This window comes from Furipterus horrens, unplaced genomic scaffold (genome assembly GCF_987537825.1).
Source record: "Furipterus horrens unplaced genomic scaffold, mFurHor1.1.pri manual_scaffold_7, whole genome shotgun sequence".
NCBI lineage: Eukaryota > Metazoa > Chordata > Mammalia > Chiroptera > Furipteridae > Furipterus > Furipterus horrens.
In genome coordinates, this window is record NW_028327177.1 from 2,472,288 (window position 1) to 2,753,694 (window position 281,407).

The 281,407-nt window shown below is 57.8% G+C and overlaps 1 protein-coding gene across 1 annotated transcript; it reads left to right on the forward strand.

Moving 5' to 3' along the window:
• The first annotated feature begins 62,370 nt into the window (after positions 1-62,370).
• COL22A1 (collagen type XXII alpha 1 chain) lies at positions 62,371-217,105 on the forward strand. Its single transcript, XM_090283112.1, has 63 exons — positions 62,371-62,534; positions 62,654-62,757; positions 65,933-66,499; positions 83,843-83,917; positions 87,246-87,357; positions 89,861-89,984; positions 93,537-93,812; positions 97,830-97,910; positions 98,959-99,075; positions 102,652-102,696; positions 102,957-103,019; positions 103,549-103,587; positions 111,479-111,532; positions 112,538-112,582; positions 113,551-113,604; positions 114,069-114,113; positions 119,301-119,354; positions 121,372-121,416; positions 123,953-123,997; positions 124,262-124,291; positions 124,591-124,644; positions 128,125-128,178; positions 135,845-135,898; positions 139,176-139,229; positions 139,849-139,902; positions 140,820-140,873; positions 141,772-141,825; positions 144,814-144,858; positions 146,265-146,327; positions 146,771-146,824; positions 148,985-149,026; positions 154,855-154,908; positions 155,152-155,205; positions 156,009-156,062; positions 157,608-157,661; positions 158,758-158,811; positions 161,251-161,355; positions 162,105-162,149; positions 166,329-166,406; positions 169,359-169,394; positions 170,672-170,725; positions 171,226-171,270; positions 174,678-174,725; positions 179,334-179,447; positions 179,807-179,860; positions 185,972-186,025; positions 187,444-187,497; positions 191,250-191,303; positions 193,260-193,313; positions 194,564-194,617; positions 196,506-196,559; positions 198,824-198,868; positions 199,533-199,586; positions 199,825-199,878; positions 203,050-203,103; positions 204,571-204,642; positions 206,181-206,216; positions 208,190-208,234; positions 210,316-210,495; positions 212,016-212,082; positions 213,434-213,616; positions 214,479-214,556; positions 216,110-217,105. The coding sequence occupies exons 1-63, from the start codon at positions 62,371-62,373 to the stop codon at positions 216,295-216,297; spliced, it is 4,950 nt and encodes a 1,649-aa protein (XP_090139238.1). The 3' UTR covers positions 216,298-217,105.
• The last annotated feature ends 64,302 nt before the right edge of the window (positions 217,106-281,407 follow it).

A 281,407-nucleotide genomic window follows, 5' to 3' on the forward strand; every position in this document is an offset into this window, starting at 1 on the left:
TTGAGGTCTTATTTGGCACCTGCTTCTGAGGAGCTGGACGATGAGTGCGTTTGGATGAACACATCTCAGAAGTCCCGATCCTGCCCGTCCGTGGCGGGCTTAATCAGCGCCCCGGCTTCCTATTCTTAGCCTGTGCATTAGTACACATTACTCACGGTTATTGCATTGGTAACTATGCTTGGGGGCCTCCTATTTTTACAGTAATTAAAGGGTTTAGGGGAACAGAAATTTAGCTGCCCATGTACCCTCAAATAGCCTTGCAGGTTGGGGGGAGTTGACCGGACCAGGGGCTCTGTCCATGGTGCTGAACACAGAGGCCTGTGCGGACGAGGCCGGGAGCCTTGGGTTCCTCTGTACACAGACGAGTATAACAGTCACCATCTCAGGACGGCTGGGGTGAGCTCAAGATGCCTTTTTTTTTCCCCCAAGATTCCTTCTCAATGCCATGGCTTCCTGAGATGTGGCACAGAGCTTCTCAAACCTTAATGTGCCTACAGATCACGTGGGTGTCTTGTTAAAATGCCGCTGTTCAAAGTGCAGGCAGACCTCAAAGACACGGCAGGTTCAGTCCCAGGCCACTGCTGTAAAGTGAGTCATAGTTTGTGGGGGGAGGGTCCTGCCTTCGGTTCATAAAAAATGCAACATCTGTGAAATGCAACATCTGTGAGGTCCAGTAACACGAGGTGCGGCCCGGGACTGGGAGCCCTGGCGGCACCAGGGAGCTTGCTAGGACTGCAGAGCCATCCTGGGACCCACCTCAGACCTATCACCTCAGAACTCGCCCTGTAGGCAGCTCCTCGGGTGGCCCGAACGCACGGCGAAGCCCTGCAGGCCCCGGCCCAGAGAACGCTACGAGAAGACGCTCCCGCGGGCTGTTTGAGAGGAGCACCGATCCTGGGCGCGTGGTCTGTCTCATTCTCTTCCTCCATCATCGTCCACTCACATCTAAGACTGCTGCTTCCCAGCCCTTATCGTCAGATGGTACGCACGTTCCTCCGGGCTTTAATCTCTGTGGCTGGTCCCTAAGGGAGAGGTCGCATTCCACAGACGGGCACGCTGGGAGTGAGGCGCGGCCGCTCAGGCGTGTGGAGTTAACTCCCCAGTGGCCGGGCCAGGGCCCGACCCCAGGTCCTCCTTGCCACTGGGATGTGGCTCTAACGCGGTTACCCAGGGAGGACCTCTGCCTCTGTACAAGCTGCCACTAAGATGCCTTATTTTGTATCTTCTTCCAAACAGATGAGATATTCCAGGTAATACTGAGTACTAGCAAGGAAACCGTTTCTCTGTGCGCCTTCAATAGGGAAAGTGACCCTGAGCTGAGAGATGAGACTTCACCTGGCTTCACCTGGCTGTTTTTGCCAGGTGCTGCCCCCCGAGGCAGCTGTGGGTGCGGACTGTCCCCGGAACCTGAGGTGTGGAGGGTGGGGTGCATGAAAATTTCTTTCCTGATGTGAGCCCTCCATGGGGTGGGGGAGGAAGAGGGGACCACGTTGAGATGGGATCTCAGAACCAGGGGGTGCCTGGAACCATCAGGGGTGTCGACAGGGGGGAGATCTATGTGTGGGTCACCGCGGGCCGGGTGGGACCAGCGAGGAGGCTGGTGCGGAATGCAGGTGTGTCCCCTCACCCCGCCCGGCTCTTGCTGGTTCTGACGCTCCACGTTCATTACCTGCTCCGATTCCCTAACCACCTCACGAGCGAGGTGAGCTAGAAGCCCTGGTGCCCATCTCACAGAGGAGGAAATGGGGGCTCGGACATCACCCCCTGAATACCGTTGCCCGATGCCATCACCACACCGGGAGCCAAGCAGCCTCACAAGCACGGTCTGAAAGCGCCACCAGCTCCCCGTCACCGGTGCAAACCTGCGATTCGGGGGGTGGGGGGTCACATGACACACGCTGCCAGGCTGATGTTGCTTCAGGTTCAGAGAAGTTATGGACTTTTCTCGTTAACCACATGGGAGGCAGATGGGTGACACCTTCAACGGGAGGGGTGCAGCCAGGGTATTTGTCGGTCCCAGAGCCACACTCCTGGTCATCAGCGCTGACCGACTGGGGCCCTGCCCCATGGTCCCACCCGAAGGGGGCCTGTTCAGACTTGTTCCCTACTGGGACGCTGAGCCGTGGCTCACCCTCCGGAGAATAGCTTTTTTTTTTTAAACAATGTTTCGTAGTCTCCAAGGAGGTCCACACTCGTGATCACTTGAGGGCGACGGGAAGTCACATTTTATGACCAGGAGCTAAGCTCAGAGAGCAGGTGACAGAGCCAGGGCATGCAGGCAGCCTGGAGCCCCAGCCAGAGCACAGTGGGGCTGAACCCACGGGTCTATTCCGGGGTTCCCCAAGGAGTGTCCCCAGACTAATCACTGGCAGAGAATGGTGTCCAGGGCTCGGGAGACTCCTGATTCTTTGGTTCGGACGAGGCGACACTTCACCAGACTGGGGTGGGGTGGGCCCTGGGAGCTGCTCTAAGAGCTCAGTGCAGTCTTCACACACATTCAGTGTCGAGAAGCACCCTCGGTTCCACTTGCCTTTCTGCCCATATCGGCTGTGACATGTCACATGTTTTTCCCTCACATGTTTTCCCTCCCCTTTCTGCTCCCACTCCCGACAGCAACTTTCAGGAAGAACTTCATCCTTCCTTCTTCTTGATATGATAACTCCGAGTGCCTACGGTGCCATACGCATGCGCCTGTTTGAGGTCTGAGGACAAGTCACCTCACATGATTGGGGAGAGAGGCATCAGTAGCTCCCGTGACAGATGGGATGACTGAGGCTTGGGGACAAGAAGGAACTTCCATGAGGCATCCCAGCTAGTAAGAGATGGGCCGGACCCGCACGTGAAGGCAGCCAGATCTGACTCAGTGTCTGCCGTTTCTGGGCTCAGCCGCTCTGGAGGACAGTGCGTACCAGAGCTCAGCACACGGCGTATTGACTGAACGGCTGCGGGAATGAATGAGTGAGCCACTCGGTACTTGGGTGACTTGTTTACCCTGGGATCCCTTACCTCATGCTAAACAATGGGGCAGTGGCACCTGCCGTGGGGCGTGAGTGGAGCACACTGCTTGGCGCGGAGCGTGCAGTGCAGGGCACCTGCCCAGGGTGTTCCTTCTTTCGCCCCGCCTGGCCCCGCGCGGCGCCTGCCTGTGTGAACAGGTGCGCAGCCGCAGACCCGCACTGGGGAGTGATAGGAGGCTTGGAACTGTGGGAGACATGGGCATCGTCTCCTGGAGCCAGCAAGGGGGCCAGGCAGGCCCCGCCTCCTCCAGGATCCCCACCCCAACAGGGGAGGCAGGAGGACGGGGACCCAAGGAACTCACCGCAGGTGCGGCTCGCACCTTGTTCGCGGGTCGGGGCTCGTGGGCACTGCCTGGGACGAGCTGTGACTCCCTGGGCCAAGGCTGGGCTGACTGCTCTCCTGTTGCCTTTGGCGTCACAGGTGGGAGGGACACCTGGAGCTGCAGCTGCCCAAGGCTGCCTTTTGGGGAGCAGGGTCAGGGGACACCTGAGCAGAGACCGGCGTGAAGGAGCGCACTAAGGACCCTGGGAGCTGAGGGGCCACACTGATTTCTGGAACCTTCTCCAAGGAGGTGGCAGACACTTCCTAGACTTTATACCACACTCCGAGTGTGCCCAGGCTGGGGCATGAGGGTTGTGACGCTGGGCGTGGACCAAGCTCCGGCTGCTCTTGCGCCGGCTTCTCTCCGCTGGCTCTACGGTGTAAGCACTTTTCCACGGTGCCTTAGGGTTTCCTTAGCTCATTTAAGGGGTTGCCAGTTCACCGAGTGTATCTACTGTAATTTAGAGATCCATTTCCCTATTGTAGGAAACAAGGACACAGTGACTCCCAAACCAGGAGAAAGTCATTAGTAACAAAGGGCAAGTGTAATTAGAGGATCTTCGAGAAGGGAGCTGACAGCATTGGCATATTCACAAATCACAGAAGCGGCATTTAGATGATCGTGTTAGATTGTAACTCCGGAGTAACCAGTAATGGAGAAACGGGGAGAAGGAGAGGGACGAGGCGGGGGGGCTAATTGCGTTGGGGGGGGGCTAATCGCATTACTATAAAACCAGTGTTCTTCATCTACTTGGGGCGCACATTCTCCTGGCTGTGAGGGTGCGCCCGGCTCTGCAGACTCGTGAATAAAGGCCTTGCTTTACTGCTCAGGTCCTGTGTCCTGGTTTTTATTGTGAGTGTTTCTCACACTATTATTATTTAAGGCTCATTCTAGCCACCCCCGCCCCCAAGAATAGTGCTTCAGGGAATACGTAGATGTTGCTTTTCTTTCTCAGACATAAAATTATATCCTTAGGCTCAGTTCCCAGAAGTGAATTATTGGGTCAAAGAATATAAATATTTCTGTGGCTCTGGAAGTATGTTGCTAAATTGCTTTCCAAAATAGTCATTATAATAAAGAGAGGCACGGAGAATTTTACCCCAATGCCACCAGTAATAATTTGTTTTTTTCCTCCTTTACCCATGGGTATCTTAACCAGTAAGATTGTTACAGAAAGAGGGGAGTCCAAAAACAAACCCCAGAGTTTGCGTGTGGGAGATAGGGAGCAGGAAGCAGCTTTCAGGATGCCCTTGCATGCCTGGGGCTAGTGGCTGGAAACATTGTTGCAAAGATCCGCTTTATTTCCAACGCTCAGGTCTGGGAGGGGTCTTGGACTGTGGGCTGGTACCGAAGAAGCAGACAGAGCCTACGTGGGTTCTGTGAATGGTCAGGACTGTTTGCAACACCCACTGCCTGAGAGGACGCAGTGAGGGAGGGAGAGGAGGCAGGGAGGAGGAGAGAAGCAGCTGCAGACATTTTGGGCTGGCTCTGGCTCTAGGAGGCTCTCTCTCAGGCTCTCTCTGACCCTCACGCCCTCACTCTCTGGCTCATGTGGGCTCCCTCCATGTGGCTTGGAGAAGGGGTCTCCAGGCTGCTTAAAGAAGAAGCCATGCGGTTTACAGGAAGAAGCTGAGACAGTTTACAAGGAGGCTGAGAATCCAGGCGGTCCTGCATTGACAGCTGGAGGGCACCACAGCACAGAACGGACCTCCCCAATCAGATTGAATGATTGGCAGCCGCTGGTAAAGCTGAACTGTGCCTGGGAAGTAGGGAAACGGTGTTTCTGACTTTCCTAAGACTGGCCAGGTCTGGGAGGGGGAGGCAGGACTTTGTGTAAATAAACAATTCTTTTTCTTTTCACCAGACTCTGGTATTGAGAGTTATAATTCTGGCGGCAGGCAATCGGGCCCCTAACTAAACAGCCCATGGGTTCTGTTTCAATCGGAGCAGCCCAGGGGTTCTGTTACACCCCCACCCCCAAACAGGGCCATTTCCATGATTCCAGCTCTCAGCCCTTGAAGACGGTATGTTGGTGGACAGAGCTGACACTCAGGGCCTGAGCATTTGTCCACCGAGGACATGAAGTGCCCCTTGGCAGTACCCAGGCTAGTGCCGCTGAACTGGGAGTAGCCAGACTCGCAGAGATAGAACAGAGTTCCTTCTGCAACTCCTCTGTCCTGAATTCATACTCTGACCTTTGCCTCGCTACTGTGAGCCTGTCGAAGTCCCACGTGAGCCAAGAAGGTCACACTAGAGGATGAGGACAAGATCCAAAGCCCGTGAAGGCTCTGGAGTCTGTTTCACACAGGACTCTTGCATGAGGACTGAGGATGTCCAACCTTCCCCCAACTTAAGATGAAAGAATCACCCTCGTTTCTAAGTGACTGGGAGAGAGCTGACGGTAACATTTTTCTCTGTCTAGGAACCGCGACCATGAACTTAAGACTTTTGTATTTCTGTGTTAGGTCTCCCTACCCGCAATCCGTGTGCTCACGCTCCCTCGGAGGTGTGCCCTGTCCTTATAGGGTCTATAAGAGAGCCTTCCTGGCCTTGCAGTAGCACCAGGTGTCAGTGGCCACAGGCCGGCCTTTGTCTCGCCCTGCAGTGGGGCCCGTGGAGACGGCTTCGGCTTCACCGCTGATCTGACTCAGCCGGGTCCACACCCATCAGGAAGCCTCCCCATCAGGCCTCTGCAGGAAGCACGGCTCCTTTGGGAGCTGGGATGTGCTCAAAGTGCCAGACAGCGACACGTCCGCATCTAGTGAAGATGCCCCAAAGATTAAGGGGGTGTCCAAGGAAAGAGTTGAGGTCATGAAGTTTCTTCATGTCAAAGCTTGGCTCCCTCAAAGTCACTGTGACGTAGCCAGGGACCCTCTGGGGCTGTGCTTTTCCCTGGCACCCGGCCAACACAAGGTACGTGGATGAAGGACACAGTCCAAGTCCGTGTCCTGACCCTCCACCCCAGGAGCCCCCAACCTCCCCCTCCCCCTTCGTGGGTGCTGCTTGCATTACTGCCTGAGCTTGCTTCAGGAAGGGTGGGGACTGCGGATTCACCCCTTTAGGAAGAACAAGCCCTGGGCAGGCCAAGCATCTCGGCGTCGATTTGGGCAATATCCCCGAGAGCACAAGTTATTCTAAGTTATTCCCATCTTCAGAAAGCGTATAGAAAATGGTTTTTATTTTTTAAAAGAACTCACAGCTATAAAATAATAAGGTGATTGCAAAAGGGAGGGGCTGGGTAGAGGTGGAAGAGGGTGTTGGGGGGATAAGTCGTGATGGAAAAATACAATAAAAATAAAATGCATGGATAAAAAGTACATACATATTGCTCATGTCCTAGAACAGTCTGAAAGCTTTAAGAGATTCGTGAAATTGAAAAATAAGTCGTGAGGTTCATTCCAGACACACGATGCTCAAGATTTTCCCAGAGCAACCTCGTGGCTCTGCTGGGGAAAGACAAGCAGCTGGAACTTCAGGAAGAGTCCTCTTTGAACTTGAGCTTTCAAGACAGCAGGAGATATGCTCCCAGGAATCACCCTTCCCATCCACATGACACCTGCCACCACCCCTCCGGTCCCCGCCTGCACAGCCCCTCTGCAGACACCAGCAGCTCCTAGCACAGCACGGACCGTGTGGTCTGAACTGGCAAGGGGCTTTGCAGATACGGCCATCGGGTAAACCCCATCACCGACCCTGTCACCTGTCCCTTCTCATGCCTGCTTCTAACACATTCCTGCATGGCGCAGGAAAGAGGGAGGAAGGTCAGACCCCTAGCCCGAATTCCCTGTCTTTAATGCAGACATGAGCCTTGATGTGATAAAAAAGTTCTGAAAATGAAGACAGGTTCCAGAGTCCAGATTTCAGAGCGTTTGAGTAGACCTAGTATGTGGGCATACTGGAGGGCATATGGGGTCGGTGGGGTCTGCTTGCTAAAGAAAAGGCGCCAGTTTCTAAGGTGAGTGGAAAGGCTCTTCCCCTTAGGCACTGGATTCATAGTTTGATGGTTTGGCTCATCTTTCAAGTCTGAAAAGTGAAAAGTCCTTAATGTTCTGTTTCTTTCCCCTGCCATCACCACAGAGATCCAGAGATTGGGTGGAGCAGGCTCAGAGGACAGTCTGGACACCTACAAGATGCACCCCAACTGGATATCCTACTGTGAGTTCAAGGTCAGGCTGCCCAGAGTTGGACTCCAACGTGGCCCGAAGAGCAGAAAGCTCCCCCTGGAGATGGGGATTCGAGGGAACTGCGGAGGGCGGGCGAGCCCTCTGTGAGCGGCTGAGACCGCGGGAGGCTGATGTGGCCGCCCCGCTGTGCCTGCATTCTGCTGCACCGGGACAGGCGGGTTACCCTGTGGTCAGACTGTCACGTGTCAGGGAGATTGTGGCCAGTCTTTTACCCAGAATCTAGGGTGGCTACAAGTCAAGAAAAGGTCGAGCACCTGAAGTCACAACCCTCCCACGTTTAAAGAATGGCGGAAAGAGCCATAGGTCATTGGTGTGGGGCATCCTGGGAGTGTTCGGGTACGGGAACACCTGATGAGTGAACATAGTGACCATCCCCGGGACAAGCCTGTTCCCTAAGACTGCAGGGAATGCCACATGCTGAGGCCACAAAGCCACACACATTAGGGAACATGGGGTGATGGAGAGGAGCCCTTGGGGGGAGGTGAGCCCAAAGCCTTTCCAGTGCTGCGGGGTGGACCCCAGGGACCTTAGTGGGATTCACTCGGAAGGTCCACCCTTCGGGCGAGCATTACATTATGATTTTCCAATTACCCTGTGCCCTGCTGGGTCATACATTCTTCCAGAAAGCCTAGGATAAGGTTTGACGGGGACCAGAGAAGGGAAGGAGACCCCACACAAGGGTCGTCGTCGTCGTCGTCGTCGGCGGCAGCCGTCCGTCTCGAGAGACGATGGTGTAGCTTCTTAAGAGTCTATCTGCACCGCCGAGAATGGCTGTGCAGTCCGACTCGGGAGTGACATGGTATCTGTCTCCTCCCGTGTTGAATCGACATCTTGTGATGATGCTGAAGCTACAGAGCCTGGGCAGGGTAATATGGAGGGTCTGCTGTTGCCCATGCAGCAGACACCCCCTCTCTTCGCAGCTGAAGGGTCCAAGGGAAAGACGGAGTCGATACAGCTTGGGTTCAGGTGCGCCGCAGGAGTTGCCGGTGTTGACTACGTCAAACCGCCTTAGGGACTCCGGCTCCGGATTTTCTGTCGGGGTTTACTCCCTTAGCCTTTCCCCTGAAGAGGTATGCCGCAAGGCAGCGGAGGTTTTTTGGAGTCAGAGTTTTCCTTCTCTGATGTACCCTGACTGGAAGATCGAACCAGCGACACTTAGCTCGCAGGCCGACGCTCAATCCACTGAGCTAAACCAGCCAGGGTAGCACAGAGTATTAGAGGGGTGTTGGGTATTTACCCCCAGAAAGAGGAGGATGAGCCCAGGAAACCCAGAAGGAAAGTATTCGGGCCTTGAGTCAGAAAACGCTCAACCCTGGCCTCCAGGAGCGACGGGACTAACAGCCACCACCTGCCACCAAAAATGGAAAAATAAGTCCCCTGATAAAGGGTTGTGAAAGGTTTTAAGTAGGAAACCATCCGGTCTTTGGAACAAAAGTTTTGGTGGCGTTAGCGATCGTGACCCCACACTTCTGGAAGGTTCTATGTGGAGGTGGAGAGCCATCCCCCGGAGGGTGCTGGTGAGAAGCCCCTGCCGCCACGCCCACCCCCCGCAGAGCCACGCCAGGCTCCCCAGTGCTCATCCCGCACCAGCCAGCTGGAGTCCTGTCTACGCATCACCTCGCCGGCACCTCCAACCCCACCGAGGACAGGAGGCAAGTTTGGGCCCAGGGGTCCCATGGCCTGGGGTCCACTTCACTACCCCGACTGGGTGCCACCCTAAGGCCCTGGTCACAGCTGAGCCACATTCTGGCGGACCCCTTAGACTCAGACCCGGAAGGAACAGACTTTCAAGTTCATGGATGAAGGGGTGGACCAGCTGCCAGGGAGCTGCCAGCAGAGCCGACGCTGAACAAACAAAGAGGGATGTGCTGAGTCAGCCCCGCAGCTGAGCCTCGGCCGGTGTGGCCTGGCCTGGCCTCTGGGTGCTGGCGGGGGGGGAGTCTGGGGACAGAAGGGCACCCAGGAGAGCCCTGGAGAGGCCTCGTGGGGGAAGGACACTGGCCAGCTTGCCTGTGCACCCCACACACCCACCGGCCCGAGGACAGGAGCCGCGTCCCCCACCCCTCACTGCTGTCTGTCTCGTCCTCTGCATCTAGGGTGACAGGGAGGGTCAGGACTGTCACAGACTGGCCAGCAGGAGAGCTCCTGTCCCGGCAAGATGCACAACAGGCCCTCCGTGCTGTATATCTTGCGGTGCTCATGTTTCGAAGCCACGCTCTGGGGGTGACTGTGCCGAGCAAGAAGCCCTCCGGGGCGGCCGCGCTGGGGGCGGGCCCGGCGGGAGCGGGTGGTGTGGGCTGCCAGCCGCCGGCTTGGAGGGGGGCAGGTTTGGGGCGAAGGGGCTGATGGAGAGAGAGCCTTGAACAAAGCTGCGGGCTGCAGGTGCCAGGGACAGAGCCCTGGATTTAACAGGAACACCCGGAAGGACGAGGCGGCGTTTAAGGAAGGAAAGCAGGTGGCAAGAGGCAGCAGCTGTCGTTCACCACCAGGGCCCCCCCACACCCACCCTGTCTGTCACCATGAAACCCTCCTCATGGGAGGGCCGAGGGACCTGGCACTTGTCTGTGGCTCTGTCCCCGGGGCAGACAGCAGAGTTTAAGGCAACAGACCAGCAATGAGGGGATGGGCCGGCGCAGCCCCCAGGAAGTGGCCAGGGCGTGTGGAAGGCCCAAGGAGGCGGGCTCCGCACCCCCACAGGGGGGCTCAGCATGTCTCAGGAAGTGGGAACCGGGAGTCTGAGCGGAGCCCCCCGTTCCTGCCAGCAGTGCCCTCTACAGCACCCCGCTCTCAGGAGAGCCCCGATTCGGGGCAGGGAGACAGGACACGGTAAACAGACCCCCAGCGGGGCCGTTTTGAGGGGGGGCCCTGTGGACTCCTACGTGGCAGGGTGGATCTCCCGCCCCAGTCCTGCTTTCCCTGCGTCCTCACCAGGGTCAGCTTTACGGGTGCTTGCGTTTGGCGCCGGCCATGAGTGAGCGGAGCGCCTACCGGCCCGACCCGTGTGTGCCCGGTCCCGGCGGGGCCACAGGGGAGCCGAGGGTCAGCGAGCCGTGGGAGCCCACTGACGGCGGCGTGGCGGTGCGCCCCCAGGGGGAAGGGCCCCGACCCTCAGCCACAGCGCGGCCCGGACGGGAGCCCTCCCAGGGCTGCACACACAGCCCCCGCAAGGGTCTAGGACCCCAGCAGGTTCTCAGGCTTCACCTGAGCGAGGAGTACACCCTGTCCTATTAGAAACACCGGACAGAGCGCATGTGAGGGGCGCACTCCATGGTGGGGACCTCATGACGGAAGGCCCAGGAGGACCCCTACTTCCCCCTCACACACCCCTGGCCCTTCCTGAGCTCAGGCTGGATGGCGAAAGGCACAGAGGAATCACCTGAGAAGCCACAGGTGGGGACACAGTGCGGGGACTGAGGGGACCTGCCCTGCAGGGGTGCCCTGGAAGGCACTGCTCTGACAGCTCCCCTTTGCGGGGCCTGCACCCGGGCACCCCCCTCACTGCCCTTCTGCACCCCTGGCTTTTTCTCAGGCTCCTGTGGGTCTAGGCTCCCCCCAGGTAACCCTGAGCCCCGCGGCTCCCCATGATGTCAGGCAGTCACGGGTGTGAGGTGCTGGGGAGCAGGACACTGTTTAGTTTTGGGTTGTCTCAGGTGCGCAGCATAACGACCACATGGCTGTGTAGTTTGCAGAGCGGCCCTGGTCATTCTAGGACCCATCCGGCACCACAGCTAGTTACTACAGTATTATTGGGAGCAGGGACGTTTTAGACTGACTGGCCCAGGAAAGCCCCAGTCCACCCTCTGAACCCCACGATGCAGCGTCGCCCCAGATACAAAGAGTGTTCAGCCCCATCACCAGGTCCCCAACTTCTTGCCACGTGACAGCACCCTCTCAAGCTCAAAGCTGAGTCCTGCTTTCCCACCAGCACCCCCCGACCTCTCCCGGACCGGAACCTTCCCCCGGGGCCTGCGGACAGCGGCTCCCCACCCCCAGAGGGAAGCAAGGTCCCAGGAAGCAGCAGCAACATCCCTGCCCCCAGCGGGGTTGCTAACTGCAGCTCGCTCGTTTGGAAGGGTGCCCGCAGCCGTCTTACAGGGCAGGCAGGTGAGCATCGTTGCGCCGGCCCAGCCCCGTGGCAGAGCAGGATCAGAAGCGCCGGGGCAGCACTTTGGGCCCCGGGCGGACCTTCAGTGACAAGCCATTTGCCACTTTATTTAATGCCTCGTGGAGGTTTTAGTTGTGCGAGTTTGAGGGCGGAGCCAAGCCCACCGGCCCACCCGCAGGTGTCCCGCGTGGTCACTGCCCGGTGGCGCATGCCCGCTGGCTTCTAAGCGCAGCGCTCAGGAGCCCGGCTCCTTGATGGTGTTCAGCTGTGTAACGGACAGTACTCCCGTGTTTTACTATGTGAGCAAATACAAGTCCGCAGTGCCTTTGAGGGGTTTTCCCCCCCGTTTCAGCGCATACTAAGAAGCGTATCTCTCGCATACACGGGACAAATGCTGTCACTTTTTGGACCGGGAACTCTGCAGGGTTAAGGAGGGACCCAGGTTCTCTGACAAGCCTGCAGCCACGCATCAAAGGCCACCTGGTTGTCACAGCTGACTGACCGCCATCTGAGGGCTGAGCGTAAGTTCCCTTGACCTCGTCAGTGCAAGACCTAGTGAGGGCCCAGCCACTTAGTTCTCAGGGACAACAGGTGCCCTCGTCTGAGGACAGCTGGTGCTCATTGGCTCCCGGGACGGCAGCCGCCCTGCCCTGAGGAGCCGGCACGGGGCGCTGCCAGGTTTTCGGCTGGGCTGTGCTCACTACAGCGTTGTCCTTCTAACGCCACAGGTTTCCCTCGGAAGCTATAGACCCTGCAGAGACGGGGGCCTGTGCTTCTTCGCCAAAGCCAGGGAGGGACATGGACGGTCCTGCCTGCCGGGACCTCCTGCTGCCGAGGCTCCCTGCCCTGACGCGCCCTGTCCTGTCCCGCATCCCTTCCCTGCGGGCCTGGGCAGCCGGGCAGGCCCCCGCCCTCGCCCACCTGGCCTCTGTTTCCACGGTGGGCTGCGGTCCCCGAGAGCCTGCTCCTGTCTAGGAGGTGAGGGCTGAGGTCCTCTCTGCCTTCCTCTTTCAAAGGAGCAGGCCCAGGCTTCGCTCGGGCCCACTGAGTTCAAGACCCACGATAGCTCTCTCGGTCCTTTTAGGGGAGAGGAAGGGAGGGCATCAGGGAAAGGAGGCTTTCTCAGGGAAGAGGCCAGAAGCGGGTGCTGCCCACAGACTGCGCCTCTGAGGGGCAGCGGGGGGTGGGGGGGCTTCCACATCAGCCCGTTCATGGTCAGAGTGCCGTAAAGAGAGAGAGTCCTCCAGCCAGAGCAGGCTCAGGAGGACACAGCCAGAAAAAGAGCGTTAGGAAGAAAGAGCAGAGACTTTTCCCCCGTGGAAAACAAAACCAGCCCCGCCAGCCCCCGTCTTCTGGAAGGCCACCCCACGCTAACCAACGCCTGCAGCGCGGAGTCAGCACCCACCCGCCCACCCGTGAAGCATGACCCACAGCAACGGGAGGGCGGCCTCGGGGCTCTGCTTATGTACCGCTCGCTCCTCCCCCATGGTTAAGTGACAAAGCCCACCTGGGCCTGCGGCGGCCCTGACGCCCCCGCCCGGACAGCCGGGGCCCAGCAGGGCGTTGCTGCCCGCACGGGGCCACGTGGCCAGGAGAGCCGCGCACAGGTGTCCGCAGCTGAGCGGCCCCTCTCAGTGAGGACATCGCTCGTCTGAGAAACCTGGGGCTCATTGATGGAGCCACTAACGAGTGGTTCCTCCTCAGAGTGCTGGTTGGGGTTAAATGGGCAGACATGTCACCTCTGTCTCAAAAGGAAAACCTGAAGCTTGACCTCCCTGAGTGGATGGCATTTGGTGGTGTTAAACGGTCACACTCGACATGCATTACATTTTCATAAGCTTTCCTAAAATGTCTATTGCCACTGGAGAGGTGCCTTTAAAATCGGCTATAATTCTTCAAAAATATGAACCAAGTCCAGCACCTTTCAAGTCACGTCATGTTTACAAAGAAATACTACCCAGGGAATTTAATTTTAACAGTTTCCCTCGAGAACTCAGTTGGGTGTTATTTGCGGTACTTGGTAGAAAAGTGGAGTGTGGATTTTATTTTTTCATTTGCTTTTATTAAGGGGTTGAGGTTAACCTTGTTTGGGAAATGACAGGGGCATTGTCCAGGAGAACCGTCCCCTGGGGTGCTGGCGGGACACTGTATGCTTTAGGAAACTGCACATTTATTGTTAAAAGGGGAAGGTCAGAAAGCCTCACGGATGGGCAGCTTGCTCGAGGCATGGACTTTATTTATAGCCGCGCCGGTTCAAGAGCCCCGAATGTGACCGAGTGCCACATGGTCTTGGACGTGGTCCATTCTAGCCCCCCCCCACCCTTGCTGGGAGGGCCACCTTGCCTTCCTCCTGCCATCTGGGTCAGCCTGCCCTCTGGTCTCCTGCTGCGCCAACCCCGTGGTTCTACCCTTCATCCCACTGGCTCGTGACTTCTCCTTGCAGAGAGAGAAATGCTCTCTTTTGCCAAGAACCTCAGAAGGAACGGCACAGGCACCAGCCAAGGCTCCAGTGGGAGCCCACATGGACCTTGAAACAAAGAGAGAGTTCATCACTGTTCACGTCCCGTGCCATCCCTCCGATGGAGCTTTAAATAGTGTCTCGCTCGGCCCTGGGGTATGTAGGGTCACCCCTACGGACTGATAATTAAGAATAATCTTCGTGAAAGTTCAACCCAGCCGTTCAGTGGAGTCTTCTGCTGCACCTCTGGGCCCAGCCTCAGTGACTCACGCACTGAGATCGGCTCTGCCGGTCACCTCCCCAGCAGCGGATCACTCTGTGCTCCCTGCAAGGGACCTCAGGAGGAGCTAATCCTAAGCTGACTTCGGGTGCCCTTGACCGGGTCATGCAGACACGGCTAATGAAGCTTCAGGAAACAGCTTTGTTCCTTCCAGTAGAGAAACTTAACCTGAGGTCCTCTCCCTTCTTCCCCTGAATCCTGAACTTGGAGGTGACCCATGGGATCGTTTTGGCAAACTTTCCGTAAGGCTGGGACTGAAGGTGCAGAGTTCACGGTAAATGTGGAGAGGAAAAATGACACACTGGCCCTTGGTGGCAACGCCGCCACTGAATGAAGTGACTGTGAAGTCCACCTGAACTTGGGTGTAAGTTAAATGCAACAGCACATTACTTTCATGTCTTTTGATTTAGAAATTGATCGACAGGACCCCGGGCTGTCCTACTGGGGAAGCCCACTGTCCCTCATGTCACCCCTGGAGCACCTTTGAAGAACCTCAGGGCCCCCAAGAAATAAAATTAAAAGCTTCTGAGATGCTCCAAATCTTCTTATAAACTTAACAAAATGAAAAAACAAACAAACAAACAAAAACCCTCGATATTTCTAAGAATCCATAAATTAGGTGAAATGACCATATACTATCCTAAATAAGGCTATTTAAAGAAAGAAACACTGATTAACTCTCAGCTTGTCTCCCCCAGGATTAGCGCACGTGTGAATGTTTGCGGAGAACGGGGTCATTTATTGCGGGTAGTTTTGCTTTCGTTTTATCTCCGGGTAGGTTTTAGGTTATTTTGTTCCTTCATAGTTTTACTGCTGGTGTAGGATTGAGTTTTATTGTGGTCGGACGCTATGGGCTGTCTGTCAGGTGTTTCACGCTTGTTGAGATTTATCTGTGATCTAGCATCTGGCCAACGTTTCCATGACCAGCAAGGCGGTCAGAGGGGCGGGGGAGGGGCAGGGGTGGAAGCAGCAGGCAACGTGTTAAATCATCCCTTCGCTCGGCTGGGGAGCGCAGGGTTTGTGCTTTAATGTGCCCTGGTGTCTCCCCACTACGCACGGACAAGGCACTGGGGGTGCCAGCCCCCTCACTTTCAGGCAGGGGTTGACATATACATCCTCTGCATCCCTCGCTCTCAAAACCCTTGCACTGATCTAGAGCCGAAGCCGAGCTTGGAAGCCGGAAGAGCGCGAGGAGGGCCTGACCTGTCTGCGGAAGGTGCCTCGGCATCACACCTGGTTCACGTGACCAGTGACCCCAGGGGCCCTGAGGGGCCCAGTCCCTTACGGTCTCTGTGCCCAGAGCAAACCGGCTTCTCCGAACCGATGTTTGCCCGTCCGTGAACTAAATAGAGCTGATGACACACTGCCTGGGGGCATGAGGAGCCCCACGATACAGTGCCGATGTAAGAATTGGGAAATATTGAAACAGGATAGAATTGTAAGTGGTTATTTTTCGTGGATGCTGCAAACTCTTACATCGTGTTAAGGGTGTTAACAGAGAGGCTCTGTAATGTTCTCACGCTGGAGTCTGTAGAAAACGGGGTCCTACAGAAAAACAACAGAAAAGGGAGGAATGTATTCAACAGAGACCCGGCTGCACAAGAGAGCAGGTCTGGCTTCAAACGCCGGCACCTGTGCGCCGCCACCTCCCGGGCCCACGGGGACCTCTCCCTGCACGGACGGGCCGCGGACCCTTCTCCCACCGTCAGCTGCCGCAGGAGACCCAGGTGGCCCCTGAAGTTCCATCTGGACCTAAAGCAGAGCCTTCTCTGCGCAAGGCCCTCCTGAACATGGCAGCCGGGGGCTTACCCAGCTGCTGGCTTTGAGCCTGTTCCCAAAAGGGGTGTGAGATACCTGCCCAAATCCAGAGACCCGCCCAGCCTGGGAGCCTCCTCCGCAGAGTGGCAGCGGGGGAGCAAGTCCTCCCCGCTGGAGGGGGGTCATTTAACTTGCCCTACAGTTGGGTCCCTAGAGGCTTCATGAAGGTGGCCGAGGGCTTCCCCCACCGCGGGACCGATGGCCGTCAGAATCTGCTCGTCACCCTTCCTGGTGCACACTTCTGACCAACAGTCACAGGTTTTCTCCGGCCATGCTCTGTTTTTAATAAAATATAATCGTTGCTTTCCACAATTTTCAATTTCATTTAAAAGTTTGAAAATGTGTTTCTCCACCATTTAAAAGGGCATGCATTTGAATCTCTGAGTCATTATTCTAGCCTCCCTTTAGATGACTAATTTGGCTGAATGGCTTTAACCTCCGTGATTCTCATCTGAGGCCTGGAGGTATTTCTGCGTATTGATTGTTTACTGGAGTCTGTGCAATCTCGCATTTCTCAGCCCCACAATGTGACTTTCTTTTTTCCTCTAGACTCCTTGCCCGGCTCATCCTTTCAGCTTTCTGTCTTAGATTTTGCTTACCTTGTGCTTTCCTGCTCCGCTTTATAGATGCTCTGTCTTCCTGTGTGTTTGGAAAAACCAAACAGATTAACTCGCACAGAAATGCGATTATATTTCATACACGAACTAATGTTCTCTTCAGTCGTCGCTGAAGAATGGGATTCTTTTTCTAGGCTGCGTTCCTATGAGTCAGCCGTGGGGGTGCGGACCACTGTTCCCGGCCTAACGCAGAAACTCCCCCCAGACCCGCAGACGCTGCACGGGAAGCCTGCCCTCTGGGCTGTCCGGGTGCTGAAACGCTTCTGCCATGGCCTCATGGCCCCCTGAATACAGCACTTCACCTTCATGGTACTGAGAAACCGAAACCTCAGTGTCACGTGGGCCGGGTGCCGCCCGAATGTTATTGTCCCCACCCCCTCTCAGAGAAAAATATGTCTGCACACCCTCCCCTTGGCCTCCCATAGTTCTGAAATCTCTATTGATTCATCCATCTTTATCCAAAACCACGGTCTCAATACCATGGGGTCTTTTTCCATTTCCCTACCTCGCTCCCTGTCATTGAAAAGCTGGCTCTCATTCCCTACCCAGGTCCTTGCGTGCTCAAACTCCTGTGTGCCCTGCCCGTCTGGCCCCGCGGACCCTGCCCGGTGACTGGCTCAGAGGTCTGGTTCGGATATCACCCTACAGGCTGCTGTTACTGGTCCACTTTGGTCTTAATGACCTTGGACTAAATTAACTGAGAAAGGCAGGAAGGAAAGCAGAAGGGGAGGGAGGGCAGGGTGGAGGTAGAGCAGGAGGAAAGGGAAAGTCTGTCTGTTTAGATCTCAGCCGACCTTCAAGGCTCCGCTCAGAGAAATACCCCCTAGTCACGCCGCTTTCGGCAACAGCAACATCTCTCTTTTCCGGGGCCCCAAATCTACCACCGACTCCACAAAGTTTACCATCAGTGTCTTCTATGTTTCTCCACTCGGAACACACGCAACACACCGGAACATCTGCCCATGCCTCACTACTCATCCTCATAGCATCCTGGGTCCCTGCCCCCTGGGACTCAGCACAGGGAGGAGCCCACAGAGCTTTGGTGACCCTCCGACACCAGCACGCCCTCTGCACTGCAGGCTCAACAGGGACGGGCATTGTGCCTATTTTTCCCGCCCCCTCTGATCACTGAAGTCCGCACAGCGTCCGTGGGAGTACAGGCTGACGTTAACACTGGTGACCGAGTTGGTCATGCCCTTGCTGATTGCAGGTGCAAAACACCCTCTCCCACCTTTGACCTCCTGCTGGGCTTAGAGCCGTTGGGCACCTACCACCGGGAGGCAGACAACCGCCTTCCAACGGTGCCCGTGTCTAACCCCCAGAACCCGGGAGGCTGCTGCCTTGCGTGCAAAAGGGGCCTGCAGACGAGATGCAATGAGGCATCACAGATGGGAGGTCACCCTGAGTGGTTACAGTGGGTCCAAAGTGACTGCCGTGTTCTTATAAGTGAAATCGGGGGGCACAGGCGTAGGAGAAAGATGTGGGCATGCCACTCTGCTGGCTCTGAAGATGCAGGAAGGGGCCATGATCCTACGGATGCAGGCGGTCTTCAGAAGCAGGACGAGGCAAGGAAACGGGTTCTTCCTCAGTCACCAGAAGGAACATAACCCGCCGAGGCCTTGGAGTCAGCCCGGTGCAGCCCGTTTCCGACTTGGGACGTTATGACATGACGCGTCTCTCTTCAATGGGACGTACTTGAGGGCTCTACTTGTGGCCCCTGCTAGGGCTCAGACTCCGGACGACGGGGACCCACCTCTGGTGCCCCCTATGGAGCTGGTGTGAGCCTGTGTCCCAGGGAACTGACTTCCAGTGGTTTGACTTTAAGGTTTTTCTCTATTTATTCTCGTGGAGAACCTCAGGCCTTTGCGAGACTGTCGGGAAGGAGACGTGACCTCCGCAGCGTCTCTGAGTTCTGCTTCATTCTGAACTGATCTATGAAAAAGGTCAGCATGCCGGTGAGAAGGGAACTCGGTCAAGGCATTCCATCTAAACACGCATGTGCACGCATCCCTCCATCCCCTTCCCTGGGCCAGCCCCTTGCCCAGAATGCCCGTCACTTCCTGCCTCCCCTCTCACTGCGGCCACCAGAACAAACCTTCGGAGTGCATGGCTCACGCGCCTCGGGCATCGGAACTCATCAGAGAAAGCTTCCAGGAACCCCCAAGGTTATAGTCAAGGTGACATTTAAAGCATTTCCTGGTGGCTTCAGGGAGTGAGCTCATCAGAGACACTGGGGACTAGGGGACATGAATGCACCCGCCGAGAGTCCGTAACAGTCACTCCCATTTCCTGTCACGAGTGATTATCTCATCATCAGGTGGCAACAGTTATAATGGAAACATAAAATGCTTAGAACGCTGAGCTCAGAAAAAAATATCTGGACTCATTTAGGGTAAAGAGGGACACATTCTTCACCTCTGTTTTTCTACTCATTACATTAAGTCTTGCAAATTCAGTAATCGTACAGTCAGCATTTTCAGTGTGCTAGGGACCATCGATGAATGATGGCTTGGCATTACTCAGGGATTTGTTTAATCAAAGTTTTCTTATTAAAAAATAAATGAGGAAGCAGCTTTGACCTTTAAACTCCTCAGGTATGGCTCCGAATTGGGTTTGTACTCATGAAAAAGGGGGGATGGCATTGCCATCAATTGAGATTTGAAGTTTTTCTTGCTTAACAGTTCACACATTTTCTTCCCCTGACATGCCCGCAAGTCTTCCTTCTGCAGTGATAAGTCCTCCTCTGCAGGGGCCAGGACGGGGTGCCCCGTCCTCAGCGGAGAGCCAGATGTGGATGTCACAGATGCAAAAGCGTTTCCTGGGCCGGCTCTCCTGCGGTCCCGCAGCTCCGCAGGTCGGGATCTACTCAGGGACATCAGTGCTCTTTATGCTTTTATATCTGTTATACATCACCCTTCACTTAGTTCACTTATGGAGCGTTATCTTCATAAATGTTATTTATCCAACATTCCTGCAGAGAAATCAGTTTTTTCCCGTTGTTTTCCAATGTGAGAACATGAATCTCATAAATAGGCGGTCACTCACCCACCACGAAATCTGCTGGCTAAGGTAGTGTGGGGTCGGGGTGAAAGTCGCTGGTTAATTCAAGTCCTTCGTTTTTCTAACATCAAGACTAAGACTAGATTGAGAAAAGCGAAATTCTAAGAACTAACTCCATGAGTTGGGCTGAGAGAAGTTTCAGAATGCAAATGTCTGGACGTGACCATCAGCCTGTTTTTCATCACTGAGGTCAAAGAATCTAGGCACGTGGGGTAGGGATGGCTCTGTTTTGGAGCCCGCCCCTACCTCTCACTGTGCACTTGGGACTGCTGGGGCCCCGCGGGACAGACAGGGACACGCAGGAGACTAGACACAGTTCTCAGAGCTGAGCCACAACGCCAGTCATCGGCTCCAAAACTCGGTTAAACTGAGTGAGGAGGGATTCTATCTGATGTCAAAAACACTCCTGTCGCATGTCACTGCACTTCATATTTCCCTAATATCTATTCTGTTTTTTCAATATTTATTTAATAATAAAACTTAAATTATCTTTCTATTCCACATTCCCAAGCCTGGTTCTCTAGGTAGATAAAATTGCTTTTAATAATTCATTGGGCATCCTTCCAGACAGTGTTCTTTTAAATTTATGAACACACGCGCAGAGTGTCGGTGTTTCAAAATCCGATTTGTTGCCCTTCCCCATGTCATATGTGGCCACCTGTGTCAATATCTGCACGTGTGTGCATTCTTTTCCAATACTAGGGCATGAACACAGTGCATGTCTGTTACGAGGAGCATCACTTCTAAGGATGTGAGGCCCACGGGAAAGAGCATGCCCACTGAACTGGCTTGTGTGTCTGCTTGGGTCCCTGTCTTGGACATGTCTGCTTACACCCCGTGACAAGAATAAGGGTTTGTGCAGTCACCTCTGCAGCCTGAAGCCCTCAATCTTCTCTTCCGTAGCAGGAATGGCAATACTTAGCCATTGCCAGTTTTTAAAGGTGTAAATGAAATATGACATGAAAGGTTCCTGGCACAGGTCGCTGCACATTAAATACTAACTCACTCTCGTCTCTACAGAGGTCGATTTTGCCGCCTCATGGCAGGCCGTGAATTGCAGAGAGTGCGCGTCACCCCCTCTTCTGGAGTTTCTTGGATAAGCCAGCAGGAGCCTTGGCACATCCACTTCTACCTCCTATCGTTCCAAGTGGCTCCCAACCCCGACAGCCCTTCAGCCCGTCAGAACCCACGAACCAGGCTTGTACCACCTTTTCACTGACCCGCGTCCCCTGCGTCTGGGATACTCAGCACACCCACATGAGTTTCCATGGACAACGATTAGTCACCGTACGGTTCTCTTCCCCTTCCTCCTCTCTCTCCTCACGTTACTCAGTACGCAAAGCACCGAACTGCAGGGAAATTCACACCTCTGCTACTTGGCTCTTGTAGACAAGCAGCTGAAGGGGACCGAAGGGGAAGATGTTTGCACACGTCACCACGTGATTGGTTACCGCTTTAATTCCTGGCCATGAACTTCAAGGAAGCCACAGAACACCCCAAACATTATCCTTTTCCCTTTCTATGCTACCATTTGCATAGACATTATAGGCGACATAGTTTCCTCTTTTCTCAAACCAGGAACACCCCGTCTCCCATCCTCACCCTCACGCGCCCTTTCGCTGAGCAGAAACAATCCGTTGGGGGAGCAACGCAGCAGCTGTTCCTCTACCCGTACGTGCAGCCACGTCCTCTGAAGTCTCACCCGTCACCACACGTCCCTCCTGCTCCCCCGTGTCCTGCCAACCCTTCCCACGCGAGGACCCTTCTCTGGTATTTCTGCTCCTTTTATCTTTCATCGTTACTTTTTTATTCCACGAGATGACTGCCATCGACACACACACACACACACACATGCTCTTGTTTTTCACACCTTAAATCACACATTCCTCAGGCCACTTTCCCCTCCGGCCGCTGTGCCACTTTCTTTCCCAGACATGGAATGACGCCGAAAAGAAGTGTCTCTCCCTCATTGTCACCAATTTGTTTCCGCCCATGCTTTCAACCCAATTTAAAAGGCTTTCATCCTCATGCCACCAAATCCTTCGTCAGAGTCACCAAGGACTGCCATGTTGTGGTGGCCAAGGACCAAGCCCCAATCCTCACCTCGCTGATCTTTTTTGAAGTGTCTGGCCAAGGGGCCCGCGCTCCTCCTGAGCGCCTTCTGGCCTTAGCTCCAGGCTGCCACACACCCCGTCTTTGTCCTCACTACTGCTCACTCTGCTTCTCTGTGTCCCCCTCATTCCCCAGCTCACCAATGCCGGAGAGCCACAGACCTCAGCCCTCCGCCTCTGGCTTCCCCACGCCCGCTCCCTGTGTGACCTTACGCAGTCCCAGGAGCCAAAGGCTACGTGACGGTGGCAACTCTCAAATTATTTTATTTCCAGCGAAGCCAGCCTGTACATCCTCGGGTCAGCACCCACATGCCTGGCCACCAGGCCACACCTGCTCTCAGCTTGTGGGGGACCCCGGACCTCAGCTGCCCTGGTCACCCTCTGGTCACTCTTCACTGCCTTCGCTGTGCTCTGGGACCCTAATGGACTCTGTCTCCCAGTCCCCGGTCCTCTCACTGGGGTTGGGTGTGGCCCTCGAGCATCACTGGCGGAGGACCAGCGAGCAGGAGAAAGGATGGCCTGGCCACAGCCGGGCAGTGGCTGCCGCCCTCCCTGACCATGGCCCTGGCCTGGCGGCCTCTCCTGCGAGGTCCAGCTCTGCCTGAGACCCGCGCACGCTGCCCCCTCCCCCTCCCCGCTGGATGGTCGCTGTGTCCCAGGGCCGTCCTCTCAGGGTGCCTCCACGCCCCGCGTCCGGGCTCCCCGCTTCCCTCGCTCCCGTCAACGCCCCCTTCTCTGCAGGCTTTTCAGCGGGACCACCCCACATGAGTCAGTTTCTAGCCGGAGGGCTGACCCTGGCAGGCCTCGTCCAAAGTGCGGGAGCTCGGTGTGGTGGTGGCTCGTTCCCGGAGCCCAGAGGGAGCGCTCAGCGGGCTAACGAGCGAATAGGAAACGTGGCTGCACCGCTGCGCCGGACAGACCGAGGGCAGTGAGAGCTGCTTCAGCCTGAGACCCATGGGTCCCAGTTAGAGACACGGAGGGGCCCTTTGCCCAGCTTCCCCGTCAGCGTCTTGGGTCTCTCTTCACACACGGCCGCATAGTCTGGTGGACACAGAATCGCCTGCAGTGGCAGACAGGTCTGGGTTCACGTACTGACCTCCTGACCCGGGGGTGCTCTCCAACCAGTCCTGGCCTCAGCTTTACGGGCTTGGGAGCATGACACACGCAGGTCTAAGTCTCTTGTCCAAAGCCTCTGGGCCAGGCCGTGGGTCAGAATTCAGGATGGTTTCAAACGTCAGAAGTGCAGTAGAAGGCGATGCGTGCTTCTAACACCGTGAAAGGCCCAGAGAGCAGCAAGGAGTGGGCTCTGAGGAACTCAGGGCCATTTTTGCAGGGAGACGTGAATGGTCACAAGAACAAAGTCTACGAAAACTATAAATAATGTCGCGCTGTTTCCAGCCAGGCTTTTCTAGCAAATGATTTACAAAATCTTTGGATGTTTAACCACCTGCCAGAGTTATTTTGAGATCGTATTAGTTAATGCATTTCAAGCCAGACGCCAAGTGTCTGGACTGCAACGCGCACTGAACACATGTCAGCTGCTGTCACGGTGGCCGCGCCCCTGAAGGGCCAGCCCTGCCAGTTCCAGGGAACTTCCTGTCAACTCACGGGGCTTGCCAGCCCAGGTCCTTCCGGTGATGGGGTGGCGGGGTCCTGGATCTCCAAGAGTGACGTTTCCCAGTTTAGATAGTTGTATGTAGAGCTGGCTTCTGAGTTCAGATCTCCCATCTCACACCCCGGGCTCCCTCCCCAAATTTACCCATACATGCGTGTCTAGAAGGAAAAGCACAGCACAGGAAATGCCCGGAGAATACCAAAAGCTGGGCACGTTGGGTGTGGCAGCTCTGTCAGCCACCGCAGGTGCCGTGGACAGCAGCCGCCGGGGACCGACCGAAGGCCACGAGCCCTGGCAAGTGGGTGACTTGGTCCGTGCGGGAGCACTTCATTCCCGGGGGAAGACACCTTTGTGCTCATCACACTTCCCGCAGCACAGAGGTGGGTACAGACCCGCAGACATGCCTGCAAACAGGGCCGTCGCAGGGAGGGGTCGCTGCGTTCCAGGGCCGGCCCGCTGGGATAGGCTCTCTTGACAGGGACGCGATTGTGACGGTCACAGCTGCTGCGGGCCTGACAATCGGATTACACTGGCAGAAGGAGCCCTCCCAGGAGGCCAAGGCGGGCCTGGCCACCGATCAAGGGCTGGGTCCCTCATGGTGCCCTCCGGGATGGCTAAGTGGGCTGGAGGGGGAGCCCGTCACATCTGGTTGCTGTGAGTTGGGTCAGGAGCCCGGGGGAGGGAGAGAAGGCATCCCATGGGCCCTGGAGGAGGACGGCAGCAGCAGAGGGGACCTCAGAGGGTCCCCTCAATGCCGGCCAGAGTTAGAGGCATGGACGCACAGACGGCTGGGGTCCAAGGGCCCTTGGAGGGAGTCACCCCTCTGAGTGTCAATCACTTGGTGCGCTTGCTTGAAAATACAGGTCCCCAGGCCCTGCTCCCGCCCCCTCCGGGCCCGCAGCCTCGGGTCTGAAGCAGGAGGGAGGCTGGGGTCTGCAGTTTACACAAGCTCCTGGCACATCGCGTGTGTGCGTGTGCACATGCATGCCCTAGCACATCGCGTGTGCATGAGTGTGTGTGTGTGTGCACATGTGTGTGTGTGCGCACGTGCGTGCCCGCGCTCAGCCCCGTAGATCACTCGGCCTCCAGCACGGCTGAAAGAGGCTCATCGTGGGAAGACTTGGGAGGATGACTGGGCCGACAGTCAGCACAACGTGTGCCAAGGCCCTGCAGTCAGAGAGCTCCGCACAGTCTGTGGTGGAAGGGGAGGACCCACGCCCTGGAGCGTCCCCACTGAGGGGAGGCGAGCTGCAGGAGCAGGTCGGGGGTTAGGCGGGCTGCTCTGCGCTGACCCGTGCGCTGCGAGGAGCCCTCCCAGGAGCCGCCAGGACACGGTGACGCAACCTCACGTTCGCCGCTCACTGGCTCTGTGGCTGGGCAAGCCCCTGGTCCTCCGGAACCTCAGGATCCTCATCTTTCATTCCAGATAGATTACAGATGTAAATGTAAAGGAAAACCATTACAAACTGAAAGCAAGGTTGGAGACTGGCACGAGGCCACTGTGTAGGCAAAGGATTTTCAAACAGGAAAAACATGCACTAACCATAAAGTATTTTTTTTTAAATAATTTATTTGTTTGTTTATTTATTTTATTTGTAGAGAGAGGGGAAAGGAGAAAGAGAGGGAGAGAAACATCACTGTGTGGTTGCCTCTCACTCGCGCCCCCAACTGGGGACCTGACGTGCAACCTAGTCGTGTGCCCTGGCTGGGAATCGAACCAGCGACACTTGGCTCGCAGGCCGACGCTCAATCCACTGAGCCACGGCAGCCAGGGCTTTAAAGTATTTTTTTTTTTTTAAAGATAATTTGTCTAGGATATAATTAAGACCTTCTACTTATCAAAACATGCCACAGAGAGAACTGTGTGAGCCACAGGTAGGAGGAGATGATTCTGTACGACGAAGGACTCATATCCAGAATAAAGAAATCCTTTAAATCCGTAAGAAAAACAAAACTCAACAGAGAAACCGGCGAGAGATCGATCAAGGATTTTGCAACATTTGTATCCAAAAAGGCCAACATTTATAGAAAGCGTTCAACCTTTTTCAAATGCAAATCTGAACTACAATGAGATCCCCGGAAATGCCCCCTTGTCCCCAAAACGCTGCCATGAAACCGGGGCCGTGCTGAGTGCTGGGGAGGACTGGGCCGCCATGCTCACTCGGAGCTGGGCCCCGTATAAATCGCTACAAGCACTTTGTAAAACCGGTTGGCACAATCAATAAAAAGCGCACGGAGGGATGCCCTGTTGCCCAGAAATTCCGCTCCCAGGCATTAACGAGCACTTGTTTGCCGTCTACAAGAATGCTCGCGGTAGCGCCATTTGTAACCAGGCTAGAAACCGCCCGTGTTTGGTGACATGGGTGGACACGCACGGCAGTTCACACCGCGGGGTGGGAACGATGCAGAAGGACTAACTCCTGCCACGCACAACCGCACAGAGCCCTCGCGGAGGGATCCTCCCGAGTGACCACACCGGACACACCCGTGCACACGGCATGTGTGTGTGTGTGTGTGTGTGTGCATGTGCACTCCAGATGCAGGGAAGAGTCCTCTCTGTGATAGCACGGGGTGTGTTTATCTTGGAAATGGGCACTGGGACTGGAAGGGAACCCGCAGGAGCCTTTATTTATTTTTTGACCTGAGCAGTGGGTACACAGGCGATGACTTTGGGAAAACTCACCCAGCTGGCCCTGGCCGGGTGGCTCCGTTGGTTGGAGCGTCATCCCGGACACAAAAATGTTGCGGGTTTGATTCCCGGGAAGAGCTCATATCTAGGTTGGGGGTTCGATCCCTGGTCAGGGCGCGTGTGGGAGGAAACTGATTGATATTCCTCTCTCGCATTGATATCTCTCTCTCTCGCTCCTCCTTCCTCTCTCTCCAAGATCAACAAACATACCCTTGAATGAAGATGAAAAGAAAACCTCACCCAGCTGTACTTTTTTGCCCTTATAAAAGAGACCCCAAAGAGCTTGCTTCCTCTTCACTATCAGATCTCAAATCCCTAATATCTCCATCGTCACCTGGATAGGGGCCCAGGGTGGGGGCAGGTCCTCTCCCCACAAACCTGCCCCTTCCCACTCTGTGCCTGGTCTCCGAGGACGGCCCCACACCCGCCCTTAAGATTTTCTACATCCTCCCTGGAAGATGTGCTCAAAACGGCCCCATCCTTATCTTCTCTCCTTCCTTTCCCTTATATTCAGAAGTTGTGTCCCTGAATCCAACCCACGACTCAAAACACCCCACAATCTTGGTTGCCCTTGTAGATAGTTTGAGACGGACAGTCTGGGTTTGCCCTGCAGAACTGGTTATGCTGAGTCACCGACAGGAACATGGTGGGTGGGATGGAACAGATTCTGAGAAGTCAGTAACAGCGCCCTCCCCGCCCCTGTCCCCAGTCGCAGTTTGGAGCACAGGCGACTGGCCCAGACGAGTGGTCACAGAGTCAGAACTGCAGCTGACGTACATTTATCTTTGTACCTTTGAAGTCCCTTCCTCTCGGGGCTTCAGTTCGCTCATTAGTATAATAAGGGACTTGGATTAGATTAATGGCCGGTCCTTTCCAGAACCACGATTCTATTTTTCCCTTTCTCTGTGCCTGCTAACGCTTCAAGGACATCAGGGACGGTCCCCCGTGACACCACGGGAGGACCTTTTCTATTTATGTCAGCCCACATCTGGACCACGATTCTGGGGAGAAAATAGCTTATTGTTAAAAAAAGAAGTAAAACCCCAAATGAAACAGTTTGGTCTGTATTCTCACTAAATCCAAATGTGCTCACATAAAATATTTATAAGGTATTGCCAAGTATAATAGAAGCACTACGGTTTCTTCATTTTTCCTCTTTGGAAATGACCAGCACGAAGAGTGCTCACGATTTCTAGGGGCTTCCATGGTATCTATGTGTTTCCTCCTCCCACAGAGCCCTCCTGATCTTCGCCCGTGGCTAGAACACTCTGCTCAGCTCCAGGGGACAAGACCGGCAAGGTCTCTCCTCCAAGGGACTCCACCTTCCAGCGGCAGAGACAGACAGGTGTGAGCATATGAACAGCACCCCGCAGGAAGCGCGGCTGGGAAGAGGGCTGCTCTGGGGACGGCGACTGGAGGGGGTCTTTGTAGCAGAGTGAGACCCAAACGATACAGAAGAACTCGTTTCAAAGCGTGAGGTTAGAGAGGGCTGGGGAGGAAAATACCAACACGTGAGAAGGGTCACGCTCAGCTCACTCAGCGGCCGGGGGGCGTGGCTGCGGGGTGTGTGTGTGTGCGTGTGAGAGAAAGAGAGAGAGAGAGAGAGAGAGAGAGAGAGAGACCTGGACTCCACAACCCACGCAGCCTCGTGAGTAAATCTAGATCAAGTCCAAGTGCAGTACAAAGACTTCGGAAGGTAACCCGTGATTTACTGATAACTTGTGGTTCAATATAGACACGTATGTATAAAGAATGCTCCTACTAAAATACCTGCATGTCCATATATACACACGCTCAGTCATAGATGTACATTTTCACTGATGCTATCACCCCTTGTTTGAGAAGGATGGGATTTTTCTGCATGTGCTTCTCTGACACACCTTTCTGTCCAAGTGTCTCCAGCACCCTCACTTGTCGGGGTACAGGGACACCCCCACTTCTCTGCAGCGCACTGCGCCGTTTTTAATCACCTTTCGAAGGGGAACGTTCGCTTAAACGGGGCCCACGTTTGGGTCCGTCCACGCCATTTTTCTCCGTTACTAACGACTCGCGTGTTCGGTTTCCCAGCAGACCTTGCCGAGCGGCGACAGAGCCCGCACTCCGGGCGTTCGCGGTCCTGCGATCAGGGAAGGACCTTGTGCTCACGGGGCAGCGGCCTGGAGAAGGGTCACACCGGGCATCACTACGTCCTCGGGGAGGGAAGACGGAGCCGAGTAGCAGAGGCAACGCGTGGGGAGGGATCGGTCCCAGGACATCGGGACCAGGGACGCGTCTGCGGAGGAGCTGGCTCCCGGAAGGGGTCCTGAAAGACGAGGTGCCGGCCGGGGACAGCCAAGAGGTAGGAAGCTCAGGCAAGAGTGTAGCCCTGCGTGTGACAGACAGATGTTGTCAACAATTCTCTTTTAATTTTTTTAATTGATTCTAGAGAGAGGGGGAGGGAGGGAGACAGAGAGAAGCACGGATCAGTTGCCTCTGGCACGCCCCCAACTGGGGACCAAACCCACAACCCAGACACGTGCCCTGACAGGGAATCGAACCAGTGACCTTTCAGTTTGCAGGACAGCACCCCACCCACTGAGCCACCCCAGCCAGGACGATTGTCATTGATTCTTGAGGAGACTTCACAGTGAGGAGAAACAGGAGTTCGACTTCCTTTTCACGAACGCCCCTGGCCGTCCTAGGCAAGCCCCTGGCCCTCTCTCCCGGTCTCCACACCTCAGAGGAGCCCTTGGGCTTTCACATCCTGTGACTTTAACACTCTCACTGGGGGAGGGGAGGAAACCCTGCTCTGCTCCTGAGCCCTGAAAGGCTGCCAAGTCTTTTTCCCAGCAGGCGATATCGAACAATTAATGTAACGAGAAATACTGATCTCAGAGAGGGTATCTTCCACAAAATAAGGGGAATGATGAAATGATCCTGTAGGTATAGATTCAAAGCAACAAACAGGCCGGTGGTCCAACACCCGCTGGGGGATTAGGTCATTCTCCACCGCGTCCCCTGGTGGCCATCCGCCTGCGGCTGCTGCCTCCGAGGCAGGAAGCCCACCGTCTGCAGGAAATGTGTCTTCTCCCCTGGGCGGGGCCCCGTCAGCCCCGCTGCTGCACGGAAGAGGGTCTACCCGTCCTAGGGGCCGGCCACCCCTAACCTGTCCTGGGAGCTTCTCAGACTGCAGCCCCAGCGCCGGGGAGGCCGTGCTCCCCCCAGCGTGACCCCTGCCATCTGAGTGGGGACCCACGGCCCACCGTCTCCCCCGTGGGGTCAGGAATGGGCCCCTGTATTCAGAAGCCCCTCCTTCTCCAGGGGCGACACGTTCCAAGACCCCTGCTGGATGCCGGGCACGGTGGCACTGCTGAACCCTGTATTTGCTGTGATTTTTCCCTTACACATATGCCCACGACAAAGTTTGATTTCTAAGTTAGGCACAGTAAGAGATGAACAGCAATAATAAAACAGAGCAATTACAGCAATCTACACAACAATACGGTACGCAAACCTCTCTCTCGCTCAGCAAAGGAGCAGGAATTCCTGTTTCCTTCTTCACAATTTTACGGGTAGAGCTTAGCAACCTCAGCACGTGATTTTTCCTTTACTTATAAAGCACTTTCACCTTCTTCCTTAAAGGAAGCACTTTGCGCCCCTCTCTGGCGTGTCAGGATCGCCAGCATCCCCACTCTCAGGCTTCGGGGCCCCTAGGAAGCACTTTGGGGCCAGTGTCGAGCCACGTGAACACAAGCCCTGGGCTTTCTCCAGCGGATCTGGTCACTGGGCCAGGGCTGCTGAGCGACCGATGGATGGAGACGCTGGGCAAAGGGATGGTCCCCGTGCTGGGTGGGCCCGACGTGGTGACAACATCTCATCACGCCAGCCAGAACCACAGGCAACTTAAAACGTGTGAATTAAACAATTCCCGAATTTTCCATTATATATTTTCAGACCATGGTTGACAGCGGCTCATGGAAACCGCGGGAAGGGAAGCTGTGGATCTGGGGGACGCTGTAGTTCAGCTCCTGTGAACGGGGGTTAGACAGATAAGAGCAGAGCACAGTGACTGTCGGCACAGAAGGGGTCTAAGGGGTCTGAGGGAGATGCTGGCCCTTTCCCGAGGCCAGAGGGGGGCAGCGGGTGCTGCCCACAGCGAGGAGGGGGCGGGACAGGAGTGGGCGAGGCTTCTCTCGGGCCCCGCGCTCAGCGCTTTTCCATGACCTCACGGTACTTTGCTTTCGCCCTCGGTTAATAGATACGGCAGTTCCTTCTGGGAATGGCGTGCTGGGGAACCGTGGAAGACGGGCGGTGAGAGGACCGCGGCTGTGGCCTTCTGACGTGGCCGGAGTGGCGCCAGCAGGTGTGCCGAGAGCACACATCACACACACACACACACACACACACACACACACACACGTGAGGGATGTGAAAGAACATATCTACTGAATACCTCCTATGTCCCATCCTTATATAAAAAGAGCAATAGAATTTGACCAACTGTGATTTATTCCAGGAATGAAAGTTTGGTTTAATATTAAAATCGTAATCACTTAAATTTACACATTAACTATACAGGAGAAAACCTCTATGATATTCCCAATAGATGTGTGAAAGGCATTTGACAAAATTTGATACTTACTAATGGCAAAAATAATCAACAAACAGAGTTAAAGGGAACTTCTTTAATCTGAAAAAAGATACCAGCTTTAGACCTTCTGTTTACTTCATACTCAACGGCACGGTAGTTAATGCTTTGCCTCTGAGGACAGGAATAGCTAAGGGATGTCTGCTGTCATCATTTTTAATCAGCCTTGTGCTGGAGCCATTAACCAGTGCAATTATGCAGAAAAATAAACAAAAACTATAAAGACTAGAAATGGAATTTTAAAAGCTATCTATCTTCATAAGCGGCATGATTATGAATGTAGAAGTTGCGTAAATCTACAGTTAGAATTAATAAGTCAATTTATCAAGGATGCTGGCAACAGGGTAATATAAGGTCTACATGAAAACCATTATGTTTATTCTATCGGCAAAGAATGGAAAAACAAAGTTGAAAATACTACTGTTTACAATTGCATAGAAAAATTCTCAAGAACATATAAAAAAATCCATGGAAATATCTGTAATATTTAAACATATCAAATAACTGGCAATAAATCTAAGGAAAGGTGTGTAAGAATTCCACACAGAACACGAAGCTGCTGAGAAATATTAAGGACCACCTAAACAAATACACAGATGACCCATGTTCATGGATTGAGATACTTAATATTACTAAGATTTCAGTTCTCTCCATATTCATTGATAGACTCCATATAATTCCAATCAAAATCCCAGAAGGTCATCTTTTTTATGTTAGCATCGTAGATATTGATAAACAAATTCAAAAGTTTTATTGAAATGCTAGGGACATAGAATAATAATACAAGACAATATTTAAGAAGACAAAGAGGATTTATAGATTTCGTGACTGAGAATGAAGCTGAAATGATTAAGTCGCTGTGGGTATTAACACAAAGGTAGGTAAATAGAGCAATCAGAGAAAACAGAGTCCAGAAACAGACCCCCACATGGACAGCTTTTGATTTTCACGGGGAAACTGCCTTGTCAATCAACTTCGCCCCCCACCCCAATTCCAATATGTGTATGGGGAAAAATGAACTTGCCTCCCTAGTCCGCAATTTCATTTGGGGAAAATCGTAGGCATAGGTCTGAAAGTTAAAATAACCGAGCTCCAGAATAAGGTAGTAGCACAGCTTCGTGATCTTGTTTTAAGAAAAGACTTCTTAAATAACTACAAACCACTAACCATAAAAAAATTAGGTAAGTGAGAACTTACTAAAACTAGAAAATGGCGCCCATCAAAAGCCAACGTTCCGCACGGGCAGTGGGGGGCTCTGCCCTGGAGCAAGGGTCTGCGATCCGCCTGCACCCGGTCCCTCATCCTCTGAGTCCCAGCCCCGCCCACGGCCGGAACCCATTCCCCCCCACCCCCACCCCCGCCTCGCGTGGAGACTGGGACAGAGGTCTGCTGTCTCACGACAGTGCTTTCTTCCCCAAGTCTTCAAAGGAGCCCCTCCAAACAGCAAGGATGAAAGATTTCATCTGAACGTGGAGGACACACGCAGGCCAGGTTCCACGTCCAAACGAGACCCATTCATCTAGGGTGCATGGACTTGGCAATCAGACAGCCATGCATTCAAATTCCAGGGGCAGAACTTACTTGTTGGCTTCAGACAAATCACCATGTCCTTCCGGATCTCCTGTTTCTCGTCTGTAACAGGACAACCACTTAGCAGTTTGTTTTTAATGATTAAAATATCAAAACCTCTTCCATGAAACATTCATTCCCACAACGCTGATAGTTCAAATAGAAGCTGTTGCATTATCAAGTACGATTCAACAGTTCTGAATAGAAATTAATTTTTAACTTCAATGCAAGGAACATTATAAATCTCCATGGCGGGGCTAGGATATTCCGTTTCCTGCTGCACCTCTGACCCATGGAGACACTGTCCCTGGTTCAGGACTGGGGTTGCATGAACACCCTGGGAGAAATGATGACATAGGACAGGACAGACGTTTCAGAATGCTGTCTGATTCTCCCGTTATCGTGATTACTGCTAACACGTAGTATTGGGTCATTAATTTTGACTTCGCAGCAGCAGCACTCATACAAGAGGCCCGAGTCGGAACAAATCCATGTTACAGTTAAAAATTCATAGAGCATCACTTTTTCCCAAACAACAGTTTGCGTGTGGATTTGGCTTGGCACGTCTCTGAATTTTAGAACAGAGGGTTTGAAGACAGATAGATCCCTTCTCCCCTTGCTAATTAGCATGATGGGCTGTTGAGATGGGACCGTTCCATCAGAGCAGAGATGATGCCCCCGCTTTTAATTAACCAGACAGGGACTCGGGCTGCTCCAAAAAGAAGAGTCTGGAACATGCCCGCTCGCCGGGTGAGTGATCACAGAAGTCAAAGGAAGCGCGTAGCCGCGGGCTCTTATTTTCTATTTAGCGCCTTGGACGGCAACAGATTTACACAGAGCGCTTTGCATATTTATAATTGCCTGTGTTTTCTTGAGACGGGGCTGGCTAATGAGCACATGGGCAGAGGAAGTCGTGCCTGCGCGTGGTTCTTCAGCGCCAGCCTTTCCTTCCACGGCCTCCCCGCTATTATTCCTGAGGAAGTTTGATCCATTGTAGTTGCTAGGTGACGGGCGAGTTTCCATTATTCATGAGCGCATCCTTGCAGCAGACAACAGCCTCTACGTGCCAGCATCTGGTTTGCACGCTGTGGCCGGGGCCTTGGACCACTGCCCTCTGGCTCTCGGCCCTGCCAGTGTCCCAAGGTCTCCAGGCTGGTTGGAGCACCAGGAACAACCCAGGCCTGGGGGTCTTGCCCTGGGCGCTTACGTGCACTTGTCCCCCTGTAGAAATCGGGGCCAGGCTGTCATTCCTGTTGTCTTTGCTGGTGGGAGGCCAAGCTGAGCTCCACAGCTTCCCCTTCCAAGACGATCTGACTCCCTGGCTTCAGTCTCCCATGAAAACAGAGCCACTGGGATGGACGGTTTGTCACCGGCCCTGACTACCTGACATCGACCCAGCAGGCATCTGCTGAGCATCTCGCTACCAGGCTACGGGCTGAACTCTGGAGACACCGAGACAAACGTGCGCTGATAGCGTCGCACGGCCTGGAGCCTTCAGCACTGATGTGAGCGCCGCCGAAGAGGTCAGAGGGGGCGGCCGGAGTGACTGCCGCAGGACGCACCCAGGAACTTACGCTCAAGCCGAGTCCCGAAGTTTGAATGCCAGTTGGGCAGCTGGATAAAGAGTAGGCGTGGTGCTGGGTGTGGAGAGAACCCCACATGCAGAAGTTGGGGGCTGGCTGCGTGAGTCTCCGCGGGGCGCCGGCCGGGCCGCGTATGGGAACAGAGGGCCGCCCCACGGTTGGCGGCAGCAGCGCAGGAAGCCGCAGCGCCCTCTGCAGCAACCCACCCGGGGCGCTCAGCGGGCTCCCCGGCAGCAGCCCCACGCGGCCAGGTCTCCCCAATAGCTGGCCGCTTGCCCAGTTCTAGCCCCCGCTTCCAACCTAGGACCCACTGGAGGAAGCCCAGTCCCCACCCCTGAACAGTCCCCTAGGAGGTCCTGCCTGTGGCTAGCCCACCTCCAGCGTCCCCAGGCCAGCCGTGGCCACTCAGATGCCCTGCCGTCCCCCGCCCCTGCTAACGGGTCCCCAGCCCTCCGCCTGCCGGGGTCCCTGCCACATGCCAGGGACAGCAGCCAACCCCTTGCTGCAGCCAGGGCGGCATAAACAGCTTCCTTCGTTCTTACTTAGATGCTCTCCATTTATTTTCACGGCACCGAGGCGTAACACTATGGATTTGGTGTGACAATGCTAAACGTGCCCACGTCGTGCGAACAGCAGTGTGTTCCTGCAAACGTGCACAGGCGTGAGTTCACAACCGCCTCACACACAGGTGTCGTCGCCGGCTTCCCAATGAGAAGAAACTACGAGGTCGAGCGGGGCGGAGTCACTGGCCCAGGGTGACAGAGCTGGTGAGGGCCTGGAGGGCACGGGTGGCCCCAATGTCACCCCCGCTGCACGGTGTCCCTGGCAACCTGCCCAGGGCACCCCAGGCAGGGCCGGGCACCCCAGAGCTTCGCGCTGGGACACAGGACAACAGACTGGGGTCTGAACGCTGCATCGTCTGGATGCAGGCGCAGGGCGGGTACGGTCACCGCGCTGTGCTCGCCACACCGTCACGCCTGCACTTCCTGCCCTGCGTGGCCTGAGCGTCCAGCAGGCTGGCAGCCAGGTGCACCGGCTGCAGGGAGCAGGCAGATGTGACGGTCTCTGCCCTCCCACGGGGCCAGACCTGGGCAACGTCCTGGAATTCACTTCAGAGCTCGGCTGGAAGAGGGTCAACATTGTCAGTCACGCTGGGTTTGTGCCACGGCCTGCAGATGGCCCCACGGCTTTGGGGGTAGGGGGACGGGAGGAGCAGAGCTAGGGCTTTGGAGGGAAATAATTCTAATGAGGACGGTGTTAAGAGCAGCCAGCTCATGGCCCGCTCCGTGCCAGGCCTTCAGGTGTGACTGCCCCCACTCCTGTCCCCAGCCCCAGCTACGGCTGCGCTGCTCAGCCCGCCCTACGGAGGACAGCACCGCCGCTATTGGCGGTGCCCAGCGTCCACGGCTCCTGGACAAGCGCTGGGTCACAGGGCTTCATTTAATGCATGCGAGAACCCCGCCAGGGAAGTCCTGTGGGATCCCCATTTCGCAGATAGACAGCCGGGGCTGGGGGCTCTCGGGGTTGGCACACAATCACACCTGTGAGCGGGTTTGAACCCACATGGAGGTGACTCCGCATGACCTTCAAGAAGTCTTGGGGGGGAGGGGGAGGTCGGAGATGTGGGGGGCTTTGGAGATTTGCTCTCCCACCCTCAGCCTGCAGAGGGTCTCTGCACTGCACTCCGGGAAGACCTGAGTGACACAGGGGGACTGTCTTGAGCCGTGTGGCAGAGGAGACCCCAGGCACGCATGAGTTGTCACTACTGGGGATCGCTGCAGCCCTTGGCACACACCGTCCCCTCATATGTACCCTCGTGACTGCTTCTTCACTGAAGGGTTCCGCTTTGTCCTGCCCCAGGGTTCTCTGCCCTCCCCGCCTGGGAAAAGAGCAGCTCTGGGCACTTTCCTGTCTCCTGGGCTTCTTTTGACCAACATCTTGACATCCTACATCTCCATCACCAGCTTTCTTATCTGTCTCTCCTGGAGGCGAGCTCTTTGATGACAGGGACCATGTCTCTCGTCTCTGTGCCCCGAGCGCTGAGCAGAGCCCCCAGCACGTGGCAGGTGCTCTCTCACACACTGAGCTCACAGCACTAGGGGTTTGAGCAACACGAAGGATCAGCGGCTGCTGGAGTTTCAGGTTTCCGTGCGAGGCTGAACTGTCCTCCCAAACTGGCTTCACAGATCAGTTATCTGGAGGGTTCGAAGTCAGATTTAAAGACCATTTTTTATTGAGCCGGAAAGGAACTATTATAATAATGGTCACAGACATTGTGATGAAGTGACATTTTAAGGGCATTGTCGGGACGCCAGGCCCCGAGGCAGAGAGGCCTAGTGTGACATTATCCAACTTGCTGTCACCTGGCCTCCAAGGACTCCACGGAGCCTTGCAGCTGGTTTTAGCGGACATCTTCATTTTAAAAAGAAAGAAGACCAAAGGCTAGACAGGGAGGTCCCCCCACGCCACCCAAAGAAACACAGCAGGTAAGCTCAGAGAAGAGCGGGGCCTGCGACGGAATCTCACTCCTCGTCTGTAGGACAACGATCCCCAACACCTGGTGCAACAGGCATCACCCCCACATTCCCGGTCACCCCCCGATATTCACCTGGCTCCTGGCGGGAAAAGGTTATTATCCCCCTGTTACAGGGGAGCAAACTGAGCTGAGAGAGTTTCATTAACCTGCTGGAAGGCCAAGCAGCTAGAAGCAGGAGACTAAGATGATTGCATATAGATGACGATATATGTCGGCCGTAGGCCAAAAAAATGCAGTTATCTATGTTACATACACATATACATGTGTAGAAACACACATACACGCACACCTTTAAGTGTGAACAGATGTAAACAGTAAGGTGCCAGCACCCCGCAGTGGCCACACCCAGCCTGGGTGTCCGTCCCGAGCCATCGGCTATGGTTGGGGTGCTGGTTGCGGCAGGTGCACCCCCCTGAGCAGGGGCCGTGAGCGGAACTTGCCCCTGAAAGGGGCAGGTGCAAGCGGGAGAGGCCCGGCTGTGGTGGGAATGCTCAGAAAGAAACGGACCGCGACGGCCATGCCCTCACCTCGTGCTCCCGAAACAGGGTCCAGCATCAGGCATGCTGTGCTCACGCTCACGCACAAGGGAGTGAGTCGGTCGTGGGCCATCCCCGGCCCTGCTCCCTGGGACCTGTGGGAGCCCCGAGCTGTGCAGAAGTCTCTCTTTAGCGTCAGAACACAGAGCCCACGTGGGAGAGAGCAGGGCCGTCCCCTGAGCCCCAGAAAGGGGAGATGTCGCTCAGGGGCAGAGGGCGGATTTCTGGGAAGAGTCCACTCAAAGGCCCCTGGGGGAATATGTCCCAAATACAGCAAATCAACCCTCCTACCACTCCTCTGGTTGAATGTACCTTTTCCTGGTATCCGTAATAATGCCTGTGCTGTGGTGTTTCAGACCACACACACCAGGCAGTCCCCGGAGCTGGGACCAGGCCGCTCAGAAAAGGGCCACCGCCGTGGGCAGGGGTCATTACCCCCACGGTCCACCAGAGGGCCTACTCTTGTCAGGAATCAGCCCTGGTGGGAAGGGGCCCCCCTTCCTGCACGTGGCAATATGCAGCTGCCTCTCTGATGGACAGACGGACAGATCTTTCTCCTGCTGTCCCCCCTCCGCCCAGCTGTCCCCTCCACACTGCCTTGGCTTCCAGAGTGAGTCTAGGGGAGGAGCTCCATTCTGGGGAGGCAGACCAGGGTCATGGTCCCAAACTGGCCTTGAGTTCCCCGGGGACCTGGAGTCACCTGCCTCACATCCTTTCTCAGGGCTCATCCAGCTTTTGGGGGCCACTGCAAACAGGCAGAGGCAGCTCCATCACTCAAAAGTAACAGGAGGAGAAGTTGGCTTTTGCTGAGCACTGACCATGTCATACCAGGCCCTTGAATTTCAACAGCTTTAACCCTCACGGGATGCTGCTGTTGTGACGGAAAGGCAGGACAGACACTCCAGGTTAGTGATGGTGGACGAACAGGCAGGGCCCAGAGCTCCACCACTGAGTGGAGCCTTCCCGTCCCAGACAGCTGACAGCTGAGGAGTGGTCACAGGCCACCCAGCCCCGGAGCCCAGCTCCCTGGGTCAGGCCGCCCTTCACACGGCAGATCCGGAGAGTTCCCAGCCTCCAATACTTTTGGTGAGCCGGTTCTTCAATAGACAGACAAATGATAGATCAATAGAGCGACAGACCGAGAGATCGACAGACAGTCTCATTGGTCCTGTGTCTCTGGAGAACCCTGACCGACACAGCCTCCCACTTGGCTGGGCTCTGCCGTCACCGTCCTGAAATTCTCAGCAATTTTACGTTTGTGCTTGTGTTTCCTGAGTGACGTCGGATGGCTCCATGGAGCAGGTGTGTGCAGAAGCCACACACTGGGTGCCACCCCCGCTGTCCCCATTTGCACCCCACGGCGATAGGAACGCCCGGGCCCGGGGCCCTGGGAGCGCAGCGAGACCCCCGGGGAGCACGGTGGGTGCCCACGTCCGCGCCTGCGTTAGAGAGGACGCTGAACTTGCTCCGGACACAGAAGGCGGGCGCTGGCCTCCTAGCAGCGTGACGAGCCGCGGCCCTGGGCGCATCCTTCTGAGTCCTGTCACTTCCTTCCCGGTCTGAGGCCACCACTGATGCCCAGGGATGGCACGGGGGCCGAAGACTGAATGGCCCCTCTTCCTTTCGGCCCCTCCCTCCTCAGGGGCAGAGGCAGGGGCGCTGGGGGACCTGAGCTTGGCAATATGCGAAATACAGGCGCAGAGTTACTTCCGTGCAGCGTCCCCATCGCCTGGGGACAGCAGAACACAGATGCGGGTCCTGGAATGTGGGCAACTGCGCGCTGGTTAAACGCTCCCACCTCAGCATGGGGGCCAGTAGAACTCACGCCGGCAATGTGAAATTTTAATTTTAATCTCTCGTCACTTCGAATGACATTGGAGAGCAAATCAGCCACAGTGAGAACTTGAGAGACTGTGGAACAAAGGAAAACATTTTCTATCCCAGGACCTTACACAGCACTTTTCCCCCGGCTTTTTGAGAAAGGTACTTGGCACTTCCGTTTTGTCCTAGACCTTGACTGTCACTTAGCCGATCCTGAACAGCATATTTTAAAGTTGAAAGGGAATCTGGAGGATTTTATTCGAACCCTCTCGTTTCACAGACGGGGAAACGGGGGTGGGGGAGGGCATGGCTCACGCCTCCCGCTCACCCACTCGGGCCGCGTTCTGCGGGGCTTTTCCCAGAAGCGGCCGTGAGCCCAGGACCCCAGCCCGACCGGCATCCTCTGAGGGCCCATTCTGAGGGGCAGAGGCTGTCTGTTTCACTGCTTTCTGAGGAAGTCCCTGAAACCCTGCCCCAACAAAGCCTCTTCAGTCATGTGAAGGCCCATGCTGTGAGGCCCGTGGCCCATCAGACACCCCTCATTATGGCCGACACAATGCAGGGGTGTCCCGCCCTGCCTGGAGTCCTGGCCTCATTCACTGTATTGTACTCAGAGAAAGAAGGGCTCCTTCAGCTACGGAGAAAAGGGGGGGCGCGTCCTGCCCTGACATGGGAGACGCTGTCCACCCTGTGGGTCACGCTGCCCTCACTTTCCCACGGCTCCTCCCTTCAGATTTGGCCTCACCCTATGGGCTTTGAATCTGAAGGTCATGTCCAAGGTTGATCTGTTCAGGGCATCTTGGATCAGTGGAAAGAAAGGTGCTTCTCTTGGGGAGGGGACAGGGCTGTGGGGACAGAAAGCTGGGCTTGGCTTTGGGGGAGGGTCACGGGGGCTGGGAGGCAGCAGGCCTGGGCAATATTCTGAATGGCTCAGGTTTATAGAGGTGCCGCCGGCCTTCCTTGAGAAAGATGTTTCCTACAGCGCTTTTCCTCCCAGACCGAAGCCTTGGTTGTTCTGACCCTCATCAAATCTGCTTGTTCACTCCTTAAAATGCCCCCTCCTCCTTCCCTCTCCCACCTGACCAGACTCCTGCTCCTGGCGGCGCTGGGACAGTGAGGAAGAGTGGCTGCCACCATGCCTGGCTCTGGTTCCCGACCGCCGCGTGCTGCTGCGACCGGGTCTTAATGGCTAGCCCCGTGCTGGCACCAGGCCTTAGCTCCAATCCGTGTCTTATAGACACGTTTCTTTTTTCAAAGCAAACTCCTTCCTCAGTGTGGGTGCTGGCCTCCTGATGCGATGGAGAATTTAGACGCAGGTTCAAACTCTGGACTTGACCTGCCGGGCCTTCCGTTGCTCGCACCTCTGGGGGTTGTTGGGAGGAGCAGGTGACTCGGACCTTCCACATTGAAATTGTGGGGCTGGAGGCTGTAAGTCACCTTGAAATGTCCCCAGGTGATCCTGAGACCTAGGAGTTCTGGAACCGCCCATAAAAGAGACCCACATTCGCCTGGCAAAGGGGCTCAGAGGAGAGGCAGGGTAGGGGACAGGTCCTTATGCTTACATCTCTGGTTCTCAGAGGCTCCGTGTATAAAAACGGTAGCCTGAAGGAGGAAAAGCTTCCGATCCTCTGTGAGCCACTACTAAGGTAGGTAAAGAAGAAACCCCAGGGGGCCAGCGGCAGTGAGGAGGGAGGAAAGGCAGCCTGTAGGGCGTTCCAGGGCCCTGCCTGGTGCTCAGAGAAGGGAGGAGCTTCTCTTTGCAAACTCAGAGCCCAGGCTGCCAGTTCCTAGCATGAGCTTCTGCATCTACAGAGGCAAAGGATGCGCAGTGCCTGTCCCTCCAAGTCCAGAGACCCACGCGTCGGAGCCATGCAGGGGCTTTGTCCAGGGCAGATGGCTGGGCTCGACCCCAGACCTCTGCGCTACCGTCTCCTGAAGGTCTCAGTCAAGTCTGACACCCACGCAAGATGGAAGGCAGATTGTCTGGAGTTGCCCAGGCCTTTCTTAGCTCTGACGTTCTAGAGGACCTAATGTCTCTAAAAGGCGCCGCTGTAGTGCAGAAAAAAGCAGAACCTGTAGCGCCGTGAATGTATTTGATTTCATAAAGCCTGTTTGGCTGTGCCTCTCTTTACTAATGTATTATAAGGTACCCACAAATAAAAATCTTAAAGCGGTTATAAAAATAAACAGATGTGACGTGTGTACAGGGAGGCAGAAGACCCAGAGCAGCGAAGACAATACTGAAGGGAGAGAACAAAGTGGGAGGAGAGACAGCACCCGACTTACAGATTGCCCGTGAAGTGACAGTGGTCAGGACAGGGGTGCCGGCCAGAGAACAGGCACAGACATCGGGGGGACAGAGGAGAGAGCCCAGAGGTGGACCCACAGAAATGCACTCCACTGCTCTTTGCCAAAGGCACCAAGGCAATACACGAGGGCAAAGACAGACTTTTCAACACATGGCGCTGGAACAGCTGGGCAGCCACATGCAAAAAAAAAAAAGAAATAAAGGAAAATGGATCTAGACACAAACCTCCCATCCTTCATAAGCAGTAACTCAGAGTGGATCACAGACCTAACCATAAAACACAAACTCTACAATTCTGCAAGATCGCACAGGGGAAAATCTACACGACCTGGGGTTTGGCGAGGCCATTTCAGATACAAAACCAAAGACGCAATCCATGGAAGAAATAATTGATAAGCTGGACTCCATTAAAATTAAAAAAAAAAAGTCTACACTGCGAAAGACAAGATCAAGAGAACGAGTAGACAAACCACAGACTGGGAGAAAACATTTACAAAAGACACATCTGATTTTAGAAAAAAGGTTACCTAAAATACACAAAGGACTTTTAAAACTCAACGATGAAATACCACGACACAGTGAAAACATAAACAAACGACTTACAAAAGGGCCCAAGATGGTAACAGACACCTCGGCCAAGAAGGTGCACAGATGGCAGGGGAGCGCACGAAAGGGCGCTGCACCCCGGCCCTCGGGGAGGTGCGGACCACGGCCACAGTGAGGCGGCCACGCCCGGGCACCAAGCACACCCCGTGCCCGCGAGGCCGTGGCGTGGCAGGAAGCTCCCGCGCTGCTGGGGGGGACGCAGACGCTGTCGTCACTTGGAGAGAGAGTCCGGCAGTTTCTTACGGAGCCGAACGACCTCTCACCGCATGACCAGCCACCGTACTCCTTGGCATTTACCCCAAAGAGTTGAAAACTCCTGTCCACAGAAAAACCCGCACATGAATACGTGTGGCAGCTTCGTTCATCATTGCCAACACCCGGGAGCGGCCAAGGGGCCTTCAGTGGGCAATGGACAAACAAGCCGTGGTCCATCCTGACGACAGGACATTATTCTGTCCTAAAAAGCAAGGAGCTGCTCTCCGTAACAAGACACGGAGGAACCTTCGCTGCATACGACTAGGGGGGCGGAGCCCATCTCAGAGGGCTCCATGCTGTGCGGCTGCAACTCTGTGACCCCTGTGGAAAAGGCAGCACTGCGGGGACAGCAGCAGGTTCGGGGGTTGTCAGGGGCGGGGGGCCGGGGCTGGAGGGGTGACCCGGCTCGCACGGAGGATGTCAGGGCGTGGAACTGCTGCCTTTGGCACTGTAGCGACGGACACGTGCCATCACACATTGGCTCACGTGCACGGAATGTATGAGAAGCACATGGTCTGAGGTCAACTCTGGACTCTGGGGCATCGCGATGCGTCCCCAGAGGCCCGCAAACTGTGACAAATGCACCGCTCTGGGCGGATGCTGACAACGAGAGGCTGTGCGTGTGTGCGGAGCGGGGAGTAAACGGAAGTGTCTGTACACCCTCCCAATTCTGCTGTGAACCTAAAACTGCTCTAAAGGAAAAAATAAATGGCTCTAAAGAATAAACATAAATCAGATACAATTAATAATCCGCCGTTAGAGATCAGGGCTCCGAAAATTTGATTATGTAAAATATGGGGTCATATGGGGTCATGTCAAAGCAAACTTAAAGAAAAGCAGTGTTTTCAGCCGTCTGAGATAAAGTTAAACAAGGTGGTGGAACTTAAACTATAAGCAGCCGCTGAGCACAAGCAGCAGCGCATCGCTATGCGCAGGGAACACCACCCCCGGAGGAGGGTGGGGCCCGCGGGGACGCAGGGGGCAGGGCTGCGCCCCCTGAGCAGGGGCCCATCACCGGCCTCCCCGCACGCGTGTGGGCTGGGCTGCCCATGTCCTCTCCCATGCCCAGGCGTGTGCTCTTGCTCGCTCTCAGCTTCACCTGCGCCCCGGGCGTGCGCAGACCTTCCTTCTCAGCCTGGGGCCTGCTAAGGGGGCCGTGACCGACGTTTCTGAGCGCCGACTGGTGGCTCATTTCACACACGGGACGCCATTCACGACAGGGGACAATGCCCTTGAACCCCCGTTACGGGGTCACCACCCGGGGCAGGGAGGACGGCCGCACAGGGCCCAGGCGGTGCAGCCACGGAAGGGGCTGAGCAGGGATGGAAGTTAAGTCTCCACGTTCGGCCCCGTGGCCTGCGAGGAGATGACGCTGTCACTTCAGGCTTCTCTCCGAGACTCGGAATGGCCCCCGGCCCCGCCCTCCTCGCCCAGGGAGCCTGTGGGCTGGGCCAGGCCCCCTTGTGCCACCTCCCACCCCAGCCCCCTTGCGCTCTGGAAGTATTTCAGGACCCTCCCGCACTCCCCGCGAGGGCGCTAAGGGCGCAGCAGCCGGCTGGGCGTGTGAGCACAGGCCGTTGGTCGTGTAATTGCTGGGGCGGAGCCGCAGGGCCAGGACGACGGGCGCTTGCCGAGCAGATGGGGAGGACCGGAATCCCTATAATACACACACAGGCATGTAATTTAGAAAAGTGGCTTTGTTTTTCGGGAACAACAGGGGCGAAGAATGCCACTCCATGTAGTCAGGGTTGTCTCCGGAAAGCGCAGACACTCATTACAATGGTCCTCCGCCCCGCCTCCGTTGCTGCTCCCAGGCGGCCCTCTCAGGACTGCGGCCCTGTGGGCCACCCTCATTGGCTCCTGACCCTGTCTCCTCGCCCTCCGGGCTGCCCATACGTGGACACACACTGACCTCTGGGCCACAGCGAGCACTCCCCAGGAGCGGGCTGTCCAGCAAGTCTTAGCTTTTCTCACCTGCACAGTGGGGACAGTGGTCCCCTTCCCACGGCTGCTCATTCAGTCCCATCCAGCAGGCACACCTGTCCCCTGGGGGATGGCAGTGCTGCCAGTGAGCTGCACCCGCTCACCTACAGAGGGGCCGCATCCAGCAGATGCTCCCTCCCTGTGGGTCCTTCACATCCTTCTCTCCCGAAACCCGTTGTGAATCACCTCATGTCTCCAAAGTCCCCTGTGGCTTCTGACCACACACGGTCAAGTCCGTATTTCCTCATTTGGCTCTAATGTTTAAGATGTCCAAGAGAAATATATCTATTAAAATTTACATGATGCACACCTTTTGGCCCCCGACGGCCACTGCTAGGACCCCCACTCACAAACACAGGCACAGGACAGAGCGAGGCCCGCGCACGAGGGTACTGAGCGCAGCATGTGGTACCTGAAACGAGAGATGGGAATCACCACCTATGAGCAGAGGGGGCACGAAGGAGCTGGCGGCTCTGTCACTCTGTGACACGCCCAGGGACGAACAGCTGACGTCGGAGGGAGAAGGTGCGAACCGGTGGGATGCAAGGGGGCCGTTCCCGGCGCAGGGAAGGCAGAGCTGAGTGAACAGACAACATAACCAAACGACGAAACAGGCTGTCCGCATCTTCCAGAGCAGGACGGGTCTGGGTCCGTACCAGAGAGAACACCTCCCCGTGAGCAAAAGATGCTGGGAAAGCGGCACAAGGGTCCCTTCGATACGTGTGTTTGGAAAAAGCCAGGGAGAGCCCTGCTTTGCCCATCTGTTTTATTCCCCCCAGTGAACACTACAGCACGGACAGAGCCACACAGGAATAAACTCGGCCCCCCGGGGACGGCCCTGCGGCCCTGGCCAGTTTTCACGTTTACCCACAATGCTTCTGCGAGCACCCGTGGGTGTGTGTCTCCGAGGATGAACAGCGCGCTCCTGGAATCAGAGCCGCCGTCATTCTCACAGACGCTGATTCTGGTTGGCCTTGCTCTCTGCACCCCGTTCAGCTGATTCCTAAAGCCGGGCACAGCTCAGCCTCTCCCACCTCTGGACAGAACAGGTGATGCCCTGAAGCTCCCGCTCCTCACCTGGACGGTGGATGTGTGCGACCCGAGGTGCCCTAGGAAGATGAGGGCCGAAAGGGAAATTCCCTGGCCAGGCAGTCACGCCCCCACCAGGGACGCCCGGGGGTCCTAGGACGGGACTCCGCAGAGAGGAGGAGTCGTTGGTTTGACTTCTAAAACAGAAAGCCTGGGCATGGGGTTCACACTCGGGCCAAGAAGCTGGCCCAGGAGTGGCTAAGTGGCTTTGGCAGCGTCTGTCCGGTTGCATTATTCTCACTGGACAAGGGGCAAGACTGTGGAGGAAGGGGATTCTGAGTTGCCAGGAAACCAGAATTTGATTTCTCAGCAGACGATTGCAACTACGTTTTCAGAAACCAGAGAACCTTGGTGACGAGAAGGAAGCTTTTAAAGTCATGGAGAAGGATATGCACGTCTCTAGGAGAAGACAGCATGAAGTGTGCGGTCGGGCGGGCCACACCGGCAGGCTCCGTTCCTAGTCGTGGAAGGAGGGTGGGCGGCCACGGCGGACGGAAGATCCAGGGCTGTCCGGCGGTGTGCCTGGCACCAGGCACTTTCCTGACAGCCCCCGGGGTCTGGCTTCTGGCCGGGAGACGGACAGTGAGCACACACATATAAAATGTGCCATCAGACAGCACCACCCCTGCAGGAAGCAGGGGGATGTGGGGCTGGTTTCGACGGTGATTTTTACGATTTCTCTCTTACTGTGGTAAGAACACGCAACGGGAGAGCTACCCTCTGAACCAATTCTCACGTGCGTAGCACCACGCGGTTCACTGTGCGCACGCTGTCGCCCGGCGGACCCCTAGCAGGTGCATCGTGGAGCCTTTACTTCTCCGGAACAGCAGCGCCCGTCCCTTCACCTTTCTGTGACTCCCATCCTTTTTAAGTTCTCCCTCGGCGCATCTGAACATGCCAATGATGTCTGATTTAAAACCTCCAGGCGGCCAAGGGCAAGTCATTGAGAGTGGGGCTTCCTTCCCACGCTCGTTCATCTTTCCCTCCCGGAGTCACACATTCCAGAGGCGCTGTGACGCCTGTACACACTCTGCACCACACCTGGGGCGACAGCGGTGGACAGACAGGTAGTAGATCCTACTGTCCTCGTAGATATTGCAGTCAAATAGAAATGCAAGAAATGAACGAACTTTTAAAGAAACATAATGACAAATTTCAGTAAGTGGGGATGTGGTATGTCAGAATTATAACCCTCAGGAAAATGCCCTGCCCTGACCCCCAGATTGTCACTGGGCCATGTTATGTGGCCCCATGGAGGCCAGGTTATTGGGGTGCGTCTACTCTAATCACATAAACCTGAGAAATCAGAGAACCTTCTCTCTGGTGGCGCAAGAAGGCAGAAAACGACAGCGTGAGGAGCCGTCCACTGGCCTGGACAAGGAATAAGCCGCCGCTGCCACTGGGGAGGATGACGTCTGGAAGCCACAAGCCCGCCTGGATGCCAACAGGTAGGGAGAAGACAGGCTCCCGGGGCTGCAGCCGCAGGAATGCGTGAGCCCGGCCAACCACCCAGAGGAGCTGCCACAGGCTCCTCCCCAGAGGCCTCAGGAGGAAACGCGTCCTGCCAGCCCTGATCTCAGCTTCATGGAACCCTGAGCAGAGCCGTGATGGAGAAGACAGACTTCGTTCCCAAGGAGTTATGGGCCCACGGCACTCATCATGATCAGGGATAGAGCAGGTGACAGAAATGGGAAGAAGCTGTCACAGTGGGACGCTGGCTTCCTCTTCGGTAAATGCATAGCCATGCATCCTTGGCGTGTGACACTCTATGCCCATGTTTTCTGTCTCTGTTGAAGACATCTGAACAGTGTGTCATCCTGGCAGAGACACAGCCAGAGGGGGAAGGGGGCGAGCCAGAGGGCATTCTGGAATCATCTTTGCAGACCACTTGGCTCGTGACCTCCAGCCTTGTGGCCTCTCGTGGCAGACATGGAAGGACAATGGCTTCCAGTGCTCCTCTTCTCTGGGGCAGAGCACGGCCCACGTGCAAGAGGGGTTTGGTTCGGAAAAGCCCGGGGGGTGGTGTTGGAGGCAGGGCTGGGGGTGCAGTGCACACCAGCCTCTCCCCTGGGCCTGGGGGCTCTCAGGGGACAAGGGGTCCCGGTCTGCAGGAGGGGAGAGTGCTGGGAGACAGAGGAGCTGCAGGATGGGTTGAGGGGGTTCCTGGGGCTGGAGGGGTGCTCTGTCCTCTGAGCCAACCTCCACGTTGGGCCTTGGGGCCACGGCTGGGGCGAGGCCGCGCTGGGGACCTCTGTGGGCGTCCTCAGCTGCACGGTGAGCCCATCTGGCGTGCTCTTTTGCAGCCTTCCCCCGTTTCCTTCCCTTATTTCCTTGCTGTCCCTCATGGCACCTGGGATAACTCGCTGTTCGCTGTGGGGGTCCCCCCACCAACCAGGACGCACGGAGGAGGCAGGCCCCGGTGCAGCGCGCTAGCCCAGCACCCGGGTGCCCTGGCACACATGGGGCTCCGATAGCCGTTGTTTGCCGAGTGGGCCACACAGCCTTCTCGCCTGTTTGTGACCTCTCCTCTCTGCACCCCCGCCCCCCGGCTCCGATAAACGGGACACTGCCCCACCCCAGGGCTGTCCTCCCAGCACCCGGCCACCGCTCCACGGAGCTGGCCCCCAACGCTGCGTGGCCCCAGTGGGCACTTATGGAGCACGGGCGGATGAACCGCCACGGGGCCGGGGAACAGGGCGGAGAGGAAGGACGGGCAAACTGCTGAGGTGTCCCTGGGCCACAATGAGCCCGTGCTGCCTGCTTATTAAACCCCGCTCCCCAGCAGGCAGGCACCCCAGAGTCCAGGAGCCCCCTGGGGACAGGTGTGAGGGTCATACGAATTAAGCCATGTTCTTGCCTAGTTCAAAACGCCCCTGCCAGGGCCATTTTTAGGACCAGAGGTCAGGAAGAAAAAGTGGGGAGCCCCCTGGGCCAGCACCTGTTCATCCTCTGGGCGCCGGGGGGCGGGGCAGCCATTAGGAAGGGGAGTGTCCTCACCAGCCCTGCGCTCTCTGAGCCTCCCCGGTGGTGGTCGCTAAAGCGAGGTCCTCGATCCACCCGCCCCTGAGTGTGGTGAGAGCAGAAGAGGCAGCGGGTGCGGGCAGGAGCCGGACTCTGGGCAGGACACGCGGCTAGGCCGCCCCCGCCCCCGGCTCCCCCTGCCCCTCCACGCTTCCCAGACTGGCTGCAGTTGCTGCCCGGTGCGCGGCTATTTCAGACCCGGTGGTAAAAGGGCCCAAAATATCCCGGGAAGTCTATAATTGGGCAGAGTTGTCAGTCTGCGTCCTGGGCTTCCTAGGGACGCCACCCGACACGGCCCCTGCCTCCCCAGGCTCCTGCCCCCTTTCCTCTGGGGGCCTCCCCAGCCCCCGCCTCTCCCGCCCGCCCTGAGGGCGCAGAGCTCCCTCGGGGACCCAGGCCCCTCCCGCCCCCTCCTAGCCCGCCCACTGCAGGCTCCTCCTCCCCGCTCTGGGCTGGGGATCCCACCACTCCGGCCACTTTGCCCCTGGGGGGATCCGACAGCTTTGTTCTGGGGCAGCAGCTGGGCCAGCTGCCTCTGCCGCCTCTCTCCCGGAGGGTGGGTCCCTCTGTCCTCAGTTTTCTGTTTCTCCCACACTTTCTATTTTATCATCCAAGTTCCAAGCCTTACCTTTTACTGTATTTAGTTAGTGATTTGCTCTGAAGCTAGCTCTGTCTCAGGACCTCTGGCCAGGGGGAAACCTGCAGACTTATTACAAGTCTGGTCTAGAGACTGAGTTTGCCAGGGTTGTGGGGAGGGCGCGAGGGGGCTGCCTGGGCTGGCATCTTCTCCCGGACTCGCTGCTTCCAGAGGACCCGCCCAGACCGGAGCCCCAGCCTGCGCTCCCTGCCAGGTAAGGCTGGTTCTCTTTGCTGGGGCTGCTGGAGGTCGGGGGTCTCAGGCTCCCACCCTCTCCATGGACAGGAGGGCAGAGCCTGGGTGCATGGGGGAGGGAGCGTGCCCTTTCCAAACTCAGCTGAACACCCTGAGCTCGTCAGGGAGTGAGCACAGTCCCGAGCTGAGGGCTCTGTGATTTGCCCAAACTTCAGAGTCAAGTGGAACATGTCCGCGAGAACGCACCTGTCTGATCCCTGCGGAGCATCCTGGAAGGCAGGAGGCAGGGGTGACCGCAGGGTGTCAGAGGCAGGCTTCCTTCTGAGGTGCTACTTTTAAAGTTGCTGAGATAGCCCAGCCTCTTTCAACTTTCCAGTAAGGGATCATTTCCAGGAAAACGGGAGGCTGGGGGCGTGGGGGTGGGCTGGGGAGAATCCCCTCATCAGTTTTGCATTTATTGTCAAAACAAACACTGCCTTTTGGGTCTAAATTTGGATCTCTTTCCTGTCTGAGCAGTGTATTCATTCCCACTTTCATTTTCTCTGGCCCAGGGATGCAATTTTGTCCCTTCTGTATGTTGTCCTCTGTAGCAGGCCGGAGTTCATGTTCACGTCCAGGTTATAAAGCGGAGCTGGGGTTAGTCATGTTAGTGGAAAATGTGTCCTCATTTCCCGTGCTGAGGCTGACTGAGTCTCAGAGATGACAGGGACAGGCTGACCAGGTGTCCCCGGGAGGAGGCGGCCCTCCGCTGCCCCAGAGCTCTGTGCTGGGGGCCCCTCCCCAGAACTCCATACACGTCCCCTTCCAGAACCTTGGGCCAGTGCCTCTGTCTCTACACAGCCCAGTCCAGGCCCCAATCTGTCCCTCCCTCATTGAGCACGTACACCTGGCAGAATGCTACTGTGAGGACCACGTCTCTGGACCCCTTCTAGGGATGTCACTGAGCTGTTTGGGGACATTCGAAATTCCAGGTGAGAGGCTTGCTGACAGCTGTGCTGCCTGGCCGTGAAGGAGGCCAGGTGAGGGCGGAGATCGCCGATTCTCTGGCTTTCCTGTCCTAACGTGTCACTCTGTCTGGATGCCTGGAGCTAGAAGTCTGTGTCCAGGGAGTCTCAGCGTCCTCCTCTGCCACGGGGAGGGGAGAGAAGGGACAAAATGAGATCAGCTGTGAGTGCCTGGTACGTGGTCAGTGCGTGACTGACCTTAGCTTCTTCCTGCTTCCCAGACCTGGTGGGGCGGGTGGGGGGGAGATCAGTGTTTCTGTGTGAGGACGCCATCCTGGGTCTCCCTGTCACTCTGCTGCTCTGGGGCCTACTGTGTGACTTTGGGAACCTGTCACCTTGCCTTGTGTTGGGCCTTTATATCAAGGCAAGAGGCTGGAAGAGACCAGGGTGTTCTTTAATGGTGATCCGGGAATGGCTCCAGGGGACCGACAAGCCTTTTGAAATGTCTGGAGAAGAAATTTGTTTGTAACTGTTTTTTCTGGGGTGTCTTTAAAGTTTCATCAGATTCTCAAAAGTTTTTTCTCACCCATACAGTGGTTACGTAGGAGGCCTACAGGCTGAGCCAGCCCACAGCCAGTGGTAGAGCTCCGTCGGTGACTTTGACTTTGTTTTAACGGCTTGCCCACACGGGATGGGAAGGGGGTTTCCTGTACTAATCTTACTCTCTGGCTGCTCAGAAAAATGAGACCATGGGAAGCTTTTGGCTTGATTTCCTGTAAGGCCATCAGAGCAGCCGCCCACTTTAGCCGGGCGTGTGCCCTCCGGTCATCCAGGGTCGTCTGCGTGAACGGCAGGGTCTCCCCAGGCACAAGGGCTGGCGGGCTCAGGACTAGATGGCCCGGGTTGTCTTCCTCTGGTTCCGACGTCGGACGGCTGCAGGGACAGAAGCTGTGGCTCATGTAGAAAGACAAATGCCACCATAACAAAGGCCCCCAGGTGTGGAGGAAGGAGGACATGTGGCCATGGTGGCCTGGAGGGCTTCCATGGACAAGAGGCAGCTGTCTGTCCTCTGGGTCCCAGAGGGTAGGAGTAGGCGAACCAGTGGGGAAATGCCACTGGACACCGGAGTCCAGCCCAGTGTCCACGACTCCCGCTGGCAGAGGCCGGCCAGCATTTCCCAGGGCTGGAGGGGGGCTGGTCTGCACCCTCACTGCTTGGATCAGGGGAACGTTTAAGGTCTTTTTGCAGCTTGAGATCCGGTCCTGGAAGGTGCTTCCTCTGCAGCCGTCAGGTTCTGCGGGCCTCTCCCGCGTCTTCTCTTCCTCCTGCACCGCCGCAGCTGGCGATGCTCACAGAGGCCACCCCAGGCTGGGGGGTCCCTAGGGACCAGGGCCGCGAACGGTGTGCCGTTCCTATCTTGGTTTCAGAAACACGGAAGGCAAGATCAGAGTCTGAGTGACTTACCTGGGGACAGGTAGGGAGAACACAAAGAGGGGGGGCTCAAAGTCACACCTGGGGGGTCAAAGCCCATTTTCCTGTCAACAAAGGCCTTTTCCCTCACGCTGGGGACACATCTCCTCAACAGGGGCCATCGTTATTCACGCAGGCCTACCCAGGACAGCCGGGACATGGGAAAGACACACCGGGATTTTTTTTTAGAGTGGGACAGGTCCCTGAGGATTTTTCAGCCAATCCCAGACTCGGGACTTGAAGACATACCAGGCTGCCCAGCAAATATAAATACCAAGTCAAGGAAGCCCACGTTACAGATGAGGAACCTCACCTGTCCTGGGCAGTGACCTGTCTCCTCCAGACCCAGACCCGGGGGCAAAGGCATCACCATCCCCCAGGGCGGCCGGCGGTGCCCGTGAAAATGTGCTGAAAAAGTCTTCCTTTCGCTGAAAGCCCTCTCCCTGCCCCTCCCATCTGTCAGCCCTTATTTCACCTTTTGGGGACTACTTAGAGTCAAACAAATTAAATTCCTTTCCGCATGACATCTTTTGACGCAAAAAACAGAAATAAGGTGCCCCTGAGTGGGTCTGAGATGGCGAGCCAGTTGGTGCCAGGGTGTGTGCCAGACCTTGTCACCCTCACCGCCGCCCCCCGTTAGCTGCCTGTGTTGTCCCTCTGTACAGAGGCGCCAACGGAGACGTGCAGGCCCACAATGAGTAAGTGGCGGAACTGGGATTCGAACCCACGTCTTAGTGCGAAGCCCGTGGCCTTAAGCAGAATTGCAGACTTCCTTCAGTGTGTGCTTAAGGCCCATGAACAGAATTCATACAAAGAGGCAGATATACCATTTGGAGTATCTTTCTCTTTAAAAAAATATGTCTCGTTAGAATGTTCTAAATTATCCGAGTCACCAAAACATACGCATGTGCGACAAGAGGGGCCCCCCTCCTGAGCTCTTACCCCCACAGCTCAGCCGACACTTACACTGTGGCGAACCCCCTTTCACAGCTTTGTATCCAAACGCGCGCGTCCATGGAGCTGTAAGAACCAGCACAGTGTCTGGCTCACGGGAGGTGCCTCGTTAGCAACTGCGAGGCTGACATGTTGGAAGGGTGGCCTTTTGCCTGCGCGGCTGTGAGTCCCGGGGGCCATGCTCCGGTGGCCCCCACTTGTCCCCAGCAACACTGACGGACAGAATGAGGCTGGGGTGGGATGTTCCCTGGCCTCCGGAGAAAGCCCTCTGGGCAGCCCAGTCTGTGTTCCCGAGCTGCTGGGTGCAGGTCAGCGTGGGCTCTTCCTGGCACCGACACTTCTGACCGACTGTGTCCCCGGCACCCCATGCTGCTGACAGTGCCACGTCACCACCAACCGTAATCCACTATGGACTTGTCTGTTTTTGCCACGCGGCAATGAGTTCCTCAAGTTCATGGGCTTTGCATTACTTGTGTATAAACTGCCCAGCGTCTACACGATGCTGGACATGGTAGGAGCTCGGCACATCTTTGCGGAACAAAGTCATTTCAAAAGGGTGCTCATCGAGTGCCAGACGCATAGATTTTGAGCGAACGAAATGATGATTTAATTTAAATGCCAATTAAATAAGCGACTGAAGTCTCAGAATGGGACAAGTCCTGCTGACATGTATGTGCCCAGCACAGCATCCCCAACGGTGTGCGTGCCAGGTGCTGTCCTTCCCCGGTGGCGGCTCCGGCTCCGGGAGGGCTCTGCCTGACGACCAGGTGGCTCCGGCACCCTGGGTGTTGCCGAGGCCCCTGCTGAGCCCAGGGCCGGGTCTGAAGGTGGCCCTTCTGTTTCCTGCCGTGTGAGGTCTAGCACGTGTCTGCACATCTGTGCACTGAGCCCTTCAGCTCAGAAAACATGAGGGGTGTCAGCCAAGAGCCCTGGGGTCTCTGCTCAGTGAGCAGGTCTGATGTCCTCAGCTCCCGGTAGGTCAATTTGCCATGACCTTTCCGAGGCGGCAGGGGCCCCGGCGTTCCCCTGCAGCCCCACTAGCCTGTTCTTACACCGAGAAAGGAAGAGCCGCGGCCACCAGATTGCTCCTCCTTCGCGTGACTTGGCAGGTGCACACGCAGTGTTGCCCAGCATCTTCGGTGCTCAGTTCCCGGTAGCTCTTCCTGCAGGGGTCGCCCAGCCGTTCCTGTAACACACTGCACGCCGGCTGCGTGTCGGGCGTGCTCAGGGGATGCAGGAGCAGCACCGCCCGGGGCTGAGGTGCTCTCGGTGCGCGACAGGTGAGCACGCAGGTGCCAGGCGCTGCGGAGGACGGGGAGGAGCCCCGCCCCCCGCCAGCCGCCCCTCACGCGTCCGATATGTCGCGGAGCACAGACCCTGGCACCCCGTGTTTATATCAGCGCCCCCCCGCCATGCCATGTAATTCTGCAACAACCCTAGAGGCATCTGGTAATCACTTTATGTACCAGAGAGACCCAGAGAGGTCAAGTGACCCGCCCACGGACAAATGGCGGAGGAGAGGAGTCTCTTCGCTCGGTGCTACTCCGCCCTGCCCTACACTGCTCCGCTCTCCTCCTCTCCTCTCCTCTCTGCTCCTGCGCTCAGCCTCAGTGTGGTGTGCTAGGGCTCGGCTCTCCCATAAGGACTCTGGGGGCCCTTGGGGGAACAAGGAGGATTCACCACCTCATTTTAACGCATTTGTTCCTTTGTCAGACTGTCCCCTACAATGTAGTCCCAGAGGCAGGACCTCCTCCTTGTTAGGCTCCATGGCCACAGCTCCGGCGTAGGCTTGGCAAGGAGGTGGCAGGCACAGGGCTGGTGGCACCTGTGTGAGGGGGCGGCGGGTTAGTGGTGACCTCGAGAGGCCGGAAACGCATCAGTGCGTGGATGGATGGGCGAGTGAGCAGCCCCGCAAAACAATGGAGGAGGAAGCAAACGCATGAAAGGACGGGTGACTGAGTCAAGGAGCGAGCTCATCAGCATCGCCAGGCGGCCGTCAGCCTGGATGGATTTCCAGGTGGCACGAAAAGAGGCTGGGATTGCGGGTCCTTTGCTGAGACGAAACTTTCCAAGAGGCTTTTCTGTCCCTCCTCTGACCCGCCCAGGAAGAAAGGCTCACATTGCATTTAAAAAGCCGACTTTGCCAGGCACAGGGGCGCGCGCAGGGCGATGAGCAGAGCCCCTCCCACAGGCTCCGCTTGAAGGACAAACGCCAGGACCTTCCCCTCAGTCCTGGGGTCGCAGCGCAGCGGTGCCAAAGCCACAGGCTCCCTCAGCAGATAAGCCGGGGAGCCCCACAGCGCGACGGCTCAGAGCTCCTGCTGTCCCACCGGGTGGGCACATGCGTGAACTGATTCCCTGGGAAGGAAGCTCTTCCGCAGAACGTGCGTCCCCGGCCCCTGCCCGGCGCAGCCCCGAGCCCCGCACGCCCGTGCCTGCAGAACCACGGGCCCGGGAAGCTGAGTTCTTGGGAGAAAAGCAGCACCCGTGGTGCTGAGGCTGACACAGTGACTTCTGTGCTAGTCCAGGGGCTGTCCTGGGTGGGAGCACCTGCTGAGTGCCGGTCACCGCCCCAGGGGTGGAGCAAGAGCCCGGGGACATAATCCCAGAGTGTAGGGAGCTCCGTGGGAAACACACGCCAGTAAGTGGTGCGATCTCAATGCCACTTCTGGGGAGATGGAAACCAGGGGCTGTGGGGGCCTGGAGAAGACAGTGCACACACCCCGCCTGGGAAATCAGGGAAGGCTTCACGGGGGCAGGCACACAGGCTGGGCTTTGAAGGGTGAGTAGGAGTCCGCCTGGCAAGGATAAGACGTCATCCCAGAGGTGACAGCAAAGGCCATGACAGAGAGTCAGGAGAAGAAAATAGTGGGGTGTTGGAGGAAGAGGGGGATGTCGCTGGGGTTGGAGAATGAGTTCACGGGATGGGGGTGCACGTGAACCTGGAAAAGGAGGTTGGATCAGCCTGAGAAAGGCCTTACAGGGCACAGACGTGCTGTAACCAGGGACACCTGTGCTTTAGGCGGGCGCAGGGTGCTCTCCCTGTAGAGGGGAGCCGCCCCCCGGGCTGTGCGCGGGTGTGCCCCCAGACGGACGCCTCTGAGCTGGGTTACGTGCTGGTGCAGAACTGCGGGTTTGGAAGACGTGCTGAACCGGGCTCTCTGCTATCAGTGGCTTCCTCTAACTGAGTGCGTGTAGCTGTTTTTATTTTTCATGACTGCCGTTGCCGGGCCACAGGGCACTGTGTTAGGGACTGTGACCCGTTGGGGACCTGGGGAGGCAGCTGCAGTTGAGAGAGAGAGAGAGAGAGAGGCTGGCTGAGACCACAGCTAGTGGGTGACCCAGCAGGCCGCTGTCTGTCTCACAGGGGACGCTGCTGTGGCTTCCTCGTGTGCTCCCCCAGGGAAGGGGCCCCTTGGGCCAGCGCTCCAGAGCCGGTGTGGGCGCCACAGCACTATTTCCGTGCCTCGTGCATCAGACCCGATGCTGCTCAAAATAAGTGAAGCAGAAATGTCTCTGTGTCCTCAGGACCCTGTAATCTGACACAGTCTCTCGTGAAAGGAACAGGAGCCGTGTAGCTGGGCGGGGAAAAAAAGGAAAGGAGAAAATCGGGAAGCGTTCAGCACTGAAAGCGGGAAGAACTAAGAATGGGTTATGGCCGCTCTCAGCTGTGAGACCGGACGAATGAAGCAATGGAGGGCTATCGGGGTTTCTTGTGTGGACAGTGGGGCTGGCTGGGGCCGGGGGGCAGCCCAGGGAGGATGCTGGAGGGGCGTCTGGATGGGTTTGGAGGTCAGTCCTTGGAGGCGGGGCTTGAGCAGGGCCGCTCTGGGGAATCCTATCTAAACTGCGTTGTCAATCAAAGGGGAAAGGCGAGGGAGAGAAGACCAGACACAGAGGGGGCAGGAGTTTCGGGAGCCAGAGACACCCCAGGGGAGGGGCTGGGCAAGTCCCAGAGACAGGTGGCCCACCTGCCTGGCCTGCTCTGCGGCTGGCAGGGGAAGAACCCCAAGCTTAAGTTTAAAAACTGGGCATGGCTATTCATTCTCACCAGAGGTAACGCGTTATGAAATTGTTGCAGATGAAGAGAGACTCTTAGAGTCTAAAGCTAAAAAGAAAGGGAAAATAAAGCAGGAGTCAGGCAGTCGATTAAAGATACGTCTCTGGATTTTATGATGTTTGTGGTCTTTGTCAGCTTTTTAAATGTTGTAATTTATTATTGTTTTTTTCATTCTAAGTAAATATTGACTTTGGTTCCTAAAGCAAGCAAACAAAACAAAAAACGGGCGGGAACTGCTTGCCTTGGGCAGCACAAAAGCTCGGGTGCCTCTGGCCTTTGGGGAACACCTGTTCCCCTCAACGTCATGCCCAGTGGCCTCCAGCATCTCCAAAGGGAGCTCCCCTTCGACGCTTCTGACAGCCAGAGCTCTCTTGGACGGGTACTGACCCAGTAACCGGAGCAGAGCGTCCGTCTGTGGTGTTCACTGGACTCAGAGGCAACTTGCTCACCCTGGCCCGTGGGATCCTGGGAGTGCAGGCCGACCCCCCGGTCTCTCCTGTGTTCACGCCGGTCCACCTGACCTGCAACCCGTGATGGACGGGAGGCTGGAGGGGCAGCGGGTACGAGCCATCCATGAAGGCCTGCGGGGCGGCGGGAGGGCTCCGTGCTCTGCCCAGAGGCAGCGAGGGGTCCCTGCAGGATCCACGCGTGAGTCTCGGGTCCCATTTGCACACGTGGAGCCTCCCCGGGCTCCGGTGAGGTTGGGCAGACGGCAGGTCGAGGGCGAGTCAGGGGGGCCGCTTCTGACGCCGTGGGTTGCAGGAATCAGGAACCCACAGGGGCCTGTCACCCCTCACCCCGCCCCTCCTCATGAACGGCTGGCTCCTTCCCACCTGTCAGATCTATCTCAGTGTAAGTGTCCCCAGTGCAGAGACTTCCCTTTCACAACACACACAGACTGTCCTACCCCAGCCACCTCCTGTCGCAGGGACCTGTTGTGTGCAAATCAATTATTACTCTTGGAAACCACACTGTTACTTGTTTTCTTCTCCAGCTTTTCTCGTCTCTCCCGAGAGCGCAGGCTGGAGGCAGGGTGCGGCTCCACGCAGTGATGAAAACACTGCCTGCACCTGGTCCGGGACTGGAGCAATATTCACTTAATCAGCTAATCAATGACTCTGAAAGGCTGTGCAGAAAGCTGAGGCAGTGGGTCCCGGCTGCGGGATAAGGACGTGCCTTTCAGGTTCTTTGGGGCTCCGTGTAAGAGTCTTCATTGTTTCAGGACTAGACAGACACGGCTCAAGTTTCACTCAGGGTTTTTAGCACCTGGGAACGCAGCTGGCATCTGGCCCCTTCTTGGGGAGAAAATAAGCGGGAGGCAATATATTTGAATTCCACAGCATAACAAGGGAGTGCAGGAAACCACACTCCTCACCCCATTTCCATTCCTTCAATCAAATTAACCCTGCACGCTGGTGCTACAGGGCCACGCTGATTCCATGGAAACCCTCAAGGGTCTGAAATGAGAGGGCAGAGGACTGATTGGATGGACGCGTGCTCTTGCTCCTTAGCAGGACCGACGACCCCCGCGGCCTCAGCTCTGTCCTTCTCTCGCCTGCGTAAAGATTCCCCCTACTCTCGCCCCCGAGCTCTGTCTTCTGTTCCCGCTGTGCTTCTCTAGTGGCTCCTCTGAGCTCCAGACACAAAGGTCTACCTTCTCTGTCTCCTCTGCTTGGCTGTGTCCCAGGCGCCTCAAACTCACGCAGCACATTCCGCCCGAACTTATCATGTCTGACCGCCTCTGTGACCGGCGCCCAGGTGCTCAGACTGTACTTCGGGGCTTCCCTTGAGCCTTCTCTCCCCTCTATCCCTCCGCTCTCTGCCAGTCACCTGGCGTCACGGGATCAGCAGCTGTCCTGGGAAGGGTCATCAGCCTCTCTCTTTCAATGCTGCACTCACATCCCCACGGGCCCCTTGGGTCAACCTGTCCTTCTCGGCAGTGTTTCCGAAATCACAGCAGTAGAGGCATGAGCATGGCCACTGGTACCAGGACCAAAGTTTGACACTTGTCCCTGGGTAGGCGCACAAGTCCGTAGACTGCCTCCTCTCCGCAAACTCCCGCCTGCTCCCACCTGAATGTTGGCCGTTCCTTCCACCCCCTCCTCCAAAGCATTGAGCTTCCCGCTCACGCCTCGAATGATCCTAGAAGACAGGCTGGCTGTTCCCGGTGCAGGCAACCCTTGTCTTCCTGCCTACTCCCCACCCCTCTTTCCAGGCTCAGCTCAGGCATCACCTCCTCCGGGAAGCCCTCCCTGACCTCGCAGGCCTGCGTTAGGTGCTTGCCCTTCCCTCTACCAGAGCACTGACAACAAAAGAAAAGCAGGCACCTACCCGCTTGTCTATCTCCACCTCTAGGTTGTAAGCCCCCCAGACAGCACCTGCCGCTCTTAAGTGTTTAGCACGCATTTGGGGCACGACTGAACTAGAGACTGGAACAAGGACGTTCCCAGGCCCCCCATGCAGCTGAGTTCTCTCAACAGCCTGGGCTGACAAGCGTGCCCCTCATGTCCACTATGGCAATAACGGTCAGCACTTTACTTTATGAAGAATGAGCACATCCGTTAACTCATGCAAGCTCCTCTTCAGATCTACGAAGTGGGGGACATTGTTCCCATTTTATCGGCGAGGAAACAAAGAACTGCAGAAGAACAACAACACTGTGCCCTATGCACTCACCAGGGACAGGCGCTGGTCTAAGCTTTTCACGAGAAGTGACTCCCTCCGCTCTCTCAATGGCCTGTGAGGTCGGTGCTGTTATCCTCACTGCATATGGGACAGGGCAGAGGGCCAGAGAGGCTAAGTGACTGCCTCAGGTTTGCACAGCTAGTAGGAGGCAGGACTGGAACTTGAACTTGGGGAGTCTGACTGGCTTCATCATGATGTCGGCTGTCCCGGGAGGAATCAGGCCGAGGGCCGTGCCCAGGATACGGGAGGTGCTCAGGACGTACGTGGTGACTGACCAGGTCACACAGAGCTGAGCGTGGAATCTAGGCTTCAGGCCTCCAGCACTTTCCGGGCAGTTGGGCTCTCAGGCCGTCCTGTACGGACGGAAGCCACCGGCTCCCTTGTCCCGTTCCTGGCTGGCAAGTGCGGGGTGCGGCCCATGCCTCTCCACAGACACGGCCCAGCGGCCCAGCGCTTGGCCTGCAGGAGAAGGACCCTGCTCAGTGGTCCGGCCACAGTCACTCCATGCTCTCAAGTCTCAGCCAGGGTCCTGCCCGGAACATCTCCCGTCACCCCGGCAACACATCAGTGGTGCCTCCATCGGACCAGGCTCCCTCTCTGCCCAGGCCACCCTAGCAGTGTGCCAAACCTCATTTTCTCCCTCCAAACTGCTTTCTGCTCAGTGTCTTTCCTCCCCCACCTCTGGGTCCCTGGATGCAGAACGCTGGTTACTATGGTGACGGGCTGGCTTGTGGAAGGAACTCAGCTTAGTAAATTAATTGCTGGACTCTCAGAGACTAATGACGGAGCTCAGCCTCCCAGGGACAGGGTGTGGCCTGCATCAGGCCAGCTGGGCAGTCAAGCCCCGGAAAGCGCTCAGGGCCTGGTGAGAGAGGTGCCCACTGCGGCTTGCGGGGGCTGCAGCCTGAGATGGGCTGGACTGGGTGGGCAAAGAGGCTGCCAAAGTCTCACACTTCCTGTGTGTCTACTTTGTGCCAGAATCTGTCCTGAATGCTTTGCAAAAATGATTTCTTGTATCCGTCATTGTGTCCCCTGATGGAGTAGAGAGCACCCTCATTTTATGGAGAGGACGTGCTCCTTGATACCACTAAGGAGCACAAAGGTTCCATACCAGGCCTGCCACACTCAGCGGGGATCCACTGTGATCACTCCATTAGGCCTGGGTCAAAGGCTAGTCCCTTCTTTACAATCTCTTCCAGACACAGAAGCACAGAGGACATTTCCAAACTCAGTCTGTGAAGTCAATGTTACCCTGATCCTGAAACCAAACAAAGACATTCCAAGAAAAAGAAAATGACAGACCAAAATCTCTCATGAACCTAGATGCAAAAATCCTCAAACAATATTAGCAAAACAAATATTATACAGAAAGAATTACACACCACGACTAAGAGATAGTAGCCAGAGCAATTAGGCAAGAAAAAGAAGTAAGGCATCCAACGTGGAAAGGAGGAAGTAAAATGATCTCTGCAGATGATATGATCCTACATGTAGAAAACCCTAAAGAATTCACAGAAAGCTATTGTAATAAACAGGATCATCCAAGTTTTATGATACAAAATCAATACTCAGAAATCTGTTGCATTTCTGTATGCTAACAGCAAATAGTCAAAAAAAGAGAAATTAAAAAAATAGTTCTATTTATAATAGTATCAAAGAATAGCATAAAATACACAGGAATAAATTTAATCAAGGAGGCATAAGACTTATACACTGAAAACTACAAATCACCATTGAAAGAAATTAAAGAAGCCCTAAATAAAGGTAAAGATATCTCCCGTTATTGCTTCGTGGTTACAGAGTTTCAGTCTGGGGTGATCAAAAAGTCTCGAGAATAGAGAGTGATGATGATTGCACAACATGTGGATATAATTAATGCCACTGAATCATACACTTAAGATGGTTAAAATGGCAAAATTTATGTGACACATTTGTCATCACACACAGAAGGTGTTCCCACCCCAATCTCGGTAAACATGTTATGTTACATGGCAAGGGAGAATTTAGATTATGGCTGGAATTAAGGTTGCTACCAGTCTGACCTTAAAAATTGGAGATTAACTTGGATTATCTGGGCGGGCTCATGTAATCACAAGGGTCCCTACAAGTCAGACTCACAGAGATGGCCACTTGGGACAGCCTTGATTGGCCGCTGCTGGCTTTGCAGATGGAGGAAGGGGCCATGAACTCGGCTTGGCTGGTGCTAGTCCAGGAAGCCAGACCTTCCCCTGAAATGATCATGTGACCCCCTCCCCCAATACACATGCGCTCAGGGCTCCCGTCAGCCCGTGCGCTTCCCTCTACCTGCGATCATTGTATCCTACCTTCCTCTGGCCCGAGTCTTACCTGTCTCCCAGTGTCAGTGAGTGGCCTTGAGGGTGGGCTTGGTGTCATCCATCTGCCTGCCCTCAGCACCTGGCACATGAGGGCCACTGGGAAATACCTGTTAAGTGAATAGATCAACTGTGACATCTATAAACTGTTTTTTTTTCTTTCTGGATCTTGCATTAATAATGATAACTACTTTTCAAAATGGACACAAAATAAAATACAGAGAAAGGAAAATACACTTAGCTAATCAACCTCATGAATCAAAGAAATGCACAGAAAGCAAGAACCAATGCCTCTCCTGTTGCACTGGCAAAGCCTGCAGGAATGAGAACACTTGATGCTGCCGGGTATGGGATGAGACCCCCCTTCCCCCCCCCCCCCCCGCACTCCTACCTTCCTGGAGGCAGCAGAAACCAGTGCAATTTTCTTTTATTTTTTTAAAGAGGTTTTTAAAAAAAATTATTTATTTATTTTTAGAGAGAGGGAAGGGAGGGAGAAAGCGCAGGAGAGAAACACCAATGTGGGGCTGCCTCTCACCTGCCACCAACCGGGGAACTGGCCTGCAACCCAGGCCTGTGCCCTGGGGCTCGAACCTGCAACCTTTCAGTTCACAGGCCAGAGCGCAATCCACTGAGCCACAGCAGCCAGGGTATTGCAAGGCAGTTGGACAATTCCTATCAGGATCCTTTCCAAACTCATATGGCATCCTAAGTATTTCCCACAGGTCTGCCCTAAGAAAATAATACACGCAAAGGCAGGTGCAAAGATGTCCTCCTGTGACATATTAAACTAATAAAAGAGCCTATGAAATATTCAAAAGTAGGAAATATGATCAAAACCACGGTGCTGCCGCCACAGGTATCCCCTTAGGCAGCCAGGCAGGATGGCGCCCGGCAGGGCCTCGGCACGCACGCTTGCCAGTGTGAATGAGGGACAGGTGGGGTCCGTGCAGGCCCCCACGGCTGCCAGTGAGAAGCGTCAGGCTGATGAGCGAAGGCAGGACGGCAGGCGGGGTCTGGGGGCGCTCGTCCCACCCGGGGCCCAGAGGTTGGATCTCGCCGCTTCTCGGCTCCAGGGCCCCCTCTAACTGTGCCTTTCTTCACACAGGAAATGCTCCAGTAGAGCCTAACGGTGTCTCTTCCTGGCCGAGAAATGCTTGTCCCCAGGCACAAGGGAGCCACGGCCCGTCGGCGAGGGGACACCGCCACTTGCCTCGTGTGGATGCTGCTGCTGTGGAGCGGACCCCGCGGCTGCCAGGCGCAGCGCGCAGGTGGGGCTGTCGCAGCCCCTGCCGGGCGGGCCGTATGTGCGCGCGTGTGCACGTGCGCGCGTGTGTGAGTGAGCGCTTAAGAAGGAGCCGTCTGAACCCGTCTAGAGTCAGTCCCAGAATGTGTTGTGAGCTTGTCCCTCTCAAGTGCCCGTCGAGTTTGGGGGCAGCAGGTAGGGGTTAGGGCACTGTCCTGGGAAGGCTTTGGGGCCATTCCAGGGCAAATGGGCGCCCTGGGCCCAGCCAGAAGAGCCGGCCAGGGCCGGTGTGCAGGAGACGGGGGAAGTAGGAAAAACCCGGGCGGGCCGGGGAGCCCTGGCCTGACAGGGGGCTCAGCTCACCTGTCCAAGGGCCTCCCGGAGGAAGGCACCGTCGCTGCGGAGACACGCAGGACTGGCAGGAGCACTGGGCACTTGCCACTAGATCGCTGCCCTTAAAGCTCCGCCCCACGCGAGGCTCCACCCCACGTTAAGCTCCGCCCCACGAAAAGCACCACGCCCATTTTGCAGAGGAGGCACCCAGGTGTAGATAGTCCGAAGCCTCGGGCAGGTGAGGCTGGGGGAACGCGGTTAGAGGCCCCGCCGTTTCTACTGAGCCTGCAAGAGGGCAAAACACACAGAGCACAAACCAGACCCCCGAAGACCTGCGTTTCTGCATCGTTGTTACAGTCTTCTGAGTATTTCACTTGGCCTGAGCCTCTCAAAGCCTGGCTCGCTGGATGACCCTGAGTATCCTGGGTTTCAGGTGTCACGTGGATTTGTGTGTGCTGAGACGACCCCCAGTGTACGGTTGATACACGGGGTTACCCTTCTCAGGAGTGGGAAGGCCGAGGACCGGCTTCTCCAAGCCCTCATTTCGTAGGGTAGGAAATCAGGCTCGCGGAAAACGGTCACCTGTCCGGGATCACATGGTCTTTCCCTGTGGCGGAGCAGAGGCCAGAAGCCACGGCACCACCACCGCAGGGTCAGGTCCCTTCCTCAGACATCACACTTAACTCTCTCGTGCCTGCAATCCAGCCTGCTGCCTGGGTGCCAGGAGAAAATGGAGAGCTCCCAAGGGCGCTTTGGTGAGGCCTTTTGAACAAATGAGCTTTCTGCAGCATTACAACAAATTTGCTCAAGGATTACAGCCCACAGGCCGGGCCCTCCCTGGCCCACGGCAGCAATTATCCTGAGCAGACCTGGGACATCATTGTCCCAAAGACAAAAAGGATGACCTTTTGTGTCAAGGAGAAAACCTCCCCAGGAATGACCTCTGAGCCCACACATCTGGGCAAACACACCCCAGAAGCTCTAATCCTGTTAGGGACCAACCCTGGGAAGACAGAGATTAACCTCAGCTCCCAACAGGCAGATGGTAGCTTGGATTGTAGAACAAGAGGGAAGGACAGGTGTGGAAATATCAAGAGTGGCCCTGGTTCAGGCTGGGACCGGGAAGTACCTGTGTGTTTGAGTGTGTGTTTGTGTGTGTGTGTGTGTATAGCTTTACTGTTATTCTGGCTTTTGAACTTCATTCATTGCTTATAAATATACAATTAGCCATACAAAATAATGAAATTCACTCATGGTTCTGCTTGCCAGAGGTAAGCCTCGTTTCTTTTTGCAGGTTCTCTCAGGCATGCATACACAATCCTACACATAGACACACAGCTTTTCACACCTGACAATGTGTTGGAAACGTGTATCCATGTTGTCAATAAGGATGCCTTTCCAGCCATTCCAGTCATGACTGCCTGGCGTTCCGCTGTGTGAACACAGGTGGCTTTCACCTGGGTGGTACCATACGGCGGAGCGCGTAGCTTGTCTCCAGGTTGCCGCTTGGCAATGCTGCCATGAATGTCCTCACACATCCTTTTCCCCCGTCTGTTTCTCTGATTATTTTCTGAGCCTAAGTCACTAGATTTGGAAGTGGTGGATCAAAAGATTTACGAGGCTTTTAAGGCCCTGTGAGTGGTGTGACAACCCCCACAGCCACGGGTCTGGGGGGCAGATGCACGCTCCTCACCGTCCCACTGCTGCCTCGGTCTTTGGGACCGTTGCCAATCTTGATAGCTTAACAAAACGGGTTTTTTTTTGTGTGTGCGTCTGTTTGTATTTTGGTTTTACTGGCCACGCGTTTGTGCCGGTGTTCCCAAGGGCCAGGTCAGCTGCTGCTCTTGACATGACCAAGCCCCAGATTCTGGAAGAGTCAAGAATGGGGTTTCTGGATAGTTCCCTTGTATGCTGGTGCAGCACTTTGTAGTTTAGAAAACAGTTTTCCTCATATTCTCTAATTGCAAAATGGGGGTGAGCCAGCTCTCTGCTCTCCCTGCTGTGAAGACCAGAGATAAATTGTATAATGCTGTTTTTGGTTTAATCAAAAGCATTGTATAGGTAATATAAAATTTGTATTCGTATGGTTATTATAAAATATAAGCATATTTTATAAAGCCTTATAGAATGCAAATTTGTATTTAAAATATATGAATGCAATATATTTCATATGCTTTCTAATAGTGAAGTACAGTAAACTGTTTTAATATCCAACAAGAGAGCACTGGCTAAATAAATTATGTTCATCCTTGCAGTGGACTCTCTGTAGCCATGGAAACCAGCATTATCACACTGAAAACGGGTTCCCAGCACATTGCAGGGAAAACAGCTTATCCGTCAGGATGTCTGGTACAATCCCACTCCCATCAATAACTATATGGGAATAAATGGAAAATGATCAAGTGTATGCACCGTGGCTAACAATGCTTATCTCTGTGTAGACGGGAATATGAGCATTTCAAACAGTTTTTGATTGCCTTTTCTGACTTTTCTGAAACAGGCATGCATTTTTTTCTTTTCATGCATTTTTTTCTTTTTTGTGGCAGGCTTAAAAAATAATGAAGTCACTTGTCACCACGTAAAGAGATTGACACTTTTGTTTCACGAATGTTAATCACTTTCGTGTAAGATTATACATTGTCAGCTGAACTCACTGCAACCTTGGGGACACTCATCATCAGGTGACAGTTAGGACATGAGGCTCGAGCTTTAAGGCAGCTGGGCAAGGCCCCCAGCCAGTGGGAGCCAGAGTGGGTGGGTGTCTGTGGCAGGTGGTGTGGACCAGTGACCACACCGCCAGGTCTCCCAAGGACAGCGCTCTTCCCACCGCCCAGGGACCCCCCTGACCCTCTCTCTCGCCCTTGCAGGCTGCAAAAGTGTCCACTATGACCTGGTGTTCCTGCTGGACACCTCCTCCAGTGTGGGCAAGGAAGACTTCGAGAAGGTCCAGCAGTGGGTGGCCAACCTGGTGGACACCTTCGAAGTGGGCCCCGACCACACCCGCGTGGGGGTCGTGCACTACAGTGACCAGCCCACCACCGCCTTCGAGCTGGGCCACTTCAACTCCAGGGAGGCGGTCAAGGCGGCCGCGCGGTCCCTGGCCTACCAGGGCGGTCACACCAACACGGGGGACGCCCTGCGCTACATCACTCGCCACAGCTTCTCCCCGCTGGCAGGCGGCCGCCCCGGAGACCGCGCCTTCAAGCAGGTGGCCATCCTGCTGACCGACGGCCGCAGCCAGGACCTGGTGCTGGAGGCGGCGGCCGCGGCCCACCGGGCGGGCATCCGCATCTTTGCGGTGGGCGTCGGGGAGGCACTGAAGGAGGAGCTGGAGGAGATCGCCTCGGAGCCCAAGTCCGCCCACGTCTTCCACGTGTCCGACTTCGACGCCATCGACAGGATCAGGGGCAAGCTGCGGCGTCGCCTGTGCGAGAGTGAGTCTGCACGCTGCGGGGGCGCGGTGGGCGGGCATGGCGGGATGCGGGCGTGCGTGGGGCCAGCGGTCCAGGGCCCTGTCGCCAGGTCAAGGGAGGCCTCAGCCCCCTCCTGGGGGTGACCGCGGTGGGCCGAGTCCACCGTTCCTGGACTTTGTAATACAAGAAGCCCAGCTGCACTGATACACGACACATGCTTGTCACCAGGGCCGCGGCCGGTCCTCCCACTCCCAGAGCTGCAGAAGCAGCAAGGAAGTTACAGGAGCTGGGTTCTAGCCCCACCCCCACACTGGGGTGCCAGGAGACAGGTTCAACGCTGCAGTCAGAGCTGGTACCCGCGGAGGGCTTGTGGGAGCCTCTCTGCACCCGGCGGGGGTGATAGGGCTCCCCTTGCTGATGAGAGGTCATGTGAGAACATGGGTGCAGAAACAGGTTTGGGGACTGGCCCGGAGACCCTGAGTCAGCCCCTTTGACATGGCCGTCGGGGGTTGCTGTCCCAGAGGCCAAGGCTTTTGGCCTGGTGCCCTGTGAGACAGCCGCAGGTCTCCCAGCTCTCGTCTGAAAGTGGGCTGTGCCTGGGGGCAGGGCAGAGGGAGAGGGATGGAGGGCAGGCAGCAAACTCACGACCCCTGGGACTGTGGCTTCTAGCAGGGTCACGCTGAGGCCAGCCCTTTCCTAGGACAGGCCGATTGAAGTGGGTTTCTCACGGGTGGGCCTGCCTCTCTCGGCCTCCATAGGGCGGTATTTCTGTCTTGGAAGTCACCCACTGTCAGACCAGTGCTGGGTGACGGCCACTCCAGGGCGCAGTGTCAGCCTCCCTCCATCTGGCTGCTTCCAGGGCCTGAGACACTCAGGTGGGGGAAGCCCAGAGGGTTCCATCCCAGCAGGGGCAGGGGAGCCTTGGGGCCGGGGCAGTGGAGGAGGGGCGGGGGGACGGGGCAGCTGCGCGTGACTCCCGGCCACAGGGCTGGGCCTGGCTTGCAATCGGGTGACAGTCTGAGACAGGGCACCCTTGGTTTCTTCAGCACTCTGTGACTTTTCCCCGTGTTGGTTCGCTTGCACTCCAGTGGTTCACACACACTTACTGGGGCTCTGCCTGCGTGCGGCCTCGTGCTGGGTCTGGGCCTTGGGAAGAAGCGAAGGCACAGCCGCTGCCGCCAGGGTGTCCCTTGTCTCGGCACGAAAGACGCCCTGCGTTCTCTCCCCTCCTCTCTGGCTGCTTGGTGCCTCCTATAGGCCTCACTCTGTCAAAGAGTGGTCAGCAAAGGGGCCCACCTGCAGCCAGCGTCCCAGTGCTTGGATTGGGTCGGGGAGGAAACAGGGGACACCAGAGGGCAAAGTGGGGCTGCCCACGCAAGACAGCAGTCGGCGAACCTCAGAGCGGCGTGCGTCTTCAGACCCGGGATGGGGCACTGGGACTCAGCAGCCTGGACCGAGTCTGACGCGAGGGAGGGCCTGTGGCCCCGCAGCCATCACTGCAGCCCAGGCGTGGGGACGGGTGTCCAGGGTGGGGCCTGAAGCAAGGGACCCTGTCTAGCACGTGGGACTTGAGTTAGATAGCAGCCCACTCCCTCAAGGAAAGGGGTTTGATCCGTGCAGGAAATTTGGGGGTGGGTGGCGCATAACCAACGGAAGGGGAAATGGACGCCCAGCCCGGCCCATGCCCACCAAGGTCCCATCCGAGAGGCTCACAAGCCGCTCCAGCCGGCCTCCCCCAAGTCTCTGAAGAGATGTGAGGTTGGAGCCGTCCAGAGGGAATCCGTTTGGGTAAATACAGCTGCAGGATGACACGGGCCTGCTCTGTTCCGGTGACGGGTGGAACAACTCCCCTCACCACTGCTGCGGGTGGAAACGCGGCCCCATAAAATGAAACAGCTGACTAAGCACGGAGTAGGATTGAATCAGGAAGTGTCAGAAACCCCAAACAGCCAGAGATCCCTCGGCACACAGAAGAGACTCGTGGGGGACTTCACCGGCCCAATAGGAGCTACTGTACTGTGAATAGGGGCTTCCTGGGCTTTATCTGCCCAGGGCTGTCCCTCTTCCGCTCAGGAATGACCCCTGGGCCCCGTCTGTGCCTTGTGGGGCCCCAAGGTGGGAGCAGAACTTGGTTTGTAGGAGGTGCTGCCTCTGTATTGTTTGAAGGAAATCAAGGGCCGTGTCTGCCGGGGAAGCGGCAGCCCCCAGCCCTCGGGCAGCCCAGGTTCCTGGGGACCTCCGTTCAAATTCCAGCTGCATGCCCGCCCCTGAAGTCCGAGCTGCACCTGGCGTAGCAGTTCTACTGACTTACTTTTCCCAGCACGTGTGCGTCACCCTGTGCTTCCGGCCGTCACCAGGGTTCACATGTGCACACGCTGTAGTGGCGTTCGCACTGTGATTATTAGTGATTGATCAGTGAGGAAATTACAGCCAGCCCCCAAGGCGGCCCCGCCGGCAAGGAACAGAACTGGGAATTTCCCCTGTGCTGTCTGACCCAGGTCCTCAGTAAGTCCCTGTCAGCGCGTTAGGACATCTAGGAAGCGTCTTCACTCCACTGTGACACTGATGTCTCCCCCAGCCCCCCGAACATCATCCAGGGGCCCCTGTTCTGTTGTTGGTGGTGATGAGATGTAGGGAGCTGAACGGCCCTCCCAGGGTCCCAGAGCACCTGGCGTTCAACCCGCATTCCGTTCGGAACCCCCTGCCTGGCGTGAGTCCTCCGTAGCCATCCTTCTGTCCCCCTGCCCCAGATCTAGTTGGCGAGCCTACCAGTGCCTCCCACGGGCCTGGTTCCTCCACCGTCACCCATGGCTGTTTGCTGAATGAATTCATGAAGCCCGTGGTACTTGAAGAAATCACTATCCCTGTGTTATAACTAAAACTCATCTGCCAGCTTGTGAGTAGAATAACATCAGCCACAGCAGCTAACAGCCGGTGTCATTAGAGATGGGTTTCTGGCTTCGCACCCTGGGGTCCCTTGCAGTGGCCTCCCCTAGGCTCTGCTCTGGGGCGTGGCTCCCGGTCCGCCTGGCCTTGGGCTCATCCCAGGAAGCAGCTCGGAGTCCCGGCATGGCGTCCTGCCTCTCTGTGGCCTGACGAGGTTCCCAGGGGACACAATCTCAGCCTGGCTTCCTGCAGCGTGTGGGGCGGATGTCTCAGATGGGCCCAGCCCCAGAGTACTGGCTGTAATTAAGAGCTTTCTCCACCCCGGGCTCTGCCGTGGCCACAGGACAACTTTATATAGCTTATTGGGTCGCCGAGAGTGAGCCTGTGGCACGCCAGCCGCCACCGTGGGGGCCTCCACCTCCTTCTATTTTGAGGTCACAGCGGTGGTCCTGTTTCCCCTCTCCCCTGGGCAAGTGACACGTTCCTGGGTCCTGTCTTTTAGCTCTTGGACAGTTGGCTGAGATGTGAGCGTGGATTGGGGCCAAGAAGGGGCCTCTCCGCGCTTCCGGAGCTTTGTCCCACGACACGTGGCCGCCCTCTGTGGCTCTCTCGTTGGCGCGGTCATGACCAGCTGCACTGCTGTTCTGCTCAGAGCGGTGACCACCGGGTATTATAGTTCCTATCCTGACAGGGGGAGGGAGAGAGAGAGAGACAGACAGACAGAACGACACAGACAGAGACTGTGCCTTCATTGGAGTGGGGGCAGGTCAATTTATCGCTCTCCTACAGTTCTCACTGGAACCTGCGGGTGTCTGCACCCCAGTTCTGCATTTGGATCTGTGCCAGCCCCAGTCTCAGTTCCCTGTAGGTCGGCTCAGTCCCCCTCGCAGAGTCAGCCGTAACGAGCAGAGATGTTGGCCGGGGGGTGGGCGCAGACATTCATTGAGCGTGTCTCCCCAGCCTCTCACTGTGGCCAGGGATCAGCACTTCCCCTGCCGAACGAGGGGGTGGCCGGGGTCTCTTGAACGTTTGTTTTATACCTTCTTTACAGAGGGAAACACGTTTGGTAAATAACAGAACTTAATTATAGGCCTGACAGGTGTCATCTCACAGCAGTGGGCGTTTTAAGGTTCCTGCTTTTAGGGTGATGTTTCCAAGAAAGGAAGGCAGACGTAATAAAAAAACCAACGGGAAAGGTGATTCCCAGTAGTGATAAGTTCTTTGAAGAAAAGAAGGCAGGGCCGTGAGATAGTGTCTCAGGCCAGGGGAAGGCAGGAAGGCCTCTTTGGGAAGAGGAAATTGAGTTGAGCGCAGAATGACATGACCCAGACGTCCGTGCCGAGGCATGTGGCCCAGAGTTCCAGGTAGAGGTGACAGCAAAAGCCCCGGGGCCTGGGGCAGGCGTGGACCCCACCTGCTGGAGGGCAGAGCTGAGAGCGAGGGCCAGCAGTACTGGCTTCTCCATTTCAGGAGGCAGAAACGGCGCCTGAGCTCCGTAGCTGAGCTCTCCCACGATCCCACGCTGGGAGGAGGCTGCGCCAGGGGCCAGCTGCTGTCTTCCTCAGACAGAAGCAGTGTCCACCTCAAGTCCCCGCGGTCACCTGCTCCCTGGGAGACCCCGCGGTCATGCCCAAGGGAAGGGCTTTGGGGGCTGCTGTTGGCAGGTCCGGGTAGCATGTCCAGCCTGGGAATTTCTTTGGACCCAGAGTTCCTCTAAACCTGACTCTTGTAGTCGTCAAAGAGGGCACAGCCCTGCTCTGTCACTGTCCCCATCCCAGGGGGCACACTGTGTTTTTCCTGACCACACTCCCGTCTCTGTCCTCATGTCCCTCTGCCTGGCCCCGAGACTCAACAGTAAGCTCGGGACACACACACACACACACCACACACATATAACCACACACACACATAACATGCACCACACACACACACCACACACATATAACCACACACACACATAACATGCACCACACACACACACCACACACATATAACCACACACACACATAACATGCACCACACACACACACCACACACATATAACCACACACACACATAACATGCACCACACACACCACACACATACACACCACACATACACGTAACCACACACACAACATGCACCACATGCACACACAACATCTGGGAACATGTACGTGCCCACGAGGGGACCTGCCCAGTCACAGCACTGGGGACGTCCAGGCCCGGAGGACTTGGTGGCAGCACCAGCTGTGGGTTTGGAGCCGCCACGTGGATGTCTGTGGCTTGGCCCCTGGGACTGTGTCGGCCTCAAGAAGCAGTTCAGGCCAGGGCCCCACCCTGTCCCTATAGGTCACTGGGAGTTCCTCCTGGCAGAATTTGTCACGGTCAAGGTCACCCTAGGAATAGTAATTGGGCTACTTAATTCTGATTAGACATTGAGAAACTTTATTAGAAAATGACTGAAACTGATGAAACACTAAAAACCACCCAAGTTATTTTTAATTTGTTTACACCACAGAAGGCTTTGGCCAGCCAGGCCCCAAACTGGAGCCGACCCCAGGGACCCCTTAGGTGTGTGTCCCTGCCTGACCCCTGTCTGCACCTAAGATTCCGTGAGCCATGTGTCAGAACCCCACGGCTCTGCCTGCAGCCGCTGTTGGGCCAGGGAAGGTGGCCCATCTCACTCTCTGACGAGCGTGTCCCACTTGACTGTAAGGAGCAGGTGTCCTTGCATCCTGAGTTCTCCCCAGCCCGACCCTCAGTCACCACTGCTGGGACAGTGACAGGCTAAGCGTTCCAGCTCACGGATATTTGATCGTGTATTTCACATGGTGGCTTCAGTTCTGAGTTGATAAGGGACAAAATGTAGCGGCCGCCACTACATTGGTCCTTGCGTACGTACACACAGACAACCTACGTGTGTACAAACCAATGCTTGTCTTTGAACAGGCCTCCGGGTAATTGCGTACACGGAGGGCTTCTGCGTGTCTCTCATGTCCCCACTGAACTTGTCTCCCACTTTTCGGGGTGAGTGGGACTCTGAGGTTACATAGTATTCAGGGGCTTTCCAAGAAATGACTGTTTCTGGTTTAACCTCATGCTCCCTGCAAGGCTGCAGGAACGCGGCTGTCAAAGCCGTGTGCTCTCCGGGTGACATGCTGACTGCAGAACTATCAGCCTTTGTGCCTTTAGTGAGAGCCTCTGGTTTCTTTGAGGGTGCCCGCACCCAGACACACACACAAACACGCACACAGGCGCATTCACACGAGCAGACATGTATGTGCTCAACTGCACCGGGACACCAGCGCACTCACACATGCCCACATGTGCACACCCTCCGATGCATGCATGCCCACACACACGCACACGTGTGCTTATGAACCGAGACCAGGGTGTGCAGCCCCTTCCTGCTGCCCCTCCCACCAGAGGGGCCTACACGCACCTGCTTAGAAAAATACGGCTTTGTAACCAGCAGTGCGTCTAGAGTGTCTGTCTGTGCATTTTCTGGAAATCTGACCAGCCAGTCTGGGCAGCCGCTGTGACAGACACACAGGCAGAGTGTTGTGTTTGGTTTTAGTAAAGATTCTTGTTTGCATCAGTGTACCAAGCGGGCGTGAGGAGGAGTGGGCCGGGGAGGCTGCGCTGGCCGTGCTCTGCGGCTCCCCTGAGGGAGCCTGGCAGGCAGCAGGCGGTGCGCCCTGGCGGGGGGCGCTCTGGAAGCCCCCCGCATCTGCTCACCCGCAGCCTCCTTCTGCCGCAGGCCCCCAGATCCCGCCTTGTGCTCCGGTTGGGCTGCTACAGAGCAGGGCCGTGGGCGGGATGCGGGGGCTACACGAAGCCGGGACTCGGAGCTGAACCCCTCCCTTCACTGCTCTGCTCCCCTGAACTGAGCGCGCCAGGCCGGGCCCTGCTCCACACTCAGGCGGCCCTGACCCGTGGGAGGCCTGGGCAGAGGACGAGGGGCCTGTCTGCCACCGCTTTGCGTTTACAAGTTGCAGGTGAAGAGTGGAAGGTGTCCCAGGGACGGTGCTCATTATCCTGACCTGGGGGGCGGGCCTGTGCTTGGAACCCGGGGCCCCTTTCAATGGCATGCAGGGACACTGTGCCCGGGAGTCACACCCCGGCCCAGCCCCCTTCTCTTTACACCTCTGTTGCCTTGGCCTCGCACCACGGGGGTCTCCGGCACACGTGCGAGGGCACCCTGAGCTGAGATGCAAGTTTAAGCTGCACCCGTGACCCCCTCCCAGCTGCCCCTCCCGGCCAGTGAAGTGGTAGTGAGGACGCCAGGATTCTGGGCTGGAGATGGCTTTTATTTTCTTCCCTTCATCTGACTCCGGAGTCCCAGCCACTTATATCCCAGTTCATCGCGGGGAGGTTTAGGCTGACGGACTGGGTTTGAAGTCCTGGGCTTGTCATCGAGCGTCTCTGCTTACTTAACCTCGGTGCTTGGTTTCCTCACCTGCAAAATGGGTATGCCCGCCCCAGTGAAGACCAAACGCACCGGGGTGTGAAGAGAGAAGGCCGGGCCCAGGCGTGGAGGTGGAGGGAAGGTCCCAGGGGGTTGTGTCTGGCGGAAGAGCGCAGGGGTGTGGCCAAGGGGAAAGGATTCAAAGCTCATTCCTGGGCACCTTTGAGAGTGACTCATGGGAGTGGGGGAGCCTGAGGGGACAGTGGGTGGCTGGAGAAAGTGTGTCCTTGTTTTGAACTCAGTGTGTTTTAAGTGGTTTCGAGGTCAAGTGTGTAGAAAGTTCAGAGAAGGAGCTGGAGACCCAGAGAAGTGAGGTGGGGTGAGGGCAAGACCACAAGGCACCCAGTTTTAGGAGGTGCTCGCTCTCGGGGTCCTGCACTGTCATGGTGGGCCCTGGGCCCTCAGTGGCCTCAGCCTGGCCCTGCCACAGAGGGGACATACATGTGATGCCTTACACCACCAGCCAGGAGAGCAAGGCAGAGCGCCGTGAGCTGGAGTGTGGGCTGGGTGGAGGCATTAGCTGGATGCCAGGAGATGTGGATGGAGACCTGAACTCATAATCCAGCACCCGGCAAAGCTCTCATGGGGACACGGAGCCTGGAAAGAGTGGGCAGCTGTCTCCCAGTCAGCTAGAAGGAGAAGGAGGGGGAGCCGCTTGCAGCTGAAGGGGAGGGTCTGACCCCCGGGAGCTTCACTCTCCAGGTGTGGGGACCCGTCAGCGCCACGGAGCCAGGCTGCAGGCAGGGGATCCGCAGCCATAGAGGGGCACAGTGCTGGTGACCCCTCCCTCCTCGGGCCGGCCCAGGCTGTCCCCTTTGGCTGCAGCTCCTCAGAGAAGGGGCAGATGGCGGTTTTTAGGAGCGGGCCCGGTAGACGATGCTCTGGATAAAAGCGGCACTCCTGGGCTGTGCCCCTGCCCAACAAGTGTGTGCCCCCTCCCCTCCCCCAGCCCTCAGCCCTTGTCCAGCTCCAGCCCTGCCTTTACTAGCTGTTTGTTCTGGGGAAGCAGGAGGATGCCCAGCTGTTTCTCATTCGCCTCTGGCTGCGATTCCCAGCAGCCCCACCAAAGTCCCCGCAGGAATGCAGTCAGGGGCAAGTCCAGGAGCCTACCTCCACCAGTCCTCGGGGACAGGGGAGCAGATGAGGACGGGGCTGACCAGGCCCCCCTCTGTCCAGCGGCTTGGGCCCCGCTGTCCGCTCCTATAAGGCGTGTTGAGCCCAACCTCTGCCCTCTCCTGGGGGCTCTGGCCGTCCTGTCCTCGGGGCCGGCCTCGTCATGGGTGTTCTGATTCTGGGGACATGACCCCGAGCCTGGACACAGATAGGGCTGGTCCCAGGCCGCATGCTAATGGAGAGAATGTGGCCGACTAGAAAAGTAAATAGCACTTTATCTTGTTTGTCCATCTCCCTGAGAACCACAGACTGACTAAGCAGGAGGCAGGAAGGACCCCCAAGGGAGGTATGTGGGGCTTTTTCAGTCGGTCCTGTTTTTCTGAGGCTGAGGAGGTGGCTTGGCCCGCCACAGCGTGACTTAGGGCAAGTGCTGCCCCAGCACCCGGGCCTTCTCCACACGATTTCTTCCCTTCTCTCCTCCACGTGGACAGCAGAATATGCCCTCCCCAGAGGGCTGGGTGACCTGTCTTATCCGCCCTCCCCAGGTCCCAGTGACACCTCTGAACTCTGCCACGCCACTGTTGCAGAATCCACGCGGGAGGAAGGGCGGTTCTGTCCCTTGCCTGTGGGTCTGACCCACGGACCTCTCAGCTAGGACCCTGCACCTCTCGCTGAGGTCCCAGGGTGCCCCCGCCCCGCCGACCCTCTGAAGCGCAGGGTTTGCGGGTGACAGATGGCAGACTGGGTTCATGTGATGGTTCAGCATCCCGGGTCCCATGGTGAGAATGGACGGGAGGAAAAGGAGGGCCGCTGTGAGATCGGGTGGCTTCGGGACTGAATTTGCCTCCTCGTGGGCTTTCTCTTCACTAATCCCTGCTAGGATGTGAGGGTGGATAGAAGGGTGGGTACTGGTGCAGAACTGAGCATGCAGCCTCTGGACGGTGTTTGAACACAAGTGCACCCCCAGGACGGAGCACACAGAACAGAGGCCGTGGGGATGAAGCTTCAGGAGCTGTGTGTTCCCACCGAGCTGATGGAATTACCACCCAGGCAGTAAACTTGGATCAGAGGGTTTGCACGGGGACAGAGGCCAAATTTTGGGGGGAAGCTTGCCAGTAGGAGACTCAGTCCTCGTCCCGGGACCAGTGCACCTGGGAAACACAGCCACACTGGGGGAGGAGCACACAAGGTCACGGGTTCCCTGGCCCTGCTGCGGGGGACCCTTGAGGCCCGGCCTGGTGGGGACTGCACCATGAGGCACCTTCCCTTTGTGACATCAGATCCCTTGTCTGTAAACGAGGGGGCTGGACTGGGGGTCATTCGGGCTTTGTCCTGATCCCGAAGTCTGACTTCGCGTTGTCAGAACATTAATTCCAGAAAGAAGGGCCCTCATTTATTCCCTCACGGCCGAACTCCGTCATGCTCTATTCCACCTGCCAGACCCGAGGGCACGCAGGGCAGGCCATGGGGGCGGTGGGTTTCAACCAGACCCGGGCGTGATCCCACCCCGGCCGCTTCCTACCAGAGGGACCGTGGGCCGGCCATGCAGCCGCTTGGAGCCTCTGCAGTCACACACCTCGGCCCTCGTCGGCTTCAGAACGCGTCAAACCCTGCACTTGCTGCATCTGGAGGAGAAAAGAACGTTCCAGCTCTGGGCGCGTGCTTGGGGCTCGTCGCACCCACTGGAACCTGCAGACTGGGACTGATGCGACCCCCGAGGGCCACTGGGAGAACTAAAGGAGACCCGCTGGAGTGTGGGCTTCAGGAGGGCAGGGGCTTTGGCCTGTTCTGTTCCTGTGGCCTTTTTAGCATCCAGTCTACAATCCTGTCCCAGCGGAGGGCGGGCGCTCAGGACACAAGGGCCCGTGTCCGGCTCCTGCACCCCCTCGGGAGGCCAGCAGCCTGAAGAGGGTACCTTCCCACCGGAACACGAGCATCCGACAGTCCTGAGGGTACCTGACCTCCGGCCCACCCAGCCCTGGCTCTGATGTCATCCCCTGGTCCCCTGCCCCTCTCATGTGACAGTCTCCCAGCTTCTGCTCATTGAACGGCTTCTTGAGGGTTCCCAGACCCCTTCTTCAGCAGATGGACCATGAACCCCGCGCGGGTCTCACACCGCCCCCTTGGCCGTCCACACAGCCAGCTGCTGTAAGGCGAGGTGGGAGGTACCGGAATCAGACAGACCCCGGGTCCCAGAATATGGGTGCTGTCTCTTGGGGACCAGTCACTTAGTCTCGTGAGCCTCTGTTCTCTCTCCTGAAAGTCACGCTTGGAGTTGGTGGAGGTAATAGTACATGATGGGCTCCGTGTAAGAGATTCAGTACTGGCCGAGCCTCTCCCTGTCCTCCTCCTGACATGGACACATGGGGAGCAATTCCTGGCACCCCTGAGTCCCCTGGAATAACGCGCTTGTTGGTTTCAAGATGAACCAGGTGACAATCAGTCCACATACCCGCTTGTGGAACCCCACGTTGGAAGTCGAGTCATGAGCGTCTTTCTAATTTTCTTGGTGAAGAGAATTTAAAACCTCATCAGAGAGGGAGAGGGAGACTTGGTCAGACGTCTTTGGAAGCGCTGGGAGCAGGTGTGCTTACCTGGAGAGCCCTCAGGATCGCTGCTCGAGGCGACGTGGACGGGGAATTACAGCCTCCCAGAGACAGGCAGTGGGGGAGGGGTCCGGCTCTGGTGGCCGCTGGCCTGGCCACCCGCCCATGGACGCTCCCACTCGGGCGGCTTGCCGCCACTCCGGGCACCCGGGACCTGTGCACCAATGTCCAATCCCGTGGTGCACGCGGCCCTGTTCTTGTGACATGTGTGCAGGATGCCACGTGTCCGACGCTCCCTGCTGCCGGAACTGTGCCCTCCGTTGGACCTCTGGGCCTCGCCAGCCTCCCCTCCTTTGCCATTTACCCTTCATCCCCCAGCATTTTCATGTCGGAGCCCAGGGACCTAGTCTGGGGACTCCTCTCTCTCTCTTTGTGTGTTTCTGGACAATCTCGGCCGCTCCCAAGACTGGAGACGCTGTCTGGGCGCTAACCAGCAACTTCGCGGTCAGCAGCCAGGGGCCGGTCGGAGAGGAGGTCCTCGCAGTCTCTGGTGACACCTACTGGTGCTCGGTCCAAAGACGTCCCCCTGGAGGGGAAGGAGGTCCAAGGGACCTGGGACTTTTGAAGCCACGCAGTAAGGACCACTGCCTTTTCCCTGGCTTGCTCTCTCCTTGTTGCCCTGAATTCCGGACTCTGCCTGGGGCTAAGAAGAGGCTGACCGGACCCAGCATCTGCCACCCTCCCTTCTCCCCACTCATTCCCTTTGAGCTGCAGGGGTGCTTCCCTCCCAGGCCCCAGGGCCAGCCCCTTCCTCCGAAGGACGCTTCTGCCTGTTTTCTCTTGCCCTGGCTGGTCCACGCCCCTGTTAGCTCTCTGCTCCAGTGCCGCTCAGCCAAGAGGTCTGCCTGGACCAGCGTAGCTGATGTGTGTCTTGGCATCCACACCCAGGGACCACACGGCCCACGAGTCTCACCCACTGCCCCGATCACGTGATGACCAGCTTGTGGCTCCCTCTCTGTCCCTTCCTTTGCTTTCTGTCTTGTCTTTGGCACGTGGACACTCAGAGGACAGGGCCACCTGTCCTGGGTGTTTGCATTTTGTTCCTGACGCCAGGACGTGTGGGCCGGGCACTTGGCGAGTGGGTGCTGGCTGAATGAATACAGGAGCGTGTATCAGATGCCAGGTGTTGAGCCCACGACTTCCCAGCCACTCCCCCAGTTAATCTTCAGGGTGACCTCTGGGGGGAATACAAAGCCCCACAGACATCTACACCTATTTCTGGGCCGGGACGCAGGCACCGAAGGAGAAGCGGGCCTGGTCCAGGGGAGGCCTGCAGAGCACCGTCCCCGCGGGTCCCGTCTCAGCCTCAGTTTCCACCCGCAAGCGGGCCCATGCCGGGGCTTGGAGAGGTGGGACGGCCTTGGCAGGGCCTCTCTCGTCACTGTGTCCTTTGCCTCTGAGGCTCCAAACAGAAGTTGGCACACCTGAGGTGTGCCAGCTCCTCATAGGACAGAGGACACGTGGCCCTGATCTCGTGGACCTGGGGATCTGGGGCTCGCAGCCGTCCGCAGGGGACATTTCTTTCTAGCAATAGTTTGTCGCTTTCCATCACTGGCTCTTATGAGACAGGACGGGGGCCTGTTTGGGGTTGGTGCCAGCAGAGGGCAGGCTGGTGTGTGTGCCGTCCGTCCACCCTGGGTTCCCGGTCCTGGCTGCATGGGAGTGGGCACAAGCGGGCCAAACCCAGAACGCCCCCGAATTCTGTGGGCTCAGAGCGAGCGAGCCCCTTCCTCATGTCGGGCTGTGCAGAGGCAGGGGGCCTCCCCGGGAGGCAGCAGGCTGGCTGCATGGTCGTGCAGGCGCGGGAGACGGACAGATGTGGGGCCCGATGGGCTGGGTGACCTTGGGCAGGTGACCTTGGAGAGGCTGCACCAGAGCCGGTGCGCGGCGTGTACCGTGGACTAGTCTGTGGCCGCGGGCAGTTGGTTTCCTGGCTTTTTTGCGCCTTTCCGTCCACTTTGGTGAACAGCAGCCCTTATGTGACAAGGCTGTAGTGAGGACTTGGTTAGTGTGTTAATGGAGCCAATATCTGGTACAGAAGAGACACGTTTGTCTGCTGGTCACAGCGGTCACTCCATCCCCCAGCAGGGCAGACACAGTCCCGCTCAGTGCCTGGGCCTGTGCACTGGAAGTGTAGCCATTGTTCACAGCGTCCCTGGGGCCCGGGCCCTGGGGCCGCGCTGCATCTGCTGGCTCTACAGAGCGGGGATGTGTCCACGCTTTCCTGGCGGGGCTGTGCCCTGTGCCTGCAGCTGCCTGACTCATCCCTCTTCTCCTCCGCCCCCGCCCCGCCCACTGGGAATGTCATCATCTCGCCTGTGGTTAGCTGTCCTCAGCAGCAGCTGCCAGGGGGGTGACGGATGGGCGGTGATGGCTTCCTCTCCCTGCTCACAGAGCCGTCGGGCTCTGCTCCCCGCTTCCAGGGCCCCGCCGAGCTCCTGGACTGGGACTCCCATCTCTACCTCCAGATACTAGAGGCGGGGAAACTTGGTTTAAGTTCAGACACCCCTATCTCATGAGTTTCTTAGCCTCAGTTTTTACATCTGTGTGACAGGAACAAAGTGACCTCCTCGGCTGGTGGTTGTGGACAACATCCCCATCCGGGCGATGGGCACACAGTAGGGGCGCAGTAGCTGCTGGCACCCTCTTTTCCCAGACGGAGATGCCCTTGGCCTAAGAGCCAGGGGCGGTGTGGCTGTGTGTTCTGCAGACGGAGCCGTGGGTGGGGCAGTGCAGAGCAGAGTGGCACGGAGACCTTCCTCCTCTGCTCTCTGCCGGAGCCATCTGGTCAACCGAGGACGAGTTGAAGCGTTTTTCCAGAGAAACTGCCGTGGATTCCCGGTGTGTCCCCCGGGGCAGCAGCGTTGACCAGCCGGAGTCCAGCCCCTGTTGGAGGCGTCTGGTGAAACAGAGCCCATCCTGTGGGAGGAGAGATCTTTTTTCCATCCAGAAGTCTCGGATGTTCTCCTTACCCAAGGACCGAGGGGAAGATGTGTGTCAGTGGGTGGCCCTAATGAACTCCAAGAGAGCAGGGTGTTCGTAATCAGCCGCATCCTTTTTAGTCCTTTCAGTGTTCTTGTGCTTCGGAGGGGGAAAATCAATTAACTGACCAGGAACTAACTGCAGACGCGTTTTGGTTCCTGAGAACCTGCCCCTGTCCTTCATTCCAGAGCTGCTCCTTCTGTTGATCCTGTACGGTTACCTGGTAAATCCATATTTATTGGGATAGCGAAAGTAATGCAGTCTGTCAGTAGCCCCGAAACCAGAAGAATAATGGGCCTGTTCTCGCCATCCTCATTACCTGTCCTCGGGCACTGGGAAGGAGAAGCTGGCCCTCAGATCCTTAGGCTGGCTTATCCGTGCAGCTCAGAAACGGAATGCCTGCAGGTTTGGAATGCATTCAACCACAAATAAACAAAACCCAACTACAGCAGCCTGGACAAATCGAAGTTCATTTTTCCTGTGCTTCCTGTTGGAGTCCTTCTCTCCTCAGTTCTTCTAGACAGCTCCCCAGACGTTACGTGCAACATTCAAAGGGGGAAGAAGGGAAAATGAACTTGCCAGCACCGTGTACATATCTATCCTCTGACATCGGGAACAGCAAAAGCTTCTCAAGAAACCAGCCCTCTCCCAATCAAAGAAAACTTCTGTTACTGGTTTCCTTGTTCAGAACTGGGTCACATGTCCATCCCTAGCTGCAAGGGAGGCTGGAAAGATGGGGCCAGAGGAACCATAATTGGCTCAGACCAACCAGCCACAGCTTTTCTCCTTGGGCAGGAAATTCTGCCATTCTGAGCAAAACTGATGCTCTTTTAGCCAGGAAGGCACGGGAACATGATGTCAGGTTGACAAGCAAAAGCGTCCGCCACCCCTCTATGGCAGGAGTCCAGGAGTCAGCGAGCTCTTCCCATGGGTTCATCAACATTGTGACGAGCCCATGCCTGGAAGGTTGTCCAGTCCACCGTTCAGTATTTACTTCTCAGTTCAGGTGTCACTGGTCATTTTTGTTCTGCGTGAACTCAAGATCTGGCCATGCCTGGAGGGTGAGAACAGAGTAGATATAGAGTTGGACTGAGATCCAGCCAGGTCTCCAGACTCCTGCTTATTGGGGACACAGACGGGGCCTCAGTGCCTTCAACACGGAACCATCAGTTCTAGGAAGAGGCAGGGGTGGAGGACGTGGGCTGCCTTACTCGGGATGGGGTGCCTGCGAGCAAGGCCCTGGTGGGGGCTTGAGGCTGAGAAGACCCTCCAGGGTGGTGAAGAAGAGCCTGAGGAGCAAGGAGACATGGAGGTGTTGTGTATCTCAGACACTTTCTTGTGTTTACGCATTCTGAGTCCATCCCCACAGCTAGCCCACAAGTGCCCTGAAGGCAGGGACTGTGACTTATCTATTATCCCTTCTGTGTGTCCGCAGAACTAACTAGATCAGTGCCTGGAACATATCTGGAGCTCTATAAATATTTTAGGTTGAATAAATGTGCTAAGGCAGAAATAAATAGATCATTATCCAAGACATGGAAATATCTTGGCCAAAGGATATACTTACGCGCCAAGGGGGACTCTGATGCTAACTTACCTCCCTGCCAAGCCGGTGAACCGGGACCCCCACAGCCCTGGGGAGCTGGCTGGCTGGGGTATTTTGGGAGCCATTTGCTCTGGCTTGACTAAGTCAGCTATAAATTGCCCCTTAAACCTCTATGAGTCTGAGTGATCTCCCCAAGAGGGGATTGGCAGCTGGTTTGGGGAGTGATTTCTTAAAGCGGTCTGCGCAAGTTCTGACATCTTTGAAAAGAGTCCCTATCTTTTCTGCATCCGGGGTCTTCAGGCTGTCCTGACCCATGGGGCTCGGGAATCAGGCGGTTCCCCTGGGGGTATTTGCAGAGACAGGCTCAGTCACTCCACCTGCCCTGAGCTCCAGCTGCCGGCCTCCAGGGGTTCACTCAGAATCAAGGCTAGAACCTTTGAGTCAACTCATTTTAAATGATGCACAACCCCGGCCTGCCACTCTGGCCGGCAGCCAAAGCAAAAGCCATCGGTGCTCACCCCGCAGCTGCCGCCGTCCCGGGTGGAGCCGTCTAAATATTGCGCGGTGCCTGCGTCCTCTCCAGGATTTGGTCCTAGACAGACAGCTCGGTGCTGGTTCTAAAATAGCCTCTTCTGTGGGGCTCATGAGACGGCCTGGTTCCTTTTAGGATAAGCATCAAAAATAGCTCCTCCCCAAGCAGGACGGAGCTCACCCACTGCCCTCACCACGGATGGGCCAAGTGGCCCCAAACCTGCCCTGCACTTGAACGTTTATGCCCCGGATGTGGAAAGAGGTCACTTCAGGTGCAGCTGGTGGGAGGGCGGACGTGCCTCATGGCATGTGATTATGATCTAATGAGTGTGACCAAGTTGCTTCTTGGGCAGGAGGTCCGCGCTAAGTTGCCTTGGGTGTTAAGAGGGGCCTGCTCCCCTGTTCGCGCCCAGTGGTGGGTGTGGTCTTGCCAGGGCTCCAAGCAGTCCTGGGGCAGTGTGTGCTTTGGGGAACCTCCCAGGTCATGAACACTCACCCCAACCTGGAGGAGAGGAGAGGGCAGGGGAGCCGCGCCGGCCCAGGACCTCCACGTTCAAAGCCGGCGCTCATTCTGGGGTGTTTAGGGAGTCCGTTTTCCTTCCAAGACTTTTGCTTTCTGGGAGGAATCATGAGCCTGTGTAGGCAGACATTTATGGACTCTCTTCTAATGCAGTAAATACTTTTTACTTTTCATTGCCTGTGCGTGACTGCGCAGGCTCTGCGTTCTTCTGGAATTGTACCTGACGCTCCTTAGGGCTCCATACGGGACGCCTTCCTGGTTGGACCTAAGCACATACATGACCCGTTTCACTGCCATCCCGCGGACTTGGAATTTCCCCGTCTAAGTTGATGCCTTTGTTCATGAGGTTCCCCGCCCGTGTCTCTGTGTGTCTGGCCGGGTCTGACTGCTCCTTTCCAAGGAGCCTCAAGCATCCCCTTTCAGGGGAGCGCCCCGACCTCCGGAAGCGGGGCTGGGGGTTGGTTCTGGGCCCCGAATCCGCCAGCGTCCCATGCGCTTTTCTGTCATTTATTGCGCTATTGATCACATGGGTTGGGTGTGTGGCTCCCTGTCATGGGGGACTCTCCGAGCTCCTCCTGGGTATGGGCAGGCATTATTCATATTGCATTTGCTGTAGGCGTTGAACGTCCTACATGCTGTGAGATGCGGGGATCCAAGCGAGGTCACGCTGCACAGAGGGGCTGTGGGCCCCGCCTGCTCACCGGCCTCTCTCTCCTCTCTCTCCGCTCAGATGTGCTCTGCCCCAGCGTCCGCGTGGAGGGAGACCGCTTTAAGCACACCAATGGCGGGACCAAGGAAATCACAGGTAAGGGGGAGCGGGCCCCACGCTGGCCTTCCTGCCGCGCTTGCTGGGCCCGAGCGCGACCCTCCTCGATCCAGGCGGGGCTTCGGTGGTCCAATTTCCGTTCCCGTCTTTAACCAAAGACCTGACGTAATGGTTTGAACTGGCAGGTGGGTGGCAGCTCCCGTCCACAAACAGCCCAACGGTCGCGCAAGGCAGGTGTTCCCTGTGGGGCGTGGTGGCGACCCTGAGGCTCCCACTAGACAAGGCGCTGGCGTGAGTGAGTGGGCGGGCAGTTGTTGAGCCTAAGCGCATGATTGGCAGGACCAGCAAGAGGGTGAATCCACAGGAGCCGGGAGGGAAGGAGGCAGTGAGTCAGAGTTATAAACACATGAGCAGATCAATGGCGGGGAGAACAAAGGGACCCGTGACTGCCGCCGCTGCTCGGAGGCTGTCTCTGTATGTGCCTGGACGTACTGGGGACACGCGGGGCGTGGCTTAGGTGGCTTCCTGTCATCATCCTGATGGGGAGGAGCGTCGGTGTGCCCCTCCCTGTGGCCTGGCATCCTGCAAGCACTTCAGTGTCTGAGCTCAGGGACGTGTTCTGCCCCCTTGGGGACAGCCCCCCCATTCAGGCCCCCTCTAGGCAGCCAGCCCTGGGTGACCAGGACCAGGTGCTTTGCCGGCACGGCCAGTCCCCTCCCTGGTCCTGGGACCTGCCAGGTCAGGGTGCTGCTGCTGGCCACGCGGAGGTGCTGGCATTGGCGTCACTGTGTCTGAGGGATGTTTCTAGAACTTGGCAGGCTGTGCTGTGTGTGAGGGCTTTTGCAGGCCCCAGGAGCAGCCCTCGGCCAGCGACTGGGGATGTGGAGACACCTCCGCCCTGCTGCCCCTCGGGGTGTCATTCTGAGGTCCCCTATGACCCTACTTCCCAGTTCCTGGGTGGGCCCAGCGACAGTCACTCAGCTGGCTGGGGCCACACCCTCAATTGCCTGCGTCCCTGGCCGTGGTGGCCCCACGGCCTTGTCAGCACCTCCTAACCCGTGAGCACTTCCATGGCTCCCCAGTGCCTACAGAACTAAATTCAGATTCTCCCGTGTGGTTGGCAGAACCCAGCCTGACCTCACTGGAGTGGGTGTCCCCTTGCTGTGTCCCCTGGATTCCCAAGGGGAACCTGGCTGACTTGGGTCCAGTGACCTTTGCACACCCAGCTACCTTGTAAGGCATTTCTTTCTCCTCTGCCCAGATTTCACTTGTTCTTCAAATTCAGGTTGAGCCTTGCTTCCCCCGGGAAGCCCTCCCTGATTGCTCCACAGGTGGGCAAGGAAAATATTCCCTGCGCTCCAATACAAGCGCAGCCATCCCCCCTCCTTATCATTTAGCAACCTGCTCATCCTTGTGTCTGTTTCCCATGAGACCCTGAGCTTCGGGGGCTGGGATTTTGTCCTGTTCATTACTGGAGCAGCCAGTGGGTGTGGACTAGGGAGGAGACCCTTACAATCTAGTGAATTCCTTCCTTCTGTCCTCGCCCCTTTTCACAAACGGTGCCGCAGACAAGAAGAGCTGCAGAAGCTCCCGACTTTTTTAGGATGGAAACCTGAATCAGACCAGGTCCCCTTCCTCAAACTGCTCACCACCCAGTGGGGGCAGACCAGCTGTGTGCACCTTGGCCGGGCCCCGCAGACGCCCGCAGTGCCATCGTGCCTGGGGGCGCCCGGGACACTTGCTCTGTGCAGACTCGGGAGGGCAAGGAGGGCGCAGTGCAGCCACTGGCCTCTGGCTTCGCGGTGTCCCCAGTGCCCGCAGCTTCAGCTGACTGCGACCTGCGTGAGCCGCACCTTGCAGGTTGGGCTTTAAACAGTTGTGTTTTCTCTCTCGGCGCCTTGAGCCCCGGTCCGTTTACCGTTTTTCACTGGCCTTCCCGGCCCTTATTTATTCCGGGCAATCCATCTTCTCTCCCTGCCCTTTGCTGCCACCTAGCTAATTGCCTCTTCTTCAGAGTTTTTGATGTTTAAGTCTTTGTTTTTGTCCGCGAAAACCAATAAAAGTAGAACCAGAGAGCAGAGCGCATGTTTGCTTTTGCAAAATACTTTTGTTTTGGGTCCTCCCACAAATACCTGCTGGAGGGCAGCCCAGCTTGCGGTGGCGATTTCCAGGGACAGGTGACGAAGCCGTGAAGTGGAGGAGTGAACACGGGGCAGCATTAGGTGCACGTCCATCAGGATCTGAGTAGGAGCCCCCGCCTCGTGGGGCCTTCAGCGGCTGTCTCTGTGCGAGGCCCTGGCAGCCCCGTGCAGCGGCCGCTGTCACCTGCTCCATGCAGGGGAGAAACGGAGTTCTGGGGGCTGAGGCCTGCGCCAGAGTCGTGGAGCCCCAGAGCCTCAGAAGCGGGACAGGACAGGGCCCCAGGCGTGTCTGAGGGACACACTTTCTTCCTGACCTTCGCTCCCTCAATGAAACTGCCAGCTTCTCCTGAGCAGCACCCCGGGCCTCCACCTCGGCTCTCCCAGGCCGTGGCTGCTCCGGGAGCGTCGACCACCTGCGCCAGGCTGGTGGAGGTGACAGGTGTGGGCAGCTGCCAGGCGCAGCTCTGCCTGTGAGGCCTACCGAGTCCTCGAGGGGGCAAGCCTGCAAGGCGTGTCCCTGTCCCCGCTTGTGGTGAGGGCGGCCCGAGGGTGCTGACCGTGCCCTTCAAACCCAGGACAGACTGGCCCCAACCCCCGCCCCCGCCCGCTCTGCCGATTCCAGGACAGAGCCTGAGCCCTCTCCCGCTTGGTGCCCATGCCATGGAACCTGGAACTGTGGCGTCCTGTAGGGCCTTCTTGGCCGGTCACCCCGTTCCCAGCCCCTGGGATGCTCCCAGGTGCAGCCCTTTCGATCTCCTTGCATATGGGTGGCCCCGTTGTTTCCACCCGCTGGTCCTCGCTGGGGCCACTGGGACCTGTGAGCTGCAGGACCCAGAGCTGCAGGGGCGCCTCATGCCTTCTGTCCCCAGATGACGCTTAAGGAGCAGCCTGTGTGCGTGAAGTGTCCACTGTAGGCTTCCCGATGCCCAGGCGCCCCGCCAGCGCCACGGCGCCTTGCACTCGGCTGTAATCCGGGACCCTCACCGCACTCACGTTTCGGTGCAGAGCCCAGCGTCTGCATCCCCAGAACCTTTAACTGGGAGAGGAACGGGAAGTGGAAGCTGAGCTTCTCCTTGCTTTTCGTTGCTTGTGTCCCCTGCTGAAGTCCCGGGGCTCCCCCAGGGCAGGGGGCAGGCTGCCCCTATGGGGGTGGGGGGGGGAATGGGCTTCTCCTTTGTCTCTGTGCTCCTGCCTCCAACCTCACCCCGGTGCTTTTCTTTGCACAGGTTTTGACCTGATGGATCTGTTCAGAGTGAAGGAGATCTCGGGGAGGCGAGAGAATGGGGCGCAGAGCTCCTACGTCCGGATGGGCTCCTTCCCGGTGGTGCAGAGGACCGAGTGAGTGGCCCCCCCTTTCCCGACCTGCCCAGGACGCTGCACACTGAGCACTCAGCGGGGGTCTCACCTCCTCAGGGTCCGGGGATGCCCCCCGGATGTGGCACCACGGAGCCCTGACCTGAGAACCCATCATGTTTCTTAGCCGACCTGTTACCATGGCCTTCGTCGGCTCCTGGTCCTTTGGCAAATCTCTCCGTACAGACTGCGCATGAGTCGTTCCGCTGCGCCCGCATTTTTCTAGCAGTCCATTAAACAGCGGACACCGTGGGTGTAGGTACATGGCTGCATCACACAGCAGGCAGAGCATCGCCCAGGGTCACATGGTCACTTCGGTCAATGAGGACCCGGTTTCAACATTTACTAGGTGCCCAACCCTGGGAATGTTACTGGGCGGCCCTGTGCCTCTGCGATGTCACGCTGTTCCCCTGAGCTGAGCGCTCCTGCCTGGCCGCCTTGTTGAGAGGACTAGATGCGGACATTTGTCTCGGCTCTCCGGCCGAGGGCGGGTGGTGATGCCGGAACAGGTGTCGGATCTGCTCATCCTTCCCCGTCTTAAACCCTTCCATTGCTTCCAGGTGCCCGGGGCTCGGCACACGCAGGCTCGCCGAGTTGACTATCGTGGGTTAACCACTTCGTTGTCTTCCAGATGCACGACCGTGACCCTCCTTTGGCCGCTCTCAATATTTATGTCTTTCTCACCTTTTAGCCCTTACAGGGCACCTTACTCACCGGGTCTGGGTTGTTCCTTGGGGCAGTAGGACGAGCTGAGCGAGGCAGGCAGCCTCCTTCTCACTGACCCGGTGCGACACCGGAGACGCGGAATGGACAGGAACCTGTTCAGTCGTTCAGTTTGTAGGCAGCAGAATTGGCCCCCAACTCAGGTCCTTCCCCTCCAGACCCCTTACCTTGTAATCGGCTGCATTATCTGTGGAAAGGACTAGATGAGGCCATTCAGTTTCCTATCGACATTCTCTGTTAATGACCTTCTCCCCCGTCCTGATTGTAACAACTTCTTGTTTTTCTTCCACATGCTTATATATGTAGCCTAAGGAGAAGTCTTAGTCCTCCTGTCTCCATCTCTATAGATAAATAAAAGCATATAGATAGACACATGGATATAGTATGGGCATAAATATGTAGATAATAACATATCGCATGTACCTCTATGTATGTGCGTCTATATATTTATATCTCTCTATTTCTGTATACACACACGTGTGTGCTATTTCAAAGGTATAAGAAGGAAGTGTGTTTAGAAAACAGCAACAGGAGGGCTGCACTCCTGGATGAAAGACGAGAAAAGGGAAGGGAAGGGAAGTCTCTCTGTGGCTGCAGAACTTATGTGGACAGGAGGCAGGTCCCAGGGCAGTGACCTCAGGAGCCCCAGAACCCTGAGGCGGTCCCAGCGCAGCGTGACGGCCCTGCTCCTGGAGCCTGGGTGCGTCCTGGCTGGAACCCCAGCCTGGACAGTGACTCGGACCAGCCGGGCCAACTCCCAGCTTAGGTCTCTGAACCGAGAATCAGAGGCAGGACCAGACTTTGCCAAAGGAAGGGTCCCCAAGGGTCCGTGAGTCTGAGAATCAGGAACCCAGCTACCTCCGCATTTCCCTTCCTGGCACTCCGGCCAGACGGCGGACGGAGGCCAAAGCCGTGCGTGTGCCAGCAGCTCCCTGTCCCCTGGTCTGCGGGGCGGAGGCGCAGGGCTGGCGGGTCGGGAGAGGCCTGGAGAGCAGGGCCCGCTCGGTGGGAGCCATGCCTGCCGCTCACCGGCCCGGCCCCTCAGCTACAAGGAGAGCAGCACCCCTTCTTCCTAGCTTCTTACGAGGGACAGCTTCCATCCTGAATCTGGAGGGGGGGCTGCAGGGATGGGGGGCTGGCTGCCACACTCACGGGAACCCCAGGCTCTGTGGAGGTGCAGGGACGGGGGACCAGGCAGGACAGGGTGTCGTAGGGGCGCGCTCAGCTGCTTTTGGCCCCGGGGCAGGGCAGCGTAGCGCTTCTCGTGGGTGCTCTCACACACAGAGGTGCTGGGGGGTGGGAGCATCTGCGGGTGGGTTGGAAGGGGCTGAGAGTGGGGCAAAGGGCCAATGACGGGGCCACAGGGGGGCCTGGTGGGAGGAGGGGGCCGTGAAGGCAGGCGGGAAGGCAGGGTGTAGCGATGTTTAGGGGGTACAGTGGGCAGGACTCCGGGACCCGGGGTATGTGGGCTTCCACGTGCAGCTCTGTTCTTTTATTTATTTATTTGTTTGTTTGTTTATTTATTTGTAGAGAGAGGGGAAAGGAGAAAGAGAGGGAGAGAAACATCTCTGTGTGGTTGCCTCTCACTCGCGCCCATAACTGGGGACCTGACGTGCAACCTAGTCACGTGCCCTGAATGGGAATCGAACCCGCGACACTTGGCTTGCAGGTCGAGGCTCAATCGACTGAGCCACAGCAGCCAGGCCTGCAGCTCTGTTCTTGTCACTAAGCCTGGTGTCCTCTGCCTGTGTCTGTCTCCCTCCAGGGACGTGTTCCCCCAAGGTTTGCCTGATGAGTACGCCTTCGTCACGACCTTCCGCTTCCGGAAAAGCTCTCGGAAAGAAGACTGGTATATCTGGCAGGTCATTGACCAGTACGGCATCCCGCAGGTAGGAGCCATGTGCCAGTCTCCGTGGGCTGCAGCTTTCTGCGTCTGTCTCCGGGGGCCAGCCTCGGCCGCCAGGTTCTCTCCAGGGGCTGCTCTCCTGGGCCCAGGAGCTTGAGAAGCAGGCGCATGGACCAGGGAGCCTGTGGGGCGTGTCACAGCTTCTCCCAGGGAGGGTCAGGCACTGGTGCAGATGAAGACCTGTTCCTGTCTTAGGGGTGCTCCGCCTGACCGGGGTGGCAGCCGGCTTTGCTGCCGGCTTTGCTCTGGCACCTGCTGTGTGAGTGAGCTTCAGGGTGTAGCAGAAGCAGAAGAGGTGCTCCGGGCCATCAAGGTTGGGGTTCAGGTCTCCTGTCTGCCCCTTTCTGGGTGTGGGCCCCGAGTTACAGTATTCTCAGCTGCAAACTGGAACACAGATTCTGCCCTGATGGTTGGTGGAAGCATCTAGAATAGTTCCTGAGACGCCCTGCAGTGGCGTCACAGACAGTGTCCTCCCTTTGGGATACGCGTTGGTGTCACCCCGAATGAAGCTCTGAAGCCCCGTCTGGGCCCTCCAGAGTCACGTGTGGCCGGGGAAGGGCAGACCTGCCTCGGCATCAAAGCCCTCACGTGGACGCTGGTCTGAGCTGCCGCGGCCCTGCTTCCGTGCGCCGCCAGGTCCCGGTGCCTGTCTTCGGCACGCGTGGGCCAGCCGGAGCTCTGCCTGTGGTTCACCCTTTTCTTGCTTGAGAAACGAACCGCGTGAAGACAGGCCTCGCCTTGCTCAGGGCCATTCGCACGGCTACTCTCAGGAGGGACAAGGTCTCCAGAGCTGGTTAGATCTGGAAACCGGCGTGACGTGCACACGCTTGTCCACACGTGCGTGCACTTAGTAGGACCTCGGGATGGTCTTGAGCGCTTCGCACATCTGAGCTTGCTCAGTCCCGTCCCACGCCTGCGGGAGGGTGTGCTGTCACCTTAGCGAGGAGGGAACAGGGCGACAGTGAGGTCAGGCCCGGGGCCTGTGACTTTATAGGGAGGAAGGAGGAGAGGTGGGACCGGAGCCCAGACAGTCGGGGGCCAAGTGCGCAGCTGGCTCCTGTCTCCGCCCGTCAGTCCTGATGGACGCGTGTTTTGGTCACAGCCCTGGTCGGGCCGACTGACCTGACCCTGAACCGTGGGAGGCTGTTCCACGCAGGGCTTGCGCCTTCTCCCGCGGCGTTTCCGGAGCGCAGGCAGCCGGCTGTGACCTCGCCCGCCGCCGTCTGCCGCAGCGGGTCCCGCCGCCCCTGTTTCCCAGGCCCACAGTCCTGGGCTGGGCAGCCGCCAGGGCATTCTTGCGGGCCGCCCCCTCAGTCTGGCGCCCGTCCTCCGCGGTGCTGGCCCCGATGGCCGTGCGCCATCTGCCACGGCCGCCGCCTCCCTGTGTCTGCGGAGCAGGCCGTGGGCTCCGGTGCCGCTGAGCCGTGCAGAGGCCGGCCGGCCCTCAGGGACCTCGGGCTTGTTTTCAAAGAGGCACCTGGTGGTTCAACTGCATGGAGCAGGACTTGGTGGAATGTCCTTCCCTGGCAGTGCTGATGGGGGCCACCTCCATGCCCTGGGGACGTCCCAGCCAGACACAGGGAACCGGAGCAGGATGGTCTTCACAGCTGCCCCTAAGTCATTATGAATCTGTGCTCTGGGGTCCTCAGATCAGAGACCTCATTTTGTGTTTACAACCGCCCTTGAAAGTTAGCTTTTCCCCCGTTGCCACTTGCAAAAACCAAGGGGCATGTGCTGATTCCCAACATGGTAAAGGGACAGGAAGGAGGCTGGTGTGTCTGGGGCAGTGTGGGGGGCAGTTCTAGGTGAGGTGTGGGTGCTGGGCCTGGTAGGCACATGCAGGGACTTCTGTCTGAGACCAGGCTCTGGGAGCTGGGCAGGCCTGGAAGGGGGGACAGCTCTAGTCACCGAGGCAGGAGGTGACACTGACTCAGACCTGGCGGCGTGAGTGAACGGTGGAGACGCCACCAGATTCTGGGTGTATTTTGAAACTGAAATTCACAGAGACAGTTCCACTTAATGCTCATCACCACCTTCTGGTGCGGGCTGTTATTAGCTCTGTTTTACAAAAGGAGGAACCACTGAAGAAGCTAAACAGCTTGCCCAGGGTCACGCGGCCGGACAGCAGCCCGACGTTTTGAAGAATGTTTTCCTAGAGGGGCTAGGGCGAAGGGAGCGGAGGAGGGTAAGGGTCAGGCTTCAGGAAACCCACAAAGGATTCTGGGAGCCTAGCTGGCCTGGGCAGGGGCGGTAGGAGGTTAGAGGAGATGGTGATGCTGGAGCTTGGAGGAGGGTAAAGGGCACGGGAGGAACGTAGCCATCTGGAGGCACGGCGAGCCACGAGGGGCAGGAAGGATCAATGCCCTGAGCCCTCTCTCTCCGGCTCTTTATCTACTCCAGGGGGCTGCCTGGGGGCCAAACTAGCCACAGGCCCAAGGCCATGGGAGCCCAGGAGAAGAAGCCCTTGACAGTCAGACTCTGGGGGCCGGAGGCCAGTGAAGGGAGGTGAGGCATGGGTATCGGGACAGATGCAGACTCGGCCATGGAGCTGGAGCGCACACAGACGCCTTCATCCGTTTGCCCAGGAGTTCTAAACTTCTGTGCATTACGTCCCCACCTCCATGCCTGAATAGTGTATTGATCTCGCCCACGGTTGAGCTTCTGAGCCCTGGCACGTTGCTTGTGAGTCACGGAGGGAATCGAACATGGTTGCAAGGGATGAAAAGTGAGCACATCATTCACTAGCAGAGAAACAAACGTGAAACTCGCCCACAGAGTTGGCCAGGCATTTTGCAAAGGGCAGGGATTGCCGGTAAGCAGGGCAGGCAAGGTCCCTGCCACTGAAGGACTTGGTTCTGCTGGGCCTTCCACTTTATCCCCAAGGTGAGAGGCGGTGCGTGAGTGGACATGGTCTCAGACTCCTACCTGGTCTCTGGCTAGGTAGATGCTGTTTTGCCAGCGGGGGTTTTAAGAGACACTGAAACCAGCCGGGGTTTCTGGTGGGTCTCACAACTCCAGCCCGTCTGCACCAACTCTCTCGCAGTCCCATGGAAGTGATTTACCTGCCCTGGCCAGGCGGCTCAGTCGGTTGCAGGCTGCCGGTTCGATCCCCGGTCTGGGTGCTTATAGGAGGCAACCAATCAATTCTCTCTGCATCATTGTTTCTCTCTCTCCCTTCCTTTTTCCCATCCTTGCTTTCTAAAAGCAATGAAAAAAATGACCTTGAGTGAGGATTTTAAAAAATTAAAAGAAAGAAAACAAAATGCTCTTACCTGCAAGGTCCCTCCAGGCACTGAGGTGGAGACGCTGGAGTAACATGTGAGTACGCGCAGTCCATGTAATGCAGGGCATAAAACGGCCTGCAAGGTGGGTGTCACCAACGCTGTTACAGGGCGGAGGAAGCGAGCCTCAGACCTGGGAGGGGCCTGCCCACAGCTGGCCAGCTGCCGAGGGCCACAGCCAGGACCCGGCTCCTGCAGCGCCCTCCACCCTCGGTCCCACGCTGCTCAGGAGCCTCTGGTCCTGTCCTCCCCAGGTCTCCATCCGGCTGGACGGCGAGAACAAGGCGGTCGAGTACAATGCCGTGGGGGCCGTGAAGGACGCCGTCAGGGTGGTCTTCCACGGGGCCCGGGTCCACGACCTCTTTGACCGGGACTGGCACAAGCTCGCCCTGAGCATCCAGGCCCAGAACGTCTCCCTGTACATTGACTGTGCGCTGGTGCAGACGCTGCCCATCGAGGAAAGGGAGAACATTGACATCCAGGGCAAGACCGTGATCGGCAAGTGCCTCTACGACAGCGTGCCCATCGACGTGAGTACCATGGCCCCCGATCACTGGGGAGGCGCCTCCCTGCGCTCTCGCACCCGCCTGTCTCCTTTACCCAGTCATCACCTTGGACTGTCTTCCAAGGGAGGACCCGGCCTGATTCAGAGAACTGCCATATTGGAACCCACAGTCACCACCTCTCACTCACCCACTCATTCACTCACTCACTCATTCACTCACTCACTCATCCATTCACTCACTCATTCATTCATTCACTCACTCACTCATTCACTCGCTCACTCACTCATTCACTCACCCACTTTCACTCACTCATTCACTCATTCATTCACTCACTCATTCACCCACTCATTCACATACTCACTCATTCACATACTCACTCACTCATTCACTCGCTCACTCATTCACTTGCTCACTCACTCGCTCACTCACTCACTCATTCACTCACTCACTCATTCACTCACTCATTTGCATACTCATTCATTCCTTCACTCATTCATTCACTCACCCATCCATTCATTCATTCATTCACTCATTTATTCACTTACTCACCCATTCATTTACACACTCAATTATTCAGTCAGGCAGTCAGTCATTATCACATATATATTGAGCACATATTGTGTGCTAGGTACTGTACTCAGCACTGCGTACACCGTACATTGATTTATATATCTCTATATCTATATCTACATTTCTATATCTATATATATCTAGATACATATAGGGAACTTTATAACCCTATTTATCTATCTGTAGATATAGCCCATATGCATATTAAGTACTTAATCCTAGCAGATAGTATTCTTATAATTTAGTTAAGTTGATACACACTTATGTAGTATAGAATAACACTGCTGTTCATTTTAGTAATTCCATGTGCACCTATTTTGGTTCAGGTACTAAAATATAATCTAGTTTGATGCTCATAATGCTTTTGAAATTTCAAGACCATTTCTATGTTTTAAACAAAGAAGCATTGTTTCAGTAAGGCTGAGTTAACGCACACAATTAGTACATACTTTGCTTTTTTCTTTATTGAGGGGTAGTCATATAAGTCAAATGAACAGATTTTAAGTGAATATTTTGATGAGTTCTGTCAAATGTGTACACCTGGGTAACCAAATATATAGATATGCACATATAATTTTTAAAGTTGCCTGAAAGCACCCAGCAGGGGAGGAGCTGTCAACTCACCGCAGCGGCCCAGACCTGCCTTCTCCACATCCCAGCCGGCCCCTCGGGTGCACGTCAGCAGAGCCCATGGGACCCCTGTTGGTCGGAGCGTTGTGCGGGGGGGCTTGTGTGATGATTCAGCTGCTGTCATCTGCCTTGGGCGGACATGAGCCAGTGACAGTGGCCGCTGTCTCTGCCTGGTCTGTCTTGTCTGTTGCTTTGTCCGTCTGACACACGGTGGGCTCATTCTGACTTTAAGGCACTTAGGGTCTCCGAGAGCAGAGACACTCACACCAAGGTCATGTCGGCCTTGGTGGCACTAAGCATCAGATATCACAGGACCCAGCGGGGAGACCTCCACCGCAGGTGAACAGAGTAGATGATGGGAGAAGGGCGGTTCGCCCTGAGGGACGAACAAGGCTGAGACTCCAGCCGGGGCCTGCCGGTCCCCGGTTCCAAGTGCTCGGCACCCCTCGGCCGTTTCCACACTGCAGCTGCGAACGGGTCAGGCACAAGGGCAGCCGGGCCGGGAGGGTTGGGCACTCATTCAACTGGGATGCCAAGGCCGTGGATGCGAGCAGGGCCCCGAGTGCCATGTGGCCGGGGGGCGTCAGGAGCTGGACTCCCTGGCCTGCCCTGGGTGTCAGGACATTGGGAAGGGGCCTCTCCTGGCTCCCAGGCCCCTCATCCCACATGGGGGCACCCCTTCCCAGGGCGCAGGCCCTCTGTGCTCCTTGTCCCTGACTCTGAGCATCTGCCTCTGAGACGAGCCAGCTGCTGAGTGTGGGTGCTTGCTCGGGCAGAAAGCAGGGCGTCCCTGCAGAACACAGAACAGGCCGTGTTCAGGAGCACGAGGCTCTGTTCTGTCCTTGTCTTTCATCCGTGGCTGGCGTCTCCACGGGGAGTAAAGCAGACGGCCGGCTGGAACTGTTACGTTTCTGCTGAGCAAGTCAGTGGTGGAGCTACACCCACAGGGGCCTGTCATGGGGCTGGGAGGACGACGCCCTGAGCTGACCCGTGTCTTCTCAGTTTGCTGAGGGACTGCCACGGGCAGGGGGCAGCACGGGGCAGCGCGAGGCCAGGGCCCTCCGGGGTGGTCTCCTGGTCAGCGGTCACCAGCGGAAGTCTTCCTATTCCTCTGATTCCACTCCAGTCCACGTGATGAATGTTTGCGTGTGTGCATTTGCCCACCCTGTCATGGTTCCCATGTGTCACGGTGGCTCTGGTGCTGGGGACACGGTGAGGGGCAAAGAGAGGGAGCAGGAGACGTGGGTGAAGAGGTAAGCTGAGGCACAGGCAGGGTGCTGTACATGGTGCCTGCTCTTACAGAGGTGGGCAGGATGGCGTGTTAGGGTGACAGGTGACAGGGTGGCCCGGACTCGGAGGGGTGGCTCTGGAGGGGAGAGGGGAGAGGAGCCAGCCTTGTGATGGGCTGGCGGGGGGAAAGCCCCTGGAAGCGGGGTTCCGTGCATTTGAGGGATGTGGGTCAGTTTGAGAGCCCAGAGGGAAGAGGGACGCACACACACACACACACAGAATTAGCTGCATGGAGAGGTGCCCGTGAGGACAAGGGGGCGCTGTTGGCAGTGGGAGGTGTATCAGTTATCTGTTGCTGTGTAACAAACAGCCCCTCCACTGAGAAAAAAGGACTTATTGTCCCCTAGTTTCTGCTGCTCGGGAACCTGGCGGGGCTGTGCGGCCTGGTTCCTCCCGGGTCTCTCACAAGGTCGCCCTCATGCAGGTGGCTGTTTGAATGGTCATCTCAGAGCCCGAATGGGGCTGTAGACCCACCTCCTGGCTCACCCAGGAGGGGGTGGGAAGCCTCTCGTGGGCTGTTGAGCTGAGCGCGTCAGCTCCGGGCAGCCGGGCGCCAGAAGCAGCCCAAGCTGAGGCACGGACGTGGCAATCTGTGCGTCACACGTGGAGTGAAATTACAGAGTGAGGACACGTGCCCCTGGAGAGGCAGGGACAGCCGGGTGCTGCAGCAGTCCTGACCTCACCTGTAGACTGTGCGTGGGTGTGTTGCACATGTGTGTGGTGTGCACATGCATGTTTGTGTGTTTAATACCATGGCCCCTTCAGAGAAGGAAAACTCTGACTCCAAAAAACCTCCGCTGCCTTGCGGCATACCTCTTCAGGGGAAAGGCTAAGGGAGTAAACCCCGACAGAAAATCCGGAGCCGGAGTCCCTAAGGCGGTTTGACGTTGTAGTCAACACCGGCAACTCCTGCGGCGCACCTGAAGCCAAGCTGTATTGACTTTGTCTTTCCCTTGGACCCTTCAGCTGCGAAGAGAGGGGGGGTCTGCTGCATGGGCAACAGCAGACCCTCCATATCACCCTGCCCAGGCTCTGTAGCTTCAGCTTCACTGGAGAGGACACTCCAGCGTCATCGCAAGATGTCGATTCAACACGGGAGGAGACAGATACCATGTCACTCCCGAGTCGGACTGCACAGCCATTCTCGGCGGTGCAGATAGACTCTTAAGAAGCTACACCATCGTCTCTCGAGACGGACGGCTGCCGACGACCATGGCCCCTTTAAATGATGTGAAGGGATTGTGGAGCTAAAGCAGGTGATAGGAGCACGTTTTTATTTTAAGAAGTTCATCTGAACAACCCAACGGGACACACTGATGCCCAGAGACCGCTGTGCAGCGCGCGGCAGGGGCTGTACCTGCTGCACCTGGTTGCCCGTTTAGAGGGGGTGTAAGTTCTCCGCAATGGGAGCGACGGGGTCAGACTGCCCACAGTCGTCCCGTCCCCAGGACGCAGCGAGGAGGAAAGGACCTGACAGCGGGCGGGCCTCCCTGAAGCTGCGGAGGGTTCTGGGCCCCAGGGACTCACCCTGTGACCTGTTTCTCTTTTCAGTTTGACCTGCAGCGGATTGTGATTTACTGCGACTCCCGCCACGCGGAGCTGGAGACCTGCTGCGACATCCCCACGGGTCCGGTGAGCCAAGTCTCTTGCACAGAGAGGTTGGGAGGACACAGGTCCTTGGCCTCCAGAAAGGGGGTTGTCCGGGGCCTAGGAAGGGGCAGTTGGGGCTCAGGGGACACCAGCCACCCCGAATGCGACCTGGGAGGGAGCCCAGTGATGGTGGCCAGGGGTCCGTTCCTGTCCCTGCAGGTGCCCCGGGTCCTGGTGGTGTCAGTCCTCAGCCCACTGAGGCCGCAGGCCCGTGAGGAGGCCTGGCTCTGAGTGGCAGGAGGCAGAGCTGGCAGCGTGTCCCCAGGAGGGGCTGACCGTCCTTGTCCCGGGTGCTCCAAGGAGGGAGGCCACAGTGCCCTGGGCTAGGCAGCCAGACAGGAGGGGGCAGGTCGTGGGTAGGACTCAGGAGGGCGGGACAGACCCGAGAGGGCCCTGGCCCCTCCGTGTGGTCCAGCCTCTCCCTGGGAGCTGTCACCTCTGCCCCTGTTCAGGTCTCCCCCTCTCCCAGGGCTTTATCCAGTCCCGGCGCCAAGGCCGCTGAGAAGGTGGGAATAGTGGAGTCTGCCCCCGAGGGTCGCAGGGTGTGCAGCCACGGTGCCCAGCTCCCGGCGTGAGGCTGCCGGGCTGGGGATCGGAGCTGATGGGCCTGCGTGTGGAGAGAGGGCGGGGGTGGGAGGTGGCGAGGTCGGGAAGTGAGTCCTAAGTGGGCCCCTGTGGGCGTGAGACACTGAGCCGTCCTGTGAAGTCCTGCTCAGGGCCTCGTGATGGAAAGGCGCCCCCTGCCCCACGCAGGGTGTCACACCGAGGCTCGGAGCGGCGGAGCGGCTCCTGCAGGGTGCAGAGAGGTCAGGGCGGCGGCCGACGCCCAGGTCCCTCCCTCTCTGAGGCCTGGGAGCACCAGGACCTGCCGTCGGACGCGCCTTGCCCTCCCAGTCCACCCTCGGGGGCCCTGGGGACCCTGTTCGCCTTTGCCTGCTCGGTTCTCAGGAAGCTGCAGGTGGAACCCCTGACTGCCAGGGAGTGGGGCTGGGTGGCGTGCAGGCGCTCACCCACGGGGCCTCCCTTCCAGTGCCAGGTGACCGTGCTGACGGAGCCCCCGCCGCCGCCGCCGCCGCCGCCCACCTCCGGCAGTGAGCACATCGGCTCTGTGAAGACTATCAACTGCTCCTGCCCAGCTGGGGAAAAGGTACCTTCTGCAGCCGCCTCCCAGGCCTCAGCCGGAGCCCCCAGCAGGACCGGCAGTGGAGGCGGGAATTTCCCATCATGCACGGGTCCTTCCCGGGACCAGAGGCTCCCAGGCTCCCGTGACTCTCAGGTCAGGGACGCGTTCTTGCTCCGTGGACCCCTCATTTCCTGCCTCTGTGCACGCTAGGTCGGGGGCTTTAGAGACCCAGCTCCGGTTCACGCTTTCTCAAAGTCAGTGAGGCATTCCCGAGTTTTCCTCCACTCACGTGCGATGAACCCACACAGGATTTGGCTTGAGAATAAGAGTCAGAGTGGCTCTGGATGGCGGTTTAGTTACGCTCCACGGAACACGCCCTCTTCCTCTTCTTCTTGGTGTTTCTTTCAATGAGCTGTGCTCCGTAATCTCCATGCAGACGTGAGTCGATGTTCATGCACCTTGTTCTAGTTTTAAAAGCAAGTGTGTTTCTGTGAACAGCGCCTCCATCCATTACCTAGATGAAGTGCAGCCCCGGGTGCCTGAGATCTTGGCCCGCTCTGTTCTTCTGTGAACCAGTGGCCCTTTGATAAGGAAAAAAGTGTCCACTGTTTGAGCAGAACAGACAAATTCACAAGGAAGACAAAAAAAAAGAATTGTGCTGTAGAGGGTCTCCCTGAAGTTCGCGGGGCCCACGGCCCAGGGCCTTGACCTCCAGCCTTCAGTGAAGTCCAAGGCGTGTGTGCACCTGCCGGATCCAGGCCGGCGGTCAGCAGGGCCTCAGTGACCTGGCGAGGGATGAGGGAGACACACACAAAGGTAGGAAATCACGGATGAAGTTCACTGGAGTGGACGCACTTGAAGGATTGCAGTAACAGTCTCCTTCCGGCAAGCATGTCCTGGCTGCTGTCCCCCCCCCCCCCTTCTTTCCACCCAGAGAGCCAGGCTCTGGGACACAGGGAGCCCCCAAGCCACGTGGGGTTGACACACGCTGGCCCGGCTGCTGGAGGGCCTGCTGCGAGCTGAGGCTTCCTCCAGGCAGTAGGGGAAGAGAAGGAGCTGGGTCCCGGTGGCAGGTGGGGGAGAAGGACAGACAGACAGCAGTGGGCCAGGGGACACACGCCCAGTGGGGCTAGCGCTCCTCCTCGGCCCCGCGGCTCTGGGTGGCCATGGACAACCTGTTGATCCAGCTCTTGCCTGTCAGTGAAATAACAAAGCAGCTGTGTGAGCCCAAACCCTTTTGCCTCCTTGTTTGTATGAAGGACCCAAAGGAGTAGGGAGATGGCGTGAGGTCTGCGTCACTCGCCACTGTGCAGGCCGACGGCTTGTGCCAGGGAGGGTGGCCAAGCCCAGCTCCGCCCAGTACACGGCTGTTCCCAGAGCCAGGCCCGTGCCCCGGTGGGTCCTGCTGAGGCCTCTGTGGTCCCTGCCCCAGGCCCCCAGGAGGGAAGTCCAGGGTCAGGCAGGCCCCCACCCTTCCTGTCCCCCCATGTCCCCCACCCCCAGCACTTGGACACTCCTGGCTCCTCACTCACCTCCTTGGTGTGGCTTACGGGCCCCGCCCCACTCCTCCCACCCCGCGTGGCCATGGTGGGTCCCCAGCTGCCTTTCCAGCCTCACCTTGCTCTGCTCCCCCTCCCCATCCCATGCCAGGTGAGGAGTTCTAGCTCCTTAGAGGGTCATGGTCATTCTTGCCTTCTGACACTTGCGTTCACAGCTTCTTCTGCCTGGAACATCTTCCCCCATGTCCCCCCCCCCCCCCCCGCCCCCGCCTTTATCTGGCTACGCTGCTCTTCTTTCAAGAGGTCCCCAAGGAATCCCTCCTGAGCACACTGCTGTCTGCATGACTTCCCTCCCCATCCCCCTCCCTCCTTGCCCCTCCCTCCCTCCCTTCGATTATTCACTGTGCGCCCACTCAATAACAGCTTATTAAGCACCTGCTATTCCCAGGACCGTGTGACCCCTTTCCCTGCCTGTGCTTCCATCTATCATGGCAATTATCACATCGTCCTAAAAACGTCTGCTTGTCTTTCCTTCTGTAGAAGAGTTCCAGATGGCAGAGAGGAACACTGGCGCATCCGTGTATTTAGCTACTGATATCTAGCTGATGTTAAATGGTGGCTGAATGGATGGATAAGTGGGCCAGAGTATGAGGCATGGATGGATGGATGGATGGATAGACAGATGGTTGTGGATGGATGGATGGACGGACGGACAGATGGGTGGTTATGGATGAACAGATGGATGGGTGGGAAGAATAAAGGAATACTCTTGTTCTCACTGGCAGGACAAGGTCTGGCTCTTCAAGATTATCAGTCATTTTACAAATTCTGAGACTCAGCTGCTGGGTGGCATCCCCAACACGCCGCTCCTTTCTTCAGCTGACAATATGTTATTTTTGATAGTCCACACCAAGCACTGCTGTGTGCTCAGCACTGGGGTTTTAAGACACACAGGATGTGGCCCTCAAAAGTCCTACAGTCTCCTCTCTGCCTGGGGCACCTGGAGCTCTGAGGCTCCCCAGCTGCTGGGTGTTGGGAACAGCCTCCCGAGCACAGACCCGAGGGGAGGGGGTCTGCTCTCCCACCCCCAGAAGAGGCCACACGGATGGGCTCCAGCAGCCACTCATGAAACAGAGGTTCCCTCACCCCTCCGTCCCCAGCTCCTTGGAGAGCGCACTGGGAGGGGCCTGGAGGTCTGAGCGCTCTCTCCCGGGAGGCGGGACGCTGGCCACAGGCAGGCTTGGTGTCCAATGGCTTGACTCCTCGGTTTGGTTTAGAAAGCACTTCCACCGCTCACTGAGGTCCCCATGCCGCCTTTGGGTGCCCATTTCTGCCCCTAAAATCAGATGCTGTGGTGAGCATGGCCTGCGCCCAGGCCTCCCGGTGGGCTCTGTGTGAGCCGAGCACACAGTGACTCCTCTCCACCTGCTCCTGTGAATGGCGTCCACGGGTGCCCGTCTGACGTCCCCGAGGCAGCTAGCGCCTGGCTCTGACAAGAGCGTGGTCGTCTTTCAGTGACGGGCGGAGCACATGTCAGTGGTGTGGTGTCACCATTCTTGTCATGACCGGTGACGTCTGCACACACACAGCGGTCGGAATCATGCTGCGTGTGTTTCTGCCTCACCTGCGCGCACACTCCCCAGAGCACATTTTCTGTCCCGCCCTGAGGCCTTTGACACACCCGGCACAGACTTTAACCAGAGACTCGTGTTTACAGTGAGAAATAGCCTCACAGACATGCCTGTTTTGCACTTCAGTGAGTAATAATGACTCGAACCCCCAGGAGGCCGCGTGCTTTTATTTAACAGAAGGGTGGCATATTGAGCTCCAAGGTCCCCCTCGGGCACCGTCTTGTTTGTCTCTGACTTTGTCCCACCGACGTCTGCCCTGGGAGGTGATGTTCAGGTTCCCGGGGTAGGTTTGCAGTTCGAGGGCCAGGGCTGAGTCTCCAGGAAACCTGCCCAGCGTGCTAGTCTGCATGTGGCTCACAAAGACGGGGGCTTGTGGCCGGAAGTGGGGGGGGGGCTGGGTAACCAGCCAGGGGAGAGGCGGGGTGAGTGATGCGGAGCCTCACCGGTTCCTCCTATCTCTTTTCCTTTAGGGTGAACAGGGCTCGGACGGCCTCGTGGGACTCCCCGGCCCCAAGGTCAGTCCTGGAGCCGGCGGGGGGTGGGGGGCCCAGACCGCCTGCTGTCCCACGAGCCACCCAGCACAGGCCCGGGGCAGAGGGCACCGTCCCTGGCAGCCTCTCTCTCTTCTGGGCTCCTGACGTGGCCTCGCCGTGCAGCGGACAGCGACAGCATCAGCGGCCCCTGGGCAGCGGGGCCTGGCGGGTGGGACGCAGCCTGTGCAGGGAGCCCCATCGGAGCTCCAGCCTCATGCCCCTCTCTGCTTCCAACTCTCCAGGGAGACATGGGGGCCACTGGCCCAGTGGGAGCTCCTGGACCCAAGGGAGAGAAAGGCGACCTGGTGAGCAGAGGGCCCCTCTCCGCGTGGCCGCGGGGTGCCGTGCCCGAGCCCCATTGCCCCCTCAGCGTGCAGGGCAGGCCCCTCTCCGTGGGCACCGAGGTGCGGGGACCCGGCCCCAGCTGGCTGCTCTGGCACTCGGCCCTTCCCGAGCTGGCCGCTTCTCAGAGGCGGGGAGTGCTTTGGGAGGCGACAGAAACTTTCCGAAGCTGGTTGTGGGGGTGGCCGCACAGCCCTGTACAGACACGAACACCCATCGGGTTGTGCACTTCAAGGAGGTGAATTATAGGGTGTGTCTCAGTAAAGCCGATGGGGGGAGAGAGAACAGTACCGGACTGCTGAGTGCTGGGAAGTCTAAGTGACTGGTACTCCTGGGAACCCCCCTCGGCGCGTGGGAGTTACCATGTTTGGGGGCTCCTGGGCCGAGCGGGTGAGCAGCACCCACCCTCTCACCCCCGGGAGCTGCTGCCACCACGCTCTCATGCCCCAGGGGTGCCCCACCGTCACCCTTCCCTTCCGCTTTCCTTTCCAGGGCCGAGCACCTTTTGTCCACGGAGAAAAGGGAGAAAAGGTAAGCCTCCCCCTTGTTACCGTACCCCCTGGGGCGGCAGAGGGGGTCCGGACGGGGGCGGAGGCCCGAGGTGCGCTCCCTTGCGATGCCAGTGAGAATCCGAGTTGGGTGGGCGGGTCTCCCGGCCTGAGCTGCGGCCCTGCACTGGTCCTACCCGGACTGGACTCAGAGATGAGGCACACATGCCTTCCCCAGGCAGAATGCAGAGCGGGCGCAGGGCGGTGGGGGGCGGAGGAAGTGCTCCTCCCGGGAGGTGCTGGGTCGCGGTGCCCACGACAGGGCACTGAATGGTGCGCCTGGGATGGGACCAAGAGCTGCAGAAAGGCCTGTGGGGCTCTCAGGCCTCGTTCGCAGGGGTCGGGGTCACTGAAGGGTCTGTGCCTGCTCAGACTCATGGAGGCTGGTGTGAGAGCCGGGGCCGCATGAGGCGGAGGGGGAGACCAGGGGCATTTGGGGGACAGCCAGCCAGAGGTGGGTGCAGGCGTTCAGTGACGAGGGACAGAGCTGTGGGCAGTGGCGGGACTAGCTGGGCGGAGGCGCGGTGGAGACCCAGAGGTAGGGGCGCTGTAAGTGTTCTCCCCAGACTCAAGTGTTGTACCTTCTTTACCTACATGGTCAATGTGCAGGTTCGGTGAAGATGTAGGGGTTCCTTCCGAAGGGGAGCGCTTCCTTAAGGTGTCCGCCTATCAGGAGAAGTAAAAAGCCATTTTCCACTCACACCAGCTGATATTAAAAATAGCTCTCCTGTTTCCCAGCCGAGGCAGTTCCCGAACCCTGTAATGCACGTTTATGGCACCTGCTGGCTCAGACCGCAGGCCCCCGAGGGTGGCATTGCTCGGAGGGAGCGCCCATCAGCCCCTCACATAAACCAGGGGTCCCTCCGTTAAATTACTGTGGAGACAGCTTTCATGTGGCCAACCCAGTCTCTCCCTGTGGGCTCCCTTGTATTCAGGGTGTTCACGCCCAGAGGTCTCTTCGAAGGAGCTAAATCAAGGGCAAGCCCGAGGCCCTACCTGTTTAATTCCGAGTGATTCATGAGGCAGACGGGGACCCCCCGTGATACTCTGCAGAGGGTGGCGGGGGAATCAGTTGTCAGGAGCTAAACAGGGCGTGTCGGCAGGGCATGGCAGAGTCACGGGAGAATGACGGACGGGGCGGAAAATGCATGCAGCGCCTGGCTGTGCGCGTGTGCCTGTGTGTGTGTGGGGGGGGGGCAGCTCGGGGCAGACCGCACCCTTACCCCTGGGTGCGGCCCAGTGGGAGTGTGTTCATGCTCTCCGTGGTCTTCCCCGTGTCCGCACTTCCTCCACACGAGCCTCCCTTGACCCGCCCCGGTGAAATGCACCGGCCCACGCGGGCACCGCCACACGGGAAGGCACAGAAGTGTGAGGGGGCGGGACGCCCGGCACAGCGTGAGCCTGACTCCGGGCCAGGCCGGCCCAGTACGTTTGCCGCAGGTCTGAGAGTCTGGGGCTCCCGATACCCGACATGGGGCTGATGGCAGGCGGCTTGGGCCTCGGTGTGGCTCAGAAGCACGGCACCTAGAAGCCCATGTTCAGGCTCGGCACCTGCATCTAGAGTTGCTCGCATGCTCAGTCCCTGTGGGCCCAGACCAGAGCCCAGGGCACTGGCAGGAGCCCCAGGCGACCCTCGGTGTCAGGTCTGCGGCTGCCAGAACCCGTGAGATCAGGCCCCAGGGTTGTGCGGCTCCTGGGCCAGCCTGGCCTCTGACTGACGGCCGGGTTGGTGCCCCCAGGCAGGAGCAGGCAGGCTTCTTGTCTCCTGTGAGCGATGGGCGCGTCTCTGCCTCTCTTCTGACTGCACTCGGGATGGGCAGCCTGCCTGCAGCGCTGCACCTGAGTGAGACCTGAAGCTGCCGGGTGGCAGAGGCAGCCGGGGGACCGCACCCGTTCCGTGCGGGCAGGAGAGACGGGCAGCCGCACGGACCGAGGCCCTGTCCTGGTTGACACTCCCTGCCCTTGGTTGACACTCTCTGCCCTCGGTTCACATTCTCTGCTGTTGTACATTTTTAGCAAATCTGAGTCTCAGCTCTGCCACATACTGGCTGTGTGATCTGGGGTGAGTCACCTCCCTCTCTGAGCCTCTGCCGTCTCCTGTGTAGAAGTGAGGGGGTGGGAGCAGACGACGCGCGAAGGCCCCGGCAGGTGGTTTAGAAACAAGGCAGACAAGGGCAAAGTGTGCGGTTCCCGGGGAGCTGCCTCGTGGCGCGTCCCTAGCGTCCTTCTACCCTGGGCGACCCAGCCTCCGCGGGAGGAGCTGGCCGCTGCTGGACGCACAGCGCCGTCGCCGTCTGGCGTCTGGAAGCCAGAGCGCCGTTCTCGCTCTGCTGGGCAGGCCGCCTGCCCCTGGGGTCTCCGGCTGGGGCCCCCTCTGCCCGTCGCTCTGGGATTGGCCTCCCTTCCTGGCCTCGGGGTGGAAGGAGGAAAAGGCAGCCTTGGTTTTGTGCTCAGGGCTCGGGTGATGGGCAGAAAGCAGGTTCGGGGAGCGGGGCAGACCTGGTGTGGTTCGCAGCTCCGCAGCGGCCGGGTGAGCTGTGCTTGCCTCTCTGGGCCTCGCGCGCTCATCCGGACGCCTGTCCCCTCGGCCGTGGTGGGGCATATAGGAGGCTGATAAGGCCCACGAACGCACATGTCCCTGCACAGGGGGTGGGGGGGGGCACGTAAAGGTCTCTCCCTTGTCTTTGTTCCTTCCCGTGTCCTGCTAGAAGCCCTTGCTAGAATCCGTGAGAGTGACATGTGTTTCTTCGATACATGGCATTTACATGCCTATACACGGGAGAGAGTGGGGGCAGCACGGAGCTCTAGGACCTGGGTGGGCGCCTCCACGGCCCCCTCACCAGTGCAGGGGAGGAGCCGTGCGTGCCCGTTCTGGTCACGTGGTCATCTTTTAAGCGTGTGACTCTTCTTACCAGCCCTCGAGCGAGTCAGGTTGTGCCACCTCTGTCCCCCACACCATTAGACATCCAGAGGGTGACACCTGTCAGGAGACCCAGCTGAGGCCGCATAGTGTGGGGGACCGAGGGGCAGACGGCAGTCCTCGGTGTGTCCTGCTGGGGCTGCGTACAGAGCGAAGCCCAGACCTAGCCAGGGACTTGTCCAAAGCACAGCTCGGATGAAGGAAAAACCAGAAGCAGAATGGCCGCAGCGGGCTCCGTCTGGATGAGTGCTCTCCGCAGACCCAGTGCCACGAAAAGCGGGCCAACCCGACGGGAACGAGCGAGAACTGGGAAGACCTCATACTGTGGAGGTGTGCTCGTGACACCACGCAGAGGGGCCGGGGGCCGGGCAGCCGTGTGTGCTCCCACAGAAAGGGACACGTGCGCAGTGGAGGCAGCCTGCACACCCGGGGAGTGGGGTGGGGACACTTTGTATGTCGTTACTGGCTCTTCATGGCGCTCCGGTGTCCCTACATCGTAAACGTTTAACCAGACAAGGGGGCTTAATCTTAATATCATGAAAACCCTTTTAAATCCAGTATCTTCATAACTGTTCACGGGTGACACCCACAAGCAGGGAGCAGACCGCCCTCCCCGCGCAGGGGCTTGCCCGATGGTGTGACGGCGGGTGGGTGCGGAGGGCGGAGCCTGGCAGGGGCCGAGGGTCAGGCTCTGGGCACCTGGCACTGCCTGCCCCGCCAAGTAACCTTGGAGAGGTCGTTCTGATTCTCGGGCCTCCGATTCCTCCCCTGAGCACTGGGGATGAGAGAGATAACTGTGCCCGTGGGCGGTGGCTGTGGGGGTTGAAGGCGCGTGTCTGTGGGTAGAACGCAGCAGGGTGCCTGGTACGTAACGACCCCAGAAAGGGTGAGTGGGCACCGGCGCTGAGCCATCTGGGCACAGGGTTCCCAAGTGCCCTGACTCAGGCGCATTTTCTGAGTCCGTTCCTACCCAGCGAACTCAGAACTTTTGCTTAGACGTCTGCAGGCAGATGCTCCTTCCCCTGGGCCCGAGGCTGGGAGGAGGAGCGCTGGAAACCCCCGCTCCTTGGCCCAGCGAGGGTGGGGCTCAGAGGTCGCCTGGCTGGGTGGGCCCCGGCTCACCCAGGCCACCCGCTCTGGCGGCTCCGGTACAGGCAGCGGGGTGTTCCCTGCCATCTCGGTTTTCTTTAAGGAAGCGGCCATATCTGTGTTACATCAGGAGCTGGGTCAGGGTGTGGAAGAAGGCCCTCAGGCAGGGTTGGGCCTCGGAGGTGGGGCAGGCCTCTGTGATGAGGAGACTCAGTTTCCCTGGAGTGCGAAGGAGCAGAGCGCAGAGCAGGGAGAGGGCTCTGGAGCCCCCCACGGAGTCTGGCTCACCCCTCAGGGACCCCGAAGGCCCTGGAGACCCGCGGGGAGGAAATGGGGGCTGCGTGTCCTATGGAGCTGGGCTCGGATCAGCAACTCATTACTCAGCACTGGCTAGAGGGGGAAAAATCCCAAAAACAACGGCAGCCCAAAAGTCCCTTCCTAAGCATTTTCACAGAAGCCCATATGGCAGGAAGTGAAACTTCAGTGGATTGCTGCTCAGGTTTCACAGTGCGGTGCACCAGACACAGGGTGCGGGCGAGTACGCGAAACTGTGCCGGATTTTCCTGGCTGGTCGTCTCCGTGGCGGGCAGAAGCTCAGGACCCCAGACCTCGGCTCCTTGTCTTTATGGTTTTCTTCAGTTTTCACCGAGTCCACAAACCTGACCGGGGATGCGCTGGTGGCAGCGGAGTCTGACCCCGACAGGTAGCTCAGGCGGTTCCAACTTCCAGAAGCTTCCCTGGGCGTCCTGGAGTGGCTGCTGGGGCCGCCAGCAGGCACCTGCGTGTTGTGGGGTCCTCGCAGAGGAGGGTCTTGGCGGTCGGCTCACCATGATGCTAAAGAAATGAGGTGTCAATCGGAAAGCTGAGGAAAGAGGGGTGAAGGCTGCCGGGACGCCATGAAGGAGGGTGGTTGGGGAGCCCAGCGCTGAGAAAAGTGGGTTCTGCCCCTGTTTATTGCACCCCCGCGAGGAGGCGGGTGCTGCGTTTTCTGGTTTGGACGAAGCCGGGTCCTCTCCCGTGCTGAGGACCGAGAAGTCCCAGCCTCTCGGGTCAGGCCACTGGCTGGAGGGGCGTCGGGGACCCAGCTGCCGAAAGTGACTCCCCACCGTGGGTCAGAGCGCCTGGGATCCATCCGCCGCAAATGTCCGCCTATGGCTTATGCGTGCTGTCTCGCTTGACACATGCACATGTATGTGAATTCTGTTTCGTTATAAAACTCAGCTACTGTCACTCCGTTCTCTTCCATCCACCATGCAGCCTCTTTGTGTCAGTGGGTGACGAACTTGGGGTTGTTCGGAGGGCACGTCCCACCCTCCCTGAGGGGGTCCCAAGGGGCCCTGCCCCCCATGTCTGTCTCCTGCCGATTCTGGGTCCAGCGTCCCCGGGGTACTCTGGGGAAGTTCCTGCGCCCTCACCGTTGGTTCCGCCTCCTCGAAGTCCCCCGTCCTAGGGATGCCTCCCGCCCTCCAGCCTTGCAGGCACCACCCTCGGAGCAGGGGGTGCAGTGGGCCTGGCTCAGCCATCATCCCTCCCGGGGGTGCCGGTGGGACTCCCCGCTACTCCTTAGGGCTGGGCCCTGTGCTGGAGGGACAGCAAGGTGAAGGCCGTGGAGTATGATTCATCAGCCACCTGCCCCTGAGAGCAGGGCGGGGCCAGGGGACGAGGGAGAGTCTAGAAAAAATCTCTCTGGCCACTGCGCAGCCCACAGGGCGGGGGTTGGTAGCGAGACATGATGAGCCCACTCACCCCTGCGGCCGATCAGCCCCGTCTGAGCTCACGGCAGGCCCTCCCTGTGCGGCCGCCACAGCGGGGCCTGGGTCCCACCACGGGGGTCAGCCGGGCCTGCTCTCGCGGTGACAGTGCTGTAAGGCCAGCATGACAGTCATACCTGTGTCACCACATGTAAAAGTGTGATCCCGCCCACCCGACTTGGCTCCCTTGGTGCCCTTTCAGGGGGGCTCTGCTTGAGATTGCGAGGTGACGAGGCTTCATGCAGGTATTGGATTGGGACCGTGGAGGTGGCCGGACAGGGAGGGGAGAACTGGCGACAGGCTGGGGTTCTCCCTGGAGCCCGCTCTCCAGGGCACTGATCCCCAAAGGCCTCCGGGGCCGGGAGGATGCTTCTGCCTCTCGGGGTCCCCGGTGTAAGCGAAATATGCGTATGTGCCCTAGGAAGGCATAGCAGACACGTGTTCACCCACCACTGCCTTCTGGGAGGAGGGGACGGGAACGCTGGCAAAGGCGGCCGCCAGACTCCCGCGGCCAGCGCTTGGTGACGTTATCTAGAACGCTGTCGTGACTTTGTCCAGAGAAGCTGCCATGCCGAGCAAGGAATCATGATGTCAGCCTGTACTAACCTCTTGATATGAGCCAGGCTGTTCAGTTCCTGAGCATCAGCCCCTTGAAGGGGCCTGGGCCACGTCCAAGGTCACAGAACTGGTCAGGGACAGGCCGTGTCTGTCTGTCTGTCTGCCTCTACATCCCTGCTCTCAAGCAACTGTCCCAAAGCGAGGCTCATAGCTGAGAACCCTTGACCCTCAGAAACCACATCCCTGTGGGCACCAACTCATGCTCTCTCTCTGAGGAGGGCTTGGTGGGGCACCTGAGCCATAGACGCACACGTGTGCATTTGTATGTGTGAAACTTCAGAACGTGTTCACGCCCTTTGCCTCCAGCTCTGGGGCCCCTTCCCTCTGTCCCCAGCTGGCCGAGTCAGCGCCCCGGCTCCTATTCTTAGCCCGTGCGTTAACGCGCATTATTCATGGTTATCGCACTGGATAACTGTGGTTGAGGGCCTCCTATTTTTACAATAATTAAAGGGTTCGGGATAAAGTGAGTTAGCTGCCCAAGTGCCCTCAAATAGCCTTGTAGGTTGGGGGCAAAATGCTGAGCTGGAACCAAGGTGCCGCAGACCCTGTCCGTGGTGCTGAAGGCGCGTGGGGCAGGGCTTGCGTTCTGGGACCTCCCAGCCCCAGGCAGGGCGGGGAAGGGGAAGCCTGCATCGCCCCCCCCCCCCGTGGGGTCTGGCACTCAGATGGCTGCGGGGTGTCATGGCCCAGCTGCAGGGCCGAGGGCTGCACACGGGGTGCAGGCGGGGGGCCTTTAAGTGCTGGATGGCCAGGCTGGGAGGGCAGGGGCAGCTGAGGGCGCGGACCCTAGACACAGACCGGCTGCGTCCGGACCCCACTCGGCCGCGTCACAGTCGTGTGACACTCCGCGGCCACCCCACCCTGCACCCCTCGCTCCTCTCATCGAAGAACCGGTGGCTGTCACCGTTGCTGCCTCTCGGGGCTGCTACAAGGATGAGACAAGAGGATGAAAAGAAGTGAGTCACATCCGTAGCAAGGGCCCATCCATGGGAAGTGCGATCACCATCCCAGCAGCCGGGGCTCCATGTTTTATTCAGCGAATGACGTTACCTGTGTCCCCGCCTCCGCGAGGCCGCCACCCCGGGGCAGCCGACAGCGGTGACGTGCCTGGGCTCCCGGTCCCCCAGGGAGGACGCTAACCCCCAAAGCCCAGGAAGCGGGGGCTGCCGTTAGGAGGACCCGGGTGGGCTGCCTTGCAGGCGGAGGGGCCGTGGCTTCCTGCAGCTCCTGCAGGACAGTCCCCCGGTGTGTCTGAGGACGCCTGTCTGCCGGGGCTCACGCACCTGCGCTTCCATTTTGAGGGGAAATGTTATTGTCCTCGTTTTCGATGCGTATTAACTGTGGGACCGGGAGCAGGTGAGTTGACTCTTGATGTGGCCAAGCCTGGCCCCGGGCGCTGTCGTCGGAGGCCACTGCCTGCGGTCGTCAGCACCAGGGGCCTGTCTCCAGTTTGTCCTTGTCCTGTACCCACGGCTCTTCCCTTTCTGTCACCCTAGGGTTCCCTGGGCCTGCCCGGTCCCCCCGGCAGAGACGGCAGCAAAGGAGTACGGGTACGTGGGCTCCCACCACCCTTTCCATGTGGCAGCGCTGGGCCTGGGAGCCCGGTCAGAGCCCTCCACCCTCCGCCGGGGTGGCCTTGGCCAGGCCCGGCCTGGGCTGGGGTCACGTGTGCTAGCATCTTCCCAGCCCCTTGGAGGTCGGCCTCACGGTGACAACACCACCAGCACAGGGTGCCGCCAGGTGCCGCCTGCATGTTCTTGGTGGCTATTTCTCAGGTGACAAGCAGCTCAGTATGGGAGGCCCTGTAGTCCCTAATGCCCAGACTTGGGACCAATTGCGGTCCAAGGTTAAGGGCTCCCCCACGACCCCAGTGTGTTGCTGCAAGAGTGGGACCCGAGTGCCACCCCGCACCCTGCAGGGCCGGCCCACCTCCCTCCTGTTGGCGCCCCACTGTGCCTCTCATGGGGCCCTGCTCCAGAACCCGGACAGAGTGACCTGCACCCAGGGGCCGGTCTGCTCCTGGGAGAAGGGACGCTTCCCCACCAAGAGCCCAGGGGAATCGGGGCTGGGTGCCCACCTCGCTGCTCCCTTTGCCACTTTCAGCCACGTGTGGTCGGGCCTTGCTGTGAGAACCCTGACTTGTGGGAGCCTCCCGAGCCCACAGCCTATAGTGCGTCAGGACAGGGGGTCTGCATGGAGACAGGGAAAGAAAGGGGGTCCCATGGACCCTCTCACTCCCGTCCTAGTGCCCAGACCCCACCCCCCGCCCCCATGAGGGAGGCCTTCACCGGCACTCCTGTGGCTCAGCTTTCCCGCTGTGACGTCCACACTTAGCCCTGCTGACCCCCGCTCAGGAGCGCGTGTGGCCGAGACGGCACCGCTGTACACGAGGATCAGCTCCTTTGCTCGTAGGGCAGGGCCCTGGGGGCCGAGGTCTCTGACCGCTGGGGGTCACTGCACGGTGAGGTGCTGAGTGCAGGACTGGCTGCCCTGGGCCTTGGGCTGCCCGGGGTGCTGGGCCCGCTGGGCGTGACCATGTGCTGCTTTGTGCGCAGGGGGAGCCTGGAGAGCCGGGGCTGCCTGGTGAGGTGGGCATGCGGGTAAGTGTCACTTCCGGCTGCCCCCCCCCCCCCCCCCCCGTGCCCAGTGGATGGCTCTTGACGCAGGGCCAGCGGCTCGAGGTGCAGGGCAGATGCCCAAGCGCACCCCACCTAACCCACCGCCCCTGCGTGCCGTGTGGGCGTGTCGGTCTCCGTGTGTGCTTTCCCTAAGTTCTCAGAACAGTGGGTCCCGGCCCACTCTGCTGCTGATCCTTTTCCCGTGCTGGGAGGTCAGAGACCCCTTTCCGCCCCAGCGCAGATGGGCGACGCCCCGATGCTCCTGACAGGGGCGTTTCTTCCCCAATGTGGGCGCCTCCTACTACGTAACGTTCCCCACTCATGGCCCCGAGCGCGCGTCCAACTGCATCTGTTTTTGCTAAAATAAAGGAACAGGTGCGCGCACACGTGTGCTTCTCCTCAGGCGCGGCTGTGTTTTTATTATAGCAGGACAGGTGACAAAAACCAGCGCAGCCTCGGCTTAGGAAGCGCACGCTTTAATCTTAGTAGCTTTTAGTAGCTGTTAGCAAATGAATTGCTTAAAAGCTGTGCTAGCTCAGGGTCCAGGTGACAGAGGACCTGTGGGCTTGGTCAGGACCTGTCCTGGCTGGGCCCCGGGGCAGGGTGTGGAGGCTGATCAGCAGGCACGGTCCCCTTGATCAGTAGCTGTGCGCCTGTCAGGTCAGGGGACAATGGGCGCAGGCCGGGGCCCGTGGAAATGGAATTGTTGTCCCGGCTGCATCAGAGCTCCGAGCCAGCCCACTGCTAGGTGGCCCCAGAAGTTGAGCAGATTGGTGGGGGTGGGGGTGGGGTGTAAACCCAGGGGCAGTGGCAGTGGGGGGCCTCTCAGTGAGACCGCACGGAGCGGGTGACAGGCAGAGGACATCACCTCGCGCACAGCACTGACAGCATGTTGCTTCTGCTCCTGCCTCTGCTCCCCGTTTCCGCCGCCTGTGAACACGGCTCTGCAGGGACCCCAAGGACCACCGGGCCTTCCCGGGCCTCCCGGCCGCGTCGGAGCTCCTGTGAGTACCGGCGCTTGTCTGGAGGGGGCTCCGGGCCCTTCTCTAGGGATGGGGACCCCAACATTCCGACAAGCTCTCGTCCCGCGTCTGTCCATGGAGGACCCACCGTCTTGCATGTGGAGTAAGGGTGACAGAACCGCAGGCTCTGGCTGGCCATGGCGACTGACTCCGAGGCCACATTCCTGCCCTTGGCCAAATGGGCTCAGGGGCCGGGGTGTCTTCCTGTCTAGCCAGGAGGCTGAGTCCCCAGACCAGGGGACAAATCCAGAGAGCTCACCTCCACCCTGGCCGGGGCCACGCTCGGCGGCTGGGCCTGAGTGGGGAGCGCAGCCCACTGTGCGCAGGGTGACTTCGCGGAGGGACCCTGCGCCGCCCTCCTGGGCAACCTGTGCTAGGGCCCTCGGGCGCTGAGACAGAAGCTGACCGCCATGTGGATTCTGATCTTCCTTCCTCTCTCCCTCCAGGGTCTCCAAGGAGAACGAGGGGAACGGGGAGTCCGAGGAGAAAAGGTATTTCCAGTTGGCTTTCTGTGGAAAAGAGGAAGTGGGCACCTGGGCTCGTCCATCTGGGCTGGTTTGTGTGTGCACGTGTGTGTGTGTGTGTATGCCCATGCCTGTGTGTGCGGCGAGTGTGTGTGATCACGCATGAGCACCCTGGGTGAGGTCCAGGGGGGTGGAGCTCGGCTGGGGTCCTGCCGGCCTCCATCCCTCCAGGCTGCCCGCGGCAGCATCGCTGTGGCAGAGGGGACCCGCACCGCGGCTCCGGGCTGCCTGCCTGCGCTCTGGTCCTGAGCTGGGCTCTGCCGGCCGTGCGGCTGTCGGGGAGCTCTTTATCCTCTGGGTTGCAAGTTTCCTCAACGCTGGGAGGAATTGGATCTATCACATAGGGCTACAATGAGTATTAAATGAGTTAGTATTTGTGAAATCCTTAGGACAGTGCTGAGCAGCATATTTAGTGCCGTATATTTAGAAGGTGGGAAGACAAAGAGAGAGGGGCAGAGAGAGAGGGAGGGAGGGAGGGAGAGAAGCAGGAGCCCGCGCTCTGCTAGCTCAGCTTGTGGTGTGATTTCTGACTCCGGTGCTAACTTTCCGGTGACTTGGGGACAGCTGGCACCTCCATGTTCCCATCTGTCAGAGAGAAACCTGGGCTGTGTGATCCCTTCGGCTCCTTTCCAGGTCTTGTGTCTGATGGCGCTAAAGCAGTCTAGTTTCTCCCAAACCTGATGTCTTCCGTCAGCAAGAAGGAAGTTTCCATCCCTCTCCTTACTGCCCCCCACCTGTCCCGAGACAGGCCCGTCCAGCTGCCTGGCCCCCGCCGGCATGGATCTGGGCCAGAGCAAACTGCTCCCATCCATCAGGGAGGCCGGTGCCCGACAGCCGCTTGGCTGCCAGGTGTTCTCTGTCCGGGGCCAACCCTTGGTCTGGGTGTTTTCGGGAAGGTGCTTTATGAGCACAGCGAGATGTGCAGGCATGAGGACCTCCTGGTGGTGGAGGGGCAGTGAGACCCAAATGGGCTGCGTAGGGGTTACTGTACTCGGGACACTGGCCCATTGTCCCCATTGTCAGGGGACCTAGTTAGTCACACAGAGTCCCCTCATCAGGGGCCGGAGTGGGACGCGGTGAGCCCCGGCTCCGTCTGAGAACCGTGCTCCCAGGACAACTTTGAGGGGCTGTGACATTCAAGGTCCTGCGGCCCCGGACAGTTTTCCAGGGGTCCCGCCCTGGGCAGCCCTAACAAAACAGCAAGGTCACCGGCTTTGGAATCAGAGGAGGCAAGTGTTCACCCTGGCTCTGCCTCTCCCAGCTCTGGGACCTTGCAGGCGCTTCCAGCCTCTCTGACATTTAGGGTGACACTATCTGTCTCAGAAAGTGGCTCTGAGGACCCAGCGAAGTCAGTTGTGAGCACGCACACAGGAGCGTCCCCCTCAATGCCCGTTGTTCTAGAAGGGTGGGTGGCGTGGCCCCCCCGGGGGGTCTGTGGTTAAGTAATGGTTTGAGTACCTGCCATGTGCTGGGCGCACAGAGGCACAGTCACGCCTTCAGCCGGTAAACCGTTTCGGAGCCAGCGGCGTGGAAGGAACCCACCGCCCAGCCTCCCCCGTGAAACGTGTCCACCAGCAGCACCCAGAGCTCAGAACTGTCAAGACGCACCCAGAAGACAGGCCGACAGTGGGGTGTGCGCGCCCTCTGCTGGCGAGACTCGGGACCGCAGCACGCGGACCGCGCGCGGAGGCATGGAGACCAGGGGCCCCGGGGACCACAGGCTTGGTCTCGGGGACTCTGGCTTCCGTTACGGGAACCAGGGCCATCTGTCCTAGGGTTGGTGTGGATCTTACCGATCACGCCTCTTTCTGCACCTGCTGCTGGGAGATGCTCCGGGCAGGGAGTGAGTTTCATTTGATTTGCATATGCAACCACCTTTTATTTTTTCTTTCTGTTTTTTTATTCTTTTCACACAACGAGGACTAGAGAGGTCTCGACTCCCTGCAGACAGCAGCCGGTGCTGACTGAGTCCAGGCACGGCCTCAGGCTCCTGGCTCCTCGCCCCGGGCCCTCTTCTCCAGTCCCTGTGTCCCTCAGCTCACACCCATCCTCTCCCCTGACGTCTGCCCCTTCTGGCCCCTTTCAACGGATTTATTTCCCCCTCCTGTCCCGTGATCCACACAGTCACCCTTGGCTCTGCATTATCAGGTTTTCATATGCACCTCCCACGTGCCAGGCAGATTCAGGCATGGGATGCGTGTTAGCTCACGTGTTAGCTCACAGCAGCCTTCTGTTGGTAGGTGGGACACTGAGTGGCAGAGAGGCTCGGTCATTGGCCCAAGGTCACACAGCCTGCGTGGGGCAGAGCCAGGTTTGGAGTCTGTGCTGTGAGGGGGACCGCGGGTCCCTGTCCTCTCCACCCCCAAGAGCCCGGCTGCCACTCGGCCTGTGCCAGGGACCCAGCTGGTGGCCAGCCGTCCAAGCCCTGTCCTCTGTCCTGCTGGTGGGGTCCATGCAGTGGGGACAACACCCGGTGAAGACAAACAGCAGCAGAAGAGACCTGAGCGTCCAGCCCTCCAGTGCGGTGCGTTCTCCCTAGTCTGACCTCTGACCCAGGTCTCCTCATGGCCCCACTCACACCCCGGCGGAGACCCTGCTGCGGGGACCGCTGTCTCCCTTCCGTCTCTGTCCCTCTGTCCACCTTGGTCTGTCTCTGCTCTCTCTCAGCTCCCCTCTCTCTGCCAGCCCCCGGCCGTGGCCCCCGGCCTGGCTCTCCGTGTGCTGACCAGGCCTGCAGACTGCTGACGCCATGTCCAGCCAGGCCCTCGCCGTGTGCCCGCGGCTGTGCCAAGTGGCAGCGGGGAGGGATCTTGGCTCCGGCTCCCCTGACCTGGAAATGCCAGAGCAGGGGAGGGAGACGCGGGGCTTGGGGGCCAGGCTGGCCCTCTGCGTCCGGCAGGGCGTGGGCAGCACCGGGCTGTGCCTTCGCGGAGCCCGCGCCGGAGGCCTCTGCACTGGAAGCCGGGAGGCCGCAGCTTTGGCCCCGGCTCCCTCGCTCAGTCTCCCTGGGTCCCTGGACGAGAGACACCCCTCAGGTCGCCCGTTTTCTCGCCTGCCATGTGCACCGGTTGGACGCTGTGGGCTCGCCGCCGGCTCAGCCACTCTGGGGTCCAGCCTGCTCCCCCAGGGCCTCTGCCCAGACCCTGCGGGGGTAGAAAAGAAGACTGAGGGTCAAGGGATCAGGGGTCGGCTCCAGTGCAAACATGCCTCACTGGGGCTGAGTGGCTTTACATCTGGGCCTCAGTTTCCTCATCTGTCACTGGCCTTCTAACCCGCCAACCTCATGGCATTTGGGCAGGGAGAGGATGAAGTAACAGACGTGGAATCAGTCGGCAGAGAGATAAAACACAGGCAGCTCTCATTCACCCCAGAACTCATGGAATGAAGAGGCGTTTTAAAGAATCCATATGCAGTGGTGCTTGAAAATAGAAATGCTGTGTGCATCCTTGTTCTGGGATTTTGAAATAATTCCTGAGGATAGAAAACTCGTATGATTAAATTCACGTAGGTGTGAGACAGAAACTACAAACCCAACCGCTGACCTGGGAGAGGTTCCGTGGGTGGCGGAGGGCGTGGGCAGCTGTCCTGCGGCAGCTGTCGGGGACTCACGGGGCCCTGCACCTGGGGCAGAGGAGTCGTGCTCCTGACCACCGCCCCCGACTCCTCTCTCAGGTTCTGCTGGAACTGGTCAGCGGAAGCTTTACTTTTTGTCCCCAGACAGAGAAGACCATTCCCCAGGGCACCTACGGGGAGACAGGCCAGCCTGCTAATGCCTCCCGCCTGTCTGGGCTGCGGGAACACACTCTGCCCCCTCAGGCAGGCAGCCCCAGACTCACAGCAAAATGAGCTGAAAACCAAGCCTCCCCCATCATGCAAAGGAAAGCAACATCCCCAGAGAGACCCACCAACCTTAAAAAAACAACCACTTAAGCAATGAAGTCATGAAAAAATTAAAGGAGAGTTCCAAATAACTTCTGGGCAGTCTTCCATTCAGTATGTCACCTGGGGGCCACACAGCATGTCTGGACGGGGCCCTGGGGACACACTGACATGTCACATCCTCAAGTGAGAGGCAAGGGGAGTCACATGGCCAATGAAGGCAAGTTGAATTAGGAGCTGGGGGATGGGAAGGGGACAACCATGCGACCCGGGAGAACGGGGCTGGCCTTTGGCTAAAAGGGCAAAGAGGTGGCATTGGGGGGCACCCTGCAGGGTGCTGGGGGCCAGCGGGGGGAGAGTGGGAACGGCAGGCGGGACCAAGAGGAAGCCGCTGCGTCTGAGGAACTGGACGAGGGAAGCCGCAGCGGCCGGACCCACCTGAGCAGGGGCCCACCTCGTCCGGTCACCTTCCTTCATCCGCAGCGCGGACGACCCGCTGGGACCGGGCCCCGGCTGGGGCCACAGGACACAAGGAGTTCCCTGTGCACGGGACACAGCGGCCTCTGTGGCTTTGGCTCGGGCAGCCAGGGCGGCTGGCAGGCCTCAGTCCCAGGTGTCTTAGGTGGGTGAGCCCCGCCTCAGCCAGGCGCTTCGAGGAAGGGATGCTCATCGTCCCATGAGACAGTCAGCAGACAGTCTCCAGGGTGAAGTGCGCTGGCCAGGGTCGCACAGCTCGTGAGGGACCCAAGCCCGGCTCCGTCTGGGTGTGAGCAGGTGGGCGGGCGCTGGGTGGTCATGTGGGGGGCGGCCTAGCGTTAGCCAGCGGTGAACTCTTAGGTCTGCGCCGGGCACTGACGAGCTAGAGGACGTTCATACCTGCTTACTGCGCAAGTGGATGAGGAATAGAACAGGCCCACGGCTTCAGGGGCCGCCTTCCAAACCCACAGTCAGGCCTCTGACCCCAGGGCGACCGGGCAGCTGGGAAAGGAGGCTCCGTGGCCTTCCCGTGCTCCCAGATCTGGAAAATGAGAAGCAGAGAAAGGAGTCTGGTTTCCTGACCTTTGACCTAGGGCCTTGACCCTTAGTACCCTTAAGTACTAGGCTCGTGTGTGTGTGTGTGTGCGTGTGTGTCTGGCCTGTATCTGAAGGGGCCTGGTGGGGAGCGGGGCCGAACACGTCTGTCACTAGGGACCTCTGCTTGCCTTTCCTTGTCATGGTGTCGACCCTGGGGACGTCCAGCCGTCCTTCATTTCTTTATTTTCCTCCTTTTGCCAGGGGGAGCGAGGCCTGGATGGGCTCCCCGGGAAGCCTGGGGAGCAGGGAGAGCAGGTAGGTGGGCACTGGCATGGGGGGCGGGGGGCTGGGTTTTGTTGGCGGGCAGGGTCGCGGGCCTCGCTCTGTAGGGCCCGGGGGTCTCGGCCTCTGTCCTGCTCAGCTGGAGGCCGCGGGAAGCCCAGTGACCGGCCTCAGGCTGCGGCCCCACGCGGCCCCTCCTCTGCCAGGGTGCAGGGGTGCAGAGGACACAGCCCTGTGAACCCCCCTGACCTCGTGATAGGACGTGAGTCCGTGACCGGACGGCCAGGGAGGAGGTGCACATGTGCACAGTGGTTCGTCCCCTGAAGTCACGGCCACGAGAGGAGGTGGTGAGGGGCCGCCCAATGCGCGTGAGCAAGGAGCTCGTGGAGTAAATGTGGGGATGCTGGGAAGCTGTGGAAATGGGGGAACCTCCTCCGGGGGCTGGCAGGGATGTTCCGTGGGATACGGCACTCGGGGAAAATGAGGTCAGGGGTGGCCTGGCGTGGACAGAGGCCTCCTCGGCGTGCAAACACGGACTGTCCGTGGAAGGACCATCAGGAAACTGATAACTGGCTTTCTGGGGTGTCCCTGCAAGAGGACCCCAGCGGCTGGTGGACGGGACAGGAAGGAAATGTTTATGCATTTACATTTTGAACCATGGGAACGTATTATCCAAAACGTAACTCCGTTTAAGTATTTGAACGGTTAAAGCTGAATAAAACCTAAAATCCTACATCTGCTTGAAGACAGGTAGGTAAATGCATCTTTGCTCAGTAGAATTTAACACACCAGTACAGCCTCGATACGTTTGTATTATTAGCCTGTAGGTGAAATAACTGAGTGTGTAAATCAGTTATCTTTGATACAGAAGTTTATTTTAATAGACATTAGTTTTGATATACTACATTAATGTAAATGAAGTTGTAGTCGGTCCCGTCACGGGAAATGACGTCATAATTAGTGCTTATCATTGCTCCCCAGGCCGGGACCCCTCCTTCTCTCCCCGAACACCATGTCACTGACGTGGGAGCGTTTCCCAAACGCCCCCGAGGGCACGGCCCAGACGCCGCTCGGTGTTCTGCCGCGTGGCTGTGCTCCCACGGGCCGCTCTTCCTGCGTGACGGCCGGCACTGTGCCCGGCCCGCCTGGCTCTGGCCCCGGAAGCACCCGCGCGGTGGTGGCCTCGGAGCGGAGCCCATCCCCGGGTGGCGGGGGGTGACCGGCAATGAAGCAACAGATGGAGTGCGGGGACACGGAGGCCACGGAGGGCGTGTGAAGAATCCGAGGGGCAGGGACGTCACGGAGGGTCTGCTCCCATTGTGGGCGTTTGGGCCTGTCCGGACCTTGCTCTTCCCAGAGGAAAAGGAAGAGAGAGTGTGTTTCTGATTACACCGTGAGGACGGATTCCGACAACAGGCTCTCGTCACGGGATGAGCAGGGGTTGTAACTGCCTTCCAGATCCTTCCTCATGTCTGGGAGTGGGGGCGCTCCCGGGACCCCCTCACTCCCTGCTCCAGGCTCCCGCTGGCCACTCCTGAAGGTCCCTCCTGGGAACATGAAGGAGGAGGAGGGCTCGCCCTCAGCACCTCCTACGCCGGCCTCCCGGGGGGCCCCGGCTTTCCCTGTCGCATTAACTGATCGGGGTGCAGAGTTCAGTTGCCCTTTCCCTCACCCCTGGGCCCTGGAGCCCCCAGCAGCCCCCGGTGCCCCAGGATCCCACCCCACCCCACCCGACTCGGCCCTCCGGGCCTGCGCCCAGAGCAGAGCCCCACGGCGGCTCCCTGCCTGGCTCCAGGTGCCCTTGGGTGGGCCCTCGTGCCGGCGGAGAAGTCGCGGCTCACTCAGGGTGGTTTCCCTGCTGCAGCAGCAGCGCGCACCCAGCGGGGCCACATGGGGGTGCCCACTGAGGCAGAACTTTCTGGCAATGAGCACAGTCCAGGGAGTCTGGTCTGTGCTTTCAGGGAAAAAAGCAAATCACAGCTTCTGGGGTGCAGCCTCTCTACCTCCTCCGCTCACTGCCGCTGACAGCCCCCCTTTCTTTCTTCCCTAGGGAAGTCCTGGCCCTCCCGGCGTGGCCGGGCCCTGGGGAGAGAAGGTAAGCCAGGCCCCGGGGTGGGGGTGGCTCTGGGCTCTGGACGGAAAGGCGTGTGACCTGCCGCCTGGACAAATCGGGGACCCAGGGGTGGCAGCGGGGTGGGAGCCAGGCGGGGGCTGTGAGAACAAGGCACAGACAGACCCGGTGAGTTGGCATCAGGAACTCAGCTATCAAGTAATTTCTTGTTCCTGTATTTAAACTTTTTTTCTACTTTTAGAAATAAAAATTCATTTAATAAACAGATTCCTATAATACGATATTAGGCATAGTAAAATACGATGCTACTTAAACTGCTTTTGGACTAGGGCAGGCCCGGAGTAAATACAGAAGTCTTCCAAACTCCTTTCCTGCCTGAAAAGTGCTTCTGTTTTTACCAGGGTGACAATCCTGAAAGTGTTCTGGATCTTTCATAAACAGATGACAGGGTGTCTCTTGTCACACTGGTCATCTGTTTTAGCCCATTCTCTTAACCAGGCTTAGCTCAGCCAATGCGCTGCGTAGCCCAGGCTCCGTGGAGGGCTTCTTTGCAAGCCGTGAGGAGCTATGAAAATGGCCGTGAACCTACTAACCTTCCCAAGCGTTCGGATCGCAGGGTGGGCGGTGGGTTCGGGTTAAGCAGGAGGGGTGGCCTGGCAGAGCCCCGCGCTGGAGCCCAAGGCTCTTGGACAGGCCCCCAGGAAGGACGAGACACGGTGTGGTGAGGGACGGGAGCAGGAGCCCCGCGAACCTCAGATGGGGGGGTGCCCAGTGTCACATCGTGTCCACCAGCGTCACTGAGCGCAGGGGAGGGCCACAGGCTGACTCAGACCAGTTCCCGGCACGCGCTGAAAATGCAGGCAGAGGGAGAGGCTGCTCAGACCCTGGAAGCGGACAGGTGGATGTCGCAGAGGCAGCCAGGCCTGCGGGCCGCACCGTGTCCCCGAGGCCGGGGCTGCGCGGGCACCTCTCTGCTGAGCTCCCTCCGTGGGGCCGCGGTCCCGCTCGGTTAACTGTTCTCTCCGTCTCTCCATTTTTAGAGCTGAGATTTACATGGTTAGGTTATCCTGGTGTCGGGACTGAAATATTCTTGTAGTTCCTTGACACGATGCTAAAGCCCAAAATAAGGAGTTTATTTCATGTCACTAGGAAGGAAGGCTCATTGAAGTTTGGGCCTTGGGATGACTTTTCCTGCTGCTGCGAGAGAGAATGTGATCGTTACAAATTCCAAACGGCCACCTCCTGTGTAGGCTCCTTGGCCCCTCCTTCCGGGAAGCAGCTGTGTTATTATTGGTTATCCTGATGAGGGCAGCAGAGGTGGGGGATGGCATTATTTGGGGCGCTCCGTGGAATAATCCAGAAAGCCGGGATGCTCAGGGGGTGGTGCCTCTCAGCTCGTTCAGAGAGGACGTCATTGAGACCAAGCCGAGGTGTTTTACAGCCTGAGAAAGTCTCAGGGACCTCGGAGCGGAGCGTTTTAACCCCTCCCTCTCCAGATGAGGGTCCAGAGGCTGGGAGAGTCGGGTGTCTCCTTCAACGGTAAAGCCTTTAAAAACCATTGGCAACTGAGATTTTAGAAAAACGCCTGCTGCTAGAGAGAGAGAGGTAGCTTCTCCACGTCTTGGGCCACCGTGGGGACAGTGGGGTTGTGACGGTGTCGGTTCTGGTACCGGAGAAAACCTGTGCAGCCCGCGTAAGAGACCCGCCCACGCGGCGAATGGTGGCGGGTGGGCGGGCCCTGGGCCACTCACTCATACCCCCCGGCCTCTGAGTTTGAGAGATGCTCTCTCATTTACGCAGCGACTCATTCATGCTCTGCCAGCTTAGTCAGCAGTAGCTTCTGGATGCTTCCGCTGCTTCCTGAGCTAGCCCCCGGGAGGAAATGAAAAGCTATGTCCCCAGGCCTTCGGCGGGGACATTGGCTGCAGGCAGTGTCCCTGCCCCAGCCAGAGGACAGCAGAGCAATAGCAGTGAAGACGTCTCTGTCACCACAGTGGGCCTACGTAGAACCAGGCTGTGGCCTGCGGCCTGGGAAGTCTGACCCAGCCACGGTCACCCTCACTCGGTGTCCTGGAGGGCGTGGAGGGGGACACAGACCCGTCTTATTTGTCACAACCTGTTGAAATGCGTGAGGATCGTCACTGCGTTGGTGCTGGCTGTTTCCCTGCTGAACACGTCCTGTGTGCCGACCACGTGCCGAGCCACGGCCGGGCAGAAGGATGCGCCGTAAGGTGCCGTCGCTGCTCTGGGAGCGCCCGGCACACGGGCAGGTGCTCACGGCTTCGTGCGCACGGGCTGCTCCACAGCAGGACGCGGTCCTGGAAGCACCGGGGCCCTGCACTGGATGTGGGAGCGGAGAGGACCAGTCTCCTCCCGCAGAACATCTGGGGGCCTCACAGAGGGGGGCGGGGACAGGCACAGGGGCCCGCGGAGGGGGGCGTGCGGAGGAGGAAGTGCCTTGTGGACTTGCAAGAACATGCAGGGCCTCGGGGCGGTGGGGGGCCGTGGGGAATGGTGGCGACACCTGCCCTCCGTTGAGAGGTTTGTCGTTGCTCCGCAGGGCGACGTGGGGCCCGCAGGACCACCGGGTGTGCCGGGCTCCGTGGTAAGTGGGACTGTCCTCAGCGGCTGCGGCTGGGCCCCTGGGCGGATGGCTCTGGGACACGGAAGGGACCCCACCTCTGAGTATGAGGCAGGACTCCGAGAGCGCAGGCTGCTTGCGGGCCTCCCACCCTGGAAATGGGGTAAAGCCGGAGCGCAGCCGGCGGTGACCGCGCCCCAGCGGGCCGTGTGAGCACCTCGGTGGAACCGAGCGAGCTTGGCTCCGAGGAAAGGCCGCTGCCCTTGCTGACGCTGGTCTGTCCCCCAGGTGCAGAAAGAGGGCCTGAAGGGCGAGCAGGTAAGGCGGACGAGGGCCCTCCCGCTGTGGGGCTTTAGGGGGGAGCAGGGCTAGAGAGGCCACAGCCGTGGGGTTGCAACGCGTGCTGAGCTCGGAAGGAGCCTGGGGGAGAGGGTCCGGCGGGCCTCCTGCTGGGAGCACCGAGGCCCACCCTGCGCCTCCCTGTGCCTCCCTGCACCTCAGGGCCCCTGTTGGGAACTTTGCGAGTGGAATCTGAGTCAGCAAAGGGTCATGGGTGGGGGGGGCCCTGTCTTATGGATGGGGGTCGTGGCTGATTCATATTTGGCTTGTGTCACCAGGGGGCTCCAGGACCGCGGGGTCACCAGGGCCCACCCGGGCCCCCAGGAGCTCCGGTAAGTGCGCCCCTCCCACCCCCAGCCCAGGGTCTGCTCTGAGCACCTGAGGGTGTGGGAAGGAACAGTCCTGTTACCGATCGCCGCGCCATTGGCAGGGGCTCCTGCCGTCACCCCGAGGGGATGGCGGTGGTGTTCCTGCCTTGCACGGGGGAAACTGAGCCCCGCAGGGGGGAAGAGAGCAGCCTCAGATCACGCAGACCCCAGGTGGGAAGCCCGGGCGGCCGGCTTTCAGACCCCCAGGCCCGGACAGGCCAGGACTGGGTTCCTGACGTTCAGTCTGGTGTTTCAGTTTCCCTCCCGAGAAAAGGGACTGAAACACTGGCCACTCCTCCGCCCGCTCAGTCCCGTCCCGCCCGTCGGCTCTTCCTGGGATCCTGATCGATGCTGGCTTTGCAGCGGCGTCCGCCACTGGTTTCTCCTCTGTTAGGAATGTAGCGACGTGTAAATAACTTGGGGGGAGGCCGTGTGCAGGAGCTCCGTGACCCTTCCGTGCTGTGCGTTCAGATACTCATGATAATTGACAAGAACGCAGTGGCTCCTCTGGTCGGTGACTTAACCGCCCTCCTCTGGCAATGTGCTGCTGTCTCGTTCAGGTTACGGGGTTTTGTTGCAGGAAACAAGACAGCTCTTATTCTGAAATGTCCACAATTCTCTTTTATATTTCTCCCTCCCGGCCCCTTCCTCATTAGGATCTTTGTGGGGGTAACACTGGAAGGAACTTAGAAGATACTTAGTTCCAGTGTAACAATTCCAGGCCAAAGAGTTCAGGTCAGGAAAGCGACCTGCTGTTGCAGGAACCTTGGACACCTTGCTTAACCTCCTGCAGGGTCAGTTTCCAGGGCTCCCCGCCTCTCTTCCCACACTCGTGAGATTTGAAGCAGGCCCTGCAGGATCTCCTCAATGTTTAGCTCTCTGTGCGTGCAGATTTCAGACCGGGAACTGCCCGCCGTGGACATCTATGCTACAGTGTATTTTCGTGTGCAGGCATGTGCACATGAAGCCTGCAAGGGGCAAGGTGGTGTATCCTCTCTTACCGACGATGGCCCCAGGACAGAGACACCGGGTGGCTGGGACTGAGTCTCACAGCCTGTGAGAAGCAGCACTGAGCTCAGAACCCAGGCCTGTCTGCCAGGCCCTCTGTCTGTCACCGCTGAGCGCACAGTGGCCCAGCGTGCCCTCCGAGGTGCGGCAGGGACGGCTGATTCCTTCACCTCCTGGCTCCCGCTGGGGAGCAGGAGGCTGATAGCGCTCAGCCAGCGCGCTGGCCTCTTCACCCCTCGCTCTGGGGTCCGGGATGTAGCAGTTCTCCCCCTGTGGGAAAACATTATTGTGACCAACGAGGGCGGGAGAAAAGGAAGAAAATTGGAAATTGGAAGCCACTTCCTTTATGGCAAACAAAATATTAAGGCCGGGGTTAGGGGGATGAAAACGCACGGACAGATCTCGTAGGTTAATGAGGGAGAGATGAAGAAGGTAATTGCACTCTCTAGGTGATCAGTGAGAAGAAGTCTCTGCGGGTACCATTCCTGCAGAGCGACGTGTAGAAGCAAGGAGAGGGCTGGAACCTCCGGTGTCTCCCGCCTGCGGCTCGGCGGGGCTGTCCAGGGTCCTGAAGAGGTCCGCTGGGCTAGCTGCTCTTCCTGGAATGGGGTTAGTACAGCACCCGGGGCTGGTGATGAGATTCCCTTGGAAGGAGTTAAAGGAAACAACGTGGAAGCCTGTCTGAAGACCTAGCTAAAGGGGGGGGGCAGTATGGAGAGAGCAGGTCTGTAAGACCGTTTGTTAGCGTGAAGCCAGAGCCAAGATCGTTCCCGTCTCCAGATCCAGCGTTTATCCCGCCCGGGTGCAGAGGGCTGGGCCCACGGCACGTCGTCAGGGCGACCGGACTGAGAGTGATCTCATGAGGGGGGATCTGGCATCAGGAGCCAGGACACCTGGTTTCAGGGTGTGGCTCTTCCACCAGGGAGTCTGGAGTCTTGGGTGGGGTTACACAACCTCTCTGGTCCTTCTTCGCTTCGTTCCCCGCTGGGAAGTCATCACCACCATCAGCACCTCCTCCGTCAATGCGCTGCGAGGGTTCAGTGCGCACACGGGCAAAGCCGTGCTCTGAAGCTCCTCCTGTCCCAGCTCCCGACCCCCACAGCACCTAGCCCAGGGCCTCCGCAGAACACGGGCTCCCTGATCATTCCCTGGATTGAGCTTCAGCAACTTCCTCTGAGGATGGAAAATGTTGAGTGTGTGATTCGCAGTCCCAGCGAGAGAAAGCGTCTCCGTTCTCTGATGGAGCAGCGCCTCCTCCTGCACCGGAACGCTGACCCGTCGAGGAGGCCTGCCTCACGCAGCCTCCCCCAAGATGGGGCGGGCTCTACGGCCGTTTGGCAGTGTCTAGTTGAGCCATAAAGGAGAACCCGCTGGGCATTTCCTGATGCTTAAAGAAAAGTCACTTCTGGGGGGGTCTTGCCTCGCTGGTGCCCTGAGCTCCTCCTGTCAGGGAGGGAGCTGCAAAGCCTTAATCGCTGCGGGTTGCCCACTTACACGTGCGTGTCCACGGGGTTATTAAGAGAAAAGGCCTGGGACCTAAAGACATCCACTTGATAGTTACGCAATCCCGGGCAATAGCAGATGTCCGTGAGGTGGTCATGTTTATCGAAGACGGGGAAACTGGAGTGGAGAGAGGGGGTTTCTGGCCCGAATCCCCCCGGCACCTCGGTCACAGAATCACAGCTAACGCGGAGGGTCCCACTTGCCCGCTCACCGCGGCGCCCCCTCCTGCGTGCCTCTGTCAGGGCGCATGTCACCTGCTGTCAGGAGGCCTGGGCGCTGGGTCAGCGGTTCTGTCCCCATTCTTCCTGTGGCTGCGCAGCCTCTCGGCAGGTGGGGGTAATGCGTTATCCTCACTTCAGAGATGCAGCGACGCCAGGGACCTGGCTGAGGTCACGGCGCAGGTGCCAGGTGTGGGGACCGGGGCCAGGACTTGAATTAGGTGACCACTTCCCGCGCTGATGTTCCTTGTCTACCTGGAGTGATCTTCCTTAGATGGTTGCACTTATTGGTGCCGACGCTCCTGCCTTGCACGTCACCGGGGGCAGAGAGTCCGGCAGCCCCCGCCGCGGTGCCTGCTGAGTCAAGGGAAGGGCAGGGGCTTGAGCTAAGGCACCTGGCCTCCAGCCTGCGTTTTTGTGCATTTCACACAAAGCACCAACGCGAGGCACGTGGTCCTCACTCCGCCTCTTCAAAGTGCGAGCAGTGTTCCCTACACCTCCGTTGCTAAACACACTTAATTAGATCAGATAGAAGCCCGTGTTTTAAAACTTTATAGATCTGAGGGAACAGGGTGTTTTTTCCTGCCTCACCTTCTGGTCTCCCCATTGGAACGGCTGGCGTTTTCCTACCAGGGAGAGTGAGGGCCCAGCGGAACCTGGGGTGTCGAATTGTGCATTCACCACGCCCCGTTTTGTTCCTTCTCCTCTCCCGAAGGGTCTGATGGGTCCGGAAGGCAAGGACGGACCTCCTGGTTTGCAAGGTCTCCGGGTAAGTAAACTGTCTTCCCTCCTCTGCCTGGCTCACCCCTTCTGGGTCCCATTTCAGCAGCTCAGACAGGAAGTGAAGCCAGCTCATGAGTGGGAAGGAGTGGGCTGAGGGGCAGATTGAGTCTGTCAGGCGTGGCTTCGGACCTCCGGTGTGTTCGGCCTTGAGTTTGGACCTCCTGTGTGTTTGATCTTGAGTCGGGTCCGGGGGGGTGGACGTGAGTCTGTGGTCTGCACCTGTGTGAGCAGAGTCCCCGTGGAAGGAAGCCCCGTGCTGAGAGCACACAGACCAGAGGCACCTGACCCCCCCGCCCGGGGGTGAATGTCTGCAGCCTGGCCCCTTCTTCCTCCCCGCTCCTTCCACGTGTCCGTCCTGCAACAAAGCTCATGTGCTCACAACACGCAGGCACTCGGCGACGTGACTCTGGGGTCTGAGGACACGAAGGTCTCAGCCTCCACGAGCTCGAAGCCTTGGGGACTGTGGGGGCCTAGAGGAGACAAGGGTCTCGGCCGGAAGGGATGACGCTGGGAGAGGGAGTGGGGGCTGGGGACAGGCGGCATCAGCGTGGCCTCGCGGGAGCGAGCAGACGTCTGCAGGGGCTGCTGGGGCGCTGCAGAGAGGGACGGGGTGCAGGAAGGGCCCCGGAGACAGTGTCCCGTGCCACGGCCGTCAGCGCTCGGCTGGAACCCCTGTTCTCTGGCTTCGGGGGCAGCCCTATCCACATCACGTGGGGGCCCTGTGCGACCCCCGTTCCTTCCCTTTTCTGTTTCTCTCTCTTGTCTTCTCTGCTTTCCTCTCCCAGCCCCCGCCCCCCCCCCCCCAGCGCTCTCCCCGCCTCTCCTTCCCCCCACAGTTCCGTCCAATCAGCAAGCATTGCTTCAGGTCTCCCAGGTTCGGGGCGTTGTTCTAGGTGGGTGAGGTCCTCCGTGAGAGGAATAAAGATCCGGCCTCATGATGTTGCACCTGGCAGGTGACCGTTGGCATTTAAATAGACAACATGGGACGTCCCCACTGCGAAGTCACATTTGAGCAGGTTCTCGGCAGGGGAGGGAGGTGGACAGGCCAAGCGTGGGGACAGCACCAGCACTCTGGCAGAGGTGCAGGGGCCGGGCACGCCTGGTGTGTTTGAGCCCAGAGACCCCATAGCTGCAGCGAGCGGGGGGCTGGCAGGAGGGGACGAAGTTGGGGAAACGGGGAGTCAGGTCACGGCAGGCGTTGCGGGCCACAGTGACGATTGTGGCTTTTCCTGTGCGTGAAGTGGGGGCTGTTGAATGTTTTCAAAAATGTCTTATTAGGGAAAAGTTAAACATCCGCAAAATTAGGGAGAATAGCGAAGTGAGCCCCCATATGCCCCGTTTTGGCGCACTCAAGCCTCTGGCTGAATCAGCGCACTCCCTCCAGCACCCACGGCCGCCTGCGCTGGGTGGTCTGGAGCGTCACTCACGTCCCCGTCGCCGGGTATTTCCGCGTGTGTCTCTCAAAGGGAAGGAAGCGGGAAAGAAGCGGAACCCTAGCGCCGTCATCCTGCCTAAATCCATGAAGTCATTTCTTCGTGTGTCCTTCTTGAGCCCCAACTTCCCCTGGCCGCCTCACGCATCTCTGGGTGCAGCCAGGATTTGGGGTGCAGGAGTGGCGTGGCCTGGCTCACATGCTAAATGCCCCTGGGTGGCCACCGTGTGGAGACGAGACTGCAGAGGAGGGAGGCCCGTCAGGAGATGCCCCCGTGACCGAAAGGGGAAGAAGGGTGGGGGCCCAGGGCAGGGCCGGGCCGGGCAGTGTGACCCGGAGACAAAGGCAGCGCTCACGCCCTGAAGGGCCCCGTGTCCGGCAGGGACGGTGAGCCGGGCATCAGCAGGCACGGCGATGGCAGGGGCGCCCGGTGCCTGGGGAACCCTGTCCTGTCCTGCTTCCCCTGGTGAATGGAGGACAGTGACCCAGTGTGGCGGCAGGGACCTCGTCTGACTTGGGCTCAGTTTTGTCCCATGGGTTTCGCTAGTTCAGTGGCTGCCCCTGTGGGAAAGTCACGCAGAGGCCGCGGTGACCCCACTGGGGCCCAGAGCAGCTCCCGTGCAGTGAGCAGAGGCTGGGTCAGGAAACGGAGACAGGGCGACTCCCTGAAGAAGTCACCCGTCTGCCTCCCTCCCGGCGACCTGTCATTTCCTCCTCCTCAGCGGTCATGGGGGCAGAACTCCTTCATGTCACTGCACGCAGCCTGGCCGCAGGAGGGCAGAGGAGAGGCAGTGACAAGCCGCGGGGACCTGGGAGTGGGAGCTCAGGCTGGAACGCGGGGTGGGGAGAGGGCTGCGGGCCTTTATTTTAGAGATCAGCGAAGGGGCAGAGCATGTAATTCCCGGCGACGTAAATACAGCCATAGGGACGAGGCTGGCAGTTTCCCCCACGCCATAGCAAAAGCGGGGGGTTGGGGGGGCTGAGGGGATGAGAGGATGGGGGGTTAGGGGCAGGGCCAGGGCCATGCATGCCGTCCCCTGCTGGACAACGTCAGGCCTGGCACCGGGCTGGGCCCCCGCCTGGGCGAGGCTGGGAAGAGGCTGCCTTCTCCGTGGGGGCTGCCCTGTCCTCCGGCCGGTCTGAGCTAGGCCTTAAGCGCAGCTGACGTGGGCAGGGCTGCGGCCGCCCCTGAACCCGCAGGTCTCTAAGTGGAACCCGCCTGGCTCAAGGTCGCTGAGGCCCTTGGACCTCACCAGCTCCCAGGAGGTTGCTTCCTCCGCCCCCGCCCAGTCCAGCAACGCCCTAGTCACCCGCCCCGAAGCAGGGGTCCTGTCCCTCCCGCCGGCCCACTGTCATTTTCTGCAGAGGACTTACTGGTGGTCCCCTTGTCTGAGGATGTGTTTACGTCTGTTTCCTCCGCAGCCTGTCGGTCCGAGAGAAAGTAGGAGAGGGCCTCACTCTTACCGCACATGCGTGTTTCATACACGCACACCATACATACACGCAAACTGTGGAACTCTACACGGGCACAGCTCTGCAGTCACTCGCGAGCCCCTGACACGGGCAGCATGCCAGCGTGAGCCGTCCTCAAACGCCGCTGCCCAGGTGGCCGGCACAGTCGGGCGGTGGGAGGGCTCGGGACCCAGCACTGGGCACCTGGTCACGGGGGCGCCGGCCTCCGTCACGCAGGGCCCCGTGTCAGAGGGGAGACTCGGCCCCTGCTGTAGCTCTGCCTTTATTCGGCCCGACCGCGCTCCGCGGGGCTGAGTCCCACCTCGATCAGCCTGGGTATCTTCTTTCCTCCTCTTTGGACAAAAATAAAAAAGAAAATGTTTTTGTTTAAGAGAATTCTGCAGTGTCAGGCATTTCACCTCAATGTGGGATTCGGAATATCTAAGCGGTAGGACCATCCTGACGGAACGGGCTCCTGCGCTGGACGGTGGCCTTTGCCACTGCCCTTCCCATGAGCCCGCGACCTTCTGTCTGGGTCCTTTGGTCATTTTCTCCATGTCTCCTGGCTTCCTTCTCCCTCTTCAGCAGGTGAGAACGACTGCTATCCCTGTCAAATATGATGCCCCCTTGCCTTCTAAAGAGAGAGACCCCCAAATGCCTCATAGTGTGCCTGACGGCCCCAGCTGCTTGGAGAACGTCTTTTAAAAACCAGAACCCTTCCCTGCGGGTGTCAGACTCACGCCAGGCTGAAAGGAAGGAGGTGGGCGATCAGCCGGCTCTCAGCCAGGAGAGTGTTTCCATTCGTGTTCCTCACTGAATTCTCACAAGGATCTTAGGAGGGTTGACAGTTTTAATCCCCTTCTGTGAATGAGAAAACCAAGACTCGAGGTATAAATCAAATTACCCTCGTCACACGGATTCTAAATGGTGGGGCGAGGACAGGCGCTCAGCTCTGCCCGGCGCCAAACCCTGTACCGTTTCTGCTGTAGGGTGGTGTGCGCGCGCACGCATGTGTGTGGTGTGTGCGTGCGTGCATGTACATGCATGTGCATGCATGTGCATGTGTGTGTGTCCCCCTGTAACACCAGAGTCCTGAACTGAACATTAACAGTTCTGCAGCGGATGCCTTGGGGAGACAGAGGACCCCTTGGTACGCGATGGTGCTTGTTCTGGGGGATGGGTTGAACACCCACGGCTTGCATCTTGGGCTGCTGCCCTAGAAATGGAGGGTCTCGTGTTGCTGAAAGCATCTCGGCCCCTCCGCTCTGACTTGTAGCACATTCCGGGAGGGAAACAGGGGCGGTCTTTTTGTCAGTGGCAGCCTGGGATGCATTTGTTTCACTATAATTTTTACAGCCTTTTTTTCCTGCCCTTTTCCTGCGTTACCAGATGGTAACAGCATCGTTTGGATCTCAGGCTACTGTTTGATCCATTTCGTGGCGGAAGGCCAGGGTTCATGTGAGGAGAGCACCTGGTTTCGGCTCTAATGGGTAGAATGTAATCGCGTTTGACATTTGGAGGCACGGAGAACCGGAACTGAGCAGGAGACCATACGGCACACATGAGAACCCCTTGCACAAGCAATCCTTTCCTCTGGTAACGGCCCCTCACGTGGGTGTGCTGGTTGCTGGCCTGGCTGGGAGGGAGCTGCTGCGCTGGATCCGTGGGCCCCCCTCCTCCGTGGCAGACAGGCAGTGATGGCAATGTCGACCTGCTCAGCATCCTGGCATTCGGAATGGCTTGGGTTACCTGCCCTCCTGACAAATGACAAACACTTACCAGATAAGGTGTTGGGTAGCAATTTAAAAGAGAAGAAAAGAAAAATGACAAGAAGCTGGCATATTGTTAGTAAAATAGTTCTTTATTGCTGCAAAACCTGCCCTGGCCAGCACTTCTCAGATTCCCACCAATTATGCGTCCAAAATGCAGAGGTTATATAATCACTGCTACAACCACCACTAGGGCACCTTCTTCACCAACATCACCACCACCACCATCACCATCACCACCACCACCATCATCACCACCATCACCATCACCACCACCATCATCACCACCATCACCATCATCACCACCATCACCACCACCACCATCACCACCATCACCATCATCACCACCACCATCATCACCACCACCACCATCATCACCACCATCACCACCACCACCATCACCACCACCACCATCATCACCATCACCACCATCACCACCACCATCATCACCACCACCACCATCACCATCACCACCATCACCACCATCACCACCATCACCACCACCATCATCACCACCACCACCATCACCATCACCACCATCACTATCATCACCACCACCATCATCACCACCACCACCATCATCACCACCATCACCACCACCACCATCACCACCACCACCATCATCACCATCACCACCATCACCACCACCATCATCACCACCACCACCATCACCATCACCACCATCACCACCATCACCACCACCATCATCACCACCATCACCACCATCACCATCACCACCACCACAACCAGCACCACCATCATCACCATCACCACCATCATCATCACCATCACCATCATCACACCACCACCACCACCATCATCACACCACCATCATCACCATCACCACCATCACCACCACCACCACCACCACCACCACCATCATCACCATTATCACCACCATCACCACCACCACCATCACCACCACCATCACCACCACCATCACCATCATCACCATTATCACCACCATCACCACCACCATCATCACCACCACCACCACCACAACCAGCACCACCATCATCACCATCACCACCACCACCATCACCACCATCACCACCACCATCACCATCATCACCATTATCACCACCATCACCACCACCATCACCACCACCACCACCACCATCACCATCACCATCATCACCATCATCACCACCATCACCACCACCACCATCACCACCACCATCACCACCACCACCATCATCACACCACCATCATCACCATCACCACCATCACCACCACCACCACCATCACCATCATCACCATTATCACCACCATCACCACCACCACCATCACCACCACTATCACCACCACTACCACCACCACCACCATCACCATCACCACCACCACCACCACCACCATCACCATCATCACCATTATCACCACCATCACCACCACCATCATCACCACCACCACCACCACAACCAGCACCACCATCATCACCATCACCACCATCACCACCATCACCACCATTACTACCGCTACCCCATTACTGCTATTCATTCCTTAATGTCAGGTCCTGAGCACGAAGTCCTTTACTCCCCACAGCACTGCTGGCAGGTAGCAGTTGTGCAACCAGATCTGTTAGACACGTGGTCTCTGACCCACAGTGGGGCCTCAAAGGAGCTAGAATCCTGCTGTTTCCACCTCTTCATCGTCATCACCACCATACTCCTCCTCGTTCTCCTGTTATATGTGCATGAAGTTTTATTTTGCTTTATAAACCCTTCTTCAAACACTGAAGTCTTTCTTCCACAACTCTCTTTTGAGATCATCACAATGATTGTGACTTCCCACGCGGGAGGACTCAGACCAGGCAGGTTGCACAGAGCCCGGCCCCACCTGCCTCAGCTCGAGGGCCCCTTTCTTTTCCGAGCTCCGGAGGAAAGGGCCGGGGAGGGCCGCGGTGAACTCCTCGGACTACAGTCAGTGGCCGCTTGCCGAGCGCTTCTGCCCCTTCCCTGGCGGGTCTGACTTTAGCTCCTTGGAAGCACCGGGGAATCTCTATCTCAGGCATCTGTTTGTCCTGTTTGGCCATCATTCCTCCTGGTTGCTGGGGCTTCCTGAGAGGGTGGCGCTGGGGTGGGATATGATTTTGCCAAGTTGAGATGGAAGGAGGGGTCACAGGCAGAGGCAGCCGTGTGGGCACAGTCGTGGAGGCCATCAGAGCCGCCCTCTGGAGCTGGAGTGGCTGCTTCAGGGGGCATGTGTGGGTGGGGTGTGCTCTTGTGTGGGCAGGCAGGTGCTAGGCTGGCCCAGGCACTGCCCTGACGCCTCTGGGTGATGCCACGGGAGGAGAGAGGCTGCCTGATGACACCACTGTGATCACCAATGTGTGACAGATTCTTTCTCCTGACATGGGCCGCCCTTTTGTTGGAAACCAGACGCTTGGGATGTCCGCTTCTCCGTTCCCACCACCTCTCCTCCCTGCCTGTATCTCTCCCTTTCCAGACAATGTCTCTGACTTCCCCAGCGTGGGAGCCCCTCCCGCGTCCATGCCTTCTACATGTGTCCTTACCGTCTCTGGTCTCGTGATGTGTTAGTAATATCATTACGTAAGGTCCCCACACCAGCCCGGGAAGCAGGGAGCTGCTGAGACCCCATAGGACCCTCAGAAGGAACCTGGACCACGTGAGAGAGGGAAAGCCACACGTCCCCAATCCAGGTGGCCATCTAGTGGCATTAGTTACCTTCAAGGAAAGGAGCTGAATGGCTGAGAATGGGACAAGAAGGATATTTTCTTGGGTATCCCTTTCTGGTCCTTTTGAATTTGGGGCCACGTGGGAGCAAAATCACCGAAGGAACAGAGCTGGAATCCAAAGCCAGACTCCCCGACCCCATGGCTGAGCCTGTTCCCGGTCCCATGCTGCTTTGCGGCAGGGCCTCCCAGGGGACCGTCTGGTCATCGAGATGGAGAAATCAAGTCCGCGGTTTCCATGGAGATGCGGCCACGGGCACCGCTCACCTGCCTGCTGCTAACGTCGCCTTCTTTTTTCTGCCCTCAGGGGAGGAAGGGTGAGACGGGCCCGCCAGGACTGCCGGGATCGCTGGGGCCGCAGGTAACCGCTGTCCGGCCGTTCCCTCCTGCAGGGCCGCCACTGTCTGGCCCAGTGAGTGCTCGGCTGCCGTCCTCAGACGGGGCCGCCTGCGGGGCCACCCCCTCAGAGCACTGGGGAGGTTGCTCAGAAGGCCACTCACCCTCCTGTCCCCCTGCCCCTCTGTCCGCTCCTGTGCTGGGGGAGTGCCCGCTGTCGGGTCTTCTGGGGAAGGGAGGGCCAGAGGAGGACAGGCGGGCCATGACTGGGGGTGTGGGAGAGGGGGACGGTGGGGACTCGGGCAGGGACACCGGGACGTACAGTGTGCCACTAGCCAGGCCAGGGGGGCGGGGGTGGGGGCCCTGCCTGGCAGGGCCGGTCAGCGGCTTGCGTGCCGGCTTGGACAGGCCTGCAGAGAGGCTGGAGTTCACAGCTCCAGGTCGGGGGTGGGGAATGGCTGGACAAAGGTCTGAGAGTTGGAAGGGGCTTGGCCGAAGGGGTCAGAACCCTCGAAAGAGCAGTCACTGTCGTCGGGCCAAGGGGCTTGTGTTCTGGTCTCACTCTGACTTCTGACCCTCTAGGACAGGGGGGTGAGAATCAGGGAAGGAGGGGCGGGACAGCACCTGCCTGTACACGGAGGTCTCTGCGATTGGAGCCCCAACCCCATGACTTCACACATGGGGTAACTGAGGCCTGGAGGGGCCATCATGGCCGTGTTCGGGGGCCGCAGTGTGAGGGGAGGACTCACGGGATGAATGACACCCCCCAAAAGCAACCATGTCCCTGCGCACCGGGAGGGGGGCTGCCAAGCCCATTGGCTGAGTCACTTCCCGCATCCTCACATTCTCCGGCGTCATCAGTCTGTTCCAGTCAGAACCAGGGGGCTATTAAAACAACTCTTGGCCCTTCATTTATTGATGCTCCTTAGGTTAATTGGTCATGTATGCGTCATCATTATAATTCCTAATCACATTAAATAACTGTTGGGTCACGATCGCATTAGGAAGATCAAATATTGTTTCATTAGTAATTAGACTGATTGGTTAATTAGTAAGTCGAGTCATTCGTTACTTAGCTGTTTTCATTAGCAATAATTAAATCAGCCATTATTTTGTTGTTAACATTTAGGTCTATTGGCTAATTTGTCACTCTCATTAATAATTAGATTAATTGGTTATTTAACTGTGTTTATTAGTAAGAGAAGGGAGTGAAGTCGCACCTGGGGAAGCCTCCCACGCGCTGGGCTCGTTCGCACCCCTTCATTAATCTTGGCTTCCGTGCTGAGGGGGGCGCCCCAACCTTTGGGGAGACTGAGGCTCTGGGAGGTGATGCCCGTTCAGGTAGCATGAGGAGACCCAGCATTTGACCCAAACCTTAAACCAGATTTTTTCATCTCTTTATGCCGTCATTGCTAGCACTTCCGAGGATATTAATAGCCCAAGCGTTTTAGTTTAAAATAGCCTTCTAATCTATCACCTGGAATTCAGACGCTGAGAGAGCAGGCAGGGCACTTTGTCCTGGTCAGGGACCCCATGCAGCTCATCCTCCGAGGGGCACCGTCTCCCCCACCTGCTGGCGGTTCGTCCTTTTGAGCCATTGATTGAAGCTATGGTCCGTCAGTCACGACCCTGAGTCCTCTCATCGGTCCACAGATGCGCCCTGTTTGGTTGGCACAACGGCTTCCGTTGTTGGGTTTAATGCCCAAAATAGTTACCAAGATGGATTTTTTAAAAATAAAAGCATATGCTTCAAAGTCTAGATTCCCCGATTATCTCCAGGAAGTGCCCATAGCCGGCGCCTGCCCACCCGTCTGGGTCCCCCCCGGGCTGTGCTCACACCTGGGGGCTGCTGGGGCTGGGCCAGAGCTGAGGACGGCGGGGCACACGGTGGCGGTCTCTGTGTGGCCCTCAGTGGCCGGGGTGGCCCTGGGAGCAGGGTCCGGAGCGCGCCAGGGGGCAGGCTGCCTGAGATCCCACCCTGACGGCTGTTTGCTCTCCCCACACGTGGTTCTGTTTCCCACCGGGACTTGCAAGAAGCTGCCTGTCACTTGCAAAGGTCTCTGCAGGCGCCGTGACCGCTGCCGGACGTGGCTCCCACCCTGACAGCCATCTGCGCCTGCTGGCGGCCGCCTCCCCTCTCCATCAGCGGCTGCCCACGAGCTCAGTCGGTTGCTGGGTGGAGTTTGCTCCTGCTCCTGAGCTCACGGCTTCCAACCAGCAGACAGGGACCCGCTCCCTGCTGTGTGCTCAGCAACGGGCCAGGGCTGCAGGCGATGTGGGAGGCGGGCTCCGCCTTTGCTGCCCTCCGCCCCCTTCACCCTCTGGGGGGACCCTGCACGTGTGCCTGCCCAGGCCACCCACTGTCCTGCTCGGTCTGGCCCCTCGGTGGCTCCAGCTCAAAGCAGATGTATTCAGACAAAAGTGGGTGCTGCCCCCAAAGCCCCCCCCATGTCTGAGTGAGCCAGAGAAACAGGTCCAGAGCCACCCCAAAGTTCTGGTCCCTTTCTGCACCTACTGCGGGCTCGCGTGTGCCCCCGGAGGGAGAGAAAGGGGACTGTCTGCAGGAGCAGCGGCCCTGGCCATATTTGGGCGTTTACCGCCCTCTGGTGGCCATGTGATGTTGGTCCCCGAAGGCACAGCCCTGCCCTGGGCGCGCCGCTGAGTTCCGCTGACTTGTTCCGACGCGGACGGGCCTGCGGTGTGCAGAGCCCTGGCGCGTCGTGAGATGCGGAGGGAGCGAGGGGGCCCCGGCCCCCCGGCACGTGGGTCAGGTGGGCGCAGTTTCACTGGCCCTGAGCGTGGAGGGGGCATGAGTCCTTCCGCCTGGGGACGGGGAGACAACCGCAGAGGTGGGGACGCTGGAGAAGGGAGGTGTGGGGGAAGGGCCCCTCTGGGGGGCGATGCTGAGCATGTGTGGGGACCAGGGCTCTGGAAGCTCTTTGTTGATGGAGTCACTCACTGTGCATGTGTGTGCATGCATGTATATGTGCCTGTGCACGCATGCATGCATACATGCACACACGTGGATTTATCTTAAGTGCTCAAATAGTTAAAATACATAGCAGCATCGATAATGTAACACTTTTATTCCCATCACCCCATATCACATGTTCACATTCTGTAAGTTTCACTTTAGATCTTTCCTTTTTGCTTGTTCTTTTCTCCTTAAAAAACAAAGTCACCACCAACAGAGCCGAAGCCCCCGTCTGTCGCTGTGTCCCCTCCTCCTTTCTCCAGGGGCAGCGCCCCCCGGAAGCTGCTGCACGCACGTTTGTAACCCGCCCTCTGCTCTTTCTGTGCAGGGCCCGCCCGGCCCCCCTGGTGTCCCCGGCCCCCCTGGACCTGGAGGTCCCCCGGTAAGCCTGGCCCTGCCCTCTGGTGCTGGGCCTGCAGACGGAGGTCTGTGGGAGCCCGGAACGTCTTCACGTGAAGCCCCCCCCCCACGCACACAAGCGGGCCCCCCTGCAGACGCTCAGCCTCCTGCGCGCCGGCCCTCGGGCCCCTGCGATGGGAAACGTCTCTGAGCGCGCGCAGCGTGGCGGTTGGCTGCTTCTGGGGACTTGTCAGGGGGGCAGGCTCGGCTGCGGCTGTCCACTGGGGCGTCCGTCAGGAGGGTGGGACTGGTCACCGACTCCCCTCCCTGACACGAGGCACAGCTGGGGACGTTCTGCTCTGGGGAGGGGAGGAGGGAGCGCCGGCTGGGGCGGCCCCAGCAATCATGGTGCCTAGTGCCACCTGTCCCACCAGGTGGCCCCAGTGCAGACCAGATGAGCCCTAGGCTTGCCGACATGAGCGGTGCGACGGCTCCGCCTTCCATGTGGCTTGCACTAAGGACAGTTGGATGCCCCCTGGGGCACGGGCAGCCTGGGCACCCTCAGCACAGCCACAGGCCTTGGCTGTGCCAGGCGGGGGGGGGGGGGGGGGCAGGACCTCTGACGTGGCCAGACTGACAGTCGCGTGTGGTTCCCCTTCCAGGGTCTGCCTGGAGAGATCGGCTTCCCCGGAAAAGCTGGGCACCCCGGGCAGGCGGTGAGTACCCCCGCCTCCTGTCTCCCTGGGTCCCATCGCTTTGTGCCAGGAACCCCGGCCCTTCCAGCTGGGGCCACTTCCAGAGCTGGGGCTCTCAGGCCCTTTCCTCCTGGCAGTGCGGCCACGGCACTCAGCCCCACTCCTTCCTCTGTGGTGCCTCCCGCCTGCCCTGTCTCCTGGGACTGCACCCCACCGGCCCCCGCTGGAGAGGGGACAGGCACCCTCGCCCCAGGCCCCGCCTGCCCTAGAGGCACCTTCCTGAGTCCTTCGCTGTTTAAAGTGGGACTTCCTGTCCACACGGGAAGCCTGCTGAGGGTAACAGACGTGACAGGTGTGGAGGCGGGAGAAATGGTCCATCCAGGGCAGAGCGCTTCCTGTCCTGCTCCTGACGTTTCCCCCCCGAAGTGAGGGTGGGGCCCTGGGGCCTTCCACTCCTTTCAGAGCTGGGGCACAGGTCTTAGCAGGTGCTGTCTCTGCTTGTTCCGGTGACTGAGGACAGAGGGTCTGTCTCTGGCCCTTGGCCCTGGAGCTCTCCAGGGCAGATGGCAGGTGGCAGGTGGCAGGTGTGGCCTGGGGGCCTGACACCTGCGGCCCTGACGGGGACCACCCTTGACCTTGCAGTGGCTGCACAGGAGGGGTTTCCTGACCACAGCTTCTCTCTGGTGGGCTGGCGGTGGGAGGCCAGGCTGGGGGACGGCTGGGGGACCGAGGCACTGACGGGGGCCGGACCCGGAGACAGTGTGGTGCAGGTGGGTCAGGTGGTGTATGTGGCGCACGGCGATTGCACCCCTGGGGCGCGGACCACAGGGCGCAGGTGGCTGTGGTCCCAGCACCTGGGCGGCCCCAGCTGGAACCTGCGCAGCATGAGGCTTCCCCACACGGCTCATTCCCTTCTGTCCTTCCTGCTCTTGGCTCAGGGGCCGCCTGGCAAGGATGGGCTGAACGGACCCCCAGGTCCGCCGGGACCCAAGGTAGGTGTTCTGGGGAACCCAAAGCACAGAAGCAAAGAGACGCTTGATTGTGGAGGAACCCTAAAATGACTTGATCGCAAAGCCCCGGGTCAGGACTCAGAAGTGCTTGGTTTACAAGGTCAGGGGTGGGCAAGTCCTTGATTTCCCCTTAGGTGACCAGGGGTGGATTTGGAAGCCATGGGCTTCAGAAGTGTTGTTAGAAATATATTTACTTTATTGGTAAGGAGGAAAAACTTTCCGAGACTCTTAACTAACATAATGAGACATTTCAATTTTAAAAATATTCTGATGGGAATCCTTATCAGAGGATCGTTAAGAAAGGAATCCGAGGTTAAACATCATAAAATTGGGAAGCAAATCCACGGTTTTCAAACTGTGAACAAACAGAACGACTATGCGGCACACCTTTCTAAGAAATAAACTTAATTATGTCCACAGCAAACGTAAGCCAGCAGGCAGGGCGACAAGCCTTACCAGGCGACTTCTGAGGGTTCTGAGGAGACTCCCCATCCTTTCCAAAGCAGACGTAGAAACTCAGTTTTTAATGACAAAACAAATGTGGGTTTCCCTTAATTTTACGGCTAAACAAACACCCTCCGTCCTCCTCTCTTGTATCGTAAGGCGGAAGGTAAGGCCAAGTATGCACTTCGCACCCTAAAGACATCGGCCTGGCCTCTCTCTCACCCTGCACTTCTCCGTAGGAGGAGACACTGTTTCCACCCAGCAGTGTCTTTATGAAATAAACCTGAAGTAGAGCCAGGGAATGAGGGACCCGGGGGCCACGCAGAAGGGCGGGGGTGGACGCCGCCTGCGTACAGGGTCTCTTCCTCACCAGCCGGAAGCACAGCTCGTGCCTGCCCGGCGGGCTCCTGTGACCGTGACTTTGCTCTCCTTGCAGGGACCGCCGGGAGACAGAGGGGAGGACGGTCTGCCCGGGAAGCCCGGCCTGCGGGTATGGACTCGGCCCCTCCCCCACCCCCATGTGGTTCTTGGGGTGTCTTTGGGGCTGGGTGGGAACCTCAGCTGGGGAACAGGGCCGGGGCCCGCGGACGTGGGTGCATGTCCTGGGTGCCTTGGCTCTTTCCAGGGTCCTCAGCTTCATGGCAGGCTTTCCTGAGGCCCTTAGCGCCCGTCTCAGGCTGGGCTGGGCGGGGAGGGGGCTACCCCGTGGGTGCTGTGTGTGTGGTGTGTGTGTCGGCTGGTGTGGTGCACACGTACAGCTGTGTCTCTCGGGAGCCTGCCATTCATTCATGCCTCCATCCCTCCATCCCTCCATCCACCCAGGAGGTTGTGGGGTAGCGGGGCACACCCTTCCCCTCCCCCCGCAGTGCTCCCCACTCTCCTGGGCTGTGAACTAGGGAAGGGCAGTGACCGGGTCATGCCCTCGCTGGGTCCTCAGGAAGGTTCCCCGAATGGAGGGTGGATGACACTCCGCCCAGCGAGAGCACGGGGGGGGGGGGAGCTTAGTGTCACCCGGGGGATGGCCCTGCCCCTCGGGAGGCGGGACCCGGATCCCTGTGCTGACGGGGGGCTCACCCATGGCCACCACTTCTGCGTGAAGACCGGGGGAATCGAGCAGAAAAGCACAGGCCAGGTTGCGCCTCACACCTGCCCGGGTGGCCCCAGGTGGGAAGAGCACCCCTGAGACACCCTGTTTCCTGGCTCAGACGCTGAGAGCTCAGCCCTCAGGCCCCCGCTGGTGCACGAGGCGTCCTCCAGGTGCCACAGACAGGCTCCGCAGCCCTTCGGTTTTAACCATCACCGTGTGTGTTTTTAAAAAATATTTGCTAGGATCCCCGAGTCATTGAAATGTGACAGTCGGTGATATCCTGTGTCCTGTGCGTGTGTACCCGGGCGGCCGTGCGGGGCTGAGGGTCGCGGTCTGAGGAGCACCCGGCCCCCATCGGTGTCTGATTGGCTGGTTGATTGGTGGAAATGCTGTCATTTCTAGGAGGGCTTCTGTTCTCTCCACTCCTGACCCCATTGGCTGTGCGGAGCCCGCCGTCCCTCACAGCGGCGTTCTCTGCAGGTTGTGAGTCAGGAAGCCCCCGGGCTGGCCCCGCATTCACGTCAGCCCTGCAGTCCGGGATCTTCAGGAGCCCTGTGTCCCCATTGAGGCCCCGAGTGTGGGAAGGCCACTGTTTCTGAGAGGCGCTGGGAGGGGCCAGCGGTGCCCTCGGGGACTTCTGTCCTCTTCCCGTCCAGGTGCCTTTATCTCCAGCTCATGGCTGGGGGGTTCACACAGAGCAGTCTGTGCGTCTGCGCACGGGCCCCTTCTGTGCGATCTCTAGTGCTCCACGTTTAAAACATTTCTCTAGAAAATTTAAAACTATGCCATCTGCAGTTCCAATGCTTTTGCAACATATGCTAGCCTCCGAGGGGCCCTGGCCTGGGGCCTTGTTGCTTTGTTTTGACAAAACGCCCCCTGAAGACGCAAGGCTCCCAGGAAAGCGGTGGCCCCATTGCAAAGGCAGGTTCAGGCGCGCCCAGCGGGGCGGGTTTACGGGACGCGCGGCTCCCTGGCCTCTCTGGCGCAGGTCGGGAGTTCTAGGCCCTCCAGGCTGCATCCTGGGTGCCTTTGCCATGGGGCTCACAGCACAGGACCGGGAGGCACCGCCGTGGTCCCCGAAATGCTCTCTAACCCCACTCGGCCCCTCCGTGCCATCCCCAGCATGTGTGACAAAGGTGTGACCCCCCCAAGCAGGTTTATAGGGACAGTTTGCGTGGCAAGTATGGACCCAATTCTGGTCGGAGCAGCTCTTCCTACCTGCGCTGGGGAACGCTGGGGGTGGACGGGGGCATTGGAGCGCGTCTGGAGTGTGTCGGTCGGTGCTGACTCCCGAGCTGCAGGGTGAACGGAGATGGTGCTTCCGGTTCCTGTCGTCTCGTCTTTTCCTTCTTTCTGTTTCTGGCCTTCCTCTCGGGTGCGTGGTGGAGGGGCTGGCCCTCCCTGCCGGCTCAGGCGGGCACCGCTGCAGGGCAAGCCCATGTGTGCAGGCCCGCCCGCTCCGCATGCCCATCCTTCACCCACCCCCTCCCTCACTCACTCGTCTGTGCAGTCACACACCAGGAGGCCGCATTTCCCTCTGCAAGCCTCCCCCAAAGCTTTTACCTGATGGCATCATGGATGTTAGACAGAAATGGTCGTTGGAGAAGTTAGTGACTCTCAAGACGCGTGGTTGGTTAGAAACTACAGCACCCCCCTGCCCCACACACACCTCTTTGCATCAGTCACTTCTGGGGACCCGGTAAGCCCAGCAGCCGGATGCCCTGGGATCAGACAAGAGCCCTCTGGTCCTGTGTCCCCCACTTTGACCTGAACACAGGATGCTAGTCAGGAACCTGCTGGCTGAGGGCAGAACTCCAGTGTGTACCTGCTCGGGGGCTTGCTTCCCCATCAGCCTGGATGTTTAACAGACTGTCACCCAACTCTGGCCTTTGTGGTCACCTACCGTGGGGGAGGGGACACTAAGCCCTTACCTGCCTGCCCCCTGGGGCTGCCTTGCAAGACCGCCAGGGCCGGTGGTTGCTTAGGTGTGCCCACCAGCAGCTCCTCCACCACTGCGCCCAGCGCGGATGCTGGTTTCCCTGAAGTGTGCTGAGGCTCAGCGTTGGCGTGGATGTAAGTGATTGGTTTCCACCCGTCATTGTGTGAATTGTCAGCATTGAGGCTCAGAATGAGTGGGTTCAATCTGTTCGGACTCTGAGGGGAATTTCCAGATGTTTCCTTCGGGGGGGGGGGAGCAAAAAGCAATATGAGGGCGTGTGGAAGCCCCTCCTGAAATGCAAAACCCTCGGTTTCCTTGGCCTGAGACTGTGCAAGGCATCTGGGAGTGAAGGCCGTGGCTGGAGGGGCTGTGGGTGTGGGGCCGGCTGGGGGCAGCGGTCGGCTCTGTGCGCGGGCCTGGAGAATAGTGGGTGTCTGCTGCTCCCCCTCCAGGGCGAAGTCGGAGAGCAGGGCCTGGCCGGCCGACCAGGAGAGAAGGTCTGTGTTCACTCTGTCATTCATCCATCCATCCTTCCCTCCCTCCATCCTTCCCTCCTTCCCTCCCTCCATCCTTCCCTCCCTCCCTCCATCCTTCCCTCCATCCCTCCCTCCATCCTTCCCTCCCTCCATCCATCCTTCCCTCCCTCCATCCATCCTTCCCTCCCTCCATCCATCCTTCCCTCCCTCCATCCATCCTTCCCTCCCTCCATCCATCCTTCCCTCCCTCCATCCATCCTTCCCTCCCTCCCTCCATCCTTCCTTCCCTCCCTCCATCCTTCCCTCCTTCCCTCCATCCATCCTTCCTTCCCTCCCTCCATCCTTCCCTCCATCCCTCCCTCCATCCTTCCCTCCCTCCATCCATCCTTCCCTCCCTCCGTCCATCCTTCCCTCCCTCCATCCATCCTTCCCTCCATCCGTCCTTCCCTCCCTCCATCCATCCTTCCCTCCATCCGTCCTTCCCTCCCTCCATCCATCCTTCCCTCCATCCGTCCGTCCTTCCCTCCCTCCATCCATCCTTCCCTCCATCCGTCCTTCCCTCCCTCCATCCATCCTTCCCTCCATCCGTCCTTCCCTCCCTCCATCCATCCTTCCCTCCATCCGTCCGTCCTTCCCTCCCTCCATCCATCCTTCCCTCCATCTATCCTTCCTTCCCTCCCTCCATCCTTCCTTCCCTCCATCCGTCCTTCCCTCCCTCCATCCATCCTTCCCTCCATCCGTCCTTCCCTCCCTCCATCCATCCTTCCCTCCATCCGTCCGTCCTTCCCTCCCTCCATCCATCCTTCCCTCCATCTATCCTTCCTTCCCTCCCTCCATCCTTCCTTCCCTCCCTCCCTCCATCCATCCTTCCCTCCCTCCATCCATCCTTTCCTCCATCCATCATCCCTCCCTCCCTCCCTCCGTCTGTCATTCAAGGCGCCCATTCATTCACATACACGGGGCTGGGGTCGGGGGTCTTCCGGACTCACCACGTTCACTTCACGCACTAGTTTCCTCACCTGGGGATGACCCCGCCTGCCCTGTGCACCGACCAGTACTGGCCCTAGGGTCACACCCATGAACCGAGAGAGGCCGCACAGGTGCAGTGAGTGGTGACAACAGGCGAGGGTGGGAGAGGGAGCGGGACTCCTCACTGAGACATGGCGACTGTCGGGATAGACGGCAAGGAGGTGACATTGTGTCCCAGTTCTAAAGGACGAGGAGGTAGACACCCAGAGAGGCCGCACGGGGTTCCTGGAGGGGGGACAGCCGATGAGAAAGCACTTGGACACCCTAGTGAACAAGTTCTCTAGAGAACCCCCTTTTCCCATGCACTGCTGTTCACCCCACCAGCCAGAGACCGGTGGGGGCCGGCGCACAGTTGGGCCCCACTGGGAGCCTGAGGACAGGGTGTGTCGTTTCCACAGGGCGAAGCGGGGCTCCCGGGTGCCCCAGGATTCCCGGGCCTGCGGGGGGAGAAAGGACAGCAGGTAAGGTCGGCGGTGTCTGTCCCCCGGGCTGTGCCCTCGCCCGTGGAGAGCAGCGCCTTTGGGAGTCTTGGTCCGTTGCGGGGTGGGAGGTGACTGTGGCCAGCACCAGGGGTTTTCCCCAGCGTTTATGGGAAAGGAAAGGATCAGGCCGCTCTGCTCCGTGAGCTGGAACAGAGGACAGTGGCCGAGAGATTGTTCCGGAAAAGGTGCAGCATCTTTAGACGAAAGCGATGGGAACGGGGTGGGGACGTGGTCTGTAAGGTGCCCACTGGAGAGTTAGGTGCTTCACATTTATTGACTGGGCGCCCCGAGCCTGGTGTCACCTGCAACTCGATGAGGGACAAGGGGAAAAAGGGCCCATCCAAGGTCCCGCGGTCTTGCCCGGGCCAGGCACCCTCGCGTGCCGCTGAGTGCAATGTTCTCTCCCTTTACCTTTGCCGCAGGGCGAGAAAGGTGAACTGGGCCTCCCGGGACAGAAAGGTGACCGAGGTGAAAAGGTAGGAGCTGCCGTCATCCTGCCGTCAGTGACGTTCGTGGCCATTCCTGCCCTCTTGCGCTGGGGGTTCCCTGCAGTAGTGGGGAGGGCCCGTTCTTGGAGTCCAAGTGGTGGCCTGGGTTCTGCTCCTGGTTCTGCCCGCCGTGGGGTCCTGAGGGTCCTCTCTGACTGCTCTGGGCCATGGTTGTCCGGCCAGGATGGTGACACACTCCCAGAAGGCCCTGCATTTGCCCCTCCTGCATAATGCTTACTCATCCAGGTCCCCTCTGTCTCCCAAGGGTGCCTCCCCTCCCCTTCCAACTTCCTACTTTCCTGTGCCCTCATCTTTCTCAGCTCCAGGGGGGCCCTCCCATCCCTCCTTGCTCTCAGGCTGCGGGACCTGTAGCCATAAATAGAGAATCTGGAACGGAAAGGGTTTGCGTGGAAGCCACCCAGGCCTGCTGCTCTAGTGGACTTCTCAGAAATGCAGTTTTTAGTTGAGAAACTCATTTCCAGAATGCAAAGAGCTGAGCGACCATAAAGCCGTCCTTATTGCTGTGGCAGCATTGCCGAGGTCAGAGCGAAAGCACATTTGAGCTTCCAAAGTATCTGGCCTGCTTTTCTTTTCCTCCAGAGAAATATGTAATAATAGACCATTCTGGTTAAAATACCCAAAATAAGACGTTAAAGCAACTTTGCCCCCCTTGGGACTGCAACTGACCCACCCCTGACTCTGCTTCCTGTCCACGTCATGCCCCCCGCCCCGCCTAGGGCAGCAGGGAACCCAGGCACCTGGGAAGTGATCCTGCTCCCCAAAAGCTCCTGCAGGAGCTGGGGCGGAACCCAGGCCGGTCACATTAACTCCTGCAGGTCCTCCTGCAGCGAGGCCTTCTTCTCCAAATCCGAGAGCCACCGGGGTCTCCCCCACACCCCGCTGGTCCTCCCCTCACCCCACTGTGCTGACCAGAGGAGGCTCTTTCCCAGAAGGCGGCTTTCGGAGCTCCTGGGCCGGAGACACGCCTCCCCTCCCATCCCCCTCCCGTTGGTGCCCGTCCCCCGTTGGCACTGAAATGCAGGGCAGCTGGCTCAGAGGAGGCCGGCTCTGCACACGGGGGCCGCGGCGCGAGGAGGGGAGTTGGGTGAACTCAGATCCCGCTAACGGCACCGAGGAAGTGTTTCTTTCTTTCTTTCTTTCTTTCTTTCTTTCTTTCTGTCTCTCTCTCTCTCTCTCTCTCTCTCTTTCTTTCTTTCTCTCTTGCGGCTTCTGGAAGCTTACGCAGGGCAGTGCCCCATGGGAGTCAAGGGCTTGGGGTCTGGGACGGGGACCAGGCTCAGCCGGTGGCCGGCTCTGCCTCTCTGGGCAGGTGAACGGGTGCTGTGGCCTCGGCGTCCTCACCTGTGAAATGGCGGCTGAAGTGTCTGCGCCACGGGCGCTTGTAGAGAGGGCAGACGAGTTAGGGCGTGGAGTGTGAGCCAGAACCAGGAGCGCAGTGCGGTGTGGCACCAGCCAGAGCGACAGAGGACACGGCAGTGACCGCTTTTTGCTGTTGTCACGCGGCTCACGGGACGGCCGTGTCCCCACGAAGCCCTCTCTGTCCGTTCGTTTGTTCGTTAATGACCACGTGCAAAGGTCTGCAGCAGGCGGACACCTGGGCGGGGACGCACAGGTGAAGTGACAGGTCTGGGGACCGTGTTGGTGCCATGGCCCAGGGGCCTCCTTTGCTCGGGGCAAATGTGATGTTTTGCAAAGAGGGAAGTGAGCCCGAGGAGGCAAAGGGGTGCCCACAGGGGTAGGGTTCGGGTCCCGCTCTGGAGGGTCAGGCCTGGAGTGTTTACAGGGAGGCCATTATTGTCCCCCGAGGCCCCTGAGAACAGCCTGCCCCCTTCCGGGAGGGTGGGCAGGACCCCGTGGGGCCTCTCAGGGGGCTGGGGCCTGGTGCCGCCGGGCACGGTGCCAGGGAGTGGCCGCGTGCCGGGTGCGGGTGCAGGTGATGCCAGCGATCAGTGGCTGATCGTAGCAGCGCGGATGCTTCCCAAAGCGTAAGGTTTCTACCTGCCTGGGTATTTTATAACTGGGTATCTGTCTGTCGACCTGTCCATCCAGGTAGCTGCAGAGTGGGCGACTCTGTTGTCCACGGACGGGTGGGCAAGGTTGCTGCTCACACGTTTGCGTTTCTTCCAGGGCGAAGCTGGTCCGGTGGGGGCCCCTGGATTGCCCAGGACGGTAAGTTCCTCTGCCTCCCGTCCTGTCTCCTCGCAACTCCCAGGCTGCAGGGCACTTGCCCCCCACGACACACGCCCCCTTAGTCGTCAACATGTGTTTAACAGAGTTTGTCAACAGTTAGACCTGTTCCTAGATTTTATAATCCAGAATAATGTTGCATGCAAGCCTCTCTGAGAGCCACGCTGTGCGGATTGATTTATTGCCCCCTGCCCCCCGCCCCAAGACTGTTACTCTGTGTGAGAACATTGGCCCGTCCCTGAGGAAACGCACCTACCTGTTACCTTGGGTAAACTGAGGTCCAGAGACAGGAAGCCACTGGCAGTCGGTCCAGGCTGAGACTGCCATGTGGACGTACAACCGTGAACCCCGATTCCCACTCCTCCTACATCACCTGTAGGCACGAGGGCAGGCGTGTGAGTTGGTGTTGAGCTGTGAGGAAGAACGTGGGCTTCTGAGTCCAAGAAAAAGGGGGTCTGAATCTCAGCTCTCATTCGCCAGCACTGTGGCCTTAGATACGTTACTTATTCCAAAAGGACTCAGTTTTCCCATCTGTTAAAAAATATGTAGTATACCCGACTATCTTACACACTGGCAGTGAAAATGAACTGAAGTCGTGCGAGGGCATAGTACCGTCTCTCGTGCATGAATACGTCCTATGAATAAACCGCTGCACGCGTGTGAGAACGTATGCTGGATTGTTTTCATCTCAGTATTTCTCCCAGCCTTGGTGTCCCGTACTGTGACCAGCTGACTGTGGCTATAGGTGCCAGTCCTGGCTGGGGAGCAGGGATGGGCCAGGGGCTCGCCAGGGCAGGCGCCGTCTCCCCGGGGCGGCCCGGGGGACACAGAACCTCCCTCTGTGGCTTTATGAGTATTAGGTCATCACTGCCCAGCTCAGCCACCACCCCGACACACGCCTGTCTCAGCGAGCCTCAGCCAGCCCACGAGGACGTCAGAGGCAGAGACGGAGTCAGAGCCGGCCACCTCAATTTGGTTGGCGACTAATAACATCTGAGACTGCCGAGCACCAGGGCAATGAGGGGGTGCGGCTTGGCCGTGCGTGTTTGAGAAGCTACTCAGCATCGACCTGCGGAAGGGTGTCCGCCTGTAGGCTAGCCAGTCCGCGTCTCGGCATCTGCGCACGCTGGCCTGGTGCGCACTTACAAAGCATGACCGGGCTGCTCTGAGCTGCGGCTGCTCCTAACGAGGAGCGATAGGCAGGCCCCGTGGCTGGAGCTTGGCATTAGGGAAACCGCAGACTGTGCATGTCATGGGATCCTGGTTTATAAAACTAAACACACACATGCGTACGTGCTGTGTCTACAGCCTTGGAAAGACACCGGTACTCCAGAAAATTTAAGTGGAAAAGCCCACTTGTAAATCGTGTGTGGGGGCCGGTGAGGAACATAAATAGACCTGAGGTCAGTTCCTGCGGCACGAACATCATTAAGGAGCTCCCTCCCTGTTCTCCACTTTTATTATCCACAAAGCGGGGCGCAGGCAGGCCCTCTGCCTCTGGGGGCTGTCGGGAAGAACACGTGAGTCAACACAGGCCGGCAGCCATCAATAATCTGGCGTGTGCTCTTCCGGCCTGTGCAACGCTCACGCAAGGTCATATATTTCTGTACATTCAGAAGTGTGTGAAATATACGGAAAATGGCCCACGCATCTGTTAACCTAAAAGCAGGGCCTTTTCCCAGAAAACAGGCCGGGGTGGGGGCTGGAGGGCAGGGGTGGGAAGCTTTCCTCCCCTCGCGTTAGGAGGCCTCGTGTTTCTGGGTGAGAGTCTGTGATGTTTTTGGCCGTGCGCTTTGGCTATTTGGTTGGCTGGTTTTCTGAGCCCCCGAGCCAGGCACGGGTGACGCTGGGACCCGACGGGTTTCACAGCTCGTCAGAGAGGACCTCTAGTCTCACGGGGGGTCAGAGAAGCACATAGCACAGATTTCAGTGACTGTTGTCAAGGAAAAGAACAGGATGCCTTAGAGAGCGTGACGAGGGACCTGCGGAGGGGCAGGGGGATCCCTGCAGATGTGACATCGAGAGGACCCCTAAAGGCTGGGCTGCAGGGGTTAGGTAGAGGGGCAGAGCGTGTCTGGGGGAGGACGTGGCCCGTGGGGCACGCAGCGCAGCCTGGACGGGCTGAGGCTGGGCAGAGGGGCGCTGCAGGGAGCTTCTTCCGCCCCGAGAAAGAGTTTGCGTTGCCTGGGCTGTCCGTGCCCAGAGGCGGGGCCACTCACCCTGGAGTCCTTGTCACCCGCGTCATGGCGAGAGATGCTGAGAGTGAAGGGACACAGTGCAGGGGACCCCGCGTACCAGGCGCAGCTCTAATGACACGCAGAGATTTCGGCCCCCCCACACCCCGAGGGGAGACTGCCTCCCCCCGACGTGACCGATGAGCATGTAGAAGCTGACAGTCATCGGGGGCACACAGTTGTTAGGTGGGGGGACAGGGCTTGAGCTCAGGGCCCATGACTCCGGAGCTCCCCCTCTAACCACTGTACTTCCCTGCCTGAGTCAACACTCAGGGTCCTTAGAGAAATGGCCTCATTGTCCAAACGCTCATTAAAGGACCTGCTGGGACCACATTTCTCCTGGTGACTCCCGCGGAGGTGGACTTTTAAACTGGATTCACACCTTCCTCATTCCTGTGGTTTCCTCTCAGATACCCCTGTCACCCCGTACCTGAGGATGACAGTAAGGAGAGCGGTCCCCTGGGGCCACCCAGTACCCCTGGCTGTGACACCCCCGGGTGCTCTGGGCCCTGACTTTGCCCACCACGCAAGTCACTGCCGCTGGCAGCTGGTGCGGGCAGGCCTCGTAAGGAACGGGCTCCCACGTCAGGGCGCGGGGCAGGTCCCCCTGGGGTCAGTGGGATGCTTCTTCCCGTACAGAGTCGCTGGTGGTTTGGGGGGAACAGAATTACATGAGGTGGTAGAAAATTAATGAGTGGAGTGTGGCACTGGCCGTGGGTGTTGGTGGGACGGGGACCCTGGTCTCAGCGCGGCTGTTCAGAGCCAGTGCAGAGCCAGCCGGCTTCCGGGGTGGCTGATGGAGGGGGAGCACCTGGCTCCCTGTGAAGACGGACACCCCAGGCAGGAAGGGAAGCGAACGCCGCTGCGGCCTCTGTACCCCGGGCCCTCTTCCCGCGGGGCGCACCCGGGAAAATAAGTGATCTCAGATCTCTCCGCGCTCCTGCGGCGGGGAGGCCAGGAGCGCGCCCTGCGTCCTTTGCGCTCGTGGGTGGACACGGTCCCCTGTCCGGGGACTTGCCTGGCTGCTCCAGGGCGCGCCCCGCTGAGCGCCGTGAATGGAGAACCACGCCCCATGTCTGCTGCGTCCGTGTTTTTGATATGAAGAAAGTGCACCTTAAAAAACTGAGAAGAATCCCGTCCATGGCGAGAAAGAAGCGAGCAGGCCAAGGTGCAGCCAAGGGCAGAAATCCCCGCGGAAGGAAACGGAGACGCGGAGCTCATTCCGAGGGGACGGGGTGAGGAGGCGGCCCAACAGGACACCGGGTCAGCGGTGGTGCCTGTGGGAAGGGCCAGCTCTGGGGGCTCCGGCCATGCCCCCCTCTCTCTCAGAAGAGAAAGTCGCAAGGACCCAGCACGAGAGTCTCTAACAAGGCCGGCGCAGGGTGGGTGTGGCTCAGACCACCGCGAGGACAGGCCCACTTCACAGACGGTGACCCTGTGGCTGAGAAGCTCAGCAGCGTGCAGGGGACCTGCCGTGGAGATGGAAACGCAGACAGTTGTCAGCCCGGAGGCCCTGACCGTCCCCACCCGCTGCTGAGGTGCGGGGGTAACCCCGGGGCATCTGCTTGCTCACACTGCCCTCCGTGGGCTCCCTCTTCGAGGGCCACCTGCCCCTTCACGCTGCCTCCCACCCTGCCGCGCTCCGGCTCGCCCCCTCGGACCCATTCAGAGCCCCTCAAGTTCGATACAAGCCTACAGGTCCAGCCCTCCTTAAAGGAATCGCTCCAGAGAAGGTGGTTTCCAAGGCATTTCTGTGGGAAGGCACAGGACCTGCCTGGGCTCCCCTGTGAATCTGGGGGTGACACCCCCCTGCAGGGTCTGAGTTTTGCAGGAACCTGGAAGCCACTCTCAGGTGCAAAGCAAGGGGAATGAATTGATGGGGGAAAAGGATTCACTGGATTAGTGCATGGGTCCCTCTGGGACCAGCCGCATCACCATGGCAACTGTGCTTGTATTGATGGTTTGGGGAGTGCTCTGTTGATGTCTCCCTGATCCTCTCAGGTGTGCGCCTTGGGGACAAAGAGGGAGGAGGCTGGGAAGAAGTGCCTGACTGCAAAGTGGGGAGGCTCCAAGGGATGGCTGGGGGCTGCGCCCGGGGAGACCTTCCGGCAGCCTGGTGGGGGCCGCCGGATGGTGCGCAGCTGGAGATCTCTTAGAGACGAAGGAACCCATCCCGTAGCTGGAGGAAGCAGGGACACGCAGCCCCGGACTTGGGGACATGGCAGTTGAGGATCCAGAGGGGCTTTGTCCCCTGCCGGCCAGCTGGTGGCTCAGCTGCAGCCACCTGGGGGGCTCTGGGCAGCCTGACCCGACCCCTTCCACCTGCCGCGGGTCTGCCAGGACTCCAGCCAGCGTTGAGTCGCAGGCATGATGCTGAGCCCGAGAGGGAGTCAGACTTGGCGGGCACCCCCAGGGGGCCGTGGAGGGGAGAGAAGCCAGGCCCACTCAGGCCGTCAGCAGCCACCAGGCCACGTGCCCTGTGCCCCTGGCACTGAAGGCCCTGACTCTAGGCCCAGGACGGACACGGCTGAACGTCTTGCCTGTGAGTCCCCAGCGTCCCTCCTCTGGCCTGGCCTCCCACGGGTCCTGAGCCTGTCTCCCTGCCACCTGCAGTCCCTGGCAGACTTTTCCCAGTTCATCACCTGAAATGATCCTGTAAACACTTGCCTTTCTGGGTTGTTTTGTGAGTGACCTGAGAACCAAAGGGTTGCACAGATCCCCGCTTGGGAGAGTGTCCAGGAGGAAAGCATGCGGGAAATCCAGGTGCCGTCATCCCCGGCGAACGGACCCCCATGTGTTCTCCTGCGCTGGTTGGAAGCGGAGTTGCTCGGAGAAGGAACGAGCTCAGATCTGTGGGAAGGCTGCTCTGTCCAGCGCCACGAAGCTCTCTGTGGGAAGCGGTGCTCTTGGGGACCCGGCTCACACTCTGCGTGCTCCACCCACGCAGGCGCCGCTCCACAGAAGATGCGCAGACACAGGGAAGCGGCCCGGGGCCCTTCCGACGGCCCTGGGGGTCAGCGAGTAGCTCGGGGAGGATGCTGCTGGGATCTCTGGGGCGGGGTCCCCCCATCTGCCTGAGCGAGGAGAGAGGAGGCAGCGCGCGGACCGCACCGGGCCCCGCCGGCCTGTGCTGCCTCTCCACCCGCTGAAGCTTGACCAGACATCCCGGGCTCCGGCCCTCAGGTGTCAGAATCTGTCTTCCAGACGCTTCCCTGGTCCCCTCTGTGTTATTTGCATCGTTTTTCATTGGCGACCTGCTTGCCAGGCTCTGGGCTGGAGGGGCAGGAATGAGCCGCACGAATACGTGTCAATGCGCTGCTGTAGCCGGGGCCACGGAGCAGAGCGACATGCTCTGTGCGTCCGTGGCAGGAGGGCTGGGCCCTGCGTGGGCTCCGTTATCCTGAGCAGTGATTCTTGGCCTTAGATCTGGGGGAGGAGGGAGAATTGGCCTGAGTCCGAGGGGAGCAGGAGGGAACCGCCTGCCGTGGGCCGTGCGTCGGGGGCCCCCAGCGGGCTGGAGGGCCGTGGCCGGGCCTGCGGGTGGGCAGGATGTACCTGGTGCTTCTCCACCCGCAGGGAGAGCGAGGACTGAAAGGAGAGAAGGGCGACCGCGGGGTGCCTGGCGAGCCGGTGAGTCCCCGCCCTGAGGCAGGACGCCCGAGGGCCGCGCTGCTGCGGGTCTGAACAGCACAGCCCAGCCCCCGGAGCCCAGCTGAACCGAATGGGGTCCCTTCCTCCTCCGTCAGCACCCCAGGGACGCCCCCCTACCTGTGGATCTTAACGTCTCCCCGCCCGCCGCGCATGCCCGTGCCCCGCCCCATCTGCACGGGCCGCGGTGGTGACTTTGCTCACGGAGGGCTCCTTTCATTGCAGGGACCGCAGGGCCGTCCTGGCGAGCTGGGGCCTCCGGGACTCACGGGGCTGCCGGTAAGAGGAGCCTCGCCCCGCCCTCCGGCCCCAGACAGAAATGCCCCCACGCGCTTCCGTCCCTCTGCCCTCGGGCCCTGCCGGCCTGCTGTTTCGGGAGCCCCCACCAGAGAGCGCTACTGGGACCTGGAGCCCCTCACCCAGGGGTGGAGAGGCCCACCCAGAGTACCCCAAAACACAGGCCCCCCTGGGGTGGGCCCTGGCCCCGGCCCCCTGATGTCTTTGCCCTGTCACTGATGCACCGGCCACACTGCCATCCTCCCCTGCCCCCAGGCCCTCGGGTCAGTGTGTGCATCGGGCCTCAGCTCGTTCCTGGCTCCCTGAGGCTCTGCAGGGGCAGAACCGCTCCTCCCTCCCAGCCGGACGGGTGACACCCGGTGCAGATTAGCGTCTTTATTCTGTCGTGGTTCCTGGCCTTGGTGTCTCGGCTGCCTGTCTCTGGGGCAGGTGTTCAGGTTTTCTGGAGAGCTCTGGTGGGAGCGGCCTGCCTGAGCTCAGACCCCAGGGCCAGCCGGGCCATCGGTCCCTCTGAGCCTTTTACATAAAGACAGGGTGTCATGTTGATGCCTGTGTCTGGGGTGGAGAGGATGGAATGAAGTGTGTGTGCCCGGGCTGGCTGGGAGAAGTGGCCCCCTGCACCTGCCGGCTCCCCACACCTGCAGGCCCCCCACACCCGTGGGCCTGCTCCTGGGGTTTTCTGTTTGGATCGCCTGACTCTGATGAGGTGGGTGTCCCCAGAAGTCCCTGTAAGGGACGAGGACAGTGTTGCCTCTGATGTTATGCCTCCTTTCGTTTCCGTGCAGGGTCCCAAGGGACAAGAAGGCGTGCACGGGGTCCCCGGGGCAGCTGGAAACCCTGTGAGTCCTGCCCTGCCTGCCTCCTCGGGGCGGGGTGGGGGTCACACAGAAGGGACCTCGGCTCGTAGCTCCGGGTAACTGGGGACAAGGACCGGAGGCAGTTCAGGCCACATGTGAGGTGAGGGGTGGGCCAGGCCTGGGGGCATTTGCACAGCGAAGCCCGGGAGAGATGTGCTGGGCGGCTGCCACCCCGGCCCCTGGGCTTTGTCTACGTGCCCAGCCTCCTCTGACCACCGGTGTCACCCACGCACACACAGACGCCCCCACAGACGGCTGTGCCTCGGAAACGTGCTCACATGCACATCCCACACACATTCTATGATGCACACGTGTGTATAAAGTCCTGACATGCAGACGCAGCCATGAGCCCACACACACACGCCTCTCACACTCCTGCTGCTGCTCCCGCCTCACCTCCTCAGGGCCAGAGTCTCGGGGGGCTTGCACCAGCCCCCCGGAGCCAACTAGAGTTCTGTTTCCTGGTGCTGAGCTTGGTCTCCCTCGTGGCAAAGGCGTCTCCCGCCGGTCTCCCAGGCGCCGTGGAGGTAGAGAGGGTGGCAGGCAGGTGCCCGGTCGCTCCTGGAGACCACGGCCCAGTGTCCCGCTGGGAAGTGCTGCGAGGCCAGGCCGTCCATGCCCATGGCCGAGTGGGAGCGGGGTCCGCCAAGGGCAGTGACCAGTGTGGGCAGCACAGGTAAGGGGCAGGGCTCAGGCCCTCCCGGTGGGAGAGACAGCCCTGGGCCACGTGCAGCCTGGGAGACGCGAGCAGCCTCCAGTGCTCAGAGCTTCCACGGTGCTCACGCGCCTGGAACGTCCTCCCATCTCCTTCCCTGGGATCTCTGCCCTGCCTTCAGTGTCAAGTTCAAGTCACTTCCTTCAGGAAGCACTCTCTGATTCACCAGTCACAGACAACACATGCACACAGGTGTACATGCATACACAGGTGCACACACAGATGCACATGCACACATAGATGCATGTGCATACATACACATGCACACACAGATGCACACACAGACACAGACACACATGCACACAGGCACAATGCCCACACAGGTGCGTACACAGGCACACAGGCACACAGAAGCACATGCGTACACAGGTGCACACAGATGCACACACACACATAGATGCACATGCACATAGACACATGCTCACACAGATGCACATTATACACACCGGCGCACAGGTCCACACAGGCACACTCACAGGTGCATGCGCAAACACAGATGCATGTGCTGGCAGGCACACATGCACACACAGGTACACCTGCACACATACATGCACACCTCGGTGTCCTAAGGAACCTTCTGGGGTCCCCCTGCCCTCCCGTCTCCCAGCTCTGTGCAGGCCCCCACTCCCCGAGGTGTGGCTAGGTGGCATGCAGCACGCTCAGGAGGCGGGTCCTGTCAGCCGGGGGTCAGTTTCAGGTTAGACAGTCCCAGCAAGCCCCGGGGCCTTGAGTGTGAGGCAGGCGTGGGGAGAGACTGCGGATAACACCGCCACCAGCCCATCGGGCCTGTCTAAGCTTCTGCTTCCGAACAGGGCTCTCCCGGACCTGCCGGTGCCCCCGGTCCCAGCGGCCCCCCAGGAGGTGTGGTGAGTAGGCGGGGGCGGGGCTGGAGAGCTCCTGGAGGCCTCGGCCTTTCCGTCCTCCATGTGGAGCGAGCGGGTGGTCTGGTTCCCCTTTCCCGGGTGACGCCCGCTGGGGCTCTGCTCTCCGTGTGGGCCCCGGGCTGTCCGCCTACGCACTGGCTTTAAGCTGCACCGCAGACGTCAGTTTCGACTTCTGTGCAATAGGACACTTGGTGGCACCTTCCTGAGGGCGACAGCGAGCTGTGCTCCTAAAGTAGATGGAGGTCGGTCCCGCTGGGCCTCAGCCTTTGGATAATTAATCGTAGCTGTTCATCGGACAGATCCTGGGCACCTGTCCGTGCGCATGTGCTGGCTCCCGAAGCCCTCACCCTGGGAGGTGGCTGCTCTCCCTGCCGCACCCCTCCACGGGAGGAGACTGAGGCACGGGCCGTTAGTGTTTGTTGTAGGTGACAATGGGGCTTTGCCTGGACTGTGTCATGTGCCCCCCGCCCCACTGCCACTTTGGTGGAGCCACTGACTTCCGGGAGCGAGCCCTCCTTTGCCTGAGGGTTTTCTCTGGTTTTCAGAGACCACATTGTCCAGCCACGTGACATGTGGCCGCTAGCTCCAGCAGGAACAGCCCTGACCGACGGGTGATCAAGCCCGCCCCTCGCCTGCTGGAGCCCCGCCAAGGGTGTCCCACGCGGGCTCCTGCTGCCCTCCCGTCCGTCCCCTCCCTGCTTCCCTGGGTCACCCCCGGAACACACGCCCTTGGCCTTGTCTCAGCGCCAGCCTCTGGGCAACTGTTCCCTCAGCTGGAGCAGGTCTCGCCCAGCCTGTGTTCTCCGCCATCCTCATCCTCCCCGAGTCCCCTCGGAGCCCGGCCCTGCCCTGCCCTCTGAGAGCCACAGCCAGAGCGTCAGGCAGTCCTGTCTGCTGTGCCCGGGGTGTGCGCAGTCCGGGGTGGGCAGCAGTGGTGGCGGGCGTGAGGGCCAGCTCCGGGCCTCTGGGGAGGTTACGTCAGGGATGGGGGGGTGGGGACAGCCGCAGTCATTGACTGAAGAGGAATGTGCTCGCCCGTCTCTGGCAGCCACCGTGCCAATAACCTTTCTCTGTTCAGGGCCCCCCGGGGACCAGAGGCCCCCCTGGGAGAGATGGGGAGCGTGGCGAGAAGGTAAGACACGGTGCGGTCTCTGAGCCTGCAGCCTCGGGCCTCTGTCTCTGGGAAACACGGGGGGAGCTGCTCAGGCCTGGCTAGGAACCCAGGACCCAGGGCCTCTCCGAGGACGAGACACGAGGAGGCCCTGCAGCTGTCGGTCGTCACCCTCACATCAGACCGGGGATGCCCACGGGTCCCCGTTTGACGGACGTGGAGACGGAGGCTCTGAGTCGCTGGTTTCCCCCACATCCCCAGGGTGTCCGCGGGTCTGCCCGACGCTGAGTTCCTCTCCCTTTCAGCTCCCTGCACCCACGCGGCCACGCACACCTTTGTGAGCAAAGCCCTGGGAGGGAGCCCGACTCACTAGGGAGCAGAGAGACAGTGTCCCCAGAACACCACACCCAGGGCCAGAAGGACAGAGTCCGCAGCTTTCTGAAGTCCCATTTCCTGCGTTTCCCCAACCTGGCCTTTTAGGAGGTACCTCTGACGTCTGCTCTCCTGGCAGCTCGGAGGACAGGCCAGGGTTCCGCCACAAGTCTCACCAGCAGAGCACAGGCCCCTCCCCCACGGCACGGGTGACCCTCAGCGTCAGTAGTGCCAGCGTGGAGAAACCTCGATCCCAGGCACACTCTGTGCATTTGAAGTCCCCCCTCTGTCCCATGGGGCAGTGACACGCGGACCCCAGGTTGCGAAGATTAGCTGAGGAATGGGTGTGTCCTAGGGCTCCGCGGAGCAGGGGAAGCGGGCGATGCAGGTTTGCTGTCCTCATCCCCCTGGGGGACCGGGCTGCACGCGCATGGACAGGTGTCCCTGGGGCCCCCCAACGTCTGATGGATCATCCACAGCACCCCCCCCCCCATGGGTGTCCGAGCTTCTTAATGCTCTTTCCTTCTCCACTTCTCCTGGAGCCTCTGACAGGTGTGACCACCTTATCTTTTCTGTTTTAACAAGAATAGCTGTAAATGTCTGCATTCTGCGAGAAGGCTCTGCTCTAAAACACTTACCTCGGAGAAGCAAACGGTTAATTGCGCAGGTCACGGTCAGCCAGCCTGTGGGAGGTGTCTTGGGACTTGGCAGCGGTGGTTGATCTAAGCTCGGTAATGACCCTTACGTGAGGCAGGTGCTTTTCTTTGTTTTTTGGCAAAAACAATTCCACCTTAGGCTGCAGTAGTGAGGGTGGAGCCCCTGGGTGAAGTGAGGGGAAGCATTCTGACCACCTGCTCGGCCTCGATTATACCTCCTGCGTTTGAAGGTGTGAGCCCCATTCTGGGCGTATCGTAAGTCGGCACTGACACCAGAGAAGGGCGACCAACATGTTGGAGGTCTTTTGACAACTAGTTGAGCGAAGAAGAGGAAATCAGTGCGCAGTTAGCACATTCCACCTCTAGAGGGAGCCAAACGCCGGCCCTTGGCTGAGCGCAAGCCCCGGCTGAGCGCAAGCCCCGGCTGAGCGCAAGCCCCGGCTGAGCGCCAAGGCCAGGCTGTGCAGAGGGGCCAGCTCCCCGCCACCAGGGCAGGTCTCTCTCCGTGAGTCCCAGGCGGGTCTGGGGCTCGGGGCAGCGGGCCCGCCCTAGGCTTGGGGTCAGCACCCCCGTCGCTTGCTCCCTCCCACCTCACCCTCTCCGTCGGGGGCTGTTGGAGACAGTCAGGTCATGCCTCAGGCCCAAGGGGCCCTGCCTGGGAAAAGCAGTCCCGTCGGCTCCTGCAGCCCCACCAGCGTCCACAGCCAGAGCTGCCACGCAGGCTCGTGGCGTTGCGGTCGGGAAGGGCGAACATTTGCCTGGAGCGCGCGCAAAGCCCAGCTCCCTCATCAGAGCCCGGACAGCCTGGCGGGGGCGGGGGGGGGGCGGGGGGGCGGGGTGAGCGCTCTGCTCCAGCAGGAGTCCAAGCAGCAACGGAGGACTGCCTGTAAGAGGCGCACCTGCTGGCGCCCTGCCCCAAAGGAAGGCAGGACTAGCAAAGCACGGTGTCCTTTTCATTCCTGGCCGCATGGTATGTGGGTTTGGTGAGGCAGCTCCGACAGAGGACCATGAACGGGCCGCCTTCGGGGACACAAACGCACTGTGCCTGGAAGTCCTACCTCAGGGCGTCCCCTGAGGGCCCGCAGGCCAGGCTCGCTTCCCAGCCTCTCCCCTCGGCTCATTGTCCCTGCACGGTCACAGAAGCTTTCTCTCTACGTGTCTGCGTCCAGCTGTCCCCTTCTTATGAGGACACCGGTTCATACTGGGTTAGGGCCACCTCCTCCACTATGACCTCAACCTAACTTAGTGAAGAGACCCTATTTCTAAATTGGGGTGTTGGGGTCAGGACTTCAGCACTTGAATCTGGGGGAGCACAGTACAATCTATTACACACCACCGGGGAGCCCATCAGCCCCCCTCGGGCTGCTGCGCCGTTGAAAAGCTGTCCCTCTGCATGTCCTTGACCCTGACGGCTGTCCACGTTCCTTTCCAGGGAGCGGCTGGGGAAGAAGGGAGCCCAGGGCCAGCCGGCCCCCGAGGGGATCGTGGCGCTCCGGGACCCCCGGGGCCTCCCGGATCAGGGAAGGATGGAGAGCCGGTAAGTCAGGTGTCGGGGTCTGCGCCCAGGCCAGCCGGATTAGATGGAGAAAAGGAGACGGGGAAAGAATGAGGCACTGGCCGAACTTGGCAGGAAGTGATTCCTAGCGGTGGGATTGGGCTGGTTGGGAAAGGGCGTATGTGTGTGTGGGGGGGGTGGGGACAGTGGTCTCCTGTGCATGGCAGGCCAGCGTGGCAGGGTGTCTGTCCTACGTCAGTCTCGGGGCCACGTGCTGGGGACACAGAGCGGGACCCGAGTCTGACGTGGAGACACTCCTGCAGAGTCACGCAGACCTGCCCACAGCGTGGGCCCATTGTGGTGCACACGCAGAGAAGGGGCTTCTTGGTCCCTGGGCACCGTGGCCTCCGTGGGAGCCTTGGGGCTCCCTGAGTCTCGGCAGCAGGGTAAACGCAGAAGAGGCGAGGCTTCGGACTCAGGGGAGCCCCGCTGTGAGACCAGGCCGGGCCCAACTTGCGGGAGCCTGTGGAATGAGGATCCCCAGTGGGAAGGCAAAGCCCGAGGCCAGGGGTTGGCTTGAGGCCGCACAGAAGCGGCAGGTGGCAGAGTCGGAGGTTCCACCTGAGGGCTTGGGGCTCAAAGACAGATTGTATCCTTTGCACAGCAAGGCCATGGGGGACTCCTGGGCCCCGGCCCTCACCGCTGCTGCACGGGGCCCACATGGCTGGCATGTGGCGGGGTGGGGCACCCACGCACGGTCCCCTAACCATCCTCGTGTCTCTCACTTCCAGGGGCTCCGCGGACCACCCGGATTACCTGGGCCTCTTGGAACCAAGGTGAGTTGTCGTCTGGGCACTGTGGGTGCCTGGGCTGCACTTTGAGGGAGTCTTTGTATTGGGTTGGCCCAAAAGTTCATTCGGTTTTAGAGTAAAAATAAGACACAGTTCATTGTCGCCAAAAACTTTATTGGACAACGTACTCACCATTTTGTTCCACTGCCTGCTGCCGTCTTTCAGGTCACCTCATAATTCCATCTTCCCAAAACGTTTTATCTGTTTGAGCAAAGGACAGTCCCAGCTGCCTTTTGCAGCCTCCAGGGAATTTTTTCCATGAAGAGCGTTTCATTGTGAGCACCAGTGGTCACCTGACGCCCTCCCATGTGCCTCCGGGTGTCCCATCCCCCCGTGGGAAAGGCTCTGTGACTCTGAACTGTGGTCCTGAAGTGGTTGCCACGCAGGTGGAGCTTTATAAATATTTGGTGATTGGATGAAGTCGCAAAGGCTTTGAGTGAACAGCGCTTGAGCCAAGTAGTCTTGCATCACTAGCTGAGTTGTGGTAGAAGATGACCCCCAGATCTCAGATGCTTAACTCGTAAGAGGGTGGAGTCAGCACTGGGGGGTGCAGGGGCAGCCTGGGGCGGGGGGCGCCGAGAGCCTCGGCCAGGCGTCCCCTTGACCAGCCGTTGGCCTGACCGGCCGGCTTGTCTCCAGGGTCCCCAGGGCGGGTCGCGCTGTTTCTTCAGCCTGATGTTCCCTCCTGTGTGGGAGGGTGGGAGCAGAGGCCCCGCTCCATTTGTGCCTCAGAATGTCACTGGGACACAAAGGTTTCCCTGGCCGATTGGCATCGGGAAGGGGCACCAGAATTTAGGGCCTTCAGCTGGAGAACAAGAGGTGAAGGGGAAGCAGGAGGACGGAAGCGGAGGGGCTGGACCGAGGGACAGGAGAGAGGGCCTGCCGCCTGCTGCCTGGGTGCCCACGGAAGCAGAAGCGCCTGGGGATGAGGGGAGGGTCTACAGCAGGGCTTCCAGGCCATCCTAGTTACTTCCCGCAGCAGGAAGACTTGCCCATGCCTCCCTTCTCTGCAGCTCTTACTTCCGGAAAATGCACAGGCTCTGCCTTCACGGAGCCCTGGGTTAGGACCCAGCTCAGCTCCCTGCAAGAGAGAGGCCCTCAAGGCAGCGGCGCCTTCTTTCTGAGGCCCCGTTCTTTCTCTGTGCAGAGTGGGGGGCCCACGGGCGGCCGTGGAGGGACGGGGGCTTCCGGCACAGCTGCTGCTCCACAAACGCCACTCTCCTCCCACAACCCAGACACTGCCGGGCGGCCCACAGGCTCTGCAGTCAGAACGGAGGCTGAAGCTGGCATCACTGAGCCTTTTTGCTTCTGATGACAGAGCAGGACGGTTGTTTGCTCTCCCTTGGGGCCATGCTGTACCCGTTTCTGTCCGCCAAGCTGCGAGGTGTGGCTGCCTGCGGGGAAGGGGGCCCTCACTAAGGGCCATCAGCACACAGTTGGGCCCAGCCACGCAGAAGAGAGCTGCCACTCAGGGTCCGATCTCAGGCTGGGCCAGGAGGCGTCCGTCTGTCACGTTCCCTCTGCAAGAAGTTGATTCTGGTCAAAGGCAGAATTTAGCGTCAGACACAAGGGGAGTGACGTTGGGGTCACTCATTCTGACACCCTGGAAGTGGCTCTCCAAGGCCACCCCGATGCCGGGCCCGGTGCTGGGCGCTGTGCATGCAGAAGTGTGTAGATGGTAGACTCAGCGTAGGGCCTGGCTCATTTCAGGGACTTGACAGATGTTGGACGGATCCACGGGTAAAGGAATGGATGGGTGCCTTCTGCTTTTCAGGTGCTTCCACTGACGCCAAGGGTCAGACAGACAGAAGGGGAGGATGGTGTGTTAGGATCAGTGAAGATGTGTGCACACATCAGAGGAGGACCGGGAGGAGGGCGGGCAGAGCCATATGGCCTGGGATGGTTGCGCCACGTCTTAGCCGGTGAACAGGGGTTTGGAAGCTGCGGGCGTGGGCGGGAGAATGTGCCTGCGGGGGAGCAGCGTGGGCAGGAGCACGCGGTAAACAGCCCGGAAGAAGACACGTTCGGTGGTCGGTGCGGCTCAGTTTGTAGGAAGGAGTTAGGTTTGCTGGTGGGCGCGGAGCAGCCTCGGGAGAAGAGAGGAGCCGCACTGAAGCCTGAATCACGATGGGAGGGTCTCCGCTGAATCTTCCCAGGGGAGATGGGCGTGCAAAGGGGTGTGGCTGTCTCTGCCATGCGTGTATGTTTAGTTTAGTTTATCTTCCAATTCTATGGATAAGATGCTAGTAATATTCCTGTAATTCCCAGCGTTATATAGTCTCTTATTTTTTAATTGAGTCTATATGAGGCACATGGGAATTTGGGAGAGTGTCGCTGTTTTTTTCTAATAGGTGAGGGTCCTACGGTGCAGACAGGTTATGGGACTCACCCAAGGTCATAGGACCAGCATGACGTTGTCCTAAGTGGACCTGGAGTCCCCTCATGCCGGCTTGAGCCCTCACTGCCCGGTGTCCCCGCAGTGGCCGGACGCCGGCGACGGGACCGCACTGAGCACATTTGTTCTGCGTTCACTGTGCTTTGCTCCTTGTTGCCTCCTCTCTTGGCCTCCGCGTTCCCTGCCTGCCCCGTGCATACAAATCAGATTTTCCAGCACTCCCAAGCATCTTGTCTTTCCCAGAATCGGTCACGCCATATTATTCTAAAGGCACAGCATGTCCCATCTGGGACCTAGAAGAGAGTTTCAAGCGGGGACCTGGCAGAGGCGAGGGATGCTGTCATTCTTGGGGGGCATGCTCCCCGCTCTCCGCCCCCAGCATGGGCCTGGAGGATAAACTGATTATTCATGGGGATTTTTAATGCTTAAAAACGTAAAACTTCACAAAGCGATGTCCTGCCTAGCGACGTCAGGGTCTCCCTGACCACGGCTTGCTGGACACTGTCCCATCTGCCTGACGGGGCTCTTTCCTGTGTCACCCGAGTTGACTCATCCCAGGGACGCGAAGCGGCTTGACCAGGTCTCCTGCTGTTTCAGGGTGAGGCCCGGCAGCGGTCAGCCTACCTGCTGCAGGCACTCCGTCTCTCACAGGACAGGTGGCTCCTGCGTGTTTTGGGTTCCCTTTCTGTTGGAATTTGCACAGGTGGCAAACTCTCTGTGTACGTGACACTCCCTGGCGTGTGACGCAGCTCCCCTAAGCACATGCGTCACTGTGGATGCACCAGGGATGTGTGTCTCCCCATAAGAAAACGCAGTCACTGGAGCCCGTAAGAGCTGTTCTGTGTCAGAACAGCCGGGGTTCGCAGCCATTCGAGCGGCAGTGAGCACACTTGTCTCCAGAGGTTGAGGCTTTGGAAGTTGTGGCTACGAAGGTATGACTGTCTCCGTTTCCTGCTACTGGAAACAGCAAACAGGATTTCTTCCCCTTTCTCTCTTCCCGGCCGAGCCCAGAACGGCAGGTGCACGACAAAGCAGCGCCCAGAGCTGCCGGCGTGCGCGGTGGTTGGGTGCTGGGCCGGGCGCCGGGCCAGGCTCCCCGCAGGTGTCATCTCGTTGACAGAGCAGCCCAGCTGCCGGTGTGGCCGCTCCCTTTGTCACCCACCCACTCCTGCGATAAGGGAGCTGCAGCTCATGGGACCTGTCACATCCCTTGGTTGACAGTTGATCAGGGTTGAAGCCGGAGCTGAAACCCACACCTGTTAACCCCTGGGCTTGAAGGCAGAGGCCGCAGCACCTGCCCGTCGCCCCTCCCACGCCCTGGAAAAGGGACTCAGAGAAGATGGGCTCTTGGGAAGTTATTGATGAATTGATGGATTAATTAATGCACCGGCGATATGGGAACTGCGTTGAAATGGGGGTGCCGGGGTCACATCTGGGGCGTGGTCAGGGTGGGGCATGATGCGCTCTGGAGGAAGCCAGGGACACTTTGGAGCTGTGGTCACGTGGCGGAGGGAGCGTGTCCCAGTCCCATTTGGAGCCCTGGGCAAGGTTAGCCTGGAATGTGCGTGGTGACCCTTGGTGGCTGAGGGCCAGGCCTGCTGGCGGGGGGGTGGGGTGGGGGGGATGATGGGCTGCTTGGGGGACCCGTCCAGGCGCCCGGGGAGGCCTGCTGGGGAGCGCAGTCGGGACAGTGAGAGGAGCGTCACCCCTGGAACGCTGGCCCTGCCCTCCCAGGACCTGACCTCGCGATGTGATTTCTCTCTTTCCAGGGGGACCGAGGCGTGCCTGGGATCCCTGGCGCTCCTGGCAGCCGCGGCGAGCCGGGCCTCGGGGTTGCCGGCCCTCCTGTGAGTCCTTATCCCCCTAGCTTGTCCCTGCTGGCCCCCAGGTGCACCCCGGGCCTAACAGCGGGGACACCCCTTTCCCAGCCAGCCTGGCGGGCGTCACTGGTCCTCAGGCCTGTCCCCTGTGGCTGTCATTATGACTGAAGGGGGGGATTAGGCCTTCGGGATGACCAAGACCTCTATGCTTCAAAGAGGAGAGAACAAAACTCATTTTTTAAAAAAGTCTGGACAAATTTTGCCAAAACCGAGCGATAGCCAGCGTCCCTGAGTCGGCTGGGAAGGGGCGCAGTGTGGGGGCGGAAGCCTGCCCTCCTGTATCTCCGGCCGAGGTGAACCTGCCGCCCCCTTCCCCCAGCTGGTGTGCAGGTGAGGGCCTACAAGCAGTCACGAGAGGTGTGATGCGGCCTCCAAAATAAAACCTGCGGGGCGGCCCTCCAATGCGTGGTTTGGACGGATGCATCCGTCGGCTCGTGGGAGCTGGCAGAGTCCCTGCCAGTGGTGGCTTGAGTGACTGTAAAGCCTTTGAGCGACAAGGGGTCAGAGAGAGAACCCAGACCCTGTCCCTGCTGAAGGTCTCCATCCATCACTTCAGCCAGCCCCCAGCAGCCTCCCTCCAGAGACGGAAGATGCGCTTCTTTCAGAGCGAGTGCCTCCGGGTTTGGAATCCAGACCAGTATTTGTATAGAGAACAGACATTTGGGATTATGGTCTTCTGCATCTTCCCTGCTGCTTCTGCTTCTTCCCTTTGCACCCCCTCTGCCCCCACCCACCCCGTGTCTTTACCAAAGACACGGAACCTTATGAATACACCTTAGAATTGCATTTGCTTGTTCTGGAGTGTCGGGTTGTCTAGGTTTGCTTGGGCGGCTGTAACAAAAGCACCAGGCTGAGTGCCTGTCAGTGACGGTCACTTGTTTCGCAGCTCTGAGCCTGGAGGCCAAGGTCAGGTGCCTGGCCCATCCAGGGTCTGGTGGCCCTCTTCCTGGTTCACAGACAGTGGCCTTGGCCGGAGTACTGATGAGGCTCTTGACACTCCCATTGTGAGCGCTCCCCTCTCAGGACCTGGTCAACCCCAAAAGCCCCGCCTCCAGACACCGGCGCACTAGGGATCCTTAGGTCTCGATGTCGGGGCGGGGGGGACACAGACTTGGAGTCTCCCTCACTGAAAAGAAGCTCCAGTGCCCAATCCTTTCCATATGCTGCTGCTGAGCCTCCTCACACCCAGCTCCCCACGTGCTACTGTCATTGTTACCTTAACCCAGATGCACACTTGGACTTGACCCCTATTAAATGCACCCCAACTACAGCAGGCCAGACAGAGCGGCATGTGGCCAGCCTCTGCTTGGCTTGGCTTTCAAGAAATGCAGACCACAGCCAGAAATAAAGAAAACAATGCCATTCTTCATTTATCCCTCAAAGAACCGGACAGGAAATCTGGTGTATTTTTGCCCACGGCATCACTTGTAAAACAAAAAGTAATCCCCTCTCCTTCCCTCTGCGGTCTTCTTAGATCCCAGAGCCGGTCTCAGGCCCATTGTCTCTCTCCCTGGACCGGCAGCCTCACTCCCTGACCAGAAATGACCCCTCCATTCTGCCCTGACCCTCACTAGGGGCACTCGCTTCCAGGTGGTAGGAGGACCAGGGCTCTGGACCTGCCCGAGTGTCCCTAGAGCCCATGGGAGAGGGCACGTGGAATCCTCTCGGGAATGCCTCATTTCCATCTGACTGAAAGGAAGGTCTCAGCTGGAATTTCTGATGAGCACAACCCTCCCTCTGCTGCTTGACACTGACCTTCTCTTTTGCCCTGGGCTACATTTTGAGTCTTTTTGTAACTGGAAGGAACAGCATGGCAAGGAGGCAGGGAGCACATGCAGGAGCTCAGACTTCCTTACGTCGGAGGTCCGGCTTTTAACGGGGCTGCTCCATGGCCATGAGGGCCCCGAGCCCCAGGAATCAGCCCTCAGAATAAAAACAGACCTTCGGTGACCCTGCAGAGCTGTGACCTGGGGGGGGGGCACCTCTGTGCCTTAACAGGTGCTTCCTGAGTATCCACGGGACCGCGCCCTTAATCAGAAAGCCAGGCATTGTGGGTGGACACAGCCACCGGCCCCCCGCCCCCCTCCCCCCAGGTCAGGGCCGGCCAGCATCACCCCAAATGACTCCACCTGGGATGGAACTGGCAGCTTCCAGCCAAGAGGCCGCCGGTCAGCAGTGCTGTGCCTCTCCTGCTTTGCTGGTGACCAGCTTCCAGGGGGGATGAGCCCTTACTGAGTTTTCGTGGTTCCTGTCTTTGGCCGCAAGCCCAGGCCCCCGATGGCCTGGACATCTGTGTGCAGAAGGTGACGACGGGGTGTGTCCCTCAGGGACGCGGCTGCCCCTTCACAGGAGCACTGCCCCCTGCTGAGTGGTCTGGGCCTGGTCTGCACCTCCCCTGCGGGCCGGTGACCGTGGCTTAGTGCCCACCGAGGCTAGGGCTCCGCAGAGGCCTCTCTGAGGACAGGACCGCAGGCAGGAGTGTGGGTGGGAAGTGCTCTCAGAAATCGCCACGGGGAAAGGGAGACAAAGGGAGACCAAGGGAGGATGAGTTAATGGGCGATTTCTGCCGGGGCCACCGGGCCTTGTCCCGCCCGCCCCAGAGACGGTGAGGGCAGTAGGGAGTCGTTCCGTTCTGTGAAGGGGGCGGCAGGGCCGGGTGTTGTGCGGCTCCCGTTGGTCCCTGGTTGAAGGCTGCCCCTTGGGGAGCTGCTCCAGGACCTCTGGGCCCGCCCTGTGCTCAGGCCAAGTTCACGCAGGAAGAGAACAGGCGGCCCTCCCCTGACGTGTGACCATCTGGCACAAAGGTGGGAGGAGTTCCCTCCTTTCGGACCATCCCAGACCCGGCTTAGGAATCACTGCCGCGCGTGTTTGAAGGACGTCTCGCCCTGCGTTGCTCACTTATCCTCTGCTGTTTCTCAGGGCCCCGCCGGACCACCAGGAGAGAAAGGCCCACTGGTCAGTATGACTTAAATAAAGGGCTGGGTTTCGGTGGGGGGCGCTCTGCTCCAATCAAAGCGCTTCCACATCGGGGGTAGGGGTGGGGGTGGGGATTAAAGAGCGTAGACTCCCCACCAGTAAACCCTGACACGTGGAAGGCAGAATGGGGGGGGCAGTGGGGGGTCACGTTGCAGTCAGGCACATTGCACTGGCTTTACTTGGGGGCGTCTCCGCATGGTGGATGGACGGCCATGGCTTCATGGATCCACCAAGTGCCCGGGGTACTCATGTTGAATCCTGGCTTCACTGGCCCAACCACATGGCCACGTGCATGTGGGGGCGCGTGGCTCTGACCTCTCAGGTGGGCGTGGCCAGGCCCACAGCCCGTGGGGAGACTGGCTCGCTCGGTGCCCAAAGAGCCCTCCAGGGGCTCCCGACGGATGCTGGTGCATAGGACGCGCAGCCCCTGCTGACCAGCACACGCAGCGTTCCCCAGGACAACGCGTGTCTGTGACTCACCCCAGTGGGGAGGGACTGCCGCTCACGGCCGGGAGGGCGCGGCCCTTCTGCCTGCTCCGAGGGTTCAGTTCTGCTCCCTCACATGACTGCTGAACGAAGGAGAGGTTTTATGCCCGTTTTCTCTAAGTGAGGAAACCGAGGCCTGAGCAGTTCCTGCATAACTGCAGCGTGAGTTACCATAGTGGGGGGTCAGGTTGGGTGACGGGCCTCCTCCTGGGGGGTCAGTGTGAGGCCCTGGACGAGGCAGGGCTGGCCCCTGAGCAGCCACGTGGCACAACTCCAGCCCCTGCCCGGCAAAGAGCTGGTTCTGCCTGCGCAGCCCTTCAGGGACAATTCCTCCAGGAAGCGGGAGCGCATGGAGAGAGATTTGTGCCAGGTCCTGGTGTCTAGAAATTCCAAGGGCCAGAGTGGGAGTGATTGTCCCATAAAAATAACTGTCACCCAGGTGGTGAGCACTGTGCTGGGCCTTCGACACGTTGGCGGCCCCCGGGGCCCTTCCTCCAGGACACGGAAGGCCAGCCAGGGCTTGAGCTCAGGCCGGTGCCCCTGTGTCTTCGTCCCTTCCACTCAAGGCTCCTGGGGAAGGCTTCCGGCATGTGCTCCGGACACGTTTCCACGTCCACCCACCAGCGTAGGGAACAAGTCCACTCCAAGCAGCGTGGCGTCGGATTCCTCGCGGCAACAGACCGCGGGCACGGGGAGAGACCGCTGTGGCCAAGGGCAGGGGCCGTACCCAGCTTCGGCTGCAGTGGGCACCTCCTCTTCTTTCTCCTCAGGGGCCCCGAGGCTTACCTGGATTCCCCGGCCCCCAAGGACCTGCCGGCCAGGACGTAAGTAGGGAGAGATGGTATGGGCTCGGCCAGGTCACTAGAGGCTCCCCCGGACTCCCGCCATCCACGGTCTGTAGGGAGCCCCACAGGAGCTGTCCCCCGGCTCGAGGCCCTGCCCTTCACCCCGGGCACCCTGGGCTGTCGCCCTTCGGTGGGCTGCGGCCCATAGTTTTGTGTTTCCGGTCTTATTTCCTTCGCTGTCCGGTCTAGGCGGTCCGTTCTGTTCAGGTCGGGCCCAGCTCCCGCCCGGACTTGTTCCTGGCCCTCCCTGGAGCCTTTCTCCCTTCACGGGAATGCACAGACTTGGCCGATGCTCCGTGGGATGCATCCCTTCCACTCCCGTCCCCAGTCTGGCCTTTGCTCAGACAGCCCTGAGCTGCGAGGAGAGGGGGACCCTGTGTCTGGGGCGCCTGTGGGTTCCCTCGGCAGGTGCAGAGGCTGGGGGTGGGGGCGGGGGAGCGGAGCAGGGTTGGTTACCGTTTGCTCTCCTTTCCTCGCAGGGTGTGCCAGGAAACCCAGGCGAGAGGGGGCCTCCCGGAAAGCCAGTAGGTCATCTCCCTGCTCTGCACGAATATGGACCATGGGTGGGGGCCCACCCAGAATGAAGGGGACTCCGACGGCTCAGGAGACTTTCAGGAAGGGCCTTGTTCTAAAGCTGTGGGCACAGATAAAGCACAGAGGGAGCCCGGCGTCACCATTATGCCAAGCGAGAGTGACGGTGGTGGGAAGGGACTGACAGGAGCTGTAGTTGCGGTTCAAAGCCAAGGCCGGAAAGGAAAGTGTGGCCCCAGGCAGGGCGGGAGCAGCCCCTCCCCACCCACTTTCCTGAGGGGGCTTCTCAGCGGGAAGCCCGCAGGTGCATGAGCCTGGGGTGGGCCCCCGGTGTGCCGCCTCTGGGCACGGGGCAGACAGGAGGGGGGTAGGACGTGGGTCTGGGGTGAGCAGAGGGGCACAGCAGGGGCATCGTGTCCCTCCCTGGCCCACTGCCTGCGCTTTGTTCAGTCACGTGATCACCTCCCAGGCGCCCCCCTTTTGTGGGGGGGAAGCTTGGGTGGTAGAGGCTGTGAAAGTTTGAGCAGTGGGGACGGTCCCGAGTGTTGGTCCTCAGGTGGTGGCCGCCCGCCCTGCGGCCCGGTGTTCCTGCGGCTTCCCCGATGTGACGCACAGTGGCTTTCTGGGTGGTCAGTGCCCGACGGGCCCCAGAGGGTTAGCAAACTAACCGGCCACGGCGGGCGCTCCAGGGAAGGAGCAGGTCCGGGTGAGCGGGAGGCAGCCGCGCAGACGGGGTGGGGGTGTCCATTGGAAGATGCTCCCCACGAAGGAAGAGACCAGCAGTCAGGACTGGGGAGCATCAGGCCTCAGGACGGAGACTAAGGAATCTGGTTTCAGAAGCCAGTGTGCTCCCCTGGGCGGAGTCCCCCCGGACATGGCTCTGGAGACCTCAGGCCTCCTTCGCAAGCCTGGCTGCTCCGTTGCAGATGGGGACCTGAGGTGGGGGGCCCTGGGGGGGGCTTGAGCAACTGCCCCTCCCTAATCCAGGCTGCCGGGCACAGCAGAGCCCTGGGCGGGCGCTGGCCTGTCTGGAAGGGCCTGGCTCCTTTCACTGCTCACCTTCCGGTGGGCGAGGGAAAGGTCTGGCTGGAGGTGAGGACAGCACCTCTCTGACACCTCTCTGCAAGGACAGCAGAGCTGCAGAGTCCAGCTGTCGCCCATGGAGGGGGGTGGAGAGAGAGAGAGAAAAACAGGGGGAGAGGGGGAGAGTGAGAGAGAGAGAGGAGGAGAAAGAGGGGTGGGGGGGAGAGAGGGACACTTACCGGGGGGGGCTTCGAGGCTAACCCTCAGTAGCCGGCAGGGCCAGACCTGGCTTTGGAATGGGCTGAGTTTGCCCTTCACAGCGCTGCCTTTATCCCTGGGAGGGGGCAGGGGGTAGAGAGAGGGGCCTGGGCGTTTCTCAGAATTCCTGTACCAGGACCCCTGGGGTCGGGTCCTTAGAAGCAGAGCCTCTGGTGGGCGTTCCTGGGTTGAGGGGGTGCCCTCAGGAGAACCCTGCAGGATGAGGCAGGTGACAAGCCAGTCAAAGCTGTGCGGTTACCTGGAGTCCAGCCTCGGACTCATCCACAGGCAGGTCTGGGGTGGGGCCAGGGTTTCCCCCACGTCAGTCAGTCACTGGCCCTGGAATGTCCTGGCACTTCCAGGCGGCGTCTGGCACCTGGGGGGTGGGCACACCCTCGGCCCTTCCCCTGTTTGTTTTCCTTCCATCCTCCACGTGGGGCCCCCCCTTGGAGGTGGGCGTGGCAGTCGTACTTGTTCTGCGTGCCCCTTCGGGAGGTCACCGCCCCCCACACCCCCTGTCCCTGTGGATCTTCCCGAGACCTGTCCTGCGAGGTTTGCTAAAATGGGTCAGAACAAAGTCATTAATTCAATGATCCCCAAGGCTCCACTGCACCTGGACTGAGAACTCCTCATTCTTGCTCCTTGGTAGCTAGTGCCGCGGAGCTCACTCTAATTAGCCACAGGACAGCGTGACAATATGCCGGAGAACACAGCGCCGGCCGCGTGACGAACGCCCCAGTTTGGACAATATGAACCTTGTGCTTTATTAACTTCCTGGGGCAGAAAGGGGGGCTCCAATGAAGCCGCTGTTCCCCTTTTAAATTAAAGTCTCGGGAAGTTAATATCACAAAGGTTGGCCTTCCTCCAGAGGGTCCCTGCAGAGGACGAGGGAAGTGGCCCCAGGGAGCTGTCCCCACAGGGCTGGCCGTCTCTTTAGCACCTGCAAACCCAAGTCGGCCCTCTCTGTCTCCCGTGGGTGTCCTCCAGCGACCGTGGCCCAGGGGGTCGGCCAGATACTTGAACAGAGCAACCCAGAGAACGGCGCACACACATCCCGGCCACTGCCACGGCCACGGTATCCCATGCAAACGTGTGTGATGCTCCTGTCACATGGCTCCGTTAGCCACAGGGTGTGGCAGGAACCCCGTGGGGTCAGGACGAGAGGAATAGCTGGGGAATTTGTCTTGCATTCAGCCTCTCAAGATGCCAGGCGAGGGTCACACTCCTTACACCTCCACGCAAACCCGGTGGGAGGAAATCGGCCGCCCCAGGCGCAGCTGCAGCACCAGGGCCCCGCAATCTGGAGGTGATGCGCCCCCCTCCCTCCGCAGAGTGACGCCCTGATCCCCGCCTTCCATTACGAAATTTAGAAGTTGGCAGAGGGACGCGCCAGCCTCCAGTCCTTGCCTAGGACGCTTCTTCCCCCCGCTGGCTGCCATTTCCTTTTCCTTTTCCTTCCGGCCTTGTGTTCCCTTCCCCACTGCGCAAACCCAGCCTCCAGCTGCCCGGGCTGCAGTCACAATCGTCACGTCACATTGCAGCACACGGGCGGTCTGAAGGTGACGTCCGGGACCAGCCGACTCCTGCGTTCCTTCGCAGGCTTTGTCATGACTTCTGACGTCTAGAACCCCTTTCTGGGGTTAGAGACGTTCAATCTGTGATGACAGATGAGGTTGAAAGTGCTGTGTCCCCGGGGAGCTGAAGAAATCGCTTTACATTCATAGCAGGTTGGGAAGGTCTTAGAGAAGCCTCTCCTACTCTCCGGGGAATCCGTGAGAGCCTCCCCTTCGCCTTCCCCAGAACCCACGTGACCTGCAAGGTGTTCATGGGGTGTGGGGGGCAGGGACCACCAGGAGCAGAGGAGCCGGCAGAAGGACCCTGGGGAGCGGAAAGGCCAATGTCAGCCAGACTCGGCACAATCTGCTGGCCGGGGCTCCCAGGTGTGGGGCGTAGCCTGGCTGAGTGCACCCTGTGCGCGGCCCAGGTGTGTTCACAGGTGCGTTCACAGGTGCGTTCACAGGTGCGTTCACAGGTGTGTCACGAGTCACAGTCTGAGGATGCGTGGGATGTGCTGTCTGTACACACGCGTGTGTGTATTCATCTATTTTCTCTCCGGCAGGGCCCGCCTTCAGTACTGTCTCCGGAAGACCTCAACCTCCTGGTTAAGGTAAAAGCATGGAATGAGGCGCATGCATTTGACAGTGGTGACGGGGGACTGAACATCTCGGTGATGGGCTTTTGTCGTCTGTACAACTGTGTTACGGTATTAATAACAGCGACATGCGCTGAGAACTCACTGTGCCAGTCCCACACGGCAGCCACTGGCCACACGTGTCAGTTTCAATTTACGTTCATTGACATGAGCCGCAATGAAGACTCAGGCCCGTGGCCGCACTAGCCGCTTTCCAGGTCCGTGAGGGCCACACGTGGCTGCTGGCCATCTCACGGACGACGCAGGCTTGCAGCCTCCCCGTCCCCACAGAAGGGTCTCGTGGGCGGCATGGTGCTGAGCGCCTCCTGCTCACCTCTGACGGCGTCTGCGCAGCGGCTCTGGGAGGCTGGCCCGGTCCCTGGGCCTGTTTTGCATGCGAGGAACCTGTGAGGGCCATGACTTTCTGGGCATCGAACCCCTTCCTCACTGATCCCAGAGACTGGCCTTCAACCCCACCAGGATGGCCTCCTCGTCCTGGAAAGGGTTGGGCAGGCTGGGTGTGGGCCGCGCCGGGGCCGGAGCCGAGCCCCGGAGCCACCGAGCTCAATGCCACCGATGCGGGGCCGTGTGTGCAGCTGCCCACGCACCGCAGGTCTCAAACGGGAGGGAGCAGGGGAAGGCCGGAGCAAGGTCAAGACGGGGTAAGACGTGCCCGTTTCAGAAAGAGCATCTGGCCGCGGCGCGTCTGCCTCTCCTTAAAGCGTTGTCTGAACTTCAGGAGAAGCGGGGCCCCAGATTTTGGGTGACCGGCCCCTCCTTTCTTCCTGCGCTGAAACACCGCTTGGGTGATGCTGGAAAACTCCTGGTTCGCGCAGGAGAGTGAGAGAGGCAAGCAGAAGAGACAGAACCTTCTCAGAAGTCTCCACACGGGGATGCCTTGATGGAAAAGTACACATTTTATTAAAAATTAAGTAGTCATCAACATGGTCTTTCCTGATTTTACTGACAAGAGAGAGTGTTTTTTTCCACAGTCAGAGACATGACAAGAAATCATTATCTATTGATTCGATCCTGTGTTTATACTGGCTTCTTTTAGCCTGCGTCATTGTTTGTAATGGCATCCCCCTGGGGGGCCCGGGTTTCAACCTGTAGACGCCGGTCTTTATGCCGATGATCGCAGGAGCCGGCTCTGCGAGGGCAACATGTCGTGCTTCGTGGCTATGGCACTGAGACGGTTATTCCATGAAATCAAAATTCCTGAACGGCCAAAGGATGCAGCTGTGTTCATCAGAGCAGCGAGGCGCCCTGCCGGGAATGTGGTCACCACCTCCAGGCTGGCACCCAAGCCTGCCCGGTCCCATGGAGCTGCACTGCGCCTGGAAGCCCAGCAGCAGGAGCCTGATCCACGTGTGGTTTGCCAGGGACTGCAGAGCTGACTGTCCTAGCTCCCTGCCCCCTGGTCACCTGCTGCAGATGGAAGCCAGTTGGGACAGTCCAGGAGGCTGGTGGCAGGGCCCGCCCTTGCTGAGAAGGCCTGTTTTGTCACAGAATATTGACCTCTGCCAGAGAATCCTGTCACGTGATGGCCTCGCTCTGCTAGTTGGCAAGGTGCCTGGGAAGAAAGTTCACCTCCCGAGAGTCCCTGTTGGATGAACTTCCGCGGTTGGATCTGCGCCCGGGGAGCCATCCTCAGGACACGGGTGAATGCGATTGCTTCCGATCCTCACCTACAACCCCGTGGCCGGGCTGGAACTCTGCATTTTACGGAGCAGGAGGTTGAGCCCAGGCGAGCCAGTCCCTTGTTCAAGGCGACAGAGCTGGGGAGTGGCAGAGCCAGGGTCCCGCCTGCGTGTGTCCAGCTCCACACCTGTGGGCTCCACCCCTTGGTTCTCTGGCTTCACCTTTGCATGAGCCGGAGCTTCCTGACAGCCGCCTGGTGCGTCCAGGCTGGTAGCGAGCCCCTGCCTGCCATCCAGAGGTCTGGAGTATGGCCTCCTCCGCCCCGGGCCGCGAGGGTCCTGGTATCGAGCGAGAGGTCGGATGAGGTGCCCTGGGCGTCATTTGTCCACATGGCCATGGCTGCAGCCTACGCCCCCTTTGCAGGCCTTTTACTGAGCACTTGGCGAGCACACGGGCACAGAGAGCGGCGGTGTGGGAAACATCTCAGGACGAAGGAGGGAAAGCGAGACCAGAGGGAAACAACATTTATAGATCACGCCCAAGGAACCCGGGGGCATGCTGGGCGCGCTCCTGCCTTCTGCCTTTTAAATTTTGCGATAATCTCCCGAAGTAGGAGGTGAGCCTTGTCATCAGATACGGAAATAGACTCGGGGATGAAGTCACTTGCCTGAGATGACTCAGTTAAGTGGAGGAGCTGGGAGCCAGTATTGGTGATCATGGGCTTCTGATCTGTGAATGGGGGGAGGCAGTCGATTGAGGGAGGAACAGGATGACTAATAACCGAAACTCCGATGGCACATGTAGCAGCCAAGAGTCACTGCGCCCTTGCCGTGTGCCAGGCCTGGCCTCGGGAATTTTCCATTCATTGTCTCACTGCTCACCAGACTTTGAGGTCCCCGGCTCTGGTGAGGAGGCCGAGGCTCAGAGATGTGGGCAGAAGTGTCAGAATGCTCCGGATGGAAGGAGCGTCCCGTCTGGTCTCAAGACTTTGGGAGCCCAGGAGCCAAAGTGAGCCTCGGTGGGGCCACCACATGGAGGCTGGCCTCGCCCGTGCTTGCGGGGCTCCAGGACCTTCCCTGGTAACTGCGGGGCTGTGACCTCTCTGGTCACCAAACAGTCTTTCACCAAATCTGTGGCTAGGACAGATCTGGATGGGAGTTAGCCCTGCCAGAATCGGAAAGAAACAGGGAAGTATGAGATCTTGTATCACTCAGATACTTTGGGTGCCGCTGCAAACCCTGGCTCCCGGTCACCACAGCACCCTCCGAGTCTAGCAAAATCCCAGTGCCAGAGGCTGCTGCCACCAGGCTGGTGCCAGTCCCCTGCCCTGTGTATCCGTTGTAGTGCTTCACGGGCACATCTCACTTGGAAGCACTGTAGGGAAGGTCTAGGAATAGCTAAGTTCCTCCCAGCCCTGCCCCAAACAGTGTCCTTCAGCTTAAATCACTCACCATTGCTTCGTTTACCCCAACACTGAGCAACTCCCCGCCAAGTTCAACCCGCTTCTCGGACCAGCCACTAAAGGAATATGGTGGCGTAAGGTCAGGCGGTGGGGCCCTTTACTGAACGGATGCTCCGTGGAAGGCTGTTTGCTCTGCCCTGGGCACGCACAGATAAAGCAGCTCCACCTCTGTCTTCGGCGAGGCCGCACTTCCTTGGTGCGTGGTGTTGGGGGAATGGAGCTATAAACCGACCCCTTAAGCAGCAAGGCCCGGGCCCTCAGTCTGGAGCAGTGAGGAAGGCCCCAGGAGTAGGAGGCTGCTAAGGAATCTTCAAAGACTGAGTACCAGTGAGGCAGATGCGAAGAACGTGGGCCCTTCAGGGCGGCTTTTGTGATGAAGACGGATATAAATGCTAAATGCTCCCTCACCGGAAACATCAGCTCCCTGACCAGGGTCAAAGGCAGCTCCACACGCCTCCGGGGCGTTCCGATGGCCTTTGCTCTGTGTCTGCTGACACCGGTTCACCGTGACCTCATCAAGACACCTCCTCCTGTGCTCTCCAGGCAGAAGGGACCAGCCTCACAGAGTGGCTGCCTTCCGAGGGGCACCGAGGGAGCCGCTGAGTAAATGCGTGAGTGGCTGCCACTCGCTGACGGCGCTGTGTGTCGTCTGCTGCCCCTCCGGGCACCTTCCTTGTATTATGTCCCCTGACCCTCATCCAAGGAGCCGAGAGAGGAGGCAGAGAGGGCAGACTGGAGAGAGGCTGTGGCATGTGCCACGCCCTGAGGTGGGACACGGGCCGCAGTGCAGTCGTGCCCCCAGTATTACTTGGCATGTGCTGGGCTCCAAACTTTAGGATCCAGGGATGATGCAGACAACGTGGAAAGCGTGTTCCTGGGCTCAGAGAAGTCGGATTTCGCTCCAGGGCCAGCTCTTACCTGCCTCGAGACACCACGCGCAGCTCAGCCCTGGGCACCCCCAGAGCCCCCACTGCACGAGGAAGCATGCTGGGCACGGTCAGGGTCGGCCGCGGTCCCCGCAAGAGAGGCCTGGGGGCGCTGTCCCCTCTCTTCTGCGTCTTTGGAAACCGCTCCAGCAGACCACGGGCAGGGGTCTCAGCCTCCGACGCTGTCCTGTCTGTAGCCGGAGGGACAGAGCCTGCTGTGCCTACTACCAAAGGCTCGCCTTCCGTCTGCTCTGTCACTGTTTTCGGTGCTTGCAGGCTCTGCTTGTACGGCGTCCTTGTCCTGGGCCAGCCTCCCAGCAGCCTGGCCGGCCAGCAGTAGGGAAAATGAGGCCATAACTCAGATGCACTGGTGCTTCGATCTAACAAGATTAAGGCAGAGGAAGGTGCCAAGCTTGATGCAGAGCGGGCGTGTGGACCAGGACTCCAGGCCCTGCTTGCCTCTCCACCGCCCTCGGCTGCCTCCCCTGTCTATGGCGGGGGGGTGGGGGGGCTCCTCCCACCCCGCAGTGATGCCCTCTTTCCCCTCTCCCCCAGGACGTGTGCAGTGGCTGCCCTCCAGGGCCCCCGGGCCTCCCTGGTCTGCCAGGTTTTAAGGGGGACAAAGGTGTCCCTGGAAGGCCAGGGAGAGATGGCACAGAAGGGAAGAAGGTGAGGAGGAGAGGGACACTTTCCATCGTGAGGTAACGCGTTGTCCTGGGAGTCCCAGCGCTGCCTCTCGGGTACCAGTGGGACCAGCCTAGTCGCGGGCGTGATGCTGGGAGGAGGGGTCCTTGGGGCCGTCTTACTGACTGGCCGCCATGCCAGCTGACATCATTTGTGGGCTACACCTCCGAATGCACCACCAACACCTCTGCTCAGACACGCTGGGGTGGGGGTGGAGTGGGGGCGGGGGAAGTCCCAGTGGGAAGTCAGCGAGGAGGTGTGTCAGGGTGCTGGCTGGCTGGTGGCTCTGGGCATGGGCTCCAGACACTCATTCCTGTTTTCTCTTCTTTTTCCCCCTGCGACAGGGAGACGCTGGGCCCCGAGGCCTCCCCGGGCCCCCAGGAATAGCTGGGGCACAGGTCAGTGAGCCTTCACGAGGGTCGCGCGTCCTTTTGGCTGATCTCGCTGGTTAATCTCTGTGTAAAGAGGAGAGATAAGTCATGTAAAAAAATACTGGCTTTAAAGTTGGAAACCACATTCAAGGCCTCACCCTGGCTCCGACTCTCTGGGTGGCCTTGGGTGGCAGGGCCATTTCAACGCGTCGAATGTCAGGTTGTCCCTTTAACAGATGCCCGGGTGGTTGCAAGTGTGTAATGAGCTGTGGGACTGGAACGTGTGCTACACGAGCCTTTGGAGCTGTGTGGCTTTAGGCGAGGTCCTTGCCCTCTCTGGGCCTCAACTTCAGCCCTTACAGATGCTAATAAAAGCACCTTCAGGGATACGGAGAGAGGTGATGGAACGGCTTAGAAGACATGGCACTCGGTGGCAATTACAGCTAGGAAGGTGCAGTGAGTGGCAGGAGGGTGTCACTAACTGTCCCGTGAATGGCAGGGCGCCTGTCCAGAATGTCAGGGCACTCTGTGGTTTCACAGAGCCGGCGGGGAAGCTCTGGGCTGTGCTGCATTGTGCTCCTGCTGGGATGGTGTTTAGCTCTCTGAGTGCGGGTGTGGGGGCAGGGAGGGGTGGGGGGCTGGCTTCCCTCCTGCAGTGCCCTCCCCCAGCACTGGGGTTCCTGGGCTCTTCCTGGTCCCCTGTGGCCTCTGCTGCTGTGAGCCCCACACACTGCCTCTGCACCCTCATTCCAAAGTGCCACCGCGGCGGCTCTCCCTGTGGCCTGGAGATGCAGCATAAACCCGTCAGTCGGAGAAGGACCCCAGGAGTCAGACCTTCGGGGCTGGAGTCCCGTGTCTGACCCTGGACAGGGCTCCCCTCTCTGCCCTTCCGTTTCCTTGAGGTGAACTAGGGTTGTCAGAGCAGTGACCTTACCCTGGGACATGCCAAGCCCTCCTCCAGCCTCTGCTCCGCTGCTCTTGGGGCGCTGGGACCGCAGCCGGGCGCGGCGTGAGGACCTGCAGCGGGGCTGGGGTGGGGGTGGGGCTGTCAGGGGAAGCCCGACACCGCAGTGACCGATATCAATAAGACTCAGTGCCACAGTTTTAAAATTTTAAATGAATGCAATAGATTCACAAGAAAGAAAAAACAAAAATTTAAAATAAAGGTGGGTCCCAACCCTCCCTGTAGATGACCTGCCTCTTGCCTCCCCCTTATCCCAGCCCTGCTGGGGCCCTATTTAGTTACAGTTTTATCTTTTGTTCATCTTGAATGATTTTGCGTGAGTTTTGGCATTGAACAACACAGCGTCGGAGCAGTCTGTGTCTTGGATTCTGCGGCTTCCAGAGCCCTTCCCGGCAAGGGTCTCACCCGAGCGACCCCAGACTCAGCCCTGGGAAGCGGGGCTGGGGCTCCTGTGTTTGCCGCGCGAAGGCAAGCCGGCAGGTGAGCGAGAGCACAGAGCCGTGGGATGTCACCGTGCCGCGGAACATCCCGACCTCCCAGGCCCCGGTTGGCCGGCGAAGATGCCACGGTTACCCGTGGACCGTGGGGAGCCTCTTGGGGTTCTGCTGCTGCAGGAGGTGCAACGCCCGGTCCCGGTGGAGACAGGACAGGAGCTCTTGCCCAGGTCCTGGGAGGTGGAGAGGCACCAGGCCGGCCCGGCCGCAGCTGTGCTGTTTCCTGTGAATGACCCTCTCTTTCTGGGGTCATCTTCAGGGGCTAAGCTTCTCGCCTGGGGAATCCTGCACCCGGTTATTCTGGCTGATCCCTGTGTATCCTTTGCTGTCAGTGTGCTGGCCGCTGGGCTTAGCCTCTGCTGAGGAATGGCCTTTATTCAGAGAAACAAAGCCAAATCAATTAAACAGCTAAGCAGTTTCCCCTCTAAATAGGAGTGTTTTTTCTTGACCAGCCCAACCTTGCTTGAAGTGCTGGTATCTCGGGATAATGGCTTTGCCTTTGTTCTTCTGTAATTGGATTCAAGAGAGGGTTTGTTCCTTCACATGTACAGAACAAGCCAGAAAGCCTCCATCCAGAAAAAGAACAAAAATTAGTGCTGCATCAGAATGACGGAGTCCTAACTTCTCCACTTGAGAGTCCATGGCGACCTTCAGGCGTTCTCAAGGCTCGTGGTCCCCCCCCGCGCCCCCACTGTGAGTCCCCAGGCAGCCGCGGCCACCAGCCAGGCAACATTCATTATAACACGACCTCCTGCAATGTTCAGCATCATCCTAGGAGGCAGAGCTGTGGTCCCACTTCACAGATGAGGAAACCAAGGCTCAGCAAGATTAAAATGCCAGTATTACAAAACCTGTAGGGGATACAGGTGAAGCCTGCCCTTCCACAGTGAGACCCCCACTATCTAGGATCCTGTTACCCCACCACCAGGCACCGGCATCAGCACCAAGGACAGTTCCCGGTAGGCGCCGGGCTTCTGTGTATCTTGCCTGTGGTCGTGGCTCTGCCGGGAACAGCATCCCCTTACCCGTTGTCGGGAAAATGAGTCCAGAGAGGTTAGATGTCCCACCCGAGGATGCACAGGACCGCCTGGCTCCTTGGCTTCCATCCCGAGCCAGTGTGCCCGCGTCCACCCCACGCCCCTCTCCGGGAAGCAGATGGGAGGACTGTTTCAGCTCCTCTGGGGAGAAATGACGGCTCTGCGAGACGGGTGGACGTGAAGATGGGTTGTCCGCTGCGATGCTCCCGGTGGTGAAGCTCTGAGGACCGTTGTCATGGCCTTTCGCAGCCAGACGCCCTGGGCGTGCCCTGGTCACAGTTTGCTTCTTGAGTTTGCTTGCGGCTGTGATTCTGCAGCTGGTGCGTCAGCCTCCCCAGATGTGTCTTGCAGGTCTGTGGCTGCTCTCTCGGTGGCCGGGTCTGGGGAGGTGAATGCCGCGGTTGGTCACAGAGCCCTGCTCTGGGCCTGCAAACTGCAGGAACGCTGGCTTTGGGGATCAGGCCTGGAGAGGTCGGTTGCTGTCAGGGTTGCGATTCAGGCCGAGGAGGAAGAAGGAGCAAAGCGGTCATCAGAGCGATGATGATGCGGGAACCTACCTGTCTGCACAGTCAGATGTGCACAGCTGTCCGGGGCGGGGAATGCCGGTTATTTTATCCTCCGTGGAGAGCATCTGGTTTCCATTTTATCCACATATCTGCCATCCGGGGACTGGGAACTGTTGGGATTGGAGGCACTGCATGAGCAGAAGTCCCTGGCTCTGCGGGTGTTCTGGACAATTCTGGGGGGCGGAGATGACCCATCCAGCAGAGGCCCCGGGTCCCATCGTGCCCAGAAGGTGACTCAGAGCCATGACCTGTGTGCCTCTCCAAGAGCAGATGTCTCCTCACCCGGAGCTGCCTCCGTCCTGAAGGATTCTCACCAAGAACCCCCTTGAACAGTTCCTTCCACGTCAGGAGGTGTCGAGACGGGTCAGACATGGGCCGTGACTGCCAGGGTCCAATGCTGTGTTGGAGAAGAAAGATCTACCAGCCAGTGACTCCCAGAAAAGTCAGACTGGGATGAGAGGCCACCAAGGGCGGGGCACAGCCTGGGCATTGGAGGTCAATTGGTCCCCAACCTGGCTCTTCCCCTTATTAGCTGAGGGAAGTTTACATATTAGTTATAGGATTTGGGCAGTTTATGTGACTTCTCTGAGCCATCTGGTCTACCTCACAAAGAGGACAGAGGAATTTAAGAGGGAACATTCACTGAGCATCAGGACTGGTCCAGGCAGGAAATGTCGGATCCATAGACACCCGAGTGGTCCCCATAGTTGCCGCTGTTTGAGCTAACTGGAACAATGACAAGTGGCTTCAGATTGCTTATCTATACCCTTCATCAATAATCCTACCTCACAGAGTGGTCTTACAGGCTAAATTCGATAACAGTGGCAATGAATATATTCATTTTTGCATCCACTCAGGCTATTAACAGAAGCACACGGAATGGGATCTCATTTGGAGAGCCCAGCAGAGTTCCTGGCAAAGAAGAGACTCTGTAAATGTCAGTCCTGTTTTCTGGCAGGAAGCGAGTCAGGCTTGGGGGGTGGGGGGTTGCTGTGCAGGCTTTGCTCCCCACCTGCCGGGGAGAAGGAGACAGGGACGACTTCGGAGATCCTGGAGCTGCTGACATTTTCATTGTTAGAGATGAGGACTGAAAGTACTCCAAGCCCAGACTCAAGCCTGGAATTGAAAGGAAACCGATTACCTTTAAGGCAATTGTCCTAAATGTCAGAGAAGCGGTGTGGGATTCGACATCCCTTGTTTTCTTTGGGATTCTAGTGCAGCCTGAAGGCCGCGTGCTGGCTCTGCTGATTACAAAGCTGTCCAAGTGATCGCATGCAGAACTGTTGAGACAAATGCTCTTCCCTCTGAGCCTATCTTTTCTGCTCTGCACAATGGCATTTGGCACCTTATAGGCATCCACTCACCTAACTCCCAACGTGCTCAGGGAGGCAGGCAGGGGTGTCATTGGTGGGGGCCGTCATCACCGATGACCTGCTGAGGTGGGGCAGCCTGGATGGAAAAGGCGCAGCCTGGGGCTTCAGTGAGAGAACTGTAGGGTTCTGGGCCGGGAAGGACCCTCAAAGGCTGACCTCCCTCCCTCCTTCATTTACTGGGTGAACAAACTGAGAGCAAAGAGGGAGCCATCGCCTGCTCAGGGATGCAAAGATGAGAGATGACAGGCCTGGTACCAGGGCCAAGATCGACTTACTGCCAAAGAGTTAGTTCCCTGCATAATGCATTCATTTAGAGGAACCTAAGTGGTTTTTTAAAATAGCGTTTTACTGACATCCATTTGTTAATGAGGTAAATGCAGAGCCAGCAGGTGACAGTTAAGAGAGGTTGGAACCTTCGAATGTTACTTTCAGTGTTCGTGGGTAAAAAATATTTCTGGTAAGTTGGTTGCATGTTATGAGTGCTTTTTAATGATAATGACAATGATGATGATGATGATGATGTGGTAGTGATGATGGTGATGGTGATGATGGTGGTGGTGATGATGAGGATGATGATGGTGTTGGTGATGATGGTGGTGATGTGGTGGTGATGGTAGTGGTGGTGGTGGTAGTGATGGTGGTAACGATGGTGATGATGGTGGTGATGGTGATGATGGTGATGATAATGTTGATGATGGTGATGCTGATGATGGTGATGATGGTGGTGGTGGTGGTGATGGTGATGATGGGGATGATGATATTGGTGGTGATGGTGATGCTGATGATGGTGGTGATGGTAGTGGTGGTGATTATGATAATAATGATGATGACAATGATGATGGTGATGATGATGGTGGTGGTGATGATGAAGATGATGATGATGATGATGATGGTGATGATGATGATGGTGATGATGGTGATGATGATAGCTAATGTTTATTGAGAGCTAACAAGCTGATGTAAAATCATCATTATAACCAATACTTATTGAGCTCTTACAGTGTGCTGAGCTCTATGCGGAGAGTTTTCCATGTACTATCTGATTTTATTTTCCTAACATGTCGTGGGCTAGGCAATCATTATCTTCTCTAGTTTGTAGATAAAAAACTTAGATCGAAATGACCAGAGGCAGTACGGGGGAGAGGGGAGCGAGGAGCACAGCCTTCCTCCTTGGCCAGCTGCTCAGTGCTGCCCCGCCCCCCCCCCCCCATGCCGACACGGCGCTGCCCACCGACCCCGGGCTGGCTCTGCCCGTTGCCCTGCCACGCCCGGAGCATCCCACTGCCCTCTCAGCTGACCGTCCACTCTACACCCTGGCCCTTCCCGCCCGCCCCGCGCCGTAGCCAGTGGAGCCCCTCTGATATCTAGAGCAGCCACGCAGCCTTCTGTTGGTCCCCAGGGCCTGCCACTCAGCCATATTCAAGGGTTAATACGCAAGGCTCTCCCTGAAGTGGGGGGCTCTGCCTGTCTCCCCACTCCATTTGCGCTGCCCCCCATGCGCCCCCACAGCCCAGTTACATTACCCCATCAGCAGACTATCGCTGTCCGCTGATACCACACCTGGTCTGCGGGACGAGCTTGGGAAGAGACTGGGGAGGGCCCGGGCACGCGGATGGACTGGCGCACGAGTGCCCGGAGCCTTTCTTCTTTCGCACGTGGCCCCAGCAGAGCGCCCCCCTAACTGGCTTTCTCTGTTCTCCGCAGGGGGGTAGAGGAGAGCGGGGAGCAGCTGGAGAGGCTGGGCAGAAGGGCGATCAGGTAAGCACCTTCCAGGGAGCTGCTCACAGGAAGCCGCGCCGCTGTTTCTCGGTGACACCCTGCCCCCGTTTCTGCCGTCACCCTCGTCTCTCCTTGGAGCGCAGCAGGGGTTTCTTTAAATCACGTTTTCTTGGTTCCCATGTGAGTCCTCTGGCTTGTGGTCACATTTCCCATCCCCAAGTGTCCGAGGAGCCTGCCTTTTTTGAAACTATTCTTTTGGATTCTTGCTTTTAGTGCTTCTGGCTCACGAAAATGGCAGCCGTTTGTTACCAAGTGTCCCTTTCTCTCCTCCGACGCTCCCCACATCGTTTCTCAAGTACTCACTGCGGCGGGGACACAGGGTGCTGGTGAAGCCCTGGCAGAGGGCCCCCTGCTGGGCCACTTCTGCAAACGCGCAGCAAGGGGGCGCCAGTGAGGCCACACGCTCTTCTTGGGGAGCTGAACACTGGCCCGTGACCTTGACCTGCATCTGGAGCCCCCAGCCTGCAGCAGCCTCTCTGCCGCGTGAGCTGGCCCCTGGGCTTCTGCTTGGCGGCTGACGCTCTTTTCCCGATTTTTCCTTTCCTGCCTCCCCCTGCGCTCACCCTTCCCGTCTCCCTGTTCGATGCCTCTCTCGGTCTGTGCTCATGGTCAGCCAGCTCCATGCCGGGCACCGCACAGGCTCGGGGACACAGAATGGTGATGGGCGCATCCCCGCCCTCACAGAGCGCTCAGTCCCGTGGGGGGTGAGGCCCCCCGAGCAAGGGACAGAGGCAGAGAGGCCGGCTGTGGGCAGGGCCTGGGTGATGACGGGCTCGGCTGGGACCCCCACTGGATGGATCCGGGAACCAGTATGGGTCTGGGCTACCCCTGTTCCTGGCGGCAGGAGATGGAGGTGGAGCGTGGGGGAGTCTTCTATTTTAGGGTGGTTTGTTTGGTTTTATAAATCGGTGTGCAAAATTAAGTGTGATGGCAATACTCTTTGCACTGTGACTTCTTTAGCTCCTTCTGTAATACACATGGGCCCCTCTCCATGTGGAGACACGAACCTCCTTCCTAAAAGAACTGTGATTGTCACAGTGGGGCAATCGTAAGTCAGTTAGCCTAGCAAATTCCACGGGGCCCATCTGGGTCTGCCTGCATTTGCCTGTTTGCAAGCTGATGTCACGGGCACCCCACACCTGCACCTGTCCCCCAGCTGCGATGGCTTCAGCTGGTCCGGCCACTCCTGTCTCCCTGCGTCTCACGCACTTCCCCGCACCTCACTCTTCGCTCTGCTCGGAAGCAAATCCACTTCCAGGGTGGGTTTGCTTCTGTAAACACTGTCAGATCCTTTGTCAGCCTGAGGACGCCCCAGCAGGATTTAAAAGCGGGTCTTCTGGTTGTCCAGGTCTGCAGCCACGTGCATCACTTTAAAGAACTGCCTTTCTGTTTCCTAGGGTCACCCCGGAGTTCCAGGTTTCATGGGGCCCCCAGGGAACCCTGGACCACCCGTAAGTCATCACCTTTAGCACCTCCTCTTTTGACCTTGTCATGTGCGCACCGCCCCGTACTCACTGGAGATGGTGCCACACCGCATGGGCCTCCTATTTAAGGAACGAGCTGACGCCTCCCAGGTCCCAGGGGGCATCCGGGGGTGGGGGCAGGGGACCCGAGGGGCACTGATGGACAGTGGACTCAGAATGGCGTTGGGGCTGGGGGACAGCGGTGGCAGGGACGGAGGCTTGGTTTGTTTGTTTATTTTTATCTAGTCGGGAGGCCTGGCTACCCCAGGGTTAAGGTCTTCAGTAAGGAATGGAGAGGCTGCCGGCTGTCCCCGTGGGAACCTGGTTCATAGCCAGGGGCTCTGGGAGTCAGGGGGCTCAGGGGAGCCCCGCTTGCCTGGATTTACTACGACCAATGACAGTAACAGCAACGACATGTTACTGCCACTCACCGTTGCTATTTTCAACCGTTCACTCCTGATTAGTCGGAGGCGCGAGTTATCACTATAATGATAACAGCTGCCGTTCACAGCGTCCCATCTGTCCCCATCGGGCTCCTACTTCCATCGCGTCTGCAGCGCTGACACTGGCTGACGGCCTTCTTAGCACATCCGTCTCCCTGTGGCCGAGGCCTTCCGTGCATTAGTCCTGCTGCGCCTCTGCTCCAAGTCCACCAAGGTGTTACCAACCGTAGCCATGGTAACAGGCAGTGGGACTCAGTTTCCTCACCAAGCCCAGGGCCGGTCCCGAGGGCATCCCCGGGTGTTCCCCAGGAACCCTGGTCTCCCAGACCTTCCAGAAAGTGGGCCGCTGGGAGTGGGTGAAAGGTCACTCAAAGGGGAACCGCTTCTAAGTGGGACCCACCTGTCGCAAAAAATAGTGAAAAAGAGGTGTGGCTCAGATCATGAAGGTGACGTGTGTGACATTAGCTTGCTTCGTCGCGTTTTTACAACTTCCAGTTGACCCCTAGCTCTAACCATGGGCTAGTTCTTCGATAAAATCAAGTTGTTTTAAATGTATTTTTAAAAAGTAAATGACAGCCTGAAAGGGCAACTTCCCAGCAGACTGGAAACAGGTAAGTTACCGACCAAGTGCTGAAGCGTCCCCAGGTCTCCGCAGCGCCTTCCCGGGACCTTGGCTGCTCAGTTCGCTGCCCATCCCCTCACGTGCCTCGTGTCCACGTCCTTTCCCAGTCCTCAGCCTCAGGTCCTAACTGCCTGGTGCTGCCACGTGTCGTTTTGTGAGTGGCCTTATCAGGGATTCATCACTTGGCTGTTGTTTGATGTCATGAAATTCTGCATTTACTTCAAACTGTATACTTTCACTTAGGAAATTGGATTGTATTTGCAAATACTGTTGAAGTTTGTAACATCTGACCATGAGCCAAAGGCAAAACTGATCAAGAGGGGGGTAGGGAAAGGCACTCGCTCTAAGTGACGAGGGACAGGTGAGAGGAGACAGTCCGTTCATGAGTAGCTTCATGTCAGGATGGCGTTTGCCCTCCTGTGCTGCCTTGTGGCGGAAGGACCCGGGTGGTGGTGGTCGGGGGGAAGCCTCACCTGCACCCCACCCTGTTGTTCCAAAGCCTAGGCAACAGCTCCGGTGCAGACGAAGCCCTGTGCCCTTGTCACTAGAACTTGCTGTCACTCAGGACTCTGTGACAACTGCAGGAAATGGCTCCTGGTTTGTCATTCTTGTGCTAGAAGGTGAACCTGAGACGGAGAAACAGCCGTGATCAGAAGCCCCCCTGTCTGTCTCCCTAGACGAAGGCTCTCATGTCATGGTGCAGGTGTTTACTGAGCATCTGTTTTGTGCCAGGCCCTGTCCTGTTGATGGCCGGGGGAATAGATGCGGAGCCAGCTGCCCACACAGGGTCAGCGGTCAGTCAGGTAGCAGCCACCCAGGGCAGGACATGAACCTGCCTGATGCCATGTGCATGGCTTTTCTGAGAGCTTGTGGCCCGTCAGGCCTTGCCCATGGTCCCACGGGATCCAGACACCAAGCAGACAGGCTTCCCTTCAAGCCCATTTTCCAGTGCTCAGTCAGCATGCTTCTGCTGGATAAAACCTTTGCCCTCTTCTCAACCAGAACTAGGAAATATAATTCTGTCTTAGCTGGAGTCCAAGTCTGGGAGGCCAGGAGCTGTTGGCAAAGTGATGTAGAAGAAGCTCACCCTTCAGGGCGGTTTGGACCCGCTGTGTAATCCTCTCCCCGCTCCAGCAGCGGCCCAGGTGCGGGGCGGCTCGGACCTCAGGCCGTGTGTTTTAAATATTGTCATCATTTCATGAGCAGGTGGTGGGTCCTTCCTTGTGGACTCATATTATTGCCTGGATTGTTGGATGTGGGCCTTAGACATCTTCGATGGCCACGCCAATTCCCCTGCGTTCCCAGGCCACGGGGTGGCCGTTCATGCAACCCTAAGGCTCTTCCAGAACCTGGGACAGCACTGTCACTGAACGTGTGTACGTGAGACGCAGGAACAAAGCCAGCTGGGAAGGTCTCGGCAGCGCCTCGTGAGCGCTGGCTCCTCTCTTGTCCCACATGGGGTCTTCTCCGCAGTCCTGCTGCTCCTGCATCGGCCAGAGCCACACACAGACCACTGTCGTCCGAGAGTGTGGCAAGGGAACCCTCTGGGGAGAGCCCCGGGCTTGTGGCTGGTGCTGGCTCCCTCGTCATGTGTAGTAATGTCATTCTCTCAGTGACGCAGGGGGAATGGGGCACGTGTTTCTCCATTTCACAAAGGAGCTGAGATGCAGAGGCGGGGAACGAGCTGCCTGAGACCAGGACGTGTCCCCCGGAACTCTGGCTCTGTACGGCACTCTCTGTGCTGAGCACACCGTGAGCATCACGGCCTTTGGTCCCTGCCACCTGGCGGTGTGGGCGATGGCCCTTTCTGCCCTTTCCCCGATGAGGAGCTGAAGCCGGGGGCTCATGCACCCCTCAGCCGAAGCGCAGAAGGAGCCATGTATTAATTAAAGAGCCTTTACCTTTGTCACCCAGCCTGCTCAGCTCCTCAACCGCTTGTTGGTTTAAGAAATATTTCCTATCCACTGTCTCCAAGAGACAGCTTTAGTTCCCAATCAATTAATCAATCAACGCTAGGATGTCCGGTGGTGGCGAAGGCTGCGGAGAAAGATGCAGAGCGGGTGGTGAGGGGCAGAGACCTGCCGTGTGGGGTCCTGTGGGCAGACGGGGTCTCACCGAGCAGCCAGTACTGAGGCGAGTGCAGAGGGGGGCAGGACGGGAACTCTGACCCGTGGGGGCTGGGTGGGGGCGGCAGGAACAGCCCCTGCAAGGGCCCCGAGGCAGACGTGTGCCGGGCCCCCCTCGCACCGCGCACCGGAGCGCGGCGTCCCTCCCGCCGTCTGTCTGTGCATCCCTTCGCCCCTGAGCTGACACACGCAATTCTTCCTTGTCTCCCTGGAGGATAAATTGCTCACTTCTTGCCTTCCATCCTGAAAGATTCCCTGATAGGAGCTGAAAATGTCCCCGTGAAGCGAGACCGTCTGCTGGTGTCCTAGGGACGAGGGGCCGGTGCAAGCCTCGGCCCTTCCTGCAGCGTGGCGGTGTCGTCCCTGCGTCCCTGTGTGCCGGGGCCGAGCGCAGCCTGGTGGGGGGGCCAGAGGCCCCGCTGAAACCTGTGTGGTTTGAGGGCGGGGAAGGCTCAGGATGGGAGAGCCGTGCGTTGCTCGTGCGTGGGAGGTGCTCGTGGTCTCTGGGCAGGTGCACGCTGGCCTCACTCTCGGCCTCCTCGCCCGTAGGGAGCGGATGGAATTGCGGGAGCTGCGGGACCTCCAGGAATCCAAGGCCCCCCGGTAAGTTCCGCAATGGACAGGGACTGCCTTCCGTCTGTGCTTGGCTCTCCCAGAAGCCTGGGTACTTCCTGCCCTGCCCTACCCTGGTCCTCCTGCCTCCCTCGTTTCACATCCCGAGGGTCTCATGACTACCAGTCAGCCTGTCTGTCAGGGTCCCCAGTTACCTGGCCTCTGAAATGAAGGCTTGGGGGACAAGACCTGGAAATCAGGGGCAGCAAATGCAGTTTACAACCGGCATGAACAGGCCCGGGCTCAGCCATCTCTCTAAAGCGGGCAGGCTCGGGGCGGGCCCACCCGGGGCCTCTGACACGGGCAGGAAGCCTGCCCGCTGGGAGGCGGCCGCTCGCCAGCTGTTCCACGGGCGGTGTGTGGTGTGGGAAGGGGCCGTGAGTCCAGGTCCTGGAATCTCTACACCATGGCTGCCCTTTGAGCCCCAGCCACTTATCCCAGAGCCACCGTTGTATTCATGGCCTGGAGCAGCGAGGGCCTCGGCTAGTTCAGTGCCCTAAGCGCAGGGTGACCCTCAGGGTGGCAGACACTGTGAGATTGGCCACTGCACACACCTCCAGATAAAGGACGATGTGGCTGCTGGCTGCCCCTCCTCCCGCCCCCAATGGCCCTGCACGTTAGGACGGACCGGAACCACTGTCTCCACTTCATGAATAAGAACAACGGAGAACAACAGTTCAGGGTCACACGGTGAGGCAGGGTCAGCGCCAGGCACAAACTGCGCCTCCGGGGGTCTCAGGGTCGTGGGCCAAGCCTGGCTCGCAGGCAGGTCAAGGCCTTGGTCTCCCTGGACTCCGGGGCCAAGGGCACCTCGGGAACCACCCTGAACAACTGCTCCTTGTCATCAGATGTGGAGTAAAAGGCCAGAAGGCGTTAGGTCACTTACCCACAGTCACACAAAGTTAGTGTCCACGTTGGCAGTCTTAGTCCAGTCACCGTTCTTCCCACTCCACGCTGACCCATGGCGCGGGGGGCTGGGGCCGGGTCTGGAGTTGACTTGATTGAGTTGAATCAGTACTTAATAAAGTCTGTTTTGGGTCCCCTGATTGGACTTTTTTATGTGACAATATATAAAATCTATATGAATCTGAAATACATGTTAAGTATTTTTGCTTTTCTTCAAGAAGCTAAAACCCCAACCCGAAGACCACGTGGTTTTGTGTGGCTCAGGCATTAGGGTGGAGAACCTGGCATCAGCGCTCGGTCCCGCAAGAAGCTCTGGCAGGAGGCCCTGACCTTGTCCAGGCCCCTGGACACCCACGGTGGGGGTGGAGGAGGATAGAAAGTGTCCCCCCGGCTGGGAGGGATGAGCTGACGGCCTCACACAGAGTTAGAAGCCGTGGTCAGCAGCAGGGTGTGTCTCTGATGAAGAGGAATGAAGAATTAATGTGGCAACTAATGTAACCACAGTCTTTAGAACCATGAGATCTATTTCATGGGGGAAAGACACCAAAGGTGACCACTGGTGGCGAAGGGTTGGGGACCTCCGGATAAGAGGGTGACTAAGATCAGCTGGGGCGTGTGCCCCTGGTCAGCGCCTCTCTTGCCCTGGGTCCTGTACCCACAGCTGTCCGGCTGTCGTGGTCCGTGCTCTAGGGCAGGGACCCGGGTCTCGGGCAGTTTGGGGGAAAAGGGCAGAGTTTGGTCTGAACCCAGGTCTGTGAACGCCAAAGCGCCAAACTTCTTCCCTGCCAGGCTTCCCAGCTCCAATTCCTCCTGAGTCTGGGGCTCAGGGCCAGAGAGAGTCCCCGTCCACAGCCCTCTTGCCCAGTTCTGCTCCGGCCCAGGCACCTCCTGCCCCGGGGGGAGGTGATGCCTGGACAGCAGGAGGTGGGGGCGGAACACCCACCCTTTCTTGCCAAAGCCCCCTCCTTCTTTGCGACAGCATGTGCTTGCAGAAAGCCACTTGGAGACATTAATGGTGTTTTCCTGTCCCGGATCCTTTAGGGGAAAGAAGGTCCTCCCGGCCCCGAAGGCCCGTCTGGGTTCCCTGGAGTCCCAGTAAGTGTCATTGAAGACAAATCTGAGTTCCCCGCCACACAAACCAGCAAACAGAAATGCATTTCACCATCGTCAAAGCAAGACGCGGTCACCAGGCCGTTCATGGGTTCTAGAATAGGAGAAGAAGATGATCACTGCATTGAATTAAATTTCAGGGGAGCTGATCTTAGTATTTTTCTTTCACGTGCATACTTGTTGTTGTTTACTTATTTAAGTAGTATTTTCATCTCTTTACAGATATGTGTGTATTCATGTATATATGTGTGTATGTGTATAAAGCGCCTCTATATACCCGTAAGTGAGAACAGTCGGAACATACACATATATGTGCATACATAATCGAGATAATTAATTTTTGTGATACTAGACACATTTTCTGTTTTCTGCACTGGTATTAAACGTTCATAACTTTTACCTACATTCTAATTAATAAATGTCCCACAGTACATGCAGTCATCCTTCTGTTGCCTCCTGTCTTTCCATTATTTTTAAGGTCTCCAGCAGCCTCACCTGCATGCATAGCACCTTTCTCATCTCTGTATGACGGTCCCAGAAAGTGCAGTTCACTGGTCAGAATGCCGTCACGTCTCAGCGAGGTGGCACCCTCTGCTGTGTCAGTGATAAGGCTGATCCACAGGGGGGCCAAGGGCTGTCCCCCATTGAGAACAGGTCCTGTGTGTGGCTCCTGCCTGGTCTGGGCCGGGCTTCGGGCCTCACTGCCCGCAGCCCCAGCCCAGCCTCCATAGTGTGTGTTCCAGCCACACTGGCTTGCTTTTGGCTCCCCCCACCAGCCACAGGGCCTTTGCACATGCATTTCTGTCTGCCCAGAAAGCCCTCCCATATCCCCTTGCGAGCCCCCGAGGCTGTGCTGTGGGCTGTCCTGTGCACCATTCAGCATCCTCCTCATCTTCATCAGCACCCACACCTCCCCTCCTACTGCTGTGGTCATTCCACAGCCCAGACACGAGGCCCTGTCACCCCACGTCCAACCTCACGAACGTGTCCTGCCAGGTCTAGATCAGCAACAATCATAAAGGAACCCCTGCAATTTCTTGCTTTTTTATTCTGTGCCAGACACTGTGGGCCAGACATCCGAGCCAGAACCCGGGTGTCGGGGAAAAACCAGGACGTCTGACCTGTTCTGCCGGGGGAAGCGCTTCCTTGGCTGCTGTGTGTGGGTGCAGCTGTGCAGGTCTCCCCCTCCCCCGTGCCGTCTTCGGGCAGATAAAGGATTTGCGTTTCTCTTGCAGGGAGCAGAAGGCAAAGAGGGCAGAGATGGGAAACCCGGTCCCCCCGGAGAGCCGGTGAGAGACTCTAACTTCTTACCACTGACAGGCCAGGTTAGCGCTTTCTCAGGGACAGCTGTGGTGTGTCCACCAGCCCCGCAGATGGGGTACCGTGCGAGGTATTTCCTATGCGTTACCTCTCTCGCTCCTTCTGACACCCCCGCCAGGTAAACTCTGCCATCTCCACTTTACAGCTGAGGAAACTGAGTCCCAGAGGCAGGAAATGATGGGCCCAGAGGCACGTGCTGGGCTGCCGACAAAATCAGAACCTAAGCAGAACCTGGGCCCTGGCTCCGGTCCATCCTCTGCCTTTTCCTTTACTTGCCCCAGGCAGGCTCCACCTGATGATGTGGGAGGGGAAGCTGAGGCAGGTGAGCCCCAGCGAGGGTAGAGATCTAATATTTGAAAAGCTGCCCCTGCTGGCCCCAGGGAAGAGAGTCTGCCCTTTCTTCAACTTTCACATAGCGCTGTGGGTGTGTTTTCTTCTTCTTTAGTGCCGTCTGTCCAGGGACACACAGTGAGCTAGACCGAGTCTCTGTGGCCCCGGCTTCCGTTGGTTGGGCATGTGCAGGGGCTTACGGACCCCAGTCTATGATGGCGCTGTCACCCTTCCTCAGGCAGGGGACTCTGTACTGTGCCAGGGCTCCCTGATGGCTATGAGGCTCCTGGCAGCCCTGCTGGATGGGCGGCACTGGGGGCTGAGAGACCTGGGGTCCCCAAATGCCCAGCAGTGAGAGACGGGCTAAGGAGGGGTGCAGAGCAGGGTGTGAACTGCCGTGCTGGTAACTTGGGGCAGTGATGGGGTGGCCACCCCACCTGACTAGGGGCCAGGGGCCAGGCTGGGCGCCTCTTCCCTCAATCCCAGGGAGCTACGAGGCAGGGTTGTCCTGAGGGTACAACTGAGAGACAGATCCAGGAAGGGAAGGGACACCCTGAGATCTCACAGCCAGGCTTGGGCAAGCTGGGGCGGGAGAAAGAGGCCCGCTGGCCCACCAACCTGGGACCCGAGGGTGTTGTGCCCCACCCTCCTCTGCAATGTTTTCCCGAAATCCAAGGACCCTCCTTGCCCTCTCCTCTCCCCACCGGAGGATCCCATCTGATCCTCATGGTTTGTACGCTGTGCACAGGAGGGCCACGCTGGGGAAATGGACATGCCCCCAGCCCCCGAGAAGCCAGGGCCAGCCCGCTGCTGTGGTCCCCATCAGACATGCCTTTCACCCGCTCCCCGCTGCTCCGCACCCCCAACCCCTCCGACCACTTTATCTGGACTTGAGCACCGTTGCTCCCGGCTTCTTTTCATGGCTTGCTTCTACCCAGGGCGGTACTGAAGAACTTTGAATAGCAAAGGTGTCCCCATAGCTGCGTGACAGTGACGAGAAGGTGGGTGGGGAAGGATGAGGATGTACAGGCCTTGGCAGGAGGGCACACTGCTGGGGTGAGCAGAGCCCCCTTTGGGGTCACACGCAGCGGGGGTTCAGGCTGGCTGGCCGGTCATCACCTTGGCCAAGTCTCTTTGCACCTCAGTGCCCCACCTGTCCAGTGCCATGGTCAATTGCTGCCTCGAAGTGGCCTTGTGGCTAGGAACAAAGTCACTGAGGTCCAGGATGTCTGCGTAAGCCCTCGCCCAGGCCAGAACGCTCCTGAGAATACAGGGGGGCCGAGGCCTGGTCACGTCGTGGGGGGGGGGGAACTAACCAGCCCCACCCCAGGGGAACCAGGGCGTAGCCGCCCGGAGGCGGTGGTGGTGGGGACTTCTGTGGCTGAAAATGGACCGTGGAGCCAGGGGAAGGACTGGCAGGGGACAGTGACAGGCCTGTGGGGATGTGGTGAGCCTGGGTCAGCAAGGGTAGATGGGGAGACCCTTAAAATGCCAACCTCATGCCCTTCTTTTCCTCTTTACTCCCAGGGCAAAGCAGGAGAGCCGGGGCTGCCAGGACCAGAGGGTGTCCGAGGGCCCCCGGTGAGTGCCGTGTGTGTGTGTGTGTGTGTGTGTGTGCGCGCATGCACATGCGTGTGTGGTCCATGATGGAATGAAGCCATTGGTTACATGGCTGACAGGGCAGAGGTGTCCAGCACCGCCAGACTGTGGGGTTCAGAGTTCCTCTCCTTCAAGACTTGGGGCTCTGACGTGACAAATTCAGTTCCTGCACACGCTGTCACTAGAGAGTTTATTTTCAAAATTGCCACCATTGTGATTGGGTCATTGTTTGAAGTTTTTCTTCGTTCTTAGCCTAGTTATCATTATTTTAATAGGTTTTCTCTGGATGACGGAACCTAAGAATGAGTCAGTTTTCGTTCTGGACATTTTCATTGCTAAAGGTTCCAACTGTAACAGTAACCCTTTCTCATTGCAAAACAATAGCAATGATGGTGCCGACACCTAAAAAAATAATGTAACAGAGAAGAAAACAGTGTTACTTACATTCTGTAACACACAGAGGTACGGCTCTATTCAGAGTCCAGTGTATTTCTCCTGGTCTTCTTCTCTGTGCATGAATTCTGGCATTTATGTATCCAAATCTAGTCGTCAAGCTATTATAGATGTAAGTATAGACAGATATTTTTCTATAAAAATTAACTTAATCTGTGTATTTTGGGGTTGTTGAGGTTTCATTTATTTATTTACTTTTTGTGAAATGACTTACTTTTTCATAATTTTAAAATTGTCCACACAATTCCTTAAATTTGTTTTGGGGGAAAAATATGATTTTTAATGAAAATTAAAAAAACTAAAATTCAATTATCTGGCAAGGAAATAAAAAAATGCTAGTTTTCTCTCCTTAATGTGTTTTTCTGTAAAAACAAAGCAAAACAAAAAACCCAATAACTCACCTGGCCCGTATTCAATACGGAGAAAATAAAACACAAAATCAATTTCTTTTGGCTAAATCTCTTTGCTTTTTACCCGATTACACCAGGAGAAGAACCTAAGGAGAAAACAAACCCTGTGGGGAATTAAAATGCAGAATTAGTGATTTTTGTTAAGGTGGTTCCTGGCTTATTGGATAGGGGGGCCCTCCTTTCAGCCCTTTGCTGGGACATGTGTTGGGGCAGGACCTGCCGTGGATGGGGAGTCGTAAGGAATGGGGGCCCCGGGGGGGGGCAGAGGTCAGAGAGGGTGAAGGAGGCCCCACCTCCTCTGGCTGACAGGGTGTGAGTCCGAGCAGAGCTTTTGGGAATGAGATGAGCTCTGAGGGAGACAAACCTGGGTTCAGCATTCCCTGTTCCATTTGCTAACTCGTGACCTTGGTCAGGGGGCCTCTCTGAGCCTCTGTTTCTTCTTCTATGAATTGGGGACCAGCTGAGCTCCCACTTTGGGAGGGTGGTTGTAAAGGACAAGAACAAATATGTAAGGTCCACAGCCAAGTGTCCTGCACATGGTGCGTGTCCCTCAGTTGGTCCTTTTGTCCGTGGTTATGTGGGAGGAGAGCACAGCAGGGTCCCTGCCTCTGAGAAGCCGGGATTTGGGATCCCAGTGTCTTTGCGGAAGATGCTGGGACCCAGACGGGCCCTGTCCTTCTCTGGGGAAACAGAACTGGTCTGCTCTGAGCAGCAGAGAGCACCATTTACTGTTTATTCAACCCCTTCAGCAACTGTGCAGAAGTGGGTTCTATTCTCACTTTACAGATGTGGAAACTGAGTCACAGTGGAGGGAAGTAAGACCCCCGAGACTTACCGCTAGATAGTGGGGGCCGTGGTTAAATTCCAGACCTGACTCCATGTCAGTCCTGCTCCATCACGCTTGGTCACACATGAAGCCCCTTTCCAGGTTATGAACCCTGAAAGCTGAGCCTGGGGGGCCTTTTCAGGGTCCCCATTTTGTGGGTGGTGATGGTAGGATGCCCAGGCGTAAGATGACTCTTCCAAGGTCACAGCGGTTGAATCTGGAATCAAACCCGAGGTGACTTTGTCTCCCTTGTACCCCTCTTCCTCATCGGCTATTTCCTCATTGGTCATCCTTGGTGACACGGCACCAGGTGACAGGCATCTGCGGGACCAGCCCTTGCAGCCCTGCCCAGGCTGCGGACGGAGTTGGGAGAAGGGCTCTAGCCGCCTGGCCAGCAGGCTTCTAGGACGTTGTCAGGACACGGCCTGTGCCGGGCACAGAGCAGGCCCCGCCCCTCTGCGAGGGGAGTCAGGGTCCAGGAGGACGCCCCCCCAGGTGCCCGCCCTCCCCGCGCCAGGCTGCTCCTCCGTGGAATAACTCCATTCTCTTCCTTCCAGGGCTTCAAGGGCCACGCAGGCGATTCCGGTGCGCCGGGCCCCCGGGTAAGTGCCGTCTGGCCCCGGAGGTTGGCCCAGGTTCCAGCAGGCCAGGGCGGTGCCTTGTCACAGGCGAGACGCTAAAAGCGTCACTGTCATCAAGTCTTCCTAGGCATTCCTCCCGGGGTCGAAGCGGGGGGAGGGGCTGACACCGCCTTACGACCGATTGGAGCACATCAGCCTGGGGTCAGGTGCGGCCACCTGGCTGGGCTGCACTGTACCGAGGGGACATCTGAGGCCAGAGGACATGGGCGATGCTCCCAGGGCCCCGCGCTCGCCCGTGTGCGCAGAGCGCCAGCGTAGCCCTGACGCCTGCTTTCACATCCTGTAGCTCCTTCCCTCCCCACCAAGTGCCCGGGATGGCAGGTCCCCGGGGCAGCGCCCCCGCCGTGGCCTGGGAAAGGTGAGGGAGCCGGGCGCGGCAGGAGAGGAGGCAGAAATCCCGGCGGGTGTGCGCGCCCCTTCCGCTGGCTCTGCAGCTCGGAGAGGCGCACAGGGCCGGGCACACACACTGGCCCCGGGGTCCTGCAGACCCCAGCGCAGGGCTGCACTCGGGGGGCGCTTTCCGGTGGGCCTGCCCCTAGGTCCTGCCCGCTCTGCTGCTCAGAGGTGCTGGCCTTCTGCATCTTTCTCTAACAGCAGGCGTCTTGTTTCTGCTTTTCCCATCTAGGGAGAGCCCGGGGCCGTGGGACCGCCTGGCCCAGAAGGGTCACCAGGAAAAGATGTAAGTGTGGGGCCGGGAGGGGCGCTGAGCTAGCGAACGGATTGGTTAGGCTGCTCACATGTCCCCCCGCTACGCGACGCGACGTGAGCTGGCCGTGCTTGGAGTAACTGGCCACTGACGATGGAATGTTTGGGCACCGTCCGTGGTCCCTCGGGCACCGTGGCGGACTCTGGTCCACGTCCCTCTGTGCCCACATTATCTTCCCTCATGGGGTAACATGACTCTTTCTCTGTTCCAGGGTGACGCGGGACCCACGGGGCCGCAGGGTCCCCAAGGACTGAGGGGCCCACCGGTGAGTGTCGCTCGGAGACCGCTCTGCGCCGTGTCTGGCTGGGCAGGGCCCATTGCCGTGGTGACATGTGGTGGGTTCGTCCCCGCAGCCCTCCGTGATGTGAAAGCGTCAGCATGGCTCTGTAGTTAAAAAGTACAGCAGTCACTACCTGCAGCCCCGAGTGCCCCACCCCCCCGCACACTCCCCAGGCTCTTTGCTGGAATGACCCACCCACCCGGTGCCACCCGCTCTGGCAGGGCCTAGGCCCCCTGGGACGTGCACTCCTGGGCGGTGCTGCCACCCCAAGGGGCACGCGCTGGTTCTTGGGGTGCCCAAGACTCTTCATATATGAAACATAGATGTGGTGTAGCCATGATGCTAGTGGTCCACGGGACCAGCTCGGGAGGGAGTGTCATGCCACTGAGGCGCGGGAGCCCCGCGCCCCGCCCCGAGGCCCTGCGGCACTCCCTGCGCAGCTCCTGTTCTGTCCCCGCCCTCCTCTTCCTCTGAGTGCGGGCTGCATGACGTCCTTCACCTCTCCTGGGCCTCAGTTTCCTCCCCTGGAGACGGCGGAAGTGGAAAGAATCCAGTGAGCTGATCCCGGGAGGGCATAGGACAGTGGCCGGGTGCCTGCGGTGATTGCGTGCCCCCCCCCCGCGGCCTCTGCTCCCGGAGGAAGGAGGTCCCCTCGCTCTGTTCTGCTCCTGGACAGCAGAGCGGCCCTCGGCAACTCCCTGATGCACGCAGACGCCTCCGTGGGCACAGGCAAGGCTGAGGGAGGGGCGCTTTGGGGACAGTGGGTGCCTGGGGACAGGAGTGCAAGAGGCCAGGGGCCAGCAGCAGCCCCAGGGGAGGCTGGGCGGGGCCTCCTGTGCCGCGGGCGGGAGGCGGGGCTTGGCCCTGAGGTCCCGGTGCCCGGAGGCAGTCTTGTGGTTTTCTAGCTTGTCCCCGTCAGCTCAGGGACATCATGAAGAAGTTGTAACCAACAATCAACGGCTGAAGGTCGCCAAATGCTTATTTTCTTGCACTCGTTAAAACGGGTTCTAGGTTTTCTCCGGCGACCTTGGCCTCGGCAGCTGGGAGTGATAGACGGGCTTCCCTGACCACAGAGCAGGCTCCTCCGGCCTCAGCAGCTGTGCCTGGAGCCAGACACCGAGTATTTGTGGGCGCTGGCAGGGCCCGGGGCTAGGGGCTGGCCGGGCAGTTACATGGCTCACTCCCTGAGCTCCCCCCAAGGCCTGGGAGGCAGGTGCTGTTCCTCTCGCTGTCCACGACTGAGAAATGGAGGCACAGAGAGGTCAGGGGCCTCGCCTAAGACCACACAGCTATAAAGGGGCAGAGCCAGGACCCGGACTCAGGCAGCTGGGCTCAAGTCTGCAGCATAACTCGGCACCTTCCCGGGCCCGGTTTGCAAGGTTTCCTCCTCGGAAGGATCACCTGGCAGGAGGCCCTTGCAGCAGGAGTTTGGAGCTCAGAGCCATTGCAGAGGGGGCTATGGCCTCTGTTCCTGACAGTCACAGATCCCGAGGGGCTCCCTGAGGACAAGTGGGACCTGAGAAGCGGCCTGAGGCTCAGGAGGGAGCCAGGTCCCAGCCCCCGTCCGACGCCAGTACACAGGTGACAGGTGGTCACCCAGAGCCACCCCCCTGTGCACACCACTGTGCTGGCGCGTGAGCTCATGTGTCTCGGCCCTTACCCTCCCTGCAGCGGGGAGGACCAGGGGAGGAGGGCAGATATAATTAGCGTGGGAATGAACTGACGCTCATATTTATAGAAACACACAGATGGGTTTGTGGGTGGGCGGAGGGAGGTGCAGGGAGGAGGGACCGGCAGCTTTCCCTGGAAGGGGTGAGTAGGGGCGGCCCGCCACGGGCTGGCCTGTGCTTCCTCCTGCCTCGGTTTCCTCATCCGTGCCACAGGGGTAAGATGGCTGTGCGACATGCTTCTGGCAGGATCTGGTGGGAGCAGGCAGATGACCCTCCCGAGCACACGGGCCTAGTTGGGCACAAGTGGAGGCCTGATATACGATCACTAACCCTCAAACCGGGTCCTTGCTGAGTGTCGGCGGGTTGCTTAGTGCTTCTGTGCACGATGGTGTTTGCATCCGCTGTGAGCAGAGTTGGTGCGCGTGGAGCCTGGCGCGGGGGACGTGCCCGGGCGGGGTTGGCTGCTTTTTCCCGGAACACATTTCCGGGCAGCCGGCAGGTCTGAACGCGGGCCTCGCAGATCACAGGGCATCGGCATCGCTGGGTGAAAGGACCCGTGCATAGCGGGGTGCTGTGTGCTCCCGGCTGCTCTCCTAGCAGAGTGTCGCCTGTGGGTGTGGCTCTGTGCTCCACGCTGGGCACAGGGAGAGCCGAGGCCCTCGCTGCGCCTGGGGGCTGCTCCCAGCAGGGACAAGGCCCAGGCAGACGTGGCCGCCTGGCGGGCAAGGCCCAAACGGGCAGAGGAGCGCTGAGCAGAGGAAATGACCCAGTCCGCCTGGCGTGACTTACAGGCTTAATAGGAATTGGTCTGATCCTCGGGGGCAGGGGTGGGGACAGCCAAGAGCCTTCTTGAACTTTCTGATTTGTATGCTGCCAGGAATCTTACTGGTTAAATATCTTTATCAAATTTACAAATGGGCACAAAACTCCCACCCGGTTAGTGAGTTGAGGGTCATAGGAGTCGTCCCTAGAATCGGGAGAGAATCAGTTGAGCGGCCGCGTGACCCTCCCCGTGTCTCAGCACCTGCCTCTGTGACGTGGGACAGCACAGGGCCTTAGGGGGGGCGAGTGCCGACACCAGCCGGCAGACGGCTGCCCCAGCGGCAGGGGCGGCACGGCGGGCCGTGAGCGGTGTGTGCTGGACGGTTTGTTTGTTCCCTGCGGCAGCCTCTGGGCTGGAGGACACGTGCATGAACGTGGGCATGACTGTCCCCTGGAGCTGCTGCGGGCACTGGCCGCTGGGGCGGGTTGAAATGTGGGCGGACTGCCTCATCTGATTCTACAGCAGGATTATGACTTCCGTGTCAGGAGCTGCTACCCGCGCCCGAGGGTAACGCAGGGGCTGACTGAGAGCCCTGCGGGCCCAGCGACAGCCTTAGGTGTGAAGTCAGCCGCCCCCGCCCGGCCGTCCCTCTGTTCCGTCGGCCTGTGCTCTGACGTCCGGGGGAGAACCCTGCGGAGCGATCACTTCTCTTTCTTCCGTCAGGGTAAGAGCGGACCACCAGGATCTCCCGGGGACCCCGGCCCCCCTGGAAACCCGGTGAGTACTCGCCCTCCGTGGCGGGGTGGGTCCTGGCTTGTGGCTCACGTCACAGATCGTCCCTAGAAGCAGCGATGGAAAAGCAGGGGGCTCGCAGGGTACAAATGGGCTGTGGAGGCGGGAGGACGCCGGAAGGACCTCTTTTGAAGTTTAAAGCACATGTGGTCACGCAGTGGGCTCTGTGGACTACAGCCCTGTGCCCCCAGAGGGACAAACAACGCAAGACTCTGAAAAATGTGCCACCAGGCTGACCAGTCGCTGCTGGCTGTCTTCAGACAAGAGACAGGCTCAGGCTGACCAACCCTGACCGTCTCAGACAGTAGGGTCAGCGTGCAGCTGGGACCGGTATCCCATAGATTTGGCTGAGGAGTGTCCTCCTGCTGGTTAGGAGGCGGGGGGTGGGGGGGCAAGAAGGGACGATGGACAGATGGTAGACGGAGGGTGGAGTGTGTAGTCAGTGAAGCCTGGCCACTGATGTGGGTCTGGGCTTCAGGTCTGGTAGGTGGGAGACACGCTGGGGAAGATGGATCTGTGATGGCGTCTAGGCTGGAGAACCCCAAGTTCGTGGGTCTCCTCCCGGCCCCGCCTCTTGTCATTTTAGCTGCTAACATTGGCAGTCCTGCTGAGAAGACCAGCCTCAGGGTACGGCGAGTCGGGCAGCCGTTTTACTGGGCGAGGCGCAGAGCGGCCTGGCCAGCTCACTGTTGTCACTGTGGACATTGGGGCGCCCAGTCCATCCTGGTTTGCCAGGAAGCTCCCGGGCTTTAGGCTTGAAAATCCTGCATCTGGAAGTTCATCATTCCTGAGCAAACTGGGTGCCTGGTCCCCTGGGCAGGGGCCCCTGTGGGCCCAGGGACCGCTGCCCCCAGGGGTCTACCTCAGCTCTGCAGTAAGCTCCCTCCGGAGCCGTGGCGTGGGGCTGGCTTGTCGCTGCTGGTGCGACGGAGCCGGTGGGGTGAAACTGGGTCACGAGGCTGGACTCACTCCATGGCAGCTGGCCCCAGAAGAGCTGACTCACACGTGGGGGCTTCCCAGAAAGGTGGGGACTAGAAGATTCCCAAAAGCTCTTCCCAAGAAGCGATCCTTCCAGGGCGTACACTTTGGGGTCGTTCTGTTGGGAAGAAGGACAGCGGCTCACTGGAGGGCGTCTGGAGGGACCACCCACATACCAGGGCGATTTGTGAAATATTTTGTCCTCTTTTTTCTGTTCCTCTGAATGCAAAGGCCATTGATTGCTCACAGAAACACTGCTCTTCTTTGTCCCCATCTGGTGGCAGCACTGTGGGGACCCGCCGTGTCCTGCTCCTCTCCCTGACCCCTGGCCCCTTCCCCTCCATCGCAGGGAAGGGTCTTGTCCTCTATTCTGTGGGTGTCCCAAGCCTGCAGAGTGCAGAGGGGTCACACTCTTCCTGAGTCTGCGTGGGCTGGCCCTGACCTTGAAGGACTAATCCAGTTCTCCCTCCGCAGGGCCCCAAGGGGAACAGAGGAGACACTGGCAGCCCGGGCCTCTCCGGCTTCCTGGGTCCCCGTGGGCCTCCGGTAAGCAGGGAACCCGATGGGGGACAAGATGCCTGGCCCTCGGGGTGAGGTTCATGTTCAGGTTGTGTCCTTCCACTGCCTGTGTCCTCAGGCCCATCTGCTGGGCCTCGGTGGCCTGGTGTGTGGTCAAAGTGGCATCACTCGTTTGGGGACAGTGGAGCGTGCGGGCTGAACCAAGCACTCAGGTGTCACACCTGCGCGGGGCTCTCAGCCCCACTGCACCCTCCGCGGGAGACGGTGGGCAAGTCTCCTGCCCTCAGTGCTTTAGCTCCCTCATTAGTCAGCGGGGGTGCTTACAGCCCCTGCCTCTGAAGGTCAGCAGAGGGCATTTACATGACAGGCCCAGCCCATCCCAGGAGCTCAACTGATACAAACTCCCTTGACGACGGTCATGACGGGGCTGTGGTGTGGATAGTGGCCTTGGAACTTGACCGACCCTTAGACATCGTTTTACAGAGGAGCAGCTTTGGGCGGTAGCATCAGAACACAGGGGGTTTATTCGTGGCCACGGGGTCTGTTCGCGCTCCCGCGGGCCCGTGAGTCCAGGGCTCTGGACCTGACTGCCGGGTGCGGAGGGGCTGCAGGCAGGGTGGTCTCGGCCGGAGTCCGGGCCCGGGGTGCTGGGTGATCACACGCGCCACAGACCCTGGGTCCTCTGCAGGCTGCGGTGCACACCCGGGCTGCGGGCCGGCGAGCAAGGCTGGTGTGCGACACGCAGGTGCTCCTGTCCACCCCCTCCGCTTCGGTCCTGGCCCCCGAGGGGGCCCCACGGACAGCCCAGCCCCACCCCTCGAGCTGCTGAGCCCTCCCGTCTTGTAGTGCAGGCCTGCGATGGCTCTGCCCGCTGATTTTCACTGGAGCCCGTTCATTCAGCGGACAGGCCGCCGCCTCCATCCCGTGTCGCCGTCGGGCTGCCATGGAGCAGCAGGCACCCCGCCTTCTTCTGGGCCCACTGCAGCGCATCCCTTCGTCCCCCCCAGAGCAGGTCGTTTACTGAGCGCCTGCTCGGTCAGGTTCGAGAGCATCACAAGTATTAACACGTTTAAACCTCACGGTAACCCCATGAGGCCGGCACCGCTGCTCCTCCCACTTCACAGACGAAGAGACGGAGGCACAGATGGCCTGAGGACGTTATAAGGAGGTCGTCCAAGGTCATAGGTCCAGTGAATGGGGGAGGCAAGATTGGAACTTGGGAAGGCTCATTCCGGAGCTCAGTGTCTTGTTGTCACTCACCGAGTTTGCTTCTCTGAGGGGGTCTCCCATCAGAGCTGGACAGTTTCTACAGCAGGGACCCTGGAGGCCCTGTGACGGACCCATTGCCCAGACCTGGGGGCCCCTCCCTGCCCTGGGACCTTTACTCTGGCTGCTCTGCACAGGCTGACCAGACAGCCAGCCCTGCTCGCGTGTCCTTGCCGGGCCAGGCCATCGATTGGGGTCTGCTGGAACGTGGCCTGAGCGGAGATGTGTTTTGAAGATGCGCTGTTGCTTGCGCTGGGCTGACGCTGTAGAGCTAACCGATGTCATGTTCTGCCCCCTAGGGAGAGCCTGGAGAGCAGGGGGGCCCCGGCAAGCAGGCAAGTATCACGTCCCCGCCTCCTCTCCCCGGGTGACCCTGTCCTGTGGGAGGTGCAGGGCCGGCTCCATGGGGGGGGGGGGGGCGGTGACAGGTGGGGTCCCATGGGGCCCTGGGCTTAGCTGAGCCCCCACACTTGCTCAGATGCTCCTGAACAAGGGTCCACACTTTAAATCTGCCAGGGGCCCACACGTTCTGCATCCAGCCCAGGGCACCCTCTGGATGTGTCCCCCCCTTTACCTGCCTGTCTGTCTCTGAGCCAGCGACGAGTATTTCCGACTCTCCCCAGCACAGTGCAGCTCTGCCGGGCGCTCCCTCTGACCCAAGGGCCCTGCTCCGCTCTGCCGTCCCCTCTCACCTGGACAGTTGCGGGGACCCCCACACGGCTTCCTTGTGTCCAGCCCTCCCCTCCACTGCCCCCTCCCCCCAGCGGGGTCTCAGGTTCTAGAACGTACATGACATCACATCGCTTTCCAGTTCACACCTGGGCTCTGTCCCCCCCGGGTGCCCTTGACAGAGCCCAGGATGCTCCGGCCTTGCCCACTCCGCCCTGCGGCCAGGGCTCCAGTCACCCCGGGCCTTCAGTTCCGAAGCGTGCCAAGCTCTCTTCCAAAGGTGCCCGCCCACCGGGCCCCCATTTCCAAAAGCCCTGGCTTGGCTCCTTCGCTGACGGTCCTTGGCCGCACCAAACAAAGCAGACACCCCGCTAGGCTGTCTTGTCCCCCTGCCCTGTTCACCGTGGCCCAGGTTCAAAATATGTGATAGCGCCTGAGAGACGAATGAATGGGTGCTAAGGAGAGACCCAGGGGCTTGTTCATAGGCCTGTGGGAAGCAGCCCGGCCGTTCCACAGCCCGCACTCTGCTTTCGGAATGAGGAAGACTGTCGCTCAGCACCTTTGGGTCTCTTCTTTAGCTGGCAGAGGGCGTGGTGACGTGCTTGCAGCCAGGTCAATGGGCCCCGTGTGTGGGAGGCGTGTGCCCTCCCCAGCCACACTTTCCGCTCACTGGCCCGTCGCTGCTTCTCTGGCCGCCACCAGCCCCCTGCCCACGGCCGCGGCTGCCTGCGTGACCTCTCTACTCCCTGTGCCGTGCAGCTGAAGCGCAGACTCTGAGCAGGCACCCCGGTCTGCCCCCGGCCCCACTCCCCGCTCCAGCGGGAGCTCCTGCCTCCTGCGGCCTTGTCACCCTGTGTCCCCAGTCCCCACCGCCCAGATACAGGGACAGTGTCCTAGCTCGGTTGCTATAAAGTCACAGAGACGTGGTGGCTGAGAGAACAGACGCTTATTTCTCATGGTTCTGAGGACTGGGAAGTCCAAGGCCAGCGCTGGCAGATTGGTTTCCTCCCTCCCCAATTACACTCGCTGTCCCCGGGTCTCCAGGCCCACTGTCCCTAATTCCATGATGGGGGCCCACCTTCATGACCTGAGCTACCTGTGACCACCCCCAAAGACCCCCCTCCCTCATACCATTACATATGAATGGGGGGAACGCAAACATGCGTCCTTTGAATAGGGGGACACACACAGGGTGTCCATGGCAGATGGGGAGTGTGCTGCAGGCAGAAGGCACGTGACCAGCAGAGGCCACCAGACAGCAGGACCCCTGCTTCCTGCATTGGGAGTCACACATGTCACCTGCTGCGATGGGAATGTAGGGTCGGTCAGGGCAGCGTGGCATGACAGCTGGTGCAGGGTCCCTGGGTGTGCTAAGGAGAGGGGCTCACCCTGGAAAAGGGGCAGGAGGGCTCAGAGGGGGCCCAGCAGGGGCTGGGACCATGGTCTGGGAGGAAGGAGAGCTAAGGAGGTGGGCCCCGGCCTGCAGCGTCCGGACACATGGAGGGGAGCTCCCGGCGGGCCTCTGTCTGAGGGGCCTCGTCCTCGGCACACAGGATTGGGGAGAACTGAGAGGCGAGGAGGCCCGTGCAGAAGGGATGGCCCCGGGTAAGTGACCGTCCTGCCTTGCATTTTATTGCAGGGTGCCCCTGGGAAGCCCGGAGAGGCAGGACCCAAAGGAGAAAGGGTGAGTGGGAGTGGAGTCGTGCGGATGGGACCGGCTCAGGCTGTCAGTGGACTTGGTCTGAGACGCTTAATGCCCAGCCCGGCCTGGAGAGCTGACTGCCCCCTTCACAGTCCCCCCGGAACCCCGAGTCTCAGGAAAGCGGTTCTCGCCGCTGACTGTGCCGTAGTCAGTGTTGCGGCTGGTTTTCTGCTCCCCGCCCGACTTATGGGTCGTTCTTTGGAGAAGTGACATCGTCGCAATTACCAATGCAAAGACAAGCCATCTGAGACTCTGGCAGAGCCCCTCCGTGGGCGCCTCCCGCGTGTGCCGTGCCTGGCTCCCTGAGTGCCAGTGGCCCAGAGCCAGGTTTGTCCCTGGAGGTGACAAGGGAACAGATTTTTCCGTAATGAGTCGCTTTGGCGTTACACTCCGAAAGCCTTTCTTTACATTTCATTCCTCCAAAAAACGCAGCAGAAGGAAATCAGTTATTTTGGCGGCCACGCCAGGGGAGAGCGGGGAGCAGTCTCACACGACAGCTGTCCCTCCTTTGGGGAATGAAACACCTCGGGTGCCCGCAGGCCCCCACTGGGTCAGCCGTGCCCCCGTCACACTGAGATGCCACATGGACGTCACCGCCAGCCCACCCCCACCCCCGTGTGTTTTCCCAGGCCCTGCAGATATTTATCTCGGCTTTGCTCCCACGTCGGGTGGGTGAGAAGCGGCGTCTGCTGATGGCAGAGGCAGCAGGGGAGGAGACGCCGCGCGTTAGCGATTCTAGGGCCCCTGGTCCTCTGTCCCCTTCCTTCCCGTGTCCTGTGGCTGTGGGTTCCTGAGGGCGGAGCCAGGGAAAGGGGCTGCGGCTGAGAAGGTGTGAGGCCACCCCCCCACCCCCTCAGTGTCCCCCAGGCGCCCCTAGGGGGAGCTCTGGCTGCGGTGGGGGCTTGAGTTTGGGTTGGGAGCCAGGGAATCCAGACCACAAGTAGGCATCTTCTTTAGTACCCAATCGATAAGCTGAGAGGTGCCCTCCCGCGTGAGTGGCTCTGTGGCCCGCCGCCAGGCTCCCGGGCCTGCGCTCTGGGGGTCGCGTGAAATGTGGGGCGGGTCCTCGACTGCAGAGCCGAGCCGGGCCTGCGGTCACGGGCAGATGACAACCTCCCCATGACAGGTCACACCTGAGACCTGTGGCCTCTTCAGATCTGCTCAAGTCGTGTTTAAACTCCCCGCTCTCTTCCTTAGTGTTGAAAATCCCTGTGCGGACAGGCAGTTAGACAATGACAATTTCAATTGCAAATATGATGTGAAGGGTGGCCCGCCCCAGGGCCTTCCGTCCCGGTCCCCTTCCAGGGCCCGCCCCAGCACAGCGTGTGGTGTGTGTGTGGCCCCTCCTGTTTCACCTCCGGACAGACCACACTAACCCATGGCGTGGCTCCTCTTCTTCCTGGACCCACATCCATCGGCCACGTCTCCTGACCGACGGCCGGCACTCCCTCCCCCGGCTCGGGGGCATGCCCACCGCCAGCCCCCTTCCCGGTGGCCCTCCCGTTCTCCTCTTCCCCCCGCCTCTCGCTCTCTCTACCACCGCCCTTCCATGGCCCCCTGTTGCCCCTGAGGCTGATCATGGGGCCTCCCTATCTGTAGACAAGCCGATGACTGAGTCTTGCTGGGCAAAGAACTGGAGAACTGGTTGCCATGGTTTCCGAATGAGTGATCCCCAGCTACAAACTCTGGGTCCACAATGGGGAGCACAGGGTCCTGGGCAGTGTCATCCTCTGGGTCCCCCTAGAGTGGAGAGGTGGGAGTGGGAGGTTACCTGTCCCTGCTGGTGACGAGGACAGCGGGGGCCAGAAGTGAGGGGGCAGCTGGGCCCTGGACTGGGGCTCGGAAATCAGAGTTCTTGTCTTGTCCCCCCAAGCTACCTGTGTGCCCATGGCAGGTGGCTTTGTCTCTCTTGGCCCCATGTCCTCGTCTGGGCCAGGACTGAGGGCTCCCCTCCAGGGCTCTGGTGGCGGAGGAGTGGGGGTCCCTTGCCGCTGACGGGTCTTGTCCACACATGGTGCCCCTCCCGGTCCTGTGCCCGCTGACACCCCTCTTTCCTCCCCCAGGGAGACCCTGGGATCAAAGGTGACAAAGGAGCTCCTGGCGGGAATGGCCAGCCTGGGGACCCTGGAATCCCCGGCCACAAAGGCCACACAGGCCTGATGGGCCCCCAAGGCCCCCCTGGGGAGAGCGGGCCCGCTGGGCCCCCGGGGCCTCCGGGCCAGCCGGGATTTCCGGGACCGAGGGTAAGGATGCTGGCGTTGGCTTCAACTGGGGCTCCTCGGGGCTAAGGGAGGCAGGGAGGGGGGACCTCCAGCAGGACTGGGGTGCAGGCCCCAGTAACCTGTGTGACCTGGGGCAGGGCTCCCCCCTCTGAGGCTGCCCTTCTGTGTCTGACCACCAGGACAGGAGGCTCTCTCCTGACAGGTGGGTTGTGGCAGTTAAATGAGACACAGCTTTGCATGAGTCTCGCCTCAGAGCAGAGCCCCTCTCCTGTCCCGCCCCCCCGTCTCTGTGTGAGACCCCCTCCAGATGCGCTCCGAACAGGCTGCAGCCCCAGGGCCCCGTGCAAAGGTGATGGGGAGACACAGCCGCGGAGGTCAGAGCGTGACCTCAGGGGCTCGCCCTCCATCCATGCCTGGCAGAGCCTCCTGTCTGCCCCAGGGCCCTTGCTGTTGGGGGGCAGGGGGTGCCTCACTTCCCCAAGGGTAAAAGGAAAGGCTTGTTTAGAGCAGTTTCTTTTTCCTTCAGACGTATTTTATTCTGGAGACAGATCTGTCATATTACACGCCCTTGTCACGTAGGTGCACACTGGCTATGGAGCGGGAAAGGGCTGCCAGGGGACAGTGTCCGTGGGCGCTGGTGCCTCAGCTCACAGGGACTTCCTCTCCCTCTCAGAAGCTCACCTGGGCCCTGGGGGACCCTCGTGCTCTGCCTCCTGCCAGCCACGGCCCAGTGGCGGTGGTCAGCCTGGGTTTTAGCCACCCTGAGTGAGGCCGGGCAGCCGGCACCTGTGTCCCAGCCACGTGTGTGTGTTGGCCGGGGGGCAGGTGCTGGAGAACTCCCTGGGCTCCCCAGGCCCCCCTGGGTCCCAGCCCGGTTCCCTGGTCCTGCTGCTGTGGGGCGCGATGGGCATTCTGGGACTGTCCTAAAAGACTGTGGACCAGAGAAGAAAGAAGGGATAAGGACCGGGAGCCCAGCTCCCGCGGAGCCCCGTGCCAGGTGCCGAGGCTGCGGATGGGCTCAGTAGGACGCACGCCTCGGAGGGGTGGGCGCTGTCCCAAGGGACGCAAGTGACAAGGGGGAAGCTGGATACGGCGTGGGGACTGTTCTCGTAGAGTCTTCGGAGAATCCCACGTCACTGCGTGGGCCTGGAAGCCATGTCCCGCTTCTGACTCACATGCCGCTTCTGTGGCCACGCTCCAGGGTGTCGAGGACACCAGGGAGGCCATGTGGCCCGTGCGTCTCAGGAAACTTGACATGTGCTCATGCAGGCGGTGGGCCGTAAGCTGGCCCTGGAGGCCGACAGGCCTTGGTCAGGGGAGACTCGGGTCCGACGTCCTGAGCGCAGTGCTGGGAGCGGCCTGTGCAGCAAGGAGCAGGAGGGACGGGCGGCAGGGCCCCCAGCGAGCCCAGAGTCCGGGCTGCATACAGAACGATGACGCTGCCCGTGTGAGGACAAAGCCCCCTCGGTCTCCTGGGCTCTCCAGGGCTCTTGGTGGCGGGGTTCCCGGGAAGGTGAGTAACCCGCCTCCCCCTCTCCCAGGGCGAGTCTGCCTCCCTGGACACGCTGCGGCGGCTCATCCGGGAAGAGCTCGGGAAGCAGCTGGAAGGTGAGTGGCTGGTCTCTGTCAGAGGCAACGGGCAAGGAGCGGATGCTCTCAGGAGCCCCGGGAAGCTGCCGTTCCAGTCTGCCTTCAGGGCTTTTGCAGCCTGGTTTGGAGGAGGCCCCTCAGACCAGCTGGCGCAGGCTCTAGCCGGCCTTCCCTGACACAGACCCTGTCCGGAGCTCCCGTTAGTGAGGCCCGGATGACCTCTGCTTGATGGATTGCCTCTCGTCTGGGGAGCTCACCAGCTGCAGAACCAGTTCTGCCACAACCATTCATTGTCTGTGCACTCTGTCGTTGACCTCATCAAAGTAATTTTTCCAGGTCTGCGACGGGCCTTATAGAACCACCAGCTCAGGGGAAGAGATGAGTTAGGAAACAGGCAAGATGATTTCAGTACAATAAGAGAAGTTCTGTGATTTCATTTGGCACAGAGGTCATTGAAAGGGGACAGGTGAAAGTACCTAAGATAGCTCAGAGGGTGGGAACTGATCAGGGAGGGCTTCCTGGAGGAGGCACCGTGTATGCTAAAAGAAGGAATGAGACCCCAGACCCCGCCTGTGTGGAGATCCCTGAGGAAACAGGGACACAGTGTTTTCGAGGACCTAGAGTCCTTTTAATCCCACTTTGCTGGGTTTATTGTCAAACCCCAGGCTTGCATGAGCCAGGTCAGATGAGCTAAGCAGCTGGCCCACATCTCAGGGCGGGACCACCGCCTCCTGCCCCTGTGAGAGCACAGGAGGGGTTGCCGCCTGGGGAGGCTGTCACCCCACAGGCAGGAGACCCTGCTGGGGCCTGGGCTGCCTCCAGCCTCTGGGAGTGACTCATACCTTCTGTAAGACGAGGGGCCTGGCCTGACTATCTTTGACCGGACAGCAAACAAAGGTGGCTCTTGGCGGCCATCACAGGGCACATCAGATGTTCCCAGTACAATAAAAAGTTGCGGTGGCCAGCAACTGACAATCGAGTTAAAAACAATAGTTTTTTCCAATCAGTCCTGTAATCATCACATTTTAGCCAGCTGGTGGTCACTCCCGACCCCCCCAGCTCCGCCTAGCCTTTATGGATGTGGGAGCCGGTGCCCAGATCAGTCACTGAAGGTGTAAGCCACTTAGCGCCCCTGCTTCCATTTCCCTGGCTGGCAGTTACCACACCAGTGGCACTTCCGCCGCGGCAGCGGCTCATACGGGGCACGGCTGGGCCGCTCAGCACTGGGCAGCGGCCCTCAGCGGGGCTTTATTGCTGCTGAGCTAGGCTTGTTACTGTGCCCTCAGTCCCCAGGCTCTGCAGCGAGGCACCGTCCTGTCCTTTGTCCCTTAACCCTGATTATGACAGGTCTGTTTTCCCTGCTCTGCAGCCAAACTCGTCTACCTCCTGGCTCAGATGCCCCCGGCGCACGTGAAGGCGTCTCAAGGCAGACCTGGGCCCCCAGGGCCGCCTGGAAAAGATGGGCTTCCAGGCCAGGCAGGCCCCATAGGGGAGCCAGGCCGGCCGGGCCAGGGGGGTCTGGAAGGACCAGCGGGACCCATAGGCCCCAAAGGTGAGTGAGGACCAGGGGAGCTGAGCACCGCAGTCCCCCGGGGGTGGAAGAGGCCTCCGGGAGGCGGCCCGGCACCGCCGATGCATGATTTATCCCGTCCTCGTCCCTGCAGCCTGGTGACAGCCAGGGCGCTGGCACCATGTGCTTTCTTCATGTGCACAGCGGGTTTCGGGCTTCATAGTCCTGTGCAGCTGTGCTGCCGCCAGGAGGACTGGCCCTCCCTCCTCCGCACGTCTGTGCAGCTCTGAGCTCCTGCGCGGGGCTTGCCCCCTTCCGCTGGGCGTTAGCACGTCTTTGTGCGGCTTCGTCTGTCTGAGCAGACCTCAGGCCTCTCGGGAGGGCAGCGCCGGCCTGTGCATGTGGCCGCGTGACGTAGCGTGTTCCCTTGGTTTGTTTGTCGCCCCGTTCCTTCTTGGAGGTCAGCCCTTGGTTGGAGAACATGCAGTGGAGACCCCCGTGAGTGGCTGTGTGTGAGCACGTGTGTTTGCAGGCGAGTGTGTGGGTGCACACGTGTGTTTGCATGGGTTTGTATGTGTAGAGGAGTGTATGTACACACGTGCTGATGTGTGTGGGTGTGCATGTGTGTGCATGTCATGGGCAGTCATGTGACTGAGTCATCATGGAAGTGTGTGCATTTGAGCGTGTGTTTGGGAGGACGTGCCGTCATTTTGGTGTGCACATGTGTGTGTTTTCCTATGTGAGTGCGCGCTTGAGCGTGAGTGTGGCGAGCATGTGAACAGGAAGCGGGAGCCCAGGCGTGGGTCCAAGGGTGGTTCTGAGTGGAGGACCCCACACCTCCAGGGGTCCTGTCCCTGCCCTTATCACGGGCCCTCGTCACCAGACTTGTGTGTTTTCCTCGCAGGTGAGCGAGGAACCAAAGGCGACCCAGGCACGCCAGGCGTGGGCCTCCGAGGCGAGACGGGCCCCCCCGGCATCCCAGGTAGGCGTGGGGTCCGGAGCGCGCCCCTCACCACCGGCCCCGGGAAGGCTGGGAGGAGGGTGCTGTTTCACTACCAGGCGCCGGAGCTTCCTGACCTCCCAGGACAATTGCGGGCCCGCCCGCGAGTCCTGGAGCTGTGGCCCCTGACGTAAACATGCCGGGAAATGGCCCCAGGGACGCTGACTTGGGGCGAAGTCAGCCTGGACAGGGCTGGGGACGCGTGTCCCTGCCCGCCCCTCCTAGTGTGTTCACTTCCGACCCGCGCTGAGGCGGCGCGCGGGGGAAACCACGTGCGTGTTGTCAGCCAGCCTCTCCCAGCTCGCGTGCGCATGGAGCCCTTTCCTTTCTCTCTGCCCCCGTTAGCACCCCGTCACTCTCTCTCTCAGGACCCATGTTGGGAGGTGCTGGCCACGTGGCAGGGTGGCCGGCAGTCCTGGCTTGTCCTGGGCTGGCTTGTCGCTGGAACCAGGGACTTGCTGTTTTAAGATTGGGACCAGTCGGCCACCTACCGAGGGGCTGTGGGGGAGGCACAGCGGTCCCACGCCCCGAGATGCGCTACAGAGGTCGGACGCGGGAGAATCTGCTTTCCCTGTCCCTGGGATGTCTCGTGTTATTTAACTTTAGTTGATGTGACTCTCTGAGGTCATTTCTGAGTATTAAGCCTGCCGGTCATTTACATAACTACTGCCAAAGCACTCATGCATCTCAGTGATCATGAAATGTCTAAAGATCTTTTTAAAGTAAAAATTGACTTTTTATTTATTTTATGGGGGACTCCGATTTTCTAACATGATTGCTAAGACTTAAGAAGGAATCTCATTGCTAAGGTTAACTGCAGCCCTTAGCACTGAGCTTCCCAGTGGCCAAAGCAAAAAGGGAGACAGATGGATTATACATTACATTACTATCCTTAATTAAGGGAGGCATGGAAGCGTGTCTATGGGTAATGTTTTCTGGGCTCATCTGGTTACCTGTCAGTTGCTTATAGTCTATTCACGTCATCTTTGACCATGATTTGCAGAATAGGCTAATGCAGTCCCAGTATGTAATTCAACATAGAGATGAAGCTGAGAAATGACAGACTATTTGGGACAAGTCGAATATTGGATAATAGCATGTCACCAGCCATCTCTAAGGACACATGTGTTGGGGCCGATGGTTAAGGACAAGGACTCGGGGTTCTGCCCCCAGTTCAGAAGCAGCCCCTAGAGGCACAGGAGAGCACAGAGGGGCAGTTTCTCATCCGCCTCATCATGGAGCACAGGTTCTGTACCTGGACACCCTCCACCATTGGTTGCTCCTCTCCAGGGGCACCTGATTGCGGTCCTCGCCCAGACGGTAAAGCCACCCCTTCTCTGGCAGGTTGCAGGCTCCTGCTACCTGGTGTCCATGTGGACCGTTCTGACCCCTCAGGCCCCGGTGCCCAGACCGTGGGCTGTCTCCCTGCAGGCATTTCAGGCGCTCAGTCCACCTGGTTGGGAGCAGTGAGAGTAGGGCTCACCTGCTCTGGCAGACACCTGAAGTCCTTTCTCTTTCTTTTGCTCCTTGGCCAGGTCAACCCGGGGAACCTGGCTATGCTAAGGATGGGCTCCCGGGGGGTCCCGGCCCTCAAGGGGAGACCGGACCAGCAGGACACCCCGGTCCCCCAGGCCCGCCCGGGCCCCCTGGCCAGTGTGACCCCTCCCAGTGTGCCTACTTTGCCAGCCTTGCCACGCGCCCAGGGAACATGAAGGGTCCTTAGAAGGTTCCGGAATGCCAGGAGACTGCGGTTGATTTCTGAAACTTGAACTCAGAGCCCGAGGAGGTCGGAGGTCTTGAAACATTTCAGCCACCTGTTTTCTTTCTTTTTTTCTTTTATTGTTTGTTTTTGTTTTACTTTCTTGAGAGGCTTCAACGTTATTAAAACCAACAGATGCTGGCAGTCAGTCAGGTTATTATTATTAATAATATTATTATTTCATCTGTTGATGCTTTGCGAGTTTTGCCCTCTCCTCTGAAGCTGGGAAACTTGACCTGCGGGGCAGAGGCTTGCTTCTTGGTTCTTCCGAAAGCCCCTTGGACGGACGTGCGCTGCCCATTCGAAGGACACTCTTGGTGCTGTGAAACCCCAACCAGACACTTGCCAACTTTACCTCTTTCCTCTGAAGGAAACTTGAAAAGAAGGAGTCAGTGCTCTGCTGTTCTGGTCGCGCCCAGAGGTGGCCCGGGAGACCCTCCCCGGGAGAGACGGTGAAGCGGGAGGGGACGGGCTTGCAGACCTGACGCGTGTTCTCACCTCCTGCCCGGCGGTGCAGAGGACACAGAGTCCGTCCTGGGACAGCAGACCTTGCCAAACTGAAATGATGTCCCCGGGGTTGGCAGCCGCTCATGGGGTCCCGTGTCTGGACCAGCAACGGGGAGGCTGGAGCGGAGCAGGCAGCCCACGCCCGTTGATTTGGTTTCGAAGCCACGGACAGGACCCACGCAGGCTTCTTACTGTGGACTTCATTCACTTTCATTGTCAAGGAAGGGGTCCCGCGGCCACTCCCGGGTTCCCCTGAGGGCGGGCGGCTGGCCGACCGGGTGCTGGCCCTGCCTGCGGAGCGCGTGCGTCCGGCCCCGCCTCTGAACCAGACCGCCCTGAGTGTACGTGTGTGCTGTGCCCTGGCCCGAGCAGGTGCTCAATAAATCTGCTGCCCTTCTCCGTGCCACTGGCTGTTCCTTTCTCATCCCTGTGCTGCTAGCAGGTTCTTAGGGAGAGGGGAGAACGTGGGATAAAGGACATTGCTGTCCTCCAGCCACTTGAGACCTGAAAGGGTACATAAAGCCGTACCTACGCGGACCACGTCCAGACCGATTTCCCGCTCCGACGGCCGTTCCTCCTAAGGAATTGACCCTTACGGCCTTCGCCTCTCATAACCCAGAGGTCGGGAGCCAGCCCTGCTCTGAGAGGGGCGCGGCGAGGAGGCCTCCCCCGACAGCTAGACCTTGACCTTTGACTGCTGAGTTAACCCCCACCCGTGTGTGACAGGTCAGGCTGTTGCTAGGGGGACGTGTGTGGGTCGTCGGGGCCAGTCTCGGCTTGGCTTCCTTCCCCGGCGCTCCCTGTGGGCTGGGGGTGGGGGCACGAGAAGGGGCAGGGGTTGCTGGGTCAGCTGCCTCTGGGGGCAGCCCCCTTCTCCAGTGTGAGCAGGTGGCCCACAGGGAGCGGGGATGTGACAGGGACGGGGCCGAGGACCCTTGTCCGTCCCCAGCCTGGTGCTCCCATGTTTAAGTTCAGCAGACACGGCGCCAGGGGCGGGGGTGGCGAGGGGAGCAGGACACATGGAGGTCACAGTCTGGAGAGAGTGGAATAGAATGGACTCCAGACACTGTTTCCGGGCAGCGCGGACGGAGGCAGACCCACGGGGACAGAGCCTTGGACATCGGGCTCCAGCCCTTTCTAGCTGGTGACCTTGGACAGCTGATGTTATCTCCCCGAGCATCTCAGCTTCTTCGGCTGCGAAGTGTGTTACAATCGTCTCTACTTTGCCTGACTTCAACAAGGAGGAAGGGAAATAACGCAACAAAGCACTGAAGACGGTACCCAGTTCAAGGTCAAAGCCAAACACAAGAAACATGATGATGATTAAAACGGAAAAACAAACAAAAAAGCCCCACGCCTTTTGTTTGGGTTATAGCTTAACACGCAGAGTTTGATGGCCAGAAATAGAGATATTTCTGGCAAATGTGCAGCCTTGGACAAGGAGTCAGGAAAATGGCATGCCAGCCAGACCCCTCCCGAAGACACGGGGCTTGTTCCTCTGGGCCTCCGTTGCTTCATCTGTAAAAGGCCTGCAGATTTCTATCTCAAAGCATGTGGCAGAGCATGAAATAAATGCACCCAAGTTCAAGTTCAAGGGTCCAGCCCTACACCTGGCAGTCAGCACTCACTGGATATTAACTGACTCTTAGATGAGATGAATACATGAGGCACCAGGTGGGAGCTTCTATGTGGTTTAATGAGGGGAACATCTTGCAACAGAATGTAGAAGTCTGTCCATTGTTGACCTTTCATAAATGACCAGAGTGTGTAACCGCTAGTAATTCTGCCCTGGCGTCCCCAGAGCCGCAGCCCTGCCAAGGCGGAAAGAGATAAATAGAAAGTCTGACCATCAGACCTAAATATACGTATGTTGCAAAGTCCTCAGGCTGCTTAGCAACCATGGAAGTTTCTATCCCCTTTTTTCCCTCAAACGTAATCTAGTCACTAGTCACTAAAATACATCCCTTCCCATTTGAGGGAAAAGAGAGCTTAGTGGTTTATGAGCCTGGTCACCATCTCGCTTTCCCCCGTCCCTTAGGGGAGCTAGTCCTGCCACGGTGGCCATTCTTGATTGGCATGTCTCTCCCTGAACGAGTCAATTCGATCTCTGACATGGGTCCTTCCTGTATTAATTATTCTGTCCCCTAGGGTGACCACGGAATGGCCCTGGTTTGGGGGGGGATAATAAATTTGGCTTCCACTGAAGGCCAGACACTCTACTAGAAGCCGAGTATCCAGTGAAGAACGAAATAGGCAAGTTTCCTGTTCTCAAGATAAAATGTCCATAAATAACAAAATAATTGCCAACTGTTAATTAAGGGTCGGGGGAAATTCCAAGAGTGAGAAAGAGAGCCCACAATCCCCTACAGTCTACAGTCTGTGCTTGCAAGTAACACGTCATTTCCACCCCGCTCTGTTGGTCAAAGCAAGTTGTGCGATCAGCCCACGTTCGAGGGGTCGGGGAGCAGGTGCCCCCGCTCGATGGGCGGTGCAGGCTGCAGAGTCTCAGTGCCAAGGGCACAGCTGGCTGTGGGATGGAGGCCTGGAGGAGTTCTCTGCAGCTAACCTCAAAGACGGGGGCCCCCGAGGGGCCTCTTGTAAAGCGAGGGACAACTTTGGAGGTTCTACAAGAGGGGTGACTCTGTTGCCCCGCAGTTGGATGCCCCTCACCCGCTCGGCTTGCTGACCTGGCTGGTCTCCGTGGAACAAGCCACAGAGCCTCGGAGGAGGCTGGCCTGGTAACAAGTTCACACAGAAAAAGCGGAGATGGCCGCTCCCCTCGAGTTTCCATTCCCAAAAGTAATTGAAGCCGACGGTAACCATGCAGAAGCCCCGTGATGGTGTGAGGCTCGGGGAGTCAGGCCAGCCGAGGACCCCCACACCTGCAGCTGAGACGTTCTTGCAGCAGAAGAATGGAGTGCATCATGGAACTTAGGCAGAAGGGCTGCCATAGCTGAAAAAGACAAAAGCGCTGAATCTGACCTACAGGCTAAAGAAAACCGCTTCCCCGTGGGAAGGGGCGTCTAACAGATCCCATGGGAATCCTTGCTGGAAGAGGGAAATGTTTCGTGATTCTGCCTCTAGCATATTTCCTTTCCTCCCTAAAACATGGACATAATGAATATAATATTGGTTATTATAATAATGATATATCAAGAAATTGTATAATATCATTTTTTCCCTTTTGAAAGTATATCTAGGTTTATTCTCTTTAAATGTCTATAGTTGTAGACATGGGGAATGACGGAGGGCTTTGGAGATGGATATTTCTTCTTCTTCTCATAGTTTTGCTATTAGTTTGACATTAACACAAAGTACTAGCCTTAAAAAGTCTTGTCTTCTGATTGTTTACTCTACTGTTAAACACAAGACCCACAGTCTTCTTTCCGGAGAGAAGAGGGCGAAGAGATTAATTTCCCAGCAGGAGCAGAAATAAATGGAAAAATGCTGATGAATACCAAGACAAAGCTTAGTTCTCCTGGAAACACGCACACACTTGGACCCCAAACACAGGTAAGAGGCAGTGCAGGCCGTGGGATCTGCCACTTGGTGGTCACAAAGGGACAAAACCGAAGGAGAGCAAAGAGTGAGGACATTCTGAATGAATCCATCACTTCTTCTTCATTAAAAATTTAGAGTTGATGAATGCCAGCTAAAGTAATAAGTGAAATCCATTGTATATAATAAACCGATACTTGAATGCAGGATGCAGAATGCCTCTGGCTGGTGCTGATTTTCTATAAATAGCAAAAGTTAACGATTGCCCCTGAGCCATTCGTTAAACGTCAAAAGCCAATGAATAATGAATAGAAAATCTATTTGTTCATTAACTTGAGAAATGAAAAGCGTCTCCCTCCCCTGTTACAGCTCTGATGAATCTGGCTCTGACCCAGGTTAGCAGTTCTGTAAACATGCCCCGGGGCCCTTTCTGAAGGGTGCGAGTCTGGCCAGCTGCCTGGGGTGGCCCTCGCGTGGCATTTGCTACAGTGAGGAATCAGGGTCATTTTATAATACAGTCCCACACTGTCCTGTGGCAGGTTGGTGATCAGCGCAGGTTTTTGTTTAGTGGTAACTGATTGACCATGAATAAGACATTTGTTTATTTTTTTGATTCTAGGTTTCCTCATCTCTTACAAACAGTAAGAAAAGGAAAAAATAACTGTATTGTTTTCTATGGCTTCCATAACAGATTGCTTCAAATTTAGTGGCTTAAACCAATACGCATTTATTATCTGACACTTCGGTAGGTCAGAAGTCAAACCCAGGTCTCCAGGGGCTGAAGTCAAGAGTCAGCAGGCTGCATTGTTTTCTAGAAGCTCTAGAGGAAAATTAATTTCCTTGCCCTTTCCAGCCTTCAGAGTCTGCCGGTGTCCCTTGGCTTGTGGCCCCCACCAGCATCTTCCAAGCCCGCAGCCTCAGGTGCAGTCCTTCTGACGTCACCTCACTCCGACCTTGCTTCCATGGTGGGGTCCTGACTCCGACTCCTCCCCGTTTAAGAACGCCTGTGTTTACACTGGGCTGACCTGGGTTCTCTCCCCACGCTCAGGCCAGCTCACAAACAGCCACAATGCCACCTGTGACTTGAATCCCCCACTTGCCATGCAATTCTAACATAGTCCCAGGTTCCAGGGAGCAGGACGTGGCCCTCCTTGGGGGCTACGATCCCCCCTACCGCATCTTCCAGGGTTGCAGTAAGGGCCAATGAGATGCTGAGGCTCACATGCCTTGTACAGAGTCTGGCGCACATGGAGGGATGAGTATATCATAGCCGTCCTTGCTGTTTATTGTTTCCAAGTGTGATCTTCACAATGAACTTGGGAAGCAGGCAGGCAGGTGTGATCACCCCCATGTTACAGAAGAATCCTCGGAAACTCAGAGAGGTGAGGGATGACCCAAAGCCTCCAGCAACCCAGCAGATGGAGAGGTGGGCTCCTTTGCAGCTGCATGTCCATAAATCATGGCTTAGGACTGCGGGGCAGGACCAAGGGGAAGTTTGCGATGACGAAGCAGCTTCTGGCTTTGAAGACATCACACCAAAGCCCCAACTGCGTCTCTCCGCTGGGTTGTGCCAGAGTGTTAATGGGTGGCATTAGTCAAACTGGCAACAGGCTGGTGTCATTAGCCACAGAGAAAACCCAGTTGCTTGCCCGGATGGAAAGTACGCCCCTGTTCTCATCGAACTGTGCCCCGCTTTCCTGCGGTCTCATGCCCACCCTGACCCCGGGATGTCCACTGCTGACCCCGCCAGGGCATGCAGCTTGACTGTGGGAGGCCCTCAGTTGGTGTCCGTCCCCCATGCCCTCTCCCTCGGTGACAGCAGGTTCTCGGATGGCTTTGGCCCTTTGGTGACATGTGCACAGCCGGGCTGCCGACGCGGAATCTGCTGGCAGCGGGGTGGAGGCACCCATCCCCTGACGTGCTGGACGGAGAAGAGGAGACAGAATCGCTGACTTCTCCATTGAATACCGTCTCGGGAGCTGAGCAGTGGGGACGTGGGGCTTTCAGGACAGCTGTCGGCCCTTCGGAGCTCACGGGACAGCCGCGGACACGGAAGCCCGAGGACGTGCTGCTGGCCCGGTGCAAAGGCATGGGACCAGCCCTGCGCTCTGTCTGGGTCCGGGGTGGAGGGTGGGAGTGGGGACGCGCCTGGGGCCGATACGCAGGATAATCAGCTTTGGTGTCCCGCATGGACGAGTTCCGTCACCCGAATCTCCAAGCTCCTCGTGCCTGAGCTGGTGCAGCAGCCAGTGCCCGCCACCCGCGGTGCCTGGCTCATAAGCAGCTGCCTACAAGCTTCTAGAACTTGCCACCACCCAGGAGAGCAGGGACCTTCTCTGTCCGGCTCTGCCGTATCCTTGGTACACAGAGCAGCGCCCGGCCCACCGCAGACGCTCCATAAATAGTCCTCCATGGCGGGTAAACGGAACCATCTTCGCAAACGATGAGAGGCCGATCTACTGCCAAGGGTGGTCTGAGCTTTGAAGAACAAAACCCTTTCTGTGCAGAGATATTCACTCTGTCGTTACAGAGGTCCACGGAAGGTACAAGCAACCTAGCGGTGACGGTGAAGGAACACGGGGTGTCACCGTGGGGGCTTCACAGGTGCTACCAGTCACGTGCACACACCTGAGCAAAGATGGACGGAGACAACGTTTATCGTATAAAAAATGGACAAAATATAAAATGCTCAGTTTTCCCTATCGTGTTTTCACTGCTGGGGAAAAACAGTTCTGTGGTTTCTTGTTAAAACTTCTAACATAAAGAGGAAAATCACAGCGGGAAGGGAAACATGACAACATCAATGGAGCGCATCTCTGGCTGGTAGGTGAGTCATTTCATTTTCTCCTTCCTGCTTCGATATAATTCCCAAGCCCTTTTAAATGAGTATGTACGGCTTTTGGAATGGAACCCATAACACCCCCGCTAACGTCGCTGCAGCGTGCCTGAGGACGATGTGAGCAGTGCCTGTTTTCCTCCCCGCGCTCTCCCTTGGCTTTCTCACGCCGCCTCATTGAAATTCCTGCCTCCTTCCCCGGAAAATCAATCGCTTCCTGCCGCAGACCAGACGCCCCTGCGCTCAGAGGGAGGATTCTCATCCCAGCGTTTGTCACCGCATAATTCACACCTTACACATCACCTCCTCTGCGTCTCAGTTTTCCTGTGGGGTTGGCCTTCTCTTCATACCATCGTCACTAACTTACCTGGGGCCTTTCTCGCGTCCCCGGCCTGGTCCGGGCGCTGTTTATGAAGGTCCCCACGGCGACCCTGCGTGTAGACAACAGACCCACTGATGCTCACGGAAGTGACAGAGCCACTGAGCTGATTGGATGGGCAAGGATTTGAATCTCAACTTTGTCATTTTCAATTTTCCATTCCTTGCTTCATGCACTTACCCACTTTTTTCTGTGTAACTGACGTCTTCGCGCTGCTGTAGGGACTGAGTGCTTAGCACGTGGACAGCTCCGGGAAGGTCCGGCACACTCAGAGGGAAGTGCCCGGGGAGGCAGGACCTGCCGGGGACGTGAGCCTGTCGTGCTGGCTCCGCTCAGACACCTGTAGTGACACAGGTGGGGTGTCCACCTTCCATGAGCAGCAGGGTGGTCCCTGCCTCTAGAGACCTTCACCGTTGAGAGATACCTTTAGTAAGTGGCAAAGTTCACAATGGAATGGCTTTGGAAGTGTATCACCAGAGTCGCGGTGCTCCCAGGGGCCCGCGGTCTGGAATGAACGAGGTGAGTCTGCTGTGACTTCTTTGGGATCCTCACGGTGCCTGGTTATTGCACAGACACCATGTGCCGGTTCTGGGACCGGGACCATCACGTCACTCAGCTCACAGAAACCTCCCCGCTGGACTGAAAGGTGTTTTCACTATAAGAACCCCGTGATTGCGTTGGGCCCACCCCGGTCCTCCAGAGTCGTCTCCCGTCCTTAATTTGGTCATGTTGGCAAAGTCCCTTTTGTCATAGATGGTTCCCCAGTCACAGGTTTTGGGAACCAGGGTGTGGACCCTTTGGGAGGGGGTGTTATTGTGTCTGTCACAACACGGATACCACCCACACTCCCACTCAGCCTCTGACTCAAACCAGAGGACCCAACGCGATCATATTCCACCGCCAGTGTAGACTTGTCTGAGGAAACAGTCCCGCAAAGAGACCCAGGCAGCTGGTTTGCAATGCCAGTTGCCCAGGTGACCCACAGCTCTGAGATCAGAGACGGAGGGTATCTCTTCCCTGCTGGCCCCAGGCCCGTCCTCCGGGGAACCCGACTCAGTGGGTCTCCGTGGGGCATGCCCCTCTCATTTTGACAACTACATGGAGGGTTTCTTAGCTCCAGGAGAGCAGCCCCTTTCCTCCTCAACACACCACCTCCTGGAAACGGGAGGGGCAGCACACCACCTCCTGGAAGAGGAAGGGGCAGGGCGCAGGAGTGCCTTCACTGGGCAGTTGCCGCGCGTAGGACATCATGCCCCAACAAACAACGGCATCTCAGCGTCCTGGTGACACCAGCCTTGCGTTCTGCGCTTGATGAGCAGGGACCGGAGACCCAGGATCTGTCCTAGTGTCACAGCAGGTAGAGGGACCTGGGGTGGCAGCCAGGTCTGTCCAAATTGCCACCCTCTCTCCCAGGCCGCTGAAGAGGCGGTGAAGATGACCCCGCAGTCTACCCCTGGGCAAATAGACCTTGAACTGAGTCACGAGCACACACCATCACGTCTCTGACCAGAACCCACTCGAGAGAATCCGTGAAATAAATCATGAGCAGGAGGCATTTGCTGAACGAAGACGGCTCATCCGTCACATCTGCGGACACGTTCCTGTTTTCCAGTCAAGTATTGTTTTCCTTTGAGCCCAAATTATTGGGATAATTGCACCCATTTCCCACGTTGGTCCCTGTGTCTAAGCACAGCCGTGACGCACCGCTGCTCCCAAAGGAAAACTGAACAACAAGCCACCGAGCAGAGACCGGTCCCATCATTATTCAGAGCAGCAGAGGCGCTGGCGGGCAAAGGGCGCCATTTCAGCCAAACCCCAGGCCTCGGTTTTCACTCACAGGGCGAAGCCACGTAAGTGAAATGCAGAATCTGCAGAAGGACAAAGAGGGAGCACCAGGTAGCAGCAAGATTGGGTACAATGGCCGGGAGCTGTGTTTCCTAACCATGTATTCAAAATCCACTCGCATTTTCTCAGAAAATTAAGGCCACCAGTGGCAGGATAACGTCCATTTAAAGCCAGCAGCGGCAACCTCGGGGGTGCGTTTCAGAAGGAGTCCTGGCCGCACACAGCCCTGTCAATCGGAGCCCCTCCAAACCAGCAGTATGGGAAGAACACAGTTACCCAATCCTTGGGAACCAGCAGAGATTTATCCCTGGGCGCCTTATTCTTTCTGATGCAATTGTAAATGAGATTCTTTTCCCGATTCCTCTTCCTGACAGTTTGTTGTTCATGTATAGAAATGCAACCGATTTCTGTGTATTACTTTTGTATCCTGCAACTTTACGGAACTCATTTATTAATTCGGATAGATTTTTGCTGGATTCTTGGGGGTTTTCTGTGTGCGGTATCATGTCATTTGCAAAGAGTGACAGTTTCCCTCCCTCCTTTCCTTTTGGGATGAACTTCACTTCTTCTTCCTGTGTGATTGTTGATAAGACTGCTCATGCCAAGCTGAGTAAAGGTTGTGAGCAAATGGAAACCTGTTTAAATAAAAAACATAGAAATAAGTGAAAAATGACTGTGTGTCCTTGGAATGTCACGACGGGACAGTGTCTAGCAGGCACACCATGGAGTATTTCATTCTCTAGGTGACATTTTTTACTTGCTACTCACTATTGATGAGGGTCCCAACCCTGAAGTGGAATGCCCATTTTTCGGGTTTAGCCCAGAAGAAATGCAAAGGATTTCTTCCTGGTGAGAAAGGTAGCCACAGAGCTTAAATGTTGGTTGATCTACATAACATTCACTGGTTCAGTCTCTAATTTAACAAATTCACTTCACATGAAATAAGTGGCTCATAAACACCGACACCAACCACATACACACGTGCACACACACGAAATAAGATTGTTAGACTGTGTCTAGGTGTGTATTTTTTATCCGCTTCCTGAATCCTCCTTGGAACTAGCCTGACTCCCTTGCAGGTTTCCATGTGAATGCATTGAATACACCTTGGATGCAGGTCCTTTTTACATTTGCACGAGAGCCATTCTTCAACTTTTTGAAATCCTATTTGACAGCGGGGCGAGGCCTAAGCTCAGGGCAAGGCAGGGGGTCCGAGCCTGGGCAGGGAGGTGCCCGGGGGAGTTCAGCCCCAGGGGACTTCCAGCGGCCGCCTACCGCCTCCAGCGGGCAGTTGCCGAGGAGGATCCCTGTCCCTCCAAAGGCTAACATCTGACTTTCCCAGGTAAGACAGGGATCTGCATTTTTATGCAACACTTCCTTTACCATCTAAAATGACCTGTCAGTTGGCTGACTCGTCCCGCGAGTCACCAGTTTTGCACCCAGGCCCACCGGGTCTACTCAAGGCCCCTCCCTGCCTTGTCTCCGTGCGCATCCTCAGGGGTCAGCGCTCAGAGCGCCCGCTGACCTCCGACCTCGCCCCCGGCCTCTGGGCCATCCCGCCTTGTCACCTGGGCTGCTGTGCTGATTCCTAATGGGTGCAGCTGCAGACAGTCTTGGACCCCCCAGTCCTTTGTCTGTGAGAGCCAAACTGTTGTCTTGGCAGGGGGGAGACACCTTTCCTTCTGCCCTCCTGGGTTCTTTGGATAGTCTAAGAGTAAAATTAACCTAAGACAGAGGAACAGGAGGAAAACAAGATTCATTATGTACGACGTGTGGGAGCCGTTTCAGAACGGGAGGCCCAAGGACAGGTGGCGGTTGAGGCGCGTGTGCCGTCATGGGCTGAGGGTGGGACAGGGGCTGGGCTACCGGGGGAGGAGGGCAGGTGCTGGATAATTAGACATTTGTCATGCCACAGAGTTAGGTTATTCAAATAAAAGTTATTCTTGTAATAGCTCTTTCTGGGCCTGGCTCCCTACCTAAATTCTTTTAGGGCGTAACAGTTTTTCTGAGTCGGCAGCGTCTTGATTGTCTTTGGCTCAGAGCGATCCATCTGCCCAAGGGGCGTATTTTGTGGTCACAGATTCTGCTCCTTCTCATCTTTGGAAAGCAAAGCATTTATGTTCCTCTTTACCGCTGAGGGTGACACTTAAGACCAAGCCCTGGCCCTGTTCCGTCACCTGCTCCTGGCTCATCGGCCTGGGGCTGTGCACGGCCGCCCCCCGAGTGCTTCCCGCAGGGCCCCGTCCAGCCGTGGCCCAAGTCCCTGCTCCCAGCTGCCCGGTACCTGCTCCGTCCTTAGACCCGACTCTAACCATCACGCCCTGTGCTGGACCTTCTTTACTTGCGAAGTATATGTAGTAACAACTATATGAGACCCCAGTGCTTGAATATTTTGGTCAAAATCAGAAACCACAGTTTCCATCGGATGTTCATGAGAAAATCTGGAAGGAGCAAGATGACAACATTAGTTGGACGTTATTCTTTAGAAAGAGAGATAGTTATAGAATTTTAGTCTATTTCTTATCATCTTGAAATTGAATTTCTGCTTATATTCTGATAGGACACAGACCTCTCTGTGCAATTCCAAGATTTAGTTTTAAAATTATCTTCAGATCTATGGACATAACTTCTACACTATAAAAATTTATCTTATGAAAACATAGTTATAGAACTCTTCCTGTAGAGAATTTATTTTACGTGAAGCTGTAATTGTCAAAAAAGGTTAAGTTGGCCATTTGTCCTTGTGATAGTTGGCCTGCAGCACTAATCCTCTCATCTTATAAAAAAGGACTCAACAGATACTAATTGCTCATGTACAGGAACATGCAGACATCATTTGAAGACCTTTTTAGTATTAGAACTAGTTAGTAAGAAGTTAATAAAGGTCACTAGAAGATCAGTATAAAATCTATTCTATGCTGAATTTTCCTCTATCATCACCTTTCATTGTTCTTAGACAATGAAGCATTGTTGTAACGTTATATTTGATTTTAAAAAATACCCTAGACTTGAAAACAAGGCAAAGAAAGTGCAGCAGACCCTGGGATGTCACAGTGGGGCCTTGTTTAACATGTACCCCCAAGGATCACTGAATTCTGTAGGGGAATGGCCTCTGCTTCATTTTGCAGTTAGACACTTCCGTGTGACGTTTTAGGTCTGCTTGCCAAGTTTCTCTGGGAATAATGCACATAACCTCTGCCCAGTAGGAAAGATAACCCCAAAGGCTGTGGTGTCATTACCCTGCAGGACACTGACCAGTGTGGTTGCTAACGAGGAGGATTTATCTCAGGCAGGACCTCCTGGGGACTGTTTTGCCACCGTGTGGGGAGAGTCTCTGACTCATGGGAGCGATCAGGCTGTGAAGGCAGAACCGAGCCAGGGTTAAGTCTCGTCTGAGACGGGCTCCGCCAGGGGCCTTCCCGGTTTCATGGGCCGGTCCCTGCCAGCTCATTTACTCCCATGATTATTTTGGCGTTAAGGTGGGTACTTGTAGTAACGATTCTGGCTATTACAGAGGGTGCCAAGGATGGCAGGGAATTTCGTGGTTTTGCTTTTTAAGCAAGACAAGCCATCAGTGCCTTCTCCAGCGGAAGAATCACCCTGCACTGTTTAGAGCTGTGCTGCCCAGCAGAAGCACCTGGCTGTTCTCCTCTCCTTGCAGTTGGATAAACTCATGTGGTGCAGGGGGAAGAGTATGCGACGCTGGTCCCCAGGGAAGGGGCGTGGCCCTGGTGGGAAGAAGACAGGTAAGTGGCCCCGATGGGTGGGAGGGCTGGAGAGGGCCGTGATACCCTTAAGGAAGTCCCACGCAAAGAAGGGGGCAGATGGGCCAGTCACCGGGTCTCGGGACAGAAAGTTAGCATGGAGACGGCCACGAATCAGTGCTTCCCTCCAGCAAATGGGCTGTTTCGGTTTCCCGATGCTTTACCTGACCTCGAGGAATTTAACACGTCAGTGTCAGTTTGTTATGTGCTGAGAGTGTGAAGAGGGGCCACCTGGGGACCTTGTGCTGACACACCCCCACACACCCTCACTCACCCCCACATGCTTGCGCACACAGCCCATGCAATCACACACGCATGTAGTTATACACACACAGACACACAAGCTGGCATCTCCATAACATGGGTGCCGTCCAATTCCTTGGTACAGGGAGTACCTGAAGCCACTCCCCCTGCCCCATGCAGGACAGGTGTCACCAAGTCAAGTTACTATTGGTCCATGTACCATCTGAGTGTATGTTAAGGTTCAAACAAGTAATAGAACCAATAGTAACACAATACTGGTGTGTTCACTATTAATAGACTGCATAAAATAGCAGACATATGCTTTCCCTTTCCCTTTGTGAAATGAAATCCTTTTTCCATCTGGAGAGTCATCTACTGGGCTGCACCCTGAAGTCACCTGACCGAGCCAGGTACGCTCTGCTTCCAGCAGGTGCATCTTTGCTTGGCTCACAGGGGCGCGTTCCAAGCAGCACAACAACCTGGCTGACCTGGCCCTTCTTTATCTGACTGTCCTCTCTTCTCTGTGTGTGCATGTTTGTCTCTGGTTTCTTGATGGCTGCTGACGTGACTTCCTGCTGGTGGCAGCGTGACTGGGCACTTGGTTTGGGGATTTGTCCACTTGCTGGAGAACAGGGATCTATTCTCTGTTGGAAGGGAGATGACAGAGAATCCAGTTTGTAGTGTGTGTGTGTGTGTGTGTGTGTGCGTGCGTGCACACGCATGCGCCTATGTGTTTACTTGGGCGCAGACCTAAATAAGACCTCGGTGCCCATTGGAAAGAACTGAGTTGAGAGTCTCTGTGTGTGAGGTTACCTGTTTCTCTCTGTCTTCTATTTCTTGGCCTGAGGCTAAAAGGAGAGCTCAGAGCTCTCCTGTCTGGACGTCTGTGATTCAGAAAGGGCTCTGAGGATCGCTGGGGGAGTGGGGGTTGCTTTCTTATATCCAGAGGCTATTGATAAGTTCAAGTGTAACATCTCCTAAATTAAAGGTGCTCTGTTCTTATTGGTTTTTGACGGTGTAAATACAAATGGCGAATATTCCTAAAACTCCTAGAAAATAAGAAAGTTGAACTCATTCTTTGTGTGCTAGAATTAAAACAAAATCTTACTGATGTGAACTCAGAAATGTTTTAGGAACGCAAGGTAGAGAGACTGCTTCCCATGGATTGCAATCTATAGCATGAGCTCAGCTTGAATTTCCAAACATGTCATCAGGCAGGAGTATCCCCTTAGGATTTTGCCACAAGCTAGAACTCGTTGATTATCTGCAGGAACATCAACAATTTTTCAAGGGAATTCACGGAAACTGGCCTATATTTTAGGTGACAGTGGCGTTTGCTGTTTTATTCTTGCCCCGCACCCGAAGTCTCCACTTTCTGAGTCAGACTCAAATGTAAATGCCGCGTTTGAGATGCAGACCCCGAGAGACAGCTCCCGGACTTCTCAAGGAAAGGGTCACTTAAATTTTAATAGGAATCGATTTATACGGTTCACCAAAGTATCTTTTATTTATCAGGTAGTAACACTAAGTGTCAGAGAAACGAATGCGCAATGTCACCCAGCACAGGAGCTACGTGAGCAGTAACGACAAACCCGGAACCGAACCAGCTTAAGCAAAAGCAGCTGCTCTCGGCCGTGGGAGGGGAGGTCCGGGGCGGGTCCGGCTCAGACACCGTTCACACGTGTGCCTCTGCAGTCTCAGCTGTGGTTTCTCTGGGAGGCTATGAAGTACCCCCAGGGGCATCAGGCCCCCGTCTAGCCACCTGCGGGGCCCTGCCACTTCTCCTGAGACCACTACGCCCGAGCCCTCTGTCCCGCCCGAGGTGAGGGGTCCCAGCTAGACCTGTGTCCTCGGCAGGAGCCGTTGGCTGCAGGGTCTCCCCTGAGCGCTCCCTCCCACAGGGTTGGGGCGCGCGTGAGCTCAGCATCCGGCTCAGGGGCCCAGGGCTCCCCGCAGGAAAGGCGCGTGTGGCCCCCCACTGCGCGCTCCCACCCACCTGCCAGGCACAGACACCCGCACGGCCAGCCCCAGCTGCTGCGTCGGGGCGACCTCTGCCTCCTGGATGCCGCTGGCTGCTGCCCAGGCCCCGCCCTCCATCTCCCCCCGGAGCACGCCCGCGCCCTCCCTGGGCCATCATCGGCACCCCGGCGCTCAGAGGCGGCTCCGACTGGGACCCCTGCGAGGGCTTCTCGCAGCGTGGCAGCTGCTAGTGAGAGGCCCGTGCTGGGAGCTCGGAGGCGGCGTGGGAACCCAGGTGAGCCTCTTCTTGCCTCTCTGAGGTCCTCTCAGGGCAGGTGAGCCTGTCTGACGGGGTCTCAGCGTCTCCCGTCTGAGATGCAGCAGGCCTGCTCCAGACAGTTCTGTGCAGAGAAGTAAGTGAAAACACGGACTTAAAGCGCTGTCCGTCCTCGGTTCCAAAAACTTGTATTTTATTTTTCTTTTCTCGTCCTGTGAGCAGGCTTCCCCTGTAGACTTTAATGTAGATTGTATTTTAATAACGACGCATGACTCTCATGAATCTCGGGCTCCGGAGCGGAGGGGTAGCTCCCTGGAGGTTGTAAACCACTGAACAACCTCTCCTTGCATACAGCAGGTGCTCAGTAAGCAGCGGGGGCTGGCATTGCTAGTCCCACCCGCTCAGCGGAAGAGCAGGCCTGTTGTTTTCTAAAAGAAGCGCCGGAGCGGTCTGCCGTCTGGCTTCAAATCTGTCCACACTCTCCACAGGAGACGCAATGATGTGTCAATTAAATGGCTGATTATGCAATGCATATATAGTTTTCATATTCATAAAGCAATCATCCATTATTAAGATTTCTCCTCCATTTAAATGAAAAGGATCCTTTATGTGGGACGTTAGTAAATTACTTTTACATCAGCGGAGATGGTGTGCGTTTTCTTTTTTTTTTTAGACATCCAACTCTTCACTGGAGCCTCTGTGGCTTCCAGAGAAGGAGCATCTGCATTAAAACTGCTGTTTGTGGGGTGGTTGGGTTTCTCCAGCGTGACGCAGACAGGCACAGACTACCCACGAGGGCGTGGGCGCTTTCTTGAGTGGTTTCCACATCCATTGGTTCTTCTGTTGCTTGAAAGACCCTAACAGGCAGGCAATGCTAACGCAGGTCACGGCGGCCCCTTAGAGATGCTGTGACTGGGGACAGGGACTGAGCCCTTGTCTGGAGGCCACAGAGCCATCAAGGGGCATATCCGTGTCTGTGGGGTCATGGGAGACAAGTGGGAATGGGGATCCTTGTCAGGGCCGCGCCTCCTGCAGTGCTAGGTGCGTGGAGTCCCTGAGGCTGACCCTCCGTGTCAGAGGGGGGGCTGCTCAGGACCCGGGAAGCATGGGGGCCTGGCACCAGGTTAAGAATCACGGTCGCCGCTGGTCCCTGCTCTGAGACCCTCTCCTGGCAGTCCGTCCATGGATGCCACTGTTTGCTGAATCCCAGCAGAGTGTGACTCAGAAGTCATCTCAGACATTTTCCCCAGAGCCCCTGGCTCGATGCTCCTCCCTCCCGTTGCTCTGTGTCTGCTCCTGGCTGCTGCCACCCAAGGGAGCCGTCACCGCTCCTTGTTTATTTTGTGACGTGCGTCCAGGTCTCAGTGTGAAGCAGAGCTGCTGTGAAGGAGCAGCCACACCGCAGTCCCCGCACCTCCTTCCTGATGGAGGGATGGAAGGAAGGAAGGAGGAAAGGAAGGAAGGAGGGAAGGAGGAAAGGAGGAAGGAAGGAAGATGGATGGACAGATAGCAGGAAGAAAGGAGAGAGGGAGGGATGGATGACTACTGAAATACACAGAAATCTAGAATTCAAAATTTTGGGATCATTTGAATCAAGGCAATTAAAAAAATGTAAATACCTCTTTTTGTCTGATGACATAAAGAATGATTTCTTATAGATATTTAGAGACTGTACCAACACAATGAAGAGAATTAAAATCATCTGTATCCCCAACTCCCAGGGCCCATCTTGGTTCTGTGTACTTTTGGGGTGCTATATTTTCTCTATTGATTTTGTAGCAACATGGTTCCCACCATAAAACCCTTATAAAATCTACGTTTTCATTCACTAGAACGAAATCTAGTTTACAGCACAGTTAGAGCCTGGCTTGAACCGTTGGTTGGCAGCTGCTCGTCCTCCCGGGCGTGGGGCCGGCCCGCACACGCAGCTGCCTCTCTGAGGCCTGTATTGCTGACACAGGGCAGAGGGGACACCCTGTGCGGCGGGAGAAGGAGTGGCTGGGAGCTTGTGGTCGGCCCAGGAACAGGAAACCTCAGCTAAGGCTCTTGCCCGCCTGCTGCGTTATCAGAACCGCGGGCAGCTGGGGAAGGTGTCTGCGGGCAGTTGAATGAACCTGGACTTGGCTGACTTATCTGGAGCTCTAGCGGCTGGCCCGGGGCAGAAGAGCCAGCGGGGCCTGCTTTGTGTCTGCGCGGGGACCTGTGTGTGGGCTGCGAGGCTTTCGCCCTGATATGCGCCCTGCTGGGGGGTAGCCCTGCTGATGAGAAATGGACTGAAGCGCCATGAGCTCTGATAAGCAGCGCAGGAGGGCGCGCGGCCCGAGGCCTGGCAGGAGACGGATGGGCGGCTGAGCACAGGCCGCGCTCGCGCTGCGGAGGCTGCCTCCCGGCTCAGCGTCGCGGCCACCGTGGCTGCAGCTGCCCTGCTGAGCAGGCGGGGCTTGCGCACATCCCTGGTGCTCGCCTCCCTGATGATTATTAGCGTTGCCAATGCAGGCCACCGTTCAGAGAGCCCCCAGGACCGCCACAGTTCTCCCAGCCGTGCGTGGGAAGGACTTGTCTTGGCCTGCACAGCCAAGGAATGACCAAAGCCCCATCTTCTGAAGCCTCTTTGGTTGTCTGGGCCCCATGAGCGGTCCTCGGGTGGGCTGCCTGTAGTCTTCGGTGACCTGTTCCCTGGTCGTGACCTGTCCAGGACACTGCTGAGCTGTCCTTGTTCTGTGAGCCTACCTCAGTGCGGGGGCCACGGTGCTCTCTGTCTGGTGCAGGAATAAACAGACACACAGACGTGGTGTCTCTCCCAGTCCTCCTTAGGCTGGAGCGCGCTGAAGTCTGCCGTCCATCACTCCCTGCCTGTCCGCTGCAGCGGCCTCCTGAGGCTCGGGCTCTGCAGCACAGTGGGGGAAGGAGGGGCTGCCAGGAGTGCTTGCGCCCCGGACGTGGGGGCTGTATGCTGCATCACAGATTGTCACAGCCGGGATGGGCCTTAACACAGATCAGGTGCAGCCCTTTCACGCGCAGGGGCGCCCGGTGTCCCACAGTCCCCGGTCCTGGGTCGGAAGCACTCCAGCTCCGTTCACCCGGCCCTTTCTCTCAGGACCACAGGGGAGGTGCGTGATTTTGTCTTCACCGCTTGCCTGTGGGTTAGAGGGTGTTCGTGGGTAAGACTGTGGTTGGCCTTGGGAGGAGAGAGTGGAGCAAAGTCTTGGAAAATGGAGGAGGGATAAAAGGATCATGGAGCTAAGCCTTGTGCACATAAACTCAAGAGAAGACACAAGGAAAAATGTTTCACGGAATATATATTGGGTGGGCCAAAAGGACCATATGTTTGTTTTTTTTCTGTAAAATAAGACACATTTTTTCATTTTCACCAAAAACTTTTGGGTATGTCTGTATCTCCCACATGGTACAACGCTGATTGTTCTCAATTAGTGTCTCAATACGATCGCTGTGAACGTCACCGGCTCTACTTGACCGTGGGACATTGTCCAGTGAGAAATCTCCAGCACGAAACTTCACAAACCACTTTTGACATGTTCAATCCATCACAGCACCTTCTCCACACATGGCATAAATTGTTTTTTTGCATTTCAGTTGTATGTTTATCTTTCTTGAAATAATAAAGCATAATACACCAAAAATGTTATATATATTTTTCCATCTTTGACATTAAAATGGCTGCGCAAAAAGTCACCAATTTTGATAAGCTTTTTTCAAATGCACGCTGATATGACAGCTGTCACAATACAATCTAACAAAATTGTTTTGAATGAAGTTTAGACAACTGAGTGCTACTAGAGCCATCGTATGGGAAAAAACGAACAAACTTTTTGGCCAGCCCAATCTATGCTATAGATGAGATGAACCCCAATCTGGTTTTGTTCGTTCCCAAAAAGAAGGTGCCTAGCCATTGAACTATGCTATTTACCATTGGCTGGTGCACCACCCCACACCATGGATCATGGTCAGGGCCTATAGGCCCGTCCCTGGTTGCATTTGAACCTGCCCTGATGACTGACCCAAGTGCTGTGACTTTGACCGTGGGCTTAGTTCACTCACTGTTCATGGCTGGAGCCAAAGCAACGGTGTGCAGAGAAGTCACCTGGGAGGGTCCTGGGGTCCTAGCGACCCACAGAGCCCCACGACCTTCTCTCCGGGGCACCTGCAGAGGGCTGAGGCTCAGGGGCCCCTGCTGTGGACAGCACCCATTTTCCATGGGAGGGTTCCACCCCACACTAGAGATAAGGCTTCACAGTAGCCAAGCTGTGCCAATAGCCATCCCTGTCTCCTGAGCACCTTCTCTGGGCGCCCCCAAACCCGCAGGCTGCAGCCCTAGCCCCAGGGCCTCAGCGAGGGACTCTATTCACAGATGAGTTAACATGACCTTCCTGGGACGGGCCTTGATCCATTCTGACTGATGCACATGCAAGGAGGCAAGGCCACCAAAGGGCAGGGAGAGGGCGGCCACCTGCAAGCCTAGGACAGAGGCCCCATCAGAAGTCAGTGCTGCCGACGCCCTGAGCCTGGACATCTGGCTCCCAGAAGGGAGAGCAAACTCCTTTCTGTTGTTTAAGCCCCCGCGCGTGGTACTATTCCTTGGCAGCCCTAGAGGAAGAGAGCAGCTCCCCCTTTCTGTCTCCCTCCACTCTTCTTGACCCTCTGGGACCCCCTCTGCGCCCTTCCCTTTTCCTCCTTTGTCTCTGTCTCCCCATTTGAGGTTCTTGCTGTTTATAAATAGGCCCCACCCAGAACAAGCGTCCTCCTCTCTCCCTGGGGCCCCTCCAGTAACTCCTCCGCTGAGCAACAGGGTCGGTCACTGAACTCTTCCTGCAAAGAAGACCGTGAGGCACGCCCCGCCAAAGACTTTACACTTAAATATCTAAAAAGCAGATATTGTTCCTCTTACACAAAATATTTATTTCAAAGACGTGAAAAACGAGAGAAGGCACAACATCTTTTCAGAGGGTGGTTGATGATCCTACGAGGTGGTAAAGAAAATTTATATTCGACTATCCCTGATGAACATAATGAAACAATTGTAAATAAACCGTTGGCAGTCTGAAGAGAACAGTATATACCAAAAGACGGCACATTGTGAGCAACTGGCATCTATTCCAGGAATGCGAATTTATAGCAACTTTATGTCATGCATTAATGTGACTTATTCCATTAACAGCAGTGAAGAGCAAAGTCACTCATCTCAATAGAAAAACATTAAATAAAGTTTCAATAGCCATTTATTATTTTAAACACTTTGGTAATATAAGCGGAAAAGAAAACTTTTTAAAACAGGTCATCAGCAAATATCCACAGGTAACGTAATGCAATGTCGCATATGTTAGTGAAGAGTTCGAAAGCACTCATGCTATGACGAAGGCCGGGGTAGGTTTTCCCCCTTGTCACTCTGTTCACGGTTCTGCAGGAGGTCTCGGCCCGAAAACTATGACATTTGGACGGTAAGTCATCTGTATAAAACACGTAAAGGGAAGAATGTCAACTGTTGTTATTTTCAGATAACACAACTTTCTGCGCAAGGAATCAAAAGACGCTACAGACAAATTTTTGGAATTAGTAAGAGATTATAGGGATGTGGGCAATAAAAAATGTTATTGCATGTCTACCTCCCAAGAGTTAGAAAATGTGATTTTCAAAAGGGTACATTTAAGCTAGTCACAGATACATAAACAGTACCTAGGTCAAAACTTAACATAATATTTGCAAGTAATTTGAATTAAAAACAGTAAAATTGCCATGACTGGTGGGGCCCAGTGGGGTGGGTGTCGTCCCACAGAGTGACAGTTTGATTCCTGATCAGGGCACGTGCCTGGATGGCGGGTTTGGTCCCCGGTTGGGGTGCCTGCGGGAGGCAACCAATCAATGTTTCTTTCTCACGTCGATGTTCCTCTCCCTCTCTTTTTCCCTCCCTTCCCCTCTGTCTAAAAATAAAAAAAAAAATAAAACCTTAAAAAAATAAAAACGATAAAATTTCATTGGATTAGAAGATTAAAATAAATGGATAGCCACTTTCCTAAATACATCAGTTATTCCCGAAGTGTCCCGTGGGTCTGACGGAGTTCCTGGAGAGACCCTGGCTGGTGTACCAAAGCCTGGTGTACCATCTAAATGTACAAGGAAACCTTGGCCCCATCCCTTGGGACGCCTGCCGTCTCGTGTTGTCAGGAGCAGCTGATACACTTCCCAGGAGGAACCAGCTGTGTGACATCGTCCTACTAAATGGCCAAGTGTTCTGTAACTCTTGGTGGTGTATTGTTGATAAGGAGAAAAACCGTATCAATGTAGCAAATAGGGAGGGCGGAGCCAGCCAGCCCCTCCGTGCAGGACACCTGGTCAGTAGCAGAGCCGGAGGGGCAGGTGGGGGAGGGGGCAGTGGCTGGGACCATGAACGCCGCTAGGGTATCAGATGGAAGACTTGAAGGTGAAAAGGAAAGGAGGTTTGGGAAAGAATAACATAGGAGAGGATCTCAATGGCCGCAAGATAGAGACGTGTCCTAAAGAGCATCAAAAAAGAGCCAAGGGAATTGTACGTCAACTGCCACTGAAAAATAAAGGATGATCTAAAAAGAAGAAAGAGAAACAGGTAAACTTGGCAGCCATACAAAGAAGGCACCGTGCAAATGTGGATAAACAGGGGCCACGCATAGCGAGATGTTTGAACACGGAAAACCTAAGGAACGCGATAAATATGTGAAGAATGCCACAGACCTGCAGGGAAAAGGGACATGAGCCAATAATAAAAATCAGCAAAGTAACCAGCCTTTCGGGAAGCAGGAAACAGGAACGCCCAGTAAGCGCCTCGCATGGAGAGGTCTGAACGCGATGAGTCATCAGAAAAGCGCGCATTCAGTCCGGCTCCGGGCGAGAGGCATTTCCAGCCCGTCGGGCTGGCAGCAGCTCGGTCTGACCTTAGAACGAGGTGCAGCCACGAGCCCTCGTGTTCTTTGCTGATCCGAGTGTGCAGTGACGCCACCGTTCTGGAAAACAGCACGCTCCTACCCAGCGAATGGGACCGTGAGTGTACCCTGTAAGTCAGCGATCGCCCCGCGGCACAGAGCGAGGACCAGGTGCAGGTGCACCCGGAGAGGCGTTCGCTGGCCTTCATGAATATTCATGAGCTTATGAATATTCCGAACGGCCTTATGGAAAATAGTGCACAGGCGCGCGCACGCATACACACACAGAGGAAACGACCCACAGGCAAGTATACATCAAAAGTAGAATTTCTTAAATGAGTCCCACTTCATTAAAAAATTTTTTTCAATTATAGTTTCTATTCGACATGACTCTGTAGCGGAATCAACAGCAAGGTGGGTGGGAAACCCTGTGCCGTCAGCGTGGTCCCCCGCTGCTTCGAGCACCCAGCGGGCCCCAGGCGTAGCTATTGCGACATCACTGATGTATTCTCTGGGCGGTACTCTACCTCCTCATGACTATTCCATGACCGTTGTACTGCTTCACCTTTTCCGCCCAGCCCCCAGCCCCCTCCCCTCGTCATTCCTAAATGAAATGCTACGCAGCAATGACAGTGAGTGGATTTAACTACCTGCACCAACGCGACTGACAAAAAAACATGATGAGAAAAATAAAACAGGTCTCAGAAGAATGCATCTCATTTTATTCCTCTCACTGAAATAAGGAATGCATTTCAAGAGATAAATATATGTGCTAAACTATGAGAAAGCATGGGACTTAATGATGCAGAATTCGGAGTAACGACAACTGGTGGGAGAAAAACAAGAGGACCCGGATCAGGCCAGGACGCACTTGACCCCTAAGAGGCTCAGGCCGTGTGCTTTTCCTTAAACTGTGTGTGTGTAGGGTGTGCTCGGTTTAGTTTTGGTATGATCACTATTGACTATGAACGTGGGTATTTATTCTGTGTGTGTGGTATTCATGCACATATAACATAATTTTATCTGTTTGGTCTATTTCTTACTAAAACCCTTGAAACAATAGAAAATACATTCTATTTTCTATTGAGGACTGATACCAAATAAGAGAAATACCTGTAGTTGAGCTACGTTTTGTGTTAAACTGGTGCTTTTTCATGCAAGACACCGAGGTCGGCAGGGAATGGAGCACTAGTAGTCTGGTGACCCAGAAACTGTCGCAACTAGAAGGGACCTTCTTGCTCTTCTCATACATCCTTTCCGTTACAGAGATGAAGAACTGAGGCTCCGAGGGTCCAAGGGATTCCACAAGGTCACCACGCTCAGTACCAGCAGACTCAGTTCTGGAGGCTCGGCTCCTGCATGGCTCCCTGGCCCGATCATTCTCGGGAGGTAGTTGTCTGGTCCCTGAGCCTTTTACCTCCCCGACAAGGGGCGTGTGAATGAAGGGGAACTGTAAGGGACTTGTGTCTGAGGAGACGGCACAAGTCCGAGGGAGTCTGGGAGGAACGCTGGCCCCTGCACACGCCGGGGTCATTGAATGCTGCAGCCCTCCCCACAGGGACCGCGATCAAATCCTGTCACGCAGAGGAGGAGAGGAGTCGCAGAGAAAAGGGCCATGGGACCCGGTCTGGATCACATCTTCCCCTTAGCAGTCGCTGAGAGGAGGCCTTGGAACAGGGCCGAGTGTCTGCAGCCAGGAACGATACCGAAGTCCCCGACGCTTCAGTCAGGAGAAGTGAGAACACCCTGGCCGACTCCCAAGGCTGTGCCCTTTGTAAAAGGAAGAATTTGTCCCCAAAGTGCTACTGGAGTCATTTAACTTAATGACGCACAAACTTAAAATGATGGAGATTAATTTTATATACATATATCCTTTCTTGAGTTGAAAAATGGTATCGTTATTTCACAACTTAGGGCATTTATTTGTTCCTGTCATCTTACGATCAATTCAGTAGTCTCTAATTTTTTTTCAAACTTGCTGACATTCTAAAAGACGCAAATGATTTATTTGTTACCAACTACTTTGTTTTTGGTAGTAAATCTAGCTTTTCTCGGCAGCAAAGTAATGAGCATCATTACCTGTGACCCATCAACATAAATCCTGCGCCCAGAATTTCATCACTTGTTACCCAAACCTTTCTTGATGCTTCTCGGAGTGTGTTAGAGAAGGTCACGGAGAGGGGGCTGACTGCAGGGTGACCTGTGAGTTGGACCTTGGCAATCAGAGGCTCCTCAACCCACCCGCCCCATCCTTGGGACGTCTGCTCTGCCCACCGACCCCACAGTGGAAGTCATTTTCAAGGACGCAGCCCTGAGAGAGCGACGTGGTGTCCAGACCATCAGGACAATGGACGTGACTGAGCCCCATTACAGTCTTTCTCTAAATGTGCAAGACCCTGGAAGGTGGGGACAGAGATTTACTCATCTTGCAACAGCCGAGGACAAACCTTGTAAGTCCCCTTGCGTCTTAAACCTGCCACCAAGCGGTCTGCCGTGGCCGCCTCTCTGTTCCGTCTCTCCCTGCCCTCTGGGTTCAGGGCCAGTTTGGGATTTCACCCACGAAGCTCCTGAGTTTGTGAACGCACAGAGCGGAAGCCACATGGGCAGACTGTCCCCGTTGCACAGAAAGGGGACTTGAGGAACAATTAGGTCAAGTTGTTTCCTTCGGGACACACGGCGAGAGGCGCAAAGCCAGGTTTCCAGGCCAGGCAAGCTGCCCACTGTGTGTCCTGCCAGCAGGGAGTGACGTTTCTCTCTCTCGGGGCTCTGGCCCGTCGCAGTTGTCCTGAAACAGTGGGGGCTTCCCCTGTCCTCCTGGTCACGTGGGACACGTGGAGTCTGATAAGCCTTTCATGACAGTTGCTTCTTGTTGCCACAGGATGTCACCATTTAAAATGCTGCAAGGAAAAGCCGGTGCACTCTGCTGTGACGCCCTCCCCACCCCGGGCCCACCAGGCCCCTGTGGCCCTGGGAGGGAGGGAGGGGCCGGGGGTGCGCTCAGCCCGAGACCTAAGTTCGGCCGGAAGCACCCCACGCTTTGCTGCATCGCTCAGCTCTTTAAAGTGGGCTGTCCCCTTCCAGCTGCCCCCGCACCCCGTCCGCCTTGAAGCACAGAGGCCGACTACTCCCGTCTCTGTGGACACAGTCGTTCACCACCTCTCTCGTGGGGCCCCCCATGAGATGGCTTTGCAAAGGCTGTTTACGTGGCAGAAGTGGCAGAGGTGGTATTTCCCTGGATGAGTGGGAGGGGACGGTGGCAGAGAGAATGAGACAGAGGGGGCAGGAAGCACCAATGACATCAGGTTTCTGACTTGGGTGATTCAATGGTTGGTGGGTCACTTTCTGGGCAGGCAGCTGGGTGACAGGGGAGGGTTGCCCCTGCCCTGGGCAGTGCTCGGGCCTCTCCCTTCCAGACCTGCAGCAGCCCTGGGCCCACAGAGCTTCTCCCCAAGGGGCTGAGAATGTACCAGTTTGGAGCGGGGTGTGGCATGAAGCTGGTCCACAAGGAGGGCATGGGTGAGGACCCTCCACGCCCACAGGGCATCACCCCAGCTGAAAGATCGATCAGCGCCATGTTGGCCACCACAGACCGGAGACTGTCACCATGGCGAAGGCTCCTGGGTCCTGACACAGAAATCATGTCCACACAGCCCCCCGAGTTCTGACACCGGAGCTCCTGGACCCTGGAGGCCTTGACTCCTGTTTCTGTCTGTCCTTCCTCGTGGCCTCGTCACCTTCCATCCGTGAGCTCAGCAGGGGCTGAAGAGGAAGACTTCACAGTAATGAGCCATGATGCTACTTTGCCACAAAGGACGGGCAGGGCTGGGCGTCCATGTGGAGCATGTTGCCTGTTTCTTGGGATGTTATGTGAGGTTCACTAAGATTCTAGACACAGGTGACAAATACGTTGTCTATGTGTATGTGGGCAATACCGTTTAGGTTCAAAAATAAAAAAGTTTCTTAAAGGTGGACATTGAAAGTCTCACTCCCACCCAGACTTGCCCATCCAGCTGCCCGCCCAGCCCATCCCCACAGCTAATACCCACTCTACAAGTTCCTTACACAGCCTGCCAGTGCACATGGATGCCAACGCAAGCAAAGCCACATACACAGCTGTCTCCCGCCTTCTTCAGAGCTACCTTCTCACCAATCCGTTCTGCTCTTTGGTTTTCCACTTGTCCATACATCCTGGAGGTGTCTTATCCGTGCAATGGAAACAGACACAAACACAAGGAAAGCCTGTGCTCCTGCCGTGTCTCTGCCCTGCTGGGGACTGGCGAAGGCAGAGGAAGATGTCGGGGATTTGCACTGACTTTCAAAAATATGGTTGCATGAAAATGCAAGATTAACAGCAAAATAAGTCATGTGACTTTGACCGCATGGTAAGGACAGACACTGTGAAAGGAAGGCGTCCATATCCTCTGTGGAGAGGTAAGTGTTCACTCACTTATGGATGGAGCACGTGCCTTGTCCGAGGCCGGTGACAGCCGGCCTCGCTCCCCCTCCCAGCACACCCCCTCATGACTCCCCATCAACAGCCTTAGGGCCATCCTGCCCCCCCCCCTTCCACTGGGGTGACCTTCCAGAAATGCCGACCCAGCCTTCGCCCTGCTTAAACTCCATCCACAGTTCCCTGCTGCGCTCAAGGTCGAGTTCCAGCCCCTCACTGGGTCGGAGACCCTGAAGGGCACTGCCCTGGAGCTTCATACTCGGCCCAGCTGTGCTGGACTCTGAGTGCGGACCGGACCCAGGGCTGGCCTCTGGCCTCCAGGTCTCTGCTGGCAGGGCCCTCTCCTTCCGGAAGGGGCCTCCTCCCCAGCCTTCACCTGCGCCCTTGATTGATTTTCCCTGCCTCCGCTTTCAGGTGTCTTTCCCTGATTTCTTCCCCGTCCTCTCCCCAATGAGAGCAGGCCTAGTCACCTGATTGCACTTCCTTGGTTACATCTGTGTCTTGCTGCGTGCAGCCCTGTCTACTGGGGGTGGGGGTGGGGTCCTCTGCAAGGCCCCTCTCTGAAGCTGTTTTCTCATCTGTAACTCGAGTGCCCGAGACCTTCCTAACAGTGATGGCGAGAACTGGAGAATTCCCCACCTGCAAAGTCAGGTGAAGGGGGCTCAGCGGAGGTCTGCTGTCGGAACCCTGCTCAATCTCCTCCTCTCCGCTATGGACCGAATCTCACGCGCCCCTGAACCCCCAGAGCCCAGCGAGAAGCAGGTGACCAGCGAATGATGGGTTGGTGGGGCGGGTGGCTGGCTCCAGGGCACAGCTGACTGTACTGGGGGGACAGACCCCCTAGGGCTCTCACCGTTTCTCAGACGTCAGCGGGGCCCCTCTTCAAGGTTTACCACCCCTCCCCCAGCCACGGGGTCCGGAAGGACCTTTTGCATTTGACTGCACCCAGTCTCCTGGTTCGGGAGGGCACCTCCCGACCCCCACGCGGAGACTGAGCATGCTCCGGGCCCGGCCAGCCTGCGGGGCTGGTGGGCGTCGGGCGGGCGCGCGGGCGGGGTTTGGCCGTGGGGCAGCCTGCGGGCACACGCGCAGCGCGGGCGGCGCGCGGGCGGGGGGTTGGCGGCGGCGGCGGCGGCGGCGGGGCGCGCTCTCCAGGCCGCGAGGGCGCGCAGTGCGCTGCGCCGGGGTCTGGCGCGTCCCGGCGGGGGAAGGAGAGGAGCAAGGGCGCCGAGGTGAGCGCAGGCACAGGCAGGGTCTTTGGCGGTGGCGCCAGCGAATCCCCTCGCGTCCCCGCGCCCACCGCCCTGCCTGCGAGCCGTTGGCCCGGGCTGCCGGGAGGCCGCGGCCGGGCAGCTGTTGCGCCGAGAGGGGGCAGTTGCGGAGTTCCAGAACCATAGCAACGGCATCAGCACCACGGTGGCGGCGGCGGCAGCGAAGGCAGCGTCCTCTCGCTCCTCCTCCAGGCAGCCTCGCCGCCCGCCAGCCCGCCCGCCGGGGACCTGGGAGCCAGCTCACAGGTGCCCGGACTCCGCGGTCCGCCCACCGCGGCTGCAAGTGTTGGCGGCTGGCGAAGGCGACCAGAGGAGCAAGAGGGACCCAGGACTGGTGGCCAAGGAGGTGACAGAGGGGAGCCCTGCGGTGGGCGACAGGTAGGTAGGTGAGCGCGCTCCGGGGTCGGCAGCTGCAAAACTCTCCTCGGTGGCAGTGACGTTGCTGGAAGCGCGCTTGCCCGTTGGATGGCTTTCTATTACTTAACAGGGATTCCGCCGCGAAATGTGGTTTATCTCCTTGTACCCCCGCAGTCTCTCTGTTCTCCGGTGTTGGGGCGCATATGGGCAGGTCTTGAGAGGGCAAAGGGGAGGGGAATCTGATGTGATAGGTGGGAGACGTGCGGTTAATGAGGTGGTCCCGGCGGGAGTCCCAGGTGGACGCTGAGGGACGTAGTCCAGACCCTGGGCAAGCAGGTCCCAGGAGCCCTTGAACCTGGGGTAGCTTCGCCCGAAGACCATGTTGGGGTGAAGGGGGCAGTGGGAGCGATTCTCTGCCATCCAGGCTGACCTGGAGACCCATTCTTGCTGTCGCTTGGCTGGGGACAGGAAGGGGGGGGGGTCACTGCAGCTCAGCTATGACATGGACTGGGACCAGAGCTCACACCAGCCCTTGGTCTGGAAAGTCAGCTTCAAACCCAGCAACTGGAGGGCTATGTAGACAAGAGAAATAGTAACTATTGGCATTTCGGGACGCAGGGGTAGCTCTGGAGTTTATCCTGTGATTACCTTTGACTGTTGGGGGTGGGTGGGAATAGGAATTACATTATAAACTAGCAGTCAAGACACCCCGTCCTCGCTACACCTCGTTTCTTGCCATCCCCCACCCTCACTGTTACCAGCAAAACAAGACTCCAAAGGCTGTGAGGGTGCCCTCTGTCTCCCTGGTCACCCCCAGGACTCCAGCCACTGGCCGCTGTTCCACTCGCAGGCAGCTGGAGGCTTCTGCTTCGGCTCTCTGGCTGAACTAGGGAGCTGTTGCTTTCCGTCGGGTTCTGATGCTCTTGATATTAAGAGATGTGTCCGCACTGAGGGGCACCTGGTCTGTCCATGCAGAGGGGTGGGCTAGTCACCTCGGCTGCAGGCCAGAGAGAGGGGCCGAGGGTCGGACATGATCCCAGACCCAGCTCAGTGGGCCCCAAGGCCCCAGAGGATGAGGCAGAAGGGAGATCAAGTGAGGTGAAGAATTTGGGTCTGAAGGCTATTGCCTGTGGGTAAGTGGGTCTCTGGGTGGTTTCCAGGTTGGGCAGCCGTTGGTTTTACAGGGCTTTCTCTCTCTATACCCTGGCCTCCTGGGACAGTGATAAGTCCCACTTAAAAGGCCATGTTCTTTAATTGGGATTTTAATTTATGCTGTAGTGATGTTGCCGGAGGGGAGCGGCGTGGACCAGCATTTCATCTGGGATTCGTGGCGTAATGAGGATAGTACCGTATTCCAGGCAGAGGGGGAGGGGTAGAGAAAGGACGAGCCAACATGCATCTGAGTTCTGATCTCATCACACAGCGGCCCCGTGACCTTGAGTCGCTCCCCCTCCCGGAGACTCCTCCTTCTCATCTGTAGAATGGGGCTCCTGACAACCCCTGCAGCTGGCCTGCTCATGTGACCACTGAGTGGGATGACGGATGGGGAAGGGCTTTGCAAAACCGAATGTGCCGTGCAGATAGAAGGGATTATTCTTTGTAAAGAAACTCCTTTCCTCAGATCAGCAAGTCATCAAACAGACATCAGCTCTGAAGACGGAGCAGGAAATACTGGTCAGTGACTCAGAGTGGAAATGCTGTGATCTGGTCCCGGGTGCCCTCAGGGAAACATAAAGGGGTCCTGTCAGGGACAACACAGCCTGTCATCATCCCTGCGTATCAGTGTTGGAGGTCAAGGGCTTTGCCATCAAGCCCGGTACTCGTATAGTTTGGGAGCACTGGGGTCTGCTCAGCACAGGCTGGGCTCAACCTTCAATAGTGTCTGCAGGACTTGCACGTAGTGGGGACTCAGGTGTTGGTTAGGTAGCTGCAGTGGACACTGTGAGCTCCCTGTGGGCAGGAGACCCATTCCTCCAACTCTGCCCTATAATGCCCGATGTTCACCAGCTCTTTGCCCAGTTGGACTGAATGCTTATGGCTTAATGTGGTTGTCAAGGGGAACTCCAGGTTGGGAAGGAGCCAGGCCTAGCTCACACTGCGTCCTGCTCCTTCATACCCCTGCTCTTGTGCATGCTGGTCTCTCCCCACAATGACCAGCTCTCACTTCCCTTCATGACCCAAATTCAAGTGCCCCTTCTTCTGGGAAGGCTTCCTGGCTTTCTCCCCTCTGCTTCTAGAGCTCTTTGGACCTGTTCCGTGACAGCCTGTGTTGTGCCATGGTGACATTGCTTGCACACAGGCCTGTCCCCTCTCAGAGTTCATGCTCCCCCTCTTCCACCGTGGCTGTGGCCTCAGCAGCCGGTGCACACCCACCTGCACAGGGACAGGCTTACCCAGGGCTGGCCCAGCTGCCGTCCTGTCTCGGTAGGCCCAGCAGGCCTGGAGGATGCTCACGGGGCTGCCTGCACAAGGAGGGCCAACCCACGGAGGCAGAGTGAAGGAAAGCAAAAACACACGTGTGGCCTTAAAATGCTCATTTTCTTTTCAAGTGGGTACTTTAGAATAACTGTAATGCAATCTTGAATGGCCTTCGCATAGCATTTCTGGAAGCATCTGATGGAAGATTTTAAACTTTAGAATGTATTTCTGTCCCTTCCATTTCTTGAGTTCAGTTCCAGCACAATGGACATGGGTTGGACCAAGAAAACCTCGATTTGAATCCTGGCTCCGAGGGGACCGGGGCCTGGGACCCTTGACTTCCTTGTGCCTCAGTTTCCTCATTTGTGAAATGTGGATGATAACGCCAATCTCACAGAGAGGCCAAGGGCTGGAGTGAAGGAATAGCTGATAGATTCGATACATTTCCAATCACAGAAGACTCCAGAATTGTTGGAAATGCCCCAAATGCACGCGTGCATTTTCTCCCTTCATTTTCTCCGCCTCTGAGGCGGGGAGGGGAAGAGAGAGATGGAAGAGAAGAGGAGGTGAGCAGGCAGCGGCAGACCCCTTACCAGCAGCCCCTTCTCACGGGAGGTCCCACAGGGGGCCGGAACAGCCAACAGTTCGATTCAGAAACTGAGTCCTCCCTCCGCCTCTGACAGTAACCGCGTGCCCCTCCCCTTTCTGGGCCTCGGTTTCTTCATCCATAACTGCCCTGGATGCCGTCATTGGCCGCGGCCGGCCCCACTTTCCTGTGTCCACACACTAACCAATGTTTCTCCTCCCCAAGGCTCGGTCCGTAGCCCTCAGGTGATCCTTGGGCTTAAAGCTCATGTCTTGTCCCAACTGTACACACGGATGCACCACAGACCCGTGTCCCCACCACCGTGTCTCTCTCCTTTGGGAATTGTCCCCAGTCTTGGACTTAAGAAGGTGTGGAATGCCGCGTGCCATCTCTGCTTGTCCCAGAGTTGTTCTCATCTGACCCTCTGTTCCTCTGCTCCATCCATCCTGGAGGTGCCCCTTTGTTCAGGTCACAGGAAGCTGGAGGGGTGAGGCCTGACCCTACCTGAGAGAGCAGGGGGTTCACGAACACCTCGAATATTCACTGGGCCTCCTAGACGTTGGGCGCTGCACGGTGTCAAGCGTTTCTGCTCAACCAGGAGTCATTCTGAGGCGCCTGCATGCAGATCCCAGGAGCGATAGGGAGGGCATTTCAGCATCGCTGGGGACACTGGGCCCAGGGGCCGGGATCTTCCTGGGGCCCCCCACCTCTGGCGTGGGCGGGAGGCAGTGTGGTGTGCCTGTACAGGGACTCAGAACCGGTGGCCTGTCCTGTGTCACTCACCCTGCCTGACCCGGAGGGTCACCTGTGACCAGACCCATCCCCGCCATCACAGGTGGCAGGACTTTGTTTCTGAAGCTTGAGCAATGTTCCGTTACGTGTGTAGACCACACCTGAGCTCACTCACCCACTGAGGGGCGTTTCGGTGGCTTCTGCATCGTGACTGTTAAGATGATGGCTGCCCTGAACACTGAGTACAGGCATCTCTTTGGGGTCCTGCTTTCAGTTCCTGTGGATAAACACGCAGAAGTGGGGTGGCTGGGTTATATGGAAGTGGTGGTTTTCATTTCTTGAGAAACCTTCATACAGTTTTCCATAATGGCTGCACCAATGTGTACCTCCATCAGCAATGATCTGAGATCCCGGTTTTCTACATCTTCATCCACATTTTTTACTTAAAAAAATAATACTACTAAGCATCCTGAAGGGTGTGAAGTGATATCTCGACATGGTTTGCCGTTTCCCTGATGCTTAGTGATGTCGAGCGTCTTTCCAGGCACCGGGTGGCCATTTGTACGCTTGCTTTGGAAATACACCTGCTCAAAGACTTCGCCCGTTTTTTAACTGGGTTGCTTTTATTTGGTATGGAGTCAGGACCCTGCCAAGGACCCTTCCCCTGTTTCCTGAGTTTTTTAGTTCCAGGCCTTGTGTCTACGCCTTTAATCCCCTTTGAGCTGATTTTTGTGTATGGTTTAAGCTAAGGGTCCAGTTTCATTATTTCTCACGTGGACACCCGTTTTCCCCAACACTGTTTACCATAGAGACTCTCCTTCCTCCATTGCACAGTCCTGACGCCTGTGCTACCGGTCGGCTGGCCAACTACGCGCGCGCTCATGTCTGGGCTCTCTGCTCTGCTGCCCTGGCCGCTGTGCCTGCGTCCAGGTCACTGCCACACCCTCTGAGGACTGTGTCTTTGTCGTGTAAAATGATGCCTCCAGCCTTGCCCGCCAGTGGAAGGATTTCAAACTGGGAAGTGACAGATGCAGGTTTGCGTCTTGGATTCTGGCTGTGGCGTGGAGACAGAGAGCACCGCAGGGAGGCAACGTGAGAGGCAGAGAGACGCAGTGGGCGGCCCTGGCAGGGAACCCAGGAGGGGGGTGATGGGGATGAAGACAGGGGAACAAACTGGGGAGCAGAAAGGCAGGGGAGTGCTGGGCAGTATCGGGTGACTCCACATCTGGCGTCTACACATGAGTGGGGTCAAGGATGACTCTGAGTTCGGTGACTTCCTCTGATGGATCGTCTTCATTCTGGCTTGGTGTCCTGGGGACACAGGGGCAGAGCAGGTCTCACGGGGGAAACCATGAGTTCTGTTTTGCATAAGAAGAGGACACCTGCGTATGTACATTTTAGGGAACTAGAGATATCCGTGAGGCTCAGAAGAGCGTTCTTGGCTGCAGGTGTAGACTCAGGAAATCTCAGCACATAGATGCCCGCTGAGAGCGGGGAGAAGACCCGGCTGCCCAAGGGAGGCGTGCAGACGGAGGACGTGTGAGATTCTTTTAGGCTCATGTGGCTGATGTCACTGCCTAGCCAAAAAAATGAGACAAGAATCACACACCCTGTAGCTCACTCTTGCCTTAAGGACGTTGTGCCTGTCTCTACACCTCTGGCCAGGACGAGCCGCCCCTGCTGGTTCCAGGCTCCCTCCTTCCTGCCCTCGCTGGAGTCTGTCCCTCGGGGCTCCCCCCGGACCACCGCGCCCCTGCAGCCCCTCCAGCCTCCGGCCGCAGCGTCCCTCGCCACAGTGCTGTCTGAGACAGGAAGACCAGGCCCTCGTTACCTTTCGCACTGGCTCTCCTCTGCAGGCCGGTGAGCTCCACGGTGTGGGGACCTGCCCTGTCCCCAGCCACGCCACACCCCGAGAGCAGCCCCCGGCACTCAGGGAGGTGCCGATCACATGCCTCAGAGTACGTGTGGAAGAATTAACGCCAGAGACCTTTAATAATGGGGCACGTGGTTTTGGTTAATTAAATGAGCACAGCCTCATGCAAGTACATTCGGAGCTCCCGGTCAGAGGGGTGGGCGACAGTCCGGGGACAGACATACTGAGGCCTTCGTCACGGCTGAGCCTTGTCCCGGGAACAGTCTGCCCGTCCTGTCTTTCCAGCCAACCCTGACAGACATCTTTCAGTTGAATGAAAGCGACATTCCCCTCTGGGGACAAGGCTGGGGACAGCCTGAGGAACACGGTGGCCCATGCCCACCCACCGTGGCGCTCTGGTGGATGCAGAGAGGGGTGTTTGGCCCTCCCCGAGAACAGCTCTGCATGAGGCCATAAGCAGGACACGTACCTGCAGCGCCCTGCTGTTCTGTTTAATTCAGAGAGAAAAGCAATGTTTGGGGACAGTTGTTCTTAACCTTAATTATTTCAAGGATCGCTTGAAGCATCTAATGAAATCTACAGTCATTCTTTAAAAAATAAATGCCAACGTGCCAGAGGCGTTATGGCTCCCAGAGGTCCCCTCCTGGCCACTCGATGAGGACACCTGTCCTCAGAGGGGGGATGGGGCCTGCACCCCCCCCCCCCCCCGGGCAGCGAATTCACTGGGGAAGCCGAGGGAGCAGGTGTGCGGCTGCACCTGAGGCTGCGCTCTGCAGGGGAAAGGGCACCGTCCAGTTAGACAGACGTGGGGTCGAATCCCAGGTCTGGGTGGAGTGACCAACATCTCTAAGGGGAACTGTTTCAGTTTGCAAACTGAAAGTCTTGCACTCAGGGAACCCCCTCACCTGGACACGCCAGGATCGGGGGGGGGGGGGTCACCCTTGTCTGACCTTTGTTAGCCACGTGACCAGAGAGTTACCTGGCCTCCAAGGAGGGGTCCTGCCTGTTCCCTGTCTGAGGCCCTGAGAGGGAGGCCTGTGTCCTCCACCCTGAGATGCCTCATGTGAGGCGGCCCCTCTGTAAGAGTTTGGGGTGCTGCTGTCAGTGAAGGGCTCAGGGCTGGTGAGGAAGGCAGAGGGCGCGGGGGAGGGGACAGGCCTAGGTGTGGGTGCCACCTCATACCGTCTCAGCCTGACCACTCGAGGGCCTGGGCACAAGTTCCCCGCCCCGAGGCAAGGTCACGGCCGTGAGTCTGACCCTGGGATGCTCACCGGCCCGCGCATTTCTGGGCAGGGCTGCTCCTTTCGGCCGAGGACAATTTTCAGGAGACCAGAGCAACGTTGGGTCATCAGCCAACACAGCGGTGAGAGTGATGGGCACCCCAGCCCGGTGGCGGGGGTGGGGGGCTCAGGGCGCGACACCAGCAATGCCTACCACATTTCCATTGGTATTGCCATCAGGGACCCCAAGTCTCCCTTTAAGACAAACGCGTTCCTCCGCAGCTGCTTCGTTGGGGCCATGACCTTCAGGCGCACCACCCTCTGAATGTCTGGGCCCCATGGGAGTCACAAAAACATGCTATCCAAAGGTGTCCCTGAGCTTTGTTGTGCTTGGGACCCAAGGAGCCCCGCTGCCGTTCCCGTCTGACTTAGCCCCGCTTTTCCCCCTGCTTATCTCTGCAAAGTGCCATCAGCCGGGTTTCCATGGATGCCACCCACCAGGCTGGCCTGCCCCGCGCCGGCCTCTTGTGCGTCAAGTCGCTGACCAGCAGAGTCCTCGTCACTGGTCATGCTGCCCCCGGGTCTCGGTCCCGCCCCGCCACCCCAAGTCCTGCCGTTATCTTGGGGGCCTTCCAAGTTTAGCTAAAGGACCCTGCAGCACCAGGGCGACCCCTTCCCGGCCGGGGCAGCTGGTCTCCGCTGCGCTCGGCTGCGTGTGTGTTGACATCAAGAGTGATGTCCAAGGGTCTCACTCACATGTCACGCTGGTTCCCGTCACCTACTGGATGCGGCCTCCTCTCCCAGCTCGCTCGGTGGAGTTTTCCCGGCACTGTCCTTCTTTGCTTCCGTGGAGAGCTCCGGCCAGTGACCGATTCTCTGTCCCTCACGCACTAGCTCCGGTTCGCTGACTCCCTTCCTGACTCCAGGCTGTGCCACACTCTTCCCAGTGCCCCAGACCTCACCCCGGTTTCTCTCCAGGTCATGTGGGCACTTCACCTCTGTTGGCCTTAGTTTCTTTAACTCGGAGGCAGTTGTAATAGGCAACCCATCAGGAAGTGTGAATGAAAACCTAGTGAAAAAATAAAAACAAGTCATCAAATTTTAAAAGTCCATTGTAATACTTGGCCCCCGGTAGTTAACTCATGAATGTTTATTGCGATTACAGACTCACCTGTCCACGTCGGTATCCACTGAGAGGGTGCTGAGGTTGACATTCTGCTCTGAAAACTGAGGGACTCAGATGAGACTCTTCCTTGAAGGGACCTCTCTGTGGGGTGGGCCAAGGCGCCCTCCTCGGTCGAGCGCTGGGATCGTGAGTGAAGGACTTGGGGGATGTCCGTGCCCTAGGGGTCCCCAGGCGTCCCCGGGTGTGACGGTCCAGAACAGTCACCCACGTTCCCACGTGACACTGAGTCATCTGGGAAATCTAAATTACCGTCGGCAAACTGCTGGAGTGAGGCAGGAGCAGTTTCTAGAATAGGTGGCACCAGAAATGGCTACAGTTAAATATAAAAGGACTCACCGTTCTAAGGACTTGGTATACATTTTCTGAGAAATTAATTTCTGGGTGCGCCGTCAGCGCTGAGGTACTGCCGCGGGGAGAGGGTACATGACGGAACCGGGGGTTTTATGGAACGTTGCTGACTTTAAATCAGAATATAAAATGCACTGTGAATCAATTGCCCTTTTTTTTTCATTTGTTGAAAGGAAAATATTTAAAGATAAGATTATCCTTGGACTCTTGTGCTCAGGGTAGAATAGCAAGCTCGATGTTTGAACGTGCCAGCCCGTGTTTGCCTTCCTGGAGAATAAAATGAATATTAATATCATTGCTTCTCAATGACAGAATGAGATTTCCTTCAAAAGCATGTGGCGATGGGAAACAAAAAGAGGTCAGGAGTCCTCTGTAGGTGACAAGTTGGGGCTGAACTCTGCGGGGTCGTGCAGACAGGGGGGCTGTTTCTAAGCACCTACTATGTGCTAGTGCCTGTAGTCAGTACTTTCCTGCTGCAGCTTGTAGTCATTCTTCATACAGAGCCGCAAGAGCCCCATTTACAGCTGAGGGGACCGAGGTACAGGGAGGGGAAGTAGGTTGCTCCCAGTCCCACAGCCACCAGGAGCGGGAGGCCAGACCGGACCCCCAAATCGGTCTGGTCCCGACGCGTGTCCCTTCTCTGCCACCCCGTCGGTGTCCCTTGTGAAGGGGATTTCAACTTCAGCTATCGGTTGTCCAGTCCAGATCAGTGACTTTTCACCGCTCAGTGGTGTGGCTCTGGGGGGTGACCGAGCCTCCGGCTTGGGATAGGAAGGGGTGGGGGGGGTACTTCCTGCCCTTCACGTCAGGTCTGCCTCTCCGTCATTGATCCTGAAACGTGCAGGAAAGACTGCAGGCGTGTCTACTGGCAAGGACGCCTGACGGACCTAGGGGCTGGCCTAGGCACTGGACTGGATGGGACAGAAGCAGGAGGTTAAACTGAACCGAGAGGAGTGGCTGTCATTCAACTTGGAGCGCGCAGAGGCTGGCTGGGTTGGGAGTCACACAGCCAGGTAGGCAAGGAGGAGTTAAGCCCCGAAGGGCAGGACTCCCGCGACTCTTCTCAATGCGCCCGGTCTGAGCCCTGGTCCGTACCTACCCTGGAACCTGCCCTGCCGCTCGGTGCTGGGGCCCGCTCCCCACCCAACACCCCCCGCAGGGACAGGCCAACCAAGTGACCTAAAGGGGACCAAGAGAGCATCTGGGTTCCGAAAGTGCCGGCCCTGACGTGGCCTTGCCAGCCACGAGCTCTGACTGGGAAGGTTGTCCAACTCCTCCGAATCCGTCTCTTCATCTCCAGCACAGAGATGACGAGACCCCCTTCCTCATCACTGGCCCGCACGCGAACGCTCAGCACGGTGCCCCGCCTGGGGCAGAAGGCAAGGCTGGCTACCGGTCCTCCTTTGCTGGGAAGGACGTCCCACCCAGTGCCAGGGATGTGCCAGGCAGGCTTCATGCGACTTGCTGGGGCCGCCGTGCGGAGTGACCCGGACTTGGTCCCCCTCTCCCAGAATTTATATTTTTCCAGTAGGCAGAGTAGGGAGAAGCCGGAAGTAACTGGCCGTAGTTTTCCTCTCGTTTGCTCTTCCAGACGATGCACTCTTTAATTCCTGCATTCATTCAGCAAATAGGGGAACGCTGTCCCTGAGCCGGTCCCTGGATGTGGGCCTTATGTAACCTTCACAACAGAGAGAACTTTTACAGCAGATAAAAGAAGACGAGGTGACGGCATTCCTACCAGGCCCTTCTCACAAACGCAGCTTCTGAAGTGCAGAGGGCCTGGGTCACCGGCCCAAAATCTCACAGATGATCAGTCTCGAAACCCAGATTCCCACGGAGGTCCCCCCGATACCTGAGCTCTCTCCTGGGGCTGAGTTCTCCCACAGAGACGTGCCCCACACGATCGCAGCGCAGTGTGAACTTGGACGTGGCCCCGGCCTAGCTTAGGGTTAGCGTCCCCATGTTTAAAATGAGAGGGGGTGGAGACGCAAATGGGCTTCCTTCCATTTAAAAATAATTCCTCTTTTCCTTGAATTCGGTCTTTCTTCGGACCTCCCTTTCCCCTTATTTCTCTCACGCGTACTTGATGGCGTTCTCTCTATTTAGTAGAGGGATTTACGTGTGTGTTTTTCTTTCCTATTAGACTGCGGGCGATCTGAAGGCCAAGTCTGTTTCATAGTCCCTCTTTGTGCGCCGTGTTTTCGTGCCGCAGGTACACACACTGTGTTCGCAGCATTGCGTTGTTCAGGCTACAACCCCAGGAACAGGGAGAGTCAAGCACAGGTTTCCTGGAACAAGTTGGAGCACGGGCTGAGGCTGGGTTTGCCTGGAGCCACCAACACAGGCCGAGAGCCGTCACCAAGCCAGGCTCCCTGAGCTCAGCACCAGCTGGGGACAGCTGCTCCTGCTCTGCAGCCGGAGAGCCCCGGGGAGAGTCCACAGGAATATGAAATGTTCAGGGCGGTCGATCCAGCGCTAACCTCCCGGGGGCCCACGGGCAATCAGGTCCTGCCGAGAGCCGCACTGTTCAGCCTTGTTTATTATTATCCCATCCCTGCCTCAGAATGTCCCTGCCCCAGGGTGTCACCGTGCTCAGAAACAGCCTGTCTCAAGCAGGCACGGAGCCTGAAGTGTAGCCAGGGGACACACTTCAGCAGTTATTTTGGGGGGAAGACCAGGTACAGAGAGATACTATTGGATGTGTGTTATTTTAGGCCGTGACTTCAGAGTGCTTTATAATTTAGAACCAGGAATAAAGGACCTGGATTCCATTTCATGTATCCATCCAGAAAGTATTACTGAGGGCTGCCCCTTGGGCCAAGTGCAGCGTGGCGGAGACAGAGGTGCACTAATCATCTTCATCATCACTGCCGTCACTTGTCCCCAGACCAGCGAGAGAGGGAGCGTCAGTACTGTATTCTCATTTGCAGGACAGGAGCTGAGGCTGGGAGAGCGCCTGACTTGCCCTGGGCCGCACCGCCGTCATGGAGCGGGACTGGGCCTGCAGTCTGTCCGGCTCCCAAGTCCTCACTCTGGGCTCCCTGGTCTGCACCAGCCTCCCCGCCTTCCCCGGGGCCCGTGCATCGCTCGGCCCCGCGAAGGAGGAACAGGGGCTGACTCTGCTTTCCGCTGACCGGGCAAGGGTTCTGCAACCCTCGGAGAGAGCCACTCAATCTCTGTAAAGCTCTGCCTGGGACAAGTTGATCCAGTCAGATCACACAGGAAATGAAAACAGGAAATACTGATCTCTGTGAACCTGCAGACACGTCTGCCTCCGGTACCCAGAGTCCTTGGGAAGTTGCGTTAGGAGGCATTAGGCTGAATCTGGTTCAAGCAGTGGCTTTGACTCTGGAGTATTGGTCCCATTTCAAGAAGCAGTTAGAAGGGAAATGATTGTACGGCTGTAGAACTCTCTGGTCGGTGTGTTTCCATGTGGAATACGTCGGGGAGGAGCAGGGACTTCACAATAGGGGTCTGTGTGAGGTGGGGGGGCAGGGGCCTGACCGTGGGGGTCTGTGTGAGGTGGGGGGGCAGGGGCCTGACCGTGGGGGTCTGTGTGAGGTGGGGGGGCAGGGGCCTGACCGTGGGGGTCTGTGTGAGGTGGGGGGGCAGGGACCTGACCGTGGGGGTCTGTGTGAGGTGGGGGGGCAGGGGCCTGACCGTGGGGGTCTGTGTGAGGTGGGGGGGCAGGGGCCTGACCGTGGGGGTCTGTGTGAGGTGGGGGGGCAGGGGCCTGACCGTGGGGTCTGTGTGAGGTGGGGGGGCAGGGGCCTGACTGTGGGGGTCTGTGTGAGGTGGGGGGGCAGGGGCCTGACTGTGGGGTCTGTGTGAGGTGGGGGGGCAGGGGCCTGACTGTGGGGGTCTGTGTGAGGTCGGGGAGCAGGGGCCTGACCGTGGGGTCTGTGTGAGGTCGGGGGGCAGGGGCCTGACCGTGGGCGTCTGTGTGAGGTGGGGGGGCAGGGGCCTGACCGTGGGGGTCTGTGTGAGGTCGGGGGTCAGGGGCCTGACTGTGGGGGTCTGTGTGAGGTCGGGGGGCAGGGGCCTGACTGTGGGGGTCTGTGTGAGGCGCACCAAGGACGCTGTGCGTTCTCCTCTAGGCCCCACAGACCCTTAAAGGAGTGTTAAGTGAGGGGACAACGTGCAGGGGCCCTGGACATGCTCAGGGGTCGCTCTGAGGCGGGGGGTGGGGCCACACTGGCTCCTGTTTAGCTGCAGGCTTTCCTGCTGGACTCACCTGTAAGTCGTTCTGAGAAGCGCTGATCACATGATCGCCGTCTTGCGTGGCACAAAAGCTGAAAAGGTTTCAAGCTGAGAGGACGTGGATTCATTTCCATCTGCTCTCATTTTTCTAAATGGCGGTTGTTCCTATTAACAGCTCTGCTGACCCCCACGTGCTCCGTCTGAACACACAGGATTTCGCGTGTGCCCTGGATAAATGGGCTCCATCCCGTGGTCTTTAGGGACGAATCCAGGTGGCCTGAGTCGGTGTCCCTGCTTCGGCCGGCCCCTCAGCAGGGACGGTGTCGCCCCTGCACCCAGGCCCGTGTCTTTCTAAGCGTGGGGCTGGCTCAGGCTGCACACACACTGGCCAGGCTGCCGGTGGGAACCAAACACACACAGGCAGGCAACACACACAAGACGCAGAGACGTTGCCTCTGCTCCTGTAACCCCACGTGTATCCTTCGGTGCTGCCTCGGAGTCACGTGCTTAATCGAGGGATCTCTGCGCGTGAAGCTCCGGGGCCCGGTGTCCCCCTCTCGGTACAAGATAAGGCCGGTGTCCAGTTCCCACGGGCTCACTGCTTTCTTGACTCCCCCCTTCTCTCCCCATTTGCCCCCCTAAGACGTGCCGCGTGCCGAGCAGATAGACGCATGCTCCCTTCTCAGGGCCCCCAGTCGGCTCCCAAGTTTTGTACTAAGCTAGCTGCCGCCTAAGCTGCTGGGGCTGCTCAGAGAAGCCCTGGTCTGCAGCTGCCTGTGCAGGACTCTGCCGTCCCTTTCCTAGGCCCAGTCGTGACGGCTCCTCTGAACTCACCCTCGTCATTGGGTTCCTTCATTCCAGGCACTTGATTGCTTTTTCGTTTTCCTCTGCTCTTCCTGACAGGAGGAAACCGTTCTCCTTTGCCCTTAAAGTATGTTATTATATTTACATTGTTTATTTTAAGGTTTGCAGTTTAAGAGGAGGCTTTGTTGTTCGCTCTGGCTGAGTCCAAAGCAAGTAATAGATGCAGCAGAGATGAGGTCCCTGGCGTTTACTGGTTAAATTTAAATATTGATGTAAATTTTAACACCATCTTCAAAAAGAAAAAGGCATGAAAGGAAGAGAAGAAAGGTGGTAGTTGAGGTGGGATCATAATGACATTGATTCGTTTGGGATCGCAACAAGTATGCTGAAAATTTGATGTTAGTTTCATTGTGTAGCCTTCCTTCCGTCCATGGACACGAAGCATGAAAAGCTAAGCGCTAATGAGTCAGAGGCGCAATAAAGTTATTCTGCTCGTTCTGTCTTCCCGACACACGTAAATAAATAAAACAGTGTTAACGGAATGGAAATCGCCCGTTCCCAGGTAATGAAAGCAAAAGGGCTTTCCCATGCAAACTGCCTTAATGCTCTGACACATGCCGGGCTCTACACATCCCCAGGGATGCTGTGGGACAAACATTTTGTTATGCAGTGTTCACGCACGCAGAAGAGTTGACAAGCTGTGACACATCCCTGCATTTTCCACGCCTGGATGTAACAGTTGGCATATTTGCTTTCTCTGCCTATGAATGCGTGGATACTTTTCTAGATCATTGGAAAATAAGTGCAGAGGGCAGGCCGATACAACCCCAATATTTCCTCATGCTTCAGCTGGGAAAGGTCTTCTTCAGCGTGACTCCAGGGGCATCATTGCGGTGAAGGAAATTAAAGCTATTCCCCAGCACCACGCTCACGGGTAGGAGGAGAATAAATAAGTGCAGAGGGCCTAATGGACAGCCGTGGCGACCGTCGGGGATCACCCAGTATCATACACCTGGAAGTTCCTGAGCGTGGCTCTGAAGCATTCTCCCCACACAAAAATAAGAGTTAGCTATGCGTGTTGATGGATATGTTAAATATCTTGATCTTTCTCGAGTGAATACTGGTGGACGTAGCACCGTCCAGTGGGCATTCTGGGGCTCCGTCCCCTCTGGGAACCCCGCGTGAACCCCACACTCACCCACTTGCCTGACCCCATTGCCCTTCCTGGTGCGTTTCCTGCTCTCCCGGCGGCATCCTTCACGCCCAGCCCGGCGCTGACCTGCTTCTCTCTCCTGACCGAGATTCCGACCCACTCTCTGTAAGTGGGTCACGGCATGGCCGGCTCGCTCGTCATGACCTGTCTTAGCTGCGGTGCCAGAAGGGAGATGTCAGGAGCACGGCCCGGTGTCTTTGACTCCTGGGGCTCTGCTCCCAGGAGCCTGGGGACCGGGGGGCTGAGCAGGGGCCAGGGGTCAGGCCCGACTCCGCTGGGGGGAGCGAGGTTGGCTGCCTGCAGAGCTGGGCTCCTGGGGCGTCCACTGGCCGACGTGGCTTCCGAAGGGGACCGCGGGGAGCAGGCGCGCAGGGCTCGGCAGAGTGAAAGGCGATGCCATCGGTGGCGGTCGGAACGGGCCCACGGGCATGAAAGGGAGGCAGCTGGGCCGAGGGAAGGGACGAGGTGGCTGTGGACGTGGGCGGCCCTGAGTCCCTCTTGTAACCTGTCCCTTACCTTGTCGTCTATGACAAAGTCACCAACCTGGGCAGCCCCCTCACTTCACCTGTGAACTGGGCATAGGACTGACCCTCCCGGGAAGGCGAGGTTCCCACGTGATGATGCGTCTGAAGGATCTCAGTGGGGGGCCAGGCGCAGAGCCCACGCCCCTCAGCCTCCGTCGGGAAGGGGTCCTGAGGGGTGATGGACAGGCGATGTTTGGGGTGTTCAACTCTGACCTTCCCCTCCCCCGCTCCGCATCCCGATATTTGCCAGGTGCCGGGAGAGCCCGCCTCCCCTTGGGTTGCCTTTTCCTTCCAATTTTCAACTTGACAGTTTGCCTCCCAGAACTCCAGCCTCTAATTTTTTAAATTGCATAATTGCCCTCAAGCCTGTGATGCCAGCGTGCTGCTGTTTCCTCATTAATTGTTCTTGACCCAGTAAGCGCAGCGGTGGCGGTCCCCCGGCCGCTGAAGGGACTGCGCACCCGCTGAAACATTGCACGTTGCCCGGGTGATGCCAACGCCGAGGTCCAGGAAGGGACGGGGTCTGTGTTTCCGCCGCCCGCCCCAGGGAGCCTGCCGGGGGTGTGGGGCCGCGTCGGCCCCTAATGCAGAGTCCCAGACGGGGTGCATTTCCTGCGGCACTTATTTATCTGGCGTCCGGGCAGCGGGCCACTGCCACGCAGCCCCAAGGACTTCTGTGGCGAGGACGGCAAACACCCTGAAACCCGTCCGCCCTGTGTTTTTCCATCGCAGAATCGCCCTGCAGCATCAGGGAGCCCGTCTCTCCCCTCCTTTCTCAGCATGGCCCCCCACCCTGAAGTCCAAGCCCAGCTCTTCATGCATTTAGAAGATTCCGGAAGGGGCCTGATCTGTGGATGTGCCTGAGGCTGGAGGGCCCGAAGAGGCAAATGCAGAGTCTTGTTCCAAGAGGGACGGGTTGTCTTTCTGTCTTGGCGCCGAGTCCCTGTGGGACAGACTTTTGAGAAATCCTTCTCTGGAGGCCTGGGTCTGAGAGGTGGGCTGTCGTATGAGACCCACCCTGGGAACTGGATGTAGCAGACCAAGGTGATGTCCACCCCCGCCTCAGGAGAGGTCCAAGCCCATCCCTAGCATCATGGCCGCCCTGCTTCCCCTTGGGTGACTTTTGCTCAGTGACCTCTTAGCCATCTTGGTGTCCCCCAGGCTCGGCTGCAGCGCTCTCGAGGTCAAGGACGGGGTCCGCCTGACTTCTTTCTTTCCTTTTTAGTTGAGGCAACATGCCTTACACCATGATGTGAGTTTCAGGTGTGCAGCATGGTGACTCTACATTCGTACACACTACAGTGTGCTCTCCACCATGTCTACTTCCCGTCCCTCATCGTACGATTGCCCCGTCACCTCTCCACCCTTCCCCCTACCCCTCCTTCCCTCTGGTAACCACCAGCCTGTTCCCTGCACCCGTGAGTTTTGTCTGTTGGGCGTGTCCCACGTGAGTGAAATTGTGTGGTATGTGTGTTGTTCTCTGTCTTATTTCATTAGCACAAGATCCTCGAGTTCCAACCACACTGGTGCAAATGGCAAGATTTCATCTTTTTTAGGGCTGAGTAGTATTCCATTGTGAGTGTATCTTCTTTTTCTTTTTTTTTAATCCTCTAGGAGTGCCAGGCCCATGGTTTTGACAAACAATAGCTATTGAAAACCCAAGTGGGTCCAGCTATTGCAGCTCTCGGAGCCCCAGTCTCCTTGTCTGTGACAACAGGAGGCATGGTGACCTCATGTCATTGTAGAGCAGGTTAAATGAGTTTGCGCATGTGCTGCCCCAAGCCCCGGCCCCTTCGATCGGCTCCCAGTCACCTCCCTGCTCCAGCGAGGACACTTGGGTGCTATCCCCTTTCCTTTTCAGAGACATTTCGGCTCTTCTTCCAAGATGGTGTATTTCACTTCTGAATGAAAGCTTTGTGGTTTGTTCCTTTTATTTTTCTTTCCACATCTTTCTTGCGTTCCAGTGTCATTCTCCCTGAAGCTTCCCAGGGTGATTTCCCCGGCCCTTTATTCCTTTCATCTTAACACATCAGAGAGGAGAGAGGGGTCAGTTCCGGGCAGGGATGTGGCCCCTGTCTGCACCGTCCAGAGGCTCCTTCATCTGCCGGTGCACAGACCCAGGGAGAGCATGACGCCACGGCCTTTGCCTGCACTCCTACAGCAGCAGACCCTCTTCATCTTCTCTTCGACAGGGACACGGGTCTCTGAGGCGTTTCGGAGGAATAGGGGGAAGCACTTTTGGGGTAGAGTCTAGTGAAGAGGAAGGCCGTGACGATCTTGTGTTTCTAGCCGGGGGCCCAGTTCTTACCTGGGAGTGGGTGGGTTGGCTCAGGAAACTCAGATAAACCCGCTGTGACCTTGAGGACGGGCTGCCGGTCAGCGGGGAGAGCGCCTGGGCGCTCGGGTCGCACAGAAGCCGCAAACCAGAAGAGCAAACGCCTCGCCCTCACCGCGCAGTCTCGCAGTCTCCCAGTGAAAATGCGTTCTCCAGACGCCTTTTGCCGCTTTAGAAACACCCCTGGTTTTGGCCAAGTGTAGCTCTGCAGTTCAGAGGTGCAGAGGATGAGGACGGTGACCTGGCTTCCTAGGTCACAATTAGCGCAAGTCCATGTTGACAACGTGATGTGATCGAAGTCAGAGTATTTTGACTGCGTGCCCGATGATACGCACGGGGGTTTAGAATATAAATCTGGAGATTTTCATGGTTTTGTAGCGTTTGTGGGATTTTGTAGCTCCAATCATAACATAAGGGAGACCCACCGAATCCTGGCTTTCAGGCAGATCCCGGCCGTGTGTGGGCTTGACTCACTGACGCATCCTTTCATCGCGCGCTTACAGAGCGCCTGCCCCGTGCCAGCACGCTGTTTGGTCCTCGTGCGCTTGTCTGGGTAGGTCATGTATTTCCCCTACTTCCTAGAGGTAGAGGTGGGGGCTCAGCGATGTCACACTCAAACAACTGGTCCCACTGCGGTGCCCGCACAGGGGTGGGTGTATCTGACCACGCGCCTGCCCACGTGGCCACCGTCCTTGGCACCCCAGCAAGCGCAGCGTGACTCAGCCCGCACCGCTGCCACTCACACGGTGAATCACGGATTAAGTTGCCTGCGGAGAGGCTGCGTGTCCACAGCAGGGACACCTCCCAGCTCGTTTCCTCTCTTTCTCTTCCTTCCTTCACCTACCCCCTCGCCTCTTCATCTGCCCCAGCCACCCACGCACTTCCTCACAGGGAGAGTAACGCCGGGCGGGAAGAAGCAGAGTCAGCATTTAGACGTGGAGGGGCTCTTGGCCTCGCCTATCTCTGTCTTCCTCGGCTCCTCGCCTGGAAAATGGGGACAATTACTGCAATGATATAACATACTTGTTAGATTGTGTGAAGATTAAATGAGGTGATACCTTTAAAGCTCTTTGAACACGAAAAGCTCTGGCTCTCGGTAATTATTATCGCATCATTATTATGTATTATTATTTCAACTATACTATGCTGAATTCCGCACAGTTGGCTGAAACGTATTGAGAGACTGTTAGACCAGCTACATGCAACCTATAGACAGAGAGACCCTGACTCACTGTGGGCGTCCGTGACGAGTGTGCAGAGTATGGTTCCAAATGTCACTTTCATTTCCCTGATCATGGCTGGCGAATTTGCTGAGCAGGCAAAGCAGAACGGAAACAGTGTCTCAGGGACACATTTAACCCCCGAAGCACCGCGAAAGGACCTGTGTATTAACAGCATTGGGTTTGCTGGATTCGAAGCAAGTTTACTTCTATGTTAAAAGAGACCCCGTGGGACTTCCAGTTTCTGAAGGTCACACAGTCACTCCTTGTTCCTATACTTACACCCTGAGCAGACTGGACCGATCCTTGCATGAAGCCAGGCTGCAGCTCACACCAGTCCCCACCTGGTTTCTGAAGATGTCAGACCGTTCATTCACTTGACCTGTTTCGTCATGTCTCCTACATGCCAAGCCCCGGCTGCGGGCCAGCGCCACAGGGGTGGGCGGGTCCTTGGTCTCACGGAACCTGCAGGCCTGTGGGGGTGTGTAGCAGAGGACCCGGCGCCTACTAGGTCCCCAGGAATGAGCTGTCTCCATCCCTACCGATTGTACGTTCAGTGGAGCCCTCTGTCCATGAAGCCACAGCAGCGTGAGAGTGAGCCTTCCCCAGTGAACGTAAACTGAATCTATGGCTACAAGGGTTTTTTTTTTTTTTTTTTTTTTTGGTTAAGCGTTGAGTAAAAGGAGAAGCAATGGTGCCCAGCTCCACCCTCGTACGTGCTGTCATTCTGCACTGTGTGCTCGGTGACATCAAGGCAGTTTTACAATGTGTTTAACGTCGGTGTCTTCGCCTGAGTAAGGAGGCGGGTCAGCGCCATGAGCTCTCTGGTCCCTTCCAAAGGAAGATGCTGGGATTTGACACCCGTTTGTAACAACCGTCAGCAGCACTGAGACTGTAAATCCTTCAAAAGCCATCACTGAAGGGCCGCATCGAAGGCGGTGGTTTTTCCAGTTGACGGTTGAAGGAGGAACTGGGACACCGCGCTGTGGCTGTGATCCCCGCGTCCACTCACCCACTCACTGTGCCCAGTTCCTGGCCCCGAGGGCTGGCCTTTGAAGGGAGGACCTTGGCCCAGGCCATCGCTTCGACACTTAGGAGGGTTGGTGTAAAGGTGTTTTCAAAATTGATCTTTTCCTTTGTAAAAGCGGCGCCTTTCAGCAGGCGGGCTGGGGGTGGGGTCGCATCCTGCTCCGCTGCCTGAGTGAATTCTCCGTCGTCTGTTACCTGTCCGACCGAGTGAGCTCTTGGCCCGAGCCTGGGAGTCCCAGGGAGCTCAGTTCCAGGCATGACCTGGCCCTCGGCATCCCTGTGGGACAAGCCACATGCCCTCCCGGAAACCAGCTTCTTCTCTAGCGACATGAGGGGCGTGGGAGTTTGTCCAGAGTGCAGTGACGACCCTCATGCTTCACGTGGGTGACAGAGTTACACTTGCATCTCACTGGGCAGAGTCAGTACCGCTGTTCTCTCCACGGGACAGACGCCGTCCCTGGGGCTTGCAGAGTTTATGTCACTTGGCCAACATCACAAAGTAAGAAGCGTGCTGAGTGCTGAGCCGGGCAGTCTGGCTCCAGAGCCTGTCCCTGGGCCACCTCACTCCACGTTTGTAGGGAGGGAGACCAGCGCGGCACCTGGGCCTGTCATGTCACTGTGGACCCCACCCCTTGGCTCAGGTGGTCCCTGGCCTCCACTCATTGCCTGAACGTAATGTCCCCATTTGGCTAATTGAAAAAAAATCCCAGCGGCAGGGAGGAGCTCCTGGGACACACGGGGAGCATCACTTTGCCCGTGACAGTTGGCCCCAGCCTCCGCCCTTCGCGCTGCAGCCTGTTTTCTTAGTTCTCCCTGAGATTAGCCCAGGACACGACTTCAGCTCAGGAAGTCAGATCCCGGGAGAGGACTCCCCAGCGAGGCTCTTTTGCCCCCGCAGGCGTGGGCAGGGGCAGGAGGGACTCAGGGCCCGCAGTCCCTGTCAGAACGGGCTCGCGGTGACTGAGGTGGGGTAGCTCCCCGGCACGCTGCCCCTCACCCTTCTTCCTCTTCGCATAGGCTGAGTGCTCCCCGATGAGTGCCGTCGTTCCCCGCTGGTGTGGCTTCGGTTATTTTCACTGTTCTGGTTATTGTCGCCGATGCTCTCCCGACGAGAGGGTCTCAGCCCCACGTGACAATGCGTCCACCCCTCTGTTGTCAGCGCCTTGAGCTGCGCTTGTCTCAGAGTGCCTGTGTGGTAAGCGCGTCATGAGTTAGTTTAATGGATGGCGGCTTTGAAGGTGAAGACGTCTCGGATGGACTGATTCGCTGTTTGATGCGTGTGAGTTCTGCCTTCCAGGCTTGACGTACGATGTTAGAAGATCACGCAATGCCTCTTTCTGCGTGCTTTTTATTTTTCTAATTCTGATCCTTGCAGGAAGAGGCGCAGACACGGAAGGGCCCCCCATGTAGCACTGAATTCATGAGTGAGTTCAGGGTTCCTAGCTCCTTTTCTGCAGAACTGTTTTCGGAAGCTGTATGGGTAAAAAAGAAAGAAAGAAAAGGATTACTTGAGTCAGAGAGACTAAATCTCCATTTTTGTCCCCGTTCCTAGTCCCGGGACAACTGTTTCCTGTCCTTGTCCTGTTCCTTGGGCTTGAGCGGCTCTTCTTCACCCGGATGTGGTGAGAAAGGAGGCCCTCACTGCCCAGTTCTGGTCGACCACGAACTATATTTCCCTGCCTCCCACAGCTCTACAAACGCACTCCTGTCTGTAGGTGGGACCCAGCACAGTTGTCCTGTCCCACTGAAGGCAGAGCCTTAGAAGGATCCCAGCTCCTCAGGAGAAGCTGCCATCTGGCTGGAGCCCACTGACTTAATTAAAGGCCACCCATCCTCAAGTGAAACCAGGAGGTGACATGGATGTATACTCCCCAGAGTCATTGTCTGGTCCTCTGTGACGGATCAGTGGCATTGCATTCCAGTCGATCCATTTCCAAACTCCACAGCTGCCCTTTTCTTATCGAATTACAGACCTGGCAACGCGCCTCAGCCCTTCCCCTGGGAGCAGGACCCACCCCCCGCACAGCCAGGCCCTTGGCCACGTATGGTTTGCTGGGAATTCATTACTCAGGGGAGTTGCTGAATTGAAGACCTATTACTTTTTACATTTTGCAATCTGCGGAGTGCCTGGCATAATGTTCTGGCTACCCTCCAGAATCATTTCACTTTGATTGCCTCTCTCTCTTGCTCTTGTTTTATGGCTCTGTCGTTGGTGGTGGAGGTCAGGTGGAAGTAATATAGTGGACAAATAGATTGATTCTATACCTGAAAGATGGAGCCCGAGTCCCAGCTACACGCCATCATCTGGGATTTTAAAACCTGCTGACAGGGCATAATCCATAGCATCTATGTGAGCCCTGTGTGTGTCTGTACATAGTAGATGCTCAGTTAATATGTGTTAGGAAAATGAACTATTAAACACAGAAGAAACACACACGCACACACACAGCGACCTGCAGAGAGATGCTCAGCTCTCAGGGGTTACTATAATTCCCATCTTCTTCTTCACAGTACACCCGATTATTTTTAAGTTGAAGACTCCAGACCAGGAGAAGCTCGTTTCTAGCCTTGCTTGTGCAGCACTCCTTGGACAAGTCTGTCATGTATGCTGAGGCCTCTGCTTTCTCACCTGTGAGATGGGAGGGAGGAGATAACTAAGTGATCTTTCCCATCCTTTGCATCCTGCATGAAGACAGAGGGACCCAACCTGGTGCATAACATCTTCAACTAGCTGGCTCTAATCTACATCTCTGTGTGTAAATAGACGCAATTCTCAACACTCCCCTCCTGCCTTACTTTATTTTCCTCCCAAGCGTCTTCTTTGTCACACCTCTTTGCTCAGTAATTAGTTAATTCGGTGTCTACTATCTGAAGGCATTGTTTTAGGTAGTGAATAGAGCAACAGACAACAATATCTTTGCTCTCATGGAGTATACATGACGGTGAGGCAAAGAATAAAAAAATAATATAAGCAAATAGTGTGTCAGGAGTCTTTTGGGTTCTTTGCATCATGGTGGTGATGATGGACAATAGTTGAAGGTTCCCAGTTTCGTCTGAATCCAACGCAAGGTCCCCATAGAAGGGGCCCACGTCCCACTGCTTCCGAGGCCCAAAAGTTCCCGTGAGAGACTTGGCAAATGTGCAACTTCAAACGTCCTTGTAATTCTGCAACCTGCAGGAATAGCGTTGGGTCCTGACGTGTAGCCTGCCCTGCCTTGTGGCTACCAGACATGAGAGCTTTTAAAGGCACCGCAGAAGCAGCCTTCTTCTCTGATCGGAGTTGAGTCGATGATGACGATCTGAAGCCTCGGGTTTGTTTTTTCCTCCCTGCTGTGTCTCCAGGGCCGTGAGAAGCATCCACCCCACTCAGTGTCCTCGTGGCTCAGCAGCCACTTGGGCCTCAAGGTGTTTGCTGGGCTAGACACTTCCTCCCAGGGGCCCATGGGCGAGGAAAGAGTGAGTGGCCATATTCCTTCTCGCCATGGATTATTAGTGTCTCATTTTTCACTACAAGGAGCTCATCACTGCCTTCCATTCAAAGATGTCAGTAAACCTGTCTTTGGATCCTGTGTTGGAGGATGGGCTTCCTTAATGTACGTCTGGTACCAAGCAAAGGAGTCCTCAAAGCCTGGCCGGAAGCATAAGGCCACCAGCAGTTATTTCAGACACACTCGTGGCCCTGACGAGAGTTCCGAGTGGTGGTTTCTCTGCATCGGAGGTTCTCACGCGCAGGCATTCCCGCCCGATCCACTTAACCGGTGCGGCCCTTCTGACGTCATCCCCGTCACTGTCCACCTTCGGTTCATCGCAGGAAGCCTTGTAGGTTTCGCCTCCTGGGTAACTTCCCACCCATTTCCCTTCCTTTGTTCCCTCAAGGCCACAGGTTCGGTCTGCGCCATTCTTTTTCCTTTATCACCGCAGGGCTTACCTCGTCTCCTTCCTCCTCTGTGTGCTCCTCCAACCGTGCTTCCACTTCGCTCTCAGGCCATCTTTCTTCCAAATCAAATATGCGCATCTCCGATCGCTCCAGCTAACGCCCTCCGCGGCTCAGCGTGGCACGCAGCTAAGCCCAGCACGGTGGCTCCGCGGCCATCACTGGCCCAGCTTCGCTTGTCCCCCCATGTCATGTGATTCCACGCTCCTTGTCACGCTTCTTGCTCTCACCTCGACCTGCCGTCCCCGCCCACCCCTCGGCCATCCGCATGGAACCTCCTCACGGTCAAGGCCTCCTTCGGTCGTCACCTCCTCTCCGAAGCCCTTATCTCAAGTGGACGTGCGTGTTTGTGTCTCATCAGGAAGCTCTTTGTGGCTCTGTTCTGCTTGTTTTCTTACTAAGTTCTCGGCATGGGTGGAAGGTAGAGAGCATGGGACTGGGGGCCCCATGGCTGAGGCTGGGTGGAAGGCCCGCCCCCTAAACGTGAGATGAGTTCACCCGGGTGACTTCGGCGGCTGCATCTGGAGAGGGGGGCCCTCCTGCCTGCCCCCTGCACACTGAGACACGTTGCCGAGGCCGCGTCGTCGGTTTCCCGCCACAATGCTTAGCACGTGGGGGCTTCTAACTGCTGTCAGCTCTTTGCCTGAGTGCCGCTGTCACTCCCACGAGACCCTACGCTTCTTGCCGTCAGGAGCAGGTTCCTAGTCACCATCGTATTCCCACAGATTCTAGAACAAGGTCTGGCACGTCGCAGAGAGTTCGTGCATTCACCGTTCCGGGGGGGTCCTGCTTCCCTGGGACGGATGTGCCCTGCGGTCCATGTGACCCCTTGAATGACAGCAGAGCTGGAGCTCAGGGCTGTGGGCCTAGCGGAGGAGGCGGGGCTACATCAGGGGGTAGCTGGGGAGCGTGTAGGAGAGGCCCAGGCACACACAGAATCTGGACAAAAGCAACTTGTTTTCCTCCTGTTAATATCCAGCACCCCGCTCACAAGATCGGGGGTGTCTCTTGACGGCCTCAGCCAGAGGGAAGCCCCAAACGCTTCCTTTCCTGATATCATGCCCCCCTCTAATGACACGGTCGGCTCTGCTTACAAAGCGCTTCCTTTGGCACTGAAGGTGAGCCCGGTGCTTGGAGGGTGCATGGTGGGGTGCAGTGAGAGTGGGGTTGGGGACCGGGACCGCCTGTGCTCACCCCAATGCCACCATATGTCATCAGCTCCCTCACCTTCACCCCTCATTTGTTGTCCTGCGTGCTGACTGCGTGGGGCCGTTGTGAAAGGGCAGCGGGCCATGCCCGTGAAGGTGCTCTGTCACCTGGAAGGATCCCGTCCTCACGCTGGGCCCCAGCAGAGATTTCCATGGACGAACACTCTGGAAGCTGGGCCTGGTAAAGCTCCCCACGGATAAATGACGGCCTTCCAACGGGCAGGAGATAATCGAATTTCCGTGAACGTTAATGGAGATCTGTGTTTTGTAAAGACGGAATAGTCTGGTGAGAGACGTTCTGCGTCAAGCCAAAGTGAGGACCCACTTCTTTTTCAGGTGCCGGTTACTGAGCGGAAGTCAGGTCCGTCGCTGCTAACCTGGGTGCATGGTGACCTCTCCTGCCCCGCTCACTAAGCCTCTGCGGCAGTCACAGGGCAAGGATATCACGCATTAAAGGGGATGAAGTGCTGACGAGTAAAATGCAGCTTTTGGGGAGCTTGGTGTCCGTCATGGCTACATTCCGTAAGCAGCCGGAGCAGCGTTGGCTTAGGGTCCCTGTGTGCCGGGCGCCTGGGGCGGGGGTGGTCTCAGGGAAAAGAAGACAGGACCCCCAGCTCCGAGGGATTGGCTTTTTACTGAGGTTTGGGGAAGACCATCTGAAACCAAAATGTCAATGTGTAGGACAGAGAAGCCACAATTCCATACAGAGTGTGCGTGGTATGAGGATGGAGAGAGAGAGAGAGAGAGAGAGAGAGAGAGAGAGAGAGAGAGAGAGAGAGAGAGAGAGAGAGAGAGAGAGAGAGAGAGAAGGAGGGGAGAGAGGGAGTGAGAGGGAGACGGGAGAGAGAATAAAGCAGTTTTGAATTGTATTTGTGTTTGTCCCCAGTACACATGGAGAGCCGACCCTTTTATACCTAGATGAGCTTTTGCGGGAACTGGCGAGGACAGGACGCATGAAGTAAGGTTTAACAAGACCCAGATAAAATAATTTTAATCGCCAGTTGTATAATGGAAACTCATTATGTCACACAAAGCAGGGGTCATCTCTAGTAAATGTGTAACAGAAGGTCCAAGAAGGCGGTACCTTGTTTAGGTTGGTTCTAGACTATGCCCGGAACCCAGTAGGTAATTATCTGTTGAATTAATGAATCAATTAATAGTTACCTTGCATTCCCAATCTTCTGTTGCTGGTCTAATAAAACATTTTATCCCCAGAAGAATGTGAACTTTCCTAAAACTGCTCTCTTTGTGAGATACAACTTTCCAACTCTGTGTGATTCTTCACATAATTTCCATTTGAAGCCTGAGGGATCCGCAAGCTTTACTGCTCATTTGCAGTCATTACGAGCATGTTTCCCACTATGTCACTGAGCATAGTTATAACTTGTGCTAATCCCAATTTCGGGATCCTCCTGGAATCAGTCCATTATCTTTTCTTTTAAGAACGGGTCACATTCTCATATTTCTTCTCATGTTGAGCAGTCTCAGACTCTTCTCTTAGAGACTGTGAATGCTGTGTGGTGGAGACCCCGGACTCTATTCCATTCTTCCAATGTGTTTTTCTTGTTGATGGTGTTCCTGTTATTTGCTGGCTTGTTGTAGTGGACAGTTGACTGAGTTGAATTCAGACTGCAACCTCTGCCTTTTAGGCAGTATTCTAAATGCCCATTGGGTTATTTTATCCTAAGTCCAGCTTCTTGGGATCTGTCCCACCCACACATGCATGGTTTGGGGGTCAGCCAGAGGTGTGGACAGAATGTGTGTACAGAATGTGTGCCTTCCTCTCTGCTTCTTTCCTTCCTTCATTTCTCCCTCAGGCCTGAAGTTGCCCTGAATTCTGTCCTCTGGTCTCTTGGGCCAAAAATACTGTTGTTTTTATAGGAGGGGGGCCCTATCCCCATGCTAAAACCATATAAGCAGAAAACAGGAGTGCAACTTGAACTGGATTTAGCAGGAATCAGAATTTAGCTGGTGCTTGAAAGCACTTGAATTCTCCTTCCTTTTGCTATCTTTTGCTGTATTTTCCACATTTTTGCCAAGGAAGCAGAGTTCCAAGAACTCCTGGGGCGTCCACAGGATCCTGACCCCCGACTGGACAAGGCAGGGCTGTCTCCTAGAGGAGCCGTGTGGAGTCCTGGGAGCGCCTTGCCTGAGAGTCCCCTGAGTATGAACACTGAAAGGACGTTACAATAACATGGTGCATTTAAATCACCTCTTATTCCTCGGATGCCAAAGCGCTTTATGACTGTGAGTTGCTCGAAGCCTTTTGGGCTAATTTATCTGAGCAGGTTTCCCAGAAAAGGAAGGTGACTGTTTTTGTACTTGTGGGTGTGTTTTCTAGGTAAGACACAAATCAGTTTTAAGCAGTTGGTTGAATTTAGCCTGAGCACACCAGCCACCTTGCTGAGTCTCATCGCTCTTCAGAATAATGTTGATCATGTCAGTGATTCGTGAGTCCCGGGGTTCAGGCGTGAGTATCAGTGCTGCCGTGGAGCGAGTGTAAGTCAGGTGTTGCACCTGTGACGTGCTCTGTGCTCTGCGGCGACGGGACTCCTCCCAGTGCCCCTGACCGAGGGCTGGGTCTGCCCTTCATGCGGCTGTGAGTGCTCTGGTCTGCACGCAGCAGCTCAGGAAGCTGAGGCTCAGAGCAGTGACGCAGCTTGACGCCGGTCTTCCAGCCGGGAATGAGCAGAGCTGGGGTCTTCTCTCAAGTTCACCTGATGCTTTATGTTCTTCTTCTCTACCACCATCACCACCAAATGTTAATTACATTCCCCTCCTGTTCCTCAACTCCCGAGGCAGTTAGCACATTCCCATTAGACGTGGAAGCTCCTCCCAGACCTGCTGGCTTGGCACGGGAGTTATTGGCGGTTAGAGGACTGCAGGCAGACTATTGGGGCGAGCCAGAGCAGGCCAAGGCACGGGGACTTCATTCCGCCTGCCAGCGCTGACCTTCAGCACTCAGGGAGGCCAGGGGAAGGAGCCCCCCATTCTCCCGGGCGCATACACCCTGGGCAGACGCTGCGGTGGACACATGGTCAACTGCTGTTCTCCCAAAGCCCTGTGAGGGAGCTTTCGTCTTCAGGTCACAGAACTAGAGACTGAGACTCGGAAACATTTGAGGCTGTTCCCAAGGTTGCACAGCCCTTAGAAAACGTCGCCAGCTTGCTTACCTCCAAGACAGGTGGCTGCTCTCCTCCTACTGTTCACAAAGTCACACTCTGCCACGTAGTCCTCCATTGTGTGAATGTGTCACAGCTTTGTGGTCTGCTCCTCCACTGATGGGCACTCGGGCTGTTCCCAGCCCTTGACGATTATAAATAGCGCTGCTATGAACCTTGGAGTGCAGAGGTTCTTTTGATTTAGTATTTCAGGATCCTTAGGGTTAGAATTCCCATCCTTCACAGGAGCACGGATGGAAATGGAGAGCATTATGCTGAGTGAAAAAATCCAGGTGGCAAAAGACAAATACCATGTGATCTCAACCTAAAAGTGGAATCTAATGAACAAAACAAATGAGCAGAACGGAACCAGAGGCATGGAAACAAGGGACAGACTGACAGTGACCAGAGGGGATGGGGGAGGGGCGGGGGAGGGTCTAGTCAGGGAACTTAGTATAAATGGCCCACGGACACGGACAATGGGGTGGGGACTGGCTGTGGGATCAGGTGAGTGGATGGGGCAGGGGAGAGCAATGGGGGAAAAATTGGGACAACTGTAACTGAGCAGCAATACAATTAAATTAAAATAAAAAGAAAAGTCACACTCTGACCAAATCTGAGGGCCAAACCAGTCTGAATTGAATATGCCCTCTGATGTCGACATGCGAGGCAAGGATTTTCTGCTCCAGGCTGGACACATGGTTGCCAAGTTTGCATTTGGACATGTCTGTGGTTTTCCAACCTGGTCGTATCAGCAAAACACAAGAGCCTTCCATCAGCCCTACCGGCCTCTGTGCGCTCCCGTCAGCGTGGAGGAGGCCCGGCCCCGAGATGAGCCCTGATGCTTCCCTCGCGGCTCTGAGTGCCGTCTTGTTCATACGATCGCTGTGAAGCCAGGATGCGCTCCGTGCCTCAGGCTGGGCCCCACAAGGAGCAGGCCGATGCGCCGGGGACGCAGAGCCAACCGCCCTGCGCGCTCCCCAGGAGGCCATTCTCAGGGCGCGGGGTCACTGCAAAGCAGCAGACACTTTGACCCCCGCTGCCTACCTCCAATGAACACGTTCCAACAGATATTTTGGTGGAGGAGGCCGCATGTCCAGCTGCATCGCTGTCACCCCTCATGTCCCTGGACAGAAGCACATCTGATAAATGCAGGGCACGCTTGTTTTCCAGAGAAATGGCAGAAGTGGCCATGTCAGTGTGACCTTTTCACCAACGCAGATACGCCGCCTCTACCAGGTGACGTCCAGGGAGCTTCTCTCCGTGTGAGTTCAGGGCCTCTCATCATCTCATCACCGAGGACGTTGCCGGTCCCATGTTCGCCCGCCCAGTGCCCCGCTGTCACCTCTGAAACAAGCTCTCTGTTAATGCTGCCTGTGTGTCACCGTGGGTGAAGGGGCGGGACCCCAGCGACATGTCTTGACAACACCGTCATTATAGAGTGGGACTCTGCCAGCCCCCCTTCCCAGTACAGGGGGCACCCGGGTTGTCACAGATGCTCTAATTCAAGAGTCAGGAAATACACGGCCGGGTGTGCGCATGGCTGCGGAGTGTCTGCCGAACCCAGCCACCCCACCTTCGGCAAGATGACCGGGGTAGCCGGCCTGCGTTCCAGTGAGGAATCAGGTGGGGGCCCCCCCTGCAGTTTATAAACAAAAGGCTCACGTGACCAAACTGTGGTTTAGAAAGTTCACTTTGAGGGCAGACCAGAAGGCTGTCTGTGAGCTTCAACTATGTGGCTCAGTTCATCTGTGTGGATTTATTTAGGAGTGTTTTTTGCAGACCCAGTTCTCATAAAGAAATCAAGACCCAGTGAAACAGTGTATTTGAGAATGCGTGAAGCCTTCCTAGACGCTACACAGAAACTAGTTACGCCGTTACTGCATTTGAGAAGTAATGTTTAAATTATTGCATTTTAGTAAGTGATAGTATTCTCGCTGTATCTGACTACAGTAGTGAGACTGCATAGCAAAGCAGCTCACCTGTTCCATGAGGGTGACACTCTGAGCTGCCCGTGAGACCCCCCCAGCCTTCAGAGCCAGGCTTGCCTGGGAACCCCTCTTCGTATACAGCTAACAGGTTCAGAGATCGTCCGCTTCCTGGCTGCCAATGCAGTGTCCTGAGACGATTTTAGGCCACAGGTATGGCCGCGTTTGGGAGAGCTTTGAATGTCATTTCCCAAAGGAACCGCGATATGGTGTCGCTCTGATGCATTCCTCACGCTGTGACCAGGTGAGTGGGGACGGAGCATTGGAAGCACGGGGGTGGGGCCTGGCACACCCCACCCGCGCCCTCAGTTCTGCTTCTCACTAGCGGTGTGGCCTGGGCCAGAGAATGGCTCCTCTAGGCTTCAGGTGCCTCATCTGTGAAATGGGAATGACTACACCCACCCCGACTCGGAGAAGTGAGGAGCGGAGCTGCAGGCAGGGCAGGGGCTCAGTGTAGCACCCCCCCCCCCCCAAAGCCTTCCTGGTTATTCTCACTCGCAAAGTAAAGACGGGCTCAGCATTAACGAAATCCAGGCACTTCAGAAACAACGTCAGTTTCGTATTTAGGCAGCAATTTATTTCTTTTCTTGGTTAAGAGGAATGGTACACTTGCTTCTAAATTATGAGGAGGGCGATGATTCATGGACACATGATTCAGAGAGGAAGCGGGAGCTAAAACCCAGCCCCACTAATAATACTCCGTCCTCGTGACGGAAGCTGGGCTGGGCTGTGGCTGTGTCCCTGGAGTTAGAGCGCAGAGCCCAGGGGCCCCAGCAGGAGGGATGGTTGCTCCTTGGGTCCTCCCCTCTCCCCCAAGGAGGGCGCTACCTCACCATCTGCAGCTGTTCCATCCCTTCACCCACTGAGTTTCCAAGTGTGACTGATGTCTGGGGATGACTTCTCCCTGTCTGTGAGGGGTCAATGCAGCAGCTCCTGACAGGTGGCCCGGCCTGCACCATCTCCGCTCTCCAGCAGCCCTATTCCCTCTCTCCTTACTGAGGGGAGATCTCCAAGCACCGGCCAATTGCGTGGCTGAGAAGAAGGACCGTAGACTTGGGCATTTGCCATTTTGCCTCCGTGAGACTCTCAGCGTGAACCTGATCGTGTCTAAATGAAGGTGACATCTCTTTAACAGTCTCTTTTAGGAGCATTCAGTGCGTGCCAAAGAGCTGACACAGTTCCCGGACACAATCGGGAATCAGCAAATTTTGGTTGCTCTCCAGTGGCTCTTCGTTGCCGGAAAAACCAGACCTAATGTTACTGTGACTTTTCAGACCCTCTCCAGCCGTCCTCCACCTTTGGCCATCGCTACACAGCTCGGGGCTTCCCTGCCTCCTGCCTCAGTGTTCTGTCTGCCTTTGACCTTTGCCCAGCAGAGTTCCCGACACTGATGCTTGGATGGGTTTAATTCTATTGTCTTTCCTCCCCATGTTCCTTTTGATTGGGTACCTGGAGGTTGCGAGAAAATGAGGCTCTTCTGGGGCCCTCTCAGCCCCAAGCCATGGAGGCACGTGATGCCCTGTCTATACGGCTGTGTCTGATTCAGTGACACCTTCGAAAGCACAGGGTGTGCGCTCCCATGGTGTCTGATGTCATCGTGGTCGAGTGGTCGCTGTGGGGCGAGTCAGGCATGCTCACTGACGGGAAGGCGTCCGCACCCTGACAGCAGAGCAGGCTCCACGCCTCAGTCCGTGCCGAGGAGAGTGAGCAGAGCTCTGAGGCCGGCTGGGGAGGGAGGGGCTGGGGAGGGAAGCGGGCACCATCATAGGCTTCAGGGGAGACCATGACAGGGGAGACCTGGCTGGAGAACAGGTATCAGGTCAGCCAGCAGGTTGGGGTCTTGGAGACACACCTGGCCCCTGCCAGCCCCACCGGCGAGCTCCCGGCAGGATGTGGCGTCGCCTGGCTGAGCTCTGCTTGAATCCCTGACCCCCCTGAGTTGGGAGCAAACGACCTGGTCATGGCCTCAGTCATGGAGTCTCCGGGTTGCTGTGCGGTGCATCCTCGTTCTCATTGGAGACGCCCGGACTCCGCTCAACGTCCTCGCAGTTCTGCCCAGTGTCCGGCTGGGGGCGGCTTGCGGCCGGTGGTCAGCAGAGCGGCTGCTGCGGCCGCGTGGAGGGCGGCGGACCCTGCAGGAGCTGCGGGAGGCGTGTGTGAAATGCCAGCGGGGGCGGGGGCACGGAGCGTGGGCAGGGGTCGAAGGCAGTCGTGACGGATGTACATGCCATTTGCCATCTGCGTGAGCCTTCCTCCCTAGAAATGCTGCCTTAGCTGGAATGTCCCACGACGTCCCGGGCACACAGAGCCTGTGGGACCGCCTTGTGCCTGCAGGTTACGGGGCTGAGCCGTGCTCTGGGAAATCCGGTCAGAGGACACATTTGTGGTCAGTGTTCTTAGCACAAAAATGAAAAAACAAAGCACAATGGGAGACCATGAAGTACTAGGAGAGAAACAAAGAGCTGGGCTCAGGGGAGCACCCTGGCATAAAGAAGAAAATCAAACAGAACCCTGCAAAGCTGGAGCCCCAGGCCCAGCCGTGTCCCTGGCTTGCCGCGTGGCCTGCAATTTATCTTCTCTGGTCACAGCCTGTTTTTCTGTCTATTATGGTGGTTGGAGAGGATTTCCTGAAAGATGGTTTTAAAAATCTGGTTCTGATTTTTAAAGAAACCAAGAGCAAACCTCTTGTGCCGTGACGGCATCGGCGATCTCTGCTCTGGGCTCGGCGGCATCTCTGCGCCTGCTGTCCCCCTCGGAAGCTGGAGTTTTCCTCGTCTGGATGGAAGTCTCCGCCAGGGAACAGGGTTTGCAAACAGGCCTTACCAGGAAGCTGCCTCGGCTCCCGGCTTGGAAAGCGCTGTAAGGGAACTGGAAGGGAGGCTTTGGAAGCATTTCAGAGGAATAGTTGGAGCTGGTCAGCTTTCTGGTTTCTTTGTCATCAACAAATCGTTGTTTTCTCCCTTTAGAGGCCAAGAAGCCGCACTTAAAACAGAGCTCATCACTCTGTGCTCGCTCAGACGGTTTCTACATTTTCTCCGGTAACGGGGCCGCCACAGGAGAGGAGGGATGCTGGCGATGATGACAAAGTCAATTCAGGAGAGACACACTGGGCCACCTGCAATAGGCCGTGCGAGTTTTCTAGGACAGGAGACCAAGGCGTGAATAAGACATGGTCCGGTGACTCATGGTCCGCAGTGGAACAGACAGGAAAATAAATTACAGTGTGATGAAGTGTGCGGGGACACCGTGGTGCCGGGGGTGACGGGTTAATTAACTCTGCTGACCTCCAGCACCCGCTCCAAGGCCCCGCTGCGCTGCGGGGAAGCTCCCTGTACTTTCCATTCGCAGTGTTTACCGCCACTGAAAATTGCGTTTGAGAGCGAGGCAAAGGGGCCCTCCCCTCAAAACCGGTGAGTGCTGGGATGACAGGCAGTTCATTCACGATCAAACCCTCGGAGCCTTGGCTGCCGCCTCCTGACGGTCTGGGGAACAAAATAAGTGAGTAGAAGAGCAGAGAAGACTTCCGACAAGATGAGATCCTTGAATTACGTTTTGAAGAGTGAATCCTAAATAGCAGAGACAAAGGTAAATCTAAAAATAAGGACAGTGTGAACAGAAAGTGTGACCTCATCAGCCCTTGTATAGGGACCTGGCCGGGATCCCCGCTAAGACTGCTGGGCATCGGAGTCTCTGTGGAACTGGGTTTGTGGGGGAAAGAGCCTGGCGTAAAATTACGAAGGTCGATGGTTCTAAACCCACGTTTTTGAATGAATGAATGAATGAATGAATAAGGCATTGATCTGACCTCCCTGGGACTTCCATGATGGGTTAAAGGGTTAAAGACTAAAATGATGGTGTTACAGGGTGGAGAGTGAGACATTGGAACATAATCATGCATGTCATTACATTATGTTTCGGCTGTATTGGCGCATAAAGCAAGTGGACGACATCGTCCTGAGCATGCTGCAGGGGACAGTGTTATATAGGTCACGCACCCTTCGAGGGGGGCTCCCTGCTTCATTTCACAAACGAAAGCTCAGGGAGGTTAGAAAACCCACTCAGGTTCACGTAACTAGTGGGCGGCAGGTCCCGAACCTCCCGACCCTTCAGCCACGCCCGTCTCTCAGCTGTGCACTCTGGCGATGGAGAAAGGAGATTCATTTTGTCCTGCAAGATGGACGGTACCATCTAGACGGGGCCTTAGGAGCTGAGCTGCATTTTGATTCGTGGAGCGGGGGGATGAAGGGAGAAAGTGTCACGGCCTCGGCCAAGGGGAGGGGAGGAGTGAGGGCTGAGCCGAAGAAGGTGCATCAAGGCCAGACAAGAGCAGGCCTTGAATGCCGTGCCCGAGGTGGGGCTCTGGTTTCCAGGTATTGGGGAGCCAGTGGGTGAAGCGGAGATGGCCCTCAGTGGGGCACAGGGGTCAGGGGCAGCTCAGTTACTTTGTCCTTGTCGTTCGTTCTTGGACCCTGGGGAGTAATCGGGTTCCCCTTGGGGCCACGTCCTCTTAATTAGCTCTCCGCGCTACTTAATGGCCTCCAGTCCTTCTGCCCCCAGCCAACTAAATCGCTGATGAGGGCCTGCAAAGGCAGCTTTGTCTCTGCTCCTCGGGAAGCTGTGGGGGGAATAGAAGGTCCGTCATGGGTGTGAGGGACCTGGGTCCCAGCCCGCTCTTGGCTGTGACTGCGCCGCATCCTGGGGTGTCTCTTTGCGTCTTGGGGTTTTAGTTCCCGCCTCTATACTGACAGAGCTGGCCCGGCTGGTTCCGGCCAGGCAGAGCCTCTGTGATCGAGTTCTGTGTCATTGCCCCCAGACAGCTAAGTGAGAGTCTGCGCAGCGGTGTGGGAGGGTCAGGTTCAATGCAAAGGTCTGGGAAGAGAGTGGCCACTGCGTGGGCCCTGGCTCTGAGCTAGGCACCAGGCAGGGCCCTTTGCTCGCAGTGGCCTCGCTCCCCAGCTCAGCCCTACAGGAAACGCGGCTGCTCTTCTGCAGTTGATGCCCTCCGACAGGGAGCGCCCGCCCCTCAGGTGGCGGTGAGCTGACACAGGGGCGCTGGGCACGCTGCCTGGCCCGGGGTGAGGGCTCCACACAGGTTGCTTTTCACTGTCGTTTGAGGGTGGAGGTGTGAGAAGGTTGTCGCTCTGCTCTGAGGTGGGGACGGGGGACGGGAGAGCAGAGGCTGCCCCGTCCTTCCCCGCCGGTCAGGGCTCTGCTGAGCACAGAGTCGGACGTCAATGACGGCTTTCCCTCGGTTCTCTGACCCCTCCCTCTCTCTCTCTCTCTCTCTCTCGTCACTCTGTTACATATTAATTTACTTAAGATTGGAACACTGTCCCTGCCGAGGGTTTTTAAAGCCACTCTATTGAAGTGTGAGTGACATGTGACGAGCCAGACCCGTTTAATGTATCCAACGTGACCAGCTTGGGGAGAAGCACACACTTGTGGTGGCATTTCTGCCATTGGGGCCGTGAACATGTCCGTCACCTCCCAGTGCCTCCGCCCGTCCCTGGGATTGTGACTGGGGCGGTGGCTGTTTCCGCGTGGTGAGAACACCGAACCTGAGCGCTGTCCCCATCTCGGCCACTCAGCACACAGCCCAGCCGTGTTAGCCACAGGCTCTGCTTAGAGGGCGTCTCCGGAGTGTGTTTGTCCCGCAGAACTGACACTTTGTGCCTTTGGATCATCGTCGCCCCCTTTGTTCCCTCTCACTCCCCGTGGCAGCAGCTGTTCCATGTCCCGCGTCTGTGAGTGTGGCTTTTTAAGGCTCCGCAAATAAGCGAGACCACGTGGGATTTGTCTTTCCCCGTCTGGCTCCTTCCACTGAGGGAATGCCCTCCAGGTTCATCTGCATCATACATGGCAGGACTGGCTTCTTTTCATGGCTGAGTACTATTGCCTTGTATGCATGGACCCCATTTTCCCTGCGTGTTCACCCCTCGGCGGGGACGTAGGCTGTTTCTGTGTCTCGGCGGTGGAGAGACCTGCGGCGCTGAGCACGGACAGGTGGGCGTCTCTCCAAGGCCCTGACTTCCGTGCCTTTGGATTAAATCCCAGATGCGGGACCAGGGGTTTGAGGCGCTGCCACAGTGTCCTCCATGTTGCATTTTTCCACCGCTTACACCCCGAATGTGCATCCAGGTTCCCTGGCAGAACAACCCCTTGCTGATCCCTGAGCGGCATTACGCAACCTGGTGCGGGACCAGCGATGCCCAGTGTGTTTCCTGCTCGCGGGGAGGGCTGACTCTGTTCGGGGGAACATGTGCCTTCTGGGCCTGCAGGTTGCTAAGGCCCCTGTGCGCCGCTGCTTCCTCTCCCCATTTTCTCTGCACGAGAGCCCTCTTGCTGGGAGAGCTTCCGGGCCAGTTTTCTCGCTCTCACGCACGCCCACCTGCACATGTGTGCACACACGTACACCCCAGGGGCACACACTGAGCAGGCGCACTCACTGAGCAGGTCACCCACCCGACCGGCCCACGAACGGCGTGAATGCGTCCGGTGAGCGAGGCTCGCCCAGGCAGACCAGGCCCGAGTTCCCGGAAGGCTGGCACTTTCTGCAAAGGTTGCTTTCGAGCCGGACTCAGAAACGACGGACTGAGTTTGTCCCCACAGCCTTACCCCCAAGCCCGTTACCCAGAGCGGTCGTTCTTGCCCGGCAGGCCCGGGCATTGCCAGGCTTGGGGACGGAAATGCAGGCGGTTCTTTTCCCTGCAGGAGAATATTGCATTTGCTACAAAGACTGTCGTCCTTGCCCCGCAGGCCCCGCTGCTGCGTCAGCTGGTATTAAAAGGGCATTTTCCT

What these genes read in the sequence shown, in the direction of transcription:
- COL22A1 (XM_090283112.1), top strand. Translation starts at nt 62,371, where the DNA reads ATGGCGCCCGGCAGGGCCTCGGCACGCACGCTTGCCAGTGTGAATGAG. An exon ending in CGGGACCAAGGAAATCACAG is followed by an intron (nt 83,918 to 87,245) that starts GTAAGGGGGAGC and finishes TTCTTTGCACAG; the next exon opens with GTTTTGACCTGATGGATCTG. An exon ending in TCGGGGTTGCCGGCCCTCCT is followed by an intron (nt 166,407 to 169,358) that starts GTGAGTCCTTAT and finishes GCTGTTTCTCAG; the next exon opens with GGCCCCGCCGGACCACCAGG.